Source organism: Staurois parvus, unplaced genomic scaffold (assembly GCF_062004578.1).
Source record: "Staurois parvus isolate SC_StPar_1 unplaced genomic scaffold, SC_StPar_1.0 ptg000017l, whole genome shotgun sequence".
Taxonomy (NCBI): domain Eukaryota; kingdom Metazoa; phylum Chordata; class Amphibia; order Anura; family Ranidae; genus Staurois; species Staurois parvus.
In genome coordinates this window covers 22696975-22957489 of record NW_028317813.1, presented here as the reverse complement: position 1 = coordinate 22957489, position 260515 = coordinate 22696975, and the positions used below count along the sequence as shown (strand labels likewise).

At 40.7% G+C, this 260515-nt stretch overlaps 1 protein-coding gene across 3 annotated transcripts; it reads right to left on the bottom strand.

Moving 5' to 3' along the window:
• Positions 1-24186: 24186 nt before the first annotated feature.
• Positions 24187-233563, bottom strand: KIF5A (kinesin family member 5A). 3 transcript variants are annotated; one of them, XM_089681366.1, is made up of 30 exons: positions 233003-233563; positions 142069-142156; positions 139924-139997; positions 137707-137811; positions 136708-136756; positions 124754-124809; positions 118852-118939; positions 112314-112438; positions 98760-98864; positions 94215-94363; positions 92764-92912; positions 88409-88584; positions 88261-88329; positions 84739-84945; positions 84015-84161; positions 81290-81478; positions 78991-79108; positions 75376-75440; positions 70402-70511; positions 68990-69091; positions 67042-67102; positions 66885-66956; positions 63791-63895; positions 51238-51258; positions 44294-44510; positions 38403-38553; positions 35074-35156; positions 31475-31502; positions 29668-29785; positions 24187-24511 (listed from the first exon to the last, which is right to left on the bottom strand). In XM_089681366.1, the coding sequence occupies exons 1-29, from the start codon at positions 233126-233128 to the stop codon at positions 29707-29709; spliced, it is 3114 nt and encodes a 1037-aa protein (XP_089537492.1). In that variant the 5' UTR covers positions 233129-233563; the 3' UTR covers positions 24187-24511; positions 29668-29706. The 3 variants fall into 3 exon arrangements, with proteins under 3 accessions (XP_089537492.1, XP_089537501.1, XP_089537509.1); XM_089681375.1 differs by having other exon boundaries at positions 70402-70508; XM_089681383.1 differs by lacking the exon at positions 51238-51258 and having other exon boundaries at positions 233003-233562.
• Positions 233564-260515: the final 26952 nt, after the last annotated feature.

Here is a 260515-nt window from a genome sequence, read left to right as displayed (position 1 = left end):
ATTTACAGGAGGCCACTGACATTTTGTTTCCCTACTCATCTTTTCTGACTTTTTCCAGCAGGCCACTGGTGTGAATGTCTCTGACCAAACAATCAGAAACAGACTTTATGAGGGTGGCCTGAGGGTCCGACGTCCTCTAGTGGGCCCTGTGCTCACTGCACGACACCATAGAGCTTGATTGGCATTTGCCATTGAACACTAGAATTGGCAGGTCCGCCATTGGCGCCCTGTGCTTTTCACAGATGAGAGCAGGTTCATCCTGAGCACATGTGACAGATGTGAAAGGGTCTGGAGAAGCCGTGGAGAACGTTATGCTGCTTGTAACATTGTTCAGCATGACCATTTTGGTGGTGGGTCAGTGATGATCTGGGGAGGCATATTCATGGAGGGACGCACAGATCTCTACAGGCTAGACAATGGTACCCTGACTGCCGTTAGTTATAGGGATGAAATCCTTGGACCCATTGTCAGACCTTACGCTGATGCAGTGGGTCCTGGGTTCCTCCTGGTGCATGACAGTGCCCGGCCTCATGTGGTGAGAGTATGCAGGCAGTTCCTGGAGGATGAAGGAATTGATATCATTGAATGGCCCCAATGCTCGCCCGACCTAAATCCGATAGAACACCTCTGGGATATCATGTTTCAGTCCATCTCACACGGCCAGATTGCACCTCAGACTGTCCATGAGCTCAGTGATTCCCTGGTCCTGATATGGGAGGAAATACTCTAGGACACCATCTGTCATCTCATTAGGAGCATGCCCCGACATTGTCAGGCATGCATACAGGCACTTTGATTTTCGGGGTGTCTTTGAATTCAGTCCTCTGTAGGTTGATAATTTTCATTATCATCAAACAATGGGGCATGTAACGGAACCGGATCCGGACTGCACTTGGGTATTTCCGTTAGATTCCCGCTTCCCTGTCTGAACACAGACCCGCGGACACCACCGCTGACCATACAGGACGAGACAGCACCAGTCTTGTCTTAAAACAGGAAATGGACTGCTTTCTTTAAACACAGACACAAGATATATACAGAGGGTGGGGCAATACATTTAGTAACAAGAGACACACAGCAGACACCCCCCACCAAGCCAATACACAAACACATACATCCCATAATAGTTTACTGGCCAGCAAGACACAGTAGAACAATGGGACCACCTGGCAGTAAACAATGAACAACCCCCACACCCCACCTATACATGTCTACACAATATCAGGACAGACCACCCTGTACCCCTAATGGGCACTTACACATACTAGGGATATGAGGAGCTGAGACAGGGGTCTCCCCACCTCTCCAAAGGGGGCTGTGTTCCATGGGCCCCCCACCCAAAGTGACTCCCGTCACAGGGCATCCTTACGTTGCTAACATATTATCCAGTCCATATCAGTATAGATATCCAGCATGAGATTTTTCCTCATTGAGATCTGATGTGTTTTCAAAGCATTCCTTTCATTTTTTTGAGCAGTGTATAAAAGATGATGTAACACTGGGTAAATTAGATACCAAATATGTCACGCTTTAAGGTTACATCCGCCTGTGGAATGGTGCCAGACTACAGTACTTAAAAATCTCCATAGGCAACAGTTTAAAAGCCTTTACAGGTTACCAGTTTAGAATTATACAGACGGTCTGGTGCTTAAAATGATTTCCGTTGCTCTGATGTTAGTGGCGGTACCTCACATTGGTGGTGCAATCAACGTTTTCATTTGTGCGTGAGGACGGGGCAATGGGAACGCTTTACATTTTTATTTTATTATTTTATTTTCAAAATTTTTTTTCACTAATTTTTTTCATCTCTTTTATTGCCATCAGATTGGATGAACATCATCCTTTGTGATAGCATAGGCCAAGACAGGTTCCCATTTATGGAGAGATCTGGAATCTATCTCCTTTGCCCTCCAAAGCATCTAATCAAACCAAGATCAGTTTGATTAGACACTTGTTCAACCCAGTAAGGGCTTGTTTACATGAACCCGTAACTGGAAGTGACAAAACCCTCGTCACTTACGATCTCTGATGTCACACAGTGAGAGGAACAGCATCAGCTCCTCTCACTGTGTTCTGGGAAGCCGTTGCATCCTTTAGTGGGCTCCCCTATTGCATGGGAGAGTAAACGGAGAGGCAGGAGGGGGTGGGACCCCCTTCTACCACCTGTAAAAATAATCCAGGGGATTTTTAGTCACTAGGATTACTTTTACAGTGAAGGAATCACAGGCCTTAAAAAATGATATCTTGATCACCGCTGCAGCTGCAGCAATGATCGAGATATCACCCTGATAATCTAGCAACGTACCAGTACGTCACTGGGCAGGAAGCAGTTAAAGAAGTATTAAACCAAAATGTTATATATTGCAGCTTGCAAATCAACAGATGTGGTGGCTGCATTAGATTTCTTTTTTTGTTTTTTTCCCTCTTTCACCTGGTAATCTGGCCAGTAACACACCTCCTCTATTAGAGTGTTAGTGTATGTGTGTTTGTGTGTGTGGGGGGGTTGTCAGTTGAACTAGCAGATTTAAATTTACTAACAAATTAAAGCCAAACTCCAGCTCACACTTTATAATCAGTTACAGCAAACAGTGTTTTCCTTTTGGGATAAAGGTTTTACATAAATAAATAAAAGACGATTGTTGTATGATCTCCAGTTAGTGGTAAATAGGTTTTTCCAGCCCTCTAACTGCTGCATCTGCAGGAGAGCTTGTTCTTTTGAAAAACAACAGATTTATTGACCAGATCATTTCAGACACATTCCTGGATTGAGATCAGACTCATGTAAGTATAATGGGGGCTGCATGCAGAAGGTTTTTTACCTTAATGCATAAAATGCATTAAGGTAAGCAACCTTCTGCCTGTATAATTACTTTAAATTCTTATTGCTTTGAGAGATATTTCACTTCATCTTCTGAGAGTATGATAGGAAGTGAGTGGAAATATACGACTGACCATATATGTAACAATCTTACCATAATATTGCTGTACAAGCAATTTTAGATCTACTAAAATGATTTAATATGAGATAATAATAGATTTACTGAAACTATGTAATAGAAGATAATAATCATAATAGAGATACCAAAACTATGTAATATATAAACCATTCAATCAATTGGCATCTAATCCAAAACGCCATAGTTGGAAGATCTAAAGTGTGAAAATTTAGAGTGTAAATTTAGATTGTAACATGTGCAGTGATCTTTACAACCACTTTAGCCAATTCTGACACTTCCCTCTTCCATGTAAAACTCAGCATATAACCCCCAAATATATATATATATATATATATATATATAGTATATGTAAATTATTTTTTTTCAGCAAAGGTCCTACAAAATATATTGGTGGTTGTTGTAATATTAATGTCAATATGTCAATATATGCGCATTCGTTTTTTAAATACAAATATTTGAGGAAGAATGCACTTTAATTTTGATGCACACAAACTCTACACTTTACGTTTTTTTGTGGGGCATATTTACTGTCTTGACATTTTAAGGGCCTCAAGAAATGAGAGTCCGTCAGTACATCAGGATTGATCAATTTTCAAATATACTGTATATACCATAGTTTATAGACTTTATAACTTTCACACAGACTAAATAATATACACTAATTTGGGTTATTTTTACCAAAGAAATGTGGTAAAATACATTTTGGTCTAAATGTATGAATAAAAATTATTTATTTATTATGTATTTATTTATTATTTATATTTAGTTTTTTTTTTTTCAAAATTTTCAGTATGTTTTCATTTATATGGCAAAAAAAATAAAACCCAGTGGTGAATAAATATCACCAAAAGAAGGCTCTTTTTGTGTGAAAAAAAATTATATACATTTCATTTGGGTACATTGTTGCATGACCAAGCAATTGCCAGTTAAAGTAGAGCAGTGCTGAATAGCAAGAAATGCCCTGGTCATAAAGAGGGAAAAACCTTCCGGAGGTCAAGTGGTTAAATATGCTTTAATTTACTAAATTAAAACAATTATGGATATCCACTGTTATTCACCTTGAAATTATTCAAGTGACAAATAAACACTGTATGCTGAGATTCTTATATCATTTCCTGGGCACCTTTATCACCATGTTTTTGGGTCACTCAGCTGATGTTTATGGGTGTATACCTGTTGGCAGAGGCAGGGGTCACAGAGTTACATTTTTAAACAAAAAATGCCTAAATAGAAAATGACCAGTCTTCAGTACCCATGACAATGTGAGATTTACAGCAGATGTCTTCTGAGATACCTTAGCTCAGGGGCAGGCAACCTGCGGCTCTCTAGCTGTTGTGGAACAACATTTCCCATGAGACATTGCAAAATTGACAGTTACTGCTATGACTTGCAGAGGCATGATGGAGCTTGTAGTTCTGCAACAGCTGGAGAGCCGCAGGTTGCCTACCCCTGCCGTAGCTCATCATACATTTAAAAGGACACTTGCCATAAGAGAAATATGAGGGTTGACAACCCCGCATGAATCTTTTAGCCAGCTACATCCCAGGCTCAACGAATGTGTTATTTTGGCCTTGTTGTCCCTTGTTTTTGCCGCAATGGTGCCTGAAGATAACAGAAACCAGATTTCTTCTGCTGAATAAAATATTTTTTTTTCCAAGGTCATTTAAACCATCCAGAGGCAGCCAGGCTGAGATTAGTAACCTGGAGATTGAGAGAAGTCTAGAGAAAAAGACAATTTCACATTCAGTCATTGTCATGCTCCTTTAGGTCAGAAAACAAAATACATTCTACTGTTTGAGATGCATTTTCTTCCTATTTGCCTCAGAAAATTCATTTGTTCCCATGTGCCCATCAATCAGTCAGGCCCTAGACTTCCCCCAGAGGAATGTGGATACAGATCTAGCGTATAACAATATCAAGATGCAGATTTCAGCCATATCAATCGTTTGGTAAAACTCAGTGGGCCTTGGTTCCAACATGTGACATACAATCGAAATTAGGCTCTCATGAAAGCAAGTGAAAAAATGTGAAATAAACAAAATATTTGTGATATATAACGCTAAATGAAAGTATCCATGGAAAAATAAACATACAGTTGTGTTCAAAATAATAGCAGTGTGTTGAAAAAAGTGAATAAAGCTCAAAATCCTTCTAATAGCTTTTATTTCCATACACACAAATGCACTGGGAACACTACACATTCTATTCCAAATCAAAACATGAAGAAAAATATATCAAATATGTGTTGTTCCTCTAAAAAAATTGAAGAAAAGTGAATATTAGACTGTTCAAAAAAATAGCAGTGTTTGTATTCTTCTTTACAAACTCAAACATTCACTATATAAACTGAAAAATGTTTGAAGATTTTGCTTTCCTTTGAATCACTTAATATTTAGTTGTATAAGCACTGTTTCTGAGAACTGCTGTACATCTGTGTTGCATGGAGTCAACCAACTTCTGACACCTGTGAACAGGTATTCCAGCCCAGGATGATTGGACTACATTCCACAGTTCTTATCTATTTCTTGGTTTTGCCTCAGAAACTGCATTTTTGATGTCACCCCACAAGTTTTCTATTGGATTAAGATCCGGGGATTGGGCTGGTCACTCCATAACGTCAATCTTGTTGGTCTGGAACCAAGATGTTGCACGTTTACTGGTGTGTTTGGGGTCGTTGTCTTGTTGGAACACCCATTTCAAGGGCATTTCCTCTTCAGCATACTGTAGCATGACCTCTTCAAGTATTCTGATGTATTCAAACTGATCCATGATTCCTGGTATGCGATAAATAGGCCCAACACTGTAGTATGAGAAACATCCCCTGTCATGATGCCTGTTTCTTGAATTCAGTGTTTGGGGGTCGTCTGACAAACTGTCTCCGGCCACTAGACCCAAAAAGAACAAACTTACTTTCATCAGTCCACAAAATGTTGCGCCATTTCTCTTTAGGCCAGTCAATGTGCTCTTTGGCAAATTGTTACCTCTTTAGCACATGTCTTTTTTTCAACAGTGGGACTTTGCGGGGGCTTCTTGCAGATAGCTTGGCTTCACATAGGCGTCTTCTAATTGTAACAGTACTCACAGGTAACTTTAGACCTTCTTTGATCTTCCTGGAGCTGATTGTTGGCTGAGTCCTTGCCATTTTGGCTATTCTTCTATCCATTCGAATGGGAGTTTTTCACTTTCTTCCACGTCTTTCAGGTTTTGGTTGCCATTTTAAAGCATTTGCGATCATTTTAGCTGAGCAGCCTATCATTTTCTGCACTTCTCTATATGTTTTCCCCTCTCCAATCAACTTTTTAATCAAGGTACACTGTTCTTCTGAACAATGTCTGGAACGACCCATTTTCCTCAGAATTTCAGAGAGAAATGCACTGTAACCAGCATGTACAACATTTGCTGCCTTCCTTCCTTAAATAAGGGCAATAATTGCCACCTGTTTTTCAAAGAATGAATGACCTCACTAATAGAACTCCACACTGCTAATATTTTGAACATGCCCCTTTCAATTAGTGATTCAATTACACAGAATCAGCAGCATGCATGTCATGACTGTTGGGTCTGTTGGATTTCTATTACTCTACTACACCTGCTAGTAAATTATTTGCCATGTAGAAATATCATTTCTACCAAAAACAGTGATTGATCAGGTTAGTGATGTCTGACTGCTATTATTTTGAACACAACTGTATATAGCACTAAATTGAAATGTCCATGCAAAGTGTATCCTAAAGAAGTAAAAAAAAAAAGATAACAATGTCCTTCTCTAGAAGACCTTCATCCAGGAAGAATCCAATCCACCCAGTGTAAGTTATGCCAGCAATACATGGGTCGAAATTCGACTGATTTTTCGTCCGAAAATCGGATCTAAGAATAATCAGCCGATTTTCACTCTGTTAGTCAATGGCACCGGATGATTTTCGTGGTTCCTCCCCTTTTCGGTGATCGGGCATGTTGGAAAATTCGTGAAAAAATACTGATTTTTGACTCAATGATGGTCAAATCGTACAATCGTTTTTCCGAAAAGAATATGCGCATGAGCCCTGACCTGGAAGGAACAGAAGTTTCGCCTGTTATATGGGGTGAACTTTATGACTTGGCCGGCCGATTTTCTAAATCATTGATGGCACAAAAAATTGGACGAAAAATCATTTGGATTTCGAACCATGTATGGCCTGCATAAGTCCTCATGCACACTGGACGTTTTTACAGCTGCTGTTTTTGGCTTTTGACGTTTCTTTCTACATCCAGTAAACTCCTCAGCATGTTATCCAATGTGTCCATGCACACGTAGACTGTAATCAGCACTTTTCAGCAGTGCGTTTTTTGTCTGGAAAAAAAACAGAACTAGTGGGTTTCTAGAGGAGTTTTTTAACTGTGAAAATGCTCTAACACTGTAAAACGCAGTAAATCGTGGCAAACCAGTGTTTTTGGATTTTTTTTAGCAAAACAAAATTGCTAAAAACGCAAGCATGAAAAAACGCAGCAAAACGCCACTTAACACTAATGTAAAAACTCTGAAAAACTCACATTTTTAATGTGACTTTACACAGCTAACGTTGCCAGCATTATTAAAACGCACAGTGTGCATGGAGCCTAACGATCATTAATAATCAATTAGTGCAGTGTAGTCCACCAATAATAAAGAGGATTCAACCACCAAGGTTAAAGAGTCTCTTACCAGATCAGATGGACCATTACATTATAAATAGTCATAGAATGCATCGCACATCATGGCCAAGGACGGCTTCACCACGGCATACAAACGCCCTCAGCAACTGGTCTCACCAATGGATGATCTCCCATTGTGAAATACGTTTAAAAATCTCTCTTTTTATTATATAAAAAATGGTATTCACATCCGCATTAGATAAGTTGCAAAGTAACGGGCTATCCTACCTGCAGAAACATGGAGAAAGATGTCCTCAACCCTTTTTTTTTTAAATCGCCCCACACCAAGCCGCATGTTGCTGCACAATGCAGTTTGGCATGCACAAAAACAGGTCACAAGTGACCATGCGTGGGGATGCCATTAAGAATTAATGGCAAATCTCCCCGCCCCCCGTGTCTGCTAAAGTGCAGTGCACGATTTTGCATGCCTTCCACGTCCGAAAAGAAGTGAACCTAGCCTAATATAGCAGTCAAAATGCGTTAATCGTAAATATAATATGATAATGGTCATTATGATGAACATGCAATATGTGTAAACAGTATAGTCAAATCATTTAATAGGACTGGTCTGAATTCTTGACATATTTGATCAAGCACATGTTCACATTTGCCATTGTATTTGAATAATGATGATAATGTGCAAATTATAACTGTATACTGATAAAGCGCTAAGAAATGCCACCAGCTAAGAAATTACTTGCGGAAATAGGATCATGGCAGACTAAATAGAAAATGTACGGTAACTTGTGAAACAGCATTGACCTAAAGAATCAAATAATGGATTTTATTTGACTTTGAAATCTGATCCTACAGCAGCTCACTGCTGCCCTCTTTTGAAAGAATAATGTCTCTGCAAATTCCCCCTTCACTCTTAATACTAGCATTATATTGTATCAAAGCCACTAGAACGGCTAATGAAATGTGATCCTAAGGACTGATAGATGTGAAGAGCTATGTAAATTGCATTAATGAATAATGTATGCTCCTTTAGTGATAGCACCCTTAGAAATCTCTTTAAACTGCTGTATATTTTGTCCTCATAACCCTTTTTAAAGTAAACTTGGATGTATAAAAAAAAATTAAAGGAACACTTTTTAATCAGAGTATACCATCAAGGCAATTAAACTCCTGGGATATTGATTTGGTCAGTTAAGTAGCAGAGGGGGTAGTTAATCAGTTTCAGCTGCTTTGGTGTTAATGAAATTAACAACAGATGCACTAGATGGGCAACAATGAAACAACCCCCAAAACAGGAATGGTTTTACAGGTGGAGGCTACTGACATTTTTTTCCCTACTCATCTTTTATGACTGTTTTTCACTGGTTTTGCATTTGGCTAGGGTCAGTGTCACTAGTGGTAGCATGAGGAGATACCTGGACCCTACAGAGGTTGCACAGGCAGTCCAACTCCTCCAGGATGGCACATCAACAGGTGCCATTGCCAGAAGGTTTGCTGTGTCTCCCAGAGCTCAAGAGCTTGGAGGAGATTCCAGGAGACAGGCAGTTACTCTAGGAGAGCTGGACAGGGCCGTAGAAGGTCCTTAAAGCATCAGCAGGACCGATATATGCTCCTTTATGCAAGGAGGAACAGGATGAGCACTGCCAGAGCCCTACAAAATGACCTCCAGCAGGCCACTGGTGTGAATGTTTCTGACCAATCAGAAACAGACTTCATGAAAGTGGCCTGGGGACCCAAAGTCCTCGAGTAGGCCTTTTGCTCACTGCCCGGCATCATAGAGCTCGATTGGCATTTTCAATTAAACACCAGAATTGGCAGGTCCACCACTGGCGCCCTGTGCTTTTCACAGATGAAAGCAGGTTCACCCTGAGCACATGTGACAGATGCACGTGGGGGGCCATACAAACTACTGAGTACTATCTTGAGCAATGAAATTTCAGCAAAATGGAATAGCCTGCTGCATCATTGTTTTCACTGTGATTTTTGGGGTGTCTTTGAATTCAGTCCTCTGTAGGCTGATTATTTTCATTTCCATCAAACAATGGGGCATTCTTACATTCCTAACACATTACCCAGTCCATATCAGTATAGATATCCAGCATGATATTTTTCCCTATTGAGATCTGATGTGTTTTCAATGTGTTTCTTTAATTTTTTTTGAGCATTGTAGACAGATAGATAGATAGATAGATAGATAGATAGATAGATAGATAGATGCCACTGCTGACTATCTTTAGATAAGACCCCTTTAAAAAGACAGGACTACCAGTGAAACCAGGGGGAAATTATATACTATAACTTTAGCCCCTGCATTTTACTTTGCTATACTAAAGGATACTTTCCTTGTTTGGCCCTTTATCTACAAACAAATTGCCAGCCTAAAGTGGTATTAAGCACAAAAAATGTAATTTATTTGCAGCCTACCAACCCTTAAATATGGTGGCTGCATTTTTTGTGGCTTTCTTTTCCATTATTTGCACCTGGTGATCCAGCCAGTAACACACTTCTTATCTTAGGCCCCATTCACAGTTCAGCAATTTGTAACTCGAAGCTCCAAAATGCTTGAGGAGTAAAAATCAATTCTTCTCAATGGAGATGGTTCATATCTCCACTCCAAGTTGCCTGGAGCCAAATGCTAGAAGCTCAAACAAGTTCTGGAGCTTTTTTTGTTGCTCAAATTGAGCAGATATGAGTTTTTATTGCCATGAAAATGAATGAATATGCGTTTTTGCATGTATTCGCGTGTTTTGCCACGCGTTTTTGCATGTTTTTCTGCTCAAATTAACCGCTTTCCCTTTTTTTATAGCAGAAATAATAAAAAACACACAGGCAATCAAATACCACCAAAAGAAAACTTTATTTGTGGGAAAAAAGGCTGTAAATTTCATTTGGGTGCAGCGTTGCATGACCACGCAATTGTCAAAGCAACACAGCGCCATAACGCAAAAAATGGCCTGGTTAGGAAGGGGAGTAAATCCTCTAGAGGGAAAGTGGTTAAAAAAAGGTTAAAAAATAGTAATAATATATGAATCAATAAATAAAATAAATACACAAAAAATAAAAACTATCTCCCAAACAGGGGCGGACTGACAACTCATGGGGCAATAGGGGATCATGGGGCCCCTGTGTCCTCGCCCACACCCAAAAAAGCCTGTGAAAAAGCCAATGAAAGGTACCAGGGGCATCTCATGGGGCCCCCTACTGACCATGGGCCCTCGTGCAGTGCCCGAGTGCTCAAATGGTCAGTCCGCGCCTGCTCCCAAATGAATATCTCCTAAATGGTGCACGTCTAGGAGATATTAATTTTACGTACACGTAAGCTTTATTATAAACTTACCTGTAGGTAAAAATGAACAGAGTGGCTTTACTACCACTTTAACACCCTAAGCCTACCAAAACAATAAATAAATAAGTAGACAATAAATAAAATATTAACCCCTAACTCTTATCCTAACTTTTACTCTAACCCCTTACCCTACAAAAAAACTATAATAAATGAATACAAATAAAATAAATGAATACAAGTTTATGGAAAAGCTGAAAAACCTAGCAACAAATGATGCAACAGATAATAGTTTTCTTTATTTGCTACTAAAAAATGCCAAAGCTCAAGAACACTAGAAAAATGCTGTATGAAAACATGCATATACGTACAAAATCACGTGACAAAATGCGCACGAAAAACACTCGCTACGCAGAGGCGCTGCATTCAAGTGTGAATCCAGCCTTAGGGTGTTAGATGTACTAGCGTTATATAGTGTTAGATGTACTAGCAGATTTGGATACACTTGACTAACAAATTAAGGTCTTGTTCAGACAGGCATACTACAGCATCCCCCCATGCGAGGGCCATCTTTATCTGCATGGGAATGCACAGGTGTTCCAGGTATCCCCGTGCAGGCTGTCCCATTAATGTCAATTGGGATACTGTGGTTGCATGGACACAAGCACTGTTCCCAATTTGACAACTGTACACGGTGGAGTGTTTCTAAATGAGGGACATGCCTAAAAGATGTGTGGCTTGGGAGTGTTAGAGAACTGGTGTTAGAGAACTGGTTGAGGGCTCTGCACTCCTTCAGCCCCGCTACCACTGAGGAAGTCACCAGGGTCTTCTCTGAAGCCCGCCTCACTACCTGCCCCCTAGACCCTATCCCCTCTCGACTCCTCCAGTCACCCCCCTCTTCCCTCATCTGCTCCCTCACCCACATCTTCAATCTCTCCCTCTCTACCGGCGTATTCCCCTCCCCCCTAAAGCATGCGCACATCACCCCCATACTCAAAAAGCCCTCCCTGGACCCCTCTGACCCAAACAACCTCAGACCCATCTCCCTGCTGCCACTCACTTCCAAACTCCTGGAGCGCTTAGTCTACAACCGCCTAAGCGCCCACCTAACTGACAACAACCTCCTTGATCCACTACAGTCCGGCTTCCGTCCCCTACACTCCACCGAAACCGCCCTCCTCAAAATCACCAACGACCTACTTACCGCCAAAGCCAAAGGCGACTACTCTGTCCTCCTCCTCCTGGACCTCTCCGCGGCCTTCGACACAGTTGACCACCCCCTCCTCCTTAATAAACTATTCTCCCTTGGCGTCAGAGACACCGCTCTCTCCTGGTTCTCCTCTTACCTATCCCGACACTCCTTCAGCGTTTCCTACAATGGTGCCACCTCCCCTTCCCTCCCCCTCTCTGTTGGGGTCCCCCAGGGCTCTGTCCTTGGACCCCTTCTCTTCTCCATCTACACCTCCTCCCTTGGCAAACTCATACACTCCCACGGCTTCAACTACCATCTCTATGCTGATGACACTCAAATTTACCTCTCCACCCCTCACCTCACCTCCACTTTCTCCGCCCGCATCACTCACCTCCTAAACGACATCTCTGACTGGATGTCGCTCCATTTCCTCAAACTCAACCTCTCCAAAACCGAGCTTCTCGTCTTCCCTCCTGCCCGCGCCCCCCCCCCCATCCTATCCATCACTACTAACATCACCACCATCAATCCCGCCCCGCAAGCCAAAGTCCTTGGGGTCATTCTGGACTCTAACCTCTCCTTCCAACCTCATGTCAAATCACTGACAAACACATGCAGGCTCCACCTCCGCAATATCGCCAAAATACGCACCTTCCTTACCCCAGACACCGCTAAACTACTTGTGCACTCCCTGATTATCTCACGCCTTGACTACTGCAACTCCCTCCTCACCGGCCTACCCCAGTGCAAACTCTCCCCGCTTCAGACCATCCTGAACTCAGCTGCCAGACTCATCCACCTCACCAGCCGCTCCACCTCTGCCACCCCCCTCTGCCTCTCCCTCCACTGGCTCCCTATCGCCCAACGCATCAAATTCAAACTACTCACTCTGACCTACAAAGCCATTCACAACACTGCCCCTAACTACCTCACCGACCTGATTCCCAAGTACCACCCTACCCGTACCCTTCGCTCTTCACAGGACCTCCTTCTATCTTGCTCCCTGGTCTCCTCCTCACACGCACGTCTGCAAGACTTCTCCAGGTCCTCCCCCATCCTCTGGAACTCACTACCCCAATCCATCAGACTGTCACCTTCCCTCCTCACCTTCAGGCGCTCCCTGAAAACCCACCTCTTCAGGGAAGCCTACCCCACCCTCACCTAACTGCTGCTCTCCTTCATTCCTCCTACCACTCCATCCCCCACAGCCACTTCCTCCTGTACCACTACCCCCTCCCTCCCAGATTGTAAGCTCGAAAGAGTAGGGCCCTCTTACCCCTCGTGTGCTGTTCGTAGCTGCTGTAATGTTTCATGTATTGTCCCCCCCTCTATTGTACAGCGCTGAGCAAACCCTTTGGCGCTATATAAACTCAATGTAATGTAATGTAATGTAAATGAGTGGACATTGCTAGCTAAAGGGATGGATCCAGGTTCTAGGGCATACAGACTCCTTCCTACAGTAATCTGCTGAAAGCCATTGTGACTCCTATACTTGCTGTGCATACAATGGTATAGTGGGAGGATTATCAATTGTGAGCAGTGCTGGGACAAGGCCATTCGGTGCCCAGGGCAAAGATGCCAAAACTGCACCCCCCTTTCCCTGGGTTCATGATGTGCAAGCTTAGCGGATCCTATGCACAGCAGTCACTCACTTATCAAAATCACTGCCACTGTCACTACTTCTGTACCTTCTAAGGCGCCCCCATCCCTACAGCAAACCACTGCGTCCAGGGCAGCTGCCTCTTCCACCCACCCCTTCTCCAGGCCCTGATTGTGAGTACTTTTATCTGGGGCCAGACAGAACTGACAAATGGTTTGGCTGCATTTGCAAGGTGGCCACTTTTACTATTTATTAAGTATGGGCTAAAGTTTCCTTTACTATATGTAAAATTAAATGGGAATCATCACAACATATCTAGCAAAGGATGTGGTTTTTATTGATTGCTTTAACCCTGTATAAAAAAGTATAATCCTGTATCAAAAAAAAGTTGCACACAGCAAACCAGCTAGAACCTCATGCTAGTCCTTTCATCAATAGAACTAAACACCTGGGAAATGCAAAACAGTAATGTAGTGTGACCTCATCTGAAATATGAAGTTCAGTTTTGGGCACCAGTTCACAAAAAGGATATTGGGGAACTGGAAAAAGTGCAAAGAAGGACAACCAAACTGAAAAAAACATGGGAGGAGCTCAGCTATGAGGAAAGGTTAGAGGAACTGAAGTGTAGAGTAGTGAATTTGGTGTAGAGTTTTTCACTTTCAGGTCATTACAGAGGACAAGGGAGCACTCTTTATTTCTGGAGGAAAAGAGATTTAACCTCCACATATGAGAAGGCTTCTTCATGGTAAGAGCTGAAAAAATGTGTAATAGACTGCCTCAACTAGTTCTGGTCATCTCAGTAAATTATTTTAAAAAAGAGCTGGATGCATTCCTAAATGTGCAAAATGTTTTCAGAAAATGTGGAAAGAAAATGAAAATTAATTTTTTTACACAAAGTTGTCCATTTATAAGATATTTATAATGCATAGCATGTACATACCAAAAATGACACCTCAAAATAAATTCTGCTACTCCTTCTGAGTATGGGGATACCACATGTGTAAGACTTTTCCACAGCCTGGCCACATACAGAGGCCCAACATCCAAGTAGGACCTACAGGCGTTCTGGAGGCATACATTACACATCTCATTTCCTGACTACCCATCACAATTTTGAAGGCCCTGGAGCATCAGGACAATGGAATTACCCTTGGATGCCTGCCTATCTTCTGGGAGTGCTGTGCTGCTTGTACTCGCCACTGCGCTACTGGTGGATGCCTGCTCCGCCTCAGATTTCCTGAACCTCTTTGCTTGGACTCTCTCCTCCTCAGAATCCTTTGCTGATCCACTGCTTTCAATTGGCTCATATTCAAAATCTGAGTCTAACAAAGAGAGTTCCCCGCTACTCTCATCTGTCATACTCAGTATCTGGAAAGCCTCCTCGCTGGTGTATAATTTTTTTTAGATATTTTGATGTTCACTGGTACAGATGTTTATCACTGGTACAGATGTCGATTAGACACTGGTACACTGTGACAGCTATTGAGCACTACTAAACTGTGACAGATGTAGCTTTGACCCTGGTAGGCTGTGACAGATGTTGATCACTGGTACAGAAGTGGATGAGCACTGGTACACTGTGACAAATTTGGATCACTGGTGCAGATGTGAATTTTATACTGGTACACCATGACAGATGTGGATCACTGGTACAGATATGGATGACCACTGGTATACCGTGATGGATGTGGATCATTGATATTGTGTGACTGATGTTGATCACTGGTACTGTGACAGATGTTGATCACTGGTACTGTGACAAATGTGGATCACGTGTACTGTGACAGATGTGAATCACAGATGTGGATCACGGGTACTGTGACAGATGTGGATCACAGATGTGGATCACGGGTACGGTGACAGATATGGATCACAGATGTGGATCACTGGTATGGTGACATATGTGGATCACTGGTACTGTGACAGATGTAGATCACTGGTACTGTGACAGATATGAATAACGAGTACTGTGACAGATGTGGATCACTGGCATTGTGACAGATGTGGATCACTGGTACTGTGACAGATGTGGATCACAGATGTGGATCACTGGTACTGTAACAGATGTGGATAACGGGTACAGTGACAGATGTGGATCATGGGTACGGTGACAGATGTGGATCATGGGTACGGTGACAGATGTGGATCACAGGTACAGTGACAGATGTGGATCACAGGTACTGTCACAGATGGGGATCACTGGCACTGTAAAAGATGTGGATCACAGATGTGGATCACGGGTACGGTGACAGATGTGGATCACGGGTACGGTGACAGATGTGGATCACGGGTACGGGTGACAGATGTGGATCACTGGGACACATGTGGCTCACAGATGTGAATCACTGGCACTGGTACAGTGACAGATGTAGGTCAATGGTACTGTAACAGATGTGGATCACATATGATCCACATCTGTCACAGTACCAGTGATCCACATCTGTCACTGTACCAGTGACAGATACTGGTACTGTGACAGGGTGATGTGTGGGCAATGTGCTTGTGTTTACTCGCTGATCGTCTCTGCTTCTCCTCACTCAAGGGCTCTGTGTGAGGAGAGGCAGAGCTGTTCAACTGAATGGCGGCTTTGTTGACATCACATGACGGCTGTGATTGGACACAGCCGTCGTGATCAGAAGGGGCAATCAGAGGGCCCTTCTGCCAAGCGGTGGTGTCCAAGGACAACAGGCACACCGAGAGCGCGCAGCCACAAGCAGCTGCGCATGTTCTGAAGGACGTTCCTGAACATCCACTCAGAACGACGAAGCTCCTACCTGGCCGTTTATGTGCAGTGGCTGGGTGGGAAGCAGTTAAACTGTCTGTGGAGGGTGCCAGATCAGCAGGTGACCATACTGTCTAGACAAACTGGGTCTAAGGAGATATGCCAAAGCATAAAGCAGCATTTGAAGGAGAAAACATTGCATGTGAAATGCAAAGGTTCGCTTTAACCAATTTACTACCTGTGATTTAACCACTTCTGGTCCGGACACTTTCACCCCCTTCCATTACAGACCAATTTCCAGCTTTAAAGTGGTAATAAACTCATTTTTTTAAATTATACCTACAGGTAAGCTTATAATAAAGTTTACCTGTAGGTAAAATGAATAAACATTTTATATGAGTACAGTGTTGCATGATCGTGCAACTGTCATTCGAAGTGCGACAGTACTTAAAGCAGTAGTAAACCACAGAAGAGAAAAAAAAAAGTCCCCTGCGAGGTAATGTCATAATGTGCTAGTATGCATTGCATACTAGCACATTATATAAAACTTACCTTAAAGTGGTTCTGAAGGCTTGCTTTTTTTAAAGAAAAAATAACAAACATGTCAATACTTACCTGCTGTGTGCAGTGGTTTTGCACAGAGCAGCCTGGATCCTTCTCTTCTCGGGTTCCATGCAGACTCTCCTGGCTCCTCCCTCCTGTCAGGTGCCCCCACAGCAATCATCTTTCTATGGGGGCACTTGCTAATCCGTGTATCTATTCACACACAGAGCTGTGGCTCAGCCTCGCCCCTCTCTTTTCTGATTGGCTCACTGGCCGTAATTGACAGCAGTGGGAGCCAATGACTCCAACTTCTATCTCAGTCAATGAGATGAGAGAGTCCCGGGATAGCGAAGACTCCAGTGCACATCGCTGGATCGAGAGGGGGCTTAGTTGAGTATTAGGGGGGGTTGGGGATGATGCTGCACACAGGTTTTTTACCTTCATGCATAGAGTGCATGAAGGTAAAAAACCTTTAGCATTTAGAACTACTTTAAAGCAAAGCCCTCCAGTGGCGCGCTGTCACCGCTGCAGAGGCTTCCATCTTCATCTGGTCTTCCTTCCAGGTTTGCGAGCTCCGGCCATCTACTTGTGGGTTGCATGCGGGAGTCCTGGGCCACGGTACACAGCTCTGAAGGAATGGTATGGGTATGCAGTTCTTTCAGAGTGCATGCGCCAGCTTTGGAAAAGAGAAAATATCTCCTAAATGTGCATCGTTAGGAAATATTCTCTCTTTTCCAAAGCCAGCGCAGATCACAGGCAAAATGCACAGAGTCAGTCAGAGTGGTTCTGTACCTTTTGATCGCTGTGACAAGCAATCACTTTGATCACAAGTGTAAATGCTCCTGGCATTTACATTTGAGGGTCCTCCACTTCCTCTTCCAACAGAGGAATTATTTTTTTTAACACTTTCACACCCCCTCCTCTCCTGTATATCTCATCTACATGCTTTCTCTGTACTGCCTGTATATTAATACCTTCACCTCCTGATCCTGCACATTAACCCTATCATCTCCATCCTCCTGCTGTTTGTGAACTGTAAATTAAGCCCTTCACCTTCTCCCTCTGTGTATGACCTGTACATTAATGATGCACTGTATCTAGCGCCAGAGGTGGCTCTAGGCTTTGTGAGGCCTTAGACAAAATGTAGACATGAGGCCCCACTCACACCCATAATGAGAAAAATAATTAAAGCAATAAAAATTAGCAGTATAAATTGCATATATTAGGAGCCTTAAATCCTATGAGCTATGAATTCACAGTTTCCAGAAAAGGGACATCCCCGTATATCCAGCAAAAAGACATCCCCATATATCTAGCTAACAAACAGCCCAACCCAGCTAAGGGACAGTCCAATCCAGCTAAGAGACAGTCCAATCCAGCTAAGAGTCAGTCCAATCCAGCTAAGAGTCAGTCCAATCCAGCTAAGAAACAGTCCAATCCAGCTAAGAGTCAGACCAATCCAACTAAGAGACAGTCCAAGCTGAGCTAAGAGACAGTTCAAACCAGCTAAAAAACAGTCCAATCCAGCTAAGAGACAGCCCAATCAGGCTAAGAGACAGTCCAAGCCAGCTACAAGACAATCCAATCCAGATAAGAGACAGTCCAATCCAGCTAAGAGACAGTCCAAGCTGAGCTAAGAGACAGTTCAAACCAGCTAAGAGACAGCCCAATCCAGATAAGAGACAGTCCAATCCAGCTAAGAGACAGTCCAAGCTGAGCTAAGAGACAGTTCAAACCAGCTAAAGACAGCCCAATCCAGATAAGAGACCGTACAAGCCAGCTACAAGACAATCCAATCCAGCTAAGAGACAGTCACAGAGAGACCCACAATCAAGCAGCATTAATAGATAAGCCCTCTGTCTTGCAACATTGCTAATCCAAATGCCAGTCATCAGTAATTTACTTTTACCAAGGAGGCTGACACTGTACAACTTCTCTCCACAGACCACAGCAGTGAAGCACAGGGATGATCACAGTGAACAGTCAATCAAGTTACGGCATCGCTTTCCTCCCAGACATCCACAGAGCTCTGAGCTTCTGAGTGCGAGTGCTGCCGAGGACGCACCCGGTTTGCAGAGAGAGGTGGAGTGTGTTTGATATCACTCCACCCTTCCCTCCCAGTGCAGTGAACTGACCCGGGCCCTATTGCCGATCTCCATCCACCAGCTCACTTTGTGGCTGTTCTCCAGCCTCCAGGCCAGCCCAGAAAAAAAGCCCTTGCAGTAGTTAGGCAAATTAGCCAGTCGCAAAGCCCCTGTGAGCTCAAGGCCTTAGGCAACTGCCTAAACTGCCTAAGTTTAGAGCCACCTCTGTCTACCGCCCCATTAGCATATTCCAAGTTTTAACCACCTCAATAGCAGCATTAATTTCCAAACAATTGTGGCAAAAAAATTAGATCATCTTGTGATCTCTACTTTTAGGGGTCATTTTATTTAATATGTTTTATAACAGAAATTAATGGAGACAGTTTTTTTTTCAAAAATGTTGGTCTTTTTTCCTTTATATGGTAAAAACAGTGGTTATTAAATAATACCAAAAGAAAGCTAATTTGGGTACAGCGTTGCATAATGAGTATCAAACTGTCACGGCACAGAAAACTAAAAAATGGTCTTGAAATGAAGAGGTAACAACATCTGGTATGATCTGTAATCATGTAATGTCAAAAGCATTATTTTACTGAAAGAACTGTAAAGCCTAGTAAGCAGCTACTAGAAGCTGTAACAGGCAATCAACAATATCCAGATATAACCATGTCTTTATAAATAAGATAAATAGAATAGACCTTGTGGAATGTACCAGACAGGTAATTCATGTGTTGTTATGTAATATGGTATTGTAATGCCATTCTCAATAGCCACCATCCCGTCAAAATATTGTTTAAGGAACAGCTTGTGGACTGTACAATATCTGAAAAGCCATTGTAGTATTTTACCCATGTAATTCTGCCCCAGAGGTTGTATTTTATCATTGTAGATTGGCAGCAGTGACAAGCTCAAGCATATAAAACACAGCCAATAGTATCAAGATCTTCAGGGAAGGAATATCCCATGTGTGGCTACAATAACTGCAGTTCCAGTTATGTAGTATAATGTGGTTGAATGTACTAGTTGTGCATTACAATATGTTGGATGCACAATTAGATCTTTACGCACCAAAATTGCTGAACATTATAATGATGCTTTCTAATGTCTCCCGGAATTTTAGGGAGCTTCATTCAGCTAATATGAATTCATTTAAATTCAATGGGGTTGTGAAAATGAAAAAAAAAAAAAAACACACACGGAGGAGATATATATCTATGCTTGAGCAAGAGGTCAAGTGGATACTCACTCCCATTCATTAGGATACCCCTAGGCCTCAATCACAGGTGAGATGTTGACCTTTTCCTCAGGTAAACTTAATTCATTTGGATATCATTTTTCTGGACATATTTTTATTTTACTCTTTTTTGGTTGTTTTTCTCTCCACATCTCTGATTTTTGCGTGGTCACACACTTTTTGTACTGTTGGTTGTTTTCCAGCAATTTTGCTTTCAGATTACATTTGTCATAATTTAAAAAATCAACACACTCTGTAAATATGTCAGTTTATTACATATGAATCTTTGTTTATTTATGTATGTATTTATTGTATGTATGGGTTTTTTTATGTGAAATTCTCTCTGTGAAATTACACTTTTTTGTGGTGCTTCATTTGTATCTTCTTACCTGTGGTTTTTCCAGCATGATAGTTGATGTAATTTTGATTTTATTCAATGTACTGTGTAAACACTGTTTTATGTACTTCTTTTTTGCTGTTTCTTTTTCCTCTTTTCTTCCCTCCCTCCACCAGCTAGGCTGTTTCTTGGGTTAAACCTAATTGACTTGCTTAATTACTGTAGCCTGTGCTGGCAGGGGCAGGGCTTGTATCTGTATATGCTTTTATTCTGAGGATTTTATAGCTATGACTAATGCAGACCATAGATGGGTCGAAAATTGGCTGATTATTCGGCCGAAAATAAAATCGGACGATTTTCGGATCGTTAGTGGGCTAATTGTTCTGATGTTTTTCGGTATTTTGGCAGATTTTTTTTATCGGTAAAGTTGGAAAAAAATTGGCCGATTTTGCCGATCGGACGATTTTCGCGACAATTATGGGCAAATCGGCCGATCTTTTTACCGATAAAAAAATCTGCGCATGAGCAGTGACCTGCAAGAGGAAGACAAAAAGAAGAAGAAAAAGAAGAAGAGGAAGAAGAGGAAGAGGAAGAAGAAGAAGAAGAGGAGGAAGAAGAAGAAGAGGAGGAAGAAGAAGAAGAAGAGGAAGAAGAAGAAGAGGAGGAAGAAGAAGAAGAGGAGGATGAAGAAGAAGAGGATGAAGAAGAAGAGGATGAAGAAGAAGAGGATGAAGAAGAGGAGGAAGAAGAAGAGGAGGAAGAAGAAGAGGAAGTAGAAGAAGAGGAAGAAGAAGAGGATGAAGAAGAAGAGGATGAAGAAGAGGAAGAAGAGGATGAAGAAGATGAAGAAGAGGGTGAAGAAGAAGAAGAGGATGAAGAAGAAGAGGAAGATGAAGAAGAGGAATTCCAGTCCGGCAAAAAGTGTCCCTGCAGAGAGCGCCGCTATTTCTTTGACAGTTCCTTGACATTTATAGTGGTTGCAACAATGTATCTATTTGTTTTCGAATAAAAACATCTGTATCCAAAATGGATACAAATAGATACATTGTTGCAACCGCTATAAATGTCAAAGAACTGTCAAAGAAATAGCGGAGCTCTCTGCAGGGACACTTTTTGCCAGCTGTAGACGGGATGAAAATCGGCTGATTTTTTTACCGTTCCTGGTAACGTTGGCCGCTTGAACGACCGATTTTTCGTTTTTTTAAAGAAAAATCGGCCGGTTTTCTCCCCATCTATGGCCTGCATTAGGCTACATACCGAAATGTGTAAGCCCTGTATTATTTTGTACCACATTTGGATTAATAAATTCATTTTTCTTAAAAAAGTCATTGATCACGGAAGATCGAGCTGCCTGCTTCCTTTTATCTACATGTTTGCTCGGGTGCTAGAAGGACACTAGTAGACAGTGCACCGACCGCTCTTCACCTCGCGGAATTACAACAGGTGTTTTCTACTATATTTAAACTTTGTATTTATCATTACCAGATTATATTTCAGTGTTTTGTCCTCCAGCATAATGTTGATTGGTGTTGGTCATCCATTAAACCATCATCAATTACTAATTTACACACATACTCCAAACCTGATAGCTCCAGTTTTACAAAGTGCATTTATATTCTTAAATGAATGTTATAGAACAATTTACAGTTGAAGTATCTTTATTGTAAATTACCCTAATTTTTGTATAATAAAAAATAAAACAATATTTGTGTTTTTATCCAAAATGTTTCATACTCTGCTCAACAAGATGGTTAAACTGTGCCTTGCATACACTGTCCAGAAGAGGAAAGTTCCATCAAGAAAATATTTAAATATTCTTATTTAGCATAGCAATGTGCAAAGAGTCATAAACCATAGCAGCCACTAAGAATTCATCCTTTACTCATTTAAATCAGCAGATTTAATTCTGATTGGCTGCCACTGGTTATTGCACTTTGTTTATCATTATTGCTAAGTGCACTGCCTAGTCAAACAAATCTGCAGTTGTCATTCACCTTAAACATGATGTTCACAGAAAAGTTTCCTATTTTCACCTCCAGTAAATGCCAGTACAGTAATCTCTTACAGAATGTCAGAGAAGGAAATTCAGGACAAAAAGAGTTCTACTGCTCCTCTATAATGTGCCTCATTTTCAGTGCAGAAATAAGACGTAGGTCATGGTACCATAGCAACTAATTGGATTCTCCAAAGTAATGTAATTTTCCAGGGCAGGTTTGAATTTGGCTGGTTCAGTACAGGCCATTCTCGTCTCAGAAACGGATAAATTCCTTACCATGTCTGGCATTCCCAATCCATGTATTGACCATGAACTTTTTGAAAAAAACACAGCTCTACCCAAAATGTTGACTTATAGTAGCTTGTGTATCAATGTCACAAAAGTTTAGATCCACAGAGCCTGTTCACACTATGACACTGCAGTAACAAGATGTTTCCAAACACTTTTTTGTAACACTCAGCAATGTACATTACATGCATTGAACGCACCCCAACACACCTTGCTGATGAGAGTGCTATACAGTTCAATGCACTTATATGTATTGTGGTGCAGTGCAATGACAAAAAAAGTGCAACATTTTTTTGCAACACACCTCAGAGCACATCTGTCACTAAGGTGTGGAACTAAATACTGCTTTGGCTCTCTGCTCAGGCTACCCTGATCCTATTCAGTGGATTCCGCTGGAGGGTGCGTGCTGGAAGGGAGTCCATCCTGATTCAGAGCACACTGTGGGAGCATAGAAGATATTCCAGTAGCCGCACACTAAACTAGGCCATGTACCAACCTCCAATGCATTTCACCACATCCCCAGGGCTTAATCATGAAGGTCCATTATTAAGCCCCAAGGTGGAGGTGAAACATGTTGGAGGCATGGCCTAGACGGAGTGAGCTGAGGCTGCTATTATCTCCTTGATACATTTGGTGCATGGTTTGGTTTGGTGTGTGGTTACCGGAATGTCTTTTCTGTGTTAGGGTGTCACTCAGAATGAATACCACTGCATTGCATCAGCACATTTAATTTGCACTGCCACATGTTGCATTAACATGCGTGTTACTGCCACATGTAGCCCCGGTTCACACATATGCGGCCGCACTGGTCGGGTTTTGCATGGGCACGAGAGCCCATTCATTTAAATGGACTCTCGTGCCCCATGACACACAGGGAAGAAGTCCCTGAACTTCTTCTGAAAACGCAGCCCGCACTGGAAGCTCGGTACCCAGTATGGTTGTGTTTTCCAGTGCAGGCGGCGTGCCATTAGAACTAATGTCACCTGCTCGAGGGTCCGCATTTCTCTGTTTCGTGCAGATCCACAGCGGCACCACCCACACAGATGTGAACCTAGCCTTAGTGCTGGTGTGAAAAAAAAATCTCCAATTTTTGTTTTCACATACTGACATAAAAATATAAAGACATTTCTGTATCCAGCAGCTGTCAGCCATTCATGACAACTGTGCCACTTCAGGCCGACATGTCTGAACAGGAAGCAGGTGAGTTCAAGTACTTTTAATCATAAACAAAACCATGTCCATTTTGAGTAAAACTTTACCTTCCCAAATGTCCATTTAGATTGGTATACGCCAAGGCCTAAGCACTGAAGACAGCATTACACTATTTTCATTGGCTCCTTTTATTCCACTCCTTGAGGATACATTACTAACCCCATGTTAATGACACAGTGTGAGATTTGACAGATATACAATAAGTTAATCTAGAGGGTTGAGTTTTAAACACAAGTGGGTACATAATTGAGTGCATTGCAAAATTGCAAAGATATAGAATAAACATTAGCAGCTGTTAGTATACAGTACGTTAACAGAGCACGGTAGAAAGACACGGAGCAAGACAGTCATACAGGAAGGATAATGTTTGGCAGCAGAGGCCACAGGAAGCTAACTTGCAGCATGCTGGGAATAAGCTTCAGTTCCTTTGGAAACTAAAGGTGAAAAATAGAAGAAAAAAATAATGATTAATATATAAATTTGTTAGGACAATAAACAGCAGAGGTGTTTGTGCTGCCTATCGAGTGCACTGGAGTCGTATGTTTGGACCAGTGGTCTCACGAGCCAGAGGCTGCCCTTTGCTTGCCTTTATCTGATTCTTGAGGCACTATTCCCCGCTCATATGAGGCACTATTTCTCATGCTTACACCATCAATAGGGCGCAATTTCACCCACTAGCACCAACAATGGGGCACTCTTCCTCCCAATGATGGGGCATTTTTCCACTCACTGCCACCAGTGATGGAGCACTATTCTTCCCACTGCCACCAATGATGGAGTACTATTCCTCCTACTGGCACCAATGGCACTCGAAATTTTAGAGTTAGGTCCACAGTATACAGAGGACCCTTGCTGCAGGATGGTGGCTTACGCTTGTATTTGCAAATATGTCCAAACAAAACCCTCTGTTTTTAACAAAAACTGTTAGACAGGACCAAATTGGTTGTTTTGCAGACTGGCTAGTATGTGCTCCTTGGAAATCCTTTGTTTGTGATGTGCATTGCCCTTCCACGTGCACCTTACTGCTAAGGCTGGTTATATGTTGGGACGTTTGTCATTTTTTATGCAATTGACTGAATTGGCTGCAGGGACTCACTGAATGCCTTTGCTGTCATTTTGCTATAGCTGGGCATCACATGCGTCCCTGTATCTTTAAGAAGGGATGGGCTTCTCCAAGCACACCTGCCCTTAACCTAACCATTGATATATGTACTTCTACTATGGATGCTCTGGAAATTTTAGAGTACGGTCCACAGTATACAGAGGACCCTTGGCATGGGACTGTAGCTTACGCATGTATTTGCAAATGTGTGCAAATGAAACCCTCTGTTTTTAATGCAAACTGTTAGACAGAGCGGAATTGGTGGTTTAGCAGGCTGGCTGGCAAGTGCTGCGGGGAAATCCTTTGTGATGTGCATTGCCCTTTCATGTGCACCTTCCTGCTAAGACTGGGATGGTTGCCATTTTTTTGTGCAGATGGAATACTATTCCTCCTACTGACACCAGTGATTGGGCACTATTCATCTCAATGACACCAATGATGGGGAACTATTCTTCACGCTGACACAATAAATGGGGCATAATTCCTCCCACTGACACCAAAGATGGGGCATTCTGCCTCTCACTGTCACTAATGATGGGGCACTAGTCTTCATGGTAATAACATAAATGGGGCATAATTCCTCCCGCTGACACCAAAGATGGGGCACTATTCCTCCCACTAACACCAATGATGGAGCATAATTCATCCCAATGATATTATGATGGGCCACAATTCCTCCCAATGACACCAACAATGGGGGCACTATTCCTCCTACCATCACCAATGATAGGGCACTATTCTTCCCACTGACACAAATGATTGGGCTCTATTCCTCACGCTGACACCATCAATGGGGCATAATTCCTCCCATTGATACCAACGATGGGGCACTTTTCCTCCCACTGTCACCATCGATGGGGTACTCTTTCTCCCACTGTCACCAATGATGGATCATAATGCCTCCAACTGACACCAATGATGTGGGCACTATTCTTCCCACTGATACTAGCAATGGGACATTATTCCTCCAACTGATACCAACAATGGGGCACTATTCTTCCCACTAATACTAACAGTAGAACACTATTCCTCCCACTAATACCAAGGATGATAATTTTTTATAATTTATGATAATTATGATAATTTCAGGGCATTATCTACTCCCACTAGAGTCAAACTTTCCTATAATCTGAAGAACAGTAAACTGGTTCTTTTTTTCAAAACATTAGATACCCCAGGTTCAGACTATCTATATCTCATGATACATAAACTGTACATTTATTTTACTCATTTACATAGATTCAAGCCTCTGACATAATCTGTAAATGTATACAAGCAATATTGAATCATAAATCCTCGTCCCCAGGGAGTTTATGCTTTTATGTCCCTGATGCAGTTATACACATATGAAGAAGGGTAAAGTTGCAGTAGATCTGTACGTTCTCAGATCGTAGAAGGAAATCAGAGTAAAACGATGCAATGGAAGGGAGAACATACAAACTTCATGCAGGTTCCTGGCTGAAAACAAGCCCAGGAGCTAAACGTTTCGGTCATGTCAGATTATGCCACTTCTCAGCCAAGATTTAAAGAACAAAACTGAAAATTGAGATACTGTTGTCACCAGCCTGGAGTGAGCTCTCTATATACTGCTAAAAAAGTTTTTTCTTTAGCGTTGCTCATAAAGGATATGCCAGTGCGCCAGTTACCAGTATTGGCACCTCCCGAGCTGCATACATCTGACTTACATATGACTCCTACTTACAAACAGAGGAAGACAACAGGAACTGAGAGGAAATCTACCCCCAGGAAGGTAAATTCACTCCTGTAAGAGTTATCATGGGAAAAAGGTGTTTCCACTGATGCTTTATCACCAATCCTTGCTTCCACCACAAACCAAAATTGTCAAAGTCCAATTGTCACAGGGACAGCAAGTGAGGTGAATTCTTCTGAACAGGGGCGTAGACAGCAAAATAAATAATACAAGATTGTTAACCCTTCCCTATGCTATCCAAAAACATAAAAAATATTTTTTTGGCTGGAGTCACACTTAAAAAACATACCTGTTCCAACTTACAAACAAATTCAACTTAAGAACAAACCTACAGAAACTATCTTGTTTGTAACCCGGGGACTGCCTGTACTCAGGACTTCTTGGACCTTAGGAGACTTTACACCCTAAAGCTTGTCCTCAAGATGTAACTTTTAGTGTATATAAAAAAGTATCATGGTCAGTACTCAATTCTTATCCTTTAAAGAAAATATGGACTCCTGATATACCTGTATATTAATTGCATTGAAAGGAATACAAAAGTGAATTAAATGGTGTTTTTATATTTGCCTTTAAAAGAGAAGTATGGGATATTTTTTTCACAAGCGATATTTACCTAGGTGGACATAGCATTGATCCGATGCTACAACTGTCCCCTGCCAGTTCTAAGGGTGAGAACTCAGCGATCACATGACCATTGATTGCTGAGTTCTCAGCGCCACTCTGAGCAGAGAGCACCAACTGTCGTTCACCACCAGTCTGCTCTGCCCCCTATGCTCACTGGAGTGCTGGGCTGTGGAGGGGGAGGAAGCGACTGGCTCAGGCTCTCGGTGGCCCGCTGAGAGGCTGAGCCAGATGCCACTCCAGACTCTGGGGTGGATCCTGACTTTCAGCCCACTATCAGCTGAAAACAGGTCACAGGAGTGCAGAACAAACTACACTTAGTTTGTTAAAACTGTAAAGGATAAGCTGTACTTACCCTTTAAGTTTAGCAGTAAGGACAGTTACAAAAGCAATATAAGTAAATATTGAACTCTAAGTGCACCTGTAAGCTACATAATCTGCGTAACACATATTAATGTTATGCTATAGTTTAACAACTTCCCACTCTGTAGATTAACATTTCCCAGTCATCCCTTTGACAGCTACTAGCTGGCTGTCACTTACAGCTTCAGTCCTACTAATGGCCTGACACCAATCAGAGTGATTCATGATCATGGTATAATTATGGTATAATTATGTACGCAATGAAGCAGTGATCACATGTAAGCTAAAGGCCTAATTCAGTAAAATATGGTTTTAGCTTGCAGTCCTCTGTTTAATACAGTAAATGTAAATTTTAGTACTGCTTACTATATCTATATATATATATTACCCAGTAGCAGGCCAAGCAAGTTTGTCCTGCTCTGTTATTCATCCAATCATGTGACCACTGTAACAGCCAATCCCAGCGTCACGTAATCCTAATGCCCGCTTCTGCCTCCCAGCATTTAAAAGCTCTTAAAGGGCCAGAGGTGGCGATAGGAAGGGGTTAAAGGGAAGCTAGAGGAGAATGATCCACAAGGCAACCTGGGCAGGAGTCTATGGCCTGGAGGAAGTAACTAGGGGACTGTGTTAAAATTTCCATTCTAACAAAGTAAACCAGGGGATAGCAAAATTGGTCAAAGCTGCGCATCTGCTTATCATTTCACAAAGGATGAAGCACTTGTCAGCAGCTGGTGTCTGATGGGATAGGCCATGCCAGATAAGCAGATCAAGCAACTTCTCTGTAAATATTGCACTCCTTATAAATATGGAGAGGATAATGGGTGGTACTTCTTTACATAGGGCCCCATTCTCCCTTAATCCATCTCCAATGGAAACTATAATGGCTTTCAGTAGATTTTTGTTTCTTTATTTGTTATGTAACATACAAGTTCATATGTGTTCATAAAACTGATGTTTTATGTCTGTTTTTCACAATACTGTACTCACACAATCTTTGTTTTATAAATAAACATTTATTGAACAACAGAGGATTCCTAAAGCACTATGAGTTGGCTAAAGAGACAGCACAGTTGAAGACATAGAGCTGGGTTTATGTGACTGAAATTTCAGAATGAACTGCCTGATAAGGGAGAAGTCACTGCTGATGAGTCATTTAGTTCTGTCTGTAAACTGAAGCTCCTTGAACCACTGAGCTCTGAAAAAAATAGGCTATTCACAAAAAGCTGCTAAAAAAGTCTTTGGAAGGCATGTGAAAATCAGACTAAAGTTATAGGTATTATCTAAAAAATGGCAACCAAAAAAAAACCACAAATCAAAAACTCTATATTTGAGTTATACCTAACAAAAACAGAAAACAAAATGGAAAGATATATACATTTTTTTTAACGTAATAAATTAAAATAATATGTAAAATTTGGCAGCACAGTGGCTAAGTGCTTAGCAGCACTAGGGTCGTCGAGTCAAATCACAACCACAGCACCACCAGCCTGGAGTCTGCATGATCCCCTTGTGCCTGGGTTTCCTCCCACACTCCGAAGACATGCTGGTAGATTAATTAGCTCCTGTCTAAATTGGCCCTAGTATGTGTATGTATGAATGTGAGTTAGGGAACTTAGATTGTAAGGGCTTGAGGGCAGGGACTGATGTGAATGTACAATATATATTTAAAGCATTGTATACATTGATGGTGCTATATAAGCACCTGTAATAAATATAACCATACATTGCCTGTTATTAGACATTTGTACATGTATCTCCCTGTGACAGGTCCCACTTACTATCTTACACAGTACCTGGAAGTGCAGGAGAATGGACTTAGGTGATCGCTGCTATTAGCTGGCTGCTGTCTCCTGATGAAGAGGGAATAACTGGGACTGATCATCCGCTTCGCAGCCACATGGCAAGTCACTTCTGTAAGAGATAAGGTGTACAATATATGATAGTGATGTTCATTAAGACCCTAAACAAGTATCTTGTCTATAAAAAGCACTGTTTTAAAATGACCACCATGGCCACTATGCAGGGGCGGACTGACAACTCATGGGGCCCCCAGGCAATAGGGGATCATGGGGCCCCTGTGTTCTTGCCCAAACTCAAAAAAGCCTAGGAAAAAGGTACCAGGGGCATCTCATGGGGCCCCCTACTGACCCCGGGCCCTGGGGCAGTGCCCGAGTTTCCAAATGGTCAGTCCGCCCCTGCCACTATGACATTCTTAGGTAACATCTACAAACACTGGGGAGATATGGATGAGACAGTTTGGGGAATACACATATACCCACTGTTCTAGTACCTCACTGCATCTACCTCTATATCTACAGCAAACCATTAACACATAAGAGCTTTCTTGTAATCAGATGCCATCAGTCACCTAGTCATTTGATCTATCTGTAATATGATCGTAAGGTGGTTTTCTAAAGACAGCATAAAAGGCTTTAGAAAATAATGTTTGCACCTCAGGCACTGAGAATTGCTATGTCTGCAGTATCAGCATATAAAAAATTCCAACATTTTCAGGATCTTAAACCAAATGGCTGTCACCTTCATCACAGAAATGAATGGGATCTCCATTGTGTCATATTCAGTACTGACCTCACTGCTGAATAATTACTTTGGCATGGGTTCTGAAGCCCATTGTACAAGGCTACAAAAGAGCAGTTTGGTTTACCCAAAGGAATCAGCTTTCCAAATATCTACCCAAAGAACTATTAGGAGTCTAAGGGACCCTTTTAGTACACATGGAGCCAATTACAAAAAGCAGCCAGTGGAAAGGATCTAACCCCTCAATCCAGATTTTATTACCTTTGCTCTTCAGCAGCAATTATTATAGCAGTCATTGGTTTGTAGTAGTTATAAATAGTATGATGATCATTTTTGGTGAGAAATCTGCATAAATGGATTTAGATTATGGTAGAATTAAAAATTTCACAAAAGAAGCTGCTGCAAGATGGGGCAAAAGGAGCCCCACTTTTGACTGCTAGATTCAGTGCTATTGCAGGCTGCGTATTCTTACTATCCTTTAAACTAAAAACTACTAAGCCTGTGTAAATCCATACACACATTACAAGTGTATTAGAAAAGCAGGGGTGTTCTTGAGAGGAGCATTTCAGCAGAAAAAAAACATGCAAATGTGCATAAATGCTAGATGTGTAAAGCATATGAGCGTTATTGCATTTCAATGACCAGAATAAATGAATGCTCTGGCCAGTAGAATGCATTTATGCTCAAATGCTAGCCGCACATAAATGTGAAATTTGTGGAGTTTATTCCTTTTTTTGTGTTGCCTTTTTCTGCCAGAAGTTCTGATGTTCAAAGCGGTTTGTTCAGACACTCCATGTGCATAAGGCCTTAAAGGGTTATGTCTTTCAGACCTCTAGGCAAAAGCAAGCCAGCTTTTGTTAGACACAATAAAAATAAAGTGAACTATTAATTTCCCTATGATTCATTGATGTAATCTGGAAAAGATGACCTATCCTTAAGACTGGTCTGGAAACCACTGTATTCATAAAAAATAGTCGTAGCACATAATGTGATTTGATTCATATTGATGTGTATATAAATGATAAGTCATGCCTTACACTGCACTGTGCACCTGTGACTCACCTGTTGTCATTGATGTCTGTAGCATTGCCTGTGTGTGTAGCATGGCATGGAAAGAAAACTGATTAAACATTGTTTGACACATAACACCTTTAGATTACATTTTCATTTGGGTTATTTAAAAAATCATTTCAACAGACTCCTTCATGGCATATGGCTATGATGTCACACAACAACATGCAATCACATTTGTAAGGGTACCCATACACATAATGATCACCCACTGGCGATCATTTGTCAAGCCAAGAAACAACTACATGTGGGCACCCTGACCTCTTCAGGCTTTCATTTCATGATATTGTATTGCAACAATTATTTTTTTTTGCAATCCTTAAATAATAAAATGCAACAAAACTAAACAAAATGCACCTTTTCTTTTTTTATATATCAGTGTTAGTTTAAAAATATTGTTGCTGCACATAAAATGTGTGCATTTAATTCTGTAATTTGTCCTATTTAAAATGACACTAAAATTATGATTCTGGTACACAGCATTGCAAAATTATTTACATATGAAATATACTATATATATATATATTTTTTTTTTTGCAACATTGCACTTTTTTAAATAGGAAATGTGTAAATATGTTAAATTTGTAAAAGTATTACTATTATTAAGTTTATTATGTTAAATGTGTAATAATAGATAATAAAATAGAAACAGGCATAAAAAATCAGCAGGAAAATAATAGATGAAGAGAGCAGGAGACAAAGGAATTAATTAGATCTAATTAGAGTAATAAGGGGTTAAACAGGAACATTTTATTTAATTTTTTTTTGTCAGGTTGCTTTCACCGTCATCGTTTGCAGATCTACATTCATCCCTTTCATCTGCAGATGAATAAACAGAATGATACAAAAGTAACAATATGTTACTTTGTATCTTCATATAGGTGTCCGTTTATGAACCAGCGGTAATAGATCGCTGCTCAGTTCTCCGGCATTCTTGGAGAACACAGTTCTCCTGTGAATGCAGTTTATGAAGCAGTTCTCCGAACGAAGGGAGAACGGTCTCCAATTGCTGGAGAACGGTCTACAAACTCTGGAAAACGGCTGATTTTACTATAATCTCACGAGATTACAGTAAAAGATCAGTTTACTAAACAGAGGTAAATTATCTGTGCTTAGTTTGCGGTCCCTCTGATTCTCCAGCTCTGGGCTGGAGAATCTGGAGGGAGAGCTCAGATCTCCAGCGAAGGGCTGACATGATCTCCTGAGTGTCATAAACTGTGAATGACCAGAGAATAGCTGAGATCCATTGAATCGCAGCTATTCTCTGTGTCATAAACGGACACCATAATCACATCTGGAGCAGTGTTTTTCATAAACACTGATTCAGACTGTTTTTTTAACAGCTACAGCTCCTGAAACTTTCTTAGAGTATACAGCAATGCCGGATTTGACTAAGCAAAGCTGACAATTACTGTATACTGGGAGGGGGATCCCAGGTGCAGGGAAGGGAGACTGGACATGCCACACAAGTCTTGTGTACAATGATAGCATTTTCTTTCTTGGGCGTGTGTAGTGCACCCAAAGTCTCCATTTAGTTAATCAGTAAATATTTCCAATAAATGCTGGCACTTATTGCACCAAGCTCTCACAAAGTAATACTTTACACAGAAATAAGGCAATGGCATAGACACTTTGTCCATAATCCACTACCTTACAGCAATTTCTCCAAAAATCAAATTGGTGCAAGAACTGGAAGATAATAAAGACCGGGATTATTTCAGTTTAGTTTACTTTAGGTTATCCGGGATCATCCCCAAATTTTTCTTCTTTGCCCATAAAATCACTGGCATAATCACTTGCCTTTTGTTATCCAGTTTGCATCGTGTGACGTTGATACATTTTGTCCTTTCTCAGAAATAAGTCAGGATGTTTTTGCTACATATAGTTTTTCAGTAAAATCTTCTCTAAAGACTAGAAGAGAGTAACTCTTAAGTGGTACTACATGTCACTTTTTGTTGTTCTTTAACCACTTGCCACCCACCCGCAATGTACTGTGGGCAGCAGCTACAGGCAAAGCGACGTACAGGGTGTCGCTCTGGCTGTACCAACACAGGGGGGCGCTGCAGCGCAGTGCTCCCCACCCGTGACCACTGGACACAGTGGAATGAAGATCCCAGTGAATGGGACCCGGAGATCATGTGATCACTATGCCATCACATGATCACAATGTTAGTAAAGCTGTTATGAATCAATCTGATTCATAACAGCTCTGCTTCTCTTTCTGGTGAGCTGTGATTAGCTCAGAGCTCCCACAAGGTACATGGGGCCAATTACAGCACCTTGTACCATGTGACCAGCTCTAGGCAATCACAGATCACTGTTATTTTGAACTGTCATGAACCTAACCCATTCATGACAGTTCAAAGCAAGCTTTGCATTGCAGGAGCAATAATCTTTGAACGTGGTAAGTGGCATGGTTGTTGGTGCCAGACGGGCTGGTCTGAGTATTTCAAAAACTGCTGATCTACTGGGATTTTCATGCACAACAATCTCTAGGATTTACAGAGAATGGTCCGAAAAAGAGAAAATATCCATTGAGTGTCAGTTGTGTAGAGGAAAATGCCCTGTTGATCAGGTCAAAGGAGAACGGACAGACTGGTTGCTTAGATGTTCAGATGGTAGGGTCAGAATTTGGCATAAACAACGTGAAAGCATGGATCCATCCTGCCTTGTATCAGTGTTCAGGCTGGAGGTGGTGTAATGGTGTGGGGAATATTTTCTTGGCACTAGCAAGGTGTACCTAATAAAGTGGATAGTGAGTGTATATGCTTTATTGAAAAAGTCATCTGCTCTAGCAGGCTTGGTTGTGCAGTTCCTATTTCTACTTAGTTCTTGTTCCAGGTAAGTGATGTACAAATGTTTGAAGCTTGAGTATCATCATAAGAGTCAGGACACCCAAAGAGTGGCTCAGTCTTGGCAGCCAACATTTTTCTCCCCTGATAGATTTCCTAGTCTAGTTGAGTGACATACTTGCAAAGAATCATTACATTTTCTGTACATTGGTACATAAGTAATAAATATATGCTGCACCTTTTTATAGCAAGTGCACTCCACGGCCCCCTTTATACTAAGCCATTGTATTGTATCATCAGACATATGGCAGCACAGTGGCTAAATGGTTAGCACTTCTGCCTGGCAGTACTAGGGTCATTGGTTCGAATCCCAGCCACGGCACCTCCTGCCTGGAGTTTGCATATTCTCCCTCCCTGTGCCTGTGTGGGTTTACTCCAGGTACTCTGGTTTCCTCCCACACTCCAAAGACATGCTGGTAGGTTAATTGGATCCTGTATAAATTGGCCCTAGTATATGTATGTATGAATGTGAGTTAGGGACCTTAGATTGTACACCCCTTGAGGGTTAGGGACTGATGTGAATGTACAATATATATGTAAATTGCTGTGTAAATTGACGGCGCTATATAAGTACCTGAAATAAATAATAATGTTAAAAGGTCAGTCCATTCATTTAGAATGGGCTGCATATGTAAGGTAATGGGAAAACAGATTTGAACATTTCCAGCATGTGTAGTATCTTGAGTCAGCTGGAGTTACCAATACTAAATTAATTTGGTTTTTAGTTAAACTCCTTACCATTATCCACATTCAGCTTTGTGTAGGGAAGCAGGCTGCTAGAGGAAGAATTGCTCCTTGCAGAGGAACAAGGGTTGGTGAAACTAAAAGAAGAAAAAAATCAAAGAAGTCAGTGAATATATTGTAGGAGACTTATTTTGTAGTTTTTGACACAAGGCTTTCAGTAGAGGAAACAAGGTAACAATAAATTGAACACTAATTTTTATGTTAACCCTATATATTAAACCCAAAGTCTAGGTTCACACATATGCATTTTCCATTGCGTTTTGCAGAAACGCACAGCAGTTCATTTAACAAGATTTCCTATGGGACAGGTTCACCGTTCGCATTTTCACCCGGTGCATTTTTTGGAAAGGGTCAGGGACTTTTTTAAATGCAAAACATTGCATTTTTGGCTCAATAGACTTCAATGGAGACGCTGCAGTAAAGCATGTAGTGCGTTTTTGATGCATTTTGCATTTTAATCTGCCCAGCAACAAGTTGGGGAAAAAAACTCACTTGACTTGACCTATCATTTACAGCGGTATTAAAGCCCAAAACAAAAATTGATTATATTGCAGCTTACCAATTTTTATATGTGGTGGCTGCATTAGTTTTCTTTTTTAGGCTTTTCCCCTTTTTTTCACTTGTGATCCAGCCAGTAAATCTGTTATTTTTTAACTTCCTTTAACCTTCCTAGCAGTAATGCCAAGTGGAGCTCGGGTTTAAATTTCAGTACCAAAACCGGTAACCCCAAGCCCCACACGGGATTACACAGTAGTGTAATTTATTCTGTCCTGCAATCCCCCGATGTCCTCCCGCTGTGTCCTCCAGCCATGTCCTTCGGCCGATGCCGGCATCCGTCTTCCGGGTTCCCTTTCCTGCGAGCGTTGCGACGTAGGGGGGTGGAACTGGCAGGAGATTCAAAAAAGTAACACCATGACATACACTCAATACATTGTAATCTGTTAGGATTACATTACTGTATCAAACCATTTCACCTAAGTTTTGTCCCTAGTGCTTTGTCCTGTGCCCTGCTTGCACTTTTACCGTTCTTTCTGCCTGGAAACTTGAGAACGTCCATGGCATCCAAAAAGCGTCCCTTTAGGTCAAAAACGGTTTTAGATCAAATAGAAAACAGGGATAGTGAATTAGAATCACTTGCAGAATTGAGTGATAATGATTTGTGAGGAAATTTGTCATCAGACACTGAAAGTGACGACAGTGACGATTCTGCAACTGAGCTCAGTGATGTGCAAACTTGGTGCTCTATTTCAAATTTCAGTGCAGGGGCGGACTGACAACTCATGGGGCCCCCCCAGGAAATAGGGGATCATGGGGCCCCTGTGTCCTTGCCCAAACTCAAAAAAGCCTATGAAAAAGGTACCAGGGACATCTCATGGGGCCCCCTACTGACCCCAGGCCCTCGGGCAGTGCCCGAGTTTCCAAATGGTCAGTCTGCCCCTGTTTCGGTGTTTTTGGTTTGATTACATTATTGAATTCAATTTATTATTATTATATTTTAGAAGTATTTATTATGTTATAATTTATGATTTCGTGTTTCAAACTTTATCATACCAAGGATGTTTACTAGACTTTTATTTGAACAGATTTAAGTGAGTTTTTCCTAAGAATTACAGACCTACAATATAAAACAACAAATTTCCATGCAAAACAATGTACCGCTTTGACATTCAAAAATATTGACATAATCAGACCGCCAGTGAGGTTAATAGACCAAGCTGTCCAGCAAGTGGCAGTTAGAGGGTTGAGACAAATCATTTAACACTGACAGGGGTGCTTACAATCAATATTTTATTCATTAATGTAAAAGCTTTATCCCAAAAGGAATCAAAACTGTTGCTGTAACTACTTATAAAGTATTAGATGGAGCTCAACTTAAATTTCTTAGTCAAATCCGCCTAATTTGCTTGTCTAACATTACTCTCCACCCAGACTAACAATGCTGCTGCCCAAAGGTGTCTGCTTTACCCCTTCATCCAGAATGCATACATCCTAAGACAGGAAGTGTGTTACTGGCTGGATCACCAGGTGAAATAAAAGGGGAAAAAAGAAAATGTATGCAGCCACCACATCTATAGACTGGTAAGCTGCAGTATATTACATTTTTGTTGGATTTAATGACACTTTAAGGCTTGTGACGGTGGGTAATTGTGCACACCAAATGCATTCCCATACAAGTTAATGAGGGTTTGAAACCTGTTTGAAGCATGTCAACTACAGGTCAAATGCACCTGTGAATTCATTCTGAATGATCTCTGAAGTAGCTCAAACTTTTTCCAGACAAAAACCCTCAATCTACTGACATGTCTTTGTCATTAAAATACTCTCTTAACCTTTACCAGTAATCTGAGCCCAATAATCACTGACCCTAAATTAACCCCTAATGGATCATGAATATCTTAATGGGCACGTGAAGTACCAGCTCCAAAAAAAAAAACACTATAGCAAAGAGATTACATAGTGCTGAAATCCTGGCACTGAAATCCACTGATTTGTCCTTTTTGTAGATTTCAATATTATTAAAGTGAATTTTTTTTTAATAATTTATTGAAGCCAGAATGCTCTTTGCAATTACATTTGTTTCTAGAAAATGGGAAAAAAAATATCTTTTAAGTGGGATGTATTTTGTAATTTAAAGGAAACCTGTGTTGAAAAACATACATAACCTATTATTGCTGATTTCCTTTCAGAATTACCAGCTGCCATCATGCTAATCCACTAACTTCGATAAAATACTCAAAATAAGGATGCAATAAATGGAGTCAGAACCCCTGAACTGCATCAGTGAAGCCAGAAAGTTAGTGTGATAGCCAGGCATCTAGCATTTTCAGTAGAAAGTCAGACTTCATAGTTTTCTTAGCACAAGTTTTAACATTTACTTTAGCAGTGGCAAAAATGTTTGAATGTGTAGAAAGACATATAACACTGTAAGGATAGATCCAAAGTACACTGCAGCTTTTCCCTTAAATCCCTAATGTGAGAAAGATTTTTCCATAGTGGCAGTTTAGTAAGCACTACCATCAAAAATCATGGGGTTTATCTAGAAGAAAATCTGCACACATCAATAAATGCATGCTTCAACAGAAAGAGCCTGTCAGTAATTTTGATTATCAAAACAAAATACACATTCCCTTTTTTACCATGATACCTTACATCTGCAACAGAAGCAGAAGATACCTAAACTGACAGTTATTTTTAGATATTGTTGTAAAATTTACAGTAAGTAAAGTGTTATAAAATTATATCCTTTTTTCTGAAAAATACATATTTAAAATTTATAGGTGATGGAATAAGGACACATTGTATTAAATTCCACTAATACTTACAATGTGTCATTGGAGGAATTGGATGAATTCATGTACATGTTTTGGTATTGCTGGAAGATGTTGTTGGTGTAACTAAGAGAATCTGAACTGCGAACTCCATAGGAATTGGTTGGGGAAGATGCAGGGTAATGTCCAGGTCTGATTGGCTTGGCTAAAGAAGAAAAAAAAATGTAAATGAATGAATTAAGGCATACGAGTTATATTGGATGTTTTTATTTTATATTATTTACATTTCCCCTGTAAAATGACAACTGATGTATATAGTGGATGTGGTCATCAATACTCACTGACATTCTGATGTTCAGTAGATGTTCCTTGGGGCTACATGTTTTATTTTAGGTGCATCCAGCGGTAAGCAGAGTATAAATAGATACTGACACCACTTTTACCAGGCAAAATCTGTCTTTATAGCAAACACATTTCTATAATGTGTCTGGAAGCACTTCACATGGAAGTAGAAGACAGGAAAACTAACAAGCCTTGTATATGAGATGTATGTTAGACATGGTTTCTATAATCTTTTCACTCTTATTTTTTTATAACATGTTTTGTATTCAGAAAGAGGGGTATATAATATTTAGAATTACTGTGAAAACAATATTTATAAGCAGATTGTCAGAAAGACACTGATTATGCTGCAATAGATTAAGAAAATGCACAATACTGCCTTGTCTTTTCTTCTATTTCTTTTAAAGTGTTACTAAACCCACTACCCTGCATTCACTAAATCCAGTCTTCCACGGTACATACAGCATGGAAATGCAATTATTTCAGTAAATATAAACTGCTAAATACAATAGTGATATGTGCAGGGGTGTATTTACCACAAGGCAAACAAGGCATTTGCTTAGGGAGGTATTTTTCAGGGGGGGCAGCACTGCCCCTTGGAAGAAGAGATGGAAAAAGGGACACACGCGGCATGGGTGGGTTCCGAGAGATGCTGCGGGTTTCATGATTGTGTATGCACAGCCCAACTCTCGTTCCTGGGGATATCCGGAGCTGTGAAGGTGAGTGTCTTTCTCTCTCTCACCATGGGGGATGGTGTGGGGGGCAGTGGTAGGGGAAGGCTCGGGTGGAGGGAAGGGGTGTTCTTGGTCAATGTCAGGCTCTTTCTGTGGGGGGGGGGCGCCATTCTTGTGTTGCCTAGGGCAGCACAAAACCTAAATACACCACTGGTGATGGGCTGTATATTTGAGTCGAATGTTAGTTCGATTCCAACATTGGCTGTTCGTGTGTTCAGCAAACACAGGAATGGTAAGGGCATTCAGCGGGCTACTTGTCTGCCGCACCACACAGTACCCTGACAGTGCATTATGATTGGCCAAAGCAATGCACCTGACCACAGGTCAAGTGCAATGCTTTGGCCAATCACAGCGCAAAATGATGTCACAAGGGGAAGAGGCATCCCCAACCCCTTGTGACATCATCACAGTATTTAAGAACTGTCATCTCAGCACAGCTATCAGACGGCAGGAGCCAGCAGGAGCAGTTTTTTTTTGTTTCTTTTTTCCGGTCGGTGGTGGCGGTGGGCATCATGCCTGGCGTTGGATTTACTTTGGGGGACATATTTTTAATTTTTGTTTTCAATAAAGGACTTGTCAAAGACTGTCTACTGTCATTTTTTTGTCTTTTTTGGTGTATGAGTAGCGTGGGGGAGCAGGATCTGGGGGTGCTTGCTTAGATAAGGATCTGGTATGGATTTTGGGGGGACCCCATGCCATTTTTAAAAAATGTTGGCGTGGGGGTTCCCCTCAAAATCTATTCCAGACCCAAAGGGCTTGGTATGGATGGGGGTGTGGGACCACATGTGGGTTTTTAAATTTTTTTTAATTGCTGGGCAATGCTGGCAATTCTTGTTACATTCAGCTGTCAGCGGGAAAATCCGCTGATAGCTGAAACAATAAAGAATGTTTTTAGTTAACTGTGCTGTATCTTACTGCATACTCAGCTGTCGTAATATACCGCTAAGTGAATTGTCCCCTTTGTTCGAAGTTCTTCGTCAAACTTTTCTTATGTTTGAATATTCGACCGCGAAACTGAACAGGGGGTTGTTTGGCCCATCACTAAGCAGCAGTATATAGCAGTCTTGTGACTTCTTTCAGTGTACAGCTGAGCACTGGTTAATCTTGTAGGAGTAGTTTTATTTCTCCTCTGATTGTCCTATGAGGCTGCATGACCCCTGACCCGTTGTCTGGACAGCACTGATTGGCCCTATGCTGATCACATGCACCCACCGAAAACAAAACTCTCTAGCAATACACACCAAACAGAGCATGTGCAGAATTGCCACTACTGCTCTGTACTATGGCAGATGGATTGGGGACTGTCGAAGAAGGGGAGAATCAGAGAAGACAGGATCAAACAGCCTTTTTACACAATGCAGAGGGTTAACCTTTTAGTTTACACAGTGAATATAACAAGCATGCTTTACAGCATATACAAACTGATTTTACTGTTGTGGGTTTATTAACACCTTAACACTGCAAAGTGTGAATTAAGAGTGTACTTCCCAATTAAACTAGCATACTCAATTATAGTGTTCTACTGTACTTAATCAGTTTTTTTTCTTTATCTGGATCTACTGTGGGCACTGTTTATGGAGGTTTTCTATTTATTCTTTTTATTGGTTGAACTTAAAGATCTTTTGGTAGGTATCAAAATGAATGGAAAGTGCACTGGGCAGAATCAGTGGTGTATTTAGTTCTTGTGCTGCCCCAGGCAACAGAGAACCCCCACCACTATCCTGTAATGCCACCCCTAGGGAACAGCAACAAGTCCTTCCCCCTCACCGCCTCCAATACCACTGCAACCATAACCCCCCCCCCCCCCCTCCGGCAGCCACCTCCCGATTCACTAACCTTATCTCTCCAGAATTACGAAAAGCAGCCGTCCATCCCCCGCACTCTCCAGCAGAGTGCACCTTCCTCAGATCCTCACAGTGCCTCACCAGGTCCCTTCTTCCAGGGGGTGGCACCGCCCCCCCTGAAAATTGCCACCCAAGGCAAACACCTTGTTTTCTCTGCAGTATATATGCTGCTGGGCATGCTATTCCCAACACATAACTAAGATAAGGTATTTGTATAGATTTGCTTTTTTTGTTTTAAATTAAAATAACAAATGTGTCATACTTACCTGCTTTGTGTAATGGTTATGCACAGAGCAGTTCCAATCCTCCTCTTCTTCTTCTGGCACTCATAACTCCCCCCCCCCCCCACCCACACACACACTGAGTGCCCACATAGCAAATAGATTGTTATGGTGGCACTCTTGCATGCTTGCTCCCAAGCTGACTCTGTGTGTCAATAAGACACACAGAGCACAGCTTGGCTCTTCCCCCCACACCCTCCTCACTGGCTTTGATTAACAGCAGCAGGTGCCAACAGATCCTGTGGCTGTGTCTGAGCCAATGAGGATGGAGTGAGCCAGGAGAGCTGCTGCTCTCATGCATATCATTGGATCGAGATCGGGCTCAGGTAAGTATTAGGGGGGCGCTGCATACTGAATGTTTTTTATCTTAATGCATTCTCTGCATGACCCTTTAGAACCACTTTAACAGCTGCTGAATAAAGCAGAGGGATATGCTGTTGTAATGACCATGCTGGGTGGATGGAGCTAAAACTCACATGTATATATCTTGCCAAAGAAGTTTCCAATAAACTTTACATTTTAACATAAATAAACTTACCCTATAAACAATTAAGTTAAAGTGTTACTAAACAGCAAAATCAATCTGTATATGCAGTTAAGCATGCTTGTTATACTCACTGTGGAACCTAAGGGGTTAATCCTCTGCATTGTGTAAAAAGGATGTTTGATCCTGACTTCTATGATCCTCCCCTTCTTCCACTGTCCCCAATCCATTTGCTGATAAAATAGAGCCTTGGGGGCAAGCTACATATACTGTACTCATTTTGGTATGTATTTCTAGAGTTTTTTTTATTCTTGGGAAAGTGCATGTGATCATCACAGGGCCAATCAGTGCTGTCCGGACAGAGGGTCAGGGGTTATGCAGCCTCATAGGACAATTGGAGTAGAAAGAAAACTCCTCCTACAAGCTTTAACATACTCTGCTGGACACTGATAGAAGTCACAAGACTGTTATATACTGCTGATGAGAAAAGCTATTTAGCAATTTATATTTACTAAAATAATTGCATTTTCATGTCCTGTGTACTGTGGGAGACCAGTTATAGTGAATGCAGGGTCCTGGGTTTAGTAACACTTTAAATTAAAAAGACATTGCCACCTTTGCCCATGCGGGGCAAATGTTTTTACAAATGGGCCAACTAATACTCAACCTGTCAGTGTTCCCCTGTTGCTCCTTCCTAAATTGCAGCCAGCAGTAAAATCCACAGTGTTGGCAGGTGTCGGAAGCTAGTAGGAAGGGTGACATCATTCCCTCTGTTATGTTATAGTGCTCAGGTCTAGTGGTTGGCTGCTATACCCCAGCACTATAACAAGGGATCATTTCATATGCTCAACCACAGCAAGAAGAATAATGTTTTGCAGCCAGTTGTGATGGAGGAAGAAGTGATGGGGGAGGTAAGTTGCGGTAGGTTGGGTGGGCCCCTTTACAAAGACTTTATCGCTTTGCCTTTATTGGGTCAAGTGGCAGTATTAATTTATACTCATATTCTGGCACAATGTAGTTTCTATACTTTATTACAATATTTCCTTTAAAACCTAGGAAAGTGAAATCACAACAAAAATAACATAAAAACAAAAAACAATCTGCAAAAAAAAGAATACAGGCAAACAAGTGGATTGAGCAAGATTTGTCATTTGCATTCTAAACTCAGCATACATTAAGATATTGTTAGTCAATAGTAGTTCACTACAGGAAAGCAGAAGGGCAACTGCCTGCAGGCAAATTAGGACAGGGGCCCCTGCTAGACTGCTACTTTATATACTTGTGTGCACTAGGTTACATTTTTATTGACCAGCTCAATTTACTTTCTCTTTTGATTTTGCTCCTTCTCATTTGCTGCTACAAAATTTCATTAGAGCTGCACTCCAGATTTATATCTGAATACAAAGATGTAATACAAACTGTATATTAAAGCTGTTTTACCTGCCAAAAGGATTTGAATTTTTGTCCATCCAATTGTGAGATTTACGCAGCTCCACAATATAGCCATTTCCAGCAGGACAGGTGACCTCATTTTTCTCTGCAGTTAAAGTAGAATTCCACCCAAAACCTACTCCTAGCCTCAATCTAAGCCTAATCTATCTAACCCTGTAAAGAAAAGACTGATATACTTACCTATTTTGAAGCCGCTCTGGTCTGGTCTCCAGTGTAGAGAGAGAAAGCTGACAACGGCTGGAAAATGAAGAGGAGATGACATCACCCATAGACTTACTGTGTGGCATCCATTGTTGGTTGCTTCTGCTCTACGCTGACAGCTCATCTTGGGTTCGGACCAAGCGGTTTCAGAATAAGTACTGTAAGTATAGCGATCTTTTCTTTACAGAGTTAGATGGATTAGGCTTAAAATGGGCATGGGAGCAGGTTTAGCATTGGTTAGGTTTTGAGTAGAATTCCACTTTACGTAAAACTTACAGGTCCTCCCTCCTGAGCTGAACATTGAAGGAGAAAAAGCAGAGTGAGTTCATCAGTCTTATCTCATCACCTATCAGTAAATCCCATGTTATCACATAAACAATGCAGCAGGGCTGATTGGCTGCTTGTGCTGCTTCTCCTTCTCCCTTAAGCCTTGTTGTACTGTGGATTACAAAAGGCTGATGTCAAGTCAAATTAGGTTACTTACACTGCTTGTCCAAAAAACAATACATTTAATGATTTATTTATGATTATAGAGCTATCGGTAGGTAATATTATGGAACTATCCTTGATGCAAAAACTTTTGCCACAGACCACACATTTCCCTTACCAATCTGTGCAGTGTGAGTGCGCCTCACTGTATTCTTGTAGCGTACAGCTTCCTTAATGCGGTCCACCTCCTGTTGGTACCTTCTTTTATCCTTCATAGCGCCCTCCTTGGCCTCTTTCAGTGCACCCTCCAGGGCCTTAACTCTCTCAGCCGTAGCCCGAAGACGTTTTTCCAGTTTAGGAAGCTCACAACGAAGATCTGCATTGTCACGAACCAGCTGGATGACACCATAAAAGAAGAATGCATAAATGAGCTAGGCACAGAAAGTTGACGAACCATGACCAGAAAGCTTGAAAAAATATTTGATGAGCCAAGAAAATATTTTTTCACCTTCAAATTTCTTAACATTAAGGTGATTTAGTTTTACATGCAAACTGCAGACAATTTAATGGAATTTGGCTCACAAAAAAGTTTTTTTCATTCATGGTGTTTTAAGGAAATTGTCTGCTATGATTTAAGAACTATAGATCAGAGTGACCTATTTTAGCTTCTGCCCTAACATCTGTCACCCTCTTCAGCCTACAGCACATATGAATGCTTTATTTTAGGAAACATTTGTTCATAAAACAAAATAGTGTTTATGAAATACTCAATGAGAACCTGTGTGCATATTACGGTACTTTACTGAAATCATCAAAATGGTGATAAACTGCTTCAAAGATGAAGACCTTGGACCTGAGGCAATTCCAAGTCCAATGCTGCCAGCAAAAACTTTACTTTTCCATCTTTTTACCGCCAACTTTGCATAAGTGTCATATAAAACCGGTTGCCAGAAGCACCTAAAGACATTATATTTAAAGCATCATAAACTAATGTCATTAATATAAGCACAGTTCATTTATTTGCAACAATATCAATGGTTAAGTAAAATAAATATGTGATATATAAGTGATATTTCTTTGAACTCAATGTAATGTGTAACACATTTCTAAACCTTAAAAAAAGAAATTACAACAATAAGGAAATATAAATCAAATTAAAAACATTGTAAAAAATAATATTTTGTTTTGAAATTCATGGTTTCCCATTCTTACGCACATGGAGGTTAGCTTAGGTTACAATTTTTGAGATGTGTGCTTAACTTTAGCATATGTGTGTACTCCTAAACCCAAACTCAAGACTAATCCCAAGCCAGAAATAGACATGAACAGGTTGTGTTTTATTTCAAATTAATTTTCCCCTTGCCTAACTTCTCTGGAGAAGTACAAGGGCCATCTCTGGCTTCAGTACTTTCTGAGTTACTGACCTGGAATAAGCATGCAGGCTGGAACTCTTGAGTCGGAACTGGCAATCTTCTTACTTGTTCCAGATCAGTGACTTTGAAAGTACTGAAGCCATTGGAACAGCATGACAAGCATTTAGTGTTTTGAAGGAAACGTATGCCAAAAGAAATATGGACTTTGCCATTTCTGACTTCCTTCTGAAAATGCCAATTGCCTAGCAGTCATGTCTGATCCCCTGACTTCAGGACTTTCACTGACTGACCTGTCACTTACCTTGAACATTCATGCACATGGTAAAATCAGAGCAAATACAGAACTCCTTTTTGTATATTTGATCCAGGTCAGTGAAGCAGTGTGTATTAAAGCAATTAGATCGACATGACAGACAGGTATCTAGCATTTTCAGAAGGAATGGTATGCAGTGGCAGCCCCTACATTCATTCGCATAGGTGTGCCTTAAAGCTATTTTGGCTATGCTTCTCCTATGTGACCCATTTTCAGCCAACAGTGGGCTAAAGCCCACTATCGGCTTACATCACTCGTCCGGACCAGGCTCAAGAGAGATCCCGACTACTGACTGTAAAATCCAGATTCACCCAGATGTCTGAACCGGAAGCTGGTTCAGCCTCTCAATGCACCACCGTGAGCTTAAGCCAGCTGCTCCTGTCCCCTCCACAGCCTTCCACAGTGAGCACTGGAGGGGCAGAGCAAAGAGCCAGTGACTGACAGCAGGCTGAAAACTGAGAACTGAGCAATCAGAGATGATTGATTGCTACGTTCTCAGTCTTAGAGGCAGTGGGGACAGCTGCAGCTTGGATTGATGCTGCAGCCATCTAGGTGAGTAGAATTTTTTTTTTTTTAAGCCATACTTCTCTTTTAAATCTGCACCAAACTCTTATGATTGCCAGTTAATTGACAACTTCACAGTAAAAGTAAAAATGATCCATCCTCTCTTCAGCCTTGCTGTTTATGTGAAAGATTCAATTCAAAGGGAAACCCTGGGGGATGATTTACTAAAGTAGAGGCTATTCATTTACCAAAGTGAATGCTGGGAAATGAGATGAACCCGTGTTTACTCTTAATACTCTATTGCGTGCAAAGGGACATTTTTAAATTAGGATTTTTTAACATATGATTAGGTTTTCAAAGTAAACCCCTTTATGTACTAATCTTCATTTTTATTACTAAGTGAGCAATGGCCGCCATACAGGCTCAAATTACAGCTGATTCCTGCTGCATCTGTGAAATGTGAGCCATGGGTGCTCCTGTCAACGCCACCCAGCTCCATATAAGTCCATTAGTTAATCAACTTTTGTCAAAGGAGCCGGGTTCACAATTGTTGGCCGAACGGCATTTACATTAACTAGCTGCAGTCACTGTTCAGTATGTTCAGGTGACACAAATAGAGGATGGGGACACTGCAAACTGCAGCCACATGGTCAGAAGACTTCCTTACAAAGTTAGATCAGCTTTAATTTCTACGATTACCTACTCATGGTCCCCCTTTCCATTTTCAGGGAATACTGTGTAGGGACTGTCCTTTCAAACTTTAAACTGCTGGGTTGTATGAGATGGAAAAAATGTTATCACAGATTAACGTATACACTATTCTAGTATAGCAACCAGAACTGAATTACCATTACACACAACTTCTGATGCCCAAAGCCACTCCCTTCTGCTAGGATTATCATTTTACCCACAACATTTTCTTGTTTTACTGGTCCTAACCTGGTTTAGTATATTGTGGCAGTTGGGTTAATTTACTAAAGGAGTACAGCATGATCCCTTACAAAGAGTTTTACACTTTTCGTACAGAATAAGGTAAAAATTAACTTTGTAATGAATATCTGATCAGGATATTTGCTTGCACATGATTAGATGATTGAAGCCAGCACAACTTCATCTCTACCACCAAGGACAAACGAATATTCATCTCTTCTAACAAATAAGGGTCATTGTCAGGGCTGTGTTGCCAATAATGCCACTTGAGGAGGCTGACTGAGGCAGCATTCATGAAGACACAGTAGGTTTTATTTTCTAAAGCTGGTTCACTCAGAATCTCATCCACTTATGCATAAAAAGCAATCAGTTTACAGGTTTTATTGCTAAAGCTTAAATGAACAAGCTGAGGTTAGAAGCTGATTGGCTACCAAGCACAGGTGCACCAGACTGTGAGTGGACCAGCTTTAGTAAATCCCCTCCAGTGGGTACAGCACCAAGGCCAAAGTGTACATACCAGACACTCCATCCTCAGTGCAGATCAGTAACTTCGAGGTGGCAAAAATGACCACTTCGGGCAGCATCTGCCACTGGCATGGCCCTAATTATTGTGTAAATTGGGTTCTATGAGCTGACTGTACTATTGAACTTTGTTGTGGAAAATAATTGCAGCCTCACTGCTGTACCACCTAGGCCTGTGCCTATTTATAAGTCAAGCCGTGATTACAGTGTACAAATTATATGGGATATGTGCTTTAAACACATGCATTTATTATAGAAGTGTTCTTATTACATGCAAGCACTGCAAAGGCTAAATGCAAACAATGAATAATACTGGTGTATTTTATGATCCCCAGTCAGTGAATGAACAGCAATGTGATAACAGAAGCTAAGCATACCAATTCATGCCGGCCAAAAAACACTGCAAAGACTAACAGTACTATGAATGAGAGTAGTACCACCAATGAAAGTATAAGGAAATGCCTTCAGTTACATAATAGAATTTATTGGCTCTGTGGTTTGAAGAGATGGCTATTTTACTATAGAATAGTGTGGTCCAAGTGATAGGGGTCTCGGATTATTTGAACAGAAATAGAGAAACAAATATAAAGTCAACAGCCATAATGATCCAGTTGTGTTATTTTCCTGCAATATCATCATAGCTGTACCAAAATTCTCTCCTGAAAAGTAAAACTTGCAATATGTTCGTTATGTGTGCCAGTGATAACTAATCACAGCTATACTCATGATATATCAGGTGAACGTTCACTGCTATTTGGTCTCAGAATATTCCATTCTCAATGAGGTCCTCTCCATCTTTCTGATCCGAAATCTAGTTGTTAAAATGAGAGTTGCCCAATGGGAATTTGCTCCATTTCTGATTTCTAATTTCCAAAAATGCTGTCAAGAATTAGGATCCAAAAACACCAATATAAAGACAAATATTATAGGATGACCACAAGGGCTTTCCAAACGGTTACCATATTTTGCACATTACTGCTCAAAGCAACATGTGATAAAACAATTATATACTATTTAACCCAGTAATAAAAAAGAAACACAAACATCTAATTATCATGATCTGGCAGTAATTTATAGTTAAACTCAAAATGTAACTAAAAGGGTCAGTCCACCCAAAATTAATAATTTGTGTTACAGAGGTGGGATCTTTTATGACAGCCACTAGCACATTGTATTTGAAGGGTTTTTCAAAGAGTAAAGCTTCCTACCCCCTAGTTTCAAGCTCTGTTGCCTTCTATTTGTGATCTTGCCCCTCCTGTTACAACAAATGCTTTGGAACCACCACCCACTTTTTCTGCATTCTCATAACATAAGTTAAAAACCCAACTAGAAAAGTAGGAACCACATAAAACTACTACAGCAGATGTGTGGATCTAGGCACTCATATCAAATCTCACTATTAGAGATCTCAGAAGTATAAAAGAAACTTTAAAATTCAACAATATTTTGTCCACCACTGGCTTGAACACATTAGTGGAATACAATCGGAATCACACCTGTGTTTCTTCCCCCCAGTATTCTGGGTTCTTCCAAATATTTGCCAAGTTGTTACATTTACCTGCAATCCTGTATCAAGCAGTATTTATATTTTAATAAGCATGACTTAACTATTCTCCAAGTGTAAGCTACTATATCATTCCCCAACCAACATAATTGGACATATTGCATACCTGTATATTAATGGAACTTACAGTATATTTTTTACAATAATTTTTTTTTTTCAATAATATAGTCAAAGTTATGCAATGGAGATGATGTCCAATCAGAACAGAATCTATGCATAATGTGGCTTGCAAATAATAATGTAGAAAAATAATAGGGAGCAGGGTGTGTTTGATCTAACTTTAGTGTTTTACTAGTAGCTGAACATTATATGATCAAATGCAATTGGAGTGCAAAGTTTGGTTTGTCAAACATCAGATAAAGAATTCAAACTACATAAAAATACTGTTATATCAATCCTGTTATCCATAAACTTCTAACAATTTGCAAAGTTTTATGGCTTTTATGGGGAGAAAACATGGCAGAGACCTTACAGCAGGATCATCCACAGACATGGGACTCAATGAGCATTTGTCATCTCAAGTCCATTGCCAAGCTAGGGTCAACTAACTGCAAGCTAAGCACACAACTGGGTAAATAGAGAGGCAAAGCTGTTCTTGAGTTTCTCATTAGCAATATAGAGCATCACTATTGCCCTTCCTGTAGTGGCACCCTATTGCAATTGAAAGTATGAAATTTAAACCCTGATCAAAAAACCAACATGATGACCAATGTACCCTCAAAGTTGAGCAATCTAGAAATAAGGATGGATAAAAACTTACTTCACAAAGAAGATTTGATTCAGAACTATGTCTGAATTTCCACTCCTTTTTTTCCAGGGTTACTATGCAAAGATGGAACACTGCTGACATGTTATAAAATGGCAGACATTGCAATCATTACTGCAGGTGAAAGCAACAATGCAAAGAGTCTTTCTTCTCAAGTGATCCATGTTTAAAAGAGGCGTGTAGAGCGGCATGCCAAGTCAGCAAACAACATACCTCATTCACTAATGCCACATGTAACAGCTAACGTCAGATCTGCCCCCCTGACTCCATGTTGCTGCATTTATTTAAATCCTTTCGGTTCTTGCTGTGATCATACATTTTGTACAGTATAATGGAATATGAAATTTAAAGAGGAACTCCAGTCAAAGAAAGAAAGCAATTTTGTTACATAAATACTATTTATTATTTATTATTCTGTTATATGGCTGCTGTACCCCGACTCCCCCTCAACCCAACTCAACCCTCGACCGCTTTATCACAGACTCACATCCGGTCCTCTGTCTGAGTTCTGTGTGCTACCTAAAAATCTCCACCACCCTCACTGATTCGAGAGGTATGAAATCCAGAGCCAAAGCATTAGTGTGTGAATCATTTCTAATCCCAGCAGGAGAGGAACTGAGATCAGAGCATTCCAGCTCTTTTTTTTTCACGCTTTGCAGCCATTGCAGGTACTTTTTTCTATAATGCTGATTTGTCATTTCAGCTAGGGTTTACATACTGTATGTATGTATAGGTAGGTATATATAACTCAGTTTTAAATTACAGGAATCTAACCTGTAAAGCAAAAAAAATATTTATTATGTCCATAAAGTGACAGATTACCATTAATAAACACACTATTATAAAAAAAATGGTCCCACCCACGTACAGAGAAATTGAACAAACAATGTTACTAGACAGGAAGTCAGCTAGGTGTTGGAAAATTGTTAACCAGTAAGCCACAATTGTTGAATGTTTGCCTGGCGTTCCTCTTTAAATTTAAGAACGCTCTGTTCATGAGACTAATATCACAGGAATCTCTGACATATGAAAGAACCAGATCTCTGCTTCATAAAGAAGAGCTGAGAAGCGGAGAAACACAGGGCTAAGTGAACAGATGCCAGCAGACCTGGAGTTAGGCAAACATCTCTGTATTAATATCTTTCTGTACCTTGGATACCCAGTCATCCAGCTAAATGGAAGGCAGCAGGGAGGGAATGGGGATACAAATGGGAGTCATTGAAAAAAGATTGCTATCCTGTTCAAATGCAACGTGCAAAAAAAAAAAAAAAAAAAAAAAAAAAACAGAACATGGAATAAATAGAAAAAAATGGACACAGGGTGAAATGGCACTTAAAAATAAAGATGCAGAGGATGCTTCGTAGATAGAACAATATAAATTCAATTATTCATTGAATTTATATTGAGATGAAAGATGGAAAAGGTTCATAAAAGCTATTAAGAAAGCAAGTACAATGATATTCTTTGGACTGTATAAGACATACTCCAGCTGACATATTCCAAGGAAGCTGCTTAGGGAATGATTTTGCTGCTTGTAGGTTTCAGATAAGAGCCCTACGATCAAACATCATGTAGAACAACCAACAATATATGCAAAATAGCATAAATAGCACTATATATAAAATTAAAACAAGTCTTCTAAAGAGGAATAACTCCTATTAAAACAAGTTACCAGTACGCCTATGCAATTTTAGACTATGTATATTTTATTAACTTCTCCTTCAACAGCAACTTTAAGAATGGATTTTTTATACCAATTTTTGGATGGAAAATGATAATTTCTTGTATTGCAAAAAGCACATAGAAAGAAGCTGGGGAAACCTTTAAGTAAGTTCACCCAAGTTAAATTATACCTGGCAGTTCTGAGAACTAGTATAATCAAAGTTTATATTAAAATATTTAAAATATTAAGATAAACAATTTTCTCTCTAAGATGTGCTACAGTAGTAATTAAAAAACTTCAGAATAATGAAATTCTTTTGCTACTAAAATCATAATGTAATTTAATGTTGGCAAACATTACCTTTTCATTTCAGTCTGTAACCAGTAGTAATTTTCTAACTGCCAAAAAATCTATTCCTAGTACAGTATTCAATAAGCAGATAGGATATTTGAAAGTCTTCACTCCCTGGCTTGCTGGCTTTCCCAGACATGTGCACAGAGAGAGTAAGGAATGTGTAGAGCTTTTTTATATTCTTACTTTTGATGAGACTAAAAAATAAAATTCCTAAAATATTTTCTTGTTTCTTGTCTTTTTATGCATGGAATGTGCCTCCTTTTAGGTTTTCCAGGCTCTGTGTTGAAAAAAATAATCCTTTTTACATAGCGCCAGCTGAAATTGACATATTCAAGTGGACACGTCCAAAGTTTAATTCTAAAAGAAAGACCAGTGATAGCATCTTCTTTGGTTTGGCAGATGTCTCAAACCAAGTCTTTGCACCAGAGAGATAGCTGGATGGTGTCTGGGTTTTAGGTGTTCATGTATATATAGTTATATGATGTGAATAGTGTTTTAATCTAGTCTGCTTTGGTTTGTCTTAAATGCACATCAATCACAACAGAATTGGCTTCATTTTCTAAAGTTTAAATCAAGGTGAAGAGCTGTGAAGTGGACCTGTATTCACCTCAAACATCTAATCATTTGCTCAAGGATTTGAAATAGACCTGTGGTAACAGAAATATGGAGCCTGCCACTTCCCATCTCCTTCTGAAATTGTTAGTTACCTGGCTATCATGCTGACTATCTGATCTCAATACTTTTCAAAGCATGAGCATATTAGAACAAACATGTACTACATACCAAGAAAGTCACTTTTTTGGGGTTAGTGGTTAAAAATTAAGAAACACGAGGGACAGTATGACAGTCAGGCAATTTGCTTTAACAGAATGTCTTAAACAATTGTCTCCATATTTCTCTAAAGAAACATGACCTCTGATCATCAGTTTTTCACATTTAGAGTGGATGGGTGACACTGTTATTGACACCTTGTTGTCCTCCCCTAAATATCAAAAACAGAGACTTGATCCCACTTCTACTCCTACATAGTGCATTCTCATTTTGCCCATATTCATATTCCAACATCCTAACCTTGATTTGTAAAAGTATAGAAAGATTGTGCTATACAAAACAGTATATGCAGATCATCCCCACAAAACTAATTCTCCTCTTGTGAGGCTGTCTCTCAGGTCCAACATCCTCTGACCTTGGTTGGGAATCTTGGTAAGGATCTTTTCAAGGTACTCTACATCTGGAGGGACACCAAGATAAGGTAAATCTCCTCACCTGAACAGATTGTGTGATTAGAGCAGACTTCCCCTAAATAACAGCAATGGCCTTTCTCAATTTCCAAAGAACAAAGAAATCTGCAAAGAAACTTACAATTTTTTTGCAGTGTACAGTATACAGTATAAGTGGCCTGTAAATAATTAGGGTATTTAGGCAGCAATGTTCTATTCACAAAAGTTCACAGTTAAAAAGGATCTGCACCCTATTAACAAACATTTAAAAGTCAGCAGCTACAAATACTGTAGCTTCTGGCTTTTAAAAAACAGACACTTACCTGTCCCAAGATCCAACAATATCCTCACCCGTCTCTTTGCTGGTCTTTAGGTCTAGGCACTTACATCTTAACTGTGTGCAGCTGACTGTGATTCCTTGCAACTTCACAGCTTGCTGCCCACTTTGCATGAGGAGCTGTGCCCCGTGAATGGTCCCGAAGTCTCCTGGGACCTGTGAAGTGTCCCAACACACTGCGGGGGAAGGGGGCGGCGGGACTTACACTTCGATTGCCTAGGCAGTCAAAGCAGAAAGGGAAACAGGTACCTATCAAAATCAGGTACCCACTCCCCATAAAAAAAAACATTTCAAACATGGGAGAGAAGGGAGGAGGGGATGCAAGAAAAGCAGAACTTCCTCTTCTGGGTGAAGTTCCACTTAAAGTAACAACCTAAAGATCTGTTAGTAAATAAAGAAATATTCACTATAAAACTATGAATTTGTGAGTGTGAGCTTACATGTTCCCAAAACTCAAAAAATCCTTGCAAGCTGCTATTAATTAGCAAAAATCTGTTAACCACAATAGCGAAAAATGAGAGTAAAACATTTCTTGTTCTATGTTACCTTCTCAACAGAGAATTAGCGTCTGCTTAAAGTACATTAACAGTTTGTATTTTTTCTTATTACACCTGTGTCAAGTCAAACCTCAGACCATATTATAGAATCTCTGAAACATTAACTAAACAATTATGCACGTACCATGTCAACAGACAGAGTAAATATCGCTTCAGCTGTGCAAACATCTGTAGACACAAAGAGTAATCTAGAATGACAGGTTTTCCTAGATAATATTAAAGGCTCCCATGTGCTAGAGCACTGATTTCTTTACCACAGGAAATAAGGAATCTGCAGCAGAAAGTAATTTCATAGCCTACCTGATAGCAAAAGGGTATCTTCTAACGCACCAGTTCTACTGATATTGACACTTTTGGCTATATCAAAACATTAAGCCCGAACTCACACTAATGCGGTGTGGGAAACGCTGCTAATCCTGTGCATTTCCCGCACCGTATTGCAGTCACATGTCTTTCATGCAGTCTGGTGCGGGTGTCAATGATAAATTAATGACACCCCGAAACAGATTGCTAAACACCATGCGATTGCCATGGGTGAGAACACCCATGCGATGTGATTCAGGAGCAGATAAAAAAAGGGTCCTGCACCTTTCTGGCGCGGATGCGATGCGATTTGAGCCATACAAAATGTGTAGCCTTAAAGAGCTAGTCCATTCAAAAGTGATATGTTAGTTATAGGCCTTGGCTTGTTAGTATATCTTGGGTACACCAACAGCAAGATCTCCCTGCCATAGTTCCTGACTGTTTTGTTCACCTGGGAGATTTGGGTGTGTGAGTCCCAGCTCCTCCTTTAACATTCTCCATACTAGAAATTTAAATATGGGGAATGGGATGTAAGAGGCAAAACATGTAAAAACTCAGGAAATCAAACTTTCCAGAATGTATAATAACCTCAGGTGGTTTAACTCTCTAGAATCTACCAAAATTGATATAGCAATTTTGGGTTGCATGACCCTTTAAAATTGCAGTCCAAGTTCTGGATAGAACTGGCAAAGGTGACTCTTCTAATTAGTTTTTCCCACAAATTGCTTTAAAGCCCACAAAAGCATTCCTGTAACAACTCGCCAGTGACAGTCACTATCTTCCTACCCCGACCAGTAAGATGTCATTGCCTTATTAATAAAATTTATCATCGCTCTGGGCCGGCATAGGAGAGACTTTGTTAAGGTATGGTAAGTGAAAGCCTCTCTCTAATATTTATGCTGTCTGCAATGTTCGGCCAACAGCAGGATTGCCTGTGCTTGCTACACATGCCTATTGCTAGCCTATCACTGAAGGAAGAAGACCGAGATTGTAGGAAAAGCTTCTGGGAAAACGACACCAGTGGCTGGTGAGGTATAGCACAGATCTGCATTACCAAAAAAAGGACAAGTTCAGAATAAATTGACCGTAATATGCAAGTATGCTGAAGATTCTCGCACATTGTTGGAAGTGTTTTCCTACCCCTTGTTTTCTGGAGTATGGGGTTCAAAACAGGAGAACCCTGACTTAACTTTCATAAATAATTACCTTGCATGATCTCTCTGCTTCTCATTAAATGTCTTCAAAATTAAACCAGTCACTATATATACATATGTGCCGCTACAGGACAAGCTCTACTAAAATTAATTTTCTCAACTCATTAGCAACTGCATTGTATAGCAATTACAGTGGGAATGTATGCATATCCCAATAATGCCATTAGTACAGTAACAGAAATGATTATGATTTCAAAGAAGTGTTGAAAATTTAGCAAAACATAAATGTTAATACAATGGGGTTAATTTAGTAAAACTGGTGAGTGCAAAATCTAGCACAGCTGTGCATTGCAGCCAATCAGCTTCTAAAATCAGCTTGTTCATTTAGGCTTTGCCAAAAAAAACCTGGAAGCTGATTGGTTTCTATGCACACCTGCACCACATATTGCAGTCTCCAGTTTTAGTAAATCAACCCCAATCTATTGGTGTATGCAAATAGTCTACTGAGTCTAAATACCTTTTGTATCACTCAACCCTTCCTCCTAGATTGTAAACTCTAACAAGCAGGGCGCTCTGTTTCTTCTTGTACCAAATTGTAATGTAACTGTAATGTTTACCTTCATTTTGTAAAGCGCTGCGCACACTGTTGCAGCTATATAAATCCTGTATAATAATAATAATAATAATAAATTGTTTGCATTCCATGTGATACTGATACACACTTTGGCAAATACACAAGCGATTCTTGTGAACACTCATGACAGTTTGCCTTCCAATGCTTATTAGATATACTACATAAAACATAAAAGATGAATATTATTCTAGTAAGTTTTTTATAATGCTATAACAAGAACACAATGCACATTTAGTAAAAATTAGTAATTGGTTTAAACATTCTTTATTCTTGATACAGAATTTTTGGGATAAGCCCACTTTTGATCTAATGCAACAAGGCTAAATCCATATAGGAAACCTGTAGTGAGAAATTACGGAGACTGCCATTGCTGACCTTGCCTTATGAAAATTCTAGTTCCCTAGCTATCGCATTGATCTAGCAGCTTCATTAATTTCACTGATCCAGAGAAGATAGTTTTAGTTCTGACTTCAGAACAAGATGTGTATGTAGATCAGGAAAGTAAAAAACCCAGAAATCCTAATCTGCATTTGTATGCGTATGCTGGTTCACTAAATCAAACTATTAAAAAACAAGGGTTGGCCAGGGAACTAACTTTTTAGGAAGGAAAGGTCAACAAGAACTCAAAGATCAGCACTTGGTGTCAAAAAACAGCAGCTAGCACAAACGGTCAATAAACAAAATCTTCACAACACACAAATAAATACAGTGAATAAAATAATAGGTAAGATATCAAATTATATGTGAACAATCTTAGGTCCATAAACACAACCCAAAATGCATCTAAAAGTCAATTTTCACCACATTATATAGAGCAATTCATCTTCAAAGTATAGATGAATATGTGAACGAAAAAAGTAAGTATAAAAATGGAAAGAAAAAATAATTTCAGCCAGAGTAAATATTAACCATAATGAATGTTCAACCACATTATGGTAATTCCTCAAGACACAGATCATGGCCTCCATCTGGATAGAACAGTCCCTTTAAGGATAATGACTCTCTGGTAATGGCATCAAAGGTGTCCTCTTTGTCATATGGCCAGCGATGATGTAGTGGAACTAGATGGGAAAATGCTCACCACAGGAGCCCTGTCTTTTGACCCCTGAAGATGCTCTAGAGCAGGGGTGTCAAACTGGCGGCCCTCCAGCTGTTGCGAAACTACAAGTCCCATCATGCCTCTGCCTTTGGGAGTCATGCTTGTAACTATCAGTCTTGCAATGCCTCATGAGAGTTTGGCAACACCTGGAGGGACACCAGTTTGACAACTGTGCTCTAGAGTGTGAAACATGTTGTATGCATCTTAGAGGGCTGATGTCACGTCACATGGACTTACATGTGGCGGCCATCTATGTAAGTGTTACCGAGCTGCATATTGTTAGGTTTGACACTTCAAGTTTTAATAAAAGGTACTTCATTATGAGCATTTCTCCATCTAGTTCCACCACATCCTCGCTGGTCATATGACTAAGAGAGTCATCATTCTTAAAAGGAACCGTTGCATCCAGATGGAGGCCATGATCTGTGTCCTGAGAAATTGACATAATGTGGTTGTGCTGCCTGTAATTTAAGCAGCCATACCTTCTGGTGAGTGCATTGTGTTTGGTGGTAGTTCATTTGTTGGAATAATATATCATTGGATCAGACCGACTTGGATGCACATAAAGAATACACATGATCATTTGGTTAATATTTACTCTGGCTGAAATTATTTTTAATTTCCATTTTTATGTTTATTTTTTTCATTCACATATTCATCAATAATTTGAAGATTCATTACTCTATATTTAATATTTAAAAAGACAGTGATCACTATTTCATGGTGGATCATAATTTCATGGTGTTATTATTTTCATTTGAAGGGATAGTGACTATATTCTTAAGCTTATATTGCATGTGATGAACATTCACTTTTAGATGCATTTTGGGTCGTGTATATGGACCTATGATTGTTCACATAAATTTCATACTTCACTTATTATTTTATATACTGTGTTGGAGCGCTGCACTGTGTTTATTTGTATTAATATAAACCTCATGTTTTTCTCATGGCAGTTTTTTTAATAAAGGGTTCAGACCTTACACTGAATATCACCAGAGACAGCCAGGCAAGTAGTATTTTTAAGGCTCTCAGTAGTGATAGCCTTCATTTTTCTCTCAGTATATATTTCCTTTATATATTTATATAACAGGCAATAGGATATATGTATGTGCATGGATAAAATGTATATATCTTTATTGAATGTTAGTGGGAGCATGGCAAGATATAGGATAAGGCAGGTATGGGTTAGCATGTAAACAGGACTTCTATTCAGGTATTTCACACTGATCATCTAGGATCTACAGCAGAATGATTATACTACAACAACCAAGTGAAAAAGTAGCTATAATGACTTAAGATGTTCTACCAAATTGTGATATATGGAATAAAATTAAGGACTCTACAAATATACAGAGATCCATTTTCCATCCCAATTTACAGACATGAATTGAGGACTAATGGTGAAGAATGAACTCAGACAATGGCAGAGCAAGCATTTTTAAGAACCATCAGCTTTCCATGCTACACAATGAGAGAGACATGGGCTCCTCTATTCAATAGAGTAAAGATTGATGTGCAGAAAAGAGTATGGTATTGCAAGTAATCAGATGTTCATAAAACTGTCTTAAAGCATATCTAAACCCAAAAACAAATAATTAAACCCCAACTCCTGGCTGGAAGATAACAAAATCCCATTCAGTGGGTGGGGTCCTTTACATTGCAAGTTTTAAATATTAATTATTTCTATGGAGGTGAGAAAAGTCTGCTTCACTTATCTTACCCCCATTCTGGTTGGCTCCAGAGCTGTCCTCCTCTCCCTACTGTGCTCTGGGCTGTGGCCATTCCTTCTCTATCATCACATACAAAGCAAGACTTTTATCTCTGAATTGTACATGGAGGAGGCAGGAGTGTGACCAATGCCAGGAGCGTCTTAGAGACAGGGCTTTGTGGGACTGGTCACACCACTGCAGGGACCCCACTGAACCAAGGAGTAAGGTCAGTATTACACCATATTCCTCCACACCTAGGCAAAAACACACATTTAGCCCTTGTAGCGTATGTGGGGACACTGGAAGAATAGTTTTTTTCTTGTAGTTAACTAGCCCGAGATATGTTGGTTACATTAGTTTTCTTTTTCAGGATTTTTGCCTTTTATTTTCACCTTGTAATCCTGCAAATAACACAGTGCCTGACCCTTTGGGATTTTTTTTACAAAATCAGGCTCACTTCTGCAATAGAAACAAATCAGCTGCCAGGTTTTATTGCCAAAGCCTAATTCAGGCATGTCCAAAGTCCGGCCCGTGGGCCATTTACGGCCCGGGGGTCGGTTTAATATGGCCCTCCAACAGCCCTCCCTGCCCTGTGTAATGTGGCCCTCCCACGGCCCTCCCTTCTATGGCAGACAGTCTTCTGCTTTAGAGCAGAGGGCAGTGCGCATGCCTGACTGCGGCGCGTTCTCCCAGGTCTGTGTAAATGCGGCTGTCGCACGGCCCTCCCTTCTGTGGCAGACAGTCTTCTGCTTGAGAGCAGTGCGCATGCGTGACTGCGCCGCGCTGGGAGCGACAGAGGGCGGTGACGTCAGGGCCGGGCTTCCAGCGTGAAGTGTGTTTCTCTTCCCCTCCCTGCTGCTGAGCAGAGACTTCAGCTCCAGCTACCTTTTTCACCCTTCACATTAGTGCAGGTAAGTTTTTTTTTTTATTTATTTTCAATACATTGTGAAAACTCAGCTGTCAGTTGATCTTAATGTTATGAAATGAAAAGTATGTCGTTTGCAATTAACTTGGCATAAAATAATTTATTTGCATTTAATTGTAATAGTTCAAAGAATGTTCGGAAAAATGTTCGGCCCTCCACCATGTTCACTTCATCCAATCTGGCCCTCTTTGAAAAAAGTTTGGACACCCCTGGCCTAATTGAACAAGCTGAGGTTAGAAGCTGATTGGTTTCTATGCAGAAGTGAGACTGATTTTGCACTCTCAGCTTTAGTAAATAAATCCTTTCATGTTTATGCTTTTTTTTCTCCATTGTATCAATATGACAACCATAGGTGTCACACAAACTGGACTTCAGCTATGTTTGGTGGACTAATGGTATTAGTAGTTTACATAATTAAGATCAGGTTCTTTAATGCGCAACAAGGACAATGCATTTTTGAATTTTGCAAAAAATGTTCTTGAGAACTAAATTAAACACCATATTCTGCAAGATATTTTATTTTAGTTTTTGTGTTCAGATACGCTTTAAACTGATACTGTCACGTCATAAAAAAAAGAAAACAAATATTGCTTTGTCTAAAATGTATAATACTTCCTTTATCTACTTCATTGCAGCAGATCTCTTGCTTTGTTCTCTTGCAGAGCTAAAGCTGCTTATAGGAATCTACAACATTTGATGCTTTTTGGTACATGAGATGGCTGCGCCTCTGTATTGTGCATTGTGACTTTTGCCCCACAGCTGCTACATCACTAGTGGGTCCCTTCCCAGCTACAGGGGTGGGGTGCCACAGCATGCGAACAGGGATGCAGCCAGAGGTGATGGATACTGAAGATTCTTAGCGGCAGAACCAGCTCTGCAAGTCAGCAAAGTTTGACTTCTGACAACTGCAATGGTATTGAACATGCAATATACAAAGCAGTGTTGTTTACTTTTTAGGGTTCATTCTCATGTGTACATAGGCCTGTACAGCATGTAGAGGAGTTGTGTTTATGTACCTGGGAGGCATCGGTGTTCCTCAAAGCCATGGCCTGCAGTCTATTAAAGATAAACAACAGGCTGACAGATGGAGCAGCTTTACAGCTCTTCCCCCACCCATATGGAAGAAAAATATATTAAAAAAAAATATTTTTCCCAAATATATTGACATATATTTGAAATGGTACAATTTTGGCCATATTCAATATATTTCAAAATATATTTCAATATATACTGCATATTGAAATGTGATTTCATTACAAAACATATGAACAATATTTTTAAAAATACAAATCATATATATATATACTGCATGTTGAAATGCACTTTTTATATATTAGAAAAATATCTGAAAATTGTTTTTAAGTATATTTTTTACATTTTTACATATATTTGTAAATGCATTCCAAAAACGTAGATTTGTATTTTTAAGGACATACAGTATATTTGAAATGTATTTTAAAAATATTTTTCATATGTTTTGTAATGTAATCACATTTCAACACGCAGTATATATATATATATACATGTACACACAGGTGAAACTCGAAAAATTAGAATATCGTGCAAAAGTTAATTTATTTCAGTAATGCATCTTAAATATAATATATCAATACTAATATACTAATATAATATATAAATACTAATATATGAGATAGACTCATTACATGCAAAGCAAGATAGTTCAAGCCGTGATTTGTCATAATTGTGATGATTATGGCTTACAGCTCATAAAAACCCCAAATCCACAATCTCAGAAAATTAGAATATTACATGCAATCAATAAAACAAGGATTGTACATAGAACAATATCGGACCTCTGAAAAGTATAAGCATGCATATGTACTCAGTACTTGGTTTGGACCCCTTTTGCAGCAATTACTGCCTCAATGCGGCGTGGCATGGAAGCTATCAGCCTGTGGCACTGCTGAGGTGTTATGGAAGACCAGGATGCTTCAATAGCGGCCTTCAGCTCTTCTGCATTGTTCGGTCTCATGTCTCTCATCTTTCTCTTGGCAATGCCCCATAGATTCTCTATGGGGTTCAGGTCAGGCGAGTTTGCTGGCCAATCAAGCACAATAATCCCACGGTCATTGAACCAGGTTTTGGTGCTTTTGGCAGTGTGGGCAGGTGCCAAGTCCTGCTGGAAAATGAAGTCAGTATCCCCTATAAAGTTTGTATGTGGAAGGACGCATGAAGTGCTGCAAAATCTCCTGGTAGATGGCTGCAATGACCCTGGACTTAATGAAGCACAGCGGACCAACACCAGCAGATGACATGGCTCCCCAAATCAACACAGACTGTGGAAACTTTACACTGGACTTCAAGCATCTTGCAGTGTGTGCCTCTCCTTTCTTCCTCCATACTCTGGGTCCTTGGTTTCCAAATGAGATGCAAAAGTTGCTCTCATGAGAAAAGAGGACTTTGGACCACTGAGCAACAGACCAGGTCTGTTTTTCTTTAGCCCAGGCAAGACGCTTCTGATGTTGTTTGTTGTTCAGGAGCGGCTTGACAAAAGGAATACGACATTTGAAGCCCATGCTCAGGATCCGTCTGTGTGTGGTGGATCTTGATACACTGACTCCAGCCTCAGTCCACTCCTTGTGAAAGTCCCCAACACTTTTGAATGGCCTTTTCCTGACAATCCTCTCCAGGCTTCGGTCATCCCTGCTGCTTGTGCACCTTTTTCTTCCACACTTTTCCCTTCCACATAACTTTCTATTAATGTGCTTTGATACAGCACTTTGGAAACATACAACTTCTTTTGCAATTACCTTTTGAGGTTTTCCCTCCTTATGGAGGGCGTCAATGATGGTTTTCTGCACAACTGTCAGGTCAGCAGTCTTTCCCATGATTGTGATTCCAACTGAACCAGACTGAGAGACCATTTAAAGGCTCAGGAACCCTTTACAGGTGTTATGGCTTAATTAGCTGATTAGAGTGGTACACTTTGAACCTAGAATATTGCACCTTTTCACAATATTCTAATTTTCTGAGATTGTGGATTTGGGGTTTTCATGAGCTGTAAGCCATAATCATCACAATTATGATAAATCACAGCTTGTACTATCATGCTTTGCATGTATTGAGTCTATCTCATATATTAGTTTCACCTTTTAAGTTCCATAACTGAAATAAATGAACATTTGCACGATATTCAAATTTTTTTGAGTTTCACCTGTATATATATATATATATATATTTATTGAAATATATTTTGAAATATATTGAATATGGCCAAAATTGTAGCATTTCAAATATATGTCAATATATTTGTGAAGAATATTTTTAAAATATATTTCAAGTATATTTTACTTCCATGTGGGCACTTCCAAGCATTTATATCTTTGCAGGGATGGATGCTAAATCCTGTATGCAGTCTGTCTTAGCAGGCTGCTGGCTGCAGCTGTTGAAACACCCTTCACTACTGGGCACTTAAACACACACAATTCTGCACCTCTAGACCTCTAAATGAGCCCTTATGAAGCAACAGTGACTCTTGAAATATACTGGAAATTGATTTCTCTCTATGAATTACAAGACTTTATACCTTAACTGCACTTCTTTATTGAATAGACCCCCAGAAAGGTATAGACAATATTTGATCTTCTCCCTTGAAGTGGTTTACAATAATGTTTCTTTCTTGATAATGGATGAAGCAGTGTATGGTAAGCTGGACCGTCATAGCACAAGCAAGCTTCTTATCAGCTCTTTGCTAGCATGGTCAGATGTATAAAGACACACTTACCTGTTTGTGAACCTTTGTAAGTTGCTCCAGGTTGTTCTCAAGAAAGGAAATCTTCTGCTTCTGGGAGTGAATCCCCCCACTATCCTCGGGTTCCATCTCAGCACTCTAAAAAGAAAACATTTTTATTGAGCAAAACAGCCCATTCACAAATGTCTGTTCTACTAACAAAGTCTACTGTCACATCCAACAATGTCCTTTGGTTCTTGAGTGAGCTTTGCATTCCCATACACTTGTATGGGAATGCAAAACCCATCTGATGGGAACACATGTTGTACTCAGGATATGAAGAATAAAAACCTTTTAAACAGGCATTGGGCAAATTAGTAACTATTATGCTTTATTGCTGCAACAACACTATACTACTGGGTGTGGGATGGGATGCAGTAGTGTTCCTTACATGATCCCTCTTGGACTCCTCTTGCTTCTCCTCATTGGTGATTGCCTTTATTCATGTTGTTTTCCTAACCACTTGATTTTAGCTACTGTTTTACCTACCTCATCATCTGCTGAAGTTGAGTTTCTGCTAACGAAATGCATAGAGGTGATGGCTCACTGAGTCTCTCACCATTGTTGTTTAGTGTTGTACTGATATAGTGATCATTGTAATATTGCATGGTTAACTGCTTACCGTCTGCCATATAGCAAAAGTACTGCTACAGGGCAACACAGGTGCAAAAGCACATATATATATATATATATATACGGTATATATATATGTGTGATTTTGCAGGTCCGGGTAAGGGGCACATGCGAGGTGAGCACGTGCCCTACCTGCGCCGCCATTCGCAGCCTCGGTTGTCAATCACTGGGTCCGGACTGATGATTACTCGCCGGCGCCCGGAGATTGCGGAGCATCCCCCGACGGGGGGAAGAACTGTTTGTAAACAATACAGTTCTCTCCCCTGTCAGCTCCTGCACACTGCTTTGTATGGCTGTGCATACCACAGCCATACAAAGCAGTGTGCTTACAGTGAAGCACACGCACAGCACACTATGTAAAATGGCACACAGCACACAGTTAACCCTTTGATCGCCCCACATGTTAACTCCCTTCCTGCCCAGTGTCATTAGTACAATGTCAGTGTTTTTTATTAGCACTGATCACTGTATTGGTATCACTGGGGATGTCAGTGACACCAAGTCAATTCCCCCCCAATGTCAGTCCCTCAGTCCCACTATAAGTCACTGATCGCCACCATTACTAGTAAAAATAAATAAAAAAATTCCACTATAAATACTGCCATTTGTAAACGCTATAACTTTCACATAAACCAATTAAATTACAGGTATTGGGATTTTTTTTAGCAAAGACATGTAGCAGAATACATTTTGGCCTAAATTTATGACGAAATTAGATCTTTAATATTTTTTTATTGGACATGTTTCATAGTAAAAAGTCAAAAATATTTTCTTAAAATTGTTGGTCTTTTTTTATAGTGCAAAAAATAAAACCCACTTAGGCGATCAAATATCAACGAAAGAAAATTCTATTTGTAGGAAAAAAGAACGCAAATTTCATTTGGGTGCAGCGTTGCATGACCGTGCAATTGTCAGTTAAAGTAACACAGCGCCATAGCGCAAAAATGGCCTGGTCAGGAAGGGGGGTAAATCCTCTGGAGGGCAATTGGTTAAATGATAGGTTGACTTTTACAAAATGTAATAAATGCACATTTTTTTCAGATAAAAATATGCATTTATTATTTTTTATGTTAGGCACCTGTAAAGCATTGAACCCACGATCAGCAGATCATAAGTATAATGCTATGGTCCTGCAGATTGTCTGTGTAGCTGTCTGCTCGTACCTCTGATACAGGCAGGCAGTTAAACTCTGACAGGAAGCTCAATGAACTACCTAGAGCATTCAACAGCGCCCTGATAGTTCATTGAGCACTACAAGCCGCCAGCCACAAAGGCTGTCAGAACACTGTGAATGAAAGACATGGTCGGGCGGGCAGAGACCTGCATGCCTGTATTTTTTCTTTCCTTGTGAAAGCAAGCAGGGGGAGAAGATCCCCGCCTGCTGTAAAAAAGGGGACTGGGGGTTGGTTAAGTGCAGGGGCCAGTGCATTTGAATATGGGTGTACCATGTAACTTGTTTAAAAAGGTGAACTTATCCTTTAAGCTTACAACATGGTGGTATACAGTCAGGGCTGCTGTTAGAAACCAAGGGGCCCCATACAGCAACCTGGTAGGGCCCCCCCTTCCAAAAAAAACATAGTTTACAATGCTTCAGTTATGAATGTACACAGTTAGCGATTGGTACTGATCACTCATTGTGTTCATTTGGGAAAGAAAGGAGCTGATAGATGGGGTGTATTTATTGGACCCTTTCCCCACTCTCCATCCCGAAAGATCTTATTATGTGCCTGCAGCTGTTGAAAGGATAGGAGGGAAGCTGACAGCACTGTGGGAGTGAGCACACAAAGGGGGCAATTACTGGAACTGATCCCCTGTATGGGTTTCTCTGCAGCAGCTGAAAGTCAGCGGGAGGGAGAGAAGAAGCCAGCTTTCAGCTGCTGCAGAGATCGTCATACAGGGGATCGGTTCCAGTAATTACCTCCTCCTACCATACCAATCATCATCCCTGCCTACAACTAATTCACCCAGCTGCCTGGGCCCCCCTGCTGGCCTGGGCCCCGTACATGAGGACTGGTGGTACCCCCCTTATCCACGGCCCTTTATACAGTATGTGATGTGAGCACAGAGCTGCAGTAAGTTTTTACAATATATATATATACTTTTTAACTTATTTATCTATAATAAAATGATGAATTCTTAAAAAAAGAGTCCTCAAGAGTTTGGTAGCTAAAGTCCTGTAGACTGTACTTCTGATATATTGCAAATTTGCTGGGATGCTGGTACCTGTATACTGTATCTACAGTAAGATATCAGTCCTTCTATGTTACATTTATTGAGCTCTGTAATACTACTTTTTAAAAACACGATGCATTGTAACCCATGGATATCATCCAAACACACATTAATTAACAGGACTTCTATTTGAAAGGCAATTTAAGAATGGAGCCTTATAATTACTTTAAAAAATATAACTTTTATTAATCACGAATGCATGAAGTGTTACAAAATAACTTACTTTCTTGACTCGAGATGTGACGTCTTGAACAAAAAGCTTCCGAAGATTGTGGAGGGTCTGGAGTTCACGTGCCTTGAAAAATATTACAACATGACAGTAAATTGATACAAACAGGATCACAAACATTACAATAGCAGAAAAAAAGACAAACACTTACAACAGTCTCCTCGAGCCCTTTAAGATCCTGCTTGGACTGCTCGTGTTTCTCGTACAGAAATCTATCAGCAAAAAAAACATTTAAAATATATGGAATAATTATTTCACAATAATTAGAGAAAACCAACACTCTGCAGGTTCTAAAAAAACAACAATGGTATCTTAGTGCAGCTTGCTTTTCCCTGCTTCTCGCACCTGTTGAGGTTATCAGTTTTGTTATATTTCAGCATGTCAAAAACAGAATGTGAGGAATTTTTTTTTTCTCAATCTATATCTCCATTGGCAAGATTTCTGCACCTCACTTCCTGGCTCTGACTGCCTGTGACAACCGCTAATACTTTAATAAAATGAAAAAAGTTAGGATAATTATTTACAAATCATACAACCATACACAATCCATGTGCTTAATAGAGTCCACAGTGTTTCAAATGATTATAATACTTCACGAATTTGAAGAAGTGCAGAAAGAATATATGTGATTCATCCATTTATAAGTGCACCTTCATGAATTCAACACACTCCACCACCATGAATCACCAATGATAAAGGCCAAAACACCAAATATGTTGGACCATAAAGTTATAAATGGTCAAAATGGCTTTAGAGAAATACACCTTCCACAGCTCTCCTTACAGGATCTGCGGCCAGCGCACTGCACTTTATGTGCAAATTATTTTTTTTTTCTATTAGATCATACTTTTAGGCTAAGTTCACAAAAGTGTTGCATTTTAAAAAGCTTTTAACAAGAATTTCGACATGTTGCACAGGCATTTCTGACATGTTGCACAGGCATTTCTGACATGTTGCACAGGCATTTCTGACATGTTGCAGAGGTATTTCTGACATGTTGTACAAATGTTCAGAAGTCATGCCAAGAGACGCTGCACAAAAGCCAGGTGAGATATTTTTGTTTTATTTTTTATAGTTTTAAAATGTAAAATGATCACTTTTCACACTCTGCATCAGCGCCATGTTTACAGTGTGTTTATGGTGGACTTGCAGTGCATTTCAACAGAAGTGAGTGAAGGAGTTTACAAACGGTCAACTCCACAATGCTAACACTGCCAAGTGTACATCTTCATTCATTCCCGTTTTACCAATCGTGAGTGGCATTGGTAGGTGGTAGGGAAACTGGTTAAAAATGCAACCCAACTACCCATTTTTAATGTCTGTGTGAACAGGGCCTTACTACTAAATGTATTTTACTTTGCAGATTAAGTAGCAACAAGTCTAAGATGCACAAAATCAGGAACTCCAGTTGGAAAATATTGCTGTGTAAGTTTCTAACTCCCAGTATGCAGCCAAAACTGAAAAATTTAGTTTTTGTTTAGCTCACTCCTAATTTTGATTCAATATGATTTGCTAAAAATGTATCTCCAACTGGTAAAATGAAGAAAGATGGAAAGGCTCCAGCACTTGAAGGCAATGGAGTTCTGACCTAAAACTGTGTGCCAAAAAAGATTGAATAGCTATGAACGCTTCAGAGACTTGACATCTTTCTTTTGATTATCTTTGTACCTTTTACTATTTCGGGCTCTTCAAACAGATAACAACTGTGGGCTGTGTGGCCTCCACAGATCAACACCGTGATTCATCGGTTTTAATTCACCTTTATTTGTTCCCTACACTATAATAAAATCAAACAGAAGGTCAGCAAGGCTAGGCTATGTTTGAAGAGTTACACTTGGTCCCTGGACTGTCGGTTGGGCATCATAAATCTCTAGATCAGGGGTGTCAAACTGGCGGCCCTCCAGCTGTTGCAAAACTACAAGTCCCATCATGCCTCTGCCTTTCAGAGTCATGCTTGTAACTGTTAATCTTGCAATGCCTCATGGGACTTGTAGTTTGGTAACAGCTGGAGGGCTGCCAGTTTGACACCCCTGGTATGGATCCATAGATCTTCAGAAGAACAAGATACTAATACTAGTGAGGACTGAAACGGTACTAACGTCAGCTCCTGCAGCTTGTTGCTCTTCTCGTGTTCCTCACTTTTCAGCTTCTCGTAGTCAGCTCTGAGCTTCTCCAACTCCAGCTGCAGCTTCTGGTTCAAACTGAGAAGAAAACAGGCACAAAAATTAAATTTACCAAATATTGTATTCCTCTTTCATTAAATCAGATACTCATCACATGTTCATGTTAGCGGTTATTGTTTAGTGCAGTTGTAGCCAAAAACCTAAGTGGCCATAAAACTGAAGGCATACAGCAGTGGTGTAAATAAAACACTGTTGAAGGCAAATTTTGCAAAACATAAATGTTCACGAAATGGGGTTAATTTACTAAAACTGGAGAGTGCACAATCAAGCCCAGATGTGCATTGTAGCCAATCACCTGCTAACAGTGCAAGTAGCAGGGCCCTCCTAACCCTCTTGTATTGAACTGTGTTGATGCTGTATTGTCTCCCGTTATATTGTAAAGCGCTCAGCAAACTGTTGGCGCTATATAAATCCTGTATAATAATAATAATAATAAAATCAGCTTGTTCAATTAAGCTTTGGCAATAAAACCTGGAAGCTGATTGGTTTCTATGCAGATGTGAGCCTGATTTTGTACTCTCCAGCTTTAGTAAATAAACCCCAGAATAACCTGAATCAATACATAAACTGAAAATGGTGTGAGCTTCCAAGACAATCTTTACTAAGACAGGCAATTTTCTTCCACAGGTGGAAGGAAACAAAAATTTCTGGGGAATCCCTGGCAGAACATAATTAGTGTTTTCAGCTATAGTGGCAGCATTAGTCTTTCGGGAAAAACCCAACAGGCTGGTTGTCCACAAGTTGACTGACAGTGTACAACCAGGGTGCCCATACATGGATCGAAATTCAGCGGGTCCCTGATGAACCGGCTGAATTTTGATCCACGTATGTCCAGCCTAATGCATAAAGTACTTGCTAAATTGTCACAGCAACAAAGTAGTAGTAAAGGAAACCTGCTAAGAAAGAAAGATAGAGGCTGACAAACCTTGTTTTCCTTTCTACAAATGTTAGTTGCCTGGCTGTCATTATGACCTTTCCGCTTCCATTTGTTAAGTCACTGTTATGAATAAAGGTAAATATACATACAAGGCTTTCTGACTTATTTCTTTCATACCTTCCAAACTTAAGCTACATCAGTGACTATAAAGTACTGAAGGCAAGGGATCAACATTATAGCCAGGAAACTCACATTTCCAGAAGTAAACGTTTTAAATAGGACTTTTACTGTAGTATTTTGTTTTGCAATTTTAAAGTTTCTTACTATTGGCATACACTGTGACCTCTACTTATATAAACCATGTAAGAAAAAAACGATATGATTGCAGTAGAATTACATGTCATTGCAACATGATATAAATAAAATTCCAACAATTCATATCAGATCTTACTCTTTGAGCTCGTCGATGATCTTCTGTTTCTCATTTATCTCATCACGGAGACGCGCCAATTGTTTATGATGGGCCTCACGATGGCTTTCCATCTGCATCTCCAGAACCTTCTGAAGCAAAGAAATATAGCTAAATGTGAACCTTACATTTCACTATGCACTCAAACCTGAACCAAGTACTGAGTGTTGTCAAAATGTACTGAAAATGCCAAATTAATGCAGTTCCATTAATTCTTTATCTAAACAGTAAGTGTATCGAAACCCAAAAAACGAAAATGTAATATATCGTAGCTTACCAGTCTCTATGCTAGGTTCTCATTAGTGCGGATGTGGAAATGTGCGTAAATCACACGCATTCCCGTACCTGCATGCAGCCACACACGAACGTGGTGCTTTAAAGAAAATGCATGGAGATGGCATTAACTCTTAATGGCACCCTACACACTGATAAGCACGGTGCAGTTTCCCGCACACATGTATTCATGGTGTCAAAGTGCCAAAAGGTTTCCATGTGGGCGTGTTTTAAAAAAGGTGCAGGAACCTTTTTCCTGCAGGTAAATGCAGGCACAGCAGCCTGTTCAAATGAATGAACTTCTATTCCCACACAAATGAGGCATGCAGAAGTACACTACTGTGAACCTACCCTAAGATGAGATGGCAGCATTTCCTACATTATAAACTAAAAAGCACACCTTTTTTGTCCTGCAGCACAATTAAAGTAGAACTATGGGCGAAATAAAACATGACATTATTCTGCCAGTCAGTATCAATAAAAAAGCAGTTTTTGTTTTTACCTGAGTATTCCTTGTAACAAAGTTTTTTTATTTTAGGGCCTCGTTCACACCATACGTGCAAAAAAATTATGGAAACTGATGCACAGATTTCACTTGCAGAGGCATCAATTTACATCAGTTTTCAAGAGCACTTCAATGAGTTTTATACATGTTGCAGATTCCTGCTCACAAAATCTGCATGTGATACTAGTGTTGTGGTGTGAATAGGACACATAGAGAACAATTGATTTCAAGATGCCTTTGCAGAACCTGTGCAGAAAAACTTAAGGTCTCTGCGCCATGGTGTGAACAAGCCCTAAAGAATAACTTCTTAAATGAAAAGTTATTACATGGAAATAGAAAATACAATAGAGTACAATACAAATGACTACAAATGTTCCATTAAGTAGTTATCCAACTAGACACAATAGAGAGTAATATGCATAGACCACATTATGTACCGGTACTTCACATTATGTGAAGAATCAGAATCAGCAAGCAATAAAATCACTGTTACAGTTTAGGCAAAAGAAATTCAGGTAAACCATTGGCTGGGTATGGTTTTACTTTTCATAAAAGTACAACACCAGCTTGTAGTAAGTTCAGGAAGGACAGATGATATATTCCATGCAATCAGGTAGGTTAAATAGAGGGTCATAAGCATGTATCAGGTGACTGCACCAGTGATCCCATATCTTATAATGCTTAGAAGAACACCCCCTGTTTATAAACTATATATTACATTTTTATAGGGTAGGGAGGTGTTATTTTTAGCTATCCAGGCTTGGAGGGTGGGAGGGAGAGCCTGCATCCTACTATGAGCTATCCATTTTCTGGCTGTAAATATGCAAGAACATACTCATGAATTTATCTGAACCGGGATAAAGTCCCAATAAACGTTGTTTGGGGTTCAAGGACAAGGGGGATCCCATTTTGTCATGTAAAAATATTATCATTTGTATCCAAAACCCTGAATCTTAAGAAAATCCCACAGAATATGATTAAATATATCTGGATGAGTAAACACATCTGGCATAGAGGACTGTGCATGGGGTGGAATTTGGAAATACATATTGGAATTAAATAAGCCCTATGCAGGAAGTATAGTTGTGTGAAATGATCCAAAATCTTAAGGTACACCAGTCTGAAATTATCTAGAGCTTCACCCGATTCCACATCATCTAGATCATCTACGTCTACTTCCTAGGAGGTTTTGGGAGAACAGGTAATTTTGGAGGCGAAGGGGGAGGTAGTACATTGAAAAATGTAGAAGTAAGTTTTTTGGGGTCACTGCCATTTATAACCTCCATTGTAGGAATGGGTGTAGGTATCAGGTATGTGCTGAGGAATTGGGCTTGTAGTGCATGATGCAGTTGGAGATAGGAGAATAGCATACAGTTTGGCAGTGTAAATTCATCCTTCAACACTAACGCGTAAACCACATGATGGATATGGTATATGCCCTTAGAGGCCCACAAATCTCAATCGGGTACTGTTAGAAGCTCAGGTAAATGATTGTTATGCTAGAGGGGGGAGAAAGTGTGAACCATTGGGGTATTTGATTTGATCATAGCCAAGTAACAAACCCGTTTGTGGTGGTAAAGAATACTAGTTTGAAAATCATCTGCAATGGATCCCTGGACCCCTCTTAACACAACACACAGATGTTGTAGAGTGGCAGACGTGGAAGATTTGCAAACTAGGGATACATAGCAGAAATGATTGGATTTATCTACATGATAGAGAGGAGACAGTTGAGTGGCAAGGTTATATAAGCTAAAGTATGGGAGTGCTGAACCCTCTAAGACGAAGACAAATTATTGAAGACGAAGGACTGAAGCAAGGTGTCCATAATCTTAGAGAAATTAAGAGGTACATATATGAGGGAATGCCTGAGAATACATAGAATCCTGGGCAGTAAGATCCTCTTAATTAAACTGACTACCCCTAAGGCTAGATTCACACTGATGCATTATAACTTTGATCCGATTTTCAGTGAAGTTGCAGTGAGGCTTGATGCAATTTTGACGGCTACAATCAGGGCTGCTGTTAGAAACCACGGGGCCCCATACAGCCACCCTGACAGGGCCCACCACCCGAAAAAACACTCTATACTATGCTACAGTTATTAATGAACACAGTGAGTGATTGGTACCGACCACTCATTCTGCTCATTCAGGAAAGGAGGGGGCTGGTAAAAGTGACATATTTACTGGACCCTTCCCCCATTCTCCATCCTGAAGGATCCTATTGTGTGCTTGCAGCTGCTGGTAGAATGGAGAGGAGGGAAGCTGGTAGGACTGTGGTAGTGGGGGCACACAAGGGGGGCTAGGCAGCAAGGGGAAACATATGGTGCACAGGAAGGATGATGAGTGTGACAGGGGGCAATTACTGGAACCAATCCCCTGTATGACTCCCTTTGCAGCAGCTGAAAGCCAGTGGGAGGGAGAGGAGAAGAAGCCAGTTTTCAGCTGCTGCAGAGAGAGCATACAGGGTATCGGTTCCAGTAACTGCCCACCCCGCTATGCCGATCACCCTCACTGTCCACATCTGATTCACCCAGCAGCCTGGGCCCCCCTGCTTTCCTGGGCCCCGTACAGGAGGACTGGTGGTACCCCCTTATCCACAGCCCTGGCTACAATTTCTGTGCTGGCCAAGAATGAGAGCAAAGACTGGAAGAAAACATGCTATGATCGTATCACAATAGGACAGATAAGCAATTTGAAAGTGTTTCCATTTAAGTCTATGGTCCACAGAAATGCATTGCATTGCACCAAAGAAGCAGAGAACCCTTTCCCAAGGTCAGATTGCAGCTGTGCTGCATTGGTATGAACAAGCTCCATGGGAACCAATGTTATTTCCCTTGTCTTGCAGTTCAGTGAGATCCCGATTCACATCTGAAATCACATCAGTGGGAACCAGAACGTCTTGCCCATGTTTGAATTCTGTCTTTTATTAGGTTGAATAGGGATTCAATGTTTAATGATATATAGTCTGATGGGGATCTGGTGACAACATAGTTTTATTATCTGTTGATCCTGCCAGTACACATTGCAGCAGTCACAGAGCAGAATGTTTTATACAACATGTCGCTTTTGGCAGGTGGTACTGCCAGACTGTGCTGCAACCACGTTCAATGCTTGCAGTTGTGATGCAGTACTGCAGGTCCCCCTCCACCCAAAATACAGGTGTCCAGGTGGAAGCATATCACTTCTGAGCTGCCTGTAAAAACCAGCTTGGATTGAGAATTCCCCTGTGGATCCCTTTTCAGAGCTATCCATACCCCCCGTTATTACAAGGCTACTGTGCTTTTTTTTTTAGAAGGGAGCACAGCATTATGACCCAGTTAAAAGAAACAGAAAAGTAACAGATTGACTGGCTGGATCAACGGGTAAAAAAAGGATATTTCAGGGAGACTAAAAAAACTCCTCTGTTAATGCTAGCCACAGACTGCAGCACATATGTCACTTTTGATTTTGTTTATAGTTGTATGTTAATAATATAACCGGATACTTGTTACCAAGAAGATGTCTGAAGGAAGATCTTTCCATATCAACCATAGCAAGCATACTGTTAGACAAACCCAACCCCATTCACACCTCACAGGCCAGCCTGTATCCTCTTTAATTCCCTGCAATCAGCTGGGTGCCAAGGCTCTGGAAACCACTCTTCCTGCACTGTAGTTCACCATCCTAAAAATGGGCCTCACATTGAAGAGACTGAACTCCAGCCAATGTTTATTGCAACCACAGCACAGTGATCCCTGTGAATAAGACCTGATGTGGGTGAAACACACTGTGGTCATGGCTTTGGGTGGGTATAAGCGGTGTCCTGGTATTGGCTGGAGTTGAACATCTTTGGTGTGCAGCCAATGATTTGGATGGTGAACCATAGCAAGCCATTACATTCCTCCATTTGTGTTTTAATTCATGAAATAGAGAAACTGACTGGTTGCTATGGACAGCACAGACAGTTCTAGTTCTGAACATTTTCCTAAACAAGACTCAGTGTGATGTTGTCAGATCTTCAGATTATGTTCTGAATGCGTTTATAAATGTGCTGATCAGAGTAATAGAAAATCAGAAAGTGTGTGTTCTATCACTGATTAGAGCTCAGTTCTAGAATATTTGTGTGGTATATCATCAATAAACTTTACTATATTTATAACAGATTGATTTGACTAATGACACAAGAATGCTGACCTTAACCTCGTGGGCTTCCACCTCATCCTGCTCCTTATCCTTTGCTGCTACTTCAGTCACATTTTCTGCCAAGTGAAAGTGACAGTGCTGATTATACATCATTTTCAGTGAATCACAACATCTCTGACATACAGTCAGGTCCATAAATATTGGGACATTGACACAATTCTAACATTTTTGGCTCTATACACCACCACAATGGATTTGAAATGAAACGAACAAGATGTGCTTTAACTGCAGACTGTCAGCTTTAATTTGAGAGTATTTACATCCAAATCAGGTGAACGGTGTAGGAATTACAACAGTTTGCATATGTGCCTCCCACTTGGTAAGGGACCAAAAGTAATGGGACAGAATAATAATCATAAATCAAAATTTCACTTTTTAATACTTGGTTGCAAATCCTTTGCAGTCAATTACAGCCTGAAGTCTGGAACGCATAGACATCACCAGACGTTGGGTTTCATCCCTGGTGATGCTCTGCCAGGCCTCTACTGCAACTGTCTTCAGTTCCTGCTTGTTCTTGGGGCATTTTCCCTTCAGTTTTGTCTTCAGCAAGTGAAATGCATGCTCAATCGGATTCAGGTCAGGTGACTGACTTGGCCATTGCAGAACATTCCACTTCTTTCCCTTAAAAAACTCTTTGGTTGCTTTTGCAGTCTGCTTTGGGTCATTGTCCATCTGCACTGTGAAGCGGCGTCCAATGAGTTGTGAAGCATTTGGCTGAATATGAGCAGATAATATTGCCCGAAACACTTCAGAATTCATCCGGCTGCTTTTGTCAGCAGTCACATCATCAATAAATACAAGAGAACCAGTTCCATTGGCAGCCATACATGCCCACGCCATGACACTACCACCACCATGCTTCACTGATGAGGTGGTATGCTTAGGATCATGAGCAGTTCCTTTCCTTCTCCATACTCTTCTCTTCCCATCACTCTGGTACAAGTTGATCTTGGTCTCATCTGTCCATAGGATGTTGTTCCAGAACTGTGAAGGCTTTTTTAGATGTCGTTTGGCAAACTCTAATCTGGCCTTACTGTTTTTGAGGCTCACCAATGGTGTACATCTTGTTGTGAACCCTCTGTATTCACTCTGGTGAAGTCTTCTCTTGATTGGTGACTTTGACACACATACACCTACCTCCTGGAGAGTGTTCTTGATCTGGCCAACTGTTGTGAAGGGTGTTTTCTTCACCAGGGAAAGAATTCTTCGGTCATCCACCACAGTTGTTTTCTGTGGTCTTCCAGGTCTTTTGGTGTTGCTGAGCTCACCGGTGCGTTCCTTCTTTTTAGGAATGTTCCAAACAGTTGTTTTGGCCACACCTAATGTTTTTGCTATCTCTCTGATGGGTTTGTTTTGTTTTTTCAGCCTAATGATGGCTTGCTTCACTGATAGTGATAGCTCTTTGGATCTCATCTTGAGAGTTGACAGCAACAGATTCCTAATGCATATAGCACACTTGAAATGAACTCTGGACCTTTTATCTGCTCATTGTAATTGGGATAATGAGGGAATAACATACACCTGGCCATAGAATAGCTGAGAAGCCAATTGTCCCATTACTTTTGGTCCCTTACCAAGTGGGAGGCACATAGGCAAACTGTTGCAATTCCTACACCGTTCACCTGATTTGGATGTAAATACCCTCAAATTAAAGCTGACAGTCTGCAGTTAAAGCACATCTTGTTCGTTTCATTTCAAATCCATTGTGGTGGTGTATAGAGCCAAAAATGTTAGAATTGTGTCGATGTCCCAATATTTATGGACCTGACTGTATATCATTCAAAGTGACAAGGTGAAAACATCACATATCCCCTGTGATAAACAAAGACATGACAATCCCAGCATCTGCCATTATTACTTATTATAAGATGATGCTACAGATTGGACTGTACTAGTCCTATGCATACACCCCCAGGTCAATTTCTGGTGTGCAAAGAATCACTGCAGTCTTACCTCATTTGAGGCAACTAGCATTTGTGAAATTCTGATTTTAAAGTATATGTCAACCCTCACCTTGTAAAGCAACCCATTCAGCTTAAAATAGAAATAAAAGGCAAACGTGTGTTTATACATATATATATATATATATATATATATATATATATATATATACATTGAAAAAACATTCTAACTACCCTTTTTCCATTTTTTTTTTTATAAGTGATCACATCTCTGTTCTCAGCTGCATCAGGGCAAAAGCAATACACTGATCTTCCCAGTGAATGGCTGTGCAGGAGAGAATGTCAGCATAAGTTTGACTATTGGAGGACAGGTAGGCTATTCTCCCAGCACAGCCAGAAAACTGACCATGCTGTGATGGATGTGCTCTCATGTCTAGCGTGAAATAGGTAAGAAGGGGGACATTCTGAATCACCAGATATTTTACACAAAGCAAGCAACGCAAAGAAAACAGAATATTTTTTAACACAAGAACGTGGTACAACAGACACAAATCAGAAATATGAAATGTTGGGGTAACATATTTTTGAAGTGTGGTAATTAAGCTTGCTTATATGTGGCATCTTAACCATGCAGGACAAATGAATAGGCTGGCTTCATGTGTGTGTTGAGGGAACACACATTTTAGCAGACATTACCACAATGCCTGGTAACCCACAACACTTAGCCTGGTACAGCGCTTTGTACTGCCATTTATTTAGAATAGCAGTGCCAATGCAAAACTAAAGTAGGTGTCAACAGAGCCGCAATGGGACTGATTCATTAAAACCAAAATAGAAAATGAACACAAAATGAAAGCTGTCACATGCCCACCAGCAAGAATTCCTCTTTCATTTTTTATAAATTGCAAGGTGACACCTTATTAGTTTCTATTAACATCAATGTCAATGTTCTGTTCTTTTGTCTTGGTTTAATTAAAATGGCTCCCTTGGAAGGAATTTATTAAAAGCTAAAGTAGTTCTAAAGTCTAAACTTAGACTTTATAGTCACTTTAAACCATAGATTTTATTTATATTTTGTCACTCTCAAGCTGGCCATAGATAGTTAGAAAATTGAACAAAGGATCATTTGAAAAGAGTAATGATAGTTTGATGGCGCATGTAATTCACCCAACACTGTCTCAAAAACTTTCCACCTATCATCTGCGTATTTTCATTCGTTTTCAGCAATAAAGTATAATTTTTTTTGCTTAATCTGGGTTACACATGCTTTTTTTGTCGTTTTCACTATTCATGCTTACAAAATAATTCATTTAAACAAAATTTTCAAACATGACCATCCATTTTTCTTCCATGAAGAATTGGATATCGATACTTGAATTGAGCAAAGTAACCATTAGTAACCATTAGAAAAATAAATGATCGTTCCATTCTCTCAAATTTGTGTTCTATATTATACCAGCTTCGGACTTTATTTAGACTTTTTTGTCTTTTTAGGGAAATTGGATGTGTTATCTGTATCAGTCAGCTTTCTACTGTCATTTATCTAATTCAGGCTGGAAAATAAACGTGAGCATGAGACTGGCTGCCGTGGGAAAGACTTCCACTTTTCTTTTATGGTAATAAATTGATCCTTTTTACAATTTTCTATTCTTCTATTTCATCTGTCACAGTGTACATAGCAAAGCGACCAATATCTTCAGAGTACCTTGAGCCTGCATCTTGGCGAGTTCTTCACTCAGAGAATCATAGGATTCCTCCAGTTGGCGTTTCTTCAGTTCTACACTGTGCATGTACTCTGTCAGAGACCTGATCTTAGCCTCGTGCTGTGAAACAGAAGAGAAGGCCAAGTTATGTTCTCGCTCTGTGTTATGAACTCAGTGGTGGTCTTATATCAGATTTTACTTACAGCACTATAATAGAGTGCCTTGAAAAAGTATGCATACCTCTTGAAATTTTCCACATTTTGTCATGTTACAACCAAAAACATAAATGTATTTTACTGGGATTTTATGTGATAGATCAACACAAAATGGCACATAATTGTGAAATGGAAGGCAAATGATAAATGCTTTTAAAATTTTTTTTTACAAGTAAATATCTGAAAAGTGTAGCGTGCATTTATATTCAGCCTATCCCAAGCTTTGAACATCTCATGGAGCAACATTCAATCCATCATCCGAAAATGGAAAGAGTATGGCAGAACTGCAAACCTACCAAGACATGGCCGTCCACCTAAACTGACAGCCAAGGCAAGAAAAGCATTAATCAGAGAAGAAGCCAAGAGGCCCATGGTAGCTCTGGAGGAGCTGCAGAGATCCATAGCTCAGGTGGGAGAATCTGTCTACAGGACAACTATTAGTTGTGCACTCCACAATTCTGGCCTTTATCCTAACCCTCTTGTATTGAACTGTATTGTTGCTGTATTGTCTCCCGTTATATTGTAAAGTACTGAGCAAACTATATAAATCCTGTATAATAATAATAATAGAAGAGTAGCAAGAAGAAATCAATTGTTGAAAGAATGCCATAAGAAGTCCTGTTTGCAGCCATGTGAGGGACACAGCAAACATGTGGAAGAACATGCTCTGGTCAGATAAGACCAAAATTTAACTTTTTGACCTAAAAGCAAAATGCTATGTGTGGCCGAAAACTAACATTGCACATCACCCTGAACACACCATCTCCACCATAAAACATGGTGGTGGCAGCATCATGTTGTGGGGATGCTTTTCTTCAGCAGGGACAGGGAAACTGATCAAAGTTGATGGGAAGATGAATGGAGCCAAATACAGGGCAATCTTAGAAACCTGAAACTGGAGCGGAGGTTCACCTTCCAGCAGGACAATGACCCTAAACATACAGCCAGAGCTACAATGGTTTAGATCAAAGGAAAATTCTACAAAGTATTGACTCAGGGGGGCTGAATACAAATGCACTTCACACTTTTCAGATATTTATTTGCAAAACATTTTGAAAACCATCTATCATTTTTTTTCCACTCAAAATACACTTGCATTTTTGGTTGAAAGATGACAAAATGTGGAAAGGGGTATGAATACTTCTTCAATTTAATGTACAATGGTACTACAGTAGTGTATATAGGATAGAGAGACAAATATTGCAATCTAAAACATTTAATGGAAATTTCCAGTGAACTGGACTCTTGGATGTTTGTTTGGCACTCTCACTGGATTGTATGAATGTGGAAGGGTAAAGATGTCAGCCCTGGAACATGCTCCTTCAAGGTCAGCAATGGTAGCTCCCACAGGACTGTACGACTAGTTCACAATTATGAGGAAAATTATTCATTTCATTATTACAATAAAAAACGGGACATACTAATAAGGCATGCATTTATACACACACACGGTAACACAGTTAGTCTGGCTGAAAAAAGACAAAAGTCCATCCAGTTCAACAACAACAAAAAAAAAAGTTATATTCCTATACCCATGATTGAACCAGAGAAAGGCAAAAAAACCCAGCAAAGCATGATGCAATTTGCTCCTGCATGGTAAAAATTCCTTCTTGATCCCCCGAGAGGCAATCGGATATTCTCTGGATCAACTTTACCTGTACATGTTAGTATCCAGTTATATTGTGTATATACAAAGATTTGCATTGCAGATCGTCCATTGAAACTGCATGTAAATTGGTTCTGAGACAAAACTGTAGGGTCTCTGACTATGTTATATGCAGATTGAATGTGTTAATGGGGAAAACACCACACTGACCACTAGATGGAGCTGATGAGCATACTTATTTCTTATGATACTCAGCACCATCTGGTGACCATAATATGGTATTTTCCTCATTCACACTTTCAGTCTGCAGTGAATTTAGTCTGAGAACATTTCATGGTTTTTTTTAAGGTTTCATCATATAAGTCAACTGTTCTTGCAAGGGAAACTTGTGGAAACTTTACTTCCTGGATCCTCTGTTCACTTAAACTTCAAAAAAAGGGAAACTGACAATCCATATAATTATAAGAGAGGCAGTCGTACCTGTGATATAAGCAGTTGGCATGAGGACAGTTCCCGTCCAGTAACTTCCATTTTGCGGTGACATTCAACCTGAAGATTCTCTAGCTGGCGACACCGTTTCACCACAGATTTCACTTCAGATTTGATCTTACTGATGTATAGACGAGCTACAGTAAACTCTTCCTCTATGGCCCCGCTGATTTCCACAGGCTACAAGGAGAATTAATATCAAGGGGTCAATTTACCACCAGGGATATATTTTACAGGTCCAAACCAACCATACCATAAGCCTAAATATGCCTGCAGACCTCAGAGGATTTTCACCCAGCTCTGAAAGTTCAGAAAACATTCACATCTTAGTAGGCCTCTCCCACAACCATGACACTGTTCCTTGGTCAAGCCTACCTAAGTAAAAGTTGATCAGCTCGTGAAGATTATCCCTGCCAATTCTCTCCCCTCAGTAGGCGCAACTATACAAGTTCACCAGATGCAAGCTTTCACATTTATGGAAAGATATTTTGGAAGAAGAATCATTGGTGGTTCCTGTGCTTTGTCCATGCAGGGCAAAGCAACATGTTCAACTGAAATGCCACACCAATGCCAGCACATAGTCAGCTTGCCTTCAATCCCTGATCACTCCATTAGGCAATCAATACTTTAGGGTATGGGAGAGCATGTGCCCATATCCTCTTCATCAATATATATTGTGTATTGTGCCACAGTATGATAAAACTATTGTTTATAATTATAGTTGCAGTTTTTACTGTCTATTGTATGTAAAAGCCTTGTTTGCCCTTCATGCAAAATAAAGTGCCACTTTTTTTTGTGTAGCAAGTGTTCGTTCTGGGCAGCAATACCTTGCACTTGCAAGAGTGTTGTTTTTATTTTTTTTTTCAACTTTTTTGAAATGTCACAGTGGGGCTTATTTACTAAATCAGGAGAGTGCAAGATCAGGCTCACTTCTGCATAGAAACCAATCAGCTTCCAGGTTGTTTCGCCAAAGCATATTTGAACACCCTGAGGTTAGAAGCTTATTGGTTTCTATGCAGAAGTGAGCCTAATTTTGCACTCTCCGGCTTTAGTAAATAAATCCCAGTGTGAATTTCATTCACTTCTATTTATGGTGCATAGATATACAGAGAGAAATGGAACTACAGGTGGGCTGTGTTGTGCGGATATATTGCATATTTATGCACTGCACCACACCTCACCCAGGCTGTGTTCCAGTGTGAATGGGACACATAGAAAATAATAGTTTTCTGTGTGACCTCAAGGAGACCTGTGGCTTCCTAGGGCAGAAAACTACAGGTCTCCACACAAGTCTGAACAAGCTTTTTGGGGAAGTAAGTGCAGCACATTTGCTGGTTCACCTTGATTTAGGAAGAGTATAAAAACTGTTATGCAGAAAAATGTCTTAAAGCGGAACTAAACCTCCTGTACTTTACAGTCAAGTTGGCTGCCATTTTAGTCTGTGTTTGATCTGCCTTTGCTATGGTGCTACACATGTGACCAATTATGATACCAGATAATGTTAATATTCTCATTGCACATGTTCATGGCTTAGGCTCAGAAGTGATGGTGCGGCAGCGACAACCAGAGACAACTGGAGACTGGAGACATTACAAGTCAATGTATGTTTTTGCCAGCAGGCCATGGATCATCAAGTCTTGTCCGAAAGCTTTACTGTAGAATGATCACATTATAGGCAGAGTGTGATAAGTGCATACAGGGACGCAGAAATAATTAAAGTGCTATCCACCAATCAACATACAAGAAAAGTGTGACACCCCCCACCCTCTGACATTGTATGATAACATAAGCCTACCAAAAAGCACATTATACAATGATAGCAAACAACGGTAAACCAACTCATATGCATCTGCAATCGGGGAAGTAATGGCAATCAAAGACACTTGATATGTCTAGAGGGCCAGCCCATTTGGTCCACAAGTACAGTATTATATTTCTGCACCACTGTAAGTATGCCTGATGTAGGGGTCCCAAGCAGCTCCAAAACGGTGCTCTCTGTCTATTGTGATGTGGTCACTCTACAATAAAGCTTTTGGATGAGACTTGATGATCCATGGTGTACTGGCAGAAATGTACAACAACCAGTTATTATACCAAATATTTGATGGCTTGACAATCTGGTTGAAAGCACAAGCATCTGCGAGAGTTATCTTTCACGACATGCCTTGAATAGAACTGTTTTGGGAAACAGTTAAAGCAATAGGTTTATTTCCATTTTTTGTGACCTATGGTTAGACTTGGAGCACCACTCAAAGCATGAAGAAAGTCAATCTCTTTGGTCCTCAGAGATAGGAATTCCAGCTGACATGTTCACTCATGCCCCAGTGATCGTTTCATTGTACACTATAAAAGTCGCACTCCCGGCCCGTCCATAAGCCACAGTCCCCCTGATGTGTTTTGCCCCCCTCATCAGGGCTTAGTCATAAAGACTATATCCTGTGAAGGAGAGCTGTCTGACGCTTTCTGATATTCACACTTCATTTCCGCTTTAACATACTGTATACCCGCATAATTAAAAAGGAAATTGGTATCTATATTTTTTTGGATTTTAAATGTAAGTTTGCACTAAATAAAATCTTAAAAAATGTGAAAAATATTATTGCCGTTGGTAATTCAATCTACCATGCATAAAAAGAACCAGGGACAAGTCTTCAGGACAAAGTGCTGTCCTTTGAAATCAGAGACACATATTGCTGTATATGTTACAGTAACTTACCAGTTTAAATTCTCCATTGCCCACAATGACGCTGAACTCACTAAGGTCTTTCATGAGGCCATTGAGAACTTCAGCAATTCGCTTGCGTTGATGAGTGCTGAATTCCTGCAGGCGATGCAGATCGTTTTCCAGAGACAAAAGACTGGCCTGAAATGGAGAAAAATAAACCCTGTGTAATCACTTAAAAATACTAATAAACACCTACCATATAATTAAACCATGTGACATAATGGCATCAAGCGTCGTTCTATTAGTGCTTAAAGTGGGCCTAATAAATTGTACAAATGTAGGTACTTAACTCTTCTCTAGGGTCATATTTAACAAATGAAACCTAAACCTATGAGACTGATAAAAACAATATTATACTCATAAATTTTACTTGCTTTTTCCTCTAACTATAGAACGTATTTTATGTCCCTTGCAGATGTACAGTACAGCACTATGGAAGGCAAGACAGTAGCTCTTCCCTCGAATCTCACATGGCCTCTATTCTGTGTGAAACTCATCATCTGTGTGGTCAGCATGGTGTTGCATGAGATGTATTGTGATCTCCCCAGAGGTACGTAGTCAGAGAAGCATGTCTTTGTGTTTTATTTTAAAATGAAGTCTTCTGATCACATCTGGATTTAGCAATAGGTCCATACGGGAATAATATCTAAATTCGTATTGTCAGCATACTAACACCATCTTGTGGCCAGAATAAAACTTACAATAGTGTACTTACAACTTTTTGAGACAGCTCATCAGTGAGGATTTTGTTTTGTATGGTTTTCTCTTCAACTTCCTGAGACTTCTGATCATAGTTCACTGCAAGTTCTTCCAGGGCCTGCAGAACCTCCTTCACTTCTTCTTTGGCGCAATCATTTTCTGACTGCAAGCGGCTCAGTTCCATCTGCACCTTGTCATTATCACCCCGAGTGGATACTAATAGCTGTTTGCACAGAAGATAGTGTCAGATTTAAGTCATTTGTCCAAACATCCTTACTATGCTAGCAGCTGGGTAGTATGAAGGTACACAACTTAGAAAAAAAAATGAATTATGGAAGACCTCTAAGCAGGCCCTTTGGCAGCCATTTTTTACATATACTAGCCTTTGCTATGCCCTGTTTACATTTATTCAGTTCTGAGTATCTCTCAGTAAGCAATATGTACAAGTTTCAACTTCAAAAATGAACAATTCAGGGAGTGGATAGGGATTATGATCACAGTAAAGATTACCAGTAACCCACCATGTATTTTAAATATAGAAAACCATCTAGCTTGCCAAACTGAAACCTAGTTAAAAGCATGATGCTGTAGCATCACAGTGACTTTCATGTGGGAAAAATAATGATAAAGCTCTCTTTATATATGATATAGCTATATATAAAACAAAGAATTTAAACAAACATTTCTGGTAAGGTACAGATACACTATAGTGCTTGCAAACACTGTATACAGGGCCTTGACTTTCCTCAAAATTAGCAGTAAAGCCCATCTCCACAGTATTTCTTTTAAGCCACAAGATGTATTTAGTTCTGGCTGAATAGTGCCCAGGGTCAGTAAATACTGAGGAGATACTGTGATTTCAGAGCATCATGGCTGTGCCCCTTGAGGTGGCATCACCAACGTACCTTTCATAGACAGAAGAATATTGAAAGAATCACATAAGCATCACGTAACTTCTCTGAAGACTTCAGAAATAAGTTGGTATATAAAAAAAAACAACCAATGGGACAATGGGGGCCTCCGGGGGGAAAGGCATGGGGGGGCAAACAGTTGGGCTTTAAGCGGAACATTTCCTAACACTATGTCCTGCCCAGGGGCGGACTGACAACTCATGGGGCCCCCGGGAAATAGGGGATCATGGGGCCCCTGTGTCCTCGCCCACACCCAAAAAAGCCTATGAAAAAGCCAATAAAATGTATCATGGGCATCTCATGGGGCCCCCTACTGACCCCGGGCCCTCGGGCAGTGCCCGAGTGCTCGAATGGTCAGTCCTCCCCTGGTCCTGCGCTCTATAATTCAGTTATTACATACCAGAGCCTCTACTGGATACAAAGGGTCTGCGATTTGGTAACTGAATGCAGTGGTGTTACTATGGGTGTGTGAGGGGTGTGGACTGCCGACAGAGGGGTGACCAGGGCCGCTGATAAGCAGTACAACCAGCCCCTATAGCTAAGTTCTGCCAATGCAAACAGTAGTCCTTACTAAATTACACTCCATTCCTATTTTCCTAGGGGGGAGTATATACATTTTCCTGGGCCCCATTAGGTAGACAGAGGGGCCCAGGAGGTGAGAACAGAGGAGGGACTTTTTTATCTTGCCGGGTGTACCTTGTAGGCTGCCCACCACCTTTCATGGTGGAGTGATCTCCATAAACATGCTCTGCTCCCTCAGTCAGATGCCAAGACGGATGTGAAGCGGCTGACCGGGAGCAGCAAGTCTATTCCACCGGCGGTGGGTGGTGTGGTTGCACTGAGAGAGACACTAACATCTGTTTCATCAGAATCCTTGCTGTGCTTATGATAATCAGAATTTTGGTAATAGCACAGCAGGTGCTGTATGGCTTTTCCAGTGTCATATGGCTGTTGGGTGCTGACTTTATTAACTTATGGTTGTTATGTTTCCATGTGACACTGGCAGATCCATACAGCACCTGCTATGCTGTGTGATTACCAAAATTCTGATTATCATAAGCACAGTGAAATGCTACTTTACATCTGTGTTTGGGGGGGAAGGCAGTAAAAATAAGTAGCTGAGCAGCGTTTTTACCACCCCCCAACTACTCCCCTTTAATCCCTTTATGCCCCAGAAACCCATATGTGTGGCAGCAAAAAGTGGGGCTTTCATGCCCACATGACACATATGCATCACTGCGCAGGCAATGCATTTTGTTTCAAGGCGGGGTCAAGGGTGGGATCCAGGGCAGGATTGAGGGGAGCTCTGTCAGGTAGGCTGTATGTGGCCCCACGATTTTTAACAGCAGCCCTGTGGGTGGCACCATCAAGTAGGAAGTGATATCTGACCACGATGGTGTCACTCTCATCCATGAAAGCACACGGTTCGGCACTCCGGCACAGACTGCATCATTTGCAAGGGCCGGTTTGGGGTGCGCACTGTGACCGTGTGCTGTCAGCCTGAAATTAGCCTGCTCAGCACCCTGCAGGGCACTGTGGCAGGCTGTATAGGAGAGAGCCCGATGCACTAGCCTGCTCAGTGTCTACTGCTCTGTCCTACTGTCACTCTGCAGCAGCAGGACAGAGCACTGTGGCAGACTAGAAAGAGAGCAGTGTTATATGGGAAAAAAATAATGGTGACACCATGTTTTACCGCACCAGGTGACACCAACCCTAGTGACACCACTGGCTGAATAACAGGGGCTGAAGATTAGCAAAAGAAGTACATGACTGATCTGAAAAGAAGTCAAGGTCCTGTGTACAGCCTGTGTCTTGGGCCTAAGATACTTCCCAGGCACAAGGGAACTGATATAAAGACCAGTGCTGGTACTAGTAGGCACCTCAAAGTTCCCACACCTGATCAATAACGTTAGTTTATACATTTCTCTAGACATGGCAGAATAACTTTAAGTGGCAAAATGGTTCTATAGACACCTAACAGTTAGATGACAACCAACCTGCCTATTTGCAGGCTGTAAAACCCATCAACTGTTACTTAAAATATCAGCATGACTTGACTACAGAATAGAACAAATGTTTTCTAAGTATGTTATTCTTCAGCAAACCTCTCACCTCTCTATATCATATGTAATTAGCCATATCAAAATGTTTCCTAATGTATTTGTAGAATCTGAAGTAGTACCACAGATCTCACTAAATTCAACAATTTATAGTGCCATGTTTTAAATCTCCTAATCCTTTTAACTTGCTTTTACTACTGACAACCATGGTATGCAACTCTGTTGTCAACTTCATTCATTGAAAAAGGTCTGAATCCTATGCAGATTTACACGAAACAATAGAAATGGACAGATGTGGCTTTTTCTTGCTAGGTCTAATTTTTTGAATTACACTTCTTGTATTGCCTACAAGCAAAAGCTGCTCTGTTTCCTATTGAGGAAGCTATATGAAAAGCACAGTACAGACACCTCAATACCAACATATGGGCTGAGTTGTTTCCTGAGACTGAGAACTATGAGCTAAATATGTGAGTTGGTTTTAAATACCTGCAGGCAGCATTTTTTTTCATAAATATAGTTGAATAAAACAGCTCTTAGTCTTACCACATTGTGAATAGAAAATATTACCTCTTCTTGATCCAACATCTGCTGCTTCAACTTTTCTGCTAATTGACTCTGCTGGTTGATCTCATCATCCTTCAAAATAATAAGTAGAAATTCATTTACATGTATTATTGTCAAAGAGGAGGATTTTCTCATCTTCAAAACTACCTACCTTGTCATCCATCTGTTTGTACATTTTACGGATCTCCTCCTCATACTTCCTTCTCTCCTCCTCTGAGATTCGGATCACAATGGAAGAGTTATTATCATTAACTGGGGTCTCATCACAAGTTTCCGGAATAATCTGTTCGTTGTCACTCAGTTGCTCCGTTTCAGGCACATTCTCTCCTAAAGGAAAAAGATATTGTTTTATAAAATATTTTTGTTCTGGGTTTAGAAAGTGTATATAACAGCTAGTAATCAGTGATATGCTAAGATGACTATTCCTAACACATCCGAATCTACTTTGCCTCCTCCAGAAAGGGCCAGTTCACACCACAAAAACATACCCCAGATGATTCTCAGATGTGTTTTTGCTTACAGTTCACACCACCCCCCGTTCTGGTGCGTTTTTGATATGTTTTGCTGTGTTCCTTGTTCCTGGTTCTGTGCAGAAAAAATGCAGCATGTACTACTTTTTTTCTTCACTGGAGACTGGAACTGACTGCACTGGTGTGAACTAGGGCAATTGGAATACATGAAAAATATTGTGCATGCATTTTTGATGCTGAAAAAAATGCACTGGACTGCATCTAGTGTGAACCAGCTATAATACTTTAGGGCTGGTTCACACCAGATGCTTTCCCAAGCATTTCCAGAATGCATGCACAGTGTTTGCCGGGTACTCCAATGGCCCTAGTTCAAGCCAATGCAGTCAGGTCAAACAAAAGTAGAACCTGCTGCATTTTTTTTGTCTGGGATGCATCAAAACATGTATAAACACACCAGAGCACACTGGAATATACATAGTCTTGATTAAAATAAAGATTTGTCAAGTATCAAAACAAAAACAAAGAAGAAAAAACTGGAACACATTTAAAATGCATTAAAAATGTGTATAAATGCGTACACTAAAACACATCCAGAACACTGAAATTGTGGCATAAACACCCCCTAACCCAAGAAGAGAAAATATGTTAGAAACACCATGTACAACTCAAGACCAAGCATGGGAAATTACATGCTCTAAAACAGGGAAAGCCCTAGTCCAGATGGGCTTACCCTCCAGAGCCAACTATCTAAAAAAATTTCTAGCAGCTAACAACTCCATAATCCCGAGACCCCAGTACATTCTGATTACTACACATCCATATTTTGGTAATACGAAAAGAGGACAAAGACCCTAAACCTGTTCCTCAGCTATACACCTATTTCTTTATTAAATGTGGACTTATCGTCTAGACTTTTAATCATGGCATCTGGACTGGAAATATGCTAGAAATTCCTTACACATTGAACAAGCAGGCTTTGCGGAATCCAGGGAGTCCTGAGAAAATACCACAAATTTCCTAAACAGTATCCACTCAGGATATTCAAAGGTTCAAACACTCAAGCTACTTTCCACAGACGCAGAAAAAGAAATAGACCATGCTGACTGTGACTTTAAGGAGGAGGTGCTCAGACATTTTGACCTAGGTAGCTCTATGTTGGCTCACATTCTGACCCTATAATCCAACTGTCAGAGTTAAGGCCTACAGTATTTTATTAGGCTCTTTTTCACATGTAGTGGCACCCACATGGGCTACCAATTATCTCGGTGATATTCATCCTAGTCCTTAAACATCTTTTTTGTAATATGTGGGTGAACCAAGACTTTGAGGGCATAACACTTGGACATACAGACTACAAGACAGTTGCATACACAGATGACCTGTTTTTGTCACTAGCCCAACAATATCTCTATCTAACCTGCTAAATGAACTTAGACATTACAGTACTCAAAAAAAAAATTAAATGAACTTTCCAACATCAGAAGCCCTGAATGTCAATATCCCAGTAAGAGGGATCAGTCACCTGGTGAAAAATGTACCCTTTTAATGGGCTACTAAAGCAACAAACCAACCAAACTCTATCCTCTAAATTTCTCCCACTATTGAAACAATTACAAAATAACAAATGGACTCAAGGTACTGTCTCATGGTTTGGTAGATGCAGTATCCTAAAGATAAATGTGCTCAAAATGTTTTACCTTCTGCAAACCCTACCTTCTGTATTACTGAAACTATGTTTCTGAAATTTTTATGGGCACACAAACTGGCCAGACTTTGCCATGCTATCTCCACATGCCCACATCTGAAGGAAGTCTTGGTCTCCTATACATCGGTCTATACCATGCATTGATCCACTTCAGTGAAATTGTAGTCTAGTGCAAACACAAACACATTTAGCAGTGGGTAGACATACAATATATTGCCAAAAGTACTGGGACACCCCCTCTAAATCATTGGATTCAGGTGTTCCAATCACCTCCATGGCCACAGGTGTATAAAGGCAAGAACCTAGGCATGCAAAATGCTTCTACAAACATTTTTGAAAGAATGGGTCACTCTCAGGAGCTTAGTGAATTCAAGGGTGGTACTGTGATAGGTTGCCACCTGTGCAATAAGTCCATCCGTGACATTTCCGTGCTGCTAAATATTACACGGTCAACTGTTAGTGGTATTATAACAAAGCGGAAGCAACTGGGAACAACAGCAACTCAACCATGAAGTGGTAGACCACGTAAAATGACAGAGCGGGGTCAGCGAATTCTGAAGCGCACAGTGCGCAGAAGTCGCCAACTGTCTGCAGAGTCAACAGCTAAAAACCTCCAAACTTTGTGTGGCCTTCAGATTAGCACAACAACAGTGCATAGAGAGCTTCATGGAATGGGTTTCCATGCCCGAGCAGCTGCATCCAAGTCTTACATCACCAAGTGCAATGCAAGAAGTCAGATGCAGTGGTGTAAAGCACGCCAGCACTGGATGCTAGAGCGGTGGAGACATGTTCTCTGGAGTGACGAATCATGCTTCTCTGTCTAGCAATCCGATAAATGTGTCTGGGTTTGGCGGTTGCCAGGAGAATGGTACTTGCCTGACTGCAGTTTGACAAGTGTAAAGTTTGGTGGAGGGGGGATTGTAGTGTGGGGTTGTTTTTCAGGGGTTGGGCTTGGCCCCTTAGTTCCAGTGAAGGGAATTATTTAATTTTGGATAATTTCATGCTCCGAACTTTGTGGGAACAATTTGGGGATGTTCCTGTTCCAACATGACTGCGCAGCAGTGCACAAAGCACTGTCCATAAAGACATGGATGAGCAAGTTTGGGGTGGAGGAACTTGACTGGCCTGCACAGAGTCCTGACCCCATCCCAATAGAACACCTTTGGGATGAATTAGAGCGTAGACTGCGAGCCAGGCCTTCTCGTCCAACATCAGTGCCTGACCTCACAAATGCGCTTCTGGAAGAATGGTCAAACATTACCACAGACACACTCCTAAACCTTGTGTTCAGTCTTCCCAGAAGAGTTGAAGCTGTTATGGCTGCAAAGGGTGGGCCAACTCCATACTGGGCCCTATGGACTGGGACCATTAAAGTTCATGTGAGTGTAAAGGCAGGTGTCCCAATACTTTTGGCAATATAGTGTAGAATGAGCAATAAATGTTATCCCACTTCAAAATTTTCCATGCTGTGCTGAAGACCTACCTAAAGACATGCATGATCACCCAACTATGGGAATCAGTTTATACAGTATGTACTGTATTCCCTAAACATTCCTCCCTATAAAATATCTTGCCCTCACCATTGCCACTCTATCTTGTTATAGGCAACCAGAATTTTTTCTTAGGCCTGACAATTCAGGTCTTTCAAAACATGACGAATGCCAGAAAGACAATTAACTACATTTTAACATATACCCTTCATGACCTATGATATCAGAAATAAATTACCCTACCTTTGCACCATTGGGGTTTTGGAGAACTTTACAACTACATCACTTCCTCCTCTCCTCCTTGCATCACTATTTCTACTACCCCAAACATTGAGACCTCTGAATGGGGTAAATCATCCAAAGGTTTACATACTACCTCATGGGCCATCTTTATTCCTACTCCATCACAATACCATACCACGGAAAACATATCTATGCTCACTAATAATTCAGAACAAATATCTACTTCTTCTACCCCAAACACTGAGACCTCTGGATGGGGTCACAACAATCATCCAAAGGTTTAGAGACTACCATATACCTCAGGACCCATCTTTTTTCCTACTCCATCACAATACCATGCCATGGAAAACATACTTATGCTCACTAATAATTCACTTCATTAACACACCTAGACCCTGCATACCCTCTTGTTTCTGGAAATAGCTATAATAGCTTACAAATGTTCACCCCCCCCCCCCCCCCCTTCAATCAAGCTGCATTAAGAGCGTGTATTTTGTACTTTCCCAACAAAGTGTAATTTGTTCTTTCCCTGCAACATGTTAATAATATATATATATATATATATTTTTTTTTTTTTTTAAAGGGGGCTATTCCTTACCATTCCTCCAGCGACTGAGTTCAGTCTCCAGCCGTTGAATGGTCTCTTTCATGGTCTTGTTCTTTTCCTTCTCCTTCTCATACTTCTTCTTCCACTGCTCTGCTGTCAGCTCCAGGTTGACTGATGCAGTATTCTTGATGGTCTTGGCTCTATAGAGAGTGTTATAATAAACATTCTGTATTAAAATATTATTCAACTAGAAGAACAGAATGATATCAGAAGGCTTAGATTGAAGAGACAAAATACCACAACCAAACAATGATTACTAGCTCAGCTTTAGCTAAGGCAGTAGACCACCATAATACACCTCTATAGGTACAGGCAATCATTAAAAGGGTATCTAGAGTAAGAAAGATCACAGCGAAATGAGTTCAGGACACCACTGACAGAGGAATAAATACACTGACCAGGTTGGTAATTTGCAGCTCCTAGCATATTTTTCTCCTGTGTCACTGAAAACATACAGTAGGTAAAATATAAGGACTATATTAAAAAAGTTGGAAAATTTGGGTGACATTTTGTGCCTAATTTTGCTTGCACTAGTAAGCATTAGCTGTTATTTTTGGCTACAATACTCCCTTGCAACCTGAAAATTATACAGCTAATATGGATGTAGATAACAGAGCAGGTGTAAGCTTCTCCTAAACAGTTAATGATTTGTCCTTTGAAAACCTCAAATGTTTCAGAATTAATAATGGCAGTGGATAAAAACTGGTCATATTGTAACTATGATATGTTTTTCACTGTCTTTATCTGATTGCAAAAGAAAAGAAGGTGAGGCTATGAAGTAAGTATAATTGAAGGCAACAGTTTTTGGACAGAGTGGAAAGGGATTAGAACACCTGTCAGGTTTTTATTGCTGTCTGTGCCCCTGAGATTCAACCTCTCCTGTTTATCATTATCGTAAAAAGTGAAAGTGGTTGCAAAGGGTGAAGGTTTTTTACTTTCATGCATTCTATGTACGTAATCTCGTAAGTATGACATGTTTGTTAGTTTAAAGAAAAAAAAATAACCTTTAGAATCACTTGAAAGTAACAGAAAATCCTAAATTTTGGGTTGTCCCCAGAACAGTATAAAAGAATCTTCCAATGGGGACAATAGTTCTGCTGCCTCATTGAATTCCCTTAACTCGCAGGGATTTCCTGTCACTTTTTATTTTAGATATAGGCCAGAAAGTGAAAGTAAATATCCCCAATTGGACACAGATGGCAAAAAAACCTGACAAGGGTTATAACCCTCCCTTATGTTATCCAAAATGAAAAAAGTTTTCCCTATAGTTCAACTTGAACTCTTCTCAATGGTGTCACAGACAGCAAGAAAAAAACAAAGGTTTCTACTCTTCACCCCTCAATCAAAACCATAGCATCACTATCTGCTATTTGGCTTTAATGAATGTAGTCAGACAAACAGCCTTGCTATTGAACAACACAGTTAACTTGGCATTCTGTTACCTTTGACCAAACATAAGTGTTGACTTGGTTTCTGCATCATTGTAGCTGGATGGAGAACAGCAGATAAACATAGTTGTCCTGCAATTTCCGCCCAAGGAGTCCTGGAGGATTCGGGTCATCTTACTATCTCTGTAGGGAACATATCCTTTCTAAAACACATTAAAAAAAGTCAATGCTTTAAATGTGATGTTGATATGACATTGTACAGCTTTCAACATGTAGTAGATGTTGATAGGAATTTTCACACCCTTCCTTTTCCTCACATATTGTCACCTAAGTACAATGTGCTATGCACATGTATCAGGCATTTTACTGGGGGACAGCCTAAGGCAAACCTCTTTAACACAGTTGTCCAGTTTGAAAGTTTACTGCACTACAGGAAAACCAAGATTTCTCATGCAGTTTGTCAGGTTGTATATTAGTGTAGAGATGATTATATGAGAATATGAATTATCTCCACTCCTGGTCATATTTGTACTAGTACTCTAGGTTGACAAACCATTTAACAAGCAAATTATACCTAATTACATTATTACTTACATAAAATCAAAAACTACTGCAGATGCCACTCCATATAAATTCATTAATTTTTTATAGCAATAATTTTATAACAGGTTCTACACACTTCTAACTCAGAAGCATTAAAGTAAATGCTTCATGTGAAGTCATGATAGAAATACAGGGATTGCAAATGTTGATCTCCTGAAAATGCTAGATTTCTGGCTGCTTGCTCACCTTCTCAGTCAATGCCCACAAACAGGTATGCAGATCAAGAAAATATCAGAAAACTCTTTATCTGTATTATTGTGGGTCAACAAATCAAAATATTGCAGCAAGAGGTTCAACAAGATAACTTTGCAAATAGCATTTTCAGAAGGACACATTAGCAATGGCAGTATTCACATTTCTCTCATGACAGATTTACATAACTGTAAGAAACTGTAACATTAACTGTATTTAAAGAATACCTACTTGGTGTATATTTACCAGAATTGGATGCCCATGGTCTGCAGGAATCTTAATGGGCTAAAATCTTCTGTCTTTTGGAAATGCCTGCACAGTTGATCCCTACAAACTTTTATGGGTCCATCTCCAAACACAGGAGATGCTCAGCAGATTTCTAAAGGGATAAACTGTGAATATGTGGAAAGCTTATATGTGTGGCATGCAGTCATTCAATTTGGGTAAATATACAGGTACGGGACGAGGAGGCATTTCTTTAGCTCAGAAAGGTAGGTTCCGCACACCAGTTAACATCAGAAACCTTTCTGATCATGGACAGACCCCTCAAACTCTTTTAATTCCTAAACCTATGATTATCAATTTCAGACTTCCCCAGACTTACACGAGTATTTTAACTCGGGCAGCTGGATCTTCCCTCTTTCACTATAGAATAATGGGATGAAAACCAACAAGAATATATTCTCAACTTAAATTTCTACATATTATACCCTACATAGACATGTAATAGATAAGCTTCAGATTTAGGCTCCTTTATTGTAGGAACCTTTCCCTGCATCCACACCTTCTGATGAATGTACACTATATTGCCAAAAGTATTGGGACTCCTACCTTTACACGCACATGAACTTTAATGGCATCCCAGTTTTAGTCCGTAGGGTTCAATATGGAGTTGGCCTACTCTTTGCAGCTATAAAAGCTTTAACTCTTCTGGGAAGGCTGTCAACAAGGTTTAGGGGTGTCTATGGGAATGTTCGAGCATTCTTCCAGAAGCGCATTTGTGAGGTCAGGCACTGATGTTGGACGAGAAGGCCTGGCTCACAGTCTCTGCTCTAATACATCCCAAAGGTGTGCTATCGGGTTGAGGTCAGGACCCTGTGCATGCCAATCAAGTTCCTCCACCCCAAACTTGCTCATCCATGTCTTTTTGAACCTTGCTTTGTACACTGGTGAGAAGTCATGTTGGAACAGGAAGGGGACATCCCCAAACTGTTCCCACAAAGCAAGGGGCCAAGCCCAACCCCTGAAAAACAACCCCACATTATAATCCCCCCTCAACCAAACTTTACACTTGGCACAATGCAGTCAGGCAAGTGTCATTCAACTGCCAAACCCAGACCTGTCCATCAGATTGCCAGACAGAGAAGTGTGATTCTGCACTCCAAAGAACACATCTATGCTGCACTAGAATCCAGTGGCAGTGTGCTTTACACCACTGCATCTGCCGCTTTTCAATGTATTTGGTGATGTAAGGCTTGGATGCGGCTGCTCGGCCATGGAAACCCATTCCATGAAGCTCTCTATGCACTGTTGTTGTGGTAATCTGCAAACCACATGAAGTTTGGAGGTTGTTAGCTATTGATTCTGCAGACAATTAGCAACTTCTGTGCACTGTGCGCTTCAGCTTGCACTAACTCCGCTCAGCCACTTCGTGGCTGAGTTGCTGTTGTTCCCAGCTGCTTACACTTTGGTATAATACCACTAACAGTTGAGTGTGGAATATTTAGCAGCAAGGAAATTTCACGGATGGACTTATTGCACAGGTGGCAACCTATCATGGTACCACGCTTGAATTCACTGAGCTCCTAACAGAGACTCATTCTTTCACAAATGTTTTTAGAAGCAGTCTGCATGCTTAGGTGCTTCATTTTATACACCTGTGGCCATGGAGGTGATTGGAACACACAAATCCAATGATTTGGAGGGGTGTCCCAATACTTTTGGCAATATAGTGTAGTTGAGGTCATAAGCAGGCTTATTGACTACACCGTCTGTTCTCCTTTTGGGCATGCTAGATGATGTAATATTCCCTACTACATAAACATTATTTCCTTATGAAGAATACGTATTGTGCCAAGGGGAAAATATTATAAAATGGAAACGTTCTGATCCCTTCATAGTAGGTAGCTGGAAATCAGCTATAAACAAAACTCTACCCTTATATCAGCTAACATAGGTATATGGAATTACATCTCTGAAATCTCTTGTGTTATTACCTATAATCGTTAATATAATAGGTTAATAATAACAGTTATATTTTGTGCATTTTGGAATACATTCAACTCCATTCTCTGGGCTGACCAGAACTGGATCTTGAGGGAGTCTATTCCACACTTTTAAAAACTCTTACTGTAAAGAAGCCTTTTCGTATATAAATGCTAAATATTTTTTCTTCTAAATGTAAAGAGTGCCCTCCTCTCCCTTGTAAGGACCTTAAAGTGAATAACTTTACACCAAATTCACTATATGAACCACTTATATATTATACAATGTGAAAATATCCTTCTCAAGAGAGAATAAATTCAGTTCAGTTAATGTTTTCTCATAGCTGAGCTCCTCCATGCCTCTTATCATTTTGGTTGCCCTTTTCTGCACTTTCTCCAGTTCCCTGATATCCTGGTGCCCGAAACTGAACTGCATTTTCCAGGTAAGATCTTACTAATGCTTTGTACAGGGGTAAAATTATGTCCCTCTCTCCCTGGAGTTTATACCTCTTTCAATACAAGATAGAATTTTGCTTGCTTTAGTAACTGCAGTTAAGCATTTATCAAACTCTCAAATTTCTTCCTCACTGGCCAGGCATTAAAGATTTTCTGAAAATTAGAAAAATGGCTTATATGGAAATACCAGAGCTCAACTCTTTGAGGACACTTGGATGTTAGCTATTTGGTCCAGGTGTTTCATTCACCTTTGTCTAAATGTTTCTGGACCATATCAATTTTGTGGTTATTCTAGGGATATGTCAATACTAGGGGCGGACTGACAACTCATGGGGCCCCCGGGCAATAGGGGATCATGGGGCCCCTGTGTCCTTGCCCAAACTCAATAAAAGCCTATGAAAAAGGTACCAGGGGCATCTCATGGGGCCCCCTACTGACCCCGGGCCCTCGGGCAGTGCCCGAGTTTCCAAATGGTCAGTCCGCCCCTGAATACTATCCTAGTTATGGACTCCCCATTTTCCTTTGTATACACAGAAAAAAGGCATTTAATAATGTGCCTTCTTATTGTCCCCAGTCACCAACTCTGCGTTATCTTGTAAAGGGCTTACATGTTCAGACCTGACCTTTTTTATATTTGGAGAATTTTTAGGGGTTTGTACTACTCTCTTTTTTGCAACCTGTCATTTAAAATTTCTGCGGCCTTGATTTCCTTTTTATAAAGTTTTATACATTCTTTGTAACTTTCAAATGACAATAGTGTTCCTTCATTTTGTACATGCCCCTTTCTTATTCTTTATGACTTTTTTTTTTACTTTGGACATGAGCCAAATAGGTTTTACTTTTAGCCTTTTAAACTTATTACTCAGGGAGATATTTTATGTTTTTGTGTTGTTAATGCTGTACATAGATAAATGCAATCTGTACTTACAGTATGAACCCCCATTCCATTGTTTACACAAAAATGTACAGTAATCAGTTTTACTGTCATATACAAATCACTGTATTGATTTGGTTGCATACATATGGAATGATGTTCTTTTTATAAACTTTCAAAAACTTACCTTTTAAAAAATATGTTTCCATATTATACAGTGATAACCACCTTTACTAGTTATTCTGTTTATACAGTGTATTTGACACTTACTGATCCTTCTGCCAGGGATGAAATGACATTTCCCAGAGCAGATAAAGACTTGTTGATGTTCTTGGCTTCATCCAAAACAGAACCTTCAGCTCCAGTTTTGCTAACCTAATCAAAGCAAAGTGAAAGTAATTTAGCAAAATAAATGAAATACACATATGTTATAAAGACTGTATTTTAAGGAAAAAGTTATACATTATTTAGAGTTATTTGAAGACAACTGAATGGGAACTGAGGTGTTTATGCCAGGCCAGACCATGTCAAACTGGAGGTGTTTTTGTGTTTTTAACCATTACAACAAATCTTTCATGGAATACATGACAAGTTCTGTGGGCTGGTGACAACATCCCTGCCTCAAATTTTATGATTTTATGTTTATTTAAAGTTGACCTTTCAGTATCTTTACAAGTATGCATGAATAAATTCCAGACATACCACAATATACAGCAACAGTATTGTTTTCATAAAAAGCTCTACTTTTTATCATCCTTATTTCTATATCCCAGAATTACCCTTTCCCTCTGTTCACCCTCCCTTGTTAACCACCCCTTCCCTTCCAACTCATCCATGGTTTCCCTATTCCCTGTGATTGTGCATGTCCCCATCCTGTCATAGGGAAATTCCATTCCTGTGCACAATGGCAGGTTGGCAACCGCCCTATAATTTGTCACCACCAATATACCTCACCATTGAACTCAGTGCCTTTTCTATTTATTTTTCAACTGTAATAACTGTGGGCATTCTGTAAAGACTTCTAATTGCTCAAGATACCATACTGGGTATTCTCTATTTTATGTGACATCCTCCTGTATTTTTGCCTCCCTCTTTCAATTCCTGTTTTCATTGGTGTCTGTTGCGGTCACTATGTTCTATGTACCACTATATTGCTCTATATGAATTTTGTATTTATTGATAACACTGAAAACTTTGACTGGTATGATGTCATCAGTAGTCTACATACAGTAAGGAGCATTTTCCCAGTCTCCTCTCCACCAGTGATCAGACAATAACAGTTCCACTTTTTAGCGATTCAGAAGGCGGGAGGCTCCAGCAAGGGTGCGTTAAGACATTCTTGAGCACAGCACAAGCACTATAATTTTCATGATTGCATTGTAGCAAGTAAATGAATACACCTTCCAGTAATGCTATACTAAGCTGCAGCCTAGAGGGAGCTCTAATGATTGTAGTGTGACATCAGGAGACCAATACCAACAAGCCCACATTAAACTCGGAATGAGCAAGTGAGCAACATGTGTTTGTGCTCCCTCTTGCTACAGGTTAGTCAAACTTTGTTTATGTTAGTTTAGTTCTGTTTCCTGTTTTTCTGACAATCATTTTCTCTGTTTAATATCCTATATATAGTAATGATAATTCTCTAATACAAATTATTGCACGTTTCCATGTTGCCTGTGCTGACGCTATAAAGAAAGTAATTATCTGTATAATGTGATCCCTTTCTATTTAACACATTAAACTAGGAATGAGCAAGTGAGCAACATGTGTTTGTGCTCTCCTCTTGATACAGATACTGCAGACTGCATCTTTGTCATACCTCGCACTCAGGTCACCGATAACCCTGTAACAGTATAATCTCTGATGCCACATCTCAGTTCAGAAATTAAAAGCTGTCCCTGTGGTTTTTACAGGTTCTTCCTGCTGAATTCCATATCAATATAGGACTCAGTAGTGAAGTGGAGGTCAGCAGGAGGAAATAGTAAGAGCTGCAGGGAATCCAGGAGATCAATACTTCCAGCACTCTTGGTTTCCCAGCTAACTTCTGGGGAGAATATCTTAGGAATGGGGTGGTGTGTGGTGGCGTGGGCAGCAGTAACTGCTGTAAATTGCTGCTGACTTGAATAAAGCCTCCCTCTGATCTCCTCTATGTGGACTCTATTTGTGTATTTGTTCTGTTTAGTTCCAAGTGTACTAATACAGCTACAATCACCTCAGGGATGTATGTGTACTGGATATACAGCCAGGCAAAGCTGGATAGTCAGTAACAACAGACTGTGGTGGCAAGCCAATTCCCTAGCAGTAACAGTATTAACTTGAAACTCACCATTTGGTAGTGGCTGCATTCATTTTGTTTTGTTTTTTTTTAAGGCTTTTTTCCTTTATTTTCACCTGGTGATCCAGCCAGTAAGTATGTTATTATCCAACTTACTTTAACAGACCAAGCTGTCCAGACAAAGTAGTATTTAGAGGTTTGAGATAAACCATTTAACACTGGCAGGGGTGCTTACAATTGTCAGCTTTTATTCACTTAAGTAAACCTTTATCCCAAATGTTTGCTGTAATTGCTTACTGCTGTAACTGTTAGAACTGTTAGCTGGAGTTCAACTTTAATTTGGTAGTAAGCTCCATGTAAATCTGCTAGTCTAACACTACCCTCCCCAAGACCTGCAATGCTGCTGTCCAAAGGCATCTGCTTTACTACTTCATTCAAAACTCCCTAAGACAGGGAGTGTGTTACTGGCAGGAGCACTAGGTGAAATAAAGGGAAAAACCTATAAAAAAAGAAAATGCAGCCAAATTGGTAAACTGCAATATATTACAATGAAGATTGTAGTTCAAGAAGCTTTAAAAACTACTCAGCAATATCAGCTGTCAAAACTCTGTCCTAGCCATTTCTTTTTAATTAACATGAGACAGGAAAGAACAGACGGAGCAATATTTGCTACTAGCACAGCCATATGAGGAAAGTATGGCTTCATTTAGATAATTCACGTTTTTTTTCTGTATCACTGAAGCGAAACAAAACAATCATTTGTCGGCAATCTATTATAGAGATTTGTCTATTGTTCATTTTCCTTTTTGCAGAATTCTGCAGTCTGAGACAATACAGGCAGCCTGTGAAATGAGTACAGAGCAGAAATCAATATGTCTTGTTCAGCCTGAGCTCACATCGATTTCACAGTATTCCACGCAACTATATTTCATAGCTTATATCCTGATGATTGTGCATAATTATCAGTAACGTATTTCTTTATGTGGCATCTATTATATGAACCATGACTCCTCAGTACTGAAGGTTCCTTGTGAAATGAACTGTCAACAAAACAGAAATATAGGAAAGCTGCTCATCTTGTAGACCTATAAAGATGAAACCAATAAATGCTGGTAACATTAGACAAACTAATAATTTTAGGAGGGCATCTATGACCAACAACGTTAACATTTTTATATCTTGTTATATTTTAAATCAGGTGATATGGGCATGTCACAGATCATAAATTCTAGATTTATAGTCATATGATAGCACTAGACTCCCATACCTCCACACTGTAGAATATGAACAACTGTTGCATTGAAATTATATCTAGAATACAGCAGAATAAGAAACAAAACTTTCCAGAATCAAATTTACAGATGAGAAAATGATCTGATCTAGCTGATCTGTTCCCAGTGTACAGTATATCTACCAATATCAGGCAGTCTACTGCTGGATTCAATTTTACATTTTTAAAAATTAATCAAAAACAATGTGTAGTCCCTCTCCTCCTCAGAAATACCAGCACAGTACACCAGACACACCAGATAGAATTTATGCAAGTAAGCTGGCCATGAGTAATAACACAAGTTGGGATGGCCTTCAGCGTATCACAAATGGTTCAGAAGTGGAGTCTAAAAGAAAAGATAGCATGGGTCTGTCTGTCCTAGGTTCAATTTACTGGTGGTTTGTTGAAGCCTAAAATTCACAAAACCCAAAGAAGCAAACTATAATGAGCTATATTGGGTGGGGTGGGGTGGCTAGGAAGGCAATTTTGATTTTGATAATTTTGCCTATTTTCAACACTAAAAGGCAAGATGTTAAAAAAAAGTAATGAGAAGCCAAGTACTGCCATTGAGAACATTTAGCAAAGCTAAAAATAAAAAAAATTATAAAAAAAATACCAAACAGCAGGAAGAGAGTCCTTTTAATATGAATTTGAGGGTGGCATAGGAAGAAAACACCAGACCTTTAAATTACATGCTTGGGAGATGCCTTTAAGCTTTATGTGGAGTTATGGAACAGTACAATTTTCACAGACAGAGACAGACATATTGTATTTTGACATCAAATATATTGGATATGTGATTGATTTTTACCTTTTACATTTACTTAGGTCTAAATACAGCAATAGCACCCTGATCTGATTTATTTCAGCTTGGAAAAAAACATCTTTTTTTAAAGTGGTTTTAGTCAGAAAATTAAGTCCTGCTGGATCACTTCGTGCTAGCCCCTTTTGCACGTATAGCTATGTAAAAAAAATTAAAATAAGTGTCTATTCTGTGTAACATTCAATAATACACTGTCTCACCCTACTCTGCGCATGCTCAATTGCGCTCAATGTTTAGGCATTTATATGCACTGCCGAATTTGTAGAGGCTGAATTGCTGACAGTCTTATAGCGGAATTAAACCCTCCTATCCTATACAGCCAAGGAAGCTGCTTCTGTTTGATCTGCAACTGCCATGGTGCTGCACATGTGATCAGTTATGACACCAGTCTTTTGATGGTTTGACAGTTCGGTTGAGGACACAAACAAATGTGACAGTTAGCAATCCCTGCATTCCAGGAATGTAACTGTTTTTTGAAATCATTAAATCAATGGGTCTAGTTCCATTTTATGATTCATCACTGTCCAGAGGCTCTAGGCTTCAGCAAAATGGCAGCCTCCAGCAAGAAGAAACAGGAGCAATACTCCAGGCAATTTACAGCACACAATTATTTTAGTAGCATAATTATTAACGTGGAATGTTTGCTCCTTGCTAACGAACATTATTTTTATCAAGTTGTTATGGGTAAAGTAGCACTATAAGTAGTTTTGACTGTGACAACCTGATATTTTATCAAGCAGCAATAGATTTGAATTGATAGATGGAAGTTTCAGCCACAACAGATCTAAAAGCTATAGGAAGGTTTACACATACAAAAAAATAAAGCTAAAGCCCTCAGATTCAAACTGGCCAGTAACACAACAATTCAGAAACCCAATGGTCCCTTTTAGGACTATCATTATGCGTTTGTCAGCAAAATATAGTTATTGTTCAGCAGTTTTCACCACCCTCTTTCAGTGATTATTTATTTATAGGTTAAAACATTCTTTAGTGTTTCAGGGTTTATTTTGGGGGGGGCTGTATATATTTATTTATTTTCCGTTGCTATTTTTTTTTTCATTTTGGGGGGGACAGTGAACACTTGTACACAAGCAATGCAGCCCTTTGTTGGCAGCACCTCACCACATACTTATACAGAAAAGTACTGTACACCGAAACACCACATATTTATCCTCTTTTGCCATACATGCTATTAAATTTAGGTAACTTTTAATTAATAAAAATAATTTTTTAATTAAAAAAAAATCAGATAGAGGTTTCAGTTCTATTAGTATGAGGCAAGTAGGTTCCACACGATAAAGCAATGGTTGGGCTTGTCAGGACCTGTGGTAGTGATCTCTTGTTGATACTCAACTTGGGGTTCCCCAAGGCGTGGAGTCTAAGCCCCAGCCTGCTTCTTCACCAGAGCCCCTGATGGTGGGGATGGACTTGCAGCAAGCTGGGACCAGGTCACCAGGTATGCCCAGCTGAAGTTGAGGAGACCGCTCGTGCGAGCAGAGTATAATGGGAGGAGACAAATGGAATCTGATAGGCTAGCCGAGGTCAGGATAGGCGGGAAACAAGCAAGGTCAGAGAACGAAGCCGGGGTCGGTACACAAGTAGTCAATATAGGATTCAGGCAGTAGCAACACACAGGAGCTAAAACCCAGAGAATAGCAGACGACGCCCATAAGTGAGCACAGACAAACAGACATGTGAAAGGAATCAGGAGCAGCAAGGAGGTAAGAATAAACAAACAAGAGACTGCAGGCTAACGTCTGACAGTACCCCCCCTCTTACGAAGTCTCCCCACCAGGGGAAAAATTCCACCAGACGGGGTGCAAAAACATCAGTAGAATCCAACATCTCTCCTCAGGACCATATCCCTTCCAGTCAATTAGATACGAAAGCTTCCCTCTGATAAATTTAGAATCCATGATTTGCTTGATTTCATACTGATCCGAATTGGTCCCTTTACCCCGAGAAAGTCACGAGTTCGAGTGACGTAACACGTAGGTACGCCAATACGCAGCTTCCAGTGCGTGGTGACGCACTTCCGTAGTTGGACGCCATCTTGGCACACCTTGGAAACCCCATAACATCCGTACACCCAAACATCAGTGAGGAATGGTGACTGCATAAATGTGAGTGGAATCAATTTTTATCAAATAAAGAGATTTGGATTTAATAATTACTACACTATGGAGGAACTCTTTTGTTGCTCACTGTGTTGGTGAGATACATATTTCATAGAATATTCTTCCTGAGTGACCTGGAGACTTGTAGGAGAGGAACTACAGGTGAATTAATACCAGCCAGGATTGGAATTGGATCCTGGGGTGATCCTGAAAGCTTTATGGCCCTTTGGGTCACCTGATGGAGGTGAGGAGGCATTGCAGCCACAGTGGAAGAAGTGTGCTGACACTTTCACAGATTTCAATACCATTTGCACATTGCATGATTTTTTGATTGTATGAAGCACCCACTATTTTATTTATGGAAAATGTGAGTTATTTTGTGTATTTATATGTGAGTTGTAGTGTGGTCACATTTGGCACTTATCACATTTGTGTTTTATCCCCGTATACATAGGGGTCTTTGATGTTGATTTATATTGTGGAAAATCACTTTAATAGGTCACCTAGGTGACCGTAGGTCACATGATTTTTGGGCACTTTATGTATTTTATATATATATATTTATGTACATATATTTTTATATTTAATTTATTTATTTGGAGAAGCACTGCACTATATTTTATAATTTTTATACACTGTTTGGGTATCAGTTTAGAGTGTCGGCAGCTTTATTTTAGGGTACACTTCCTTTAAGCGCAGGAGAATTTTGTTTTACAAAAACCTGTTGATGATATAAGGTCTCAGAAGAGAAACATGGAAAACATTAGGGATTCTCAAATGTGAAGGGAGGCGAAGTTTGAAAGCAACAGGATTGACCTGGTGGAGGATGGTAAATGGACCAATAAAACGAGGAGCAACTTTCATAGAGGGACTTCGTAGATGGATATTCTTGGTAGAGAGCCAAACCTTGTCAGCAGGGAAAAATTTGGGACTCACCCAGCGATGTCAATCTGCAACTACTTTGTACTTGGAAGCTGACAGATGTAAGTTCTTGGAAACATTTGCCTCAGAAGGGGTAAGAATGGGAGAACATAAGACAGGAAGCTGGGCAATAACCAGGATGAAGGGTCTGGTGAGGAGGCACAGTATGTAAAGGGACCGATGGTTTGGGCAGCAAAGAGGGTAAGGGACTAGAGGTGGACAGCACCGGAAGGGGGCCCGCAATAGGAGTAGGCAGGGGAGCAGCTTTACTACAAGAAACATCTTGTAAGGCCTGGCAATGTTGAGGGAGCATTGGAGAGGTGGTGGCCTCAGCCACGGGTACAGTGCGAGGTGGGAGCACCTTAGGGAGACAAGTCCAATTGCATTTTGACCCCCAAGACAATACTTGACCAGAGTTCCAGTCAAGATTGGGTGAGTGTTTCTGCAACCATGGAAGTCCAAGAATGATGGGACTAGAACACTTGGGGAGGATCAGGAAGGAGATTTCCTCACGCTGGAGAGCGCCAACATGCATAGTTATGGAGGTGGTTCGGAAGCGTAGAGGTCCTAAGGCCAAGGTAGAGTCATCAACTGTAGATACTGATTGGGGTGTCATCAAGGGGACAAGAGGAATGCCCAATTCAGTGGCCAAAGATTGCTCGATGAAGTTCCCGGCTGCCCCAGAGTCCACATAAGCAGAAAACTGGTACAAGTTCAGGGTGCATTGAATGGACACAGGTATGATAAATCAAGGGAAAGTGGCGGAATTCAGGTTCTGGTCTAGATCACCTCCCTCAGAGCAACTTAGACCCGAGTTTCCCGGACGGACAGAACAGGACTTAATTATATGACCTTCAGCCCCACAGTAAAGGCATAGACCAAAACCTAGGCGATGCGATCGCTCTTGTGGAGTGAGGCGTTTTTGGCCTAACTGCAAAGGCTCTTCAGATGTCGGTACGGTTGCAGAGGTAAGTTGATCAGGGGCTTTCTGGAAAACAGGAGCAAATGAAACCATTGGGGGGTGACGTGGATGAGCCCTTTCCAGATCTTTCTCCTGGAAGCGGATATCAATTTGGATGCTAAGAGCAATCATGTCATCCAGGGTGGTGGGTATGGTTCTTCCAGCTAGTTCATTCTTAATATGGTCTGCTAGACCCTGCCAAAAGGTTGCAGAAAGGCCTCATTATTCCATGCCAGTTCCAAAGCTAAGGTGTGAAACTGAACTGCATATTGTCCAACAGTCATGCTACCTTGACAAAGGCGAAGAAGAACTCCTTCGGAAGATGAAGTCCTGCCAGGCACATTGAAGGTTTTACGGAAAGCTTGCAGGAAGGCTGAGAGGCTGAAAACAGTTGGATCTTGACGCTCCCACAGTGGCGAGGCCCAAGCCAGTGCTTTACCAGAAAGGAGGGAAATCATGTACGCTACCTTGGAACGGTCAGTAGAAACATGGTCAAAGTGAATTGAGCACTGATTGATGAAGCCCCGACAAGCTTTGAGATCACCAGAGAAGTAAGGCGTGGAGACAGCTGGAGTTTCAAAGGACTGTGTTCCAGGGGGGGTTGGAGCAGCAAAAACCGGAGTAGGAGCATAAACCGAGGGCGAGGAAGTGGACACAACCTGCAGCTGATCCAACCGGGAGGAGAATTCCTGCAGACAGTGCATAATTTGTTCTTCATAGGCTTGCTGGACATCGACTCTCTGCGTCAAACACTGAGGTTGTTCCAGGAGAGGTTGCGGTGTCTCCAAGGAACTCATGGCCTGAGCAAACTGTCAGCACCTGTGGTAGTGAGCTCTTGTTGATACTCAACTTGGGGTTCCCCAGGACACGGAGTCTAAGCCCCAGCTTGCTTCTTCACCAGAGCCCTGATGGTGGGGATGGACTTGCAGCAAGCTGGGACCAGGTCACGGTCCCCAGGTATGCCTAGCTGAGGTTGAGGAGACCGCTCGTGGAAGCCAGAGTGTAATGGGAGGAGTCAAACGTAATCTGAGAGGCTAGCCGAGGTCATGATAGGCGGGAAACAAGCATGGTCAGAGAACGAAGCCGAGGTCGGTACACAAGTAGTCAATATAGGATTCAGGCAGTAGCAACACACAGAAGCTTAGACAACTACGAAGTTGCACAGACAAAGTGGCCTAGACTGAGCATGTCTTATATAGACAAGCAAACTAGAAGGCGGGTCAGGAAGTGATGGAAGGGAAGGAAATAAAACCCAGAGGATAGCAGACAATGCCCATAGGTGAGCACAGACAAACACACATGTGAAAGGAATCAGGAGCAGCAAGGAGGTAAGAATAAACAAACAAGAGGCTGCAGGCTAACTTGTGACAGGGTCACACCATCTAAAGGCAGGACAATTTTGCATTTTTTATGTCAGAGTACTATATGCAGGAAGTAGTGAATTGGCTGGCAAACTGTCCTCTTTCCTCCTCCAAAACACATAGCAACCAGTTGTCTGTAAGTGGTGCTAATGTGCGCTCTTCAACCCCTGCCTCCCTCTGCTAATCCCACCTTAGCCCTGCATACTGGGGAACACGTGGAGGTTGATCTCAATTATGCACAAGTATTCCTCCTTTCACATATATCATTAGGAAGGATTAGGAAAATTGTGCCATGACTAGAGAGAGAGACCACGAACCTCAAACCCATGGTGACAGCGAACCTAACCCTACAGATATTCACTTTTTCTCAGCAACCTCTGGAAACACCTAATGCTAAAGAGCATATGAACTAGTATTGACACAGCAGGGGGCCTGCATGCTCATCTTCTGTTGGAATACACACTTGTATGCACCACGTTGGTATGCTTTACAGGGGACTGCATTTTACTTTTAGTTTCTCAATAAAGAACACATAATCACAAAAAGGGAGGGGGGGGGGGGGGTTGTTGGGGAAATGGATCTCTAATCATAACCAATTCCTTAAGTCATATTATACATTATGGTTTTCCAGTTGAAAGTCAGTGCTGATCTACTTTGAAGAAAAGTAAGCGTGTTATAAACCAACTAAGCATAGAATAAAAATTGCATACGCACAGGCTATCTTCAGTGTAAACCACATATAAACGATCCACAGATGTCATCAGTTTTATGTTTACTATAAGCCCCTATATAGTCAAGCCCCCTCTTCCTCAGAGGATACACTCCTAGAGGAACGCCAGCCTTTGTCACTGCCCATCCTGACTGCTGAGGATGTTGTGAGCCTGGATGCCTCCATTTCTTCTTTGGAAATTGAGCTAGCAATCCAAGTGAATGGTATAAGGAGTATGCTCAAATTCTTTCCCGTAAACTACAAAGTCTTTATTCTTCCTGTTTAGATGGTGGAGAATTACTCCCATCCATGCATCAGGTACATGTGTTTTTGCTCCATAAGGCTGAGAAGGATCTGAAATATTGTGTCTCTTATAGGCCCATTTCACTGTCAAAATATGATCTCAAAATCCTAACAAAGGTTCTAGCCACTAGGTTGATGAAAGTCTTGCCTGCACTAATTAATATCGATTAGACAGACTTCATGCTGGGTAGGTCCACTGATGTTAATTTGCATAGAGTGTTTACACATCTCCAGCTTCCTTAGGGTAATCTGGCCACCAGAGTATTGACGGTGCTGGATGTTGAAAAAGCGTTCAAATCTGTGAATTGGTGATTTATGGCTGCAGTGCTCCAGGTCATGGAAATTGGTCCATCATTTTGTAGGGGGTTGGACATACTTTACTAATCTCCCACAGCACAGTTTAAGTTGAGTGGTAACTTATCACCAATTTTTCAGATAGAATGTGAAACAAGGCAAAGTTGCCCTCTATCTCCAGACCTCTCTTGGCTGGTGATGGAGCCCTTGGCCATGGCTTTGAGAGGCTCGGATGAGTTGGTCGGTGGGGATGATAGTAGAAAAATTGGCATTATATACCGGCAACCTGAAGCTCTTTTTAAATGAGCCTGGGCTGTCGCATAATGCAACACTCACTATTCTTGACCACTTTGACCATGACTCACTTTTCTTGACCATGCAAGTGAACTGAGGAACTCGTTTACTATGTCCATTGTTTCTGGAGCTCGTGGGGCTGCAGATCCGACTCTCCCTTTAACTTGACTAACTCCTTCCACTATTTAGGTATCATGATTTTTCCCCGATGTTTTAGACTTTTCCAGGCTAAATTTATATCACCTGTTACTCATGATTGAACAAAAATTAAAAGCATGGGAAAATCTACCTCTATCTCTTATTGGTAAAATAAACTTAATTTATATGAAAATCCTCTCTGTACTTCTTTATACTCTACAGCACTCTCCTGTACTTTAAACAGTTTGATTCTATTGTTTCCTCCTTTCTATTGGGTTCCCATCCTCCTCAGTTTAGTAAGAAAATTCTTTGTAGAACTTGGACAAAGGGAGGGTTGGCATGCCCCAATCGTCACGTTTATTTTTTGTCTGCCCTCCTTACACATGCTCCTGTGTGATCTCAGATGACTCTAATACTTCTGTAGTCCTGGCTTCATATGAGACCCTATGAAATCTTCTATATAGAGGTCTCCATGCCCCCTTAAAATTAACCAGATCTATGACGGCAGTACTAACAATCACTAAATGCAATCTGGCCCCCAACTGTTGGTTCCCCAACACTCCCTTGTGGTTTAAGCCTTTGTTGCCAGAAGTCCAATCCATACTTGACCCAATTTTTTGGGCATCCAAGACCATTAAAACTTTAGGTCAGATTTGTACAAGGGGCTCATTAACGCCTTTTGATACCCTAAAACAACAGTTTGGCCTCCCCAATCCTTACTTCTTCCGATATCTGCAGCTCCATCATGCCTACCAATCTCAAATAGAAAATCAGCAAATGGATCTCACATTTCCCTGAAATGGAAGTTGTGCTATGAGATTTCTGTTTGTTTAAACCCCTTTCAGAGAGTCCTTATACCTTCGGTTCAAGTAGGCATGGAAAATCTTCACTCTAAATGGTGGGCGGATGCTCCAGGTATTGAGGCTGAGGATTGGGATGATATGTGGGAATACCCCTTCCATCAATTAGTAGCCACCAGACTTTGGCTGATTACATTTTAAATTCTCCATAGAGCTTACATGACGCCTCAAAAGTTGCACAATATTTATCCTGAAGCCTCTTCTCGTTGCTGTAGATGTATGGATGACCTGGCTGAGATTAGGCATGTGTATTGGACTTGCTCTTGCATTGAAGCCTCTGGTCTGAGGTTACAAGTTTTGTGTCCAAGTTGACTACCATACCTATCCCAATGACTGTTGAATATTGTCTTTTAGGCTTGGTGGGCCCCCTAGCTTATCACCGGTCCACCAAAACATTGCCCAGTCTTTTCTATTTCTATTCTAGAAAGGCTAAAGCCTTAAAATGGAAGTCAACAGAGGTCCAACTCTTAATGTTTGGAAATCCTTAGTTAATTCTGCTATACCTATGTGAGACTATAATAGGCTGTCCCAACTCTCCTTCCACTACTGGGACATAAGTACTATTTACTGAATGAATGTAACCTTTGCTTGTGCGCCTTACAGAGTACCTCTGATGGGGATCATTGGTGTGCCCTTTCACTGCTGGTGCTGTATGGGGATACCTTGCCCCTTTCCCTGATACAATGAATCTGCAAGTTATTACCCCGCATAACTGTTACTGATGCTCTACTTCTTCATATGCCGAGCAGTTGTTGTACTTAAGGTTTTTTACCTATTTTTTTATAATAAACAACTACCTCTAAGGTAGTTGTTTATTATAAACACTGAGCCAGGGAATTCCCAACGGCTCTGTTTTGTATTAAAAAAAAAAAAATATCCAGAGACATAAGCATTGAAAGACATATGCGAACCTCAACTATTTCTGTTGTTTGAATTGCCCAGGTTGGTGGATACTTATAAGCATTTCTTTCCATAGAAGTCTGTTTTCTACAGTAAGGTGGTATGGTTCCTCATGCCACTCAAACCAAAAGCTCCCACAAAGCTTTTCCACATCTTCCAATCCCACATGAATCTTGACTAGAGAAACCAAGACAGGAGCTGTCCAGCACCCAAAGTACATCAAGGGGAAAAGCTGCTTGCAACAGGTGTGGATCCTACCAACAGCTTGTAAACTAGAAATTTCAATGCACTATTATTCCACATAATTGATCTCCTTTGACTTTATACACATTATGTTTGTACCATTAACACAACTTGCTGCTAATTCAATGAGGCCTTCAAAGAGCATTGACATTTACATTAGCCTGCAGAAATCCATCAATACCTCAGCTTATAACAGAACACAATCGAGAGAGGCTGAGTGTATGTTGCTATTCACCTCTCTTGTTCTAAATACTAATGCTTTGATGACTGCCATTGCAAATTTGTTTTTCAACAATGCTGAATATATTAGGCCAGTGCAATCATTGATTAAACAAGGCTCACTGCACATTCTAACCTTTTCACTTCCAGCCAGGTCAACCAGATACAGCTTTCCACTTAGCTTCTGCTCAGTCTCCACATTCTCCTGTTTGATATTGATAAGGAAGATGCTGTGACTGCGGGAGCTGTGCTCATTCATGTCTGGAAAAAACAACAGCACATTAAGAGTAATGAAAAGAGACATCGAAAGAAAAGGATAAGCAATGATAAGCACCAATGAATGAGAAGCAAAACTAGAGTTGGTAAAAAAAAAATAAAAGATCACACAACTGGACTCATTTTTCATTTGTCTAGTGACAGAACTGTTTTATACATCAGTCAGATTCAAGCCTTCACCAGGCAATGATAGCTGAAGTATGAAAGGGTTAGAACCTCAGTCAGGTTTTTGTAGTTGTCTGTAATGTAATGAGTACAGAAATTAGACTTGCTAAATATTGTAAACTTTACATCTTTACATCCCCCCCCCCCTCCACTGCCGTATTTGGCACTTTTTGGGGGGAAGCGGGTACTTGGTTTCGACAGGCACCCACTCCCACTTCCGGTAAGATCTCTTCGGTGATCTGTATGGAAGTTTGGCTCATCCTCTTTCCCCTTCAGCCTTCTGGGACATATCACAGGTCCCAGAAGACTGCAGGACCATTCACAAAATGCAGCATTACTCGCACAATCGCAGTAGAAAACCGGCTGTGAAGCCTAAGCTGCTGGCCCCTGAAGACATTGCTGGATCCTTGGACAGATAAGAACCCTTATATTAAAAGTAAGCAGCTTCAGTATTTGTAGCTGTTGACTTTTAAATTTGGGGGGAAGACTGGAGCTTCTCTTTAGTTTAATGAGAAATTTACTGGAAATGGACAAGCAAAATGTTCATGCAGGAACACAATTGAAGTGTACACTACAATTGTAATCCTGCATGAACATTTTGCTTGTCAATTTCTAGTCAATTTCTCACTAAATTAAGTTTACAATTATTAGCAAATCTCATTTCTGTACTCACTGACCAATGCTTAAGCTCATGATGACCAATGCTTAAGCGTATCGAAACCCAAAAACAAAAATAATAGGTATTGCAGCTTCCTAGTCCTTGGGTATGGTAGCTGTAGTAAAGCAATTTTAAAGGTTCATTATTTTTATTTGTAATATGAAACATGTCTACACTTACCTACTGTGTGCAGTGGTTTTGCATTCAGCAGCCCGGATCCTCCTCTTCTTGTGCCCCCCCGCAGGCTCATAGTATGCATGAAGGTAAAAGACCTTGAGCCTTTGCGAACCACTTTAATTTCTTTTTTTAGGCTTTTCCCCCTTATTTTTAACCGGTGATCCTACAAATAACATAATTTTTGTCCCTGGATGGCTGAGATCACTAGGGATGAGCAAATCCGCCTGAATGTAATTTTCAAGGGAATTCATCGAATCCTGTTTGCAGTCCCCAAAATCTCAAATTAGCATCAAACCTCATTGATGTCTGTGGGGGGTGAATATTGATACTAAATTCAGGCCATTTTCAGGGCTAATAGGTACTGCCATGACAGACATCTAACAAAGCAAAAAAAAACAAAAACATAACAATATGCTTCTCTGTAAATGCCACAAAACACTTTTCAAACTAAAATCATATATATATATATATATATATATATATATATATATATATATATATAATGCTCAAGAAAAAAGGAACACTTTGAAAACACATCATATTTCAATGGGGAAAAGTATCATGCTGCATATACTGATATGGACTGGGAAATATGTTAGGAATGTAAGGATGCACCATTGTTTGATGGAAATTTAAATTATCAACCTACAGAGGACTGAATTCAAAGACAACCTGAAAATCAAAGTGGAAAAATGACGCAGTAGGCTAGTCCATTTTGCTGATATTTCATTGCAGCAACTCAAAATGGTACTCAGTAGTTTGTATGGCCCCAATGTGCTTGTATGCATGCCTGACAATGTCAGAGCATGTTCCTAAAGAGACGAAGAATGGTGTCCTGGGGTATTTGCTCCCGGATTTGGACCAGGGCATCACTGAGCTCCTGGACAGTCAACCTGATGGTCGTTGGATGGACCGAAACATGATATCCCAGAGGTTTTCTATTGGATTTAGGTCAGGTGAGCATGGGGGGCATTCAATGGTATCAATTCCTTCATCCTCCAGGAACTGCCTGCATACTCTCGCCACATGAGGCCAGGCATTGTTGTGCACCAGGAGGAACTCAGGACCCACTGCACCAGCGTAGGGTCTGACAATGGGTCCAAGGATTTCATTCTGATACCTAATGGTAGTCAAGGTGCCATTGTCTAGCTTATAGAGGTCTGTGCATCCCTCCATGGATATGCCTCCCTAGACCATCATGACCCACCACCAAAACAATCATTCTGATCGATGTTACAGGCAGCATAATGTTGTACAGACCCTTTCATGTCTGTCACATGTGCTCAGGGTGAACCTGCTCTCATTTGTGAAAAGCACAGGATGCCAGTGGTAGACCTGCCAATTCTGAAGTTCAATCGCAAATGCCAATCAAGCTCTATGCTGCTGGGCAGCGAGCACAGGGCCCTTTAGAGGGCTTTGGGCCCTCAGGCCACCCCTCAAGTCTGTTTCTGATTGTTTGGTCAGAGAAATTCACTCTAGTGGCCTGCTGGAGGTCATTTTGTAGGGCTCTGGCAGTGCTCATCCTGTTCCACCTTGCACAAAGGAGCAGATACTGGTCCTGCTGATGGCCCTGTCCAGCTCTCCTAGAGTAACTTCCTGTCTCCTAGAATCTCCTCCATGCTCTTGAGACTGTGCTGGGATACCGCAAACCTTCTGGAAATGGCAGGTATTGATGTGCCATCCTGGAGGAGTTGGACTGCCTGAGCAACCTCTGTAGGGTCCAGGTATCGCCTCATACTACCAGTACTGACACTGACCCTAGCAAAATACAAAACTAGTGAAAAACAGTCATAAAAGATGAGTAGGGAAAAAATGTCAGTAGCCTCCGCCTGTAAAACCATTCCATTCCATTTGGGGGTCGTCTCATTGTTGCCCATCTAGTGTACCTGTTGATTTCATTAACACCAAAGCAGCTGAAACTGATTAACAACCCCCTCTGCTACTTAACTGACCAGGAGTTTATTTGACTTCATGCTATACTCTGCTTAAAAGTGTTCCTTTAATTTTTTCGAGCAGTTTATATATGCTAAATCAGGTTCAGAGGCTCCTTTTATTGCAACTCTGTGACTTGGGAAAACTAGTACTAATCATTGAAATTACATGCTTGGGAAACACCTTTGCGCTGCATGTGATGATACTGAACAGTATGATCTTCACAGACAAGGTCAGCAACATCATACTGTGAAACACACAGCAGCCAAAAAAAAATCTAAAAGCTTTAGCAAAATTACCCTTAAAATTGGTTACTGGCGCTGTTAAAAGGCTGCTGCAGATATGGATCCTATAATGACTACTAATCATAACATAATGTTTCAGATGGTTGTTGCTATCAACAAAACCACAGCCCAACATTCCCTTAACCCCTTCCATTCATGTATCCCCGAAAATGGCAAAATATAGATTTACGGTTGCAATGTAAGAGAGAGAGAGAAGAGGAAGGTTTTATCTTGAAATAACCATTACAGTTCATTTTTTGAGGGACAATAGTCACAAATATTGTACAGGGGTTTATCAGTGTGTATGAAGCTTGGTAAGGCCGCCCTGGAGCTGATGTAGTCAGCAATCATGTGGTTTAGTTGCTGCCAGTCAGTGATCCCTGCAGATAGGACTGGTTGCTGTGATTTAAATAAACTCCACTACAGTCACTACTGCTTCTCTTTTCAGGGATCACAGGATCGGAGATATGTTATGATCCTGCCACCATCAGGGAAACTGAAAAGGAGGCTCTTATTCTTCTCCTCAAAATTAAGCATTTTGAGCTCCCTCTGGGTTGGTGCTAGATCTACCATTTTGCCCTTGTGTCGGAGATCCAAAAGGGTGACCACTCAATAGTGGTCTCTCTCTTTGATGCCTTGAATAAAAGGGTACTTCCTGCATGTTTTTGATTATAAATAAACCCATTTGCCACAAATTGCCTGGAGCAGAGGACTCCAAGTCCTTGGTGTCACTGAGGACAACACTGTCCTCAAAAAGTTCACCCCACCCATGTATAACTACTGGGTTTGGGAAGGGTGAAATGTCCACCTTGTAGCCTAACCCATTTCCTCTTCCTCCTTAAAGCCAGCACCCTAATTCTTCTCTTCCTCATTTTCCTCCCCTGTTTCCTGCTGGATCTGCCTCACAAAAATCATAATAAAATGCACCAACATGGTTACATTAAAAAGGAATGACCCACAGCATATTAGTGAAGCCTCTAATTACTTGTCCTTCTAGAATCTTAGTTTGTCATACATAGTTTCTTAATTCAACTTTTTCATACAAGCATTAATATGGACCAAGTCAAAATTCAAGATGTTTTAAGCTTCATCAGGAGCCCCAAGGCATTGATGTCACAAAAACTGTGGGGTAGATTTACTAAAACTGGTTCACTCAAAATCTGGTGCACCAGTGCATGGTAGCCAATCAGCTTCTAACCTCAGCTTGTTCAAATAGGCTTTGGCAATAAAACCTGGAAACTGATTGGTTTCTGTGCAAACGTGCACCTAATTTTGCACTCTTCAGCTTTAGTAAATAAACCCCTTTGTGTACTTGTGTCCTGGGAGTCAGACCACAGATTTGTCAAAAGCTAGTATTTTATTGGCATGTCCCATTGTAGTGTCCTCCCATACCACCCAGGTTCCATCCCTTTTGATCTGACTATGTTTGTAAACACTCTTTTATTATAAAATGTTAACAATATTTGTAATAAATATACATTTTATTGAATATTTTGTGTTGCTGGTTTGGATGCAACTAGTAAAGTCCCATACATTTTCTGTATTCTGTTCTCACTATATAAAAGGATGAGGTGCTATTACCTACCCATCAATATATCATTATAAGTAGAAATATGCATTCATAATGTAATCTCACAGGTACTCAAGGATGGCTTGCTGCTGCTTGTGTAGCCTCTGCAGCATAGCCAAAATTGATTTCCAGCATGCAGGGTTGCTTCAGATGGGGTAATTGGCAGGCAGCTTGTGTTGGCTCTGCATTTCTGACAGAAAAAAAAATGACCAAATGTGACTAGCAGCCACAAACCCTCCTGGCCTGACAAATGACTACCTGGAAGCCAGGGTACTTAACAAGAAACCACTGTACCCCTTGGCTGAGGACATGTGCCAGGCAAATTACGAGTGTTTTCCTTGGTGAAGGGGATCCAGCAGGTTAGTGACATCATCACACATGACCTTGCCTGGCTAAGGCTGGCATGGGGTAAGCCACCTTTCAGTCTGGGCCAGAAAAGCTGCCAAAAGCTCTCGTGCAGTGTTGCTCCTGTCTTCCAGGCATACCAGCTGCAAAACCAGCATGTTAATATTTATCCTGGGAATGGCACATGCTCTGGGGTGCTTGGGAGGGACTGGTGGTTCAAAGAAGTCAGAGGATAAGGCCAGTGAGGAAAAGAGGGTACAAGCAACTGTGCTGTCATCAACATAAAAGACACGAGGAGGCACCTCCAGCTTTCACTGTGCCCATCCTGCATCTTTCCCAGCTGCCAACAAATTGATCCACTGTGTCATGAAATAAAAGTAGTGTCCCTGTGATGCTTGCTGGACCACATGTGCGTGGTTACGTGTACCCTCCCACTGACAGCATGGTCTAGTGACACAGACACATTACAGTTCGCATACTGGGAATAGCGGTGGCCTGAGGCAGTGCTGCCAGTAAATTTATGACAGCTGCTTCCTCTTGTCCTCTACAACTGCTCCTGCCCCTGGAAAAAATCATCCCTAACTGCTTCTCCCTCAGTAAACTAGAACATATAGCTCTCCATACTGCAATCCACAGTAATTTAGCAGCAGTATAGTACTATGTAGCACTGTATAACAGCTGACTCCCCCTACACTGACTGTCAGCTTTCCCTGAACTAGTGAGGGGGGGAGGTACATAATAAAACCCCCTTGTTTGTGCTTCTAGGCCAACTGACCTAAGTTTAAAGGCCATGCAGTATGGTAGGGTTACAAAGAATTCAGCCCAGCAAATTCCAGTATTAGTTGGCACAGACCATGAACCTCGAACATGCAAGGCTCGCCTTGAACCCATGTCATCGCCAAACACAGCCCTCATCCCTAAGGCTCCACTTTGTATGTAAAAGAAGCCATGATTGTCAAACTAGACTGCTCTCCATATTTAGACTACAGACACCTCTTTCAACTCCTATATGTGAGGTGACAGGGAACTGTGTAGCTTACTGAAGGTGGCTTGAAAGGAAGACATTGCTTGAAATACCAGTTCAGTGCACAGGAAGTGACAACATTGCATATCTGGCAAGATCAACAGGTATCAGGTATTTTCTGTACCTGCTCCACATGTTCTTAATCTGAAAATGATTGCTGCCACTACATCTGAGAACTGGTAAACTGCAAAATATAGAGTTTTTAGATATCCTTTAAGGGAAAGAAAAAGAAAAATTGCTCACTTGTTACAGCCACATGACGATTGGATTTTCCCTCATCGATGACATCCAGTATTTCTTCTGGGCTGGATACAAAACGCTCAGTGCAGCCCTGAAAAAATATGCAACAATTAAAGGTGATATTCAAGTGATAATGTGCGCTGTACACTAACCATTTTTGTAATCTTTCTGTTCACTAAGATTATGTGTTTATACAATTCGCATAAATAGAGAATGGTGTATTTCAATATGTCTTGATACACTCATGGTGTTGTGATAGAAATGAAAAGACATACCACAATGGAAAAGTAATACTGAACATTGCATGTTTTGCCAGTTTTCAGAATAGCAAATACATTTTTTGTCAATGTGCAATTAGAAAAAATTGCATATCCGGAGAGATATCATAGAAGTATAAATATACTTAGTTATGTTATTGTGCCAAATTTTTAACTTTAACATCAACCAGATGACTTAAGTAGCGAGGAAAGAGGAAGAAGGGAGGAAAGTTAGGGTGGGGGTTCAGAGGATGAGTGAGGGTGTAATGGGGAGAGGGGGGGGTCCCATTAGCTAACCAGCTGGAGGCTCCCAATCACTTCCGTGACCATGGGTATGAGGTAGACTTGAAATGTAGCATCTGTACATGGGAACTAACATGCATTCATGAGAGTCCATGAAAGCCAGACATTATTGAATGTAGCTTTTAAAGAAGTTAGGGGTAATTAAAAAAAATAACCATACATACTTTCATGCTTCAGCATCAGACTGATGCTGCAGCTGTTTTCCACCAGCTCTGAGCCCAAAAAGGAGCAATCACAAGACCTTTTCTTGCTCAGTTCTCAGTCCACTCTGAGCAGAGAGCAGTGACTGTAAGGGACGGGAGCGAGGGACAGAAGCAGTTGACTCTGGTTCTCAGATACCTGCTGGTAGGCTAGGACAGATGCTTATCAGCCCTCTGAGTGACTCTTGAAAATATGGTCTGGATCTTTCCAGAGCCTGGAGCTGTTCTATGACATCAGTCGACAGTGGACTTTAGCCCACTGTCGACTGTTTCTGGATCACAGGAGAGCAAAAGTAAGTGCACTCCTGTTACCCAAACGAGAAGTATTGAAAAAAAAGCTTTGATCATATTTCTCTTTTAAATTATTCGACCTCCCTTACTTAGACGGAAATGTAAGTTGTTGCCATTTCAAAGCTATTAAACATCTAGCTGTGGTCAGCACATGATTTATCAATTCCGTAGAGAATTTAGTCAAGTTCTGTATAGATAAGGCTAGGAGAACATGGACTGGGTCTAGAGGTATTTGTTAGCCAAGTAATGATTCAAGGAGGGATTTGATATTTTCCCAAAAAGATCATAATTTAGGACTTTCCCAGTAAATGCAGTATGTACTCTAATATTTAAAAAAAAACCTAGACCAGATAAGTTAAACTCCAATGACACAAACCAAAACAAAGAACCAAACTGAGAAGGATTATATTTATTGTCCTAAACAATTTCAGAACCACCCCTAATTAGACAAATACAGCCTTTCGGAGATTAAAGTGATCCTAAAGCCTCAAGGGTTTTTACCATAATGCATTCTGTGCGTTAAGGTAAAAAACCTGTGTAAAAGAATCCCTTCTTGCCCCCCCCTTTATACTTGCCGGAGCCACTGCATGAGAGTTGCAGCTCTCCTGGCTTTGTCCTTCCTAACTGTGTAGAGCAATAGCAGCAGGAGCCATTGGCTCCCACTCCTGTCAAGCCTTGCTGACGAAGGAGCAGGGGGCAGGGCAGAGTCCTGATGTCTGTATCAATGGACAAAGCCGCAGGACTCGGGAATGAGCCTGCACAAATGTCCCCATGGGAATTGGCTTCCTATTGGGGGGCACCAGCAAGAGTAAAGAAGTCAGGAGCAATTCTATTGCTCAGAGCAGGTAAGTATAGACATGTTTGTTATTTAAAAAAAAATCCTTTATAACCACTTTAACATATCTCCTAAAAATTTTATTTAGCCAGTTTAGGTCTTGCAAAGGTATAGCCTTTATGGACCACAGAAGTTCTGTTTTAGAGCTATTGATTCGGTGATAACTTCAAGTGATATTAAAAGCTGATTTATTTTTTTTTTAAACAACTAACATGTCATACGTACCTGTTCTGTGCACAGAGCAGCCCTGATCCCCCTGCTGAGTGTCCCTATAGCAGCTTGTTATGGGGGCACCAGGCAGGCTCACTCCTGAGCTGCTCTGTGTTCGTATTCAAACACAGAGCACCACTCGCCCTTCCCCCCCCCACACACTTTTCTCATTGACTCACTGCCTGTGATTTCCAGTAGCAGGAGCCAGTGGCTCCAGCTGCTGTCTCAGCCAATGAGGAGGGAGAGACCTCTCTCGTGCCCATCACTGGATCAAGATGGGGCTCAGGTCAGTATTAGGGGAGCTGCTGCACAGTTTTTTTATCTTCATGCATAGGATGCATGAATGTAAACAACCTTGAGCCTTTACAACCACTTTAAACTAAGTGGAATTGGAACACTTTTTTTTTCCTTGTAAATTTGCTTTACTTGACATCATATGAAGAGCAAATACAATGTTATAATAATGTTGTTAGATTTTATTGTTCCATCAATCTTCTTTACACTGTTTAGATATTGTCAGGAAGTTTCATTTTACACAGATGCAGCCAATGCTATGATTCAGTCCTGACTGTCATTTTGACAATAGGGATTTGCTGGGGAAAAGAAATAGGACACATCGGGGGGATTTACTAAAACTAGTGCAGTAGTGCATACAAACCAATCATTTTTAGGTTTTATTGTCAAAGCTTATTTGAACAAACTGAAGTTAGAAGCTGATTTGTTACTGGTGCAGTACATTTTTCAAAAGTAGCACATACATTTTTTTTTTCAAATAAATAGGCTGTAAAATTGCATGGCAGGGGAATACGCAGGAATTGCACAGGAACACGGACCATCTTCCTCTGCAATTTTGATGTGAGCCAGCCCTCATTTACAGTCACCTCAGTGCAGGGGTGTATTTACCACAAGGCAAACAAGGCATTTGCCTAGGGCGGCATTTTTCAGGGGGGCAGCACCCCCCCCCCAGCAAGGAGGGAGATATGTAGCATGGGGACCAGGTGGGATCTGAAAGAGGCTGCAGGCTGCTTGATGGTGTATGCAGAGCCCGACTCTCGTTTCTGGGGATGTCTGGAGCTGTGAAGGTGAGTGTCTTTCTCTCTTTTTCTGGGGGGGTTGGTGTTAGTGGAAGGCTCTCTTGGGTGGGGGGGCATGGGTGTTGTTGGCCACTGGTGTTGGTTGGTGTCAGGCTCTCTCCTCTGGGGGGTGGGGGGGGGGCTGATTTTTTTGTTGCCTGGGGCAGCAAAAAACCTAAATACACCACTGCCTAAAATTCTAAAATCTAAAACACTTGTGCCGCATTGTGCCTAGGCACATTGTAGCGCATTAAAAAAAGACAGGATTTTGTACGTAACATACTTGTTCATAAAAGCATTAAAAATATAAAAAATGAGGCCTGTCATTAACTATCAAAATTGTACAGTTGTATTCATTTAGGGGTAAGTGGAAACTATATTCATTGACAGCGATCATTATCATTATTAAAATAATAATAAATTCTCAATCACAATAAAACCCTTAACTGAACCTGATTGCAAAACGGTTGCGTAAATCAGAAGAGCCAATTCAGCTGCGGGTCACCACTCTTTATCAAGGGTACAATCTGAGCTATAAAACCAGCGTGAATATAATTCAGTCCCTGAGAACACACAGACGTGATGAAATGATACCATGTATTTTGTTTTGTGATTTGGTTTAAGTAACGCAGCATGCGATCAATATTTTGTAATCTTGGCTTCCACATAATATCTCACAAATCTATGTACCTGCCCACATAAAACTGTGACAGAAAAGACTATTGTTGTTTTTGTAATGGACTTTAAGATCATAGTGATTATTGGTAACATGAAACAGCTGCTCCTTTATGATGGTGCGGCCTATATTCATGTGTTACTTCTTTGTGATAAATGCAGAAAATGTATTTTGATAACATATAGATCCACAGGAAATATGGAACTGGAATGCCTGTGTCTAGAATGGGGCAAAACCTCCTACTACAGTATAGTAGTACAAGGTTGGGCTTGGCATCAAGACCTCGTTGATGCTGGTGCAATTTTTTCTTGTGTCTGCTGTCATGCTGCAATGCATGACAATGGAAATCACGTTATTCTCTATGGTGCGTGTTCACATCCATGCAACATGATGTAGGGGCAATTTTTGAAAAGCCATAGGTGCTTCTTTTGGTGCATCATAGTATGTTTTTTGGCCCCACAGACTTCAATGTGAATGCATGAAAAATGTAGGTACATGTCTTTTTTGGTGCATTTTTTGTCAGGGTTTTGTGTTTAACAACCAGTCTCCTCCTAAGAAAAATACACAAGGCATAAAAACACATGAAACGTGCGTTAAAATGCGCAATATGTGCTGCATAAACTCACTGAAAAGCACATGATAATGAAGCAACACTAGTGTGAACCTAGGCTAAGACAGAACTGGACAGAGTACGTACAGGAGGACACTTTGGGGTTGATTTACTAAAGCTAGAGAGTGCAAAAATCTGGTGCAGATCTGCATGGTAGCCAATCAGCTTGTTCAATTGATCTTTGACCATAAAACCTGGAAGCTGAGTGGTTTCTATGCAGAGCTGCACCAGATTTTACACTCTCCAGTTTTAGTAAATCAACCTCTTCAGGTCTATATATAAACACCTATGATGTCTTTACCCATTTCCAATTGTCAGAAGAGTGAAAATATTGTTAGGGAATATACTCAATCTAGTGACACTAGGAAAAGCATGGTGTTTTAAATGGAAATCTATTTATATATTTGTTCACACAAGATTCACACAACTTTCACCTAGGAATCACATAATTTCTTACTTGGATTCAATTAAGAAACTGTGTGAATCCTAAATGAAAGCTGTGTGAACCTGAGGTGAAAACACGTCCTTACAAAAATGTTTTTGCCAGGCATTTTGAAATGTTTTTAACTTTTTTGCTAAAGCTCTGATGACTGTTATTAAAGCTGAACATTATGCCGCTATAAAAAACAAAAACAACGGCATCTCTGCAACTATTAATATGTAAATAAATGTATTTGTAAAATGCAATCAGTGTAAATATAGCAATACTGCAGGGCTGGAGTGTGAGAAGATGAAGCAGCACTGGAAGCCAACCGGTTCATGCATTGACAAGAAGCATGGTGATAGGAAGAGAGAGCAAAGTGACATTGAGATGAAACCAATTATGTGCTCCCTCTCTTTTCACTGTTCAGTCACAGGCTGGGGTGGGTCTAGGAAAACGTGGACTCAAAGGAAGTGGGATGGATGATACTGGCCATCAAACTGAAGACATCTTGTGTCACAGAACAGTACTCAGAGGGAAATCTTTCACTGAAGGAGCATATTTCAGTAAAAACTGGTTTTGTTATTTTATCTTTATCTTTTATTTTTCATTTTTATCTAGCTCTTCAGTAAAAGCTATACTTTAAGTTTTTATATTTCAATCAAATCAATATTTCATTAAAGATAACAAAAGCACAATACCAAAAAAAAGGCTTAGTGTAACATAGGATTTTCTCAAGTTATCATTCCAATATAATGTAGAAAGCATTTGCGGAGCCTGGAAAAGTGATCAGAAAACATTATACCATACAAATATGGTGACCAGAGATCCCTCCGGTACTTCAAGTTTTTAAAACAAAAAAGTAAATGTGCATGAATAATAGAACACAATAAAACTACATTTCCAGCTACCCAGTCTTGTCCTTTTTCTTCATACAGGATGTTCTTTATACAAAGTATAAACTTTGATTTGCAAAGTGTGATTACATTCTTGGCCAGAAAACAAAACCACTGAGATGTCCTCTCTCACCTTGACAAATGGAACGCGGTTCTTGTCTTCATGTACTGAAAGGTTTGTTTTGGAGACTGCAAAAACAAGAGAATTGATTTTTAAGCTTTTAAATAAAAATCAACACTAACAATTCATCCAGATTTTTTTTCATTAAAATTATAAATTGATTGTGCTTTGTGTAGTACAGTAATTAGCAATATATTAGCAATTAGCAAATGAATTAGAACCTGTGAGCTGCAGTATATCAAATATGCAATTGCCTTCTATACTGTGTAATTAGGTAAAAACATGGAAATTCTTTAAGATTCCCTCTGCTACAGGCAGAACTTGAAAAGTGTTCTAGGGTAAAGAAGAGCTGCTTTGATAAATACCTATCCCCCAACCAAATATGTTCCACCTTTGTAAATCTGACAATGAGCAGCATCAAGGGCTTTTTTTATGGGTTATTGTTGGTGGTGGTTAGCAGTTCACGTAGGGGAGGGGTACTTTATTGCAAGGGATCAAAACACTGCCCAGGACCATGCACCTAAATCTAACAGCTGCATGTTTCTAATTTTAACGCAGTATTAAAACCAACAATATAATATATTGCAGCTTACCAGTCATTAGATGGCTGTGTTAGTTTTATATTTTTAGGCTTTTTTTCACCTGTTTTCACCTGGTGATCTGGTTAGTACCAGCCTTCCTGTAATTAGAGTGCCTACACTCTGGATGAAGAAGCAACAGAGACACCTGTGGACAGCAGCATTGTCATTCTGGGGAAGGGGAGTGTTAGATGTACTAGCAGATTTAGATACACTAACAAACAGGGGCGGACTGACCATTTGGAAACTAGGCAAGGACCCAGGGGCCCCATGATCCCCTATTGCCCGGGGGCCAAATGAGTTGTCAGTCTGCCCCTACTAACAAATTGAAACCAAACTCCAGTTCACACCTTTTAAGCAGTTACAGTAGTTTCTTCCCCTTTGGGATACAGGCTACATCTGCAGGACAGCTTGTTAAAAAAACCAACAGACTGACAGGCAGGATATCCAAGTGAAAAAAAAAAGAAAAAAAAGGAAAATGAATGCAGCTGCCACACCTACAAATTGGTTAGGTGTAATGTAATAAATGTTTGTATTTGCTTTTAATATCGCCTTAAGAACAAAATGTATTGCCTAAAGGAGCCAGACTATATAAAGCATTGACTTGTGTCAGATCTCCTAATGCAAGCAGCCTTCCTGCATATGATACCATCACTTTAGACTGAGCCTATGAAATATTTATTTCAGCTATGCAGTAGAGTCTCCAAACCCACAAACATTATTTATAACATCCTATTTAAGCAGAAGGATCATTAGGAAGCCACTTGATTTTGCCTGTTTACACAGAACACTAAGCTTTGTATATATATATATAGTTACTATTGTAGAGTACAGTTTTCTGCATTAAAGTGGTTTTATAAGCCTATTTTTTTTTTTAAGTAATAAAAATGTCTATACTTACCTGTTCTGTGTAGCAGTTTTGCACAAAGCAGCCCCAATCCTTCTCTTCTCAGGTCCCCTGTCGGCGCTTCTGGTCCCTCCATCCTGTTGGATGCCCCCACAGCAAGCAACTTCCTAGGGGGGCACCCAATGCTCCATGTATCTATTCACACAGGGAGCTGTGGCTTGGCCCCACCCCCCTCTCTTCTCATTGGCTGTGATTAACAGCAGTGGGAGCTAATGGCTGTGATTATCAGCAGTGGGAGCCAATTGCTCCCGCTGCTGTCTCAGCCAAAGAGGAGAGGGAGTCTTGAGATAGCCGAGACTCCTGTACACATTGCTGGATCGAGAAGGGGCTTAGGGGGGCTTAGGTGAGTATTAGGTGGGACTGGGGAGGGGGAGATGCTGCACAGATAATGTTTTTTAACTTCATGCATAGAATGCATGAAGGTAAAAAACCTTGAGCCTTTAGAACCACTTTAACATCGCTTAGTCAGTACAGCAATCTCAGGTTTTATTTCATTCAGCCTGCTGGGTAGGTAAAGTATTTACTTATCCTAGAGAAAATTATTCTGCCATCCTCCAGTTCTGCCCACAGAACCAAAAGCCAGATCATGTGACCAAATGCCAAGGCTACTAAGGACTTCTACATTAGGTCTAAGTATTCTGAGCCCACTGATTTAGGATTATCTGTAAATGTACCCACTTTATGGCCTACAACAGCACACTTATTGTCCTAGTGTTTATGGCTTTTCTTTCCAACAAACACTATAAACTGCAGAATTTTTAAAATGTTGATTACTCTTGCACTGGCTTTTCAATATGGCTATTCATCTGTAAACAACACCAATAGGTTGATAAAGAACATGTTATATAATGTATTTCTAAGTTACAAGCTGTCTCACAGTATGTGCTTATTCAAACCATTGGTAATGAGAATTTATATCTTTCATTTACAACTAATGTACTAAATTTAACACATTGTAACAGAAACCAGTTAAAATTATTTTCTGCTCGCTCACAGATTCATCATGGGGCTTTACTGTTAAATGCAATATATAGAGACCCATTTATGAGAAAGAGCAGTTTCCACTCTCTGTACACAGCAAGACATCACTGGAAATGCCTTATACTGCTCCTCTACTTATTATTATATTAATATACAGTATTTATATAGTGCCAAAAGGTTTGCTCAGCGCTGTACATTATAGTGGGGGACAGTACATGAGACAATACAGTAACAAAACAATACACGAGGGGTTTGAGGGCCCTGCTCTTTCGAGCTTTAAATCTAGGAAGGAGGGGATAGTGGTACAGGAGGAAGTGGCTGTGGGGGATGGAGTGGTAGGAGGAGTGGAGGAGATCAGCTGTTAGGTGAGGGTGGGGTAGGCTTCCCTGAAGAGATGGGTTTTCAGGGTGCGCCTGTAGGTGAGGAGGGTAGGTGACAGTCTGATGGATTGGGGTAGAGAGTTCCAGAGGATGGGGGAAGTCCTGGAGAAGTCCTGCAGTCGGGCGTGGGAGGAGGAGACCAGGGAGCTAGAAAGGAAGAGCTCTTGTGAGGAGCGAAGATACGGTTTGGGTGGTATTTGGGTATCAGGTCGGTGAGGTAGTTTGGGGCAGCTTTATGAATGGCTTTGTATGTCAATGTTAGTAGTTTGAATTTAATGCGTTGGGCAATCGGAAGCCAATGGAGGGAATGACAGAGGGGGGTGGCAGAAGTGGAGCGGCTGGTAAGGTGGATGAGTCTGGCCGCTGAGTTCAGGATAGACTGAAGCGGGGATAGCCTGTGTTGGGGTAGGCCAGTGAGAAGGGAGTTGCAGTAGTCCAGGCATGAGATAATAAGGGAGTGAATGAGTTGTTTAGTAGTGTCTGGGGTTAGGAACATACGTATCTTGGAGATGTTGCGGAGTTGGAGCCTGCATGAATTTGCCAGCGATTGGACATGGGGTTGGAAGGATAGGTTTGAGTCTAGGGTGACACCTAGGACTTTGGCTTGCGGGGTGGGATTGATGGTGGCGTTGTTGGTCGTGATGGAGAGGATGGGGGGGGGGTGTGGGCTGGGGGGAAAACTAGGAGCTTGGTTTTGGAAAGGTTCAATTTGAGGAAATGGAGCGACATCCAGTCTGATATGTCGTTCAATAGGTGGGTGATACGGGCGGAGACTGAAGGAGTGAGGTGAGCGGTGGAGAGGTAAATTTGCATGTCATCGGCGTAGAGGTGATAGTTGAAGCCGTGGGAGTGTATCAGTTTGCCGAGGGAGGAGGTGTAAATGGAGAAAAGAAGGGGCCCAAGGACAGAGCCTTGGGGGACCCCAACAGAGAGGGGGAGAGAGGGGGAGGTGGTAGCGTTGTAGATAACGCTGAAGGAGCATTGGGATAGATAGGAGGAAAGCCAGGAGAGAGCAGAGTCTCTGATGCCAAGGAAATATAGTTTATTAAGGAGGAGGGGGTGGTCAACTGTGTCGAAGGCCGCAGAGAAATCGAGGAGTAGGAGGACTGAGTAGTGGCCATTAGCTTTGGCGGTTAGCAGGTCGTTAGTGATTTTGAGGAGGGCGGTTTTTGTGGAGTGTAGAGGATGGAAGCCAGATTGAGTATTGGCAATGTCCTTACGGATTGCATCAATCTTGTTTTGGAAGTGATTGGCAATCTCGTGGCCGGTGAGTGAGGTACTGGGTGGGGGGGAGAGTAGGGAGTTGAAAGTGGAGAAGGTGTTAATGAGGGTTACGAAGTAGGCTTGCTTGGCGGTGTGGAGGGAGGAGGTGTAGGTGAGCAAGGCGGATTTGTAGAGGGAGAACGCTCAAGGGGATCTGGTTTTGCTCAATAATCGCTCCAGCAAGCGACTGCGTCGTTTGAGGTTTTTAGTGTGGTCGTTCTGCCAGGGTTGATGGTGATGGTTTGATGTTTTGGGGGGGAGGAGTTAGAGGATGGGGAGACGGAGAACGTAATGAAGTTGTGGTCAGAGAGAGGGAAGGGGGTGTTAGTGAAGTTGTGGAGGGTGCAGAGATGAGAGAAAACGAGGTCCAGGGTGTTCCCGTCGGTGTGGGTGGAGGACTGTGTGCACTGTGTGAGTGCGAAAGAAGAGGTTAAATGGAGGAGTTGGGATGTACTACTACTACTTTACATTATATTTATTTAATACAGAAAATATTGTGAAAGAATACTTGTGGATAAGAGGAGAGCACTGAACAGGTTATGTGAAAGGTTTCTGAACACAATTGTTTTCCCTATTCACTGAAATAAATTGGGCTTGGCTTGCTTCAGAATCCGAAAGCAAATGAAACATAGACTGCCTTAAAAAAGCAGACAGCTTTATAAATATCCTGGAGGTGCTTTCTATAGAATAGCAGCAGTGTGGCCACAGTTAGCCCTTATTCATGCTTTATAATTAGGCTAATAAAGCCGGCCATAGACTAACTGAAATTCATCTGGTTCAGCAGGAACTGGACAAATTTTGATATATCTATGGACTGGCTATTGCTCTCCTTTAGTACAACCAGCCTGTTGGGTTTTTCCTTTCGATCACTGCCAGCAGCTATAGGCATTATTATTATTATATTATACAGGATTTATATTGCGCCAACAGTTTGCCCTGTGCTTTACAATATTAAGGGAGACAATACAGTTCAATACAAGAGGGTTAGGAGGGCCCTGCTCCTTGGAGCTTACAATCTAAGAGGGAGGGGATGGTGGCACCAGCAGTGATCACTGTATTCTAACAGCTAGGAAACATCCCATGGGTTGAAGAAAAAAAATGCATAATGTATGACATGCATTAGTGTTCTCTAATTTTGATAAGTAGTTATTTAAAATCATTATTGCAGTCCAATTTTATGTTTACCTGCTGTTATACATTTGTTTGTTTTTTAATAAACAAACAGTCTGTATATCAGAGAACATGAAGAGCATCCCTGCAGAAGGACTGCTGAGATAAGTTTTTTTTTTAATGGATGAACTGGATGGATTTTTATCTTTTTTCAGCCAGATTAACTATGTAACTATGTAAAATCTATTTACTAGCCAAAGCTATTGGGGTGAATTTACTAAAACTGGAGCAATCAGAATCTGGTGCAGCTGTGCATGATAGCCAATCATCTTCTAACTTCACCTTGTTCAATTAAGCTTTGACAATAAAACCTGGAAGCTCATTGGTTTCTGTACCAGTTTTAGCAAATAACCCCCAATGTCTTTAATCAGTGTGATAGCCTTGCATTGTCTAAGATGAACAAAGATGAACAAAGAAGCCCAATCACTGTGCAGAACTACTGCTTCTAAAAGCTGAGATACCATGAGTAATTAACATATATTACATATATACCCTATGGTATTAGACAGTATATTTTTAAACTATCCCAGAGCATAACCACTTAACCTATTTACAGATACCATTTATGCATCTATTAAAAAATAGAGAATCCCTTAACAGAAAATCTTAACAGCCTCAAGCAGGTGACACATTATTATCTATAATAAAAGCTCTAATTTCATCAGTGTAACGGTTCAGAGATTAGCAGATTTCGGTGAATGTATAATAAGCTAATTGCTCATTTACATATACTTTGCCATGTCACATAATAAATATCAGTGCAATGATTATGCAGTTAGGTCATTTGCTGGCAGCTGTCTTTTTGTGTACCAGCCTATCAACATAATTATGATTTGACTAATACACAGTGCTGCAGAATAGATCCAGACATCCAACAACCTGCTGCAATAGGATCGAAAGTTCTTAAATGACAAGATTAAGCTGTTTTATGACAACAGAACAATTACATGAATATAGGATCTACTAATGCATTTCAACAAGTGCTGAAACTGTTAAAGTCACCCTAACTGGAGTAATACACAAGAATACACCTCTGTACAGGATATTTAGGATGGCAGAAAGAATGTATTTCTTAAACCCTGTGCTTGTAACCTACTGTCTCTGTGCCAAATAGTATCACAAATCACATTTACACTTTTAAGGCAGAACTCAAACTGTTTGGCAACTATAAGAAACTAAGTACATTACTGGTATATTCTGAGCATGAGAGGCAGCAAGGCATGTGTCCAAGCATTAAAAGCAGTTACATTCCAGGATCATCAGATTACAGGCAAAAAACGGGTGGGCTTCTTGCGCTAGAGCAATGCCTAGATGAAAACCGAAGTATAAAGAAAGTAGGCTGTACCCTCTGTATTCATTTTCAATTTTGGCTAGAGAGCATTCCTTTAATTGAAAAATCCAAGACCTCTTCCCAATGGAGGGAGCTGGGAATACATAGGTGATTATTTTTCAATATTTGTATAGGTCCTGCTATATAATGCAATTTGCTAGTCTCTAGCCCCCCCCCCATCTCAATCTAATGTCTCTGTTATCAGAAGGAAACGAATGCTAGCATGGAAAAATCTTACAAAACTCAGTGGTGTCCCAGGTGGGGTTACAAGCAAGAACTGACAACTGCAGGGCCAGATTGCTAACCAGAGTTCAACTGGACCAGACAGACAGCCTATGAGTGATTCAACCATTTCCTACTGCTTTGGATGAACATCACCAAAGATTTAAAGACTATGTACACCAAACATTTCATAATTCCTGATATGTGCCTGCTGTGCCATGTACTTGTAGGAAAAAGTATCCTGTTCTCTTTGTATTGCTTCCTTTGTGTGAAATCCCTGGTGTTCCTGTCAGTCCCTCTGCTTTCCTATTAACCTTCCTAGCGGTCTGATTATGTCAATATTTCTGTGCTCAAAGTGGTACATTTTTTGGCATGGAAATATGTTGTTTTTATTATTGTAGGCCTGAAATTTTTAGGAATAACTCACTGAAATCTGTCCGAACAAGAGTCTAGTAAACATCCCGGGTATGATAAAATTTTAAACACAAAATCATAAATTATAATATAATAACTAATAATAAAAAATAATATAATAATAATAAATTGAATTCAATAATGTAATCAAACCAAAAACACTGAAATTTGAAATAGAGCGCCAAGTTCGCACATCACTGAGCTTAGTCACAAAATCGTTTTCAGTGTCTGATGACGAATTTCCCCACAAATCACTATCACTCAATTCTGCAAGTAGTTTTAATTTACTATCGCTGTTCTCTAGCTGGTCTATAACCGCTTTTGACCTAAAGGGATGCTTTTTGGACGCCATGGACATTTCTCAGTTTCCAGGCAGAAAGAACAGTAAAAATGTAGGCAGGGCACAGGACAAAGCACTAGGGACAAAATATATGTGAAATGGTTTGATACAGTAATGTTATACTATGTTATTTTAGTGTATTTAGTGAATGTCACTTTTTAACATTTTTGAATTTTCCTCCAGTTACATCCCGACGCTCGCAGGGAACGGAACCTGGAAGACAGATGCTGGCATTGGCCAGAGGAGATGGCCAGGAACGCTGCAAGGAGGACATCGTGGGAGCGCAGGACACAGTAAATGCTGGAGGGAATCCCTGAGCAATGCTGTAGGGTAATCCCAACTGTAGCTCGGGGTTACCACTTTTGGTACTGAAAGTTAACCCCGAGCTACACTCGGGAATACCGCCAGGGGGGTTAAAAAACGGACTACCCTAGGCATGAGAACTCAGTGTGATCAGTTCTCTAGCTGTGCTGGGAACTCAGTGTGCTGTCCTTCAATGAACAGACTTGTCCTGACACCCCCTGCCCAGCCTTACACAGCTTGTGGGTGATTCAACAGATTTCCTACTGGTTTGGATGAACATCACCGCAGATTTAACAGCAGTGAAATGGTGAGTGTGCACGTGACCAGGGCCGTGGATAAAGGGGTAAAACCAGTCACCTTGTACAGGGCCAAGGCCAGCAGGGGGCCCAGGCAGCTGGATGAATCGAATGTGAGAAGGAAGGGTGATTGGCACAGCAGGGGGGCACTGGAACCAATCCCCTATATGGCTCTCTCTGCAGCAGCTGAAAGCTGGCTTTTTCTCCTCAACCTCCCTCTGGCTTTCAGCTACTGCAGAGAGAGCCATACAGGGGATGAGTTCCAGTAATCGTCCCCCTGTCACACCCATCACCCTTCCTGTGCACCATACGTTTCCCCTTACTGCTTGGGCCACCCGTGTGCCCCCACACCCTGCCATCTTCTCTCCTCTGCTTCTCAATGGCAGCTGCAAGCACACAATAGGATCCTTCAGGATGGAGAATAGGGGAAGCATCTGGTAAATATGTCACATTTACCAATACCTTCCTTTCCTGCATGACTACAATGAGTGATCAGTACTGATCACTCACTGTGTTCAATTATAACTAAAGCATAGTAAACTGTTTTCTTTCGGGGGTGGGGGTTGTCAAGTTGGCTGTATGGGGCCCCGTGGTTTCTAACAGCAGCCCTGCATAGGCTACAGTATATGTGTATCAATTTTAATAAAAAGTATGGTTTACTATGTAATGTTTTCTCCAGGATCCAAATGTTTGCTGGCAAAGCCATTGCATACCAAAAACATGTTAAATGTACATACCATGTAGGAAAAAATCAAATCGAGGATGCACGGTTTTATTAAAGGAATTTACAAAAAAAAAACCCACATATTTGTGAAAAAGCTACAGTGAATCATACAAAGAGGTATATTGTTCATGTTCAAAAAGAAGGCCCAATATTTCATATGCTTGTATTTGGAACAGAATGCTGCCTTTTTTTCCTATGACAGCATAGCGTGCAAGGATTTTTTCACAGGTAGTTTTGAATGTTATTGTTCAGTAAGCCAATCACATTAATGTTGCTTTCGTTAGAAAAATGTTGACAGGACCATTCTTAAGTGTACCTTATCAGAACAGGAAAACTAGGAAAGATAATACACATTAAATAACAATGTATGTACCATCAATTATAGTTGTAGGTTCATGGATTACCATCTCTATGTGCACAGATATGAGGCCCACAATGCAAGAGTAACATAATAATTCATACTTGCTTTTGTTTATTTGCTTTAGAAAATCAGGGCCAGTATTTTTCTCCTATTTCCATTTTGGCTATTAGAAAATCCGTTTTAACATCAAAAGTTCCTAATAATGTTGTCCTATTCTGCACTATTCCCATGTCCCATCTATTTCTTGTTTAATTGTCAGAAATATGAAAGCAGATAGATCAAAAGATGTGTTTGCAAATAGCCTTAAGCTGGTAAGAAACGGAAAGGGAGATGTTTTTCATGAAAGCACTGATATCATCCGTGATCCTTACCCAATGCTGATACTGATGCATGTGCTATACTTTTTATCCTTAACTCTTCTCCCAAAAAGGATGAGAAGTATCTGAGCCCCTTTATAGGGAAATGCATAGCTCCCAACTGTCCCTGATTTCAAGGGACTGTCCCTCATTTGGAACAAAGTCCTTCTGTCCATCCTTCCTCCTCATTTGTCCCTCCTTTTGGTCTGATCTATATAGCGATATATAAAATGCATCATTTATCTATCAAAAAGTGTTTATCAGTGTTAAACCTTTCATCCAATTTCTAAATCGTTGCATTTGTAAATTTCAAAAGCCAATGTACTGTTACCCTAGGTCAGGGGTGGGCAAACTTTTTGACTTGAGGGCCGCAATGGGTTCATATATTGGACCCGGGGGCTGGACCAAGAGTAGATGAATGATGTGTATGTGTCATCCATAGTAAGTATAGTAATATTCCCCCATAGTAAGCATAGTAATTAATCCCCCATATAGTAATTCATCCCCCATAGTAATTCATCCCCCATAGTAATTCATCCCCCATATAGTAATTCATCCCCCATAGTAATTAATCCCCCATATAGTAATTCATCCCCCATAGTAATTCATCCCCCATAGTAATTAATCCCCCATATAGTAATTCATCCCCCATAGTAATTCACCCCCCATAGTAATTAATCCCCCATATAGTAATTAATCCCCCATATAGTAATTAATCCCCCATATAGTAATTCATCCCCCATAGTAATTCATCCCCCATATAGTAATTCATCCCCCATAGTAATTCATCCCCCATAGTAATTCATCCCCCATAGTAATTAATCCCCCATAGTAATTCATCCCCCATAGTAATTCATCCCCCATATAGTAATTCATCCCCCCTATAGTAATTCATCCCCCCTATAGTAATTCATCCCCCCTATAGTAATTCATTCCCCATATTAATTCATCCCTCATATAGTATTTCATCCCCCATAGTACTATTCCCCCCCAAGTAGTAAGCCAAGTCCCCCCCTGTGTCAATTCACTTACCTTTGCTCCGCGCGTTCCTCTCGCCGTGTTCCCGCGCCGTTCCGATCTTTAGGGCGGACTGTGAGAGGAGCCTAGCTCCTCTCACGTTCGTCACGCTGCCCCGCCTACACACATCTTGACAGCCATCCTGACAGTATCACGCTCCACGGGCCAGATTAAAAGGTCCGCCGGGCCATAGTTTGCCCATTGCTGCCCTAGGTTCACACCTAAGCGTTTTCTGCAGCACTTTGAAGAAACGCAGGACAGATTACAGTCCATTTAACATGATTTCATATGGGACAGGTTCATATCTATGCGTTTTCACCCGGTGCGTTTTTTGGAAAGGGTCAGGGACTTTTTTCAACGCAAAACGTTGCGTTTTTGGTTCTATGGACTTCAATGGGAACACTGCAGAAAAACATGTATTGTGTTTTTGGTGCATTTTGCATTTAAAATCTGCCTAGCAACAAGAATATTTTTTAAAAATGAAATAAATGCAAATAACGGCAAAAACGCAAAACGCAATGCAGAAATGCACCAAACTCAACCTATAAACTATTTTATACTTCTCTGTTAAGGGGGGGCCTGGCAGGATGTGTGTCCTATGCTTACGTACTTTTGCTGATAGGTGTCTCTCATTCCCATCTCAGCAAGTTGGGAGGTATGGCAATGTTCCAAAATGTGGTAAAAAATCTCCCTAAGCAATACTGAAATCCTCTGATTTTCAAAAGCTCTTAGTACCCTTTACATTATAACATCCCAATGCTTGAAATTGGAGGTACTGCTATATCTAGCTGGGTGCTCTAATTCTGAATTGTGAAAAATGAAGCGTCAGGTTTGTTGACATATTTGTTCTTAATCATTTAAATAATATTAACAAATGCGATTCAAACTGCCACAGATAAATTTAGTACAAAAAACCTAGCAATTTAGCATTATTCCAGTAATGAATTTTTCCTTTTTTTCAAAATACTTTGGTGTTTTTTTATAAATATTATCACACCAGATTCATACAGCTTTCACCCAGAATTCAAACATTTTCCAATCAAATCCGATTAGAAAAAGGTGTGACTCTTGAGTGAAAACTGTGTGGTCCTTGTGCGGAGACATTTACAAATAGACCCCTATGTTTAAAGGCCATTTCCAAGAACAAGCCCCAAATATGACCCATATATTCACCATGCCCCTTACCTATAAAGCTATTCTTATATTCTATTGTATCGTATCCTCTTATTGATCAGTACCATCATTTTAGCGACTCTAACTGCCAGCCAACCACCTGATGGCTTTTTATGTCTGCTTGCAAACTTTCCAGATATGAGATACTTACCATCTAGCAAATCTCTAATTTTATCCAGGTAGATCTCAAAATAAGAAACCTGGAAAAACAAGACAATAAAAAAACATGAATTACTTGGTCTCAGAATCTGGCGCAAAAAACTGCCAATTAAAACTTTTTAAATTGCATACCCTTAAAGACTTGAAATCAAGGCAACCAATGAAATAAAGGCAGTATTCGGCAAGCTACTAATGCTAAACAGAATATACAACAGTTTATCAGACTCTACTACCTTGAGAAGGTGTGCCATGAGGTGTGAAATCTGTGAGTTTATTAGACTTACACCAATAAAAGGACCAGCATAGTGAACACTAGGTGGCAACCCCATTGTGTATGGACTAAACACTGCAATTGTGCTAAAATCAGCCAGTTCACTTAATTTTCCTTCTGATTTCTTTGTAATCCATCAAACTGTGCAATGTGTAGGTTTACATGAGTGTCTGGTTGTTCACCCATGATACAATCTGATTGTACATTCTTTAAAGTTTAGATGATTTGATGACCTACATGACCTACCCTCAGATCAGTAGACGTTTATTCTACTTTTGATTTAAAATCAATCACAATAATATCAGTGTCAATCAGTGTGTGGCAGTCCCTGCTCGACAGACAGATATCATTTGATCAACTTCTGTCAAAGAGACAGGTTGGAAAATTATGCGCAATCAGCGGTCCTCTCCACTCTTGAGTAAATAAAGAAAATTAAGCCTGCTTGTCGCCCCTGATGAGTTTGTATGTTGTTGGGTGAAGCTACAGGGTGGCTGACCATTAGGAAGACAGAAGAGCCCATTAAAGACCAGCAGCTCCTTTAGGGGTTAGTACTAAATGTAAATAAGCTTATGTAAGATAATTGTATTTCTACTGATGACGAAGAAAATGTGTGATCAAACTATACAGCAAAAATCCACCTCTTTGTCTCTGCTGGCCCTTGGTGGAAGAAAGTGCTTAAAAAAATAATATGCAAACTCATAATGCGAACTGGCACCTTACCTTGATATGGAATTCTAGGTTTTCGTCCATGGAGTAGATGTGATTGAATATATCTCTGGCAATTCTTGGTATTATTCCCATCAGCTGCGGATCATGAAGCTTACCCTGAGAAAAAATTATAATAACTGCAGGTTTGAAAGGACACTTAATGTACTTATCAAACATTTTATGGTAATGTAAAACATATGCAGCTATGTCACAAAGCATCACTTACCCTGAAAAATAGGCAACAAGTGTCTTCATGCTGCCTCCGAATCCATACACAGTAGAGGGCCTATGCACCACAAACCCAGGCTGCTCTTTAATGCACAGCTTTCATGGTAGTTACACAAGTCTCCTCACATGTGCTAATACTGGCCCGCCACTGTACAGGGAGGAATGGGATGGGGACAGAGCTAGATACCATGAACACAGGTAAAGCATAAACGAATGGCCCAGGTTTGGATGCCTAGGAACTGCAAAGAGGAAAGGAGTCTACATGACGTGTTGGAGGTGCTTGCTATCCAAGGTAGATAAAGGTTTTAATGCTTTTACCCTATTGGTTGGCTTTAAAGCAATTGTGGATTTAGAATTGTACATTTCTATATGCACATTACTGTATTACTCTTACTATATTATTTATTCAGAACTTCAAATCCTTCAGTTTTTTTCTATTTGTATTCTAGTGCTATCTTCCCTGATTAACAACGATCCACTGAGGATTTATTTATTTCAGGTACTTATATAGCGCCATCAATTTACGCAGCGCTTTACATATATATTGTACATTCACATCAGTCCCTAACCCTCAAGGGGTGTACAATCTAAGGTCCCTAACTCACATTCATACATACACATACTAGGGACAATTTAGAGAGAAGCCAATTAACCTACCAGCATGTCTTTGGAATCTGGGAGGAAACCGGAGTACCCAGAGGAAACCCATGCAGGCACAGGGAGAACATGCCAACTCCAGGCAGGTGGTGCCGTGGTTGGGATTCAAAGCAATTGCCCCGTAGTCTTATCATATTTTACACATTCATTTAAAAAAAAAAAACCTTCTAAACAAGCAGTGTCTTGCTTTATGCCTTTTAATTCACTTTCTACTTTAATGATTGATCAGAGAATAATATTTAATAATTTATAACTGAAACTAATTATACTTCTTCAGCATGGTCATATAGTCAGTCTGGCTCCCTTTACCTCAAGCTTGGATCCCTGCTGTACAAGAGGAGAATCAAACCTCCACTTAGACTTCTAGTGCACTTTGTGGCACTAATGTGGCCTGAATTTATGGCCACTCTGCTAACTGCCATCCCCTTCTCCAATGAGACTGCTGTATATAGCATCTGAGGAACATTAGACAATTGAATGTCAGTTGAGAAGGCTTAGCCATGAAGTCTTGGAAAGTCATGCCCCAATAACAAAATGATAATCAATCAGTGGGGAGCAAAGAAAAGGCTTTTCTTGCTATTACAGGCAATAGAATGCATCTTGTACTGCTGCACTTAGATGAGAGGTTTACTTAAACAAAATTAAAATGGACTGCAGGTCACTTTAACAGGTCAGTGTGTCAAGATTGAGAACTTGGATATAGAAGTCCTTAAAGCGGAGTTCCAGCTGAAAAAAAAAACTCAGTAGCTACAAAAACTGTAGCCACTTACCTGGCCCCTGGTCCAGCGGTGTCCTCACCACCACTGATTTCACCAGTCATCTTCTCTCCCTGGCGCCGGCATCTTTAGTGTGGGTACCCGGCTGGGACAGCTTGCGGCTTCAAAGCCAGGTGCCCACTGCGCATGTGTGAGAAGCTCTGCGCTTTGTGAATGGCCCCGTAGTCTTCTGGGACCTGTCACATATCCCAGAAGACTACGAGGAGGGAGGACAACTTCCGCTTCCGATCGCCTAGGCGATCGCAGCAGAAGTGGGAGTGGGTACCTGTCAATTTCGGGTACCCGCTCCCCAAAGATGCCAATCCTTAATGGGGAGCGGGGGACAAAGCATTAAAGCAGAACTTCCCCTTTTGGGTGGAACTCTGCTTTAAGGATAAAATTTCATGTGATAATCAAAGGTGTCAGCAGTACTACCTGCAGGTGAAGTGTGGTACTTTTTGTATTGCCCTCTGACAATTTGCATAGAAGATAATAAAAATCCAAATTTTAGTTTAACCTTGATAACCATTTCAATAAACTCTGAAATCTTATATTTCCTCTCAATGCTTTGTATACATCCTATATTTACCTCCATGGTGTGGGTCTTCCCAGAGGCGGTCTGCCCGTAAGCAAAGATGGTTCCATTATAACCAGCCAGCACATCTGCAAGGAAGAAGGAGGCAGATCACTTAAGTGTATCCCTTTCATAAGCACAAATAGAGAAATGTTTACTTTGAGCAATTTTTATGCAGACAGTATGCAGCAGACCTTTTTTTTATGTTTAGGATGTAAAAAAAAATAGAATTAAGAAATATTTGCATCTTTATAGAAGTAGCAAATTAATATTATCTGGATAATACTATACAGATAAAACATTTTTTATCTCTATTCTGTAGAGTAATTAGCCCCAGATCTGCATTTTTTGCCCCCTTGCCCCAGAGCACCCCCCTATGTTAAGGGCATGTGGTTTAGTAAGGTTCAGGAGAGGAGGGGCGCTCGCTTGTTTCCCCCTTTCCTGACCTGACAGCCTGCATGCTCGGAAAAGGGTCTGGTATGGATATTCAGGGGGACCTCCACGCCATTGGTGGTTCCCCTCAAAATCCATACCAGACCTGAAGTGCTTGGTATGGATGGAAGGGGAAACCCCACGCCATTTTTTAAATTTTTTTTTAATTGCCGGTAATTCTCTCTTTTACATTCAGCTGTCAGTGGGGAACCCCACTGACAGCTGAAACATTAACGCATGGTTTTCATTTCTAAAATGTCGCATGATTTGATAAAATAACTCATGCAGTATTTTAGTAGCATTTTTTAGTGAATTCAAACTTTTTTGTTAAAAGCTGTGCGGTATCTTACCGCATACTCAGATGCGGTAAGATACCGCTTAGTGAATTGTGCCCAATATTCCCTTCCAGTTTAGTCTTGGAGAGCAGCCCTCAACCTTGGCTTTCTTAAAATTAAGTGTTTTTATCTTTCCAGTATGTGCTTGTTGCTTACTGCTATAAATGAAATCATGAAATCATGTTATGGTCACCGCTACCCAGATGTTCTTTTATATGAACATTAGTAATAAACTCTGCATGGTTTGAGATTACCATGGCCAGCAGAGCATCATTTTTAATTGGGGCTTCTTTGAATTGTACCATTAAATTGTCTTGTGATAAATTTAACCCCTGTAACTGTTCCAGCAGCACCATTACTCCAATCAGTTTCAGAGTAGTTAAAATCCTTCAGTATCATCACTGTCCCAGCTCTTTTTATCTGTGCAAGGAGCTGAGTCTCCACCTCCTCATTAACACTGGGTGGCCTATATCAAACTCCAATAATAGCTTTGAAGCATGCACACCCATATGCAGTTCCACCAATAATGCTACCGCACCATGACACTCTCCATCAAAAAGGTCCTCTTTCACACTCAATTTGAGAGCACTTACCACATAGAGAAAGACACCACCACCTTCTACCCTGTCTCTCAGAAAGAGAGCATAGCCAGGGATATTATCAGCCCAATCTTGTGAAGAATGAAGCCAAGATTTGGCAATTAAATCATAGTTCTCTTTATGCACCAAAGCTTACGTCTCACCTATTTTTCTAGGCAGACTTTGTCATTGGTGAACAAACACATTAATTTATTGTTGCATATTGCACTTGTGTTTTGCATATTTTATGCTAAAGTCCAACCCTGTGCTGCTGCATATATGTGTTGGGCAATCGTAAAGGGGTTAAACATGAAAATAACTTCCTTTCCTCTGACTCCTTCCCACCTTCCTTTAACACAACTGAAATAACAATCTGTTTAACCAAGTCTAAAGGATTTGGCAGAGCCTTGTGGCATGTCCATATATATGCACAAAATCATGCAAATACACTTATACAAGAAGAGAAGCGTGGCGTACCTAGCATGTGCGGGAGGTTCCTGGAATTTTGCACATGCATGGTCATGCTGTAAGGCTCTGCCAAGTCCTATAGATCTGACAGAGACCTGCACTGTGTTTGCACATGTGTGAGTTATATCTCCAAGATTACAGTGTCATTGCGGAGAAAGGAAGATCTTTGGGCTGAAAGGTGGGCAACCTTGGACTCCATGGACTAGAAGGTATGTTGTTTTTTTTTTTACATACAGGAACAATGTAAGGGACCAGAAATAAAATTTTAGGTAGCTTGGGTGAAGGTCGTCTTTAGTTTAGTCTTATAAATAATTACATAAATTACTTAATGAGGATGAAACAATTACCTTTAACAATTTGCATGGCACAGGCATGGTAGACTTGCTCCTGAGTCGTATTTGGAGGAAACACTCGGTCAAAAGCATATGGTTTTCCCTAGGACAGATAACATAAAACACAAATATAAGGTAAAAAAATTTAACAAAATTAAATTGTATCAGTATAGCAACAGCCAAAATAAATTGTTGTTTGTCTTTCAAAAACGACTGAAATGTAAGATTTTTGATCAAAGTTATACTACTTATGCAATTTTTTAAACTGCTTCATATAATCATATTATAAAATAATGTTGTGATATATAAGTGAGCAGTAATGAATATGTTTTAAAAATTACATTAATCCATATCTACAACCACTAGATAATTCAAGATTAGGAACCCTCAGTTCTTTTGCAGATTTTATGCAAACTATGAATACAAGTATAAAAGCATATAGATAGTTGGATCATGTTCTTAATGTCCATAACCTTCACTATTCAACCAAATTCTGACCATCTATAAAATCACATTATGCAGGCACTATCAAGTCACTAAATCTACAAATGTGCCAGTAACAGTTATACCGTACACAGTTTCAAAGACACATTTATACTGCACTGGTAGATTAGAATAAAACAGGTGCCCAGTCAGTATTCATTAAAAGTGTGGGGCCACTGAAATCAATTTTGATCACTGAAACATAACTAGCTCCATTTTACTATTTATGGTAACTCAGGAACTAGTTGGTCTTTGAACATCATATTATCTGTTTAAAACATATAATATATTAGACAGATATGCAATGATGACATATATTACTACAGACAAGAATTCTTATTAGTAAACATTTAAAGCCAAACTCCACTGAAGTGTTACTGCCCTTGTCATGTCGACGTGTTGTCATTGCAGATTTGAGCTTCCTGTACTGGTGAATCCCATTTCCTTTTTTTGTGGCATCAAAGACTTAAAAAAGGGACTGTCTCCCCTGTAAAGTCACGGAAAGTAATAAAAACTGATACAAGTTCAAGCCTTCCTCTTCTAGTTCAAAACTAAGAGGGAACATTTTTAACTGGATGTGAGCTAACCAACTGTAATAGTGGATCACTTGGTTAATTAAATGGACCAGCACACACCTCTTCCCAGCCAAATCAACCCACAGAGCCAATGCAGACTGTCAATGGAGAATGATAATATATTGTATGTATTACCGCTCTGTTATATAAGCTACTTATAGCTGCATTGATACGCACTAATATGCATTTTGTAAATTAAGTTATATGTAACGTGCATTAAAACCCATTATTCTATTACCATATAACATGATTTTCCAAAGATAACAGTATTTAAAGTGAAAAACCTGTGCAACATGCTTTATAAACTGACTTTTACAGACTAAATCCCTAAAAATGTAATATCATATAGCATGTGCGGTAAATGATGATTACATGTGTACAGTATACTAAGCTGTTGCCCAAAGTTCAGCAAGAGTCCTCTACATGGAAAGCCCATCCATACTAATACTATTTTGTCAGGGCTTATGTACTATCTGTGACCCCAAAGAAGATATTTCTATTTTCTGTCACCTTGCTAGAAAATTAAATCTGCCTTTTGGGGACATGGGTAGCCATAAAACCCAAAAGAAGTTCATTCTACTAGAAATATGCTTTTATTACTGCCTGTGTTCCTGTTAGCCGAATTTACCCTTACGTACTTTTATTTACTTACCCTCACCTGTTCTGTTTGATACTTTTAAGGGAGAGCAAGGCAACAGAGAACTATAACATTTTGACCAAGCTTTCATCCTTTCCCCTATAAAAAATAGCTTCATCTCTAACACAATTATTTGATTTTACGCTGTATCAGTATTTCTTGTTTTAAAAAATCCTTCTTATATGCAAAATAAAAAATGGCTCTTTTTAGTAGGACTGGCTGAAATGAATGCCTCGTGCTGCGTAATGTACTAATGGAAAAATCAATACCATAATTTTAAAATGCTTTCTCTTACAGCTAAAGGTAGCCACTGCAATGACTATTGGAGAATAGTAATGGAATGTTCTGATCCATGGAATTAATCTGAATGCCAATTTACAGAATCAAGAAGGGCTATAAGGTAACACTTGGTCTTAATTTTAATAGGGGGGGCTACTATTTTCTAAACCAGGGATGCATTTCCTATTTAACATTCCATTTATATAATTGTTCTTGTCTGAAGGACAAGTTCAAGATTACCATATCCATTACTACAATATAGGTTCAAAGATGTGTCTAATTGAGGGGCGGACTGACCATTTGGAAACTCGGGCACTGCCCGAGGGCCCGGGGTCAGTAGGGGGCCCCATGAGATGCCCCTGGTACCTTTTTCATAGGCTTTTTTGAGTTTGGGCAAGGACACAGGGACCCCATGATCCCCTATTGCCCGGGGGCCCCATGAGTTGTCAGTCTGCCCCTGGTCTAATTACTAGTTTGAATGAATACTCACAGTAAAAGGCTACAGGATCTCGAATGATTCCAAAATGTAGGAAATGTTCCTAAATATTGTGCATATAGATTTGTTCTGGTGGTCTTGGTTCTTTGTGTGCCATATACACTGGTCTTAGTTCTAGCTACATACAAAAGAAAGCTCTATTTGTGTGAAAAAAAATGAAATACATTTAATTTGCATGCATTACTGCATAACCACACAGTTGGTAGTTCAAGTAGACCAGTGCTGAATAGCAAAAATATGACCTGGTCATGAAGGGGGTAATACATTCCGGAGCAGAAGTGGTAAACTATAATTGTTTGGAGCTACGTTTCTTTAACTTTTTCAAGTAATATGTTTTCCTTAATTGTTTAGTTTTTTTCAGCTTCACTATACTCAGTGGAACAATGATCTGTTGTTTTTTTTTTGGTCTGATCAGTATTTCCTAGGCTTGGTGATTGATTGCTCATGACTGGATGCAGCTTCCAGAAAATAGAGCAAGGAGGGTCAATTACTCAGTTATTAATATTTATCAAACCTCAGCCAATCCCTGGGAGTGGGCACTCAGAAGGTGGCTGAGAGGGATGAAAAATATTTGGGAGGTCTTTCTAATTCTCCTGGGGCTGCTGCCCTTGGGAGGAAGCTAGTATGAGAAAAGAGTTGCAGTTTTGGGCCTCAACAGGTGATGGGCTGAAGGTCTGGAGAAGATTGCTGAAGGATTTCTTGCTGGAGGGTACAGTCCTGGAGTTCTATCTGGAGAAGGTTTTTTTTCTTATCTCCCTCACTGAAGGGTGTCACATTGAAGCTGAGTATCAGTCAGCTCCCAGTACATTGTAAGACCTGGTTTTAGGACAGTGCATTAAGGTAAAAAACCTTCTGCATACAGCTCCTCCCTCAACCCCCCTTATACTTACCTGAGCCCAAACTCAATGCAGCTATGTTCATTAGAGCAGCGGCTCTCTTGGGTCTCTCCCTCCTCATTGGCTCAGAGACAGCAGCAAGAGCATGTACAAGTGCTCCCATAGCAAGGGGCTTGATATTAGGCACTCAACAGGGAGAGGAGCCAGGAGCGCCAGCAGGGTACCTGAGAACAAGAGGATCGGGGCTGCTCTGTACAAACCTCTCTGTATTTGCACTAACACAGCTACAATCACCTTAAAATGATTGTAAATGCTAATTTTAATTAAAATAAAAAATGGTTATTGCACACAGCAGGCAAAGATAACATGTTTATTATTTTAATAAAAAAAATAGTTTTTACAATCACTTTAAGGTTATGCAAATTGCAACAACACAGTTGAGTAATACTTTTTTTCCTGAAAATGTAACTTTGTGCCAGTAAAAAAGTATCATGGACAGTACTCAGTTCAGACACTGGAATACTACTAAAGTGTGAAATAGTTAGCAAAAAATTACAGTTAAGTCTGATTGATTGGATAGTTTTTCTTTTTCATATACTCCTCTATTATTAGGGTATTATCTTTTTATAGGGTCAGTTCATTCTAACTACATATAGAGAGATTGATATTGCCAAAGGAGCCTGCAAACTTTAATGGAATACAAAAAAAACACTTTAAATTAGCAAGATATATCTATTACTAGAGGGTCTATTAACAGCGTAATGAAGTAAGATGTAAAGTGTGGGAAGGTAGTCTGTATGATCACAGGTCAGCAAGAAACAGAAATGCAAACAACTCAGAAGACCATAATATAGATTATCTCTAGCTAAACCCATATACTTTACCAAAAGCTAAAAAGACATTACTCCACCAGCTAATATTCACTAAATTATTCATCTATCCTTCTGGCTTAACACACAATTACAGCCAACAGTTCAGTCCTGGATGCTCCAGGCCATCATGAATCAAGGTGCCATAAAGCAACACTTTCCAAAATAACTTGAGATAATCTGCAGAACCCTGACTTTGCTCCAGAGTTTATTGTAATGTTTGGTGTGTTTAAAATTGATTTGCAGTCAAGTAGAAAATGTTATGTAATGGAGCTATACTAACATTTTTTCTGAAATTGTAATTCCCCTCTTGAGGAATGTTTTCATTATTTTTTCACACATCTGCATTTTTGGCTATAAAATTACTTTAAAACCCCTAGACCACAATATATTTTCTGAAATGAATGGCCTTGTAAAGTAAAAATATTGTTACAATTTTTTTATGTCACACAATATTTGCTCAACTGTTTATCAAATGCATATTTTCAGGAAAACATTCAATTCCAATGAACTTTAGTACAAACAAACACAATAAAATACAAAATGTTTGCCAAATTATCAAGGGCTTGCGTCGAGTATATAGATGCCAAACATGTCAAGTCTTAAAATTGTATATGCCCCTGATATCATGGAAAATGGTGGTACCTAAAATTCTCCACAAGCACCGCTTTGAATCTCAATATCTGTATAGAGCTCACCATGAATTATGGTCCTAGAATTACTATGATACCTCACATGTGTGGTGCAATTGCAGTCTGTGTGAGTGTTTTCATTTGTGGATATGTGCAGGGTGACAGGGTTCCGTTTAATTTTTTTTAAATGAAATTTTACTATAATTTTATGGGGGTTTTTTTAAATTTATTTTTATTGCTTTCACAAGCCCCCTATGTGATAGCATTCGGCATGTGACTCTTTATGGAGACATCAGGGGTCTGGATCACTTTTACATGACAGCCAGCTGAAAAACAAACAGTACCAAGCTCATGGCTGCTACTACAGTCATGAGCTTGTTTTAAACCCTTCACTCTCTGACCTACTTAGCATATCCAAAGAAGTGAAGTAGTTAAAGTGACATTAAATGATATCCTTATTAATATATATATATAATATATATATAACTTTTTTTTTTCTTGGTTGAACTGGATGGACTTTTGTCTTTTTTCAGTCAGACTAACTATGTAACTATGTATTCTCTAAACCAGGGGTACTGAATTCAATTTCGTTCCAGTTGGTAACATTTTCTTTCTGCAGAGGTCCAAATCTCATTTTTCTTCTTTGACCCAGGTCCTTCACATCACAGCCCCCTTTACCTTGGTGTGCTCAGTCCCCCCTTTCCCATCACGGCCCCTCTTAAATCACAGTCACCCTTCACATTAGTGTCCTCATTCCCCCCTTTCCCATGACATCCCCCCTTACATCACAACCCCCTTTCACATCAGAGCCCCCCAACATTACAGCCCCTGCCCACATCACATTCCCTCCTTACATCACAGTCCCCCTTGCAATTACAACCCCCCACATCACAGCCCCCCCCCACTGACATCACAGCCCCTTCAATCACAGCCACCCCTCACAACACAACCCGTCCATCTCCCATCACAGCCTGCTCATCTCACAGCTCCCTTTCTCACATCACACCCCCCCTTATCACAGCTGTCCATATCACAGCTCCCTCTTCTCACATCACAGCCCCCCCCCCCCATATCACATCACAGCCGTCCATATCACAGCTCCAACTCTCACATCACAGCTCCCCCCATATCACATCACAGCCCCCTAATATCACATCACAAACCACAACTCCCCCTCTCACATCACAGCCCCCACATATCAGCCCTCCATATCACAGCTCCCACTTTCACATCACAGCCCCCCATATAACATCACAGCCCCCCATATCACAGTTCCCCCTCTCACATCACAGCCCCCCAGTATTACAGCTTCCCCTTTTCATATCACGGCTCCCCTCTCTCACAGCCCACCCTATTTTACATCTCTCCCTTAACAATAATATCTTAACTCTGGCAGGAGGAATGGCAGGGTGGACTTCTTTTCAGAATATACTTGCCTGCCACCGCTGCTGAACTCACTGCAGGGAAGAGGGTGGAAGGCAAGGAAGGTCTGCACTTGTTAATATGAAAGGTTGGGCAGTTCTCACTCCCCCTGTAGATCTGCAGTATCTCCCACCTCCTTCCCTGCTGTGGGTTCAGCGGCAGCTGGTGAGTACATTCAGAGTCAATCCTGCCATTCCTCCCGCCCTCTACAGCGCTGTGATTTTTTTATTACCTGCAGCGGCAGGAGAAGAGGACTCCACTCAGGCTACTAAGTGGTGCAGCTGCAGTTCAGACAGGACTGTCACTCGGTCTGTGTCTGGAGCGAGGTCTGCCATTTAGTGATGCCTGCTCTAAACAATAATCCATACCCATCTACTACTTAATGGCCCTGTAATCTATTTTTCATTAAATAATTTCTTACTCTGTTTTTCTGCCTCCTTGTAACCTTCTCCTCCTCGAGCTCCTGAGCCTCTCCTTTTCGCTCTTAGTGGTTTGTTTTTTTTTCGGAATAAGCAGTATGCGTTAGTTGTGGTCATGTGCACTGTTCTATGCAGACTACAAATAGTTACATAGTCCCTTGCTCATTTTGGGAGCCGGCAAGAGATGATGGCTACTTTCCTGCCTACAGTGGGACCATGCAGAAGGCACAGAGCTACCCTCTATCAGGAAATTGTATCACAGCAGCAAAAAAAAGAATTTTGAAATATGGAGGAATAAAAGGTACTTTTTTGAGTTAAAAATACATGCATACACATGCCTTACACAACATCCCCCTACTACCCTGCTGTCAATAGTCGAGACTGCAGATGATCTCAGATATGTAGGTTCCTAGAACCATTTTCAGAATTGTGCAAAGCTTGAAGAAGTGATCTAATGCAGTCCACAAGCTTGCATCTTTAATAGCTTAGGGTAGCCATTAAAGGGTATCACTTAAACTCCAAACTTACTTCAAATAGAAAGCCTTGGAATTCCATAGCTGCCAACTGCCTCTCATTTGGTAGGGTAGTCCCTTTTGTGGAAACAAATCCCTCTCTGCTCTTTAGTTGTTGCTCCTTTTGGTCTGATAAATAGGCCTTTATAAAAAATATATATATTTAATATCAAAGGTGTTTGCTACAACACCAAGTGAGTGAAAAAAAAACAAAAAAACATTTGCAGGTTTAATATGGGGCTGCATCAGCCATCACCACATCATGCACATGATTTTTAGTTTATTTAATGCTACAGAAGACTGAAGAAATACTAGAGGAAATGATGATCAGAGACTGAGCACATGCAGAGAGTGACTAGAGACATTTTACATGAGACTAGTAGAGTTCATCCCTTTACAAATGAATCATTCCTATTCTGCTGTAGACTGCTGGGGTTCAAAAGACACACAAGAGCAGTAAGTTGGGCATCAAGGGTTTAAAGAAACATCTTTAGGTGTTAATTGTGTGTATGTATATGTATAGTGTATGTATATGTATATATATATATATATATATATATATATATATATATATATACTGTATATATATACACACACACAAGGGGTGTTCAAGCCAAACCGGGACTTTTAAATTTACAGGTATAAAAAGGGATGCTAGCATGGGGGCCCTCCACGTAATAAGAGGCAAGTGTGTCCTATTACTGATAGGTGGCACACATGTTGCGAGCCAGTCCAGAGACCAATAATTAAGATGGCAGACAACAATGTTAGTGCGTGCATGGAACGACGTGTGGTGATGACAAGAGTGACGGTGAACGAAGGTGTAAAACCCGTGGATATCTACAGAAAACTTCAAGCACAGAATGCCTGATCCTGAATAATCTACGCATACCCTGATGTGAAATTGCACAAGACATAACTCTTTCTGTGGGTACGGTGAACACAATGATGATGAAGCGAAGCAGTCTGTCCTAGGATGGTTCAGGTGTGCTGAGAAATCTTTCTGTGCTGAAGCTTTCCAAGCATTAGTTAAATGCTGGGTTAAGTGTATAAGTGTAGCAGGGGGGTTTGTTGAAAAATAAATTCAGTTTCCACTCCTTGAAATTTGTTCTTCTATTATAAAAACTCAAAAGTCCTGGTTTGACTTGAACGCCCCTCGCATATATATATATATATATATATATATATATATGCACATGAAATTTAATGGAATCCCAGTCTTAGTCCGTAGGGCTCAATGCTGAGTTGGCCCACCCTTTGCAGCTTTAACAGCGTCAACTCTTCTGGGAAGGCTGTTCACAAGGTTTAGGAGTGTGTCTAATGTTTGACCAATGTTTGACCATTCTTCCAGAAGCACATTTGTGAGGTCAGGCACTGATGTGAGGCAAGAGGGCCTGGCTTGCAGTTTCTGCTCAGATTCATCCCAATGGTGTTCTGTCGGGTTGCAGTCAGGACTCTGTGTAGGCCAGTCAAGTTCCTCCACCCCAAACTTGCTCACCCATGTCCTTATGGACCTTGCTTTGTGCACTGGTGCACAGTCATGTTGGAACAGGAAGGGGCCATCCCCAAACTGTTCCCACAATGTTGAGAGCATGTAATTGTCCAAAATGTCTTGGTATGCTGACGACTTAAGAGTTCCCTTCACTGGATCTAATGGGCCAAGCCTAACCCCTGAAAAGCAACCCCACACCATAATCCCCCCTCCACCAAACTGTACACTTGGCACAATGCAGTGAGGCAAGTATCATTCTCCTGGCAACCGCCAAACCCAGACACGTCCATCAGATTGCCAGAGAAGCGTGATTTCTCACTCTAGAGAACTCGTTTCCACTGCTCTAGAATCCAGTGGTGGTGTGCTTTACACCACTGCATCTGATGCTTTGCATTGCACTTGGTGATGTAAAGCTTGGATGCAGCTGCTCGGCCACGGAAATCCATTCCTTGACGCTCTCTAAGCACTGTTGTGCTAATCTGAAGGCCACACACAATTTGGAAGTCTTTAGCTATTGACTCTGCAGACAGGTGGCAACTTCTGCACACTGTGCGCTTCAGCATGCACTGACCTCACTCTGTCATTTTAAGTGGCCTACCACTTTGTGGCTGAGTTGCTGTTGCTCCCAGTTGCTTCCACTTTGTTATAATACCACTAACAGTTGACTGTGGAATATTTAGTAGCAAGGAAATTTCACGGATGGACTTATTGCACAAGTGGCAACCTATCACGGCACCACGCTTGAATTCACAGAGCGCCTGAGATTGACCCATTCTTTCACAAATGTTTGTAGAAGCAGTCTGCATGCCTAGATGTTTGATTTTGTACACCTGTGGCTATGGGGGTGATTGGAACACCTGAATCCAATGCTTTGGAGGGGTGTCCCAATACTTTTGGCAATATAGTGTGTATACACACACATACATTTTTATAAATATATTTTAAAAATATTTATTTGCCCTCTCTTGATTTTCTCTGCTACTGCACATTTTTTGACAATGAGTAAATACACCTCAGTATTCTAAATACGTGGAACCCCCTAAAAGAAAGTAACACTTTCTCCTTAGAAAGTTAATCAATGATATAAGCCTTTCCTTCACCTAACTCACCCAAACCAACAAATTACTACCCAACCCCCTAACAAATATTATAAATCTCCCAAATCAGTAAAATAAATAAATACAATCAAATATAAATAAATGTCCAAATATATAAAAAAAAATATAAAAAAGTCCAAAACAAAAGTCCACTAAAACCATATACAGTCAGGTCCATAAATATTGGGACATCGACACAATTCTAACATTTTTGGCTCTATACACCACCACAATGGATTTGAAATGAAACGAGCAAGATGTGCTTTAACTGCAGACTGTCAGCTTTAATTTGAGGGTATTTACATTCAAATCAGGTGAACGGTGTAGGAATCACAACAGTTTGCATATGTGCCTCCCACTTATTAAGGGACCAAAAGTAATGGGACAATTGGCTTCTCAGCCATTCCATGGCCAGGTGTGTTATTTCCTCATTATCCCAATTACAATGAGCACATAAAAGGTCCAGAGTTCATTTCAAGTGTGCTATTTGCATTTGGAATCTGTTGCTGTCAACTCTCAAGATGAGATCCAAAGAGCTGTCACTATCAGTGAAGCAAGCCATCATTAGGCTCAAAAAACAAAACAAACCCATCAGAGAGATAGCAAAAACATTAGGCGTGGCCAAAACAACTGTTTGGAACATTTTTAAAAAGAAGGAACGCACCGGTGAGCTCAGCAACACCAAAAGACCCAGAAGACCACGGAAAACAACTGTGGTGGAAGACCGAAGAATTCTTTCCCTGGTGAAGAAAACACCCTTCACAACAGTTGGCCAGATCAAGAACACTCTCCAGGAGGTAGGTGTATGTGTGTCAAAGTCAATAATCAAGAGAAGACTTCACCAGAATGAATACAGAAGGTTCACCACAAGATGTAAACCATTGGTGAGCCTCAAAAACAGGAAGGCCAGATTAGAGTTTGCCAAACGACATCTAAAAAAGCCTTCAAAGTTCTGGAACAACATCCTATGGACAGATGAGACCAAGATCAACTTGTACCAGAGTGATGGGAAGAGAGAGTATGGAGAAGGAAAGGAACTGCTCATGATCCTAAGCATACCACCTCATCAGTGAAGCATGGTGGGGGTAGTGTCATGGCGTGGGCATGTATGGCTGCCAATGGAACTGGTTCTCTTGTATTTATTGATGATGTGACTGCTGACAAAAGCAGCAGGATGAATTCTGAAGTGTTTCGGGCAATATTATCTGCTCATATTCAGCCAAATGCTTCAGAACTCATTGGACGCCGCTTCACAGTGCAGATGGACAATGACCCAAAGCATACTGCAAAAGCAACCAAAGAGTTTTTTAAGGGAAAGAAGTGGAATGTTATGCAATGGCCAAGTCAATCACCTGACCTGAATCCGATTGAGCATGCATTTCACTTGCTGAAGATGAAACTGAAGGGAAAATGCCCCAAGAACAAGCAGGAACTGAAGACAGTTGCAGTAGAGGCCTGGCATTTGATTTTTGATTATTATTCTGTCCCATTACTTTTGGTTCCTTAATAAGTGGGAGGCACATATGCAAACTGTTGTAATTCCTACACCGTTCACCTGATTTGGATGTAAATACCCTCAAATTAAAGCTGACAGTCTGCAGTTAAAGCACATCTTGTTCGTTTCATTTCAAATTCATTGTGGTGGTGTATAGGGCCAAAAATAATAGAATTGTGTCGATGTCCCAATATTTATGGACCTGACTGTAAATCCAGTAGGTTGAATTCCAATTCCTATTTCAATCCTCGTGATACCTCAAAAAAAAGGAATACTAATATAGTGTATTACCTTCTAAATAATACTTTAACAGTGTATAATTACAATCAATAAATGAGTGCACCAAAACAAAACCTATACAACTGTGAATATCATGTGCATCATGCGATCAGTGAAAATATATAAAATAAAAAAATATATATATCCAAAAATTATATAAATACAACGATCATCAACTACCTTAAATACATGAAACAAATATGATGTATAAGTGAAAACTCCAATTCTTTTTTGACACTGAATATTTTCAGAGCTTAAAACAAAAACTCATATCCTATAGTGTGTCCCCACACTTCAGGCATTGTTCAGGACATCATTGTATGGCCCTTTGTTTAGCTCCACACACAATGTAAATCATATTTTCTGTTTTCCATATGGCAGGATTTTTTTTCTGTCTCATACAGATTTCCAAGGGACTAATTTAGCTGAAGGTCTTGCTTGGTTTCGCAGCACAGTGAAAAATAAACACAGCTGCCATTCTGTTTGGCACCATAAACTATACTGTGGCCAATTATAGTGCCACTCACTTCCTTTTCTGTTCCCAACCTACACTGGTATTATATGCTTTGTAGTAGGTGGCTTTTACCTGCCTGAGGACCCATCTGCCTTTCTGATCTCCAGGGCTAAAGGGAAAATTAGATTTTGTTTAAGAAATGTTAAACTACATAAAGAGAACTGTCAGCTGCACCAAGCGACAGAGGAAACAGCTAAATATTGCACAGAACACAGTGGTCTGCTTGGGGAGTGTCATTTGCATATTGCTGATTACATATCCTCAGGGTGTGGTTGCTATATTTCTTTGCCTTGCTTACATTAATGGAGCTGATGAGATTCTCTCTTCCTGGAGGCTGTAGCTGGCTGTGCTGGAAATCAGCACCCGCAGTTGTCCAAATCACGAAATCTCCTTTCACTCTCCGCAGGGACTCGACTACCCTGACACTCTATTAGGGTCAGCAATAACCAGCTACACAGGCTGACTGTGAACACACTTGCTGCAAATTATGTACAAAGTGAAAACGGGAAGGCTAAAATTAGAATATACACAGGAGAGAGCATTTTATAGTTGACTAAAGTCAATATAAAAGTCACGCTAGCGGCAGCAATGCTTTTTATCTGTGTTTTGCACATATAGTTATCTATCTTCTCTGTCAGTAATTATTTTCTACTCAAAAAAAATCTAACCAAAGATTTATGTAATAAAAAGATAAGACAGGTAATGAAAGTGTATGAAGTCAATACAAAAGCCTCCAGTCTAGCAGGATCTCCGTTTGGTATTTTTATTATGCTTTACAGCTGTATCAGTTCTGCATGTTACAAATGACTGCAGTTGTACTATCTGCAAATAAAGGGAGTTTATGGGTGGAGCTAGGGTAGTGGTGGTGGTGGTAGAGGAGGAAGGTCACTGTTGCATTTTACTGCATTATGTGTAATGGCTGGTGTCCAGAGCCCAAATAAGCAGGAGTTTATGTGAAACAGTCCTAATATCCTGTCCTAAAGTGACAACATTATATATTACTTTCAAAAGGTGCATCATCAAAAACCAAAGCAGACATAGGACAAAATGTCCCCCCAGAAAAAAAACAGTGCATAACCTATTTTAGCTAGTTGCAAATTTTTATTGTTACTTTTATTATTAATACATGTATACAGGGGTGGACTGACAACTCATGGTGCCCCCCGGGCAATAGGGGATCATGGGGCCCCTGTGTCCTTGCCCAAACTCAAAAAAGCCTAGGAAAAAGGTACCAGGGGCATCTCATGGGCCCCCCTACTGACCCCGGGCCCTCGGGCAGTGCCCGAGTTTCCAAATGGTCAGTCCGTCCCTGTATGTATATATATATATATATATATATATATATATATATATATAGCTCCAAGGGTAGCCACAACACTCTATGTCTGAAGTAAATGCCAAGGTGCTCACCCACAAAGAAATCTATAACTAGTTTAGAGGCACTCACAGAGCACATGAGGCTCAGTCCTATTATTCTCAAAAACCAATCTTGAGAAAGCTGGACTGAGCTTCACTGAAATGTTTAAATAAAAACACTGCTGTTTTTGATCTTCGTCCTCTGCAAGACCCATGAGTGACTCTAATATATATATATATATATATATATATATATATACAGTAGATATACAGTATATGCTAAATTACCACAAAGGGTGGACAATCTTGTAATGTGTAATAAGAGTAGGAGTTTAATCATTACACTTGATGCATAATTGGCCATTATTAGCTTTCACTTACTTTTTACTTACTACACATATTTTTACTTCCCGTATTCATTTGTGATTTCTGTGTGTTCCCTGAAAGTTTTCTTTAAAGGGAAATGATAATTTTTTATGTATTTCATTTTCAAATTTTTTAAAGTTTTCTAACCTATATATTAATAAGCCTTAAAGTTCTAAAGGCTGAAGGTTTTTACCTGCTTGCAGTATATGCATACAGGTAAAAAAAACCTTTAGCATACAGGCCCCCCCCCCCCGCTCACCTGGGCCCGATCCAGCGATGTGCACAAAAGCATCGGCTCTCCTGAGTATCTCCCTCTTAATTGGCTCAGACACAGCAGATGGAGCCAATGGTTCCAGCTGCTGTCAGTCACAGCCAGTGAGCAGAGAGCGGGGGGCGGATACTTATGGACACAAACAGCTTGACTCAGGAATGAGCTTGCTATAGTAGCACTTGGCAGGAGGAGGGACCAGGAGCACCAGCAGGGATCCGAGGAGAGGAGGATTGGGGCTGTTCTGTGCAAAACCATTGCACAGAGCAGGTAAGTATAACATGTTGGTTGTTTTTTTTCCCTAATTGTACCCTACAATCACTTTCATTTTATAGTAAACAATTATTGTGGGCTGGAGACAACAAGATAACAATGCATATCATGCTGGGCTTTCTAGTAAGAAAGCAAACATTGTTTAATGCTTGGAATTATCCTGCATATATTGTATGTCACTAAGCCAAGTGGTTCCATCTCTGCTAGAAGATAGGGTGGGGTTCTGTCCTTCCTGTGTGACTCATTCTGCAGTGCATGTAACCTGATCTCTCTTCTATTTAGGTCCATTGTATAACACATATATAGAATAAGCTGCAACTTGAAAACATGATATATTTGTAGTAGTTTAGTGTAGCATAGTGTAGTATTTCATCTTTGCCTGAATAAAATGTACTGAATGTAACAAATCAATAAAGCACACTGTATTACACCATAAATTTCCTTTATAAAGCAGGATAGAAGCAGGACTTTGGATCATCTCCCAACACAACATTACATTACATTTATTATTTTTTACTATATATGCCCTAATTTACATTTATTTTTTTCATGCAGATCAAACTGGCCCGGAACTGTGATGGGGACACTTGATGTAATGGGGCACTGTAATGAAGACAACTGTGGAACTGTGATGGGGTAACATGATGTGGGGGAGAACTCTTATAGTGACACCCAATGTAATGGGACACCTGATGTAGGGAGGCGCTCTGATGGGAACACCTGGCATTAGGGGGCATACTGACAGTAAATATTGCTGAGATGCTTTTTAAATTGTATATTGCCTATGTTTTGATAGACATAAAATGACTATATACATACGAGGATCTAAGCACAAACGTAAAATTGGGACCTCCTTAAATCATATTTCAATACCATGGTGTAAACTGACATCACTGATAAAGCCAAGGTACCTGGGCAAAATTTTGGATCCTAGGCCCAAGCTCTAAACACAGCCTCTACCTCTCTTCAAAAAAATTTAAACCCAACCTTTCCAAGTGCTAAGACTTCAGCTGTCAATCGCCAGGGCTCGTATTTGTTTCAGAGGCTCTTTGATAGCTGAATGATTGCAGGTGAAGCTTAGCACTATTTAGGAGAGAGGGGTATTCGTCTTAGCACAGGCCCTGTGTCAGGAAAGGGCTCACCACTGGTGGTGCTGTGGCTCACCTGCTCTGTAGGTTGCAGTACCAGTCCCTACCAGAGAGTGCTTTTCAGCAGCCAGGATCTCACCTCCTGCAATCAAGCCATCACCTGAGGCTGATTGCAGGAGGTGTATTTAAGCAGTAACCAGGCCTGCAATCAGTGCCTTGGTGTATTGTGCCCTTGAGCCCCTGCTACCTGCTATGTGTTCTGTCTTCCTCTACACTGGATTGCTGTATATATATATATATATTGGGTGAAGGTTTTTATTATTTGGGTTTGTTTGCACTATATGTTGTTATACACTGGTGTAGCTCACAATAAATTATATTTTACATCACTCCTGAAGCCTGTTATTCCCTGTGTCAGTCCACACATCTCTGATCACATCCTGATCCTTGACACCCTGTATGTAGACCCTAGGATCTAGGATCTTGCCCAGTGAAACAAGAACTGTTTCAAGACAAGCACTGGTACTTAGAGGAATCACAATGTACCTATCTTTGCCAGTAATGTTAGTGTTTATACTTTGGGAAGTAAGATAGGTTCAGTTTATGCTCCTATTTTGAAAACTCTGGCCTTAATTTGCTTTGACTAATATAGCCAAAGTAGTGGAACAGTCTAGTTCATTGAAAAGATTACATTTTTTTTTTGGAAAATCTCTGGATCACAAAGGCAAATATACCACATTTCCAATGATGTCATAAATACTGTTCCTGAATACATGTACTACAGAAAGTTATTTGCATCTAAATTGATCTGTAATCAATAGATAAGCCTCAAGCCTCCATTCAACACGGAATGAAAAACAATTGTTTAAAGCACTTCTGATCGATACTTAAGCAAATTACAACATACAGAATGCACAGCTGCCTTCTGATTTAAGTGGATTTCCATGACATGTTAGCATGCCCCAGCTTACGGTCTCCTCCACTAACAACTGCATATTACCCATGAAATATTCCATGATTTTCACAGAACTCACAGTGCAAATTTTTGGTTGGCATAGATTTAGTGTGGCCTTGAAAGTGTGGTTTACTTCTATTTTAACATAAATGGAAAGGCTACATGTGACAAATGGACCAATGGAACCTCTAGCATCGCTTTATCAGTCTCTTGAGTTAATACATAGAAAAATAACCCTTCTTCTTTAGGTGGTTGGTGTAGACCTTTGGGGCTGAGGTCATGGTAGCAAGAGACCCATTGTGCAAACAGTAGTGGAAGCAGCGACCTCTCATATCATAATCTAGCAGCACAGTGGAAGATCAAAAGATATAGGTGGCCAGGAATTTCAATGCTTGGCAGAAAGTATTGTCAGCTCTCCACCAGAAATCTAATATACTGAAAACTACAATGATTTAAAAGTCATTGCAAAGGGATAACATTGTAAAACATCTCCATTTATTTGAGGTTATATGCTATGCAAATACAAATATTTTTATTATACAAATCTAGGTATTTTAGCTGAACCTTTAAAGGAAACAAGGCATTGTGTAAAACAAATAAATAAATGCAAACTCCATGTAATGATATACTGATTGCACTGTTTCATCTTAATAGACTTTCATTAGAAAGAAATGTGGCAAGGTAATCAAACCACAAACTGGCCTTCAGTTTGCTTCAATATACCTTGGACTATGTGGAAATTTAACAACTATTAACCTGAATATAAAGAGGATACATAATTTAAAGTGGACCTGCACTGCATCTGAGCACCACAAACCAAAAATGCTATTTAATTCATTGTTAATATTCAAAGCAAACTCACCCATCCATTTACGTCTCCTTGCTTTATTTTGCTGAGAATTCATTTTGAAAAACACCCCCTGGTATTTCTGCCCGTGGCCATCTTGAGTAAGGGCAGACAATTCATGAAGCATTTACTTCCTGGAATATATCTGTCCTTAGCTCAGACATTGGCTGAGCCAAGAACCCACCCTTCCCTCCTGAAGACTCCTGGGATGCATGACATTATTTATCTAGGCATAGAAACCAGGAAGTAACTAATGAAATGTAAAAAATAAGAATATATAATATACTTTCCAATCAATTTACTAATGCTAGCAGCATAAGGATTAAAAATAGTCAATGTTGACTGAGAGAGTGAAGTTCCACTTTAAAGAGGGGTTCATGTGAAACTGTGGAATGTGTATTCTGTGCCTGTGGAGGGTACACAGTGTTCCTGTGGGAGGAACATTATGTGGCTTTGGGAGCTTTACTGTGCTCTTCTATGAGGGGCCACTGTGTTCCTGCAGAGGGTAAATTGTGTTCCAGTGGGAGGACCAGTGTGTGGCTGTGGAATGTGTATTGTGTATCTGTGGAGGGTACATTGTCTGCCTGGGGAAGGTCACCGGGGGACAATGGGATCCATACTGTGTAACTGTGGGAATGGCCAAGTCCTATGATGAAAATCATACAATTTTGCCTGTGGGAGGCACAATAGAAATGATTTACTAAAGATGTTCACTTTGCAAGGGAATTTTTCTTTAGCTTAGTACATAAGGTGGAAATTCACTTTGTAAAGAATATCCAATCACTTGCAAGGAAAATAATTAAAAAAAACTGTTTTTTTTATTGCACATGCTTGGATGATAGAAGTCACCAGAGCCTCACCTCATTCACTAAGCTAATTCCCTTGCAAAGTGAACAGCATATTTGTCTTGAGATAATTAACCACAATGTGTTCCAAGAATAAGCTGAATTGTGATCTTAATTTTAGTACTTGTTAATGTATTCATAGTACAAAGCCCTCTTTAAGTTATGGGGGCTTGCTTGTTAAAACAGGAATGGAAAGTTGGGAATTACTTTCTAGCGTAGACTATGAAAAAAGTGTTGCAATCTGTCTGGTACGTATAAGTAACACAGACGCTTTGCCACCAATTTTCTATAATCCTTTCTCAGTGGAGCTGACACATAATTCTGAAAAAGGAAAATAGTAGGAGAATCCCACAGCATCAGCATTTCACAGGAAGACCCTCTTTTAAATACATTCAGTAGCACCACATTTCTCATTAACACTAGAATGTTTCAGTGTTTCATATTTCTGCCCTTGAGCACTGAAGCCAAGTCTTTGATGCCAATTAGTATGGTAGTTTCATACTTTTCCTTCGTTTTGTGTGCTTCCCCAGAGTGCTGCAAATTACTCCCACAGATGAGACAAAACTAGGGGGTTTATCCAATCTTCAGCGAAACTGTTCCATGTGTGTCTTTGATAAGGAAAAGAGCATGCAAGTTACTGGGGCAAGAAAAGACTGCATGACTAACCATTGGGACAATATTATCAACTATGTCATGCAATCCCTGCAGAATTAGAAAATGTGCTATCACAAATTTACTTTCAGTGTGCTGCTTCTTTAGTGAATGCTTCAAAATTACAGCTGGTATTTTTCTAGAAAACATCTGAGTTAACATAACATAATAGAGTCAATAATAACATGCCCGTACTGGATATCAAAAGTAATGCCATGTTACACAGTATATAATGTTTAAAATGGAAGGGAAACTTTTGGAACACAATTTCTGTGCAGAAGGCAGGTAGATTTAATGGACTCTTCTCCTGTAAATATATAACTCATTAGTTGCTTGTTCATCACCATCATTTGTTGTCATGGAAACAGCATCCCAATGGAGAAGGTTATTAGGCTAATGCAACCAGAGTCTGAAACTAAAGGCTTACCAGTCTCTCTCATATCAGCTCTGTTCAAGATGGGAATTTATATAATACTCCTCTGCTTTGCCTAAAAGATTCATTGCTCAACAAGCATTTGAGGGTTACATCCAGCATTATAAATAGATTTCTTGGTATTACACCGACATTATGGAATCCAGCATAAAACATTCATAAGGATATGTTTTTTTTTGCCAGAATTGTATTTTAAACATAGAGGAAAAACACTTTGAAATTCATAGGAAAATATTAATTTTGTTTGGTCTTGGTCTTGATCTTTTGGTTTTCTCTTAACCATTGTTCCAAGCTATTATGACGTGAAACTGTGTTTTAACAAGGTCACCGATCTATACTTGTCCCTACTGAGAACTGATGACTTGCCAGCAGACAGAAAATCATGGCCAAGAAAAAAGATAAAATTGTCTGCCAAATGATAATTGATCTACATAGCAGGATATAAATGTTAGCTAAAATCCCTGACTTCTCAATCATGTTGGATTTATATTTCTAAAATGAGATTTCCACTTTATTTCTCTGCAGATTTTTTAATCATCTGGGATGATCTAAAGATTCTGCAGTGCTAAATTAAACAAAAAAGCTAAGGGCATAGCTGTGATTTAAGCCGGCCATAGATGAGTCAAAAATCATGAAAAAAATGAAAATAGCTCATACAACTGTGCCATCAGCATGTTGGATGAGGCACTTTCAAATGATGAAATGATGAAAATGATGAAATGATGCGAAAAGTTTTTCTCCTACCTGTTTTGAAAAGGTAATTTAGTCTCTAGATCGTATCTAGACATCTCTTGTCTTAGTTGATTTAATCTAATTCAGCAAGACATAAAAATTCCCAAATCCATCTCACAACCCAGTTGTTAGTGTCATTATTGACAAGCCATTAATTAAATCAACTCATACTTTAATAATTGAAAGGGCCAGGTTAGTTGTAGGTAATCTGGGTCAGCTGCTGCATTTTTATATGTCTTACCTACACCAACAGTGAGCTCTCCCCACCTTTTTAGATGATTACTATGCTATACTACCTATGCTAGCTGATGTAGCTCTTCCACACCCTACTTTCTTCCATGACAGTTCAAAGCAATTCTCATTGGTTAGAGCAATATATGCTGGTGCTGACTAATCTCTGTTTGCCACCATGATGCTACACAGCCTTTGGCCTGTGTACTGCATTCTTCAATTGCCCAGACTGCTACATAACACCAGCTGCATAGGCAGCAGACGATAATCAAGGAGATAAGTGCAGTCTGGACAAGGGGTATGGGGAGGATGTTGTGAGTTAGTTCATCTTTTATTTTATTAAAACATTAACTTTAATTTCTGTCCTCCTGAGAGTTTTGGGTGTTCCTGACCATCTCTGCATATTGTAAAATAATTACAGTATCCCGCAGAAATAGGGACAACCCTTTTGTCACACTTCCCCTAACCCAGGTGGTAATGCACTATTTCTAACTTCTGTGTTCTTCACCTATAGCAGTGCCCTTTCCCATGAGGCAAGCAGGCCTACTCAGTTGCCCCCAAGACTTATACACAATGCTATAGTGCCTGGCTACCACACCAGGGCAAGTGCGAACTGAGCAAATCAAATAGGTACTTGCAGTAGGCATATAGGCAGAGCAGTTCAATGACAGTCCAGGTATGTGACAGTCAAGGTTCAGAATATTCTTATATATAATAGGGTCAAATCCATTATCAAAAGGCAGGAAAAGTTCAAATAATCAATATCTGTAAGGGACCGCCTGGCGACACCACTAGCACTCCACTAATCAGGCGTCCCCAGCGCACGGAGTCTAAGTCCCAGAGTACTTGTTCACCAGAGCCCCTGATGGTGGGGATGGACTTGGAGTACCCCGGGACCAGGTCGTGCTTACTGAGGGCACCCGTCAGTGGTAGGGGTGGTCGCCAGGGGCTCCCACGGGAGAGAGCCTGATATGAGGAGGTCTGGGAACCCCGCTGAGAGGAATGGATGGATGGATGGATGGAGGAGCAAGTGCAGAGTCAGGCAAGCCGGGTCAGTAACGGGGAGGACAGCACGGTACAAGGCAGCGGGCAGAGAATAGTCGGGTCACACGCCAGGTCATCAACAGTAGGTCAAATCCAATAGGGGACATACGGAAGAGAGGTCAGGCAAAGCAAGGGTCTGGGCAGGAGAATTCAGCAGTGGTCAGGTACAATCCGGGTCAGCAACTTACAGGTTCAGGTTCAGATACAGGATACAGGATATAGGGCAAGGACAAGACCAGAAGGCACTGAATGACAGCTCAGGGCCGTTTAAATATCGCGCCCTGCGCTGCCATTGGTGCCCAGCGGGCGGCCGCGGCTCCTATTGCGCATGCGCGAACTCACGCGCCGCGGCCGGCCCGGACCTAGAGCCCGCGTCCCTGCACAGGGCGGCATACTGCGCCTGCGCCGGGACCATCGCGGCGGGGATCGAGGGGATCCCTGACAATATCTGATCTGAGGTCATACAGAGGGAGATCCAAGCAACACGGCACACAAACAGGGAGCTTGAGCATGTATTACAAATGCTGTCTCAAGCATGAGACTGCGGGCTTGGCTAGCTTAAATCAGGTTTGGTCTCTATCCAGAGATTGGCCACATCAATCACAGGTGGACAGAAAGACAGGAATAGTGCATCACAGCCAAAACCAGTATGTTGTAAGAATATGATTGAGCAGGAGTGACACCTTTACAATGTCCACATCAGGAGTGCAGACCTAGGAACATTGGTATAGAGATCTAACGTACAGAATCTCCAAGAGATGTCAGAAATAGTTAGATCATATAACTGCCTAGCATCTCCCAAAAACTGATGTATTTGTTTTGGGTGGTTTGATACTTTGGGCTGAAGAATAAAAAAGGTATGAAAGGACGGTGAAGGTGTTTCCTGCAGCGATTACTTTTTACACTCCATATGCAAGGGATGAGGAATCATTATCAGATCTTTTCTTCTCTGGGCTCAAAACAAAATATTAACTGTTCCTGAAAAAAGGACATAGCAGACAGTACTGACATCTTAGGGAACAAGTAACTTAAATAATTACCTGCAAGCAGCCAGATCCAAGCTCATTTTTAACAGAGCGATATTAATTTTTTGACAAGTTGGACTACTAAAATGAATTACAACATTTATAGGAGTTAAATTATACAGTAATTTATTTTAATCGCCTAAGCGCCAGGATATCGCAACGTGATATCTCTGTGATTAGTGAAGATGTATCTCACTCCCTATCTCAGCATTCTGCAGCAGAATAAGGACAAAGTGAATCTGTAGCGAAAAGCCAACACTTGTACTAGAGGGACCATGGCAACTTAGAAAACTGCCACATACTTTATATTTCCATTCTTTCTGCAATGGATTTCCTTCTGTGTTCAATTAGAACGCTAGCTCTCCATTCTATGTAACTGATATGAAGATCTCTTTTTTATAAAAACACATTTAGAGTGGTTGTATACCTTGGACATGAAATATGAACAAAGCATATCCCTTTATAGCGTGTAGGAGTGTATCCGGAGAACTAAGGTTCATTTCTGTCTACTGCCTCATTCCTCTGATATCTGAATACAGGTGAAACTCGAAAAATTAGAATATCGTGCAAAAGTTCATTTATTTCAGTAATGCAACTTAAAAGGTAAAACTAATATATGAGATAGACTCATTACATGCAAAGCAAGATAGTTCAAGCCGTGATTTGTCATAATTGTGATGATTATGGCTTACAGCTCATGAAAACCCCAAATCCACAATCTCAGAAAATTAGAATATTACATGCAGTCAACAAAACAAGGATTGTACATAGAACAATATCGGACCTCTGAAAAGTATAAGCATGCATATGTACTCAGTACTTGGTTTGGGCCCCTTTTGCACCAATTACTGCCTCACTGCAGCGTGGCATGGAAGCTATCAGCCTGTGGCACTGCTGAGGTGTTATGGAAGACCAGGATGCTTCAATAGCGGCCTTCAGCTCTTCTGCATAGTTCAATCTCATGTCTCTAATCTTTCTCTTGGCAATGCCCCATAGATTCTCTATGGGGTTCAGGTCAGGCGAGTTTGCTGGCCAATCAAGCACAGTAATCCCACGGTCATTGAACCAGGTTTTGGTGCTTTTGGCAGTGTGGGCAGGTGCCAAGTCCTGCTGGAAAATGAAGTCAGCATCCCCATAAAGCTCGTCTGCGGAAGGAAGCATGAAGTGCTCCAAAATCTCCAGGTAGACGGCTGCGTTGACTCTGGACCTAATGAAGCGCAGTGGACCAACACCAGCAGACGACATGGCTCCCCAAATCAACACAGACTGTGTAAACTTCACACTGGACTTCAAGCATCTTGCAGTGTGTGCCTCTCCATTCTTCCTCCATACTCTGGGTCCTTGGTTTCCAAATGAGATGCAAAAGTTGCTCTCATCAGAAAAGAGGACTTTGGACCACTGAGCAACAGACCAGGTCTGTTTTTCTTTAGCCCAGGTAAGACGCTTCTGACGTTGTTTGTTGTTCAGGAGCGGCTTGACAAGAGGAATACGACATTTGAAGACCATGTCCAGGATCCGTCTGTGTGTGGTGGTTCTTGATGCACTGACTCCAGCCTCAGTCCACTCCTTGTGAAAGTCCCCAACATTTTTGAACGGTCTTTTCCTGACAATCCTCTCTAGTCTGCGGTCATCCCTGCTGCTTGTGCACCTTTTTCTTCCACACTTTTCCCTTCCACATAACCTTCTATTAATGTGCTTTGATACAGCACTTTGGGAACATCCAACTTCTTTTGCAATTACCTTTTGAGGCTTTCCCTCCTTATGGAGGGTGTCAATGATGGTTTTCTGTACAACTGTCAGGTCAGCAGTCTTTCCCATAATTGTGATTCCTACTGAACCAGACTGAGAGACCATTTAAAGGCTCAGGAACCCTTTGCAGGTGTTATGGCTTAATTAGCTGAGTAGAGTGGGACACATTGAGCCTAGAATATTGCACCTTTTCACAACATTCTCATTTTCTGAGATTGTGGATTTTGGGTTTTCATGAGCTGTAAGCCATAATCATCACAATTATGACAAATCACTATCTTGAACTATCTTGCTTTGCATGTAATGAGTCTATCTCATATATTAGTTTCACCTTTTAAATTGCATTACTGAAATAAATGAACTTTTGCACAATATTCTAATTTTTTGAGTTTCACCTGTATGTCCTGACACGAAGAGAAAAAAAGGTGATGGGAGGGATCTCCAGCACACAGCCTGCGAATGACAGCCTCAGCTCTGTTCCTGTGTGTTGTGTGAAAGGGTAAGGAGGTGTCCCTTCCCTCCAATCAGCTCTCAGAGCTCTCCTCACTGAGCTCTTCAGATCTCTGCATCTCCAGTGAGGCCAATCACTTCACTGGGTCATTGCAAGGGTTTACAACCATTGCAAGCTAAAGAGAAAAAGTAAAAGCAATGGAAAAGTTAATTGAACAATACCCATACTAATGATGCATCTACTGCACTAAGCAATATAGGTACTCACATTTTCAAGTAGTCAACTTGATAAGAGTCTAATTTACTCTCATCAATAAAGGCTATAAAATTAGAAATATTTTCTGTGGTTTAATTTAGGACTCTCAAGAAGCAAAACATCTGTGTAACAAGACACCGATGGAGCTGAGTGTGTAGGTTCAGCTATGGTGTTCCACAACTAGTATGTGGTACATGAGTTGGCAAATGTTTTAGAGTTTTCACACACAGAAGTGTGTTCCTGATGGGACAAAGTACATGTAATACTCTATTTTATCTCGCTAGGTGCCCTGTAACAGTAACTGCAATGTTAACCAGGGCACCCTAACTCCCCCCCCCCCATTGGCCAATGAACATCCAACACCACAGCTAGCAAGGAAATGGCTGCTTTGATACCTAAATAGAAGCTGTGTCTGATTGGATGTAGCCTATGTTTACCTGAAAGACATCAATATCCAGTCAAAGGATGCTGGGGGGAATTTGAATACTGAATTTCAGCCAGTTCCCAATCTACATATTGTATGACCAGCTTAAGTTGATACTGAAGTCAGAGACAGAGGTGTACAGGAATTGCTTAAAGCGCCCTTTTTATGAAGAAAAAAAGACAAATGATTGCAAATAGGTATTATACTGTACCTGCGACCCATGACTTGGATATTTGCTTCCTTAAAGTGTTACTAAACCCACAACAGTAAAATCAGTCTGTATATGCAGTAAAGCATGCTTGTTATACTCACTTTGGAACCTAAGGGGGTTAATCCTCAGCATTGTGTATAAAGGCCATTTGGTCCTGTTTTCTCTGTCTCTCCTCTTGTTCAAATGCCCACCTGATAAGACAGACTGAGGCTGTAGTCACATGCACAAGCTCAGTTTAGTGTGTATTGCTAGAGAGTTTTTTTGTTCTTGGGCGAGAGCATGTGATCAGCACAGGGCCAGTCAGCACTGTCCAGACAGAGGGTCAGGGGTTTTGCATCCTCCTAGAGTAGAAATAAAACTCCTCCTACAAGCTTTAACCAGTGCTCTGCTGAAGTCACCAGACTGCTCTAAATACTGATAAGAAAAGGTATTTAGCAGTTTATATTTACTAAAATAATTGCACTTCCATGTTTTGTATACTGTGGGAGACCAGATACAGTTGCAAGAAAAAGTATGTGAACCCCTTGGGATTACGTGGAGTTTTGCATGAATTGGGCATAAAATGTGCTCTGAACGTCATCTAAGTCACAACAATAGAAGAACACAGTCTGCTGAACATAATACTACACAAATATTAGATGTTGCCATGGTTTAATTGCACATAACATGTAAGCATTCACAGTGCAGGGAGGAAAAAGTATGTGAACATTTGGACTAAATAACTGGTTGACCCTCCTTTGGCAGCAATAACCTCAACCACACGTTTCCTGTAGTTGCAGATCAGACCTGCACAACGATCTGGAGTAATTTTGGACCACTCCTCTTCACAAAACTGTTTCAGTGTAGCAATATTCTTGGGATGTCTGGTGTGAATCGCTCTCTTAAGGTCATGCCACAGCATTTCAATCGGATTGAGGTGACTGGGCCACTCCAGAAGGCGTATTCTGTGCTGTTGCAGCCATTGTTTTGTTGAATTACTTGTATGCTTTTGGTCATTGTCCTGTTGCATCACCCATCCTCTGCGGAGCTTCAGTTGGCGGACAAATGGTCATACGTTTTCCTGCAAAATGTCTTGATAAACTCTGGAATTCATTTTCCCATCACTGACAACAATCCGTCCAGGCCCTGAGGCAGCAAAGCAGCCCCAAACCATGATGCTCCCTCCGCCATGTTTTACAGTGGGGATGAGGTTTTGATGTTGGTGTGCTGTGCCTTTTTTTCTCCACACATAGTGTTGTGTGTTCTTCCCAAACAAATCGTGGTTTCATCTGTCCACAGTATATTTTGCCAGTAGTGCTGTGGAACATCCAGGTTCTCTTTTGCAAACTTCAAACGTGCTGCAATATTCTTTTTGGACAGCAATGGCTTCCTCCGTGGTGTCCTCCCATGTACTCCATTCTTGTTTAATGTTTTCCTTATTGTAGATGTGTCAACAAAAATGTTAGCATGTGCCAGAGATTTCTGTAGGTCTTTAGCTGACACTCTGGGATTCTTCTTTACCTCATGCAGCATTCTGCGCTGTGCTCTTGCAGTCATTTTTACAGGACGACCTTGCCTAGAGAGAGTAGCAACAGTGCTAAACTTTCTCCATTTGTAGACAGTCTGTCTTACCGTGGACACATGAACATCAAGGCTTTTGGAGATACTTTTGTAACCCTTTACAGCTTCATGCAAGTCAACAATTCTTGATCGTAGGTCTTCTGAGAGCTCTTTTCTGCAAGGCATGGTTTACATCAGACAGTGCTTCTTGAAACCAGTAAACCCAAAACAGGTGTGTGTTTTTTAAGGGCAGGACAGCTGTCAGCAACACATCCAATATCATCACACTGATTGGAGTCAAGGTTGGCTCACTCCTGGCTCCAATTAGCTCTGGGAGAAGTCATTAAGCTAGGGCCTCACTTACTTTTTCCTCCCTGCACTGTGAATGTTTACATGTTATGTGCAATTAAACCATGGCAACATCTAATGTTTGTGTAGTATTATGTTCAGCAGACTGTGTTCTTCTATTGTTGTGACTTAGATGACGTTCAGAGCACATTTTATGCCCAATACATGCAAAACGCCATGTAATCCTAAGGGGTTCACATACTTTTTCTTGCAACGGTATAGTGATTGCAGGATCCTGGGTTTAGTAATACATTAAGGCCAGGATGACACTGCCACAATACTATTCTGATCTGACTTTCAGTGCGAGTATGTTGTGCTTCTTGGATGTAACTTGGATGCAACTTTGATAAGGTTTGTATATTCTATGGGGCCAAAATTGCACTGGAATCGAACCAATGTAATTCAGGAACCTTTAGCAAAATTTCTCCATTTTGAGTTGCATTGATGTGAATGGACACCATTGAAAACAATGTGATTTCTCTTGTCATTTGATTCTATGCAACTCAAGTCACATCTGAAATCAAACTAGTGTGAACCGGGCCTAAAGAACATAGCAGGCTGAAGAACCTTTAGCATCCTACACACTTCTCGGAATGTTACATGCCTGGTCTCACTTTGCACGGAACTTTGTCACTACTTTGTCCTGTAGTGATGTAGCAGATGGAAAGAGGAACAACATTGTGGGGTGGGGTACCAGACATCCAACACACGTGGACACAGGCAAGGCACGGGTCATGGTACAGGTAAGTATAATACCTCTTTTACAATTTTCTTTTTTTTGTTCACTATAAAGTTGCTTCATGTTGCTGATATCAGATTTCTGCATCCGCATGTTAAGCAGAAACTGCTTTTATGTTATAGTCCTTGTTACTATTGTTACAATGTAATTTTCCAACTTGCTCTTGGAAAATCATGCTGACAGAGTACATGCTAACAATGTTACATGCAGCATCTTTACACAGCTTTCTTAGGACTAATGTACACTGCAGCTGATAAGCTCAAGTTTAGGAGCTGTTCAGCATTTTTTCAGCAGCCCCTGAACTCACCCTAATGTTTTCCTATGTGTCCATATACACATCTTCGTTTACAGGCATTTGAGTTTACAGTTTTTTTTGAACGCACCAAACTTGTGTTCAGCAGTTGATTTTATCAGCGTTTCAAATGCAAAATGCTTGTAACCGTGGCAAATTGCGTTTATAAGCGTTTTCTTTTGAAAAATTTTTTTAACTCTTCTTGTTCCTGATGCTATCTATGCAAAGCATTTTTAAGGTACTCAGATGGACAAAACACTGAACACAAGATGTTCCTATGAAGCATGTCAGACATTGAGTTGACCAATTCACACCTCCGACCTCTCCCACCCTTGGAAACAAAAGATATGTTAATGACCATTCACACCTCAAATTCCTCATGAAGACCCCCTGTCATGTGGCCTTAATGACTCACTCCACCAGACACCTGTCCCACCCTTGGAAACAAAAGAAATGTTAAGGAGGAACTCACACCTAACTACTGTAAACACCTACTGCTGTGTCTGCTTCTACTCTCTGTATTTCTCTGAATCAGTCTAAAATAGTTAATAATTGACCACTTTTCAGTGCATTCTGGGCATTTGGGAGGTTCTCCTGTGCTTATCTTTAAAAAACGCTTCTAAACGTAAACGCACATAAATGCGCATAAACGCGTTATGCACACACGGCTAAACAGATGTTTTTTTAACCTACGTTTTCCAGTGTACATGGGGCCTTATACTTCTGAGATATCTGCAGCAGAGGGAAAGGATAGCCTTGACAAATATGTGAAAACCTCTTATCATTAGAGATGTTTATTTGGAAACATAAATACAAAACATAGCCAAGGCATTTCAGAGATCAAACCTTTCTTTGGGGCTTAAAGTAGAACTATAGGCAAAATGTTTCCATTTTGGATACGGTAATAGCTGATTCACATATATTAGGATTGGATGCGGAATCTAGAAAGAGAACATTGAAACTATTACTGGAACAGATGAGAAAACAGAACGTACGATATAGCTGGGGATTTCCAGTATGTTTAATAGGATGGAAAAACGATCGCTCTGCAAGACTGAAAACTGAAAGCGAGAATTGTCAGTTAGCCACTAAGGGGAAAAGGCACCAAAGATAAAATAGGAGCAGAGGAAGAGGAACGGGAGAAGAATTTTTGGAAATCTCTAGATGACTTCCTCTTTTTTTTTTCTTTCCTTCTCCCTGCTCCTTCCCCCTTCTTCTAGGTAAATAAAAACTTTAGAAGAAAGGCGGGAAACAGGAAGTTCCATATACATTCGGACACGGTCAGGATGGGTGTAAGTGGTCCGAGCTCCAAATTAGTTTGGAATTGATGGTGGGGCTAGGACCACAAATGATTCAAACGCAAATTAAGAGCCTAGGGAAAGTAGGGGTGGGTTATGGGGTGGGGAAGGGGAATTACATAGGGATTAGTTCCGTGTTCCTTTGGAGAGATGATGATACTCTCGTTGGGAAGAAATTAGATGGAAGGAAAAAAAACATATATGGGAAATGGAGGAGGTTAATTTTATGACCTATGATGTTAAGTGCTGAATAGCCTGGTGAAAAGGCATAAGATCCTTAGAGAATTACAACAATCTATTACAATAGCGTTTTTACAGAAAACTCCTTTATTACAGGAAACAAATGTGAAGCTTTACTCTAGATATCATCCAATCTGGTATTATACAGATTCACCAACTAAGCATGCTAAAGGTGTGGCAAATGGTATAGCTAAAAATTTAAGATTCTATCTGGAAGATAAGTTGGAGGATCCTGAGGGGCGTTTATTGTTTTTGAGGGGGAGATTACAGGAAATAGAGGGAAAATATTTATTGCCCTAACAAAAACCCCGTGACCTATCTGAACAATATACTGAGAAGGCTGCTGGATTTTAAAATGGGCAAATTAATTGTGACAGGAGATTTTAATTTTTGCATGGACCCCCAGATTGACACGACGTTGCATGTGCAAAGAGAGGGAGATAGATGTTTGAAATATATGCGAAGAGTGTTATATCAATATCAACTCTTAGATGTTTGAAGAGTGAAGCATCCCAGAGACAGAGACTACACATTCTACTCTCCGGCACATGCAATGTACTCTAGATGAGATAATATATTGATGGAACATAGACTCTTGGAGTCGGTAAAAATAAATATAGAAGTCACAGCAATATCGGACCATGCACCTGTTACAATGAAGTTATCATAGGGAAAAGAGCAGAATAAGATAGATATCTGAAAACTAAATGAGACACTTCTTCAGGATCATGAGGCGGAACTGAGAATACAAAAAGAGATTGAACAATATTTTGAAAAAAATGAGACTGAAGGAGTTTCAATGGCCACGGTATGGGAAGTACATAAAGCATATATCAGGGGAATTTTGATAACGATTGGGGTAAAAAAGAAAAAGGAACGGCAAAAGAAAATTAATATGCTCTTAAGGGATGTATATGAATTAGAACAATTACATAAAAAGAGAATAACAAAAGAGATACAGAAGAAGATAATAAATAAGAGAGAGGAACCATGTAATCTAATGGATGAAGAAACGTGGAGAACATTCAACATGATGGCAAGCGAGAGATATCGGTGGGGGAATAAACCTGGTAAATATTTAATGAGAGCATTGAGAAATAAGAAATCAAGGCATTATATAGCGAAGATTAAAGATGAGAATGGAGAATTGGTCTACTCAACCACTGATATCGCTAATGTATTTAAAAATATTACAGTAAACTATATGATGTGAACCCGAAACAGGTAAAAGGGGGGGAAGAAAAAAGAACTAGAAAGAGACAGATGTATTTAAAAGAGGTGGGATAACCAAGATTGGGAGAGGAACGATTAATATGTCTGGAAAAACCGATAATGCATGAGGAAATCCAATATGTATAAATTAATTGGTTTACGTGAACGTTTCAGCATTTACAAATGGCAGTATAGATACTGGAATTTTTTATTTAAAATTTTTACTAGTAATGGCAGCGATCAGTGACTTATAGCAGGACCGCGGTGGGTATTCTTACACTGGGGGGAACTGACTTGGTGTCACTGACATCCCCAGTGACACCAATACAGTGATCAGTGCTAAAAAAAAGCACTGACACTGTACTATTGGCACTGGACAAGAAGTGGTTAACATGAGGGGTGATCAAAGGGTTAACTGTGTGCTGGGAGTTTTTTACATAAGGGGCCGTGTCAGTGTGGTTCACTGTAAGCAGACTGCTTTGGATGGCTGTGTTGTGCACAGCCATCCAGAGTAGTGTGCCTGAGCTGACAGGGAGGAGAACTGTTAGTAAACAAAACAGTTCTCCTCCCCGTCGGAGATCATGGTGGCGCAGAATGGTGGTGCAGGTAGGGTGTGCGCACGCCCCCTACCCGGAAATGCAAAATCACGCATATATACATGATTTTGTGCACAGGTGCCGCCCTGTAGCAGTGTTTCTGTTATAGGGCAGCGCAGAAGCGGTTAATGAAAGGATCGTTCACTGAATGTTAATATTTTTCAAGTTATGACACAAGAAGCAATGTGTTCAGTAATATCAGAACCACAGGAACAATTATGTATTACGTACCTGAAACTCATCAACATAACCTACATTATGTGCCTCAGACACAAAAAATAATTCTTTCACTTTTCTACAAACCAGGTTTGCAGCTTAGACGACATGCACGGAGAGCAAGTCATGAAATATTTATGCAGAAAATGAATTCTGATTTCCCAAGCACTGCCTCTCAACATGTCATAAATTCACCCTGCAAAATTCTGTTACCAAAGCCAGTGCTTGGAATAAGCATCCCTCATGATGTACACTTGCAGCATATCTGCCTAAGGACCATGTCACACTACTCACTTGGTAGTAGCAAATTAAAGAAGATACAGAATTGCTTTGTTTAGCATTTTTGTTGCTAGGAACAGATAAACTGCAGCAATGGAAGGTCTGTGTCACAGAAATTCACAGCTATTTGTAGGTAAGACGGTGGTTGATAAATAATCAACTTTAGCCACTACTCACTGTATCCAGTGCGGCTGCCCCATCCATGTTACACTAATAAATTACGGCTTGCCTAAACAAGCAGCAAATCTGCAGTTAGAAAAAATCATCATAAAATACGTATGCAGAGATATTTTCAACTGCTACAAATCTCTGGTACACAGTTAACGTTACATGGTTTGTAGGTCGGTTGTTCAAAAAAAATTAAATGAAATGCACATGAACAGTAGGAGTAGTAGTAAAAATCAATTTAAAAAAAAGATGTTTAATGTTGAAAATGATCAGAAAAATGTTGAAATTCACTGGAAAATTTCAAAAACAATGATTGAGTCATCAAATGTTAGATCAAAAGAACATTTTGATTTTTTTTTTAATTTTCATTTTTCTACTCATCCACGGCCAGCTTTAAGTGACATTAAAAGCTCAGTTTTTGACCTCTGTGACTAAGCCTTGGTGAGCAGGGTAAAACATGTCAGAGGGGCGTGGCTGGAGCCATTACATTCATCTACATAATAATGCACTTGGCTGGTGAGCGGTGCCCTTTTTTCTCTTTGATTATGTCATACTTACCTGCTCTGTGCTATGGCGTTGCACAGAGCAGGCCTGATCCTCCTTTTCTGGTGTCCCCTGTCGGTGCTCCTATCTCCTGCCCCTTGCTGAGTGCTCCTATAGCAAGCCGATTGCTATGGGGGCACTCGTGCATGCTCGCTCCCGAGCTTCCTTCCTTCAATCACCAGCTGTGATTGACAGCAGCGGGAGTCAATTGCTCCCGTGCTGTGTCTGAGCCAATGAGGAGGGAGAGACATGCTGCTCCCATGCACGTCACTGAGATTGGGCTCAGGTAAGTATTCAGGCTGAAGGGGGAGCTCCACACTGAAGGTTTTTTACCTTCATGTATAGAATGAATTAAGATAAAAAAAACCCTCAGCCTTTACAACCACTTTAAAGCTACAAACATACATTCACATTGCAAACAGTGTTTGGTCAAAAATGGCTACTAGCAAGAATCAGTAGATTCCTGCAAAAGGTTGTAATCGTTGCTTGCACACACTTCTTACTCCTCTACAATCCTGAGCTCAGAGAAAGGCAGCCAATCAGATTATCTCCCCTTGACAGATGGTATCCATTACTGTGGAAAATAGTGGGACTTTGTGGGACTCCATTTTAGGACAGATAAAAGTATCTGAGGAGCTTGAGGACCAAAAATCCTAAAGTAATTTTTTTTCATTTTAGGACTGCTTTAACACAATAATTGTATTTAAGAGAAGTCATATCCCCCTACTTTCACTTTGTTCTGCATAGGTGCTCCCCATAGAGAAAGAATTTTCAGTGATGTGCTTTGTTTCTCAGAATCTAACAGGTCTTGCCATTGTGTAACTGACAAAACTGTGAAATGTGTTATGCTCAGTAAAGAAATCAATTCTGATAACACTTTATTGTATTTAATATTAGTATACTGAATAACAAGACAATATCATTTTAACAGAGTAATAGTCATCTTGCTCAGCTCATAAAATACATGATCATTTATAAATAATTCTTTGCAATCCCCTGTTTTCAGCATATACTTTTCTCCAGGCTATAAGTCGAGTGGGAAAAAGATGCTAATGTTTTTGACATTATAAAGTCATGGGGGCTGAGCTTAGTGGGAGAATCCCTTATGCAGTCTGGGCCTGGGGGGGGGGGCGGGAAGCAGGGGGGTCCACACACAGAGACCACAGAGATTTTAAGACCAACACAGGCACTTGTAGGCACCACAAGATCCCTGTACTCCAATACTGTTGTTACTGTGTCAGGTTTATTGAAAAGCCCAACTTCACTCTCTCAATCAACACTGAGTATTTTTAATACTTATGCATTAGTAAATAGGAAAGTATGGCATATTTACTTGTTTTAAACCCTTTTTTTACATTTCTTCAGTTAGTTCCCAGTTGTCCAGAACTGTTAGGGGGGAGTTTTTCAATAAATCATGGAGACATGGCTGGGTAATGGGAGAAAAAGCTGCTACCACTCTAAGTCGGCTACAGTCAATGCTCTTTATTGATATTCATGTAATATTGTCATGGAGATATGCAATGTGTTTCAGCCTTCACGCCTTAGTCATGACCAAGGTCTGACAGCCGAAACGTGTTGTTTTTCTGTTTGACTGTATTACACAAAAAGAGCATTGACTGTAGCTGACTTATTGTGACCCCAGATTTTTCTCACACTACTTAAAGACTGGAGGATGCCAGAGACCTTACAAGCTGGGAACCCGTGTCTGCAAACTGAGGATGATTAAGGAGATAACAGCTCTGTTTCACCTGTTTTAAATGGAGACATAGATGGATGGGGGAGTTTGCTTTGAATATTAAAAATTATTAAATATTTTTGGTTTGTGGTGCTCAGATGCAGTGTGGTTCCCCTTTAATGGTGGAGGGCATGTATTAACCCCCCTGGCGGTATTCTTGAGTGTAGCATGGGGTTAACTTTCAGTACCAGAAGCGGTAACCCCGAGCTACACTCGGGATTACCCTGCAGAGTTGCTCTGGGATCCCTCTAGCACTTACCTTGTTCTGCAGTCCTGCGATGTCCCCCGTGCAGCATCCCCGGCCATGGCCTCTGGATGAAGCCGGCATTCGTCTTCTGGGTTCCGTTCCCTGCAAGCGTCGGGACGTACGGGGGAAGGAATCAGCGGGAATTTCAAAAATGTAAAAATTTTACATTCACTCAATACACTAAAATCTGATAGTATTACATTACTGTATCAAACCATTTCACATACATTTTGTCCCTAGTGCTTTGTCCTGTGCCCTGCCTACATTTTTACTGTTCTTTCTGCCTGGAAACTGAGAAACGTCCATGGCATGCAAAGAGCATCCCTTTAGGTCAAAAGCAATTTTAGACCAGCTAGAGAACAGCGATAGTAAATCAGAACCACTTGCAGAATTGAGTGATAATGATTCGTGGGGAAATTCGTCATCAGACACTGAAAATGATTTTGCGACTTTGCTCAGTGATGTGCGAACTTGGCGATATATTTCAAATTTCAGTGTTTTTGGTTTAATTACATTACTGAATTAAATTTATTATTATTATATTATTATTTTTTATGATTATTTATTATATTATAATTTATGAATTCGTGTTTCAAATTTTATCATACACGGGATGTTTACTAGACTCTTGTTTGGACAGATTTCAGTGAGTTATTCCTAAGAATTACAGGCCTACAATATAAAACAACAAATTTCCATTGAAAACAATGTACCACTTTGAGCACAGAAATACTGACATAATCAGACCGCTAGGGAGGTTAAATCATATTCACGTTTAGTAATAAAAAGATGCTAAAACATAAAAGGCACAAAAGACATATAGATAGATAGATAGATAGATAGATAGATAGATAGATAGATAGATAGATAGAGTTTTTCATACCTGGTGAGTTACTTTGTATTAGTTAAACATTCTGGAGATGATTTACTTAAGGCCAATAGACTGTTCACTTTGCAAGGGATGCTATACTTTATGAGGGAATTTACCCCAGAGCTTAGTGAGTGAGGCAAATAGTCACTTTGCAAAGAATACTCAATCACTTACAAAGAAAACAAACAAAACAGCAATTTTGATTGCACGATTGGATGATGGAAGTCAGCAGAGCTTCAATGCATTCACTATGCTCTGGGGCAAGTCCCTTGCAAAGTGAACAGTCTATTTACCTATCGTAACTCAACCCCACTGTGTCTACCTGAGATGCAATTCAATAGATCTCTAGGTAATGGCATTTTCAAGGGCAAACTGACAAGAGCAAGATGTTGCTATATAAATGTAAAGAGATTGTTTTATTGCTATAAAATGCTGTCACACTGTGCAAACTTGCCAGTTTAGATGAGAAAGCATAAGAAACCCCAGGGATGAAAGAGAAACACTTTATACAATCCTAAATTAAATCAATCTTTTTTTGGCATGTGGAAATGCAATGCAGGACAGCTACAAAGAATACAGGATTTTAAATAACAAGGGATGTGTCTTGAGCTGATGATACTACTACCAAACAAGTTCTATATAAAGGTGACCAGGGCAATCCCACTGAGCTTCGTAAATGAAGTGAAGCTTCACTTTGCAAAGAATTTCCAATCACATGCAATGAAAAGAAAAAAAAACAGCATTTTTGCTTCCACATGATAGGAAGATGGAAATCAGCAGAGAGAGTCCACTAATTTACTAAGCTCTGGAGCAACTGCACTTGCCGAGTGCACTGTCTATTTGCCTTTAGTAAATCGACCCCACTGTGTCTTAGCTGCAAGTAAAAGAGGTATATCAACCTGTGCCAGCAATTGTAAGCATTCAGTACCAAAAATGATATAATGCCACTCCCTAATATCAGTAAAAGGTCAATGTGGAACAGTAGTAAAGGAGACCATTACTGTTGTTCATTTTAGGGCTTAGAACACTTTGGGGTTAATTTACAAAAACAGGTAGTGCAAACTCAGATGCAGCTGTGCATGGTAGCCAATTAACTTTTAAGCTTGTTCAATTAAGTTTTGACAAAAAAAATTCTGGATGCTGCTTGGTTTCTGTGCAGAGCTGCACCAGATTTTCCACTCTTAAATTTTAGTAAATTACCCCTTTGTCTGATCACTCTTGATAATCCAGCCCCAGTGGTGACTGTAATGTTCCTGCCATACCCCTCTGTACAGGCTAGTAACAAAGCTAACCATTTGTGTTTCCAAGCATGGTGGATGTCAGAGATGCTTACGGGGGGCCAGATCATACCTGGATGTCCAACTGTAATCTATTGTTTATGGCCGCCTTAGCTGCCTTTCCCTTAAAATGGCCCTGCCAGTGACTAAGGCTCCCCACTTTACTGTCTTTTATTGGAAAGAAAACTAACTGCTTGTCAGGGAAGAACTCAGAGAAATTCTGGCAAATATGCCAATACCCAATATGACTGCGCTAATTTGTGCAAAAATGTGAGCATGTACACAGGATAGCAGCACGCAGTCACGCACCTTCCTGACAGTGCATCGGTGCACACAAAGCTCGATAGTTGACCTCCAGTGACCTTTATATAGACTGCATTTTTTCTCATTACTTACTGGATTATCGTCGGCCTTTCTGTTTCTGTGTTCCTGTGCTAGCTACTCTGCTTGATTACCTGTTACTGACCCAGATTGCCCTTGACCTGTTCCTCCTTCTCATCTGACTCGGACCCGGGCTTGCTACACGGATCTGCTACTGCCTTAATCCTGATTGATATCCTGTGTTTGACCCTGGCTTGCTCCTGACCATGCTCCTGCCTCCATTCCTGATTGACATCCTGTGTTTGACCCACGGCTCTTGCTTCTGACTCTGCTTCCTTCTCTGCCCAGTTGCCAAGATACACCAGACTTCCAGAGTATCATCTGCCGTGTCTAACTTCTCTGCTCTCAGGTGTCTTCGCATCTGGAACCATCAGGCAGCCTCATCGATGGAAACCTGGGCTTTTTTGGGTACAGCACCTTCTGTCACCATCTTCAGGGGTGTTTTGCACTTAGCCATGAGGGGAGCACCTAAGCCTCCAGTCAGGTGACACTGCTCCATGAATCTTAATGCAGGGACAGAGCTGTCAGCCTAATTATCTAACATCCCCTGGCTTACCTCACCCATTTCCTTACCATTCTTTTCCACCACTTGTTCTATTCAGTGTCATAGCTTCTAACCATACAAACACCATTAGATACAATTAAAGATAACCTAATAAATAAAAAAACTGTTAAATGGCATCATCTAACCATCCATCTTTTTTTTATTAAGCATGTCTTGGCAGTGTTGCCCATAAAACATGTCTGTGGTACTATGAATGCTGAGATACCATTCTTAAAGCTATAAGCATTTCTTTATAGAGTCCCAGCTCTGACTCCTGACCATTGGTGTACTGTCTAATCACTTCCCTCACCTACTCTCAGTGCATCAAACATGATACGTAATGCCAAAGATCAGAAAAGCTTAAGATGTATTTCAACCCCCCTACTCTACCACTTTTTTCCATTGCCAGTTGGCAGTAAAGGCATTCCCAATGTCAGCCTGATCTGACATTTTTAATTGGGTGCATGGGGTGACAGCAAGATAGGCTACAGGTAGCTCCAGATAAATGTTTGAGTGAACAGTAATAAATCCTTCAAATTGTGGATGATCTTCATGGCCATAATACTACTGCTTAGACACATAGGGGGTTATTTACTAAAACTGGAGACTTCAAAATCCGGTGCAGCTCTAAAGAAACTAATCAGCTTCCAGGTGTTTCTGTCAAAGCTTAACTGAACAAGCTTCAGTTAGTAACAAATAGGTTACCATGCACAGCTGCACCAAATTGTGAGTGCTCCAGGTTTAATAAATCTCCCCATAGACCTTAATGAATTGCATCATCAAGAAGTTAGAATATTATTTTGCATAAAGGAATACATAAAGTGGTTGTAAACCCTTACATATATCCACTGAACTGACTAGCCTATGGTGATACACAGAGATGAAACAAATCCTCCTACATAAGTTGTAACTGTTTATCTATAGCAATCTCTTCTCTACATCCTCCTAAAATACACAGAACAAAGGCTTTTTCTCAACTGAAGAGGGCAGGGTATAGGGATGTACGCACACTGCACAGCATAGTGAAGAGAGCTGAGTGTAATCTGAGACCTGAATAAAGGGAATAGACACCCCCCCGCTGCACACTCTCATAGGAAAAAATGCACAGCTGAGGCTGTCAATCACCTATTGTGTGCTGAAGGGGGGCAGGGCCGTCACCCGAGATTCTGTGGTGTAGAGTTAGAAGTGAGTGATGCAAATTGCATAGAGAGAAGAGTGCTTTGCTTTGTTAATTTTTCATTTCAGAGGTTTACAACCGCTTTAAAGTACACTTATCTTGCCTGCCTAGTGCCCTGACCTAAATCACAAAGTTGTGGCCTGCCAAAAAGTTGACTTCCCACAGTTAACATCTTCCTTCCGTTGACTGCGTGGTCGATGTCCCTATGCCTCTAGGGGACAGTCACCTGAGGCTGGCAACACTCTAGAAACATTCCCACTTAACTCCTTTAAATTAATTTTAAAGGAATAAAGAGTACTGCTTATTCCACAAGACACTCCTGAACTTACATTTCAATGTGCACCATTTGGGGTCTCCTTCCATGTAACCTCCACCAATCAGGTATTTATAAAAGCAGCTGTGAAGGAAAACAAATATCCGGAGATCAGTCCTTTTTAGCCAAAAGCAGCTCTAATTGGAAACCCATTTCTATTTTCCAATCTCCTCATTATTGCCAGAAATGAATAGAAAATGTAATGAAAAATTCCCACTGACCTATTTACTTGTGATTCAGAAGCTAATCTTCTAATTCAACCATTTGGGCACCATTCAAGAATAGTTTAGGACAGATGACTGTATCATGTCACAATATATATATCTGTCTAAAGCCACTGGTGTATTCAAAAAACTTTCTTGAATGTTGGAGTTGAGAATTAATTAATAAACCTAAGGAATGTGGACTTTGTGTATATTTGTTTTAATAATATGCTTTAGTTTCTATCTTTCTGTAATATATTGCCATGTCAACTGCTCTGGCAAATATTGTATTAGCAGATAAGATACTGTGCACGAATGCAGATTTTAATTATTTCAGACCATGCATTATGTATCTGCCATCTAATTCTAAAGATAACATTTTATCTTCATAATCCTTCCCTGACAGCCCAGAACACACAAAGTGCTAGCAGCAAGAAAGATGAGGGAAATGGATCACGAGACATAAACACAGCACTGTACATTTTACTGCAATACATAACATACTACTGTATGCTAAGGCTGGAAAAAGAATAGCTATATACTACAAATTCAAAGTATAAAGGAAACTGCACTGCTTTTGTCTATTCTAGAAAATTTTAGCTGCTTATCTAACAGAAACAATTTCACTTCTGATTACTTAGTTTATTGTGTGTAATATTTTGTAGCATAAAATGGGCTTATGATATATATATATATATATATATGTTGTAATATTTTGAGGAATTCGGATCACCAGACAGCTATGTCCAAAAGGGAAAATAAAAACAGCTTGATTTCAGCATAATATAAACAAAACAGTCCACACTTCTAGTACAAAAAACAAGCCTTTGGCTCACCACCAGGATATGCTTGACCCCACCACAGGGTTGTTAAAGTTCCCACCTGCTTCAGGGGTCCAGGAAATGTCACAAGAGCTCAGCATCAGTGTCTCACTCCACAGCAACACACAACTGTCCTGTTCTATTCGACACCTCACAGACACCTGCTGACTGCACCCCATCCTTTTCAGCCCTCTCTTCCAGGTGGATTAACCCTTTCAGGACCAATATACCCATAATCCAGGTTGGAGGCTCCTTCAGACCCAACATCCCTCCAAACCCTGAATTCTGGGTCCCATATAAAGACTTAACAATCCTGGGACAACTACAGATCAGTTTTACCCCTTTCTGGAAAACCCCAGTACTCCCAAACTTACTCTTGTCATCCCCCTTAAAGGGACCACAACACAAGCAGCGGTTATATATTTTTGCTTTTCCAGGATCATTGCCTGGCATCCTGTAAAATATATAAAGATATATTAGATGCAACCAGTAGAGCAACTACTTGTACTTGCAGCTGTCCTAGGACCTGGAAAGTAAGAGGGTCCCTTAATACACAACAACTTTCATTTTAAACCAGTTAAATACATTCTAGGTCCATCAAAACTAAAGACGTGTAAACTGTTACCTGTTCATACCATATGCATTGAGCTGTGCTAGAGAGCCTTGCACAGGGAAGTTCCAAGGAATAGAGAAGGAAATGTGACTTAAGTCTTATTAGTTCAGTCGTACTGAAAAAAAGTAGGACGTGCGCTACTTTTTTGCACTACATGTTATGATGGAGTACACCACATTGCAACCCCCTGCAGTGAATAATGATGATGTATTAGATGTAATTTCAATATGTTGAAAACAAGTTGAAATAAGTCAACAGTGTGATGCATCACTTGCAATGTATCTGCACAGCTCCATTCACAATGCACACCAACTGCTGCAGTATAACATGGCTGCTAATGTGCACAAGGCCCTACAGTTTATTTCTTTACAACACAGCCACAGCCTGAATAGAAAAGGCCGTCCACTGTCAGCATCCCAAAGGAAGCTGGGGCCTCATTACCATGGTAGTCAAAATTGTACGCTGCCTGTGATAATATGTTTAATTAGCCTTTCCTTAGAGGACATAAGTAAATCCATGTATGTGTCTTCAAGAGATGACCAATCATCTAACACTGGCTCCATTTCTGGAATCTTTTTGTTATGCATTCTTTTCAGAGGTTAGGTCTCTTTACAGAGCAGTCCAGATAATTAGTAGTGGAAGGGGCCACAACATTGGTTCCACTGCAACTCACCAATAAATGACTTGGCAAATTGGATTCTTCTCCCCATTATTTTATGTATTCTAAAAAAAATATGTTACCCTATTTGTAAGCAAGTAAAAGATGTGATTAACATGAAAACAATGTACATAACAGTCTAAATTCATCTGATTCAGGAGCAAGTCAAGAAGAAAAATCATTTTTGCACAGCCAAAGAGACAGCTACTGTAACCTCATATGAACTCTGTTCTGACACCTTTCTCCTTTTTTTCCTTTTTATTTTTGAAACTGAAGATAAATAATTCACCAGCCTGGCCCACAAGGCGATTAATGTGGCACGATTCTTTTTCTGCAGATGAAAGGACCAGGTTGTAAATGAGACCTGTGTACTGTGGACTCTTGTTAGAAATGTCTAAATAATTACTTCTTGCAGATAAAAATAAAGCTGTGACAAACCTGGACAATACAGAGTGAGCATATGATGAACAAAATCCATAAGCAGAGCGAGGTGTTGCCTTCAGTTAAAACCACATATCAAAACAACCAGGAGATCCAGAGATACCAACAGGTGAAGATACATGTAAAATTATAACCCAAGCTCCTAGCTAAACCCATACCTAGATCTGCTGTTCTAGACAATTCTCAGACAACTGATATATAATAAAAAGTTTACTGTGCTTATAAATAAATATATAAAGTTATATTCCTGATGAAGGTATTTGTGATGGAATGCATTGAGTGGGCTGAGGCGCTCTAACATTATCCCACAACCCTGCAGACACAGAGGTTGAGCAATGAATGGGGTTGCAAAAGCACATTACTTAGTGCTCCTAAAGAACTCTATATTGTGGATTTAATATTTACACTTTTATTAATGAAACACATACAGTTTGGTGGAGAGAATAGGAAGTGTTGTGGAGAGAGTAAGAGTCCAGTAGGAGAGACATTGTGAACTGATATTACTGAGCGTATGTGACCATTAGCGTAAGTGGTTCACTCCACGTTACATATTTTGATGGATTATTTCAGGACTATTTGCACATTTTAATAAATGTATTGTATTATACTCTTTATCACATTAATGAGCTGTATATACTATATATTTTAATGAAGATATACTGCATACACATTTTGGCTTATCTTGTTTAAAGAGAAGTACTGAGTATTGGTGTGGCAAAGCAGAGTGGCACTGTGGGGTTAATCCCACTCTACATAATTTGTCATTCTGACTTTATCAGGCGCACTCCTACATAGGACTGGATTATCCTATGTCATCAAGGTTCCCAATTGTCTCTGAAGTCATACTCTCCTTACCAGCACTCCCTCACTTGTTCTTGATGAAAGAAGAAGCTGCAAGGGAGTGCTGGTAAGGAGCGTATGATTCCAGAGACAACTGGGCAGCTTGATGACATAGGATAATCCATTCTTATGTGGGAGCACTCCTGATAAAGTCAGAATGACAAAATATGTAGGGTGGGATTAACCCCACAGTGCCACTCTGCTTTGCTGGATGAACCATAGTACTAGTATAGCTGTCGACCCCACACCTCCACTCAAGCTGTCTATGCCAGAAAACAGCCCCACCCACCACGAGAAAACAAAGGAAGCCATAATGCTCCTGCTATGCAGCCTAGGAAAGGACAGGGCCTGATGGAAGGAGCAAGGACTAGAGGAAGATGTCTTGTTTAATGACATCAGCAGGTTTGTGGGAACGCCATTGCTGAGTACAGTGTTTTCACCAAGTCTGTGGGGACTATGTCAAGACTAGTTGTGACGCAGCTTGTGGCATTGCTGAGCCTGGACCTAGAGAGGGAGAAGTCAAGTCATGAACTTAAGTGGTGGTAAGAGGCCGCTGGCCACAACCTTCTACCCATTATTTAGGGGAAAAGTATTACATGTTTGGGACAAAGTTTGAATACCTACACCCAGGTTTGTAGGATTCCAATGCTAGATGTGTGAATGTACACCAACACACTGGCCAGAGGGAGGGGATTGGACAGAGACTATGGACTTCTGATTCTTGCATCACCTTTAGTTACAATCCCCCTTAGTAAACGGTTTAGTGGCAAAGATATTGGTCTGCTGGTATTTTTTGGAGTGACACATTACTTTACAACAGTTCTTATATACTTGTTAAAGCAGCCTTTTTCAACCAGGGTGCCCGGGCACGTACCTTTGCAAAATACCTAAAAATTGCCCAAAAATTGTATTCAAGACAGCAGGTTGATCAAGCCTGCCTTTTAGTTGCACAAAGCCACAGGTTTTCATTCTGCACCATTACAACCTTCTTGTCACCAGCGTCCTATCAACCAATGATGCCATCAGTTGATATGGAGGATGTTGGTCACCTGTATGGCATCCTTGTTTGACCCTCCCCTGCCCCTCTCTATCAGTAATGGGATCTAATCAGCTGAGCGATAGAGAGAAACTGGGAGAGAAGTGAAGCACTGGAATACTATTCAGTATCAGTGTGTAAGTGTATTTGCTTTGGAAGAATAAATCACCTCTAACATTGCGTGTCCTAAATGTGTGAATGTTGCTGCATTAGGTAAAACTATTAGAATAGTTTTTTACATTTTAGAACGGGGTGCCTTGAGACTGTCCATAATTTTAAAGGGTACCTCAAGATTGTTCATAACTTTAACGAGTGCCTTGACTGAAAAAGGGTTGAGAAAAACTGTGTTAGAGTATCTGCTGTTGCTTTTCCGGCTTTTTGATTATTGTTTTACACTGTGTTGCAACAATAATTATTCACTCATCAGCATTGGTGTGTCGGGGCGTGTGGTGTTGCCTAGAGAGTCTCCTTTGGGGTTAAGCGTTACACCTCCATCATCACACTGTCTGTTTATCTCTGGAGCCATGGCAATCTGATACCTGGAAGATTGTTAGTATTGCCAGAGTGTGGCAAATGAGTATACTGTATATCCCAATTCACTTGGTGTTAGTGCAACATGTACACTAGAGATGAGCGAATCGAACATGACGAAGTGGAATTCGTTCCGAAGATTTGGAAAAATTCTATTCGCGACGAATCCGAAGATTAGCAAACTTCGGATGCACGAATCGAATTTTCCCAAAAATGGCGGCGACATGTGTGGCCACGGAGAAAATGGACAGAGAAGATGGGGCGGGGATATCTGGGAAGGCGCGCAGACAAGGCGCGCTGACCCATAATGCATTCATGACATGTGATCGCATTAGCCAATCAGCAGCCAGCACTATAAATCGCGGCCATCTTAGAATTCTCCATTAGCCTCCGGTCATTATAGAGAGACAGACCTGTCTGTATTAAGGGACAGAGTTAGGGCCACAGAGACTTTAGGGCCACAGAATCGTTACTCAGGGACACAGAATCGTTACTCAGGGACACAGAATCGTTACTCAGGGACACAGAATCGTTACTCAGGGAAACAGAATCGTTACTCAGGGACACAGAATCGTTACTCACGGACACAGAATCGTTACTCAGGGACACAGAATCATTACTTAGGGCCACAGCTATCAAAGAATCGAAAATTTAAAGTGACATACACCCTTTTTTCTTTTGGTGGCTGTCGTGCACAGTTGGTGCTGCAGTTTGCCGATTGTGCAAAATAAACTGACTTTCTGCTTCACAACCACTATTGTACGTTCAAAGAGTTAAATCCATTTACACGCCGGCTGGCGGTAATATTTTTTGGGTGATTAGTGCATTCCAGTGACACAAACGTACAGTTTCCAGCCAACGGCAAGCTGCAATTGACCGATGGTGTACAATAAACTGACTTTCTGCTTCACAACCACTATTGTACGTTCAAAGAGTTAGATCCATTTACACGCCGGGTGGCGGTAATATTTTTTGGGTGATTAGTGCATTCCAGTGACATAAACGTACAGTTTCCAGCCAACGGCAAGCTGCAATTGACCGATTGTGCTAAATAAACTGACTTTCTGCTTCACAACCACTATTGTACGTTCAAAGAGTTAAATCCATATACACGCCGGGTGGCGGTAATATTTTTTGGGTGATTAGTGCATTCCAGTGACATAAACATACAGTTTCCAGCCAACGGCAAGCTGCAATTGACCGATTGTGCTAAATAAACTGACTTTCTGCTTCACAACCACTATTGTACGTTCAAAGAGTTAGATCCATTTACACGCCGGGTGGCGGTAATATTTTTTGGGTGATTAGTGCATTCCAGTGACAGAAACGTACAGTTTCCAGCCAACGGCAAGCTGCAATTGACCGATTGTGTACAATAAACTGACTTTCTGCTTCACAACCACTATTGTACGTTCAAAGAGTTAAATCCATTTACACGCCGGCTGGCGGTAATATTTTTTTGGTGATTAGTGCATTCCAGTGACATAAACGTACAGTTTACAGCCAACGGCAAGCTGCAATTGACCGATTGTGTACAATAAACTGACTTTCTGCTTCACAACCACTATTGTACGTTCAAAGAGTTAAATCCATTTACACGCCGGCTGGCGGTAATATTTTTTGGGTGATTAGTGCATTCCAGTGACCTAAACGTACATTTTCCAGCCAACGGCAAGCTGCAATTGACCGATTGTGCTAAATAAACTGAATTTCTGCTTCACAACCACTATTGTACGTTCAAAGAGTTAAATCCATATACACGCAGGGTGGCGGTAATATTTTTTGGGTGATTAGTGCATTCCAGTGACATAAACGTACAGTTTCCAGCCAACGGCAAGCTGCAATTGACCGATTGTGCTAAATAAACTGACTTTCTGCTTCACAACCACTATTGTACGTTCAAAGAGTTAGATCCATTTACACGCCGGGTGGCGGTAATATTTTTTGGGTGATTAGTGCATTCCAGTGACATAAACGTACATTTTCCAGCCAACGGCAAGCTGCAATTGACCGATTGTGCTAAATAAACTGACTTTATGCTTCACAACCACTATTGTACGTTCAAAGAGTTAAATCCATATACACGCCAGGTGGCGGTAATATTTTTTGGGTGATTAGTGCATTCCAGTGACATAAACGTACAGTTTACAGCCAACGGCAAGCTGCAATTGACCGATTGTGCTAAATAAACTGACTTTCTGCTTCACAACCACTATTGTACGTTCATAGAGTTAGATCCATTTACACGCCGAGTGGCGGTAATATTTTTTGGGTGATTAGTGCATTCCAGTGACATAAACGTACAGTTTACAGCCAACGGCAAGCTGCAATTGACCGATTGTGCTAAATAAACTGACTTTCTGCTTCACAACCACTATTGTACGTTCAAAGAGTTAGATTCATTTACACGCCGGGTGGCGGTAATATTTTTTGGGTGATTAGTGCATTCCAGTGACATAAACGTACAGTTTCCAGCCAACGGCAAGCTGCAATTGACCGATTGTGCTAAATAAACTGACTTTCTGCTTCACAACCACTATTGTACGTTCAAAGAGTTAAATCCATTTACACGCCGGCTGGCGGTAATATTTTTTGGGTGATTAGTGCATTCCAGTGACAGAAACGTACAGTTTCCAGCCAACGGCAAGCTGCAATTGACCGATTGTGCTAAATAAACTGACTTTCTGCTTCACAACCACTATTGTACGTTCAAAGAGTTAAATCCATTTACACGCCGGCTGGCGGTAATATTTTTTGAGTGATTAGTGCATTCCAGTGACATAAACGTACAGTTTACAGCCAACGGCAAGCTGCAATTGACCGATTGTGCTAAATAAACTGACTTTCTGCTTCACAACCACTATTGTACGTTCAAAGAGTTAGATCCATTTACACGCCGAGTGGCGGTAATATTTTTTGGGTGATTAGTGCATTCCAGTGACAGAAACGTACAGTTTCCAGCCAACGGCAAGCTGCAATTGACCGATTGTGCTAAATAAACTGACTTTCTGCTTCACAACCACTATTGTACGTTCAAAGAGTCAAATCCATTTACACGCCGGCTGGCGGTAATATTTTTTGAGTGATTAGTGCATTCCAGTGACATAAACGTACAGTTTACAGCCAACGGCAAGCTGCAATTGACCGATTGTGTACAATAAACTGACTTTCTGCTTCACAACCACTATTGTACGTTCAAAGAGTTAAATCCATTTACACGCCGGCTGGCGGTAATATTTTTTGGGTGATTAGTGCATTCCAGTGACACAAACGTACAGTTTCCAGCCAACGGCAAGCTGCAATTGACCGATTGTGCTAAATAAACTGACTTTCTGCTTCACAACCACTATTGTACGTTCAAAGAGTTAAATCCATATACACGCCGGGTGGCGGTAATATTTTTTGGGTGATTAGTGCATTCCAGTGACATAAACGTACAGTTTACAGCCAACGGCAAGCTGCAATTGACCGATTGTGCTAAATAAACTGACTTTCTGCTTCACAACCACTATTGTACGTTCAAAGAGTTAGATCCATTTACACGCCGGGTGGCGGTAATATTTTTTGGGTGATTAGTGCATTCCAGTGACATAAACGTACAGTTTCCAGCCAACGGCAAGCTGCAATTGACCGATTGTGCTAAATAAACTGACTTTATGCTTCACAACCACTATTGTACGTTCAAAGAGTTAGATCCATTTACACGCCGGGTGGCGGTAATATTTTTTGGGTGATTAGTGCATTCCAGTGACATAAACGTACAGTTTCCAGCCAACGGCAAGCTGCAATTGACCGATTGTGCTAAATAAACTGACTTTCTGCTTCACAACCACTATTGTACGTTCAAAGAGTTAGATCCATTTACACGCCGGGTGGCGGTAATATTTTTTGGGTGATTAGTGCATTCCAGTGACATAAACGTACAGTTTCCAGCCAACGGCAAGCTGCAATTGACCGATTGTGCTAAATAAACTGACTTTCTGCTTCACAACCACTATTGTACGTTCAAAGAGTTAAATCCATTTACACGCCGGCTGGCGGTAATATTTTTTGGGTGATTAGTGCATTCCAGTGACCTAAACGTACAATTTCCAGCCAACAGCAAGCTGCAATTGACCGATTGTGCTAAATAAACGGATTTTCTGCTTCACAACCACTATTGTACGTTCAAAGAGTTAGATCCATTTACACGCCAGGTGGCGGTAATATTTTTTGGGTGATTAGTGCATTCCAGTGACATAAACGTACAGTTTACAGCCAACGGCAAGCTGCAATTGACCGATTGTGCTAAATAAACTGACTTTATGCTTCACAACCACTATTGTACGTTCAAAGAGTTAAATCCATATACACGCCGGGTGGCGGTAATATTTTTTGGGTGATTAGTGCATTCCAGTGACATAAACGTACAGTTTACAGCCAACGGCAAGCTGCAATTGACCGATTGTGTACAATAAACTGACTTTCTGCTTCACAACCACTATTGTACGTTCAAAGAGTTAAATCCATTTACACGCCGGGTGGCGGTAATATTTTTTGGGTGATTAGTGCATTCCAGTGACATAAACGTACAGTTTACAGCCAACGGCAAGCTGCAATTGACCGATTGTGCTAAATAAACTGACTTTCTGCTTCACAACCACTATTGTACGTTCAAAGAGTTAAATCCGTTTTTATTTTTGGGGTGCTTATTGAATTAAAGAGTATGTCAGACAACACGCAGAGGAGTGGCAGAGGAGGCAATGTTTCAGGAGCGAGCAGACGTGGCAGCAAAGGAAGGGGTCGAGGCAGCACTAGTCGCAGCCAGAGGCCAGTGCTCCCGGTGTCATCCAGCGGTCGTGTCTCCACCGACAACCCTGCCGTCACCGATTGGTTGACTCGGTCGTCTTCCTCTTCCCAGGTCACCTCTGACACCTACAGCCAACGGTCGGTGGGTACGTCAGACACAACCGTTAGTTGGCATGGCCCGGGAGCAAGCCCACTGAAATCACGTGTCCTCGACCTGCCCCTGTCCTTTGGTGTTCCCTCACCAAGCGAAGTATCGCATTCTGTGGGCTCAGCCCCACTGTACAGTGAGGAAGAGCTAACAGAGGGCGGTCAGGAACGGGGGGAGACATCCGCCTCTTCAGCAGCCAGGCGAAGAAGTACTGGCGAGGAGAGTGGCTTGGTAGCCGGTCTAGAGACAGGTCTGTCTCCTGACCCACACGCAGCCGAGGGGGCTAGTAGTGACGCGGAGACCCTAATTGATGATGATGAGGCTGATCGCACTTGGCAGCCTCGTCGTCATCAGGCTATTGCTTCCGCATCATCAGGAGAAGAGGGTGCCAGCTTGCCAGCGAGCAAAACAGTCGGTGGGTTGCCCAGGAGGCAGCAGGGTCGCAGCAGTGTCAGTGGAGCCAAACGGCCACAGAGTAGAGCACCAGCTCCACTGCAGCTTACCACCACGGCCAGTAGTGGTGCCGGTGTGCATGGAGGAAGTAGCAGTCAGCCAGTGAGGAGTAGCGGGGGCAAAGTTTCCTACTCGGCGGTGTGGCAATTTTTCGTCAAGCCGCCCGAGGAAGTAAACGTAGCCGTATGTCGACTATGTGGCCAGAAAGTCAAGCGTGGCCAGGGGGCCAATGTTGGGACTACAGCGTTGCGTCAGCATATGCAGCGTCGCCATTCGGTGGCCTGGGAAAACCGTGATAAAGATACGGCGGTTCTGCCTGCCCCAGCCCCCGCTCCGTTACTTGCTCCGTCATCCGACGTCAATCGCCCTCTATCAGCCAGTCAAGGCTCCAACACCTCTGCTGAGTGGAGTTGTCGCTCGTTGGCATCTTCCGCTCGTTCAGATGCTCCTTCTCCTGCTACTCCTCTTCACGGATTCCGTCAGCAGTCTTTCTTGGAATCCGTTTCCAAGAGACAACAGTTTGCGAGCACGCACCCGACGGTGCAGAAGCTGAACGTCCTCCTGTCCAAGTTGCTGGTGCTGCAGTCCCTCCCTTTCCAAGTGGTGGACTCAGCAACTTTCCGAGAAATGATGGCTTGTGCCGAGCCGCGGTGGAGAGTGCCAAGCCGGCATTTCTTCGCCAAAAAGGCAGTGCCAGCCCTGCATTCACATGTAGAAGAGATGGTGGGCCAGTCTTTGAGCATGTCGGTCTCTGCCAAAGTGCACGGCAGCGCCGACGTGTGGAGCTGTAACTACGGTCAGGGGCAGTACATGTCATTTACGGCCCACTAGGTGAACGTGGTGCCGGCACAGCCGCACCAGCAACTTGGACAGGTCACGCCGCTTTTGCCTCCACGTTTGCACGTCCTTGGTCCAGCAAAGATGTCCGCCTCTACCACCTCTTCTTCCGCCGTGTCCTCAGCCGCCACCCCCGTGCCAAGTCCCATTACCCGACCGGCATATCACATGTGCAGGGCGCAACGGTGTCACGCTGTGCTGCACCTGATATGCCTTGGCGAACGTAGTCACACAGGGGAGGAACTTCTGAGTGTAATGAACAGAGAAATCGACAGATGGCTGTCTCCGCGCAAACTGAAAATCGGAACCATGTTGACCGACAACGGAAAGAACATGGTGTCTGCTCTGCGTCAAGGAAGGTTGTGCCATGCGCCATGCATGGCTCACGTGTTCAATCTGGTTGTCAAGCGGTTCCTAAAATCCACCATCCCACTGCAAGACATCCTTAAAATGTCACGTAAACTTTGCATGCATTTCAGCCATTCCTGCACCGCAAAGCACACCCTCCTTGAGCTGCAGCGGCAGAACGGAATTCCACAGCATCGCCTGATCTGCGACGTTGCAACAAGGTGGAATTCAACCCTACATATGTTAGACCGCCTTTACGAACAGCGAAAGGCCATCACCGATTTCCTGATGTTACAAGCGGATAAAGGTACTCCCCTGTGTAACTTAGATGTCAGCCATTGGCAGCTCATGTGTGACACCTGCCGCTTGCTCAGGCCCTTTGAGGAGGCCACGCTATTCGTGAGTTGGCAGGACTATGGGATGAACGACTTCATTCCTCTGTTGCACGTCCTGGAACAAATGCTGTTAACAATGGCTGGTCAGGGTGCGGTAGACGTGGCGCACAGATCTCAACGCCACATGACCCCTGTGGGGGCAGGACAGGAAGAAGAGGAGGAGGTAGAGGAGGACATTGGTGCTCAGGAATTATTGAGTGAAATGGGTGGTTTTTCCACTCAGCGGACAGGAGTGGTGGAGCTGGAGCATCTGGTAGAGGAGGAGGAGGAGACAGAGGACCCAGACGCACCTTGGCAGTATGCTGTGGAGATGGAGGCAGGGAGTCCCTCGCATTCCTTGGCACAAATGGCCCATAGCATGCTCGGTTGCTTGCGTAGCGACAGCCGAATAATAACCATCAGACAGAGGGATGACTTTTGGCTGTCCACCTTGTTGGACCCTCGCTACCGTTCAAAAATGGTGGCCTTTCTCACACCTGCTGAGAGGGAGGCCAAAATAAAGTACTATAAAAACCACCTATGTAGTCAGTTGGTCTCTGCCTTTCTGCGCCAACGTCCATCCTCAGACACTGTGGGCCCTGTGCGCTCACGGGAATTGCTTTGTATATCTGTCGCCTTAGGGGCCGCTGTCTGGCGATATAATTTTTTGTCACTGTGTAGACATCTATTTATAGGCCGATGTTTGGCCACAAAAATATATTTAGTAATAACCTAGCCGTTCAGGCCGCTCCCTGAACACCTCGGGAATTGCTTTGTATATCTGTCGCCTTAGAGGCCGCTGTCTGAACAGCTCATGAATTGCTTTCTATATGTGTCGCCTTTGAGGCCGCTGGCTGGACAGCTGATGAATTGATTTGTATATATGTACTTATTGTCCGCTGTCCGGACAGCTCATGAATTACTTTTTGTATATAGCCTTCCAAACCACTCTCAGAATAAGTCATGATATTCATGCTGTGTATAGCCTTATAGGCCAATGGTCAATCAAGTCATGATTGTTAGTGTATAGCCTTATAGGCCGCTGTCTTTACAACTTTATAATTCCATGCAGTATATAGCCCTATCGGCCACTTTCTGGCATCCAGTTGCTGTAGCCCCCATCACCACACTGTGCCACGGGCCCCTGTACCGCCTTCTCATACTGCTGCCAGATCCATCCTCTGCCATGTGCGTCTTTGTCGTCTGCTCACGCTGCTGGGTTCCAGTTTTAAACCTAGGCCTGTGTATGGCTTCCGAATACTGCTGCCTCCACCGCCACCCTGCGCCATGTGCCTCTGTCGTCTGCTCACGCTGCTGATGCCTTCCGCTTTTTAACCTAGGCCTGTGTATGGCTTCCGAATACTGCTGCCTCCACCGCCACCCTGCGCCATGTGCCTCTGTCGTCTGCTCACGCTGCTGACGGCTTCCGCTTTTTAAACTAGTCCTGTGTATGTCTTCCAAATACTGCTGCCTCCACCGCCACCCTGCGCCATGTGCCACTTTCGGGTCTCCTCACACTGCTGCCAGGTCCATACTGATTCATGGCCCCCTGTACCGGCTCCTCATGAACGTGGTTCAGCGGGTTTGCATCACTTAACGGCAAATCGTTGACAAATGCTGGGACGTTCAGTGTTGTGCGCATTAAGCCAGACACCAAAGGGCAGCACAGACCTGTTATTACTCGCTCAAGCATGGCTGAACAAAACCAGTCTCTACCACAAATTGGACCCAGACCTGCCCAGGGTCTCGTAAGTAGATTGCACGGAGGAGTAGAGTTCGTTATTGGAATTAACTGTGAGGGACTTTTAAACCTAGGCCTGTGTATGGCCTTCAATTGAAGCTGCTTCTGCTCCGCCACTCTGCCATTGGACTCTTGATAGTCGTCTCCCCACGCTGCTGCTGGGGGGACTTTTTAACATAGGCCTCTGTATGGCCTTCAATTTTAGCTGCTTACGCTCCGCCACTCTGCCATGGGCCCCTGTACCGCCTCCTCATGCTGCTGCCAGGCCCGTAATCTGCCATGGGCCCCCGTACCGACTCCTCATGCTGCTGCCAGGCCCGTAATCTGTCATGGGCCCCTGTACCGCCTCCTCATGCTGCTGCCAGGTCCAGAGTGTGTCATGGGTCCCTGTACGGCCTCCCATTGCTGCTGTCTCCATCGCCACACTCTGCCATGTGCCACTTTCAGGTCTCCTCACACTGCTGGTGGGTTCCATTTTGTCATAGGGTGCTGTATGGCCTCCCATTGCTGCTGCCTCCACCGCCACACTGTGGCTCCACACTCTGGTTTTGGCCCCGTGACTGCCCAAATGAGTGAAGTGTGCGGTGATTCTAAGATCGACGGCACTCATCTGCATGTCATACTGACTGACAGTATTATTTCTCTTCCCCAGCAGACTCCAAGGGCATTTAAATTAAAGGTACGGTGTTCTGCACTAATATAAAGGCTCTCTGAAGCCTAGAAACACCCTTTTTATAAGTTAAATTTGCAGCGAATTAATTCGGCTCGAAGCGAATTTATGCGGCGAATTCGGCGAATCAGCCGAACCGAATTTTTGAATAATTCGCTCATCTCTAATGTACACTCTTAGAATGTGTTTTATGGATCACTGTTTTTATACTTTTATAATAAAAAAATGTTTATTACACTATGAAGCACTGTTGTTTTACTTGAGCTATATGACCTTTGAGAATGTATGATCTTCAGTAGACTGCCATTTCAGCCATGGTATATTGGAAGCTGTAATAAATCTGGCATGAGATGACCTACCTATAATCTAAAGTTCAATTTATTCTGGTGAATGCTCTTCCCACAAGTGGAGGGTTTCATCACCGTGCAGAGGGTACAGTTTGGATAATGTTGATACAAGGCAGATTTGGATAGTTGATTGTTTATGGACATCTCTTTTGAAATATTGCAATTGTAGTTAAGCACTGCCTTTTATAAGTTTACATTGTTTATTCATTTTTATAGAGGTAATCTCTATGAACGCTCTGTAGACACTAGGCTGTTGGTGTTACGAGTATGTGACTTGCACAGTGTTTGGGTTATTGTTATGAAGTTTATATTGGACACATCCTCTGTTAATGCATTTTTTTATCATATGGTAATTTTGTATCACTTTGGTTTGTGACAGGCAAATATATTTTTATTATACTAAAAAATCTAAACACTCCAGTGCTCAGACAGAGGTACTTCTCATGGTATCCTGGCATGTAATGCTTCACCCGATGCAACCTTTCTCAGCCAACTGCAAAAACACACACAGTAGGACACAAATGCCTAGTGCATTACCACCATAGATATTTATTGAATCCCAAAACAGTTGCATACTCGCAAGTCACAAAGATAGAAAAAGAAGGTGTAGCGAACAACAATTCCAGCCATAGGAGATGTCATCTGGCCATATACCATATGACGTATTTCGGTGGACATGCCCACATTCTCAGAGCTAACCCAACCACATACAATGCCACAGCTTAAATGGGCACATATACCCCCCTCCTCCTCAACAAGCAAGTGGGCAAAATTTTTAGGATAATGTTAACCCCCGCCCACTTGCTCGTTGAGGAAGGGCGTGCGTCTGATTTGTGACCAATTAAGCTGTCTATTTGCACATGGTTGGGTTAGCTCTGAGGAAGGGGGCATGTCCCCTGAAACGCGTCAGCCTTCCAACTGTGCGGTATATGGCCAGATAACATTGCTGACAGCTAGAGTTGTTGTTTAATACGCCTGTTTTTGTTAATGTTTGTGATAATGCAGTTAATGCAGTTGTTTTTGGGATTCAATAAATATCTATGGTGGTAATGCACTAGGTGTTTGTGCCTTCCTATGTGTGCTTTTGCAGTTGTTTTTATTATAATCAATTTAGATTATTTAAAGATTATAGGAATATAACTATTAGAATTATAAGGTATTACATGCAACTTTGCAAGATTCTAAATTGATTTTGTTTAATCATTCATTGGGGCTGATTTACTAAAGTCAAATAGCCTTTGTACTGCAAGTGCAGTTGTGCTAGATCTGAAGGGAGTCTCTGAAATGTGGGAAAGCTCTGCTGATTTCTTTCATCCAATCATGTGCAAGTAAAAATGTTGTTTTTTTATTTTTCTTGAATATTCCCTTCAGATCTAGAGCAACTTGTATTGCACAGACTATTTACCTTTAGTAAATCAACCCCATTATCTTTTAATATTTAAGACATGCGAATACCTTGTTTTAACACATATCTAAACTCTAAAACAAAAATGTAATATATTGCAGCTTACCAGACCTTACATATGATGATTGCATTATTTTTTTACTGTTCCTTTTTTTCACCTCATGAACCTGTGATTAACATAGTTGTCCCTGGGTAGCTCCATTGGAGGTAGCCTTGGTTATTACCCAGTCTGGACTTCAAATATGTTTGCCTTTGTTCATCTCCATTACGTAGAGCTTCATGGAAACAGCAGTTTGCAAAAGAAAGATATTGTTTTTGCTTGATGCTCAGCTCACAAGAAGTGATGATTCCATGTTCCTGGCATAATCAACATTTTCTCCATACCTGCAGTAAATGGTCCTAGCCTGAAAACTAATGTAGCCACCACATTTGAGGGTTTGTAAGTTGCAATAGATAAAAAAAAATTTCTTGGCTTTAGTTATTCTTTAGATAGGCTCTAATGTATTTTGTACTAGTATTGTGGATGGTTTTTGGTTTTTTTTGGCCCATCTTACTATAACATATCTTGTTTTTCTGCCTTGTTGGTTTCTAAGCCCTGTTCTATAGATCCATAACTTCCACATACCAAAATTGTGATGGTAAACAAGACTGCTGTCATAAGCAATTTGCAAAGATGTAATGACAGTAGTTTCAAATAACTGTCTCTATAATGTAAGGATGTACATGAACTATATGCCAGCAGTTCCGAATGCACGGGTGGCCCAGGGCAAAAATTACTTATTTGCATAGCTCTTTCCACTATTCTAAAATGAGTAATAAATGCTTTATTTTTGGAGGTTTGTTATGAAGTGAAACATGTAGATACCTTCTGTTTTAAAATGGCTCTACTTTCAAGCCATAGTAGACTCTCTTAAGCAATCTTTTCCCATTGCATGGAGCATGAGATCTATTAAATATCTGGGTGTATGCCTACCCACTGACCTGATGAGGCTATATGAAGAAAATGATGTCTCCCATGCTTCAAATGGGATTTGAAAGGCTGGGATAAGGCCAGCTTCACATGGCTAAATAGAATTAACATCATCAAAATGAATGTTTTACCAAGTGTTTCTTTTGTCCTGCAGATGGTACCCATTTTTTCCAGTGTTTGAAAGATTTTCACAAATTGTGTATGGTGTAAGGAAAGGCCAAAGTTAGCATACCAAAAGTACAAGAGTAAAGTCTGCAGCTGGGTTAGCCTCCTCAACTTAAGAAACTATTACAAGGCAGTAGCCTTGACTAGAATACTTAACTGAATCAAATCATCATAAATCAAAACATTTTGGTGACACTAGGAAAAAACAATGCTCCATGGGTCCCACACTTATATGGAGGTCACTCAGATACCACTTCTTTTCTTACTATTCATACCTCAAAAATGTGGGACTCCTCTAACAGTGTACTCTATGTCTGCCATTTCCCCCCCTTCTTTCATTGGGTGGTTTCCTCTGGTGAATCCTTGTCTTCCTTCCAGACATGAGCGATGGAAGGGGACAGCAGTTGTCTCAGATTTCTGCAGATTTAAAAATTTCACCAACTGGAGGAATTCAAGGAGGTGTGTAATATGTTCCCTTTGGATGCTTGGTGACACCAGTAGTTGCAATATTTCATCACTACTGAGAGGAATTAGAGCTGCGGACACCCTTAGCAGGATTGAGTTCATCTGGCTTAATTTGCCCATCAAGAAGGCGCTGCTATCAACTACCTATACGCTTTTGAACCATCACAGGTCTTAAGTTGAAGTGTTCATTATTGGATTCCCAGAGTCACTCCACTCTAAAACTGATCCATTCCTCTTCTATTTGTTCTAAAACACAAGAAGCTAATTATAAACTCCTAAGGAGGAGGTATAGGGTCTCAAAGCTGTTGGAAATGGTATATCCTTCAGTTTCGGATAGGTGTTGGAGGTGGTGTGGTCAGCAAGTGTCCAGATCCATACCTTGTGGGAATGCTTCATAATTAGATTATTCTGGTGAAATCAGTAAATTAGTCTCAGACATCATCACCTTCCAAGCTAAAGATGACCCAGCGCAATATCTTCTTCATGTAACCCCTACATCCCTAGGGGCATACAAAAAAAGTACTGTCCCCACTTATTGAACACCACCAAAGGCTTCATTCCAGCATTTTGGAAAAAGACACAGACATCTTCAGATGAACACTAGATCAAACAAGTTAACTTTATCACTAAGAGTACACACCTGTCAGGACAGAGTCTATAAGTTTTATGTAAAATAGGCAACCTGAATACACTATATGACCTCTAAAGGGAGCTAATCTTCAATGAATGTTTCGTGCTAGTAAATGCAGGAACCTCTTAGGTTGTAGTATAGTATTCTCTCAATGGAACTTGTATGTATGTATTTCAGAATAGGACCCCTTAGCTCCTTTTCATTTGTTTCCTCTCAATCGTCCCATCTCTCTCATTTCCACCTTTTTTGTTTTTTTGTCTTTTTGTTAATGGAATTGTTATGTTAGTTTTGTGGGGGAAACATGAGTTATTGTTTTTCCCCCTACACTATAGATCAATCTTTATTACCAATCTCTCTCTTCTATTAGTTGCCATACATGTATGAAGCGTGTATTACAGGTTACCCTAATACTGTCTACCAAATGTATCACTATGCCTTCTGACTTGTAAAGTTCATGTACAGAAGAATTGTTTGTCAATAACCGGAATCTTGTCTATACCCCTATATATTTGGGATATATGTTTGTATCCTTGTACTGCTGAAAACTGAAAATAAAAGATTGTATTAAAAATGGTTCTACTTTGCTTTGCACTGGTTTAATAGAGCGACTGTTCTTTGATTCTTAAACTGAACTCTTATCTTCAGCTTTGCACAGTTGTACAACCTCCACTCCTATACTGAAACTGCTTACACATTGTGCAAAGCTCACAGTGTGCATTAGAAGCTGTGAGATAGAGTCCAACTAGTTTCCTGTCAGAACATCCGGCATCAGGTCTTTTCTCCCCAGGTCCGCTATACCTGACCTGCCACTTTCCTTTATTGGATTTCAGTTCTTTTAATCATTGAGGTTTAGCATCACTTATGGGGACGTTACCTAGGGTGGTCTGCATGCAAATGCAGCCTACCTACAAATGCACACTTATCCACACTGGCATCCACCCATTAAAGCATTTAGATATTTACATAACTCTTCCCAAGTGCTAGTCCACTGCTTGCATCAAGCCTACACACTATTGAGAGGGATACTGAGGCAGGGTGCTGTAATGTTTTTGGAAGCTATGTACAGCATTCTTCTGGCACCTACCACCAGCCATGATCTGCCTGCATTATACAAAGAAGCACATAGACCTAGTGGTGACATCACTGGGTCTAAATAAGGTATGGCACCTTGAGTGGAAAGCTATTGGCACATTGCAATCACTGGTCAATTTATTCCTTGAGTGGACTTTGTAGCACATGGACTTTTTTTATAGTATGCACTTGCACTTTTAATGTTTTGCTATATTTATAGGAGGAATGCACATTAACTAGTGTGTACCACACATTGATATGTTTATTTCACTGTCAGATCGGATGGCACATATTTGCAAATATTTATGTTGTTCGCTTTTCGCTTCATGAGGAGTCTCAGGGCTGGTTCACACTAAAAGTGTTCCAGTGCATTTTTTTCTGCATCCAAAATGCACGGAAAGTAGGTTACATGGTTGTCAATAGCATGGTTCACACCAGTGCTTGCAGTTACAGTGAGTTCTGGTTCCAAAAAAAAAGTAAAACATGCTGTATTTGTCCTGCAGAGAACTGTACTGGAACATGGTAAAACGCATCAAAAATTCACCAGAACTCACAGGAACACATCAAAAACACAATGGACCCCAAATAACTCAAAAAAGGAAGACAAAAAGCACCAAAAACGCACCATAATGCATCACAAACGCACATGCACATGCGCAAACACATCCAGACTGCTTTTCTATGGTGTGAACTGCCCCTAATGCTGTTTTTTCTTTTAGGAACAAGAAAGAAGCACATTCAAACTGCTGGGTTATACAGCTTTAAAAGACATGCTTGTAATTAGACATATACATTCTCGTAATAATACATTTTTTGTTATTACATCAGAGCTACTGTTCAGCCCCTGTCCTCCATAGGCTGCAGTGCACTTTCATATGCCTACAAAATAAAATAATCAAAAATATGGAACACTAAACCTACAGAAAGTGAAAGCCAGATCTAATTCACCTAAATGTTGAAAAATGTGCACTTGGAAAATAACCACATTGCTATTTTTATATGTTATATGCCTGTAAAGGACACCAGCTATAAGAGAAACACAGAGACTGTCACTGCTGGCTATTCCTTCTGAAATTGAATGCGTTTGGAGTCACTGACCTAGAACAATTATGGAGATGAAGAACTCTGACACTTTTCTGGCACTCATTTACACAATGAATGTTCCAGGTCTGTCACTCACTGTTGAAGACGCAAAGAGACAGCAAGCATTTTTAAGGGGCCAACATTTTAGAGCCCTTTACTCCTTTCAAGAAAGGATCACCTTAAATGTAATATACTGGGAAGCACAGTGGTTTAGTGGTTAACACTTCGGCCTTGCAGCACTGGGGTATTCAGTTTGAATGCCATCCAAGACTCTATCTGCATGGAGTGTGCATGCTCTCCTACCCTTCAAAGATGTGCTGGTAGGTTAAATATTTCCTGTCTAAATTGGCCCTAGTATGTACATTACATAGGCAGGGGCGGACTGACCATTTGAACACTCGGGCACTGCCCGAGGGCCCAGGGTCAGTAGGGGGCCCCATGAGATGCCCCTGGTACCTTTCATTGGCTTTTTCATAGGCTTTTTTGGGTGTGGGTGAGGACACAGGGGCCCCATGATCCCCTATTGCCCAGGGGCCCCATGAGTTTTCAGTCCGCCCCTGGACATAGGTACCTTGTTAGCTCCTTGAGGGTAGGGACTGATGTGAATGAACAGTAAGTAAAGCTTGTTGGTGTTACAGTATATACAGTGGGAATCGAAAGTTTGGGCACCCCAGCTAAAAATTTGTATTAATGTGCATAAAGAAGCCAAAGAAAGATGGAAAAATCTCCAAAAGGCATCAAATTACAGATTAGACATTCTTATAATATGTCAACAAAAGTTAGATTTTATTTCCATCATTTACACTTTCAAAATAACAGAAAACAAAAAAATGGCATCTGCAAAAGTTTGGGCACCCTGCAGAGTTAATATCTTGTACTGCCCCCTTTGGCAAGTATCACAGCTTGTAAACGCTTTTTGTAGCCAGCCAAGAGTCTTTCAATTCTTGTTTGAGGTATCTTTGCCCATTCTTCCTTACAAAAGTCTTCCAGTTCTTTGAGATTTCTGGGCTGTTTGTCACGCACTGCTCTTCTAAGGTCTATCCATAGATTTTCAATTATGTTGAGGTCAGGAGATTGTGAAGGCCATGGCAAAACCTTCAGTTTACGCCTCTTGATGTAATCCCCCGTGGATTTTGAGGTGTGTTTAGGATTATTATCCATTTGTAGAAGCCATCCTCTCTTTAACTTCAGCTTTTTCACAGATGGCATCAAGTTACCATCCAAAATTTGCTGACATTTTATTGAATCCATTTTTCCTTCTACTCGTGAGATGCTCCCTGTGCCACTGGCTGCAACACAACCCCAAAGCATGATTGATCCAACCCCATGCTTAACAGTTGGACAGAGGTTCTTTTCATTCAATTCTGTGCCCCTTCTTCTCCAAACGTACCTTTTCTCATTCCGGCCAAAAAGTTCAATTTTAACCTCATCGGTCCACAGAACTTGTTTCCAAAATGCATCAGGCTTGTCTATATGTTCATTTGCAAAGTTCAAACGATGATTTTTGTGGTGAGGACGTAGAAGAGGTTTTCTTCTGATGACTCTTCCATGAAGACAATATTTGTACAAGTATCTCTTTATAGTGAAATAGTGTACCACAACTCCAGTGTCTGCCAGATCTTTCTGGAGGGATCGTGCAGTCAAACGTGGGTTTTGAATTGTTTTTCTCACAATCCTGCGAGCTGTTCTGTCTGATATTTTTCTTGGTCTTCCAGATCTTGCTTTAACTTCCACTGTTCCTGATGACTGCCATTTCTTAATTACATTCCAAACAGAGGATATTGACATCTGAAAACACTTTGCTATCTTCTTATAGCCTTCTCCAGCTTTGTGAGCGTCAACTATTTTCAGTTTCAGTTTTCTAGACAACTGCTTAGAAGAACCCATGGTGCTGATTGTTGGGGCAAGGTCAGATGAGTCTGGGCATTTAAAACCTTTGAGATTGACATCGCCTGGTCTTCCCAGACGATGATTGAGAACAATCCATGACACTGGCAGGTCTCAGCTTGGCAAAGGGGGCAGTGCATGCTATACATTCTGCAGGGTGCCCAAACCTTTGCAGACGCCATTTTTTTGTTTTCTGTTATTTTGAAAGTGTAAATGATGGAAATAAAATCTAACTTTTGTTGACATATTATAAGAATGTCTAATCTGTAATTTGATGCCTTTTGGAGATTTTTCCATCTTTCCTTGGCTTCTTTATGCACATTAATACAAATTTTTAGCTGGGGTGCCCAAACTTTCGATCCCCACTGTAGATGCCTTAAAGTGTAACTAAAGGCAAAACGTTTTGGGGGTTTTGGATAGAGTGGCGAGGGATTAGAACCCCTGTCAGTTTTTATTTCTGTCTGTGCTCCTGTTAGAGAGATTCACCCTCTCTCTTTGTCCTGTTTATCATTATCAACAAATGTAAAAGTAAAACAAAAAATCCCAAATGTTGGGTTGTCACCAGAACAGGAATAGTGGGGATATCTTCCAATTTCTGGTGACCCTGGTGACAACCAAGGATTCCTTCACTTTTTAGAGGAATTTTGTCTCACATTATGTTTCGGCTATGAGACAGGAAGTAACAATATCTCACCGATGGGACGAAGATGGCAAAGATAAATATTACAGGGGTTATACTCACCCTTACTCTATTCAAATTAAAAAAAAACAAGTTTTGCCTTGAATTCTTCTTTAAATAGTATGTACTGTAGTTGTACTGCATATAATGAGGCTAGTATGCAGTATAAGATCCAGAGATATACAACCAACCTGCCCATAGATTGATCGAATCTCGGCTGCTCCCTGCTGAACCGCTCGAGATTCAATCCATCTATGGCCGGCTTTAGCCACATTCTAAAAAATGGATTAAAGTGTTAATCTCACAGTAACACAAATTGAATGACGTTACACAATTAATAGAGATAACAAATTAGTGAGATGCATCTTTCTGAAAATTTTTAATTTGTCTCAATACACATTTGTCCAATCCTTAAAGATATATGCAACGCATGAAATCAGGCAATTAGGACTTGCAAAATATACAACCAGACCAATTTTTTATAGTCAGCTAAATGTCACATTTTGTGATTCACATAAAAACCAGATTCACTCTGTTGGCCAGATCCTTAAATTATATTGCTCATCTCTACTATTAATAATAAAGTACAAAGACAGAGAAGCAGCCTAGCAACACAGAGATGAAAAGTCTCCATATAATAATGCTGTACTCAGCAGCTGTTACTCGCGTATTGCTGAGCTATCCAGCAGGAGGCCCATAATGTGTTCCCTTCATGTGTATTTATTAGCAGTAAGATGGAGTAAAAATAGGAATAATTAAATAAAAGATTAATTAGATTTAAAACTGCAAATGTGCACTTGTAAGTAAGATGACTCAAATCCCAAGACTGAATTATTCACAGAATAATGTGCTGAATGCGATATGTTTTTAACCAGACATATGTACTATAATGTAATGGGAAGAAAAAAAAAAATATATATATATATATACATACACAGAATATATAATTACGGAAAAATAAAGAAAATTGCTCTGCAAATTTTTAAAAGAGAAGTATGGCTAAAGCTTGTTACAGCATGGGTCTCACAAGTGCACTTACTTTTCCTCTGCTATGACCCAGAATCAGCCAACAGTGGGCTAAAGGTAAGCATATTGTTGGGATCCACCCAACTGCCTGATTGACAACTGTATTCAGTGTGAAAGCTGAAGCAAGTTGTGCCCGCCCCTTCCCTAACCCTGATGCTGAAGGAGCACAACAGAGATTGGTGACTGACAGTCACTGCTCTCCACTCCGAGAAGACAGAGAGCTGAACAATCAGAGATCATGTGAACGCTCAACTCTTGGGCTTTGAGCCGACATGGGATAGCTGGGACATCACACCAATATTGCAGCATTAAGGTGAGTATGTATGTTTGTTTTTTTATTAACCCCATACATCTCCGTTGATTCTATACAAGAATAATTACTTGCAGTGTCTATGTATTGTTAAAATTGGACTCCGAGTTGATATAAAAGACACAAATTAATACAGGTCTATATTTATTAATAAATCGTTGATATACAGTAGTTTTTAAATGAAGGCAATGTTAATACCTGAATGTGACCTGATATCAACCTCTTACAGTCCCTGTACAGCAAAGCTGAGAGTTGAGGAGGAAAGCAGCACAAGGAGACAACCAGGTGTGTTGCACTGCAAGCCACACGCTGACAGGAGGAGAGAGTATAGTGGCAGGTGGATAAGCTCATCACTGTACTGCTTCTACATTCCCTATACAGATATATAAATGAAAGTGGAACTGCAGCAGAGAAAAATCAGGTCCCTCCCTGCATGGCAACACTGTGCTATGTGGCAGAGCTATCTAAATATCAGAACTGGAAAAACAGAAATCCATTTGGTAGGTAAAACAGCCCCATTATATTTATTTCATATGTGTATCTAGTTGTTTGCTTGGAGTTCAGCTTTTGAGTAAACTTTTAGGCCAAATACACACAGGTGTCCTAAATTGAAAATCCTATCCAAGGGATTCCTAATCTGCAAACTGGTGGTAATGCTTTAAGAATATATAGCTGCAATGGCCACAAGTTCCTAAAGTGGTGGTAGTTACCAATACCTGAATTTGGAGCATTTGTAGACCATTCCAAAGGAGACTACTAACAGAGGATAATTGTAAATGCTTTATTAAATTCCACTCAATGTGCTTAACACTGTCAAAGGATTCACAGACAACTATGAGTTAACTAAAGAGACAGCACAACAGTGGCAGCCTGCCGTTTATTTCACTTTGCCTGGTTGAAACTTCAGATTGACTTATCTGAAAAGATATGAGCCACTGTTGATGAGTCATTCACCTTGTTTCTGTAAATTTCAACTTGAGCTATTCAGTTCTGTAAACAGTAGGCTTTACAGCTAAGTGAAAGTCTGGAAAACATTAAAAGGAGCATGCAAATCCACCTTCTGGCTCAAAACAATGCAAAACATGAATGTGCAATATTTCTTACTTACAGGACTACAATTTTTCAACTGTTTAATTTTTAAATTCCAACCATAAAAAATATATAGGTATGTTTAACAGGATTTGACTGTAGGGGCCATGTCACAATGAGGATTGCATATGAAATATTATTATTATAGGTATTTATACAGCACCATCAATTTATGCAGCACTTTACATATATTGTACATTCACATCAGTCCCTGCCATCAAGGAGCTTACAATCTAAGATTCTCACATTCTTACACATACAGGAGTCAATTATTTTACCAGCATTTCTTTGGAGTGTGGAAGGAAACTAGAGTACCAAGAGGAAACCCTCACAGGCACAGGGAGAACATGCAAACTCCAGGCAGGTAGTGCTATAGTTTGCACCAACAACCCTAGCCCTGCTAGGCGGAAGTGCTAACCACTTAGTCACTGTTCTGAATTGTTTTCTCTTCTGCATTTTGAGGCATTCAATGAAAAGTTCCAAATTGCTCAACTTCCAAACAAATTACTTTTTGCAGCATTTGGCACTTGCCAATGAATCACCAGAATTAGAAGCTAATTATGTTATCCAGTACAACTATCAATGGCCATGGCACGCCAGTGATTTGTAGCTGCACAGACCAGCATTGCAGCCACCTACAGCAGCAGCTCTATAACTAGCCACAACTAAAGAGATAAAATGAGAGATTTGTAGCTTCTATATATTACTGTTATAACATTGCTAGTGTAATGTGCCCCTAAATTTAACAAGCATTTAACAGACTTCAGTTGGCATTTACACACACGCTCAATGAAGTGCTCAATGTTCTGCTTCAGTCAGAAAAAAAGACAACTGTTATTGCTGACCTTTACTTCCAATAAATGCTAGTTGACTGTATATCATGCTGACCCTTGTGTTTCAGTACTTTAAAAGTATATTGATATCTAGAGCAAAAACTTGATTTTATTAATTTTGGATAGAGTAGGAAATAGTAAAACCCCCTTTCAGTATTCCTTTTTTTTGCCATCCATGTCCCATATGGAAGAATTAAATTCCTGTCCTGTACTCAAGAAGAAGCAAGATGAAATCTCTCCTAAGTGTGGGTCATCACAGCAACAAGGGCAGTGGTCACCAAAACAAATGTCCTAATTGAACGATTTTTGCTCTCTGGTTCCCCAACCTCTGCTTCTGTCTCCTAGTAAATTGTTTTGATTCCTTCTTTCCTTCTCCAGCTTCCACTTTCTCCCCTCTCAACCTTTCCCCAATCTCTCTTGTCCTTCACATTCTCCTTTTCTAGACCTACTTTTTCATCCAGTGGTTCAGGCCACTTATCTGCACCTATAGGCCCCTAAAGAGCCCACTGGCATTCATTTTATGTCATTCCTGAATGTTTATCATTGCAAATGTCATTCAGAATGCTTTAGGAGAAAACTGAGTTGGTATTATATGTGTACATTACACTTCAGCTTGAAGGTTGTCTACCAAATGTTAACTATGTATGTATTTTCTGTCAGTGTCCATACAAAATTAATGTAAATATAATACCCAAAATACATTTTACATGGTTTTTGCTATTGTTTTTCCATATTTCACAGTCCAGCAGACACCAATGCTAAATAATTACTGCAAGAAAATCTTCTTTTTTTTTTTACACCATCTGGAGAGTATACTGACTTCCACAATATGTGTAGTACAGGCTTAGCTTAAAAAGTTCCACTTAAGCCGGCCATAGATGGATCGAAATTCAGTAGGGACCAGATGAATTTTGATCAATCTATGGGCAGGCCTGTACAGAAGTCAATCTCTCAACTGACTTCTGTACAAGCAGCTTGTTGGAAAATGTTCAACTGATCAGTGTTGCTGGCTATAGCCAGCAGTGCTGATGATATTAATTCCTGCGGCAGGAGGGATTCCAGCATCCACCTCAAGTTGAATAAAAGAAAATGAATCATGTATCGCCTGCCTTAGTGATTTTCAATGAATATTGTAAGATACTGACTGAACTGTCTATAGAATAGAAAAAAGGTGGGAGGATTAACTCACAATTATTTACTATCCTACTGGAAATGCAACACTTACATAAAAAGCAAACTTGACTGCCCTTTCCAGTGTATAACTGAAAATTTTAAAAGGAAACTCACCTAGAGTACCTAATGCCAAAAGCTTAAACATGCATCAAGATTCACAATTGAAATACTCATATCAGATCTGTTTACCTGCCAAAAAATTTCTAACTCTGTGCAGCCAGTTTTTGATCCAGGCACTGTGGCCAGGCAGTGCAGCCGCATCATACACATGAACTGAAGCATTAGCATAGCCAAGTCAAGACCACACCACCAGTTATGGAAATCCCTCTACTCACTGCTCTTCTCTGTTGTCAGCATGAGGCTGGTATCAATACAAATTTCACTTGTACACTCAATTTAAATATACAACTGAATTAATGTGTGTGGGTGTTTTTTTCTCTCTACTTTGAGATAACTTTTTGAAAACCTTTCAAACCATTATACTTTGTGACACTCAGAATTTTTTGGGACCTACAAATTAAACATCAGGAGTGAGTCTAAATCAATACTAAAACTGTGAACAGGAAAAGACTCAAACAGACTTGTTCTGTTTTGTAAGTTGTAATTTGTATGTTACATTGGTCCTTAGACATGACATATTCCATTAGTCCTTAGACATGACTCTTGATATTTTTTAATGGGTTAATTTATATGTTCAGTGTGTTTTGGTTTTTAACTAATAAATCAAATTTATAAGTCAATGATGTCTGTTGGCACCAATTTTCTTCTAGACATACAGTTTATCTATGTTTATTGGGTAATGATTTTAAACTGGGTTGAGGTATTGAGCAAAATCTATTTTTGACATAAGTTTTTTTGATATATCATTTTTATGGTGTGTTCATTCCCCTTTGTATATGAACACAAATATGGGACCTGGCAGGATCTGTGCTTTTTATTATCTTTTCTTTTTTTAATTTGTATGTTTGACAAACAGCAGTAGTTAGTGCTAAAAAAAGAAACCACAGAATCCACAAAACAAGGAAGAATGGAAGGTTTATTTTTGTTGCAATGACCAAAAACTAACCAAGAAACCAAAAAACAATCTAGCTTATTTTCCTGGCATAGGTTCCTCAGCTTCTATTGTTTCATCTTTGGTGGTGATGCTGGGTATATGCCCAGTCCCAAAGATCAAGAGTCCTATGTGTCACCATACATTTTTTGGATCATAGTTCCCACACAAAGATCCATTCCTAAAGTATGCTTCCCACTACTGATTTTTTTTGTTTGTGGTATGAGAATGCAGTTGACAATGAGGGTGGCTGCAATATTTGGCCTATATATCAATACAAGAATAATAGTATTTTTTTGGATCGGTACTGGGGCCAGAGGTAAACATTCAAGTGTCACTAAACCCACATCATAAAAAACTATCAATAAATGCTATATCACATGCTGTTCATATTCATTCAGTCACTATGAAATTCATTTTCTGTATTCGGCAAAAAACCTGGTTGATCCTGCTGCTCTCTATCTCAACCTTCTGTCCCCAATTCAGCTAGGGATATTGCAGCTGTAGGGGCAACTCTGCTCCTGCTCAGTTTTCAGTAAGTTTCTATCCTGAGAATTTCTTTCCTATCATGTCCGCGTGACTATAGAGCCCACACTCTCTCTCCTCCTTCATGCCCACTAACCAGCTAAACACAATGGGGGTGGGATGTTACATGTAGATTAATGGTTGCTTCACCTCCCTCCTATTCTAAGACACAGGCTGGAGAGGTGTGCCAAAGTCTGTGACTGGCTGAAATCCACCCACACCATGTTATTTCCACAAAATAATAAAAATTGGATTTCAAATATATATCTGTATGCCAATTTAAAACAGTTTATTACTATTATTTATTTATACTCAGTATTCAAAAGGCTGTTTTTTTTTAATTTTGAACATGTGACCAGAAACAGAGGACTAGTAGCTCAACCTGCTTATGTTTCCCTGCAGACAGGCTGGGAAAGAGCTGGGTCATGTGACAGCTGTAAATCAATTAGGAAAAACATACTTAGATTTTGTTTTCATTAAATAATAACAGTGCCATCATCCACATACAGAAATAGAAGGGATAATGTACCGTATTTTTCACTCCATAAGACGCACCTGATCATAAGACGCACCTAGGTTTTAGAGGAGGAAAACAAGAAAAACAATATTCTGAACCAATGGACTGCAGACATAGTACAAGAAATGACCAGAGACTGCGGACATACTTCAGGAGATGACCAGCGACTGCAGACATAGTACAGGAGATGACCAGAGACTTCAGACATAGTACAGGAGATGACCAGAGACTGCAGACATAGTACAGGAGATGACCAGAGCCTGCAGACATAGTACAGGAGATGACCAGAGACTGCAGACATAGTACAGGAGATGACCAGAGACTGCAGACATAGTACAGGAAATGACCAGAGACTGCGGACATAGTACAGGAGATGACCAGAGAATGCGGACATAGTACAGGAGATGACCAGAGACTGCGGACATACTACAGGAGATGACCAGAGACTGCGGACATAGTACAGGAGAGGCACAGTACAGCAGATGACCATAGACTGCAGACATACTGCAGGAAATGACCAGAGACTGCAGACATACTGCAGGAGATGACCAGAGACTGCAGACATAGTACAGGAAATGACCAGAGACTGCAGACATAGTACAGGAGATGACCAGAGACTGCAGACATAGTACAGGAGATGACCAGAGACTGCGGACACAGTACAGGAGATGACCAGAGACTGCGGACACAGTACAGGAGATGACCAGAGACTGCGGACACAGTACAGGAGATGACCAGAGACTGCAGACATAGTACAGGAGATGACCAGAGACTGCAGACATAGTACAGGAGTTGACCAGAGACTGCGGACATAGTACATGTTGGATAGATGGTGGTCAGTCTGTTATCTAGTCAGAGGAAGGCTTTGCTTTGTATAAAATACAGTTTAGGTGGGAGGTAAAAAATTCAATTTGAGGGTAATTAAATTAATAGTCTGGTTTGATACCATTAAGTGTATTGGAAACATCGTAGTATGGAATGTTGGATATCAGTAGGCAAGGTTTTAATGAAAGTTTCCCAGACATCAAAAAAATGAATGGACCTCTGTTTCTTTATGTAAGGAGCTCTCCAGCCATTCCATGAGGTACACAACAGACAGTTTATCTCCAAACAATGAGATATTGCAAATATTGGGGAATAATCCATTTGTGTAGGATGGCTTTCCATGCCAATATAGATAGAATAGTGAACAGTTGTTTGCAGCCTCTGGATATGTAACTCCCGGAATGTCTATCAGGCCAAAAAGTGCTCATTCTGGGCTAAGGGGCATTTAGTTTACTAGGTGTGTTGTAGCATAATGTACTTGCTGATTTTTATTTTTTAATTGATGGCTGTCGTGTTAATTATGTAGTGAGTTACTGATCCCAGACAAAGGTGCAGGTCAGAACTCAGGATACACACTTGTTTGGGGTTGGAGATCCAATAGGCACTAAAGCCATAGGCTTGACTTGCACAGGTTTGTGACAGGTTTAGTAATATAAAATTTAAAGTGACATTAAACCTGAAAAATGTTTTTTTACCTTAATGTATTCCTTGAATTAAAAGAGAAGCGTGTACTCCCCCCAATTTATACTTACCTAGGTGGATGCAGCAGTGGTCCATGAGAACACAGCAATCACATGACCACTGATCACTGAGTTCTCACAGCTGCTCTGAGAAGAGACATGACTGTCAGTCACCGTTGTCTGCTCTGCCCCCCCCCCCCCCAGCGCTCACTGGAGTGCTGGGCTGTGGAGGGGGAGGGGAGCAGCTGGCTCAGGCTCCCAGCAGCTCAGTGAGGGGCTGAGCCAGGTGCCGCACCAGACTCTGGGGTGCATCCCGACTTTGAAGTCAGGATCTTTCCCAAGCCTGGACTGGCTGAGTGACGTCAGCTGACAGCGGTCTTCAGTCCACTGTTGGCTGAAAATGGGTCACAGGAATGCAGAATGAACTGCACTCCTGTGATCCACAGATAAAGTACAGCCAAACCAGCTTTGGCTGTACTTCTCCTATAAGGTATAAAAACATTTTATATTTGTCTGTCCTCCCCCTTCCCTGTGTGACAGGGGAGAAGAGATCCATCGCTATGGATGGCTGCATCTCTTCTTTCTCGCTTCCTCATCAGACAGGGACTTGAACAGAAGCAGGAGCCATTAGCTCCTGCTCCTGTCAATCAAATGCAGTGAGGAAGTGAGGGGTGGGGCTAAGTCCCACTGTGTAAGTTTATGGAGCGTGGCTCCATAGACACACAGCTCGGGAGCGAATGGACACTGTGTGCCTCCATAACAAACGGCATGCTATGGGGACACATGAAGAAGAGGAGCCAAGATCTCCAGTGGGGGACCTGAGAAGAGGAGGACTGGGTCCACTCTATGCAATACCATTGCACAGAGGAGGTAAGTATAACATGTTTTTTATTTTAATTTAAAAAAATGGACTTTAGTAACACTTTAAGCTATTGTCATTAAATGAGAGAATTTCCATTTGACTGACAACATGAAATTATGTTACAACATTTTTTAAATGCAGGATCCCTTTATAAAATGTATTTGATCAGTAGAGTTAAATCCCACTGGTTCTGGTACACCAACCAGCAATAGATTATATTGACATTTTCCCGACAGTGAATAACAAGGGATGCAGGGAAAAACAAATCTTATGGGGAAAGATAATTAACGCGAGTCTCCGCAGCTGAAATTTTGAATATTTCTTGGAACATGACAGACTCTGAAGTGCTCATTTATCTAAACTGTGACTACAGCGAGAGAGACAAACATTTTCCATTTAATAACCTGGGTGTCAAAAATATAAAATAATTAACTTTGCTTCATCAGCTGTTTTAGAGACAGCAAGGTCACAGAAAACCCCAAACACAAACAGAAACACATACGCCATGTATGTGCAATACACAGAATCTTAAGGACATCTCTTGTGTATCCTTCCAGTAGCTTATACATATAAATTTTAATTCCTGTCTTATTAGATTGCAAGAATCCTAAAACCTGTGTGATGAACACTTACAGGAAATATGGCAAAATTCCCAGTGAAAACAGGAAGCTTTGATAATAATAGGATTAGTGTTTAATATCATACAAGCTAAAGGCTTTAAAGGAAGGACAAAGGAACAATACATGCAATTGTACTTGCTTTTAACTAAAATGGGTCTTCTGTACAAATGAATGGATCACAATATTCTTTTAAAAAACACTAAATTAAACAAAACAGAGGTCAGATGCGTATGTGTGAACAGGGAAGATCAAAAGTCAATGTCATCTATAGAGGCTTTCAGCTATGCAGATATTTAAATCGGTGATGCAAGGACAACACTTATGGCACCCGTAAGCGTCCCTAGAGAAAGTGGAAACAGCCCCTGAAATAATTAGCTTTGGTTCCACATTATCTCTCACTTCCTACATTTTCCAAAACAATCAAGTTATCATTGATTGGCAGAGCACATTGTTTCACATATTAAAGAATGGAATGCAATTATGTTTACAATGGTTTATGTAACTATTGGGATTGATTTACTAAAACTGGAGAGTTCAAAATCAGGTACAGCTCTGCATAGAAACCAATCAGCTGCCAGGTTTTATTATCAAAACTTAATTGAACAAGCTGAAGCTAGAACAGCAATGGGCAAACTACGGCCCGCGGGCCGTATACGGCCCGGCGGACCTTTTAATCCGGCCCGCGGAGCTAGGCTCCTCTCACAGTCCGCCCTGAAGACCGGTGTAGCATGAAAATCTGTGCAGATACCTCGAGGGGGACAGATCCTCATAGGAGACAGATTTTCATGCTACACCGGAACGGCGCGGGACACGGCAAGAGGAACGCGCGGAGCAAAGGTAAGTGAATTGACACAGGGGGGACTTGGGGACTTAATATGGGGGATGAATTAATATGGGGAATGAATTACTATAGGGGGGATGAATTACTATATGGGGGATGAATTACTATATGGGGGATGAATTACTATGGGGGATGAATTACTATATGGGGGATGAATTACTATATGGGGGATGTATTACTATGGGGGATGAATTACTATATGGGGGATGAATTACTATGGGGGATGAATTAATATGGGGGATGAATTACTATATGGGGGATGAATTACTATGGGGGATGAATTACTATAGGGGGGATGAATTACTATAGGGGGGATGAATTACTATATGGGGGATGAATTACTATATGAGGGATGAATTACTATGGGGGATGAATTACTATATGGGGGATGAATTACTATGGGGGATGAATTACTATAGGGGGGATGAATTACTATGGGGGATGAATTACTATATGGGGGATGAATTACTATGGGGGATGAATTACTATGGGGGATGAATTACTATATGGGGGATGAATTACTATATGGGGGATGCATTACTATAGGGGGGATGAATTACTATATGGGGGATGAATTACTATATGGGGGATGAATTACTATATGAGGGATGAATTACTATGGGGGATGAATTACTATATGGGGGATGAATTACTATGGGGGATGAATTACTATAGGGGGGATGAATTACTATGGGGGATGAATTACTATAGGGGGGATGAATTACTATATGGGGGATGAATTACTATATGGGGGATGAATTACTATGGGGGATGAATTACTATATGGGGGATGAATTACTATGGGGGATAAATTACTATTTCAGGGATTAATTACTATGCTTACTATGGGGGAATATTACTATACTTACTATGGATGACACATACACATAATTCATCTACTCTTGGTCCGGCCCCCGGGTCCAATATATGAACCCATTGCGGCCCTCAAGTCAAAAAGTTTGCCCACCCCTGAGCTAGAAGCTGATTGGTTACCATGCACAGCTGTGCCAGATTCTGACTGCTCCAGTTTTAGTAAAGTGTGGATGGCCTATATAGCAATTTCATATTTTTATGTAAATAAAAGCCAAAAACAAACAAAAAACTAAACTAAACTAGCATGTATAAAATGGTAACATAACAGCTGTACTGCCATATCAGAAAAACTATAAGCGTTCTGTGAAAAAAAATTATGTTTATGGTGAACACATGCTTATGCTATGAACATGTATGTCTCTGGAACATATTTATTAACACAGGTGAATCACAACATTTTGCAAATACTAGATTTGCCTGTGTTCACCAACCATTTGCCCTGAAGACTTATGTTGTTTATAACATAAAACTGCAGCAGTAGTAGAGGTCAAACACAATTGAGGATTTCAGGCTTAAAATCCTCATCTGCAGTAGCAGCACTGTGACAATCTCATTTCCTAATTTCTTTAGAAAGGAGAAGAATTGAAGCTTGCCCATATATGGCTAGATATTTGCAATGTTACCACAAGTAAGGTAAATCTGTTTCATACTTTGTGAGAATCCAAGAAGAAGGTTTTTCAAATTCGTTGCCCCCACATTAACCTCCCTAGCGGTCTTATTATGTCCATATTTCTGTGCTCAAAGTGGTACATTTTTTTGCATGGAAATGTGTATTTTTTTATTGTAGGCCTGTAATTTTTAGGAATAACTCACTGAAATCTGTCTGAACAAGAGTCTAGTAAACATCTCGGGTATGATAAAATTTGAAATACGAAATCATAAATTATAATTTAATAAATAATTATAAAAAATAATAATATAATAATAATAAATTTAATTCAATAATATAAACAAACCAAAAACACTGAAATTGTAAATATAGCGCCAAGTTCGCACATCACTGAGCAAAGTCGCAAAATCGTTTTCAGTGTCTGATGACGAATTTCCCCACAAATCATTATCACTCAATTCTGCAAGTAGTTCTAATTTACTATCACTGTTCTCTAGCTGGCCTAAAACCGATTTTGACCTAAAGGGACGCTTTTTGGACGCCATGGACGTTTCTCAGTTTCCAGGCAGAAAGAACAGTAAAAATGCAGGCAGGGCACAGGACAAAACACTAGGGACAAAATGTATGTGAAATGGTTTGATACAGTAATGTTTTACTATGTGATTTTAGTGTATTGAGTGAATGTCACTTTTTGTCATTTTCAAATTTCCCGCCGTTCCATCCCCCGTACGTCCCGACGCTCGCAGGGGACGGAACCCAGATGACAGATGCCGGCATCCGTCGGATTACATTGCCGGGGACACTGCAGGAGGGACATTGCGGGAGCGCAAAACAAGGTAAAGTGAAGAACAGATGCCGGAGCAGCGCCGCATGGTAAGCCCGAGTGTAGCTCGGGGTTACCGCTTTTGGTACTGAAACTTTAGCCCGAGCTACACTCGGGAATACCGTCAGGGAGGCTACAGGAAACTAGCCCAAAAAAAACCATTTGCTTATGATATCAGCATTTTAAAACATAGTAATATGACGGGTGCAGGGTGGTTCTCTCGTTCTGGGAGGATGTCATATGACGTCCTCCCAGTCTCACTGCGGATGTGCGGCTCAGGGAGCGCACAGCGCGGCTATCAGCGATGCGCTGTGTCCCTCGGACACAGCGGATCACCGATCACGGAAAGAGCCGAAGATGTTGGCTCGGTCATGTGATCAGCTGTGTCCAATCACAGCTGATCACATGTAAACAGGGAAATGCCGGTTATCGGCATTTCTGTCCTCTCGAGCTGTCACGCTGACAGCTCGAGAGGGGAGGAGAGCCGGTAATCGGCTTTCCACGGTAGGAACATGTACACAGATCATCAGGGCACTGATGATCAGTGTGCCCTAATGATCAGTGTAGCCCCAGCAGTGCCACCTGTCAGTGTCCATCAGTGCCTTATGTCAGTGCTCATCAGTGCCAGTGCCCATCAGTGCCACATCAGTACCACATATCAGTGCCTACCAGTGCACATCAATGCCACATATCAGTGCCCATCTGAGCTGCCTTTCAGTGTCACCCATCAGTGCCAGTCAGTGTCACCTATCAATGCCAATCAGTGCCACCTATCAGTGCCAGTCAGTGCTGCCTATCAGTGCGCATCAGTGCCGCCTATCAGTGCCTGTCAGTGCCACCTAACAGTGCCAGTCAGTGCTGCCTATCAGTGTCAGTCAGTGCCGCCTATCAGTGCCAGTCAGTGCCGCCTTTTAGTGCCAGTCAGTGCCGCCTATCAGTGCCATATATCAGTGCCATGTATCAGTCCCCATCAATGATGCCTGTCAATGTCCATTAGTGCCACCTACCAGTGCCTCCTCATCAGTGCCCATTAGTGCCACCTATCAGTGTCCATCAGTGCCCATCAGTGCAGCCTCATTAGCGCATATCAGTGAAGGAGAAAAATCACTTATTTACAAAATGTTATAACAAAAACTAAGAAAAAACATTTTTTTTCCACTATTTTTAGTGGTTTTTGGTTTGTTTAAGAAAAAATAAAAAAAACAGAGGTGATTAAATACCATCAAAATAAAGCTCTATCTGTCACAAAACAATTATAAAAATTTCATATGGGTACAGTGTTGCATGACCGCGCAATTGTCATTCAAAGTGCAACAGCGCTGAAAGCTGGAAATTGGCCTGGGCAGGAAGGGGGTATAAGTGCCCTATAGGCCAGTGGTTAAAACTAGAATTTTAAATATCTCCAAGCTTGTTCATTCAGATTCAAGGGCTTACCAACACATACTCTTGAAATTATCTAATGCCATCATCAAATGCCCTTAAGGCTGACACTTGAAAATAGTAATTTGGTTAAAATGCAATTATGTTAAGATCTTAAGTGTAAAATATTTAATTCATAATAATGGTAATGGGTTTCATTAATATATCATTAGAATTCCAACACTTAAAGCATATCTAAGTATGAAATAATTATATATTCTGCAGATGACAGAGGTCAAGTGCCAAAAGACAAATAAGCTTGCTTTTAACCTGCTGTATATAATGTAAATAAATTCGTTTTCCATGTCTGTTTGTCTGTCAGTCTCAATGTCTGATGTATATTACATGCAAAAAATGTAATTTATATTGAATTTGTTCAGACTGATATTGATACAGTATGTTAATCCAAATTCATCATTGTCACATTTAAGTGATTATCCTGGTTTTTAGAACTAGACTATGATAAAATAGTGCTGGAATACAATACATACCAGCCAATCTGGTATCTAAATAAAAAAAAAGGAACTATCTTCTTAGATTGTAAATTCTAACGAGCAGGGCCCTCTGTTTCCTCTTGTACCAAATTGTAATGTAACTGTAATGTCTACCTTCATTTTGTAAAGCGCTGTGCAAACTGTTGGCTCTATATAAATCCTGTATAATAATAATAATAACAATGTTTATGCAATTATACTGTTACTGAACAGTACTGGGGACTCCATTTTTATGATTATAGGTTGCAGTGCATTTTCTTGAAGATTACACAGGTGGCCCAAAAAACACACACTAAGGCAAAATTATTTTCAATAAGCATAACCTATGACTGGGATTAAGCTATCCCCCCATAGGCAGTAGTGTGAAATGGAAGGACATATTTCTACAACTAGAAAGACTTCATATGACCCTGTAGGTAGTGGCCCAATTCAGCATTTCCACACATTGGTGATTCCATGATGGCACCATGACACATTATACCCATAATAATAACAACTTAGCATACAGGACAGATAGCTAAAGTTTAGGGGACAAGTGTCTCTGCCAATCATCAGTTCAGAATTCTGCAAATCTTGCTGAAAGTTTTTCAAGTTTTGGCCATCTGTAGGGGTAATAAGCGGTTAAACAAAAGTCATCGGAATCTGGGTACTACCATGGGGGACATGAACAGATGCCAAAATAACAAATAAATACAAAACACCTCTGAGACACACGACAATATGGCAGCTGTGAGCAAACCGCTTTACAGAAAAGTGGCTGGGTTATCCATAATTTCAAATTATTAGCTCTTGTGACTCAACTGACCTGAGGTGAAGGCTATGCATTGCATTATCAGTTGTGCCTTATTCCTGCTACAAACTTGCAATATTTTCATTAAAAATGTGAATCCCAGGAATTCATCACAAGCATATGGTAGTGGCAAACCCAAATCTCTTCCCTACTGATTTTACACTTTTCATTAGAAGGGGCGGTCCTGTAAAGCAACATAATATTGCTTTACGGTAACAGTGGCCATTTCCTGGTTCCCTAATATATACCTATCATTCCCTATAAGTGTATAGTTAGTCACCATTAAAAGAGAAGTATGGCCAAAGCTTTTCTGGCCATACTTCTAGTAAGGGTCACAGGAGTGCACTTTTTGCTCTCCTGTAACCCAGGGTCATCTAACAGAGGACTATTATCAGCTGACGTGGCAGAGCTGCTCCAGTCCCTAGAAGGATCCAGACCATATTGTCAGGATTTAACCAGCTACCTGATTGACAGGTGGCTCCGGTTCTCAGTGCATGGCTGAGAGCTGAAGCCAGCTGCGCCTACCCCTTCTCCATCCTAGAACTCCAGTGAGCACTGAAGGAACAGAGAGCAGTGGCTATCAGTCGTCTGTCTCTTCTGAGAGCGGTTCAAGAACTGAGTGATCAGCGGTCATGCAATTACTCGGTTCTTGGTCTTAGAACCAAAGTGGGACAGCTGCAGCATCACACCAATGCTACAGCATAGAGCTGAGAATGAAAATTTGTTTTCTTATATACCCCAAACCTCTTCTTTTAACTGGACCACTCTTGTTCTGGGAGGACATAATATGACATCCTCCCATTCTTGCTGCGCATGTGCGCTCCCTGAAGCGTGTGGCGATCGGTGGTGAGCTGTGTCCCTCAGACACAGCACATCACTGATTAGGGTAAAGAGCCAATGACGTTGGCTCTTTACCATATGATCAGCTGTGTCCAATCAAAGCTGATCGGATGTAAACAAATGCTGGTTAACGGTATTTCCTTTCCTCAGCGCTCTCACTGTATGAGGAAAGGAAAGCGATAACTTGCTTTTTGGTGACAGGGGACATTTACACTGAATCAGAGCCCTGACTATCAGTGCAGCCCCATCAGTGTCCATCAGTGCAGCATATCAGTGCCCATCGGTGCCGTATATCAGTGCCCATTAGTGCCACTTATCAGTGCCCATCAGTGCCACCTTATGAATGCAGCTTCATCAGTGCCTCCTCATCAGTGCCCATCAGTGCAGCCTCATAAGTGCCCCATTAGTGCCCATCATTTCCACCTCGTCAGTGCAGCTTCATCAGTGTCCTTCAGTGCAGCCTCATCAGTGCCCATCAGAGCAGACTCATCAACGTACATCAGTGAAGAAGAAAATTTATTTGCAAAACTGTATAACAGAAATGAAGAAAAATATTTTTTTCATTTGTGTAGTAAAAATGTAAAAACCACCAAAAGAAAGCTATATCTGTCTGAAAAAAAAGATAAAAATTAAATTTGGGTACAGTGTTGCACAGCTGTGCAATTGTCATTCAAAGCGTGACAGCACTGAAAGCTGAAGATTGGTCTGGGCAATAAGGGGGTGAAAGTGCCAGGTATTGAAATAGATAATGTTATTTTAATTTGTGCAGGTGAAGGTGAAGATGCCTCTCCAGGTCTTAACTGTGCCCCCCAGGTTCCTGAGAGTGCATGGGCCAGTTTGATGCAGACAGTTGATGTAGGGAGGAACTCTAATAGGGACAATCCATGTAAGGGGGCATTCTGATGGGACAATCCATGTAAGGGGGCACTCTGATTGGGACACCTGATTTAAGGGAGTGGGCACTCTGAAGGGGCTAACTGGTCATATGTAAGGGGACACTCTGATGGAGACACCTGATGTAAGGCAGCACTCTGATGGGGATAACTGATCATACATAAGGGGGACTCTGATGGGGACCCTGATGTAAGGAGACACATGATGTAAGGGGGACTCTGATGGGAACAATCCATGCAAGGGGGCGTTCTGATGGGGACACCTGATTTAAGGGGGCACTCTGATGAGGGTAACTGGTCATATGTAAGGGAACACTCTGATGGAGACACCTGATGGGGATAACTGATCATACGTTAGGGGGACTCTGATGGGGACCCTGATGTAAGGAGACACTCTGATGGGGACACATGATGTAAAGGGGCACTCTGACAGGGACCCTGATGCAAGGGGACACTCTGATGGGAACACCTGATGTAAGGGGGTACTCTAATGGGGACACCTGATGTAAGGAGCCCTCTGATGGGGACACCTGATGTAAGGGGGCACTCTAATGGGGACCATGATGTAAGGGGACACTCTGATGGTGATATCTGATATAAGGGGACACTCTGATGGGGACACCTGGTGTAAAGAGACACTCTGATAGGGCATCTGCTGTAAAGGGGCAAACTGATGGGAACCTGATATAAAGGGAGACTCTGATGTGGACTCCTGATGTAAGAAGGGCACTCTGATGGGGGCCTCGATATAAGGGGGCACAGGTTCTGTTTAATCATCCTACTCTAACGATAGCCATATCCATACTAGTGTTTCCCAGGATATGACAATGTGACAGACTATCAGTGACTCACACACCGTGTTGACATTCTGCCCCTTGACTTTATTTACTGCACCCCCAGATCAGATAAGCTAGATCTGGCCCTGATCACAGTCACACTTTTAATTACCACCACATATCTCCATCAGCCACCTTGGTCACTGGAAAAGCTGAAGCAACATTTCTGTTAGTCAAACATACCTGTAGATATGCCTCCTGGTAGCCTTTGACAGTCCAGCTTTGGAAGTGAGCAAGGCGGCTGGTTGATATATGTGGTGGTGATAAAAGCGCAGCCATAATACTTGTGCAAGGACAATTTATAGAGTCTGGGTGTGGGTTATATATAACCTCTGTTGTCTGTGTTGTTTAACAAGCACCGTATTAAATTCTTCTCTGAAAAAGCAAAGCTGGTCAAACACAGCCACAGATTGGCCATTAACGCTGTGCCATTAAAGTAAGTAACAATCTGCCGACCTGCATTTCACATACGCTTTAAGCGCACATCTGATGCAGGAAACCTCTCTTTAACATAAGCACTAAACCTGACAGAGGGTCTAATCCTTCCCCCACTATACCTAAAACTAAAAAAATAATTACAAGATAAAGAGAAATGACCAGAGTCACAAACAGCATTGACATTGCTCTGACTTCAATGAAGGTAAACTTAGATTGGTTACCAAGAGGTTATTGCCCTTTACAAAGCACAGCTACAGTATAGAATGTATGAAGATAATGTGCGACAAACTTTCTTCTGCTATATGTAAAATAAATTCTGACAATATCTAGCGGGTCTACAGCAGTAAGCAAGGAGCAAATTATGTTATGAAATGAAGCCTTATTTAGAGGCCACATTCAGTGCCTCATTCTCTAGAGGCCGCTAAAAATAGGCATTACGTGTTCAAGGTCAAAGGCACGTTAGAAGCCAGTAACCACTGGCCACTGCAGTCTTACATCTCCTGGTAACATTCAGTGTCATCTGAAGATTACACATTCATCAGTTAGAAATGAGTGAACTCCAAACGAATACTTGCTAGATTGAATTACATCGAAATTGTCAGCAGCGCCGTCACCAATGTGCTTCTGCATAGCAAATACGAATAATGGCAAGTGCAGCAAATCCTGTTGTATAATCCTCTGCACAATTTCCCCCACTATGCTCTGGATGTGGAAATAACTGTAAGCACTTACATTTCACAAATGTAACAATGTTATGTTTCTTAATACTTTTACAATATATACTTCAAATTCTATCTGTATATCCATACAAAAATCATGATAATGACTTCAAACACTCTACCATATCTAATGAATAGACACACTATGTAATTAGTTGCGATTTTGCCCCAGGCTCCCCAGTTCAGCTCTATGCTATTAATATGCATGCACAGTATCTTGAATACTCATTTTCCTCCTGCTGTGGCCTCCTCCTGTATTATATTTGTAGGAAAATAGTGGCAGGTGTGCATATCATAACTCCTGACATTCAAAAATAGAAAAGGAACTTGCAGTGTGCTCATTTAATGCCCCTATTGCGGCCAATTTTTTGCAAGCCTTCTCTGCTACAGATCCAATAGATTGGGACAATTACAAAAAATTAGGTCTTGGTAGAAATGCATAGGAATAAAATAATAAAATTACAAAATGAAAAAATGACATAAGCTAAGTATTAGTGGTTGAAAACTGAATATGTGCCTGCTGTTCCATGTATTTGTATGAAAAAGTATCCTGTTCTCTTTTTACCGCTTCCTTTGTGTGAAATCCCAAGTGTTCCTGCCAGTCCCTCTGCTTTCCTATTGAAAACTGACCATGCTAGGCAGGAGAGCATAGAATGGTCACTTTTCTAGCTGTGCTAGGAAATCAGTAGGGTTTATTTACTAAATATGGAGCGTGAAAAATCTGGTGCAGCTGTGCATGGTAACCAATCAGCTTCTAACTTCAGCTTGTTCACTTGAGCTTTGATGCTAAAACCTGGAAGCTGATTGGCTTCTATGCAGAGCTGTACCGGATTTTACATTCTCCAGCCTTAGTAAATCAACCCCAGTGTGTTATCCTGCAATGATCAGACTTGTCCTGACACCACCCTCCCCCTGCACAGCCTTTTACTGGCGAAGATCAATGTTCTGCTGTTTCTCCTCCCCCGGCTCTTAGGCAACTGAGAACAGAGGGTATGTGATCACTTAAACAAAAGTGGAAAAAAGCTATTTCTAATGTTTTTTTATATTTATATAAAAGTGTTTTGCATTTCATTTCTATTTTAGGCTGCATTCACACCTGAGCAGAGCGATCTTCAGAAGTTTTTATGAGATTTTTTGAGCGTTTTTGCAAGTGTATATGGGTATTTTTAGAAGCGTATTACAGGTGTTTTACATGTGTATTAAAATGTGTATTAAAATGCTCAAATCAAGTATTTTAAGGTGTTCCCATTGAAGTCTTTGGGGCCCAAAATGCTCAGTTCTGCCTGTAAAGTAGTCCATGTACTTTCTTGAGCAACAGGCATTCAGCTACAAGCGACAGGACACTCAGATGTGAACAAGGGCTAATGAATACAATGGGTTTTTGCTTGTTGAGTGTTTTTGAGCTTTGAGCTACAAGCTACAGGTTTGAATGGGGCCTTAAATTAAATGGGTTGTTTTACAAAGTAAAGGCTCAGTTGATTGCTATAAGGTAAGTCACTTAGAAAAGCTGGAAAAATGGAATAAGCAAACATGCTTGCTATCAAATCCAGCCCATGGACATGTGCATGAATCCTCACTATCAAATGTCAATGCTGGGCAGATTGCAGATAGGCTGGGACATAATATCTCTCATCCACTGTTGCTTGTAATCTGTCAAGTGATTTTTTTTGTTTCATGTGCTCAACAAATGTGCAACATGCCTCTAATTTAAATAAATTATATTCATCCAACTTGTTGCTGTTATTATATTTATAATTATTTTTTAAATTGCATTCCTCGATGCTTTATTAAAAATCACTCCTTGTAACAGAATTTAACCACCTTTGTTTAATGCAGACTTTATTAAAGGAGATGTGGGCCTTGCAGCTCTGGTGTCCTGGGTTTAAATACCACTAGAATCTCCCAGGAGTTTACATATTTTCCCTGCATTTGTGTTGGTTTCTTCTGGCTTTCCTAGTTTCCACTAGACAAAAACAATTGAGTACTGTCTGTGATACATTTTTAATTTGCACTAACATACAATTCTCAGGAGAAGCTTTCAAGGTACGTCCCCTTCTTTAAGGTCCAAGCAGTACTACTTGATAATTTTTTTTATTATGTTTAAAATTGGGAAATGTATTTTGTTCCTTGTTGTATAATAGACTTATAAAATATATTTACTAAAATTGCTCTTTACTTGCTATTGTTTTATATACGTTAGCTTTTCAAAACCACTGCACTGTGGTAATGCAGTGCACAATAACATTTAATATAGATGGCACCATCATGTACCTGCGTTGCAGTACACTACAGTGCTTTGTGCTGTCCTGTTCTAGCAAAAAATGCTACAGTAGCGATTTCTGGTCCATTGTGGTGCATTAGCAAACCCATTCCAATGAATGGACTGTCCTAATGCAACTCACATTAAACATACTGCAATGAACCACCACGGTGTAGTCAGCCTCTAATCTATAGCTGAGAGATTTGTAGTATTTAAAGCCCTGTACAAAGTGTTATTTTCTCTAATGTTTTATGCATGTTATAATGTATATGAGCAACCATTAATCCATATGTACATAAGCAAGCAGTAATCCTTATGCAGAAAATAAACTTTGATCCACAAACATAATCATCTATTATTTTATGTATGAGGTTGTATATACTTTACAGAAGATGGCATGTGCCCAATCCAGGTGTTTTACACACGAATGGGGCCCTAGGCAAGGTAGCCACTTTGACCCACCTATCCCATCTATTGACATTAAAAAGAATTGCAATAGGTAGCAAGAAGCCATCCTATTTGCAATGTTTGTATTAGCTTGGTCCTTCTCCATTAGACTCCAAGTGCCAACAAATACATACCTCCTTGTGAAGTGTTAGACAGGTGAACAGCTTTGTGCTATCACAATATCTCCCTGGTTTACTGCAGGAGCACAAAGGTTGTAGCTGGTCCCCTTGGATATCCACGAGTCTTTGGGCTCCTGCGTTGTAGATGTTCCTGCTTGGATCAAGAGTCTATGGGGTACTCACAATCTCTAATAGACAAGGCATGCTGCGAAACTTGTGGGAATTGACTCAGCAATCCCGGAATTTTGATCTAATTTCTGGATCAATACCATTTCTCCAGTTTGGTTTGCAACGTTTGTAAACATGCAAAGTGTGATATCATTTTCCTATGCTCTGCACTCATTTTCTCAAAGAATGCAAAGTGTTCTCTGATTGGACAAGGTGGAGGTTGTGATGTAACCTCCCCACCTCTCCACCTTGTCCAATCAGAGAACATTTCAGCAGTGTCTAATAAAGTGATTTCCAGCTTTCACTAGTATCCCAAAGGTATGTTACATACACACTTAGATTGGTCCAAGCCATATCTAAACCTCGACCTTAAAGCAGAATTGAAGGCAAAAAGTTAAAAACTACAAACAGGCAGGCTTTTTATTGCAGAAGATACATGCAATGTCTCTTCTGCAATAAAGTACATATACATGCCTGTTCACAAGCCCTTCTAGAAATGTACACTGAGCTGCAAATGTACTGTTCCCTGCGTGCCGGTATGCCTATACTCCTGTGCATGTATGGGAGTGATGTCATCTTGCGCCAGCCATTCAAGATGGCCAAAGACCAGAACCTGGAAGAAGCCAGGAAGACGCTGCTGATGCTGTCAAGGGACCTCATGGGTGTCTGACCATTGGAGCGTAGGTATTTGCACCTTTAGTACCGCTTTAATTTGGCCCAGCCCATTCCTCTCCTAACTTCATTCTCATTCTCAGCAATAACTATTTTCAAAAGTTCCCATGCATGCATACTGGTGAGAGCAGTGACTGGACAGGTTGGAAATTTATGGTTGATTATTTTTGTTTTTTCTTTAATAAACTGGCACTGGGAGGTGTCTGCACACATCTCCCCTTCTCCCCTGCATATAATAAACACAAACAGTTATCTCTGCCAAGCAGTCATGCTTAGCAGACAGGCAGCAGATTTGGCTCTGCTCAATGAAAGCACAGATCAGGTTTTTTTGTACTAACAGCAGGTCAGTAATAATATGTAATAGTGCCTCACATAAAAAACCATTAAAGTGATAGTAAAACACAGCTTTTCAGAAAAAAAAAATCCCCTGCAAGAAAATGGCATAATGTGCTTGTATGGATTGCATATAATGCACCATGATGACGTCACTCCTGCACATGTACACAGGAGTCACGGTTTACAGCACAGAGCTCTGAAGGGAAGGCACGGGTATACCATCCCGTCCCTACACAGCTCATGCACCGCTGATGTCACTTGCTTTATCCAGTGTGAATATCTCCTAAACGCCACAAGTTTAGGAGATATTCACTGTTCCTACAGGCTTACCTATAGGTACAAGTTCAAAAGCAGGGTTTACTACAGCTTTAATGGCCCCCTCTGTTTCTCTTAACTCCGCCTCTAATTTATCTTGCAATTCAGAACACTCATTTCTTTCAGTAATCATATATAGGTTTACAAATTATATATACATTCATTTTATCAAAATGTATTGGCCAAATGCTATTGCCGTTTGTACATTTACTGTGTAGCCAGACAGCAATGGATAGACCATAATGGCATTGGTGGACCAGTGTCTAGGGAAAGATGGGGCAGCACCAAGCCTCAAAATGTACATACTGTGATTGCTTACATATTATTCCCTTTCCCTCTTTTGGAACTCTGAACATTTTGTGGCCTAAAAAAGCAGAAGTCTAGGGGTAAGGGGCATAGGGAATGGTGACACCAGTCAGAAGACTTTATAGCTTAGGAGATATTAAAGCAGCGTTCCACCCATTTTTTCACTTTTGCCAAAACTGTTCCTAATTGCTATGCCATCAATGTTTGGGGACACATACATGTTTTTTCTAAGTTTTTCTACCTTTTTTGATAGAGAAGAGCTTCCTTTCAACCTCGCCGCAGCGAGGTACGTCACATCCTCCTGCCCATTGGCTCATGGGGTAGCTGCGTAGAATGCTAGCTTTCTTCCGGGTTTCTGCATTGATTCACAGGTTGCCATAGCAATGGGGAAGGAACTTCCGCCGGCACCGCCATTGCTATGGCAACCTTCAATACACCGAATGCGCTGTGTATTCTTCACACTGCACAGGCACAAGATTGGGAGGTGCATGCTGGGTAGCCAGCTGCATCATTTCCCAGAAGAAAGACCGAGCGGGCTTCAGATGCCCACACTCAAGATGGAACATTACACTATAGAACTGAGCCAGTAAGTAACATTTTTTTTAAAAAGGAACACAAACGATTACTTAAACAGCTTATGCCAAATGGCATAGGCTGCCATGATCCCGGGGGTATTTTTAAAAGAAATTTTAAGCCATTTCTTCTTTCTGTTGTATAATGCATAATGAAAACAGCATGTAGCCTTTAATAATGTATTATAATAGTAGATTTTACCAAAATATTCATCTGAAAAAAGCCACAGAGCATGTACTAAAGGAAGTCATCATTTATGTGTGCCTAGGGAGGCATGATGTCTGAATACAGGCATGCAGACAGCCCCTATGTTTCTGGGCCCCATGGAAGTCAAATGGTCTGCTATAGCTGCGATTTTGGAATACAGAATGTTCCTGTGACACATAAATCTCCTAAACACCTGACACTCTGTGATTAGTATATTTGGTAGAGGTATTTGTATAGCACCAACAACTTACACAGCACTTTACACATTGTACATTCCCTGTGCTCATGGAGCATATACACACTAAGGCTAGGTTCTCACCTATGCAGTTTGCGTTTGATCTGTTTCTGCAGTGCATTTTGTTTCGCTTTTGCACATGTGTTTTTGTTGCGTTTCATAGGCGTTTTGCGTTTTTGTTTATTTAATTTTTTTAACTTTGTTGCTAGACAGATTTAAAATGCAAAATGCAGCAAAAATGCAGCAAAATGCACTGCGTGCTTTTCTGCAGCATCTCCATTGAAGTCTATAGAACCAAAAATGCAACTTTTTGCATTAAAAAAAGTCCCTGACCCTTTCCAAAAAATGCACCGGGTGAAAACATGGAGATGTGATTGTGTCCCAGAGGAAATCATGTTAAATGGACTGTAGTGCGTTTCTGCAAAATGCAAAACGCTGCGGAAAACGCTTAGCTGTGAACCTAGGGTCAGCAAAATGTATACAATGGCCAATTACCCTTCCAGCATGTTTTGGAGTGTGGGAAGAAAGCCATGCAAGTCATTGTTGGGACTCAAACCGAGGATCCTGGTGTTGCAAGGCAGCAGTGCTAACCACTAAGCCTTCATTAAACTTTAAGTATTTCAGAATATTAATATGTGAACTGTTGATTATTTCATTATCTTATCCTTTTTTCATTATCTAGCGAGTCACTGACCCCGAACTTCACTGGCTACACATTTGTTTCAGAATGATGACTCACTAAGTAGTAAACAGTGGATAAAAGTAATAACCATAGAGCCTGAACATGCAAAAAAACAAATCAGCACATATTTCTTGTCTGACAGGCTCCCTTTGATTGTGATCACCTTGAGTGCCAGGCAATGACATCAACACTGGCTACATATTGATGTCATCTTAGCCAATTAATGACATGTTCCTTCCGAGCAGCCTACAATGCGGCGTCAAGTATGGATGCTTTGGTTTCAATAAAGGTGGAAAGGTGTTGTTTTATTTTTTAATACATTTTTATATCATAAACATTCAGATGGGAAACGTTCTGTATCTCATAGTGAGCAGGAAGATGATATAAATACAGAGTAGATTTAGAAAGAATAAAGGGATCTATAAGATCTAATTAGTGCTAGTATGCAGAATAATGTTTGGCGTTTGTAATCGCAAGACGATACATGTTACTAACATACTACATTTTGTAAACTTCTTACTACAGGTTCTACCAGACTTCAAGTACAGTGCAAACATACCGTATGTATATATAGTATATGATATATATATATATTATACACCATATATCTTTACATATATTTTATATCTATATTTTATACTGATTATCCTTGGCCCTGTTTTAGCTCAGGTCTCCACAAAATTACCAAGGTCTTCATTTGATATCACAGTACTTGCAACCAGGGGCGGACTGACAATTTGGAAACTCGGGCACTGCCCGAGGGCCCGGGGTCAGTAGGGGGCCCCATGAGATGCCCCTGGTACCTTTTTCATAGGCTTTTTTGAGTTTGGGCAAGGACACAGGGGCCCCATGATCCATTATTGCCTGGAGGCCCCATAAGTTGTCAGTCCGCCCCTGCTTGTAACATTTCAATGTCATGTCACTATGACCTTGGATTGGTCCTGATATCTCTACTGTATGTTTGTTTATGTTTTGTAGATCATAAGAACACAAATACGTAGCATGTTTGTATAATGTCATATGTGCAGATCAGCAGTGTAGAATGATTGGAAGTGCTTCTGCTGTTGCCAAAGAACAGTAAGTAGGAGAATGACCTACATTTGTGAAGTATAGCTGGTAAATAGTGATGCTGCAATTACATAAATACTCTGGAGGCAGGCAGGGTGTGACATCACTACCAGAATGAGCCATTAATGGTCGCCGTTTAGTTCAGGGAAGTGACAAAAGGTGAAGGAGAAGACAAATGAGCAGGAAAGTGACTAGGGAAGAAAGAACGGATGGAGGATGAAAGGAAATTCCTGCAAGAGTGGTTTCAATCCATGCATAGAAGAGCAATGGCAGGTGGAAAATGTCTGATGGGTGACTGCTGTATGCAGCCAGAACACCTGGGCAAAAGGGGTCCAAGTATCAAAACACAGAGAGACTCATCAATGTAATGGACGTTTAGAAAGGAAATGAAAATTAAAGAAAGAAAGATAGATCATAAGTAGATAGATAGATAGATAGATAGATAGATAGATAGATAGATAGATAGATAGATATGTTACATAGACAGACAGACAGACAGACAGACAGACAGACAGAAAGAAAGAAAGAAAGAAAGAAAGAAAGAAAGAAAGAAAGAAAGAAAGAAAGAAAGAAAGAAAGAAAGAAAGAAAAAAGGATACCTACAGAAGGGGTTATTTACTAAAACTGGAGCGTGCTAAATCTGGTGCAGCTCTACATAGAAACCAATCAGCTTGCAGGTTTTATTTCCAAAGCTTAATAGAACAAGCTGAAGTTAGAAGCTGATTGGCTATCATGCACAGATAGATATCATAGATAGATAGATAGATAGATAGATAGATAGATAGATAGATAAATAGCAATAGATAGATAGATAGATAGATAGATAGATAGATAGATAGATAGATAGCAATAGATAGATAGATGGATAGATAGATAGATAGATAGATAGATAGATATATAGATAGATAGATAGATAGATAGATAGATAGATAGATAGATAGATAGATAGCAATAGATAGATAGATAGATAGATAGATAGATAGATAGATAGATAGCAATAGATAGATAGATAGATAGATAGATAGATAGATAGATAGATAGATAGATATGATAGATAGATAGATAGATAGATAGATAGATAGATAGATAGATAGATAGATAGATAGATAGATAGATAGATAGCAATAGATAGATAGCAATAGATAGATAGATAGATAGATAGATAGATAGATAGATAGATAGATAAATAGCAATAGATAGATAGATAGATAGATAGATAGATAGATAGATAGATAAATAAATAGCAATAGATAGATAGATAGATAGATAGATAGATAGATAAATAGCAATAGATAGATAGATAGATAGATAGATAGATAGATAGATAGATAAATAGCAATAGATAGATAGATAGATAGATAGATAGATAAATAGCAATAGATAGATAGATAGATAGATAGATAGATAGATAGATAGATAGATAGATAAATAGCAATAGATAGATAGATAGATAAATAGCAATAGATAGATAGATAGATAAATAGCAATAGATAGATAGATATAGTCCAACTATTTTGGCAAAACCAAAACACAGCCCTTTGTGGAAATGGATTCTACTTATCAGATCATTCTATAAAAAAGAGCTATTCCTTTGAATTATAGGCAATGAAGTATCAGCCCCCCATCCAGCAACATAAACATTGTGTAAGTGAAGAGTAGGCTCCTTCCATCCTGTAGCGCAATGCAGCCCCAGTGATGGCAGTAGGGAGGGGGCCATGGTGGCAGGCCATCTGTGTGTGTGCCATGTTGTACACAGCCCCCACCATAGGGCAGATGTATGGAGAGGACTGTGCCACACCCTGCATATAATGGCCATCCAGGGAGGGGCCACCCTTACTACACTGCATGGCTTCCCCTGTCAGTATACAGCACTGCAATAATAATCATCATCATCATCATGACCGAAATAGAATGAAGCAGATTCCAGGTCCCCACATCCTCTAGATCTGTATTACAATGAGAGCTTGTGATCGTTCCCTATAATAGAAAGGGCAGAGGTAGGTGGTCACTCACCCCAACAACCACACAGTCATCCCCCTGGAACACAGGCAGGTACTTGTCCCCTCTTTGGATCTCCGACTGATTTAGAGGGCGGAATCTGCACAGGACCTTGATGCTGCACTCCGTGCTTTCAGCCATGATGGGAGGTGAGGAGGAGGACAGAGGATAGGAGTTTTCTTCCTGCCGGCTGGGCTGATGGATGGCTCAGAGTCGGAGCTGGGAGGTGGGGTGGCTGCTGCTGGAGTGGATTCCAGGGGTGGATCGGGCGATCAGTAGATCCAGCTGTCAGAGCCGGGCCGTGGATGCTGGGGAAGGAAGGATGCTCGGGGATGCAGAGATACACAGGCTGCGGGAAGAGGAGGCTGGCAGGCTGTGGTAGAGGAGTCCAGTCGGATGACAGCTCTCATCTGCATGCGCTGGCTTCTGCTGAGAAGTCCCTGTCGTTGGTCCGTGCAGTGGGCTGATCAATGGACATGTATACACAATGGAAGGTGCTGCAGAGAGGAAGCCACCAGTGTGCGCCGCAGCCGCTCTACACTGCTTAATCATCCCCTGCTACCGCACGGCGCTGCAGAGGTTAACGTGGTGCAGCCCTTTAAGGGGGAAGGCAAAGCACTGCATCTGACTCGGATTCCTTAAGGACGCTCCTGCTTATGGGTTGTGTTGGCTTGGATGACCTCTTAGTACATACTAGTACACAGCACCAATTCTCCATAATATATAGGAATAAGGACGCTCCTGCTTATGGGTTGTCTTGGCTTGGATGGTCTCTTAGTACAAACTAGTACACAGCACCAATTCTCCATAATATATAGGAATAAGGGGGCTTCTGCTTATGGGTTGTCTTTGGTTGGATAACCTCTTAGTACATACTTGTACATTACAGCAATAAATATATATTTCTCCATAATATAAAGGAATAGGGACGCTTCTGCTTATGGGTTGTCTTGGCTTGGATGACCTCTTAGTACATACTAGTACACATCACCAATTCTCCATATTATAAAGGAATAAGGGGGCTTCTGCTTATGGGTTGTCTTTGGTTGGATAACCTCTTAGTACATACTAGTACATTACAGCAATAAATATGATATATTTCTCCATAATATAAGGGAATAAGGGGGCTTCTGTTTATGGGTTGTCTTTGGTTGGATGACCTCTTAGTACATACTAGTACATTACAACAGGACTCATCATCAACTTTCCATAATATAAAGGAATAAGGGGACTTCTGCTTATGGGTTGTATTGGTTTGGATGGCTTGTTGTTAATACATACTAGCAGATTGCAATAATAAGCGTCACCCATTTCTCCATAATATAAATGGATAGGGTGTTTCCATTTATGGATTGTCTTGACATGGATGACCTCTAAGTACATACTAGTAGATTACAGTAATTAATATCACCCATTTCTCCAATGTTATAAGTGAATTAGGATGCTTCTGCTTATGGGTTGTATTGGCTTGGATGATATTTAGTACATACTAGTAGATTACAACAATAAACATGACCGATTCCCCATAATATATGTGAATAGCGGTGATTCTACTTAAGGTTTGTCTTGGCTTGGATGACCTCTTAGTATATACTAGTTGATTACAGTAGTTAATATCACCCATTTCTTCATACTGTAAGTGAATAAGGGTGCTTCTGTTTATGGGTTGTATTGGCTTGGATGACCACTTAGTGCATACTAGTAAATTACAATAATAAACATCACCAATTCTCCATAATATAAGGGTATAAGGGCTCTTCTCTTTATGGGTTGTATTGGTTTGGATGGCTTGTTGTTAATACATACTAGCAAATTTCAATAAAAAAGTCACGCATTTCTCCATAATATGAATTGAAAGGGTGCTTCCATTTATAGGTTGTCTTTGGCATGGATGACCTCTTAGTACATACTAGTAGATTGCAGTAATTAATATCACCCATTGCTCCAATGTTATAAGTGAATTAGGGCGCTTCTATTTCTGGGTTGTATTGGCATGGATGACATTTATGACATACTAGTAGATTACAACAATAAACATCACCAATTCCCCATAATATAAGTGAATAGCGGTGATCCTACTTATGGGTTGTCTTGGCTTGGATGACCTCTTAGTACATACTAGTACATATCACCAATTCTCCATAATGTAAAGGAATAAGGGGGCTTCTGCTAATGGGTTGTCTTGGCTTGGATGACCTCTTAGTACATACTAGTACACATCACCAATTCTCCATAATGTAAAGGAATAAGGGGGCTTCTGCTTATGGGTTGTCTTGGCTTGGATGACCTCTTAGTACATACTAGTACATATCACCAATTCTCCATAATGTAAAGGAATAAGGGGGCTTCTGCTAATGGGTTGTATTGGTTTGGATGACCTCTTAGTACATACTAGTACATTACAGCAATAAATATCACCTGTTTCTCTATATTATAAGGGAATAAGGGTGCTTCTGCTTTTGGGTTGGATGACTTGTTAGTACATACTCGTAGATTACAATAATAAACATCACCAATTCTCCATAATATATAGGAATAAGGACTTTTCTGTTTATAGGTTGTATTGGTTTGGATGACCTCTTAGTACATGCTAGTACATTACAACAATAAATATCACCAATTCTCCATAATATAAAGGAATAAGAGTGCTTCTGTGTATGGGTTGTATTGATTTGGATAAATTGGTAATAAATACTAGTGGATTATAATAACAAACCACCCATTTCTCCATAATATGAATGGATAGGGTACTTCTATTTATGGATTGTCTTGGCATGGATGACTTCTTAGTACATTCTAGTAGATTACAATAATTGTTATCTCCAATTTCTCCATAATGTAAGTGAATAAGGGTGTTTCTGCTTATGGGTTGTATTGGTTTGGATGAGTTGTTAATACATGCTAGTAGATTACAATAGTAAACATCACCCATTTCTCTATGATATAAGTGAATAAGGGTGGTTCTGTTTATGGATTGTCTTGGGTTGGATGATCTCTTAGTACATACTAGTAGATCACAGTAATAATATCACCCATTTTCACATAATATAAGTGAATAAGGGTGCTTCTGTTTATGGGTTGTGTTGGTTTGGATGACTTGTTGTTGATACATACTAGTAGGTTGCAATAATAAACATCACCCATTTCTCCATAATATGAATAGATAAGAGCACTTTTGTTTATGGGTTGTCTTGGCATGGATGACTTCCTAATACATACTAGTAGATTACAGCAATAAGCATCACCCATTTCTCCATAAGTGAATAAGTATGCTTCTGTTTATGGGTTGTCCCTGGTTTGGATGACTTCTTAGTACATACTGGTAGGTTGTAGTATTTCTCCATAATATGAATAGATAAGGGTGATTCTGATTATGGGTTTTCTTGGTTTTGGATGACTTGTTAGTACTCACTAGTAGATTGCAGTAATAACATCACCCATTTTTCCATAACATGATATAAAATATGCTACATATTGGCAGTTGTCCATTTTGTAGCAGTGATCTTGTTTGCTCAACAGAACATATTGGGATAGGTATAATACAAAGTGGTAAACTTTGTATAAATTTTATGATACAGCCATACGCTTATTGTTCATTTTAGTTCAAAATAAACTGAACTGTAAATATTATTAGAAAAAAAATGAGGTAAGTAGAAGGCACACAAACATCATGAAGACTGTATATGTGTTTATACTGTATGTTCTGTGTGTAAAAGAGACACGAGTAATAAAAAAACATTGGATATAACACTGTCAAGTTTATTATTTTTAGATTTTCAATTCTTTGTAAGGACACTTTAAAAGCAACCTTCACCAGAAAATTAAAGTGACGGTTGCGGCGTCAGACCCCTAGCTCTTCTCACCAACTTGTGACCGAAGGATTGGCCAATCTAAGACCACGCTGTCACGTGCGTAACAATACCACGCTCAGCTGCACTCTGCACAAAGATTTTCCAGCTAATGGACCACAACCTATGTGCTGCAGCCTGAGAGCGATTGTTACTGGGTCACGTTAATTACGCAATTAATCCTTCACACTGCCACCCCCACCTTTTTGTACAGAGTAGGAGGAAACTTGCCAATATTAGCAATAACACTATGATGTTTGAATAATTGTCTGTATACCACTGTCATCACAGGCAGAGATATATGGAGGTTTAAAAACACCCAGTAGCGCTCTTCAGAGACAGGGATTCTTAATTTGCATTAAAGAGCTTTAGAAACAGTTTAACACTTTTCAGATAATAGGATTTATTACTAAAAAAGGTCAAAAGGGTGCAATAAAAATATTTACAGAAAAAGATGCAGCCAATATATATATATAAATACAGAGAGCAATAACACAGCAAAGAGATAACAGAAAGAAGTTTAGAGAGGTAGATACTCGCCATCAGCCTTGGTTTAAGCAGATCAAGTTTCAGAGCAAAGGGTACCATCTCCCGAGTTGGTTCCGATGTTAAAAGGGAGATTTCTCCAACTCAACTTAACTCTACTCTCTGCTCCAAGCATAGCAGCCTTTCTCTAGGAACTCAGCAGGGTTTCTCCTTGAAGAAGAGAATCAATTGCCTCATTTGGGGAGGGTGTTGTAGGCGGGGGACTCAGGCTAGAACCAAAATCCCTCACAAGTTATACCAGGGCAATAACCTTCCCTAGCTACATGTAACACTCTATCCATGGGTAGATTAATGTGCAGAATCATCTGCTGAACGTCTATATATCAAACATGGCATAGGTCACTATTTCAGCTAGAACTATATGCTTTCTGCTCTCCTGTAGACTTCAACTAGGGGGTTTAAGATATCAGGCGACTTGTATTAAACTGAGCTATCCGAATATATGCTTTATGTTTATGTAATTATTTCCTACCTTAAGATATAAAATTATATGGAAAAGTGGTTTTTAAATGTGAGTCTGTTTTACAGCTAGCTGGAATGTCTTTGAAGCTCAGCGAGGGACTGGTTTTTGGCTTTATGATCCTTTCCAAGCAAGAGTCTCACAGACATACTGGGGCCAGGCTAATTGGAGTTTATAACCATGAAGCTCTCCAGCTGGGGCCTGATGCCTGTGATCTCTCAGCATCATACAGACCACATGTCACTCAACAGAGAGGGAGGGGGGATTGGAGGAGGGAGAGAGATATACAAGGTGGAGGGTCTTTAGCAAGATGGATGACCGCATCCATCTCTGTGTGCACAATTGCTACAATCATGATGTTCCCTCCTGCCTGTTACACAACTATATATACATAAATAAATATATACACACTACGAGGGAGATTTACTAAAACTGGTACATAGAGAATTTGGTGAAGCTCTGCATAGTAGCCAGTCAGCTTCTAATGTCAACTTGTTCAATTAGGCTTTAACAGTAAAACCTAGAAGCTGATTGGTTACTATGAACAGCTGCACCAGATTGTGTGTGCAAAGGTTTTAGTAAATGTCATATACCAGGGGTTGTGGGCATTTTTTAAAAAACTACTTGTCCAAGGACTAAATCGGGGTCCCAATCTACTTGTCCCTCATGACAATCTACTTATCCTGATTAAAAGGAAAAAAAGATTTTTAACCAAAACCGTATTTAACTCTGAGGTGCTTTTAGGAATGTCTGGAACTTTTAAAAAGGAAAGAGGCTTAATGTTTTTAGCATTGCACTGTTTATCTTCTCCTCACCTCCGTGCCTGTCTCCAGCACCAGCAGGGAGGGGAGAGACTGCAATGCAATGAGCACTAATTGGGTGCTGATCAGGATAGGGGAGTGTTGGCCTCTCTAAGGCTAGGTTCACATCTGTGCGGGTGGTGCCGCTTTGGATCCACGCAAAAATCTGTGTAGCCACACCACCCGCACAGAGAAATGCGGACCCGCGAGCGGGTGTCATTAGTTCTACTGGCACGCCGCCCACACTGTAAAACGCAACCATACTGGGAACTGAGGTTCCCGTGCAGGCTGCGTTTTCAGAAGAAGTGCAGGGACTTCTTCTCTGCATGTCACGGGGTACGGGAGTACATTCAAATGAAAGGGCTCTCGTGCCCGCGCAAAACGCGGCCCGCATGGCTGCATATATGTGAACCAGGGCTTAATACTCAGGAGGAGCACATCTGCTAAGCGAACAAATGAGGTGCCAGCCCCAATGAGGACAAAAAGAAACTTTATTCTTTCAGGTTACCCTCGCACATGGAAGCACTCAACTCAGTATAAGCACCTGCTGAGCAGCTAGATCAAGCTCCGGTGTCCGCTCCTCCACTTGAACACCATGCATTTTCTGGCACTTTCTGTGTACAAGTTTAAATCAGTAATTTTTACTTGATAATTAGTTATAACCCCCAAACATTATACATATATATATTTTTTTTTTAGCAAAGACCCTAGAGAATTAAATGGTGAGTGTTGCAATTTTGTTATGACACATTGTATTTGTGCAGCGTTTTTCAAACACAATTTTTTGGAAAAAATACACTTTAATGAATGAAAAACCCCCCACAATATATATCCCAATTTTTTTGTAAAGATGATGTTACGGCGAGTAAATAGATACCTAACATGTCACGCTTTAAAATTGTGAACACTTGTGGAATGGTGACAAACTATGGTACTTAAAAATCTTCATAGATAATGCTTTAAAAATTTTTAATGTAATGTTTGCAGCAATACTCACATGTGTGTTGTGAACACCATTTTACATATGCGTGTGCGACCTACAAAGGGGTGGACTGACAACTCATGGGGCCCCTGGGCAATAGGAGATAATGGGGCCCCCTTTGCCTCTGCCTACACTCAAGCCAAAGCCACACCCACACAAAACCCCACCTACATATTGCAGCTCAGCTGCATAAAAAGGGCATTAAAAATAATTTAAAAAATAATAAAACAACGTTGTGGGGTCCCCCTCCATTCATACCAAGCCCTCCAGGTCTGGTATGGATTTTGAGGGGAACCCCCACACCAAAATTAAAAACAATTGGGGTCCCCCAAGATCCATACTAGACCCTTATTCGAGCATGCAGCCAGGCAGGCCAGGAAAGGGGGGGGGGAAATGAGCGAGGGCCACCCCTCCTGAACCATACTAGGCCGCATGCACACAACATGGGGGGGTGCTTTGGGGGGATCCCCTCAAAGCACCTTGTCCCCATGTTGATGAGGACAAAGGCCCCTTTCCCACAACCCTGGCCTGTGGTTGTGGGGGTCTGCAGACAGGGGATTTATCGTAATCTGGATCGTGCCCCCCCATGTGAATGAGTAATGGGGTACATGGTACCGCTACCCATTAAAAAAAAAATTTGGAGTATGAAAAAAGATAGGAGACAGTCTTTGACAAGTCCTTTATTAAAAGAATGTCCGCCGAAGTAGATCCAACGTCAATCACGATGCCTGCCGCCGCCGCTACCCGAAAAAGAGAAATAAAAAATGCTTCACTCATGACGCTGGCTCCCGACCATCTGACTGCTCCGCTGGCTTGACAGTTCTTAAATATGTAAGGGATGGGGCCACCGAGTGACATCATGCGTGTGGCCCTACCTCCTTGTGACACCATTGACCAAGCATGCCCCAGTTGATGACGCCACAAGGGGCGGGTCACAAACATGATGTCCCCGGGTGGCCCTGTCCCTTAGATATTTAAGAACTGTCAAGCCAGTGGAGCAGTCATATGGCCAGGAGCCAGCATAGGGAGCAGAGCCTTTTTTTCCCTTTTTTTCCTAATTTCAGGAAGGGGCAGCAGCAGGCATTGTGATTGACGTTGGATCAACTTCAGGGGACATTCTTTTATTTTTCTTCATTTAATAAAGGACTTATCAAAGACTGTCTCCTGTCTTTTTTCACACTACACTTTTTTTTGTGTGAATGGGTAGCAGTATCATGTACCCCATACTCATTCACATAAGGTGGGTGGGATCTGGGGACCCTTTGTTAAAGGGGGCTTCCATATTGCGATAAGCCCCCCACCCTCAGACCCCCACAACCAACGACTAGGGTTGTGGGGAAGAGGCCCCCGAAGGGCTTGGTATTGATGGAGGAGGGACCCCACTCCGCTGACAGCTGAAACATTAACACATGGTTTTCACTGCTAAAATAGCGCATGACTTTATAAAACTCATGCGCTTTTATAGTAGAATTTTTTGGTGAATTCAAACTTTTTCTTTAAAAAATGCTATACGTATCCTACCGCATACTTGGATGCGGTAAGATACCGCTTACTGAATTGTGCCCAGTGAGCCTCTCACCGGGCTCCCTACTGACCCTGGGCTCTCGGGCAAAGCCCGAATGGTCAGTCCACCCCTGGACCTACGTATGCGTTCACTTCTGTGTACGAGCACGGAGGGATGGGGGTGCTTTAATTACTTTTTCTTATTTATTTTATTTTTATTTTTACACTGTCCCGTTATTTATTTGTTTTTTATCACTTTTATTCCTATTACAAGGAATGTAAACATGCCTTGTAATAGAAATAAGGATGACGGGTCCTCTTTAAGGAGAGATCTCTCCTTGACCTTTAAAAGTAAAAGATCAAAAAACATGTTTTTTTGCTTTAATACAAAAAAAAAATTTTTTACATGCGCCCTGGACCAGAAGTGACATCATGACATCGCTCCAGTTCTTCAAAGCCATAGAGGCAATCAGAGACAATAGAATCTCGTATTGCCCCTGTGACCAGCCGGCTGCACCGTTGGATCGTTTCTCGAGCACACAGGTTGAAACAGTAAGCCCGAGAAACATCAGCAAGCAGTGGGGGGATAAACGTGCCCTCAAGTTGCAACTGAAAACAATCCAGTGACTAATGAGCCACTCGGACTAATGAGAAAGCCAGCCGCTGGCTGAAAAGAAAGACTCCGGGATTATGGCTGATATCCTAAGCCGTAAACTGGGTAAACCACTTGCAAACCTCAATGTATATGTATGGATTGCGGTCGGCAAGATGAGTTCACCTTTTAAAATAAAATAATAAATGCGCATTTTTTTGCAGGTACAAAAATATGTATTTACTTTTTTTTTTTTTTACGAGCCTGGAAAGCATTGCACCAGCAATCAGCAGATTGAGGCTCCATGCACACTGGGCGTTTTAATAACGCTGGTAACGTTAGCTATGTAAAGTCACAGTAGTGGTTTTGCTTTAGCTTTTAGCTGTGTTTTGCTGAGTTTTTTCACGTTTGCGTTTTTCCATTTACTCCATAATATAAATAGATAAGGGTGATCCTGTTTATGGGTTTTCTTGGTTTTGGATGACTTGTTAGTACTCACTAGTAGATTTCTTGGTCAAAAAAACCTCCTAAAACGCTGGTTTGCTGCAATTTAACCCTTTCACTGCTAGACCTGAAAATTCTGAAAACAGACACCCTAGAGAATAAAATAGTGGTAGTTCCAATTTTCTATGTTGTACAATATTACCACAAAGGCTATAAAACGCAACATTTCAGCAAAAAACACACTAAAGTTAATTCTAGGTCATCAGTTTAGCATTACAGAGGATGTCTGGTGCTAAATGTATTGCTTTCATTCTAGCATGCATGGCGATATGTAACATATGTATCACAATGAACGTTTTCATGCGTAGGCGACCTGGTACATGTGTATATGTGGGGGTGATGGGGGCTTCAAAATTTTTTGGGGGAGAATTTTATGTGTTTGGGTGCAACCTTAAGTTTTTACAATTAAAAACTTTTTTTTTTTTACTTTTTCTTTCATCACATAGGGTACAAAAAATCTCCTATGTGATTATTTTTTGGTGACAGGTTCTCTAAAAGACACTGCATGTCTCCTTTGTGCTCCACTGAATGTAATTCAGTGCATATCACACTGCATTACATTCTTTCTCAGCCTCGATGGCTGGGGAAACTGACAATGGGGACTCAGAAGTGACGCCATACACATCACTTTCGGGTCAGGAACAGGATGGGGAAGAGAGAGGTGAGCTCTCCTCCCTCCTCTCTACCCTGCGGCACCTGCTATGCCGGATCGGGCCCGCAGATGGGCAAGTGGAGTCAAGGATACATAACGGGAGTGGACACTTCACCGGCGCAAGTGGAGCTGCCCGAATGCTTCCACCAAACAGCACGACTTAATGTAAAAAAAGACGACTTGCTTGATATCCGGGACGGGCGTTTTTTTTTTTATATTTTATTTCCTGGAAATATGAGATTAAAATTGCTTGTGGAGATGGACTAAAATGATTCCTAATTATCTTTCAGTATCTAGAATAATATTACAATGTAACAACACTCTGGGTACAGTAATTATGTTGAATGTCCAGGCACAGAGCAGTTCAATTAATTTCTGTCTCAGTGCAACTTTCTGTAAAACCAATGTACAGTACAATGTCCTTATTCAGTCTAGGTTCACAGTAGTGCTGCTGCATAATCATGCATTTCCCCTGCCTTTTTGATGCATTTTTATGTTTTGTGCTTTTTTATGTAGGAGGAGGTGATTGGTTGTTAAACAGAAAACCCTTTCATAAAATTACCAAAATGCATGTACTGTACATGTATTTTTAAAGCGCTTTTCATGCACTCCCATTAAAGTCTGTGGACCCAAAAATGCATTCTGCTGCACCAAAATAATCACCTGCACCTTTTCACAAATCGCACCACACCATGTTGCATTGATGTGTACAGGCACCAAAGAGAATAATATGATTGCTAACACGTTGGCAGATGCAGAAGAATTTGCACTAGTGTGAATGGGGCCTAAATGTTGCAGTGCATTCTCACATACATGTTAATGTGCAGTATTTTGTGCATTAACATATATTGCTTTAAAAGAGCTTCACCCCTTTCTGTCCCAACAGTTTTTACTTCTAGAGCTTGGAAGTAAACTGCACTTTTTCCCCCTCCTGTCTCCACCTTGTGCAGAAGACCTGCATTGGTCTTCTCATGCTGGAACACACTGGACCTTCATTACAGCACGAGTCTGAAGTATAACATACAACATAGGTTATGCTGTATAAGGGTCAGGAGTATAATGTACATGATATTGAAGGAACTGAAGGGGTCAGGAGTATATCATACAAAATCAATTATACAGGGCAGGGGGCAGGTGTTTAATCTACAACATAGAATATACAGCGCAGGGGTCAGGTGTATAATCTACAACATAGCATATACAGTGTAGGGGTCAGGCGTATGTAAGATAAGCACTGTGTAATACTGTGCCCCCTACTGTCAGTGAGAAAAAATATAGTTATAGTTCCCCTCCACTTATATCCTAAAATGACTAGCTCCTGTTTGCCTCTCCTTACAGAGGACCCTCAGTGTTTGACTGTCTGTGAAAGTGCAGTGTGACTACGTTGGGGACAATGTGGGCGAGCAGCATTTCAGCTGTCCCCATTTCACCAGCTCTTTCACTGCTTCTTTTTTCCTTAATTTCACTGCTACTGACCACCAATGCAATGACCACCACTGGGGGGGGGGGGTTAATAGTGCTGTTGGGGGGTTTTATTGCATCAATTGACACAATGCTTAGGGTTATTAACGTGTCCAAGGACACCAATATTGTAAATTATTATTGAATCCACTTAAACCAATGTTAGGGGTTATTATTGCACTCACTGGCACCAGTGCTGGGGATTGTTATTGCACTCACTGGTACCAGTGCTGGGGGTTATTATTGCATCCACTGACACCAATGTTAGGTGTTATTATGGCACACCAATATGAATGTTGAGGATGCTTATTGCACTAACTAACACAAATGATGGGAAGTTATTATCATGTCCACTGGCAACAATCCTGGGGGTTAATATTGCACTCCCTGGCACCAATGTTAGGAGTTATTATTACACCCACTGACACAATGTTGATGGTTATTTTGTGCCCCTTGTCACCAATGCTGGGGATAATTGTTGTTGTGATGGATGCGACGTCAGACCTCCAGCCCTTCTCACCAACTCGTGACCGAAGGACTAGCCAATCTAAAACCGCGGTGTCACGTGCATAACAATACTACGCTTAGCTGCACCCTGCACAAAGAGTTTCCAGCTAATGGACCACAATCTATGTACTGCAGCCTGAGAGCGATTGTTACTGGGTCAGGTTAATTTCGCAATTAACCCTTCACACTGCCACCACCACCTTTTTGTATGGAAAAGGAAACTCGCCAATCTTAGCAGTAACACTATGATGTTTGAATAAGCGTCTGTATACACACTGTCACAGCAGGCAGATGTATGCAGAAGTTTTTTAAAAACACACAGTAGCGCTCTTCAGAGAGGGATTCTTAGTTTGCATTAAAGAGCTTTAGAAACAGTTCAACACTTTTCAGATAATAGGATTTATTACTAAGAAGGTCAAAATGGTGCAAACAAAAATATTTACAGAAACAGATGTAGCCAACATATATATATAAATACAGAGAGAAATACCACAACAGAGAGATAACAGAAAGAAGTTTAGAGAGGTAGAATACTTGCAGAAATCCTGGTTTAAGCAGCTTCAAGGGTCCTGAGCAAAAGGGTGCCTTTTCTCCCAAAGTTGGTTCCTGACGTTAAAAAGGGAGATCTCTTCAACTTACTGCTCCAAGCATAACAGCCTTTTTCTCGGAATCCAGCAGGGTGTCTCCTTAAAGCAGAGAACCAATTGCCTCATTTTGGGAGGGGTGTTTTAGGCTGGGAACTCAGGCTATGACATAATCCCTCCCAGTTTAAATCATGGTCAATAACCTTCTCTAGGTATATGTAGCAGCCTAGCCACTAGTAGATTAATATGCAGAATGATATCCTGAACGTCCAGACATCAAATATGCCATATCTTACTATTTCAGCTAGAACTATATGGCTTTCCACTCTCCTGTAGACCTTAACTAGGGGTGTAAGATATCATGCGACTCACATTAAACTGAGCTATCCGAATATATGCTTTGTTCGATTGTATGTATTCCCTATTTTAAGTTATGAAAAGTAGTTTTTAAATGGGATGTATGTTTTACGGCTATTCTGGAATGTGTTCCATGTCCAGTGAAGGACTGGTTTATAGCTTTACGATCATCTCCAAGCGAGAAGCTAACAGACACCCGGGCACCAGCTAATTTGGGATTACAACCATAAAGTGTATCCAACTGTGCCTGAAGTCCTTGTGAACCCAGCACACACACCACATTCCTGAGGGAGGGGGATTGGAGGGAGAGAGAATGATACAAGATGGGGAATCTTGAGCAAGATGGAGAATCTTCAGCAAGATGGATGACCGCGTCCATATCTGTGTGCACAATTGCTACAGTTGTGTCCACTGACACCAATACTTGGAGTTATTATCGTGTCCACTGACACCAAGTATTACACTCACTAACACCAATCATAGGGGTTATTATTGCATCCATTGGCAACAATACTTGGGATTATTATTCACACACTGACACCAATTATGGGGGTTATTGTTACACCCACTGACACTAATGTTGAGTGTTATTATTGGCCTCACTGAGGTGTGTTAAATTTCAATTAATTTTGAATGGGCTGCCTAACTTGATGCAATGCACCTCAATGCACAAAAATTAACTATTATTGTGCAGCCCTCTGGAAGTGTTGGGGTCCTCACTTTAGGCCCTCTATAATTCTCAAGTTGACCACAACTGTGTTAGCCCCAGTTAACATCTGTGTTGTTATGCGGGCTGTGTTTTGCGCAAGCACGAGACCCCATTCATTTGAATGGACTCCCGTGCCCTGGGACATGCAAGGAAGAAGTCCCTGCAGTACTTTGGAAATCGCAGCCCACACAGGAACCGAGGTTCCCAGTACGGTTGCAATTTGCAGTGCGCGTGGTGTGCCATTAGAAATAATGGCACCCGCCTGTGGGACTCACATTCCTCTGTGTGGGTGGTGCAGCTGCAGGTATTTGTGTGGGTCCCGCCCACACAGATGTGAACCAATGCTTAGATGGTGGCTACTTTCATGTAGGAACATAGCCACCTGCTCTTGCCTGCTCCTTAGATGAACTAGGGATTATGGGATTTGTAATGCCCATAGAGCAGGGCACATGAGCACAACTAATTTGTACTTCTTGTTTCAAAGAAATCAAAGTTAGGTAAAAAAGGAGAGGATCAGGAGCCCACAAAGGCAGAAAAACACAGTAAGAGGCAATTTCATGAAAAATAGATTACAGGGCCATACAAGTAGTGAATGTGAATGGATTGTTTTTGGAGAATAAGGATATCATTTAATTTCACTTTAAACAACCGAAAATTGCAAAAAAGAAACAAGAATCACAGAAAACATTAGTTTTTCATGTCTACTTTAGTGGCTAACCTTAAATTCTCTATATTTAATACAGTAAACAAAATATAGAGCAAATGTACAAAAAAATGTGAAGTATAAATAAAAAATTACTTACGATAAACATTGCAATGATAACTCAGAATATGTACTGTTCTTACGTAAAATACACTTACATTTCCCTTTCATGGTGGACTTTTCATCGTTTATTATGACAGAGGTCAAATCACTTTTTCAGGAGAGATATAGTACACAGCTATTAAATAACAAAATGATGATAATAAATAATAATCTCATTATCTCATATCACCAACAGCTTCTTGAGCCCGTTCGACCACTAAAATAATAACGTAGGGTAAAGGTCAAAAATATCATGAGAAAATCATTTAAGACTACTTCTATATGAGTGTGAAATTGAGTTACCAACAGAGAAAATATAGAGCACAATGCTTCCCATAGGAAAAACTGGTGGCTTTTTAAAGAAGAAGTGCTGATCTCAAGGCCATATAATGGGAAAATTTGTCTATATTCTCATCATGGCAGCAATACTCATGCACACTTGTGTTTCCTACCCATCATGTCAAAATCTCCATAAAATTTTGTAACCTCCAATACCTTACAAGAGGTTCTATACTTTCCACATACCTGGAAATTCTGAATCTCATCTCAATACATTTCAAATTCTAATATAAGACATCAAAACAGCGCAAATATATAAATAAATATACACTCCAGTGAAAAATTAAATAAATAATAATGAATAAAAAAATGATTACAAAAATATAAATAAAAATTAATAAGTCCCACTCCAAATCAATAAAGTGAAAAAATTTAAATAAAAAAACATATTCATAAAAGTCCTCTTTCCAAAAAACTTTTGATCCATGTTTCCACTGAAATAGTGCTCAAATACCACACCGCACTCACCAGATTTTGGGATCCTAGATTTTGGGATCCTAGACCCAGTCAATAAGCCTCCAAACGCTAGATATTAATTGGATCTCCCCTACTCCAGACAGGAATATAGCCAGCCTCCAGGATCACCAGACACCACTCTCCAAGAAAAAGTTTTGAATAATGCAGGGTAAAAAAAAAATATATAGTGTAATACTGCAATACTCGGGCAGAATCACCGGCGTGCATTCCACTCACCGGAAGTTCCCGGGGCCATCTTGCTTGTGGGTGATTCTTGTGCTGTCATCTGTTGCTGACCGTGAGATAAATAAAAATATCTTGGTGATGTGGCATTTTGGCTCCATTTGAAATACAATAAATGCTAATTATACTTTTTATTAATGTGAGTGCTTTGGTACTTGGAAATTGATTCTGCCCAAATATTGCAGTATTACACTATATATTTGTTTTTTTCCCTGCATTATTCAAAAATTTTTCTTGGAGAGTGGTGTCTGGTGATCCTGAGGCTGGCTATATTCCTGTCTGAAGTAGGGGAGATCCAATTAATATCTGGTGGTTGGAGGCTTATTGACTGGGTCTAGAATCCCCCAAAAAATCCTAAAAGGCGTTTTTTTCACCAATCTCTGGTGAGTGCGGTGTGGTATTTGAGCACTATTTCGGTGGAAACACGGGTCAAAAGTTTTTTTGGAAAGAGGATTTTTATGAATATGTTTTTTTATTTTTATTGTTTCACTTTATTGATTTGGACTGGGACTCATTAATTTTTATTTATATATTTTTTATTAAAATAAATAATTAATTATTATTTATTTAATTTTTCACTGTGTATGTTTATTTATATATTTACGCTGTTATGATGTCTTATATTATTTTTTGGTGTTTACATTAATGAGTAGCAGCATTTTGTTTATTTATTTAGTATATAATTTTCACGGTTTTGGTGCTGGTGATTTTTTTATATATAATTTTTTATATATAACATTTCAAAGTCTGCCTTTGATTTAATACATAATATAAAACATATGCAATATACTTTTGCAACAAATACAAACAAGAATAAAATATATTCACTGTTAGGTAGCGCAATATAATATACTAAAAAACCCAAATTAAATCAAAATAAGATATCAATATCCATGAACAAAGTTTCAATTATTTATTACTTATATAAGTCCCTAAATTCACTAGTTCAATAATCACTGTTGTTCAGATACATCATAGTTGTTGTGCAGATCCTCTTATCATCCACCCATGTGTGATAAAAATCACCACTTCCTCAGAGGTTGTTGGAAGTGACAAAACATGTTTTAATGCCTTTTTAATATAAAATAATGTTTAATGGGATTACACTATGTGGGCCACTCTTTCTTTTGAGTTCTAGCATTAAATAGAAAAATGACAGAAACTTATGGAAATATTATGGATAACTGATGAAGGGCTTTTTAAGAGAATAGTGACTATGAAGAGGAACATCTTTAAAGTGTCATTTGCCAATCAGTAAAATGAGAGGCAATAACCTCTGGTGAGTGTGATGTCTCCTGGGAAGATCTGCACAATAACTATGGTGTATCTGAAGAACACTGATTATTGCACTAGTGAATTTATGGACTCAAATCAGTGATGAATAATTGATGAACATTTTTTCACGGATATTTATATCTTATTTTGGTTTCATTTGGGTTTGTTAGTATATCATATTGTGCTACCTAAGAGTGAATATATAATTTTACTCCTGTTTGTATTTTTAACCACTTGATGACTGCCCCATAGTAGATGTATCGCTACAGGGCAGCTGCACTGTGCAAAATCACGTAAATACATACATGATTTTGCATTTCCCGGTAGGGACGTGAAGCGTGCGCACTGCCCTACCCATGCTACAATTAGTTCCTGAGGATGCCAATACTGGATCCCGGATGGCGATTCCTGGTGATCATTGGCGAAGCTGAGAGGGGAGAGATCTGACTGTAAACAACACAGATCTCTCCCCTGTCAGCATGAATGTGCTGCTTTCTAGATAGATAGAAAGAGAGAATACATAGATTACTAGATAGATAGAAAGCAGCAGGTCTCCCTAGTAAAACAGCACACACTTTTCACAGTAAAACACAAACAGCGCACTGTTAACCTTTTGTCCGCCCCAGATGTTAACCCCTTCCTGCCCAGTGTCATTAGTACAGTGTCAGTGTTTTTATTAGCACTGATCACTGTATTAGTGTCACTGGGGATGTCCGTGACAGTTAGTCAGTTCCCACCCAGTGTCAGAATGCCCGCCGCAGTCCCACTATAGTCACTGATTATTGCCATTACTAGTATAAAATAACTTTCATGTAAACCAATTCATGTACACTTTAGCAAAGAAATGTAGCAGAATACATTTTGGCCTAAGTTTATGAAGAAATTTTAATTTTTTTTACATTATTATTGGATAAGTTTTATAGCAAATAGCCAAATGTGTGTGTGTATATATATATATATATATATATATATATATATATATTTATTTTTTTCAAAAAATTGTCAGTATTTTATTGTTTATAGTGCAAAAAATAAAAAACACAGAGGTGATCAAATACCACCAAAAGATAGCTCTGTTTGTGGGAAAAAGTGACCTAAGTATCATTTATGTACAGCATTGCATGACCGCACAATTGTCAGTTAAAGTAACGCAGCGCCGTATCGCAAACAATGGCCTGGTCAAGAATGGGGGTAAATTGGATAATTTTAGCAATTTAAGGTGGCAGCAAATGTATTGTTAACACATTGGTTTATACATTCTACAAAAGCATGGGGTAATTTTAAGTTGATATTTTTGCAATAGATGCATATTTCACCATGTTTTATTTCTTTAAAATGCAAGTACAGAAAAACACCTGCTAATCCTGCCAGAACTCCAGAGATCACCAAATTCGAAAGTGCTGTTAATAGCTCTGCTCAGTTCTATCCTGTGCACTACAGAACACTCCCATAAGTTATAAAGATGAAATGAGGGGGGGAGTGTTCTATAGTAGACAAGAAGACAAATACGCAAGGCTAACAACACTGCTTATGGCGGAATTTCACCCATTTTTTTACCCTCTATTAGCAATGCCCCTTTGTTGTACTGTTGGAATTATATATATATATATAGATATATATATATATATCTATATATATATATTTTTTTTTTATTTAAGTTTGTAAATACCTTTAATAAGTTGGTAAAGGTGGCGCTTCCGGTCCCTGCTGCCTAGGCGATGACAGCTAATTCGCAAGGTTACATAGTTACATAGTTAGTCTGGCAGAAAAAAAGACAAAAGTCCATCCAATTCAACCATTAAAAAAAAAAAAGTTATAATCCAACACCCACAGTTGATCCAGAGGAAAGCAAAAAAACCCCAGCAAAGCATGATCCAATTTAAAATTCCTTCCTGATCCCTTGAGAGGCGATCGGATATTCCTTGGATCACCTTTACCTATAAATGTTAGTATCCAGTTATATTTTGTGTATCCAAGAAAGAATCCAGGCCTTTTTTAAAGCAATCCACTGAGCTGGCCAGCCAACTCTTGAGGGAGTCTATTCCACATTTTCACAGCTCTCACTGTGAAGAAACCTTTCTGTGTTTAGAGATTAAATTTCTTTTCCTCCAGACGTAAAGAGTGCCCCCTTGTCCTCTGTGATGACCTCAGGGTGAATAGCTCTACACCGAGTTCCCTATATGAACCACTGATGTATACATACACATGGTGATCATATCCCCCCTTAATCTCCTCTTCTCAAGAGATAATACATTCAGTTCCTCTAATCTTTCCTCATAGCTGATCTCCTCCATGCCTCTTATCAGTCTGGTTGCCCTTCTCTGCACGTTCTCAAGTTCCCCAATGTTCTTTTTGTGAATTGGTGCCCAAAACTGAACTGCATATTCCAGATGAGGTATTACTAATGATTTGTACAGGGGTAATATGATATCTCTCTCTCTGGAGTCTATACCTCTTTTAATACAAGAGACGATTTTGCTTGCTTTAGAAACTGCAGCTTGGTATTGCATGCCATTATTAAGCTTGTGATCTACCAGAACTCATAGATCCTTCTCCACCATTGATTCCCCCAGTTGTACCCCCCCCAGTATGTATGATGTGATATCCCAGGTATTCTGGGATATCTGATATTCTATCCCAGGAGTCCTTGTGAATCCAAGTTAGGAATGAAGTGTCATTACTGCGCAGGCACAAGATTGGGAGGTGCATGCTGGGATAGCCAGCAGCACCTAATCCCAGAAATATAGACCTGCGGGCTTCAGATGCCTACATTCTTCATGGCACCTGCCTGCTTCCTGGATCAAGGTAAGATATTCTCATATCAACTAACGAGCTGGATATCACATATATTTTTATTCAATTATTAATGGGAAAGATGAAATAATCATGGGTGAGCATTTTAAAAAACATTGTTAAGGGCACTGGAGCTCCACTTTAATGTTTCAGAACAGCAATGGCAGTGGGTTGTCAGCTCAAACAGGAGATTGGAAGCACACTGGATTTCTGACAGGTTTTTCTGCACTTGCAGCAACAAAATGTGAAGATGTACATGAATCTGATTGGTGGCAGAAAAGTTTTATTACTTGGTACTTTGATACAGAATTCTTTCTGAATGTGAGAGACTTCAAAGAACTCTACCCTGTGTAGGTAGGCTGTGATCCCTATATGCATTTCAAGGCTTAAAGTCTAACTCCAGCAGGCATAGAAGCATTAATATTTCTTTTGTGGTCTGTGTTTGCATTATGGAGATTTCTCCGGACATGAAATAATGACATCCCTCTTCAGTGGGGACACAGATTAAAACAAAACATATTTTTCTTTAAAATGGGGAAGAGTTGGAAAATTCAGCAAATTATTATTGCTATTTGTGTCTCCCTGCCCCAATGTGAACTGCTTTCCTTATTATATGTACTGCTACCACAGTCTGTAAAAGCTACAATACAAAGCTATTGTACAGCGCTGAGCAAACCCTTTGGCGCTATATAAACTCGATAAATAAATAAATAAATAAATAAATAAATAAATAGGTGACATCTCTCCACTCTGGTCACGGGCAGAAATTCAAATTTGACAGAAGCATTTACTTTTTTTCAAGTATAAAAAAAGTTTGGGCTTTAATGGTATGTTACTTTAGTTTACATGACCTTAGATGTCAGAAACAGGGATATTTTTGGGGACATCCTCATTACCTGCTTCAAGGGGTTCTGTAAAAATGTTAACTGTCAATATTTTAGTATGGAAGTTGGAAGACATTGATTTAGTGGCTTGCATTATGCTTCCTGTAAAGTGATATCTGGCATCATATAAATAATTTCAGTAGGCTTTTTAGCATCCAGAGAGATCAATGTTGCTTTTTGGCAGAATGCAGAGCTGTTATCTGCTTTGTGGGTTTAGTTGCTGGCAGTTTTTACTGTTATCCCCAGCAGTTTAAATAAAATGTTTATACCCCAGCTCCAGGCTGCTTAAAATGCGCCCCACACCCTGCACTGCAATTTGTAAATGTTTATTTGCCTAGGGGAAAAAGAATAAATACAAATATTTATCTTATTCCTGCTGCCTTGACAGCATTCTCCTAGACCAGAGGTCTCCAAACTGTGGCCCTTTGCTAGCCTTTATCCCTTGGGGCACTATTCATCCCACTGACACCAACAATGGGGCACTATTCCTCCCACTGATACCAATGATGGGGCACTATTCCTCCCACTGATACCAATGATGGGGCACTATTCCTCCCACTTACACCAACAATGGGGCACTATTCCTCCCACTGATACCAATGATGGGACACTATTCCTCCCACTGATACCAACGATGGGGCACTATTCTTCCTACTGATACCAACGATGGGGCACTATTCCTCCCACTGATATCAATGATGGGGCACTATTCCTCCCACTGATACCAATGTTGGGGCACTATTCCTCCTACTGATACCAATGATGGGGCACTATTCCTCCTACTGATACCAACGATGGGACACTATTCCTCCCACTGATACCAATGATGGGGCACTATTCCTCCCACTGATACCAACGATGGGACACTATTCCTCCCACTGATACCAACGATGGGACACTATTCCTCCCACTGATACCAATGATGGGGCACTATTCCTCCCTCTGACACCAACAATGGGGCACTATTCCTCCCACTGATACCAATGATGTGGCACTATTCCTCCAACTGATACCAACGAGGGGGCACTATTCCTCCCACTGATACCAACAATGGGGCACTACTCTTCCACCTATTGACCACCATCCCTGAAGCCATGTTTATTTTTACTGATGCTGGGCCCAGGGCATTTTTACCCCCACTGGCCACAACCCAGCCCTCCTAAAGTCTGAAGGTCAGTAGACTGGCCCTTTGTTTGAAAAGTTTGGAGACCCCTGTCCTAGACTGTTAGATATTTTGGAATGTTGTTTGGCCCTTGCACTCCTCCCATACAATGGAGGACTGAAGGATCTGCTTTGTGCTTGATGATATCAGAGAGCAAGGACTAGGGTTAGAATTTGAACCTAGTACTTTTCCTCCTAGCTAAATGAGCATTTACTCATGCAGGGAAGGGTGGGGGGATACCGCACTGAACAGTTAAAGTTAAAAGCAGCCTTAAAGCAGAGCTCCAGTCAAAATGTAAAAAAATAAAAGCCAGCAGCTACAAAAATTGTAGCTTCTCACTTTTAAAAAACAGACACTCACCTGTCCCTTGATTCAGCAGTGACCTCAGTGCAGCCGAATTTACCAGCGTTAAACCACGTGAGAGCACATCGGGTGGAGTGGGTCTGTCACCATTTTGGATATCATCTTTTGGGCACAAGTGGTGTTGGAAGAATTGATAACAAAATTGAAGTATACTTTGTATGTGAAGAAGTCTTTAACCACCTTCCGCCCGCCCTATAGTACAATGACGGGCGCAAGGTGGTTATCTCAATCTGAAATTACATCATATGACGTCCTACCATTCTCACTGCGCATGCGCGGCTCAGGGAGCGTGCAGCGCGGCGATCGAAGATGTCGGCTCGGTCATGTGATCAGCTGTGTCCAATCACAGCTGATCACATGTACACACGGAAATGCTGGTTATCGGCATTTCTCTCCTCTCGAGCTGTCACGCTGACAGCTCAAGAGGAGAGGAGAGCCGGTAATTGGCTTTCCGAGGAGGGGACATGTACACTGATCATCAGGGCACTGATGATCAGTGTGCCCTGATGATCAGTGTGGCCCCAGAAGTGCCACCTGTCAGTGCTCATCAGTGCCACATGCCAGTGCCCATCAGTGCCACGTGCCAGTGCCCATCAGTACAACATCAATGCCACATATCAGTGCATACCAGTGCACATCAATGCCACATATCAGTGCCCATCTGAGCTGCCTTTCAATGTCACCCATCAGTGCCAGTCAGTGCCACCTATCAATGTCAATCAGTGCCACCTATCAGTGCTGCCAATCAGTGCCAGTCAGTGTCGCCTATCAGTGCCAGTCAGTGCTGCCTATCAGTGCAAGTCAGTGCCACCTATCAGTGCCAGTCAGTGCCACCTATCAGTGCCAGTCAGTGCTGCCTATCAGTGCCAGTCAGCACTGCCTATCAGTGCCACCTATCAGTGCCATATATCAGTGTCATGTATCAGTGCTGCCATTCAGTGCCCATCAGTGATGCCTGTCAATGCCCATCAGTGCAACCTACCAGTGCTTCCTCATCAGTGCCCATCAGTGCCACCTATCAGTGTCCATCAGTGCAGCCTATCAGTGCCCATCACTGCAGCCTCATTAGTGCACATCAGTGAAGGAGAAAAATCACTTATTTACGAAATTGTATAACAAAAACTAAGAAAAAACTTTTTTTTTTCAAAATTTTCAGTAGTTTTTGGTTTGTTTAAGAAAAAATAAAAATCCCAGATGTGATTAAATACCACCAAAAGAAAGCTCTATCTGTCTCAAAAAAATGCTAAAAATTTCATATGGGTACAGTGTTGCATGACCGCGCAATTGTCATTCAAAGTGTGACAGCGCTGAAAGCTGGAAATTGGCCTGGGCAGGAAGGGGGTAAAAGTGCCCTGTAGGCAAGTGGTTAAGTGGATGTTGGACTGTTGATGAAACTTATGTTACTTAATTGATGCACACACATCTATTCTTATTTGATATATCTATCTACTTTTGTTTTTTATGTATAATTTTGGTAATTTGTGTTGAAAAACACTGGAAATAGGGTGTATATTATTTTTATGTTGGTTGGTGAAGAGTGGCACATTTAATGAGATTTAAATTATAACACATTTTGTATGGAAGTGTGATTAGTGTGGTCGACACACACTATATCTATTTATTTATTGTTGTATGCATAGCAGCTCACAAGATTTACTGTATTTACAGTTGCCCATGCAATTACATTTTTTGTCCTCAGGACAGGGAGGTACATAGCTTCTCCACTCAATCTCTGCGCCCAAAGGCTTGAGATGCACCCCTCTATGACTATGATCCATAATGCAACTATCAGTCCTTCTCATCAAGCCAGGGTAGTTGGTTCCTAGACTTTGACCTACCCTTTCGGCCTCAAATCCAATCACTGTCAAAAGCTTGTAGACTTCATTTCAGTGACATCTCTAAAATGTGCCCCTTTTTAACCTCCAAGCTACACATTCACTCTCGCCTTGACTACTGCAACTCCCTTCTCATAGGCTTACCTCTCCATAGGCTATCCCCTTTTCAGTCTGTCATGAATGCTGCTACCTTACCAACTGCTCCATGTCTGCCACCCCTCTCTGCCAATCTCTCCACTGGCTTCCGATTGCCCAGCTGTCAGGGATCCTGTCGCCGTGCAGCCGTGCGGTGCGAGTGCAGCCACGCGTACGCAGTAGCGCGGAAAACTCGCGCATGCGCAGTAAGCGCACATGTCATGTCAGGCGGGCTATTTAAACCTGCTTCATAGTAAAATCAATGCCTTCTGGTCTACAACGTTCCTGCACATATTCTTTATCCTGATACATGTATTCTGATTTACCTGACTAAGAAAGAACTCCGTCTGCTCCGCCCCCAGCTATCCCTGATCATTCGCTTCCCTGCTCCTTTTGTACTTTATTTGCCCGCTTGATACTGACCCGGCTTGTCTGACTCTGCTACATTAATCTGCCTGCACCTGGCCTGCATCCTGTCGGCTATCATACTTACCTGCCGCTGTACCCACGGTTCCGCATCTGGCCTGCATCCGAGTCACCGCCATACCTGCCTGCTACTGCATCCACGCACCGGTGTCCGGTCCCAATCTGCATCCTGACTGCCACCATACCTGCTTGCTGCTGCACCTACGTTCCTGCACCCGCACCTGGCCTGTGCCTTGATCTCCTGGGTCCCCAGTTACCTGTCGTCAGCTTCAGATCCACACGGCACTACTGCCACTCCTGGCTCTGTGACCTCTGTTCCCACTATCAGGGGCTCCGAGGGAGTTGTAAGAGGATGCCCTCTCTCCACGTCAGGCTCCCCAACCAGGTACGTGACACCAGCTAATTCAATTAAAAATACTAACAACAACATGCAAAGCCATTCACAACTCTGCCCCAACTACATCACCAATCTTGTCTCCAAATATCACCCAAACCGTCCTCTCTGCTCCTCCCATGACCTCCTGCTCTCAAGCTCCCATATCTCCTCCTCCCATGCTTGCTTCCAGGACTTTGCCAGGGCCTCTCCCACCCTCTAGAACTCTCTATCTCAATCTGTCTGGCTATCCCCTACTCTGGCTGCCTTTACGCGATCCCTGAAAACAAATCTCTTCAGGGAAGGGTATCACACCTCCAGCCAAAAGTTTACCATTTCCATCAGCTCATTCCCCACAGTTATAACCTTTTGTACTACTTCAAAAACATTTTTTTTTTGCTCCAAAAGAATCACCCAACCCACCACTAGTGAAAACTCCCCTATTTAACTGGCTTGCGGTACCGTGAGGGGATGAGACTGTAATCAGAACATCAGGAGTGGAGACAAGGAGGCTGAGGGGCTCTTGCAAGCTTTCTCTATAAGATATCTCACAGCGTTCTTGTTATTTGTTTTTGGTAAGGGTATATAGGCTATATGTACTAGAAGTGAAACACTATTGAAGTGGTTTACACTGGCACAAGTGTTGCTGTGGTTTTCATTTTTCCCACGTTTTTTCACTAATGTTTATAAATGCACGCATGGAGTGTTATTTATCAAGTTACTAAGTTAATGCACTATGTTGAGTTTTTGATTTCTTTGAGGGTCTCTGCGGAAGCTGTCCTTTGAGGATCTCAACATTAGAAAGAAGTGATTTCAAGTGGGACGTATTTAAACACTTTTTAATTTTGATTTATTTTTTGGACTATATAACACTGGACACTTATTGACATATTGTGCATGATTATATGTGTTTGGATATTTAGTATTTGAAAGGCACGTTTTGATGTTTTAAATAGGGGAGTTTTCACTAGTGGTGGGTTGGGTGATTCTTTTGGAGCAAAAAAAAAAAAAAAAATTTTTTTTTGATGTTTGCAACTTTCTAGCGTGGAAGGTTATCTCTATTCAGAATTGTGTAGTTGATTGGGGTGTTTTGAACTACCACATTTTATATTTATATTTTGTACTACTTGCCCCACCCTATTAGATTGTAAGCTCTTATGAGCAGGGCCTTCTTAACCCTCTGCACTGTCTCCCTTTATATTGTAAAGCGCTGCGCAAACTGTCGGCGCTATATAACTCCTGTATAATAATAATATTAATATTCAAAAGGTTTGGGGAATGTGTTGTTGGTGTGCATGCACGGGTATGCCATTCCTTCAGAGCATGTGTGAAAGTGACATCATTGCTCTCAGCCAGTCAGCCAGCCAGAGCTCGTGAAATACATACTAGCACATTATGCCTTTACCTTGCAGGAGGTGTTTTGCCTTTACCTTGCAGGAGGTTTATGACGATTCTGCATCCCTAAGTTTTTTAAGTGCTAAATTTTCTAGGCACAGACTAGAGGTACGAATCTCCTCATTTTGGTTGGTTTGTCTCAGTTATTTTATTAAGTCATCTTCCCAAACATTTAGGCTCGGCAAACTGTAACTCTGATTTTCATATTGACAAAAATAATAATTGGTTGGAAGTGTTCAACACCTCAGATAGCAAGCTCTTACTTAATACCTGTTTTGTTCTCCTGGTAGATGTCTAAAGTGTGTGCATTTCCATCTGACCAAAACAGCATGATTTATGTGATTGCCATGATCTGTAAATGTAAAATCTGGACTTCTTTGTACATTTATTTCTTCTTGCTGCTTTGGCATTCCACATCATAAATAAAACATCCAAACAGCATTTCCGGGTGGGGGGTGGCGTGTGTACGCTCTGCCCTACCTGTGCTGCTATTGGCTGTTAAGGATGTCAATCATTGGGTCCTGGCCGCCACCATTACTAGTATGAAAAAAGAAATAAATACAAATTTCCAGTATATACAATGCCATTTGTAGACGCTATAACTTTCACATAAACCAATTAATATACACTTATTGGGATTTCCTTTAGCAAAGATATGTGGCAGAATATATTTTGGCCTAAAATTTATGAAGAAAATATTTTTTTCTATTTTTATTGAATATGTTTTATAGCAAATAAGTCAAAAATTTTGTTTTCTTTTTTTTCAAAATTGTCAGTCTTTTTTTATTTTACGCAGAGATGTTCAAATATCACCGAAAGAAAGCTCTATTTGTGGGAAAAAATTACATACATTTCATTGTCATTCATGCTGCATGACCGTGCAATTGTCAGTTAAAATAACGCAGTGCTGTATCACAAAAAATGGCCTGGTTACCCATTTTTAAGGTGGAACATGTAACATGGTCCCATAGCTGCAGCCACACCCGCCCCCTTCCTCTGACAGATATTATGGGGAGAAGTCTCTCCGTACTATCTGTCAAATTTGAAAATAGTGTGGCCGTGTGGGGCTCCGCCCATACGGCCGTGTCATTCATTCATTGACTTCCGTGAATGAATGAATTGCAAGTCCCAACAGCCTTAGTGGCTGTGGAGCGCCATGGTAGTTCATTGAAGCTTCCTGTCGGAATATCTGCTTGCTCGTACATCCCATACGGGCAAGCAAATATTCTGACAGGAGACCTGCATGGTATCAGTGATCTACTGATCAGTGGTGCAATGCTTTCCAGGCTCCTTTGGACAAAAATAATAAATGCACATTTTTTTACCTGCAAAAAATGTGCATTTATTATTTTTGTCTAAAAGGTGAACCTATCCTTTAACCTCCCTGGCGGTATTCCCGAGTGTAGCTCGGGGTAACATTTCAGTACCAAAAGCGGTAACCCCGAGCTACACTCGGGAATACCATGTGGCACTGCTCCGGCATGTGTTCTTCACTTACCTTACCCTGCGCTCCCACGATGTGTCCCCTGCAGCGTCCCC

What these genes read in the sequence shown, in the direction of transcription:
- KIF5A (XM_089681366.1), bottom strand. Translation starts at nt 233,128, where the DNA reads ATGGCTGAAAGCACGGAGTGCAGCATCAAGGTCCTGTGCAGATTCCGC. An exon ending in ACTCAGTCGCTGGAGGAATG is followed by an intron (nt 88,585 to 92,763) that starts GTAAGGAATAGC and finishes TTTTTCCTTTAG; the next exon opens with GAGAGAATGTGCCTGAAACG. An exon ending in ACAAACAGATGGATGACAAG is followed by an intron (nt 88,330 to 88,408) that starts GTAGGTAGTTTT and finishes ATTATTTTGAAG; the next exon opens with GATGATGAGATCAACCAGCA.